The sequence below is a fragment of the Nycticebus coucang genome, chromosome 1 (genome assembly GCF_027406575.1).
Source record: "Nycticebus coucang isolate mNycCou1 chromosome 1, mNycCou1.pri, whole genome shotgun sequence".
Lineage (NCBI taxonomy): Eukaryota > Metazoa > Chordata > Mammalia > Primates > Lorisidae > Nycticebus > Nycticebus coucang.
The window spans coordinates 69,410,894-69,671,599 of NC_069780.1; the positions used below are offsets into that span (position 1 = coordinate 69,410,894).

Below are 260,706 nucleotides of genomic sequence, written 5' to 3' on the forward strand. Positions count from 1 at the left end.
TATATAGCTTTTAATTTTACCTCCTTATTTGATTATCACATTCATTTTATATGGTTTTAATTATAATCTCCTCAGATCTTTCTTGGTATAAATGAAGAAGATAACTGAGTACAGATATTAAAGTAAGTATGTGTCAACCGGCACGTAAAAGGTTGTGGCTGCTCCCTGAGGATTCTCAGCCTAAGAAAAGACACCAAGTAGTATACACAAATCCTCCTTCCTTTTTCCTGCCTCCATACACCACCTGCTTCTTACTGAAACACATTCCCTAAACTAGGATAGGAAAATGTGGGAGGGGGGGAAGAAGCCGAAAAGAGAAGAAATTCTCAGCCTAAACCAAGCCAAGTCATGTTTCCATCCATTCTCAGGACTTTGAAAAGCTTGCTAAAACAAATTTAATTCCCCAAATGTGTATTTTAAAAGGTTGGATATCGAATGTGGTAGGGAAATAGAACTGCAGTGCAAGATTGAAGTGTTGTGTGAAATTGCAGTAATTGTGCCCATTAAGTGAGAAAATATTTGCTCAGGGTCCCTTTCTGCATCGCTCCTTTGTTAGCCACGGAGCTGGAATGTGCCATCCTGGGCTGCTGGGCTGCAGTGGTACCTACCACATATCCAAAGCTGGAATGCCTCCAGCCATGTCTTTCTACACTTAATGTATTTATACACCTTTCTGTGTTTAAATAAACACCTCGCAGAATGTTACAGACTGGGTGGAAGTGGAAATAGACTACAAAAGGAAGGGTAAGCATTCAGCAGGGGTCTTTCTGCTTCTCCCCAGCCGTGCCACAGGCTTGAAACACTTCAAATAGTCTGGGTGGAAAATTGGCTCTTAATTCCCTCAGTTCTTTTTTCCTGGTTTAAGACAACATATAGGCCTATTTTGAAGTAGGCTCCCTGTATTTTTTTTCCTTGAGTGTTTTTAATAATTAATATAAATTTCTTCCCATTACCTTGCTCATTTTTCTTTCCTATTTTCTTTACAATTTGTTGATCTTTCTTCTACCTAGCTCAGTCTGCTTTTGTATGCTGGTAGCCAACAGGATATCCTCTGTAAAATACATTTGGCCTGACTTCCTATTTTCTATCTAATTCTTGGACATAGAGAGTAAGAATCTAGAAGTATAGGTTTTCCGTCTTCTGAAGGAAAAAAATCTGTGCTATGCTGATTGGAAGTATAGGTTTTCCATCTTCTGGAAAAACAAAATATATGTTGTGCTGATTAGCCTAATTTTTTTTTTTTTTTTGAGACTGAGTTTCACTCTGTTGCCCCAGGATAGAGTGCCATAGTTCACAGCCTAGCGCAACCTTGAACTTATGGGCTCAAGTGATCCTCCTGCCTCAGCCTCCCAACTAGCTGTGCCTACAGGCAGCCACCAGAACGCCCAGCTAATTTTTCTATTTTTAGTAGATATGGGGTCTTGCTCTTGCTCAGGCTGGTCTTGAACTTCTGAGCTCAAGGAATCTTCTGGAATCTTCCTGCCTTGGCCTCAAAGAATGCTAGGATTATAGGTATGAGCCACTGCACCTGGCCTCCTTTGCTATACTTTAATCATAGGTTCTTTGAATACAGCCAAATCCCAGCTGCCCCAGTGCCCTGTAGGGTGGACATGGATGGTGCCATTGCCTGGATTCTCCTTGCTCATCCGCTGTGGATCAGCAGATCTTCCTACACCCACTTCCACCTCTACCCTTGTCGTTGAGTGTAAGGCAGGAAATAAAGACCAAGGCACTATCTTGGTGAGCTTTGACTTCATCAACCCAAACCATTAATGGTCCCTCGTTTCCTTCTGACCATTTTCAGGACCATCAGGAATATAGCAACTGTTTCAGCCTCTTTTATTTATGAAGAGAAGCAAAATTATTCTAAATGATATTTAAGTGACTTCTCCTATCCATGTATTTGATTTACTAAAATGAACAGCATAAATACATGAGGGTAATATATTTCTACCTCTTACCATGACTATTATTGCTTAATATTTTGGAATATTTATAATGCGTGAAGATTAATTATAGTGTTATCCTTTTCTTTTTTCTTTCTTTCTTTTTTTCTTTTTTTTTGGTAGAGTGCCATGGGGTCATACAGCTTACAGCAACCTCCAGCTCTTTGGCTTAGGCGATTCTCTTGCTTTAGCCTTCCAAGTAGGTGGAACTACAGGTGCCTGCCACAATGCCCAGCTATTTTTTTGTTGCAGTTTGGCAGGGGCCGGGTTTGAACCTGCCACCCTCGGTATATGGGGCCGGTGCCCTACTCACTGAGCCACAGGCGCCACCCAGGTTATCCTTTTCAAAGGAAATGTACCAAACTTAGTCATGTACCAAACTTAGTCATGAGTGAGTGAGTCAGTTTCATTCCAGAAATCATAAAGAGGTGCTATATGAGCGAAGATAATGAGCACTTCTTCACGGAAATATGCCAAAAATAATATATAGAATAAGAAACCACTCCAGGCTGTTTTATGTCTAAATATAAACAATAAGAGCAATATTATAAACTGTAGACAAGCAGGAACTTGAATGAGAGTGCTAGTAAATGTTATCCATCCCAGTAAGACAACATGCCAAGGCTTGGAAAGAAACTCCCTAACTCAGGCGTCCTCAAACTGCAGCCTGCGGGCCACATAAAGCGGTGTGAATTGTATTTGTTCCTGTTTTGTTTTTTACTTCAAAATAAGATGTGTGCAGTGTGCATAGGAATTTGTTCATAGGTTTTTTTTGTTTTTTTAAACTATAGTCCGGCCCTCCAATGGTCTGAAGGACAGTGAATTTGGCCCCCTGTTTAAAAAGGTTGAGGACCCCTGCCCTAACTGCTGCTGTTACTAATCAGGAGGAAGGAGTTGGGATTTTCATGCAGGAAGAAATATTATCCTTATGTGACATCAGGCAGCATCTTTGTATCATTATTATTATTACTTTTTTTGAGACAGAGTCTCACTATGTCGCCCTTGGTAGAGTGCTCTGGCATCACTGCTCACAGCAACCTCAAACTTCTGGGCTTTAGCGATCTTCTTGCCTCAGCCTCCCAAGTAGGTGGGACTTCGCCACAACATCCAGCTATTTTTTTGTTGTAGTTGTCATTGTTGTCTTTAGCCGGCCCAGGCTGGATTCGAACCTACCAGCCCCGGTGTATGTGGCTGGCACCCTAGCCACTGAGCTATGGGCACTAAGCCTGTCATCTTTATATTAAGCATCCCAGAAAATTGAGTTTTACAGACAAGGCCTCGGACTCTACGCTTCTTCCTGATAAGGAGATTCAATTTTCCATTTGCATCTGCAATCAGGACACTTATTATACCACTAAGAATAATTGCCATAGTAACAATGATGCATGTAACACAAAGGAATAAAGGAAACACCTTCCAGTCTCAGGTTTCAAGATCAAATCAAAGCAGTAAGATGAGAAGGGCAGAGATTTCTGCATGTTTTGTCAACTATTATGTCCTGAGTGCTTATAACTTTGCCTAACCACAGTACATGATCAATAAGTATTTACTGGATGAATGACTACATGCATAAATGAATAGGTAATGATTCAACATTATTCACACTGAGAGAAGAACTATTTCCTTTTTCTTTTTTTTTAATAGATGGGGTCTCATTTTTGCTTAAGCTGGTCTCCATCTCCTGAGCTCAAGCAACCCACCTACCTCGATCTCCCAGAGTGCTAGGATTATAAGTGTGAGCCTCTGTGCCTGGCAGAGGCTATTTCGTTGTACATGTAAATGATTTGGAAGTATAGTAGCTTTCTTTGTTGGCTATTCAGCTACCAAATATTAAAACAAGGACAGGCTCAGCGCTTGTAGCAAGTGGTTGCGGTGCCAGCCACATACACTGAGGGTGGCAGATTTGAACCCGGCCCAGGCCAGCTAAACAACAATGACAACTGCAACAACAAACAAAATATCCAGGCGTTGAGGCGGGCACCTGTAGTCCCAGCTACTTGGGAGGCCGAGGCAAGAAAATCACTTAAGCCCAAGAGTTGGAGGTTGCTGTGAGGTGTGATGCCACAGCACTCTACTGAGGATGACACAGTGAGACTCTGTTTCAAAAAAAAAAAAAAATCAGAAAGTTCAAAGATCAGGCTCAGCGCCTGTAGCTCACTGGCTAGGGCAACAACCACATACACGAGAGCTAGTGGGTTCAAACCCAGCCCGGGCCTGCCAAACAACAGTGACAACTACAACCAAAAGATAGCTGGGTGTGTGGCAGACACCTGTAGTCCCAGCTACTTGGGAGGCTGAGGCAAGAGAATCGCTTAAGCCTAAGAATTTGAGTTTGCTGTGAGCTGTGATTCCATAGCACTCTACCAAGGGTGACATAATGAGACTCTGTCTCAAAAATAAAGAAAGAAAGTTGAAAGATCAGAAGCTCCTTCTGCTAATGATCTCAACTTCCTGCAGTATCATAGTAGGTGATTTCCAGAGGCTACCTGAAACCTCTGGGAAAGCCTCATGAGTGTGCTCTTGGCCAAGTTTATGTGCTTGTCCACAGTTGCTGGGTCAGTGATGGCTTCTCCTCTGCTGCCTTCTGTTCTACAATAAAACTTCAAGAAGTGTCCCCCAGTCGTGGAGCCTGAATTAGATACCTGGTGACAAAGCAGGGAAAATGTGGTTTCCAGGCTTCCAGACCCTACAATGAAAGAGACGGGGGAGTAGACTCCCTACTGACTACTGTTTTTTTACTCCAGAATGGACAAAACCTAGTAAGCAGTTTGGCTGTAACCTTAAAGAATGGTGTTTTAATAAAGCCTTATTTCGGGCGGTGCCTTTGGCTCAGCGAGTAGGATGCCAGCCCCATATACTGAGGGTGGTGGGTTCAAACCCGGCCCTGGTCAAACTGCAACAAAAAAATAGCCAGGCATTGTGGTGGGCACCTGTAGTCTCAGCTACTCGGGAGGCTGAGGCAAGAGAATTGCTTAAGCCCAAGAGTTTGAGGTTGCTGTGAGTTGTGATACCACAGCACTCTACCTAGGGTGACAAAGTGAGACTTTGTCTCTAATTTAAAAAATAAATAAATAAATAAAAATAAAGCCTTATTTCCACCAGGGTGTATTGCTTAATGTTCTGGGAGGGCATGACAACCTAAGGAGGAAACAGTGGATATTCTCAGGGAAGGTGTTGCGGAGTAGGGCTGAAATTTTAATAGTCTTTTGGGCCAGGCACACTGGCTTGTGCCTGCAATCTTAGCACTCTGGGAGACCCAGAAAGGATCACTTGAGCTCAGGGGTTTAAGACCAACTTGAGCAAGAGCGAGACCCTGTCTTTACTAAAAATAGAAGAATCAGCCAGGCATTGTGGCAGGTACCTGTAGTCCCAGCTACTTGGGAGACTGAGGCAGGAGGGTCATTTGAGCTCAGGAGTTTGAGGTTGCTGTGAGGAAGGCTAACACCACTGCATTCTAGCCTGGGCAACAGAGTGACACTCTGTCTCAAAAAAAAAAAAAAAAGAGAGAGAGAATTTATTAGGTCTTCTGAAGAACAAGATATTAGTGGGCAATCAAGGCAATGGAAATAGCACATGATAACCTCTACTAGAATTTAACAGAATGGGAAAAATGTGTCTCTGGACAGTGTTACATGTTTTCTGGTATCTGCTTAAGAGACCTTCATTACAAACCCTCTTTCAGGTAAGAGATAGCTTTTGTCTACTGGGTGGCAAATGCTAGAAGTAGGGCTACAGAGATGAGAGAGAGGAGGGTAATATACTGTAGTCATAGTCTTCTCATTCTAAACAACACAAAACAAAGAAATAGTTTCCATTAGCCCTCCCATCTAGAGGCTCCCAATTGAGGCCCCATGGGCAGAGTAAAGAATGAGTAAGTACAAACCTCCCCTCCCCTCAGGCCCTAGCCACTCCCTGGCCTTGGGTTCATCTCTCCAGGAGGGAGCTTCCCAGGCCACCCAGGCTGGGAGCAATGTTCCACTCTGGACGGAGTGCTTTACCCTCCCTCTTCTAGCTGTTTTCCTTGGGTTAGAGAGTGCTGCAAATTGAGAATAAGTATCGGGTTCCTATTTTGATCTGTTAAACTAAGAAAAATAATCTTTTATCTTTTTCCCTGCAGTCCTTAGAGAGTTTTGCTCCTGAAAGTGAAATGGAAATTCTGGCTCCAAAAGCCACCTAGGAAGATGACCCCAGCCCGCCCAAGAAGCCACACCCACTTCTCTCCTGCAGAAGAGAGCTTGGCCAAAAGCAACAGGGCTGAGGTGGTGAGGAGAGAAGTGAAGGGGTGAGAAAGTACATTAAGATTTTTAAGTTGCTTCTTCTTCACTGAATTCCCTTTCTCAAAGTAAGTGAAGATAAGCAGTTGGAGAACGAAAAATCTATTGAGAAATAGTCAAAACACTGGGATCCTTTTTAGAAGGCAAGGATGTTAGAAGGGTAGGGAGGAGAACCTTAATCTATTTCAAGTAAAACTAAAATCTTTAATATGAGGAAGACTGGATTTAGAGTTGTGTACACTTTCAAATACATTCAGAATATAGAAAAGACAGAAAATGAGTAGATTGCATTACTCTTTTCAGTGTGTTCCTTTTCCCAGGCAGAAGGGTGGTAATGCTTCAAGTTACTCTTTTCCCCGGTACACAATATAGAATATAATTAAGGAAGAATCATTACTGGAGTAATCCTTCCCTTATATTAATTCTCTATAATAATGAATAATCAGTTGTAGGAAAAAAGGGGATTAAAATTAAAAGACAAAAACTAAGCTAAAATTAAAAGACTAAACTAAGGTTGAGCAAACGTAACCACAGTTCTGTGGCTGCAGGAGTACTTGTGTCACAGAGATTCCTTTATGTTCAACTATTTCACCATACTATCATTCTAATGAAAAGTCTGTCATGCTGTGTGGCTAAATATATTAGTACAAACTCATCTATCCCCTAATCATAAAAAAAAGAAAAAGGAAAAAGTGTATGAAACCTAAAAACTATTGCATTACTTTTAGTAAGAACTAGACTCAAAATGATACATGTAAATGAGAAACATTGTTTTGATATCTCTTTAGATGACTGGCAGTCTCTTCCATCATCACATTTACTATCCAGAAACCTACATGAAATTATAAAGCCTTACGTCCAAATTGGAAAAGAGGAGATCAAAGTATTCCTTTTTTTTTTTTTTTTTTTTTTTGAGATAGAGTCTCACTCTGCTAAACTGGGTAGAGTGCTGTGGCATCATCATAGCTTACAGCAGCCTCAAACTCTTGGGCTCCAGCAATCCTCTTGCCTCAGCCTCCCGAGTAGTTGGGACTACAGGCACTCACCACAACACATGGATAGTTTTTTCTATTTTTAGTAGAGATGGGGTCTATCTCTTGCTCAGGCTAGTCTTAAACTCTTCAGCTCAATCAATCCACCCTCTTTGGCTTCCCAGAGTGCTAGGATTACAGGTATGAGCCACCATGCCCGACCAAAGTTTTCCTGTTTCCCAATGATATGATCTTGTATCTGCCAAATCTTAAAAACTCCTCCAAAAGACTTCTGGAATTGATAAATAAATTTAGTAAAGTCTCAGATTATAAAATTAATGCATTCAAATCAGTAACATTTCTACATACTAACAATAGCAAACCTGGGAATCAAATGAAGAACTTAATACCATTTGCAATAGTTGCAAAATAAATAAAATAAAATAAAATACAAAACAAAACCAAGGAACTTGACCAAGGAAATGAACAATCTCTACAAGGAGAACTACAAACAAATGGAAAAACACCTCATGCTTATGAATTAGAAGGTTCAATATTGTTAAAATATCCATGCTGCCCCAAGTTATATACAGATTCAACATAATTCCCATCAAAATACCAACATAATTTTTCAAAAAATTAGAAAAAACAATGCTAAATTTCACATGAAAGAAAAAAGAGCCCAAATAGCCAAAGCATTCCTAAATAAAAAACCCAAATCTGGAGGCCTCGTATTACCCAATTTCAAATTGTATTACAAAGCTATGGTAATCAAAACAGCATAAAAAAATAGACACATAGATAAATGAATCAGAATAAAGAATCCCAAAATAAAAACACACGTCCCAGAAGATTTTTGATAAAGAAGATAAAAACATACACTGGGGAAAGAATACCCTATTCTATAAAAATGATACTGGGAAAATTGGAGAGCCATTTGCAGAAGAATCAAACTTGATCCCTACCTGTCAACATACACAAAATTTAACTCGAGATGGATTAAAGACTTAAATGTAAGACCCAACCACATAAAAATTCTAGAAAAAAAAAACATAAGAAAAACTCTTTTAGACATTGGCTTAGGAAAAGAATTTATAACTAAGATCCCAAAAGCAAATACAATAAAAATAAATAAATGGGACATAATTAATCTGAAAAGTTTCTGCACAGCAAAATAAAAAACCGACATTATAGTCAACCTCCAGAATGGGAGAAATTATTTGCAAACTATACATCCAACAAAGGATTAATATCCAGAATCTATAAGGAATTCAAACAAATGAACAAGAAAAATAACAAATAACCCCATTGAAAAATGGCCAAAAGACATGAAAGAAGCATTTTTCAAAAGAAGATATACAAACAGCCAAAATACATGTAAACAATGCTCATTATCACTAATCATCAGGGAAATGCAAATTAAAACCACACTGAAATATGACTTACCCATGTTAGAATGAACATTATTTAAAACGTCAAAAAATAATATACCTTGGCATGGATGTGGCAAAAAGGCACCACTTATATGCTATTACAGTGGGAATGTACATTAGTACAACCTCTTTGGAAAATGAATGTAGATTCCTCAAAGAACTAAAAGTACACCTATCATTTAATTCAGCCATGAGTATCTACCCAAAGGAAAAGAAGTTTTGGGGGTTTTTTTGAGACAGAGTCTCACTATGTTGCTCTCTGTAGAGTGCTATGGCATCACAGCTCACAGCAACCTCAAACTCTGGGGATTAAGCAATTCTCTTGCCTCAGCCTCCCAAGTAGCTGGGACTACAGGCACCTGCCACTAAAGCCCAGCTTTTTTTTTTTTTTTTTTCTGGAGTTGTTTAGCTGGCCCCAGCTGAGTTCGAACCTGCCACCCTCAGTGTATGTGGCTGGTGCCGTAACCACTGTGCTATGGGTACCAAGCTGGAAAAGAAGTCATTATATCAAAAAGACATATGCGGGGCCAGGTGTGATGGCTCACTTCTGTAAGCCCAGCACTTGGGAGGCTGTGGCAGGTGGATTGCCTGAGCTCACAAGTTCTAGACCAGCCAGTAGTTCCATAGCTCACAGCTACTTGGGAGTCTGAGGCAAGAGGATCACTTGAACCCAAGAGTTTGAGGTTGCTGTGTGCTTAGATGCCACAGAATTCTACCAAGGGTAATCAAGTGAGACTTTGTCTCAAAAAAAAAAAGACAGACTCACTCTAGCATATTTATTGCAGCACAATTCACAGTTGCAAAGATACAGAGTCAATCCAAGTGCCCATGACCTGGTGAGTGGATAAAGAAAATGTCCTATATATATGCATACCCCCATGAAATACTACTCAGCCATTAAAAAGAATGAAATAATGTCTTTCACAGCAACTTGGATGAACTGGAAGCTATGAGCCTAAGTAAGCATAATATTAGTCTTTCTTTATGCTAGTATAACTATTTGAGTGACACTAAAAGCCCTGACTTCACCATTATGCAATTCATCTATGTAACAAAAAACTACTTGTGTCCCCTAAATCTATTAAAAATTTTTTTAAATACCAAAAAAACTATAAAATCTTAAAAAATGAGAAAGATTAGTAAAAATTCCAGCAGATATATTTTGAGACTTGATTTTTAAAAATCTCCTCTCTGAAATAAATCTTTCAATGTTACCACTTTCAGAAAGCATACCACTGGAGAATTCTAAAACAGCTGGGTTTTCCTGAGAATTACCCAAGACAATGTTATATAAGTCTCCAGGCTGGGCGCAATGGCTCATGCCTGTAATCCTAGCACTCTGGGAGGCCAAGGTAGGTGGAATGCTTGAGCTCATGAGTTCAAGATCAGCCTAAGCAAGAGTGAGACTCCATCTCTAAAAAAATAGTTGGGTGTTGTGGCAAGCACCTGTAGTCCCAGCTACTTGGGAGGCTGAGACAAGAGAATCACTTGAGCCCAGGAGTTTGAGGTTGCTGTGAACTATGACCATGGCACTCTACCAAGGGCAACAAAGTGAAATTGTGTCAAAAAAAAAAAATCCTCCTTCAGAGAAACAGGTTTTTCTTCTGCAGTCCCCTATTCTTTCCATTTTTAATGGTAATTTCAAGATTCTTCCTGGATTTGATTTTTATATATATATATATAGTGTTTTCCAACAGGGATCTGTTGAAATTTTATAGAGGATGGTTCTTCATTTGTGGAGGCAGTCTCTAACACTGAACAAATTTAGTATTTCTGGCCCTTGCTGTCTAAATTAACAACTCCAAAATGGTATACATGGAATTGAGAACCCCTGTACCTCAAATTCATGTTTCCATATGGAAAACTGCTGTCTCTCACGGCCTCAAAAGGCAATTTACACTTCTTGTGGCTGAAACACTAGATTTCTTGCTCACATGGAGATTTTTTCCTTAAGGATCTATTCATCTCTGTTCCAGGCAGGGTTCCTTCTGGACCTGGGTCCATTCTTATCAGTAAACATGACAGTGGTTATTTAGTGGGGTTTTTTAAATGGTATAAATTTAAGGTATATAACTATTTAGTGTGTTTTATCTTACTTAAAGATACAAACAAATATGGGGTTTTTTGTTTGTTTCCTCCTTTTTGTTTTCTGTTTGCTAGAGGTTTGGGGAGGAATACACTTTGGTGAAATACACATAATATAATGGTAGAATTCAATGTGTTTGCTTAATGTAGGAGTTCACTCCCAGGTTATCTCAGCCCAGCCCTGCCCATATTCTAGCACTTCATCATCTGAAAGTACAAATGAAGGTATTTTCCAGACATTGCTATTGTACTTTTATATTCTCATCGGCAAAAAACTATTAATTCTAATGGGAGAAATTAATTGTATTTATTAAAGTCTTTCCTTGGAAACATCTCATATGTGGTGTGGCCATCTGTTGGGTCAATAGGCTCAGAAATCTTTCCAACAAGACAACATGAATAGGCACCCAGGAGACTACAGGGAGAATAACGGATTAGGAAGAATGTAGGCCACCTAATGCCACTTAGACCACATCTCGTCAAGCTCTCAAAGGCCTTGGCAAGCTGTGTTTTTTTTTTTTTTCTTTTCTTTCTTTCTTTTTTTTTTTTTTATACAGACAGAGTCTCACTTTACTGCCCTCAGTAGAGTGCCATGATGTCACCCAGCTCCCAGCAACCTCCAGGTTTGGGGCTTACACGATTCTCTTGCCTCAGCTTCCCGAGTAGCTGGGACTACAGGCGCCTGCCACAATGCCCGGCTATTTTTTGGTTACAATTTGGCTGAGGCCAGGTTTGAACCCTCTACCCTCGGTATATGGAGCCAAATATTTGTGTCCTTGTGATGATGGCCTGTCAGTTCTCAGCTATGATTTCTCAGTAATTTTCCATCATTCAGATTATTCAACATAAGAACAAAATAAGCAAATTCTTAATTCCACATGATATTTGGAGAGAGAGAAAACTTTTGTTTCTATGCACAGGTTATGACACTGGCATGACATAGCAATAAAACACTTTAGTGCAAGTTACTTTTCAACCTTTTTTTATCTCACTGCACACTTGAATCTGTAGTTAAACTTCCACAGCACACTTAAATTATGTTGATAAAATAAGAGAGCAAAAAAGAGAATATGCTTATTGTGATTTGAACTTCTTTTGAAAATAAGTTCATTAATGATCTTTAAAATTTTTCATGGCATATCTAAGATCCTCTCACACCACACTGGAGTGCTGTGGCACACTGGTTGAAAATCACTTGCTTTAGAGTGACAAAATGAAAAAAATCAGTCTCAATTCCACATAGAACCCAAAACTATTGGCTCGGCACCCGTAGCACAGTGGTTACGGTGCCAGCCACATACACCAAAGTTGGCGGGTTAGAACCCACCCCGGGACAGCTAACCAAAAATGACAACTGAAATAACAAAAATAGCTGGGCATTATGGCGGGTGCCTGTAGTCCCAGCTACTTGGAAGGCTGAGGCAGGAGAATCACTTGAGCCCAAGAGTTTGAGATTGCTGTGAGCTATGACACCACAGCACTTTTCCAAGGGTGACAGAGTGAGACTCTGTCTCAAAAAAAAAAATCCAAAAACAAAAACAAAAACAAACCCAAAACTATTTGTTATTTTTTTCTGTACCTTCTAGATACTATCTAAATTGCTATTATAATTTACATACTATTAAGTACTACAGGATAAAAAATCACAAAATTTTTTATATTCTTCTATGGTGCATCTTAGAATGGGTACAGGTGATTGCACTAATGTACACAGCTATGATTTAACAATAAAAAATGAAATTAAAAAAAACTACCAAAAAAAAGAAATTTTTATATTCTTAACCTTGCTTATATAATTATATTTAATAATTATATTGTAGTCCATCTTGTTGATACGCTGTAGTTTACTAAGTTATTATTTTACTTTTTTAATATTTACATTTTTTCACTTTTAATTCTTTTCCTATTACGGATAAAAAAAAATCTGTCCTACATCTGTCAAAATATTTCCTTAGGAAAAATTCTCCATAGTAGTATTACTTGGTTAAAGGACATGAATGTTGGTATCTCCCCGGAGGTGGAGCAAGATGCGGCTGAGTAACAGCTTCCCTGCAACTGGGCACGGTGAGTCTGGGGAGATAAGACTCCAGGCATCTCTGGCTGGTGGGATCTGACTATAATCATCCCTTTGAGGATACAGGGAGTCAGTAAGGGACTTCTGTACCCCAAGTGAAGGACAACAACAGTGGAAAACTGGCAAATGGTTGCGTGTGTTCCATCAACCTAATCCCGCCGGCAGCCATAAGTACAATCAGCAGTGAGACTACAAACCAGAAAGGCCTTACCTGTGAACTGTTTTGGTGTTTTTGGACTTGGCACTCAGTTGAACTGCCTTCTGGAGAGCTTGAGCAGGAGTGCGGAGGACTTTGGGAATTGTCTAGGGCCCCAGACTGAGCTGCTGACCCGGACACAGCTAATAGTGTTCAGCTGTGGGCTGCACGGAGCTATTATGAGAGAACTGCCCCGGCAAGCTCTGCACTCAGGGTCGCAGAGCAAGGATCAGGCGGGAGCTAGTAACCTATCGACGGGGCAGCCTAGAGTTGGGGACTGAGTTGTCTTACAGCCTTAACCCTCAGGGGCAGAGTGAGACCCTCGGGGCAGAGTTTTAGCACACTGGAGCCTCGGGCTGTTGCCCTGGGTAGAGTGCCATGGTGTCACAGTTCAAAGCAACATCCAACTCCTGGGCTTGGCCATAAGAGCTGGACCTCCATAAGAGCTGAGCCGTGACCCCCGACCCATGTCCCGCACCTGCTGGGCCTCCGCATGCCCTGACCAGGAACTCCAGGAGCCGCACAACCCTGCATCCTCCCTCCTGTACCCTCCCTGCCTCCACACCAGCCTGCTGGTCTGGCCAGGGACTCTGGTAGCCACGTGCCCTCTGAAGCCCTCCCTGCCTCTGTGCAGAGTCCTTCTCCTGGCCAGAGACTGCTAGAGCCTTGGTCTCTCTGTGCCAAAGTCACTGGGCACCAGGCACTCCCAGAACCATGTGCACCACCTCCCGCCCTGTTGCTGGATCCGGGTGTGTCACACTCCAGAGCTGCATCCACAACCAGAACTCCCTGGCTGGGGAAGCCCCAGAGGAACTACACGGGGTCACTCCCTACAAAGATCCAGCAACAATAGAGTGATCCCGCTGGGGTCTAATCTTGGAGAGACATCTCCCCAACTCTGAGGACAGCCAGAGGCAACAGTGAAAAACAATCATGAGGTGAAATCAACAGAAAAACTCTGGCAATAAGAATAATCAGAGTAGATCAACTCCCCCAAGGATCAACGGGGCAGACACAGCACAAGATCCCATGCACAAAAAAATAGCTGAGATGTCAGAAATCGAATTCAGAATCTGGACAGAAAATAACATCAAATTAGAATTCCAAGCAGTAACCCAAAAGATATCTCAAGAATTCAACAAATTCAAAGACCAAATGACCAAAGATTCTGACACGTTGAGACAAGAAGTTCTAGCCCTCAAAGATCTGAGAAACGCAGTAGAATCCCTGAGTAAAAGAATGGAGCAAGCAGAAGAAAGGATTTCTGACATTGAAGACAAAACTTTCGAATGCTCCCAAACTCTCAAAGAGGAAGAGAAATGGAGGGCAAAAACAGACCATGCTCTCAGAGAGCTCTGGGATAATTCAAAGAAAACCAATATTCACCTTACAAGGATCCCCGAAAGGGATGAAGTGGCTTCACAAGGCATAGAGTCTCTTCTCCATGAGATTATGAAGGAGAACTTTCCAGACATGCCAAGAGATTCTGAAATTCAGATAGCAGACAGTTTCAGAACTCCACCACAACTCAACCCGAATAAGACATCCCCCAGACACATCATAATCAATTTCACTAAAGTTAATATGAAGGAGAAAATTCTGAAAACAGCCAGACAAAAGAAAACCATCACCTACAAGGGGAAGAATATTAGATTAACTGCAGATCTCTCTGCTGAAACCTTTCAGGCTAGAAGAGGATGGTCATCGACTTTTAATCTCCTAAAACAAAACAACTTTCAACCCAGGATCCTGTACCCAGCTAAACTGAGTTTCATTTATGACAGAGAAATTAAATACTTTGATGACATTCACATGTTAAAGAAATTTGCCATAACTAAACCAGCTCTCCAGGATGATCTCAGACCTATCCTCCATAAAGACCATCGTAACCCTCCACCACAAAAGTAAACCCACCCAGAAAATTTTGATCAAATCCCAACTTCCACAGTCGCAAGAGGATTAAAAATGTCCACCAGACTCTCGAAAGGCTTATCAATATTCTCAATTAATGTGAATGGTTTAAATTGTCCTCTAAAGATGCACAGGTTGGCTGACTGGATACAAAAACTCAAGCCAGATATCTGCTGCATACAAGAATCGCATCTTGGGCGGCGCATGTGGCTCAGTGAGTAGGGCGCTGGCCCCACATACCAAGGGTGGTGGGTTCAAACCCAGCCCCAGCCAAACTGCAACAAAAAAATAGCGGGTGTTGTGGCGGGTGCCTGTAGTCCCAGTTGCTCAGGAGGCTGAGGCAAGAGAATTACATAAGCCCAAGAGCTGGAAGTTGCTGTGAGCCGTGTGATGCCATGGTACTCTACCGAGGGCAGTAAAGTGAGACTCTGTCTCTACAAACAAACAAAAAAAAAGAATTGCATCTTACATTAAAAGACAAATATAGACTCAAGGGGAAGGGATGGTCATCTATACTCCAGGAAAATGGAAAGCAGAAGAAAGCAGGCATTGCAATCCTGTTCGCAGATGCAATAGGCTTTAAACCAACCGAAATAAGGAAGGATAAGGATGGATACTTCATATTTGTTAAAGGTAATACTCAATATGATGAGATTTCAATTATTAATATTTATGCACCCAACCAGAATGCACCTCAATTTATAAGAGAAACTCTAACAGACATGAGCAACTTGATTTCCTCCAGTACCATAGAAGTTGGAGATTTTTAACATCCCTTTAGCAGTCCTGGATAGAGCCTCCAAAAAGAAGCTAAGCAAAGAAATTTTAGATTTAAACTTAACCATTCAACATCTGGACTTAACAGACATCTACAGAACATTTCATCCCAACAAAACTGAATACACATTCTTCTTATCAGCCCACGGAACATACTCCAAAATCAACCACATCCTAGGCCACAAATCTAACCTGAGCAAATTTTAAGAAACAGAAATTATTCCTCGCATCATCTCAGACCATCATGGAATAAAAGTTGAACTCAATAACAACAGGAACCTGCATACCCATACAAAAACATGGAAGCTAAACAACCTTATGCTGAAGGATAGATGGGTTATAGACGAGACTAAGAAGGAAATCACCAAATTTTTGGAACAAAACAATAATCAAGACACGAATTACCAGAACCTCTGAGATACTGCAAAGGCAGTCCTAAGAGGGAAATTTATAGCACTGCAAGCCTTCCTCAAGAGAACAGAAAGAGAGGAAGTTCATAACTTAATGGGACATCTCAAGCAACTGGAGAAGGAAGAACATTCCAACACCAAACCCAGCAGAAGAAAAGAAATAACCAAAATCAGAGCAGAATTAAATGAAAATGAAAACAAAATTATACAACAGATCAATAAATCCAAAAGTTGGTTTTTTGAAAAGATCAATAAAATAGATAAACCTTTGACCGACCTAACCAGGGAAAAAAGAGTAAAACCTCTAATTTCATCAATCAGAAATGGTAAGGATGAATTAACAACAGACCCCTCAGAAATTCAAAAAATCCTTAATGAATACTATAAGAAACTCTACTCTCAGAAATATGAAAATCTGAAAGAAATCAACCAATACCTGGAAGTACACCACCTACCAAGACTTAGCCAGAATTAAGTGGAAATTTTGAACAGGCCTATATCAAGTTCTGAAATAGCATCAACTACACAAAAATCTTCCTAAAAAGAAAAGCCCAGGACCAGATGGCTTTACGTCAGAGTTCTACCAAACCTTTAAAGAAGAACTAGTACCTATACTACTAAACCTCTTCCAAAATATAGAAAAAGAAGGAATATTATCCAACACATTCTATGAAGCAAACATCACCTTGATCCCCAAACCAGGGAAAGACCCAACAAGAAAAGAAAATTATAGACCAATACCACTAATGAATATTGATGCTAAAATACTCAATAAGATCCTAACAAACAGAATACAATGACACATCAAAAAATTATACACCATGACCAAATGGGATTTATCCCAGGCTCTCAAGGCTGGTTCAATATATGTAAATCTATAAATGTAATTCAGCACATAAACAAACTAAAAAATAAGGACCATATGATTCTTTCAATTGATGCAGAAAAAGCTTTTGATAATATCCAGCATCTGTTCATGATCAGAAAACTAAAGAAAATTGGTATAGAAGGGACATTTCTTAAACTAATAGAGGCCATCTACAGCAAACCCATAGCCAATATCGTATTAATTGGAGTTAAATTGAAATCATTTCCACTTAGATCAAGAACCAGGCAAGGTTGCCCATTGTCTCCATTGCTCTTTAACATTGTGATGGAAGTTTTAGCCATTGCAATTAGGGAAGAAAAGGCGATCAAGGGTATCCACATAGGGTCAGAGAGATCAAACTTTCACTCTTCGTAGATGATACGATCGTATATCTGGAAAACACCAGGGATTCTACTACAAAACTTTTAGAAGTGATCAAGGAATATAGCAATGTCTCAGGCTACAAAATCAACACCCATAAATCTGTAGCCTTTATATATACCAACAACAACCAAGCCAAAAAAACAATCAAGGACTCTATTCCTTTCACAGTAGTGCCAAAGAAGATGAAATATTTGGGAGTATACCTAACAAAGGATGTGAAAGATCTCTACAAAGAGAACTATGAAACTTTAAGAAAAGAAATAGCTGAAGATGGGCAGCGCCTGTGGCTCAGTCGGTAAGGCGCCGGCCCCATATACCGAGGGTGGCGGGTTCAAACCCGGCCCCAGCTGAACTGCAACCAAAAAATAGCTGGGCGTTGTGGCAGGAGCCTGTAGTCCCAGCTACTCGGGAGGCTGAGGCAAGAGAATCGCTTAAGCCTAGGAGTTGGAGGTTGCTGTGAGCTGTGTGCTGCCATGGCACTCTACCGAGGGCCATAAAGTGGCAGCACACAGCTGAAGATGTTAACAGATGGAAAAACAGAAATAGCTGAAGATGTTAACAAATGGAAAAACATACCATGGTCATGGCTGGGAAGAATCAACATTGTTAAAATGTCTATACTACCCAGAGCAATATTTAATTTTAATGCAATTCCTATTAAGGCTCCATTGTCATATTTTAAAGATCTTGAAAAAATAATACTTTGTTTTATATGGAATCTGAAAATACCTCGAATAGCCAAAACATTACTCAGCAATAAAAACACAGCAGGAGGAATCACGCTACCAGACCTGAGACTGTAGCATATATCAATAGTGATCAAAACAGCATGGTATTGACACAAAAACAGAGAAGTAGATGTCTGGAACAGAATAGAGAACCAAGAGATGAATCCACTACTTACTGTTATTTGATCTTTGACAAGCCAATTAAAAACATTCAGCGGGGAAAAGATTCCCTATTTAACAAATGGTGCTGGGTGAACTGGCTGGCAACCTGTAGAAGATTGAAACTAGACTCATACCTTTCACCATTAACTAAGATAGACTCTCACTGGGTAAATGATTTAAACTTAGGACATGAAACTATAAAAATACTTGAAGAAAGTGCAGGGAAAACTCTTGAAGGAATCAGCCTGGGTGAATATTTTATGAGGAGAACTCTCCTGGCATTTGAAGCAGTATCAAAAATACACTACTGGGAGCTGATCAAACTAAAAACCTTCTGCACAGCCAAGAACATAGTGAGTAAAGCAAGCAGACAGCCCTCAGAATGGGAGAAAATATTTGCAGGTTATACCTCTGATAAAGGTCTAATAACCAGAATCCACAGTGAACTCAAACATATTAGCAAGAAAAGAACACATGATCCCATCTCAGGGTGGGCAAGGGACTTGAAGAGAAACTTCTCTAAAGAAGACAGACGCACAATCTACAAACACATTGAAAAAAGCTCATCATCCTTAATCATCAGAGAAATGCAAATCAAAACTACTTTGAGATATCACCTAACCCCAGTAAGAGTAGCCCACATAACAAAATCCCAAAACCAGAGATGTTGGTGTGGATGTGGAGAAAAGGGCACACTTCTACACTGCTGGTGGAAATGCGCACTAATACATTCCTTCTAGAAGGATGTTTGGAGAATACTTAGAGACCTAAAAATAGACCTGCCATTCGATCCTATAATTCCTTTACTAGGTATATACCCAGAAGACCAAAAAGACTTTACCTCTTTCATGTCACTAAAATCATTATATTTTCTTTTGGTCATTGGAGTATTCACTAATACTAGGCATCTAATTTTTTTTTGTAGAGACAGAGTCTCACTTTATCGCCCTCGGTACAGTGCTGTGGCCTCACACAGCTCACAGCAACCTCCAACTCCTGGGCTTAGGCGATTCTCCTGCCTCAGCCTCCCGAGCAGCTGGGACTACAGGTGCCTGCCATAACGCCCGGCTATTTTTTGGTTGCAGTTTGGCTGGGGCTGGGTTTGAACCCGCCACCCTCGGCATATGGGGCCAGTGCCCTACTGACTGAGCCACAGGCGCCGCCCGGCATCTAATTTTTTTTAAATGCTCACATCCTTAAATGAATTATAGTCAGGTGACGCCCATAACTCAGTGGGTAGGGTGCTGGCCACATATACCAAGGCTGGTGAGTTCAAAACTGGCCTGGGCCAGCTAAACAATGACAACTGCAACAACAACAACAAAAATAGCTGGGCATTGTGGGGCACCTGTAGTCCTAGCTACCTGGGAGGCTGAGGAAAGAGAATCACTTAAGGTCAAGAGTTGGAGGTTGCTGTGAGTTGTGATGCCACAGCACTCTACTGAGGGTGACGAAGTGAAACTCTGTCTCCCCTCCCCCCAAAAAAACTATAGTCAGCAGTACTAAGATCTAATTGGAAATGCTGCTATCTTCTGAAATTACTTATGAATTAAAAACGAATGGCTTGAATCAGTGGTTCTCAACCTTCCTAATGCTGCAGCCTTTAATACAGTTCCTGTGGGTTGCAACCCACAGGTTGAGAACCACTGGCTTAAACCAAAACAAAATACCTGAATGGCATTTGGAATAAAAATTTTATTTTTTATTTATTTATTTTTTTTTTGTAGAGACAGAGTCTCACTGTACCGCCCTTGGGTAGAGTGCCATGATGTCACATGGCTCACAGCAACCTCCAACTCCTGGGCTTACGCAATTCTCTTGCCTCAGCCTCCCAAGCAGCTGGGACTACAGGCGCCCACCACTACGCCCAGCTGGGGATAAAAATTTTGTATCTTTCTTCCCAACTTAAGATCTGAATCCATTACTATCACATAAAGGCTATTGTTTTTAAGTCATTAAATGATATTCAGGACTTGCCACAGGAAGCAGACTCTTAGTAACAGGAAGATATTGTAAAAACTTCTTCTGAGGGACAAAATAACGGAAGTCAGGAAAAGAGGAACGCACTCTAGAAAAATAATTTCCTGCAGCTGAAAAGTCTTCCTTTGTAAAGCATCCCTTGATTCTATAAATTAGCAATTAACTTCCCTGTATTGAAGACTGCTGTGGATGAAAATTTGAATTTCTTTCTAGAACATATTTGAATGACATTCATACCTGTAGTTATTTACCCTTAAATCTTCCTCATTCAAGTTGTAGGTTCTTGGGGGAACAACCCATTCTTTCACATTTTTTACCTCTCACCCTCACCAGCATCTGGAAATTAATTATTAAATAATAACTCCTACTGTGTGTCAGGTGCTATGGTAGAGGCTGGGGAGAAAATGGATGGGAAAATTAGCATACATCTGTTTGCCCTCTGCCTAGAGTCTAGAATGGGTAAGAGATATGATTAAATAAGTGGTAACAGCAACATACCCTGAGTGCTATGGTACGAGTCAATGTGTTCAGTGAGGATTCCCCCAGTGGTGTGTCTGCACTGAGTGCCTCAAGGGCAGTGTTCTGCAGCTAGAATGAAGCATTTGTTCAGTAGCATTGTCGAAGTTGATTTGATTTTCTGAGAAGTTGAGTAAGTTTAGGTGTCAACTGCTAGTCTTTTATAAGAATCTTGCGATCTTCATTTCTAGGCTGAGTAGACACTAAAATTAAGAGGGTTTTGGCTCAGCACCCATGGCACAGTGGTTATGGCGCCAGCCACATACATCGAGGTTGGCAAGTTCAAACCCGGTCCAGACCAGCTAAACAACAGTGACAACTGCAACAAAACATACCCAGGCGTTGTGGTAGGCCTCCATAGGGAGGTGCTTTATTTCCCTGCAGGACTTAAGACCCCCCCTTTTCTACAAAGAAATACCAAGGCAGTGGAAGAACTAGCAGGACAGACCTAGCTACACAAGCAGCCTAGTCCAGTAAGCCTCTACTCTCATGAGTGCAAGACTCTTCTTTGCCCAGAAACCCCAAATCATCCAGGGCCACTAACAGGGACACACTGTCCCACCCCTCCTCATCAAGAGTCACTGGGCACTTAGGTCTGGTGACAGCCCCCTTTCATTCCCTCAGGCAGTGCCAGCAGGGAGCAATGGAAGCCCCCGGGCACCTGATAAACCAAGCAGGCTAAAATAATAACGTAAAGACTCTACATATTAAACTACCGTCAGAACCACTGCCCACAAAATTAAGCCAGGACTTGAGTTCTACACTAGAACAGTACAAATATCTGCCAAAATAAAAGATTTAAAGCGGACCCAGGATCTCCTAACAAAATTGACTAAATGTTTAGAAGACAATTGAAACCATCACACTTGTAATAACTCAAATGTAAAAATGCAATCAACTGCTACCAACAAGAAAAACAAGAGGTAGGAATAATCTGACAGGAATTTAATAAGCCGGCCGGACACGGTGGCTCACACCTGTAATCCCAGCACTCCGGGAGGCTGAGATGAGTGGATTGCCTGAACTCACTGGTTGGAGACCAGTCTGGACCAGAGTGAGATCTCGTCTCTAAAAAAAGTAGCCGAGTGTTGTGGCAGACGCCTATAGTCCCAGCTACTTGGGAGGCTGAGGCAAGAGAATCACTTAAGCCCAAGAGTTTGAGGTTGCTGTGAGCTATGATGCCATGGCACTCTACCCAGGATGACAGAGTTTGACTTTGTATCAAAAAATAAAAATAAAACAAAACAAAATAATAGAAATCAAAAAAATTAAAAATAAGAAAAATAACAAAATGAAAAAAAGGAGAAATTATGGAGCTAAAAAAAATACAATAACTGAAATTTTCAAAAACCTCACTAGATGGGCTCAGTAGTAGAGCAAAGATGACAGAGGAGACAGGAATAAACTTGAGGGAACTACCTGTGGCACAGTAACAAATGACAACACTTGTACCACTGTAGTTTACATAAGGATCAGCTGAAAGAATATTTGAGAAATAATAGCTGAAAATCCCTTAAACGTAGCAAAAGACACAAGTTTACACATAGAAGAAAATCTTCAGAATGTGGGGTTAAGCCAAGAGTTCTTAGACTTTGATGCTAAAAGCACAATCTCCTAAAGGAAAAAGTTGATAACTGGAACCTCATAAAATTTGAAACCTTTTGCTCTTTGAAATCTCATATGACAAGGGTGAAAGGACACGTGACAGAGTGGGAGAAAATATTTTCAACCACATAGTAAAAAAAGTGCTGGCTCGGGGCCTGTGGCTCAAGTGGCTAAGGTGCCTGCCACATACACCTGAGCTGGCAGGTTCCAATCCAGCTTGGGCCCACCAAACAACAATGATGGCTACAACCAAAAAATAGCCGGGTGTTGTGGCAGGTGCCTGTAGTCCCAGCTACTTGGGAGGCTGAGGCAGGAGAATCGCTTGAGCCCAGGAGTTGGAGGTTGCTGTGAGCTGTAATGCCACGGCACTCTACCCAGGGCAACAGCTTGAGGCTCTGTCTCAAAAAGAAAAAAAAAGTGCTAATATCTACGACAGATAAAAAATTATCAAAACTTCATAGGAACTCCCCCCCAAAAAAATCCAACTAGGAAATGGGCAACAGACATTTCGGAGAAGAGGATATACCGAAGGTAAAGAAGCACCCAAAAAAGCTCAACCTCATCAGCTGTTAGGGAAATGCTACTTAAAGCCACAGTGAGATATCACTCTATGTGTTTACCTATCAGAACAGCTAAAAACAGAGTGCTGGCGAGGATGTAGAGAAACTGATCACTCACATACTGTGTAAATTTGGGGAGTATTGTTAATCTGGTGATTAGTAGACTCAGCTGCAGGGAGACAGAAAAGTGCTAGCTGACGAGAGGAAGCAATGATTAATTTTCTACTGTTCCTGTCAACTAGACAGGGAGAAAATAAAGTCAAGGAACTCCACCTCCTTAACCAAGCTGCTCCACAAGTATAAAAAGCTGCTCAAGTGTGCAGGAAATACCTTAAAACAAGCAAACAAACAAACAAAAAAAGTGTTTAGAATTAAAGTTCAACACAGCATTAGAGTACCATACTCAACAGCAGAGGTTGCTGGATATTTAGCAGTGGGAAGAGATACACAGCCTGGGTCAGAGGTCAAGCTGGAAACTGACTAGGAGTCATGGTTAGATTGTGATCTCATGGCTTTCAGACCAAGCCACTCACAGATGTAGTTTATTGGGATGAAGATGCTAGCATGTCATTCCATTCCATTTTTGCTTTCCCAAAACAGCTCCACAACAAAATGGAGTTCTTCATCTGGGGGGAAAAAATCTCCACATAAAGATGACCAGAGGCCAGGTGAGGTGGCTCAGGCCTGTGGTCCTAGCACTCTGGGAAGCCGAAGCAGTTAGATCACTGGAGCTCTGGAGTTTGAGACCAGTCTGAGCAAGAGAGAGACTCTGTCCTTACTAAAAATAGAAAAACTAGCAGGTGTTGTGATAGGGACCTATAGTCCCAGTTACTTGGGAGACTAAGGCAAGAGGATCCCTTGAGTCCGGAAGTTTGAGGTTGCTGTGAGCTATGATGCAAGGGCTCTCTACCTAGGGCATAGAGTGAGACTTGGTCTCAAAGAAAAAAATTTAAAAAAAAGAAAAATGCAGACTTCTTAATTCTATTTAGTACTGATTTGAATTAAGTTATACATGAATAACAGAGTATTTTTCTTGGGACTTATGTTATTTTTTCTAAAGAACTCTCTCAGTCTATGTTTCTCAGAAAATGGAAGATAGGCTCAGCACTTGTAGCTCAGCAGCTGGGGCACCGGCCACATACACCGGAGCTGGCAGGTTCAAATCCAGCCCGGGCCTGCCAAGCAACAATGACAACTACAACCAAAAAATAGCCGGGCGTAGTGGCGGGCGCCTGTAGTCCCAGCTACATGGGAGACTGTGGCAAGAGAATCACTTAAGCTCAAGAGTTTGAGGTTGCTGTGAGCTGTGACACCATGGCACTCTACCCAGGGCGACAGCATGAGGCTCTGTCTCAAAAAAAAAAAGAAAAGAAAAGAAAAAGAATAAAAGAAAAAGAAAATTGAAGATAATGTATAACTAAAATAGATTTTTGTTCATTATCTAAACTTTCTAGATTGGTTCGGTGCCTGTGGCTCTAGCGGCTAAGGCGCCAGCCATATACACCTCAGCTGGCCAGTTCGAATCCAGCCTGGGGGCCCGCCAAACAACAATGACGGCTGCAACCCAAAAATAGCCAGGTGTTGTGGTGGGCGCCTGTAGTCCCAGCTGCTTGGGAGGCGGAGGCAGGAGACTCGCTTCAGCCCAGGAGCTGGAGGTTGCTGTGAGCTGTGATGCCAAGGCACTCTACCCAGAGCCACAGCTTGAGGCTCTGTCTCAAAATAAATAAATAAATAAATAAATAAATAAACTTTCTAGATGTCTGAGTAGCATCATTAAGTAACACTGTTCTCTCTTCTAAAATGATCTCACAAACAATAAATAAATAAATAATAAAAATAAATAAAATGATCTCACGAGTGGAAAGAATAACATCCATGTGTATGACATGCAAGGCGAAGCCCCATCTATCACTGTATCTCCCATTCTCTGTCTCCTTCAAAGCACCACCTGACGTGAGAGTACATTCTCATCAGGAGCCGTCAGAATGAGTGCAATTATGCTTTAAAAATTTTTTCCAATATTTAAAAAATATTTTCTTCAAGACTTCTCTTTCTTCCAAAATGGGGAACTGAACTAAAACCTAGAGAAAAGCTAATGTACTCTAACAGAATGTACTTCCTCCCCTCTTCCACATGACCCTAGGACCTAAGGGTCTACTCTTAGTTTAAAGGTGAACTGGAAGTACAACTATTTCCAACTCCAAAGCATTGCAGGAAATATCAGTTCTCTTAAAAATGGCACTGAACAAAGAATAACAAAAAGTTAAGCTAAGTATTAGGATACAAAAAAAAAAAAAAAAAGAACTGGGATTCACAACTCAGTCCTCATTGTAGGTTTGCACCCCAAATCACATAATTTATATGGGGCCAGGCAGGGTGGCTCACACTTGTAATCCTAGCACTCTGGGAGGCAGAGACAGGTGGATTGATTGAACTCAGGAGTTCGAGACCAGCTGAGCAAGAGACCCCCGTCTCTACTAAAAATGAAAAAACTGAGGCAAGAGGATTGCTTGAGTCCAAGAGTCTGATGTTGCTGTGAGCTAGGATGCCACAACACTCTACCCAGGGCAACAAAGTGAGATTCTGTCTCAAAAAAATAATAAAAAACAACAACTATATTTTATATGGTAAATTCAAAATCAAGCCAAGAATTCAATCTAGAGTGATCCCTACTGGTAGTACCCCCAGATTCCTTGAAGCAGCAAATAAAAATGCACTCTACAAAAATCCAACTTTCCACCAAGCCTATGAGAATTCCCGCAAAGAAAATGCTAAAGAAAAATGAACAATCCACAGGCACAGTAGCAAAGGGAAGGCACCAAGAGTGAGAACTAGAGGAACCCAGAGGCCCCTAATGCAGTCTTGTGATAGATTCAGATTGTGTAGTTATCCCTGGGGACTGTGTCCTGTGTCAGCTTGGGTAGGCTGCAGCGATGTTACTGTTGGGATAGGCTACAAGAAACATCCTCTGGAGCTGGAAGGAGGAGAGAAGCGGCAGCTGTTTTGTAGAGCGCATACATTGTCACTTTGCTGATTCTGCCCGTGGATGTTTTAAAGCATCAGCTGGGCCCGCAATCACCGGTCCTTTCCCTTCATCCTTTGCCTACTCCTGAGAAAGCTATGTGTGTGGAGAGCTCTGTGACAAAGGGCCTGAGCTTCTGCAGAATCCTCTTGTCACCTAGAGCAGAGGTAAGACATTTCAACATGTTTCAATCTATCACAGAATTGTGCTGGGAATCTCCAGCCAGCCTATGAGCTTCTTTCCCTGCCCTGTGGACTTAAAGCTCCAGACTCAGAAGAAAAGACAGCAGCCTAATACTTCCTGATTTCAAAATATATTACCAAGCTATAGTACTTAAAATGGTATGATACTGGTATAAAGACGCACATAGACTAGCTTGCACAAGGAGACCCTGTCTCTGCAAAAAATAAAAAAATTAGCTAGGTATGGTGGCACCCACCTATAGTTCCAGCTACTTGGGAGGCTAAGGCAGGAGGATTGCTTGAGCCCATCAGTTTTGAGTTGCAGTGATTTATGATGACACCACTGCATTCCAGTCAGGGCAACAGAATCAACAGAGGAAAAAAAAAAAAAAGACATACATAAAGAACAATGAAACAGAATAGAGAACCCAGAAATAAACCCTCACATATAGTCAACTGATCTTTGAGAAGCCTGCCAAGAATATACACAGGAAAAAGATAGTCTCTTCAACAAACGGTGCTAGGAACACTGGACGGCTATGTGCAAAAGAATGAAATTGGATCCTTATATTATCATGCACAAAAATCAATCCAAAATGTATTAAATATTTAATTGTAAGACCTGAAACTGTAACACTCTTAGGAGAAAACCTAGAAGAAAACCCCTACGACATTGATCTGGGCAATGATTTCTTGGATATGAACCCAAAAGCACAGGCAACAAAGGCAAAAAACAGACAACTGAAATTGCGTCAAATTAAAAAGCTTCAGGCTGGGCTTGGTAGCTCATGCCTGTAATCCTAGCACTCTGGGAGGATAAAGAGGGTGGAATGCTTGAGCTCATGAGTTCAAGACCAGCTATGGTTCAGCCTCTACTAAAAACAAAAACTGACCAGGCATCGTGGCAGGCACCTGTACTCCCAGCTACTTGGGAGGCTGAGGCAAGAGGATGGCTTGAGCCCAGGAGTTTGAGGTTTTTATGAACTATCATGATGGCAGGGCACTCTACCAGGGCAAACAAGAGACACTCTGTCTCGAAAAATAAAAATAATGGGCTGGCCACAGTGGCTTACGCCTGCAATCCTAGCACTCTGGGAGGCTGAAGTGGGTAGATTGCCCAAGCTCACAAGTTCGAGACCAGCCTGAGTCAGAGCGAGACCTCATCTTTAAAAATAGCTTGGTATTGTGGCAGGTACCTATAGTCCCAGCTATTTGGGAGGCTGAGACAAGTGAATTGCTTGAGCCCAGGAGTTTGAGGTTGCTGTGAGCTATGACACCACCACACTCTAACCAGGGTGACAAAGTGAAACTCTGTTCCTAAATAAATAAATAAAACTAAAGTCTTCTGCACAGCAAAAAGTACAATTAACAGAGCAATAAGGAAAACTACAGAATGGGAGAAAATACTATATTTGCAAACCATACATCTGGTAAGGGTTTAAGATCTAAAATATATAAAGAACTCTTATAATTCAATAGAAACACACACACATTTACACAAATAACCCCTTTAAGAAATGAGCAAAGATGGGCGGCGCCTGTGGCTCAGTGAGTAGGGCACCGGCCCCATATGCTGAAGGTGGCAGGTTCGGACCCAGCCCTGGCCAAACTGCAACAGAAAAATAGCCGGGCGTTGTAGCGGGCGCCTGTAGTCCCAGCTGCTCGGGAGGCTGAGGCAAGAGAATCGCGTAAGCCCAAGAATTAGAGGTTGCTGTGAGCCGTGTGACGCCATGGCACTCTACCCGAGGGCGGTACAGTGAGACTCTGTCTCTACAAAAAAAGAAAAAAAAGAAAAAGAAATGAGCAAAGACATGAATTGGGTTTTCTCTAAAGAAGACCGACATACAAATGGCTAAAAAGTATATGAAAAGATGCTCAAGATCCCTAATCTTCAGGGAAATGCAAGTCAAAACCACAACGAGATATCATCTCACACCTGTTAGGCTGGCCATTATCAAAAAAGCAAAAGATAGCCAGTGTGTAAGGATATGGAGAAACTGGAACCTCTGTACATTGCTGGTGGGAACATAGCATGGTATGGCCACTATGGAAAACAATATGGAGGTTCCTGAAAATACTAACAGTGGAACGACGATATCACCTAGGAATCCCACTACCAGATATTTATCCAAAAGAAATGAAAGCAGATGTTTGCATTTCCATGGCTCACTGCATCTTCATTCGTTAACAGCCAAGATGTAGAAACAGCCTAAATGTTCATCAACAGATGAATGGATAAAGAAAATGTGATATATACATGCAATAGAATATCATCCCACCTTAAAAACAAAAAGGAGGAAATTCCTCAATATTCAACAACGTGGATGAACCACTGGGACTTTGTGCTAAGTGAAATAAGCCAGTCGCAGAAGGACAAACCTTCATGATCCCACTTATCTAAAATAGTCAAACTCTGAGAGGCAGAGAGCAGAATGGTGGTTGTCGGTGTTGGGGGACGGGTAAATGGAGAGCTGCTATTCAACAGATACAATGTTTCAGTTATGCAAGATGAGTAAGTTCTAAGGCTCTTCCAGACATTATGCTTATAGTTTTTAATACCATATTGCACATTTAAAAATGTGTTAAATGGTCTTACTACAACAAATAAAGGAATTAGAACTAAGTGGTAAATTTAAACATATGTCCACAATACAGTCTTACAACTTTTCTGTATGTTTAAAATTTTTTGTTCAAATGTTAGAAATTAGGTTGGCTAAGCTGGTGTCCACTCATCAATGGCCTGATTTATCCCTCGGAAGCGATGAGGGTGAAAACTGAGGCTGCTAGGGGTCCCCTCATTTACTCTAGAATGAGGGGAATGGTAGCAGTTCTTATCGCTTTCATGAAACAGAGGAGGATGGGCCTGAATGACTTTATTCAGAAGATTGCTAATAACTCCTACACATGCAAGCACCCAGAAGTTCAGTCCATCTTGAAAATCCCCAGGAGCCTGAGCTGATGAATGCCAACCCTTCTTCTCCACCAAATCCTTCTCAGCAAATCAGCCTTGGTCCCTCGTTAAACTCTCATGCTAAACCATCTGACTTTCACTTCTTGAAAGTGATTGGGAAAGGCAGTTTTGGAAAAGTTCTTCTAGCAAGACACAAGGCAGAAGAAGTGTTCTATGCAGTCAAAGTTTTACAGAAGAAAGCAATCCTGAAAAAGAAGGAGCAGAAGCATATTATGTCAGAGCACAATGTTTTATTGAAGAATCTGAAACACATTTTCCTGGTGGGCCTTCACTTCTCTTTCTGGACTGCAGACAAATTGTACTTTGTCCTAGACTACAGTAATGATGGAGAGTTGTTCTACCATCTCCAGAGGGAGCACTGCTTCCTGGAACCACGGGCTCGTTTCTATGCTGCTGAAATAGCCAGTGCCTTGGGTTACCTGCACTCTCTGAACATCGTCTTTAGAGACTTAAAACCTGAGAATATGGGCGGCACCTGTGGCTCAGTGAGTAGGGCGCAGGCCCCATATGCCGAGGGTGACAGGTTCAAACCCAGCCCCAGCCAAACTGCAACAAAAAAATAGCTGGGCATTGTGGCGGGCGCCTGTAGTCCCAGCTACTCGGGAGGCTGAGGCAAGAGAATCGCGTAAGCCCAGGAGTTAGAGGTTGCTGTGAGCTGTGTGACGCCACGGCACTCTACCCGAGGGCAGTACAGTGAGACTCTGTCTCTACAAAAAAATAAAAAAAAAAAGAAACCTGAGAATATTCTGCTAGACTCCCAGGGACACATTGTCCTTACTGACTTTGGACTGTGTAAGAAAAATATTGAGCACCATGGCATGACGTCTACCTTCTGGGGTACCCCTGAGGATCTGGCACCTGAGGTGCTCCATAAGCAGTCATAAGGCTTATGACTATGGACTGGTGGTGCCTGGGGGCTGTCTTGTATGAGATGCTGTATGGCCTGCCTCCTTTTTATAGCCGAAACACAGCTGAGATGTACGACACAATTCTGAATAAGTCCCTCCAGTTGAAACCAAATATCACAAATTCTGCAAGGCACCCCCGGGAAGGCCTCCTAAAGAAGGAGAGGACAAAGTGGCTTGGTGCCAAGGGATGACTTTATGGCAATTAAGAGTCATGTCTTCTTCTCTCTAATTAACTGGGATGATCACATTAATAAGAAGGTTACTCCTCCTTTTAACCCAAATGTGAGTGGACCCAGCAACCTGCAGCACTTTGATCCTGAGTTTACCGAAGAACCATTCCCCAACTCCATCTGCAGGTCCCCTCTTCACAGCCAGAGTCAAGGAAGCTGCGGAGGCCTTCCCAGGCTTCTCCTATGCACCTCCCATGGACTCCTTCCTCTGAACAATCTTGGGTTTGCTTTTGAAGGATTTTGTGTGTTTTAAAATGTTTTAGTTAGTCTTTTGGTGGAGCTGCCAGCTGACAGGACATCTTTAAAAGAGAATTTTCACATCTTTGGAAGCTTAGTAATCTTGCACACTGTTTGCTGAAAGCTTTTGGAAGAGCACAGTCTCAGTGAGCTCATGACGTTTTCATTTTTATTCTTACTTCCAGCGTGGTGCTATCTCCAAAATGAGCATTAGAGTGCCGCCTTAGATGCAGGAGTCTTGTCAGAAGGAAGGCAGTGTTCTAAAAAGGTTCTCCTGCAGGTCTATCTAGGCTGTGATAAAGAATATCATGAAATATGCCTTTTCTGAAGAGATTGTGTTAGCTCCAAAGCTTTTCCTATTGCAAAGTGTTTCAGTTCTTTACTTTTTCCTTGTGAACTTACTCTGTGAACAGTGGAATGAGTTTGGTATGCTTGATCACAGATGATGGATTTTGTTATAAGCATCAATGTGACACTTGCAGAACACTACAACGTGGGACATTGTTTGTTTCTTCCATATTTGGAAGATAAATTTATGTGTAGACTGTTTTTTTTGTAAGATACAGTTAAAACTAAAATTTATTGAAATGGTCTTGCAATGACTTGTATTCAGATGCTTAAAGCATTGCTGCTATAAATATTTCTATTTTTAGAAAGGGTTTTTATGGACCAATGCCCCAGTTGTCAGAGGCGTTGGTGTTTTCATTGTTTAAAAATGTCACCTGTAGCCTGTAGTCCCAGCTACTCGGGAGGCTGAGGCAAGAAAATCGCTTAAGCCCAGGAGTTGGAGGTTGCTGTGAGCTGTGTGATGCCACAGCACTCTACCGAGGGCCATAAAGTGAGACTCTGTCTCTACAAAAAAAAAAAAAAAAAAGTCACCTGTAAAATAGGCATTATTTATGGGGTTTTTTTTTTTGTATTCCTGATAATTGTATGTATTGTATAAAGAAAATCTGTACATTGGGTTATAACACTAGTATATTTAAACTTATAGGCTTATTTGTAATGTAAACCACCATTTTAATGTATTATAATTAACATGGTTATAATATGTGCAATCCTTCCCTTCTCCCAGCACACAACTTTTTTTGTGTGTGATAAACCAATTTTGGTTTGCAATAAAATCTTCAAAAAAAAAAGTCAGAAATTTAAAAAAAGTACTAGTAATTCTCAAAGCATGGTCTCTGAACTGGCGGCATCAGCACCACCTGGGATCTTGTTAAAAAACACAAATGTCCAAGCTTCCCCTTGACCTACTGAACCAAAAACTCAGGGGGTAAGCCCAGCAAACTCAGTGTGAGAACCCCGCTGTATACTTCCCTTGGATTTATCTCAGAAAGCTGCAGTTCTCATCTGCCTGAACAGGCCTTCCCCCATCTCTACAGAGAACTCTCTTTTTTATCTTGTTCAAGCTCATTTCTAATTCTACTTAATGCAGGAAGCTTTCTAAGCCTGGGGGAGCTAACTTCAGTTTCTCCCATCATCTGGAAAGAGCCACCTCCCCCAATTCCAAGATAGTCGCATCGTCTCTCAAAAGATAATAAATAAATACAGAAAACCGAAATCAAAACTTCAAACCAACCACAAAAAACACTTGGTGTGTGTTTGGACTTTATGTGCATAAACATGTGACATGTTTGTATTACTGTTTTTGAGCCTAAACTTCTGCACCAAAGGAACCACTATAACATATATGAACTCCCTGGCAACAAAGGAACCAAGCTTATTTTTAAAAACTGGATAATAGTAGAAATTCTCCTGAATCATGATCCTGCCTGATTATTTACTATAGAACCACAGGATTTAATCAACATTAATATAATCACTTACATTTAAAAATTGCTCATCAGAATTATATCCCCATGATGCTCTCCGTATGGGATATATGAAAGCTCTGACCCCTGTTCCCATGGTCACTTCCCAGTGGCATTCTGTGCTTCTGGCTTAGCTTTCCCTGGGAAGAAAAACTGAAAACTTTCTTGGTACTGAGCCATGCTCCCATCTGGGATAAAGATTAAGAAAGGGGAAGGGAGCTTTTGATCAGATTATAAATGCCAGATGCTACCACGTTAACAGCCCTACAGATCCTGATGGTGCTTACTTCAAACATTTGGTTTCCAAACCCTCCTCTCTAAAGAATGTGCTGGTAACTGTCAGGAGTAGCACAGGAGTGGCCCACTAAACTCACGAGCACTTTTTCTAAGATTGCCACTGATGGATTAGAGGGAAATCCCTGGACCTTACTGTAGTTTATCAGCTTTTGCAGAGAGCAATGTTTCTCAGATTGGAGACTTTCATAGCTCAGGGAATCATGAGAATTGGTGAAGAGGTCAGTTTGTCAGCTTCAAGCCAAGAGGACATAAACCAACATCAACTAAAAGCATTTTAGCCTTAGAGTTAGTATTGACTTATAGGAAACTGCTCAGTTATCATAAATAAAAGTGCTCTTTGATCATTTGACTTGCAAAATCTGAGGCAGAGTAAGTGGGTCAAAGCTGATGTGCACCAAGAAAGTAGCAAGGAGAGATGTTAAGTGATAACAGAAACAGAGGAGAGAACAGAAAAGTCCAAGAAGAGAATGCGGAAAGAAAGGTAAGCAGGGGAGAAGGGGAAATGGTGCAACCAAACCAACTCAATTTTTAACACAACATTCTTTTTTTTTTTTTTTTTTTGAGACAGAGTCTCACTATGTCACCCTTAGTAGAGTGCTATGGCATCACAGCTCACAGCAACCTCAAACTCTTGGGCTCCAGCGGTCCTCAACCTGTGGGTCATGGCCCCTTTTTAACAATGAAAATACGTTGCGGCATTAGGAAGGTTGAGAACCACTAAGCGATTCTCTTGCCTCAGCCTCCCAAGTAGCTGGGACTACAGTGCTGGCCACAATGCCCGGCTATTTTCTGTTGTTGTTGTTGTTGTTGCAGTTGTCATTGTTTAGCTGGCCCAGGGCCGGTTTGAACCTGCCAGCCTCGGCGCATATGCCCAGCACCATAACCACTGTGCTATGGGTGCCAAGTCTAACTCAACATTCTTAATTACAGTCATAATTTTAAGCCTCCGAAGGAGAAATAGTTATGAAGGAGTCTAAGTAAGATGTATTTGATCAGTATTACTGATTTTTCCTTTTGCCTTAGGCTCCAATTCGCCATGACCAGCACTGTTAGTGACCCTGCCTCTATTTAAAATTTTGAAATTTTGTTCCTTATGGATTTTTTGGCATTATTTTGATTTTTAAGAATGTTCCACTAAAATTCAACTTATCTGGATTACTGGGTTTTTTGATGCCCCTTAAATTCTGCATTCAATGTGAGGGCCTCACTTAACCTCACCCTGGTCCTGGCCCCATGGATGATACTTTTCTTCAAAATTTGGTTTGGTATCGTCAGAATAAGTGATGGAGAATGGATGTATTTCTTTCAAATGGGAAGTCCATCTAAGCATCTGTGTTCAGGTAAATGCAGATTTTTGAAGCTGGAAGATCTCTTGGGAGGTGATTTTGATAAATGGTAAAGTTGGAGAAATGCGTCTACCTTGAAGAATTAGATGTGAAGACTTATTCTGAATAAAGTTTCTTCTGGGTGCTCATTCACATGATAAAAGGCACACAACACCATTCTCATGATTATCTCTTGCTCTGTCACAGATACAATCCCCTGAAATGACACCAAACGCTCTTGTCCTGCTGGCTCTGGTGAAAAAGGCAAAGTAGGAACACAGTAGCTCCCAGGGATAAACTTTGATTTGAACCTGACAAGCTCCTCCCTGGACCAGTGTAAGAAGTTGGTGCGGGCGGCGCCTGTGGCTCAAAGGGGTAGAGCGCCGGTCCCATATGCCGAAGGTGCCGGTTTCAAACCCAGCCCCGGCCAAAAAAAAAAAAAAAAAAAGAAGTTGGTGAAAACATATTTCAAATGTTAATTTATCTGCTTGTGTGGGAAAGGATATAGAGCCCTGGGTTCATTTTAAGCCTGGATCTGTAGACTCTAGGAGTAGACCATAGAAATACATTTATATAAATAAAAATCTTTGTGAAATAAAACTAAAAGATGATAGACCTTCAAAAATCTGATTTTACTTTTCTTTATTGCTTTTCTTTCTTTCTTTTTTTTTTTTGAGATAGAATCTCACTTTGTTTTTTTTTTTTATCTTTTTTCGAAACAGAGTCTCAAGCTGTCACCCTGGGTAGAGTGCCATGGCATCATATCTCACAGCTACCTCCAACTTTTGGACTCAAGGGATCCTCTTGCCTCAGTTTTTCTATTTTTTAATTGAGAGGGGATCTCGCTCTTGCTCAGGCTGGTGTTGAATCTGTGAGCTCAAGCAATCTACCCCTCTTGGTCTCCCAGAGTTCTAGGATTACAGGCGTAAGCCACTGTGCCCAACCCAGAGTCTCATTTTGTCACTCTGTGTAGAGCGCTTTGACACCATAGCTCACAGCAACCTCAAACTCTTGGGCTCAAGTGATCCCTTTGCCTTGGCCTCCCAAGTAGCTGGGACTACAGGTGGTTGCCGCAATACCTGGCTGATTTTTAGAGATAGGGTCTCGCTCTTGCTCAGGCTGGTCTTGAACCTGGAGCTCAGCCAATTTATCTACCTCACCTCCCAGAGTGCCACCATGCCAAGCCAGAAAACCTGATTTTAAATTAACTGTCAAAGAAACATATAATGACATGTTCCTACTCCAATTGTGGGTGACTCAGAAATTTGGTAGGTGTAGTTAGTTAATAACAATAGTTTTTATTATCTTGTTATCACTTGGTTTTGTTATTGTTTCATTTTTAAATAAATTTTAGAAATAAAACTTCTACAAAAAATAGGGGATGGGGTATCTCATTAAGTTGTCTAGTGTGGTCTCAAACTCCTGGCCTTGAGTGATCTTCCAACCTAATCCTTCCAAAGTGCTGGGATTAAGGTGTGAGCTACTGCATTCAGCTGGTTCTTACTTACTTATTTTATTTATTTATTTATTTATTTTTGAGACAGAGTCTCACTTTGTCGCCCTCAGTAGGGTGCTCTGGCATCATAGCTCACAGCAACCTCAAACTCTTGGGCTCAAGTGATCCTCTTGCCTCAGCCTCCTGAGTAGCTGAGACTATAGGTGCCTGCCACAATGATGGGCTATTTTTTAGAGTCAGGTCTCTCTCTTACTCATGCTGGTCTTGACCTCATGAGCTCAGACAATCTGCTAACCTCGGCTTCCCAAAGTGCTGGGATTACAAGCGCGAGCCACTGCACCCGGCCTGGTTCTTACATTATTTTTTTCTTTTTGAGACAGAGTCTCACTTTGTCACCTTCGGTAGAGCGCTATGGCATCATAGCTCACAGCAACCTCAAACTCTTGGGCTTAAGCAATTCTCTTGCTTCAGTCTCCCAAGCAGCTGGGCCTACTGTTCTCATGATTATCTCTTGCTCTGTCACAGATACAATCCCCTGAAATGACACCAAATGCTCTTTGGTGGGATTACAGACACCCGCCACAATACCAGGCTATTTTTTGGTTGTAGTTGTCATTGTTTTTGGCAGGCCTGGGCTGGATTTGAACCCGCCAGCTCCAGGGTATGTGGCTGGCACCCTAGCTGTTGAGCTGCAGGCGCCAAGTCTGGTTCTTACATTTTTAAATGGTTGAAAAAAAAAAACAGTCATGGTGGCTCACACCTGTAATACCAACACTCTGGGAGGTCCGAGGTGAGTGGATTACTTGATCTCACAGGTTTGAGACCACCCTGAGCAAGGGCCAAAACCTGTCTCTGAAAAAAGCTGGGCATTGTGGCAGGTACCTATAGCCCTGCTACTAGAGAGGCTGAGACAAGAAAATCTCTAGAGCCCAAGAGTATGAGGTCGCTGTAAGCTATGATGCGACAGCACTCTACCAAGGGCAACAAAGTGAGACTCTGTCTCAATAAATAAATAAATAAATAGGGCAGGCATGGTGGCTCATGTCTATAATTCTAGCACTCTGAGAAGCCAAAGTGGCTGGATAGCTTGAGCTCACAAGTTAGAGACCAGTCTGAGTAAAAACGAGACCCCATCTCTACTAAAGAAAGAAAATAGAAAAACTGAGGCAAGAGAATCGCTTGAGGCTCGGCGCCAGTGGCTCAAGAAGCTAAGGCTCCAGCCACATACACCTGAGCTGGCAGGTTCGAATCCAGCTGGGTCCCACCAACCAACAATGAAGGCTGCAACCAAAAAATAGCCGGTCATTGTAGCAGGCGCCTGTTGTCCCAGCTACTTGGAAGGCGGAGGCAGGAGAATCACTTGAGCCCAGGATTGGAGGTTGCTGTGGAGCTATGACACTACAGCACCCTACCCAGGGTGATAGCTTGAGGCTCTATCTCAAAAAAAGAAAAAAAAAGAGAATCGCTTCAGCCTGAGTTGGAAGTTGCTGTAAGCTATGATGCCACGACACTCTACCCAGGGTGACAGCTTGAGACTCTGTCTCAAAATAAAATAAAATAAAATATTGAAAAAAGTCAAAAGGAAAATTACATAAAATTCTCATTTCAGTGTTCATACATAAAATTTTATTGGAATACAGCCACACCCATTCATAGTATCTACGGCTGCTTTCATACTATGAGTTGAATAGTTTCTACAGATATCGTATGTTCCACAAACTTAAAATATTTACTATTTGGCCTTCTGGCTCTGTCAGCCTCACAGCAACTTCAACCTCTCCCACAGAACCTAGGTTCAAGTGATCCTCCTGCCCCACCCTCCTGAGTATCTAGGACTACAGGCACCCACCCTGAGGCCTGCCTATTTTTTTTCTTTTTCTTTTTTTTTTTTTTTTTAGTAGAGACTACTATTTGGCCTTCTAAGATAAAGTTTGCCAGACTCTGCTCTATACCATCTTGCATCCTAATTAGATAGTAGCAATTTTTAAAGTATCATTAAAAAAAAAACCCAGCTTTAACCGACTTTCTTCCCCCACTATAGATATAACTAACTCCTGAACCACATTTCATCTCTCTCCTATAAGAGCTATGATAAATCTCCCTGCTTGCACCTCTAGCCTGCAAGAGAAATCTTCTTCTTATCTTAAGGTTCTACTATTCAGAACATAGCATTTCTCCTTAATTTTATCTTCCATTTAACCCACATAAAAGAGAAAAATCCAAAGAACATGAATGTGGCCGCTGGTTTCTCAATAAGTCGTGTTTTCTCCCATGACTGATTATAGGAACCATAAGAAGTTGAGAGAAAGATTACACTTAAATAGCAGCAAAAGAATGCTTTTCCAGGGCATATAATTCTGTGAATAAAGAATAACAAAATTATGGCAACGTAAACATCATCATCACACCACATTGCAAACAAAATAAAGAAACTATTGCAAAACTCTTTCTAAATATCTAGTTTCTGACATCTATTTCCAATGGATTTTTGCTGCCTGCACTTCCTTTGACAGTCACTCTGCTGACCTGGCATCCCAGACTTCATTATGTAAAATGTTCTGGGAATCCAACAGTCAGTTCTCAGCATTTGAGGCCTATCCCCCAGGCATTATTCATAACGCTAATGTCATCACCATGAGCCAATTGTATTCGTGTAATTTCCTTGAACAGTGGAAAAAAGAAAGCTCTAGAGAAATGTCTATCTCAAGGATGCAGAAGGTAAGGCAGAGAACAATGTCGCTGCCAATGTCGCTGTGAGTAGCCCGCTTCTGTAACAGGGGTGTCCAACTTTTTTTCTTTTCTACCTTACATTGGAAGTTAAGAGTTGTCTTGGGCCACACAGTAAATACACAAATGCTAATGAAAGCTGATTACTAAAAAAAGATCCATGCATACTTTTCATGATATCCAACACCACAGAAAAGCAAAAAATGTCCTCATAAAATCAGCATGCACCCTCAGGCACAGGTTGGACACCCCAGCACTATCTAGGTTTTGCTTCCTTACCCTTACAGCTGCCTCCTTACGTGTTTCTCCAGGGCCATCCAGACAGCTGTGATTTTTTTTTTACAACTTTTACCCTCCACTAAAGAAATTCATGGAACTAATATGAAATTTTATTAATAGGGCGGGCAGAATGCCCTCCATGGATAATGAGGTAGAGGTTTCTAAGCCAAAAGAAATTTTCATAGGTACAAATTCTATTTCTTTACCTGATCTCCAATGGCTTAATTTTTCTTTTCCTAATCTTTGGCCTTAGTCAAATCATCTTTTCATAGGGAAAATATTCCCAACAACCTGAAGTACACAACCAACTGACTGTCCATGAAAATCAACTCCATTTCTCCACCCTCCCCAGCTCCCAAATTTCTGACACATTTGATATTATCCGGAGTCTGCCAAACTCAAAGGAGTTTCTACAGTACATCATGCACCAATCTGGTTTTCAGACCCACTAGATATGATGCAGTTGAATGTTGACAAGCTAGCAGAAAGGAAATGACTTAAATCAGAAGCAGGCTTGGTTTAAAATTGTCTCGTCTGTGTGGTTGTTATTTTTTTCCTTAGTGGTTCCAGAAAAAATAAATATGAGTCTTGAGAGTGTCTGCTTTAGAAATTGTTTTTCCCTTCTTTGTCATTTTCTGTGTGATCTCAGAGGCTACTAAAGAGATTTTTTCCAAGAGCCAAAGGAAAAGAAGAACCAATGAAAAACTCAGCTGGCTCTTAACAACTTAACTTTTGCATGTCAGTGAAGTGTCAGATCAGCCTTCAGTAGAATTTGCTATTAAAGTCTCACCTGATTTCTTGACCTTAGGAAAATCAGTGTTCTCTAGTCTAGAATAAAGACCCATCTGAAAGTTTTATTTAAAAATCTTAATAATAAGCCAGACAGGACTTAGATAATTAGGCGGTTTGGACCAAAACTTTAAAATTCAAAATACTTTTAGAAAGAAAAACAAGCCTTTAAAAAAGACAAACCCCAATGAGAGCAAAGATAACCCTTTAAAAATGTGGGAAGGAGCTGAGTCAGACTCTGTCAGGAAGCTTCACTGAGGCCTGGAGACTTGTAGAAGCATGATCTTTTTTCTTTTTTTTTCTTTCTTCAGACTTACACAACCACTTTTAGCCAGAGATCTCAGAATATTCTACAAAAGTAAAATTATCTAACATTCTATTGGAGGGATTCGAGATATTACTGTTGTCTCTTTAAATTAGATCTCCCACCCTCTGTGCTGTTGACATTTGAGCACCTTCCTCTGTGGTGGGGGCTGTCCTGTGTGCTGCAGGGTGTTTATACTCTCTGAACTCTGCTCTGAGATGCCAGCAGCACCACCTTCCCCCATACCCTCCTCCTTTGCATGACAACCAAAAATGTCTCCAGATATTGCTAGTATCCCACTGGGGTGGGGTGGCGGGTCAAAATCACCCCCAGTTGAGAAGCACTGTTCTAAATGCACTCATCAAGGTACAGAACAATCAATGGAGTGATACAACAACATCCAGCTAAAAGGCAGTCTGCAAAACTGGAAGAAGAAAAGGAGTCATCCTGAGCCCCAGCATGAAACCCATAGTACTAGCACTCTCTATCTCAGTGGAGATGCATCTGTCAGACCACTCCTGAGTCACTAACTTATTCCTAAGCTTAGTGAGTGTGAAATCACATCCATTAGGCCTTAGTTGTCAGTATAAATTTTTCCTCATCCTGCACTGAATGATTGCCTACGTTGAGCATATTTGATTGGTATTTGTCTCCTGGAGGTCACTTAAGTGAATTCTGAGCCTAACTTCCCTCTCAAGGGGGGCAAATCTGTGTAGCATGAAATGGACCAAAAGCGACCTTGCAATTATACATGCAGAATCATTTAGAGTTTCAAGCCCTTACTAAGCGCAGGCCCACTGGTGGCACAGAATGGGGTAAGACAGGAGCCCACGAGATGAGCTATTGTAGATTTTGTTGTCTGGTAACTCCCTTAAACTACATTAATTTTTGTAGAGCATTTCTTGAAATGGTTGCAACATCTACTTTTCATTAATTGATTTATTTAAACAGAACACCTCATTTCCATGTAAATTTTTTGATATGTCTGTGCTTGTCTCTTGACAAATTATAAAATGCCGGTCCCTTCCCATCAGTGTATGAACTTGTTGATCCCTCCAAATGAGTCAGTAAAGGTAGGTACAGATTAATTTGAGCAATGAACCACCTCAAGCATTTCGGGAAGAGAGACAGGTGTAATAATTTATTTCTCAACTTCGAACTCTGTGGCTGGGTGTGGTGGATCACACCTGTAATCTCAGCACTTTGGGAGGCCTAGGCAGGAAGATCATTCGAGCCTAGGAGTTGGAGGGTATGGTGAGCTATGGTCGTGCCACTGCACTTTCCAGCCTGAGTGAAAAAAAAAGAAGAAGAGGAAGAAGAAGAAAACAAAACTTAAACTCTGGAAGACACAAAAGGGGGAGTGGAATGTCATGTTTTGGTAACTGTTACTCAAAACCATTTAGCTCTATATTCAAGGAACATACATATATACTTCATACCCCCTGACTTCAAGGCCGGGTCCTGACACTACAGAGAACACAAGAATGCCCAGAGTCATGTGCTGCTCTGATGTTTTGTTTTGCTTTTTGTTGTAGCCTAACAGAAAATTTATTACATGTGCATAAGTAATTATATTCAGAGGCAGAAAGTAATGAGTGCTTTAAAGGGGGAACAAAGGAAATGTATATATATATATATTTTTTTTTTTTTTGAGACAGTCTTACTATGTTGCCCTCTGTAGAGTGATGTAACATCACAGCTCACAGCAACCTCAAACTCTTGGGCTTAAGTAATTCTCCTGCCTCAGTATCCCATGTAATTGGAACTACAGGTGCCCACCACAACACCTGGCTATTTTTTTTTTTTGGTTGCAGTTGTCATAGCTGTTTAGCAGGCCCAGGCTGGGCTCGAACCCACCAGCCTCCATGTATGTGGCTGGTGCCCTACCCACTGAGCTATGGGCACTGAGCCAGAAATGTGTATTTTCAGCATTCACAAATTTTTGCTCCATGATACCACAAAGAATTAGATTTTCATCACGAGGGGGCAGGTGGTATGTAGTAGAAAATGCCCTAAATAACTCTCTGAACTGGAGAGTTTCCACACTTGAGAAGACTGAGGACCTGAAACCCTTAGGAGCTTCTCTGAGTTCATGTTTAAACCCAGCAGCACCTCCTTAACATGGAAAGAAAGAAAAGATCAGGCTACAGGTGTATTTTGGGGATTGGAAAAAAGGGAAAGAATTAGCTAGCTCTCTTCAAGAAATGATATTTTCTTTTTGGCAGGTCATAGTGCAATATATCAAGTGGAAATCATCTATTTTTATACTTTACAGACTAAAAAAATTGCTTTCCTGGCACAGAATATAGAGATGTAGAGTCATGAAAAATATTTAAGGCCAATAAGGGTTTAAAAAGACCCCTCATAAAGTAATCTATTATGGGCTGCCTGCATACAGCTAGCTCCCTTAGTCCTTAGGACAATAATGGGAGATATGTGCAATATTACTATTTTGCAGATGAAAAAATTGTAGTGCAACAACCCATTTACTTTTCCCAGGTGTCTCCAGAGCAATCATTTGTGTTGCTTTATAAGAACTTGCCACCTTTTAGCCAGGTGTTGTGGCAGGCACCTGTAATCCCAGCTACTCAGGACGCTGAGGTAAGAGAATCGCCTAAGCCCAAGAGCTGGAGGTTGCTGTGAGCTGTGATGCCACCGCACTCTACCGAGGGCAACAAAATAAGACTATGTCTCAAAAAAAAAAGAGGAAGAACTTGCCACCTTCACCAGTGGAGGTGTCCTTTCCGACCCAGCTTGGTCCTGCTTTGTTCCTTGAGCACAGATTTGCTTCCTACTCAGTGTGCTCCACATCTCTCTGCACACTGTCCATCTGGCACGGAGAAGAAACTCCAGCTGGTGTAGAAGCGAGCACTGGAGGTATGTCTTGTAGCCTGTGACCTGTGAACTGATAAAGTTTCACCATCAACTTTTGATTTTCTACAAAAGGCTCTCATGCCTCCTTGGCAAATACCCACACATGGGTGTATTCCTATACTACAAGGGACTAATGTCCACAACGTAAGGGAATTTTCATCTTGGCCAGCACAAAGAATTAGCAAGGTAATCTGTAGGAAAAGGAATCATAAGAGTTTTCAAAGCCAAAGAGAAATCCCTTCTCTTTGCATTATCTTACTCTCCTCTAGTAAGGCAGATAAATGGGTTACCTGCATCAGTGACCTTACAACACTGCTGAAAGCTAGGTATTAGTCTATTTTTATAGATGATGAAAATGAGTCTCAGAGGTTAAGCAACTTGCCTCAGGCCTTACAGCTAGTAGGTGCCAGAACTAGGCTGTTCAACCTCATTCACCTTTGGTAAGGCACTCCTCTCCCAATAAAACAAACAGCAGAGTGAAATGGAGGGAAAACACTCCATCTCTATAAAAGGATGATTAAAAACAGTAAGAACTTTTGGTTCAATTATCCAGCCTTACACTTTGTCAGCTATCTGTGGTGAATGTTTTATTTCATTCTGGCTTTTCCCTTATGTCTAGTAACTTTCAGGTTCCTACTAATGTGTGGGCTTAGTAACTAAAGAATAATATTAATACCAGCCCAGACAACATGGCATTGCAAAGCCAAAGCAGGAAAACAACAGCCAACAGTTCAACAACTTGAACTGAGCAGTTCAAGTCCAGCCTGGCCCACATACTAAGACTCCTTCTCTAAATAAAATTTAATTTAGTATTATTTATTTATTATTTAATCATTATTATTATTATTTTGAGACAGTCTCACTTTTTCCCCCTCAGGAGAGTTCATGGTGTCACAGCTCACAGCAACCTCAAACTCCTGGGCTCAAGCAGTTCTCTTGCCTCAGCCTCCCAAGTAGCTGGGAGTATAGGTGCCTGCCACAATGCCTGGCTATTTTTAGAGACGGGGCTCTCACTCTTGCTCAGGCTGGTCTTGAACCAGTGAGCTCAGGCAATCTACCCACCTCAGCCTCCAAGAGTGCTAGGATTACGGCGTGAGCCTCTAATTTAATATTATTTAATTTAATTTCTTTAAAAAATATACACAATTCACTCCAAATCAAACAGAAAGGACTTTTCAACTTTACATCTAAGTTTGGATCTATCTCTTTATTAAAATCAATAATAAAAGTTACCATTTGGGCGGCGCCTGTGGCTCAGTGAGTAGGGCGCCGGCCCCATATACCAAGGGTTGTGGGTTCAAACCCAGCCCCGGCCAAACTGCAACCAAAAAATAGCCGGGCGTTGTGGCGGGCGCCTGTAGTCCCAGCTGCTCGGGAGGCTGAGGCAAGAGAATCACGTAAGCCCAGGAGCTGGACGTTGCTGTGAGCCGTGTGACGCCACGGCACTCTACGAGGGCAGTAAAGTGAGATTCTGTCTCTACAAAAAAAAAAAGTTACCATTAAGGACTTACTATGTTAGCTCTAATTTAGAAAGTCAAAATTATTATTCCTACATCAAGTGAGAAAAACTAAAACTAAGCAACTTTCTCAGGGTCACTGGGCTTGCAAGTGCTAGAACCTGAAATGAAACTTAGGTTTTTCTAGAAGACAAGCCTGCAGTTTTCCTACTGCACGCACACCTCTGACAAGGAGCTATTTGCATGCATTACTCTTCACACGATGATTTCTTTCTTTCTTTTTTTTTTTTAAAAAAAACTGATGTTTATTTTCCTCCTTTATTTCCATCTTGTTTATAAGAGCTTGTGGAAGAACAGCTTAAGACCACTCCGTGGTTGTTCCTACCCATTCAATGGCCTGAGCAGTGGGAGCTGCAGACCAGTCTTCAGTGGCAGGCTGGGCACTCCAGTCTGCAGTGGGGAATTGCTGAATAGGCACAGAGGGCACTTGCACGCCTTCTGACCAGTCTGCAACCTCTGGTTGCGTAGCAGTAAACTCAGGAGCTGAAGCAGTCCATTCACCCTGAAATTCCTCCTTGGTCACAGCTTTCTCAGCAGCAGCCTGCTCTTCCTTTTCAATCTCTTCAGGATCTCTGTAGAAATAGAGACCTGGCGTGACCTCCCACGGATGTTCACAGGAGATGGTGCCACACATGCGGAGAACTTCCCGGGCCAGCATCCACCACATCAAACCTACTGAGTAAGCTCCCTTGTTGTTGCAAGGGATGGCGATGTCCACATAACGCAGAGGAGACTCTGAGTTACACAGAGCAATGGTAGGCAGGTTAACATAAGATGCTTCTGTGAGAGGTTGGTGGTCAGCCCTGGGATCAGTAACCACTAGAAGACGAGGCTCCCGGAAGGCTGCCGGGATCTGGTTAGTGAAGGTTCCGGGAGTGAAGCGGCCAGCAATAGGAGTGGCTCCAGTGGCTGCACCAAACTTCAGCACAGCTCGCTGGCCAGTATTCCTGGAGGATCTGACACTGACATCAGCAGGGTTTTCAATGGCAACAATGGCCCAAGCTGCCAACAGAAGTTTTTCCCAGGTCCTCTTCAGATTTATGATGTAGACACCATCACTTTTCCTTTTGTAGATGTACTGTTCCATTTGGAAGTCAAGATTGGTGCCACCTAAGTGTGTTCCTGCTGCAAGGAATTTGAGGACATCCTCCTCCTTCATTTGCAGGACATCAAGGGCTCCGGACATTGTGAAAATTTCCCTTTATGTTATGGTGGGAATCCAGAACAATGCCGTATAGGGCCTCCCTGAGTGGCGCCGAAAAGCGATGATTTATTTCTTACCTCATAGTCCCTCATAAACACTAGATGATGGAAAGTCACAAGACTGATAAATATGAATAGATTCAGTGCCCAGAAACCTTCAGCACTGGATTTAGTGCTCAAATTTTTCATACTTTCAAATAGCCATCCAGAATAACTAGTAAGTTAGAGCATGATCTGGGATAGACAGCTTAATAACAAATCTACTTGGGGGAAAAAGTCCTTAGAGACATTCAAAAAGGTCTCAGTATACTAGTAGCAACATGAGGGCCTTGGACACCCAGAAGAAGCAGAAAATGACCTTGGTCTCAACAATAAACCCAACTATATCACCTAGGCTGTACACCCCAAGAGATATATGGAAGTGTATGAGATCTTTTAACAAAGGCATGGGCAATCTGGTGTGAGAGCTCAGGACACTCAACTGCTAATGCAAAAATCTACTCAGAAGATAGGGCTGGAGTCTAAATTGTGTCTTCGAGGAACAAAGTGAGTCAAAATTCTGATTCCTCAGCCAGACACTTGCTACAGGTCTCAATAGGGTATATACATAGTCATATCATGTCCACATACTTTGTTACTCACTGAAGTCTCTAACCGCAGATCTTTCCTCCTGTGTTGAGCTGTGTACACACAGCCCCTCCTGCCTGATAAGACGTAGCATAGAAGTAGGCTAAACTTTCCTAGGCCAGCGACTCCCCAGCTTTAGCCTACATTAGAATCACACTGAAGCCTTGTTAAAACCTGGACTGAAGGCTCGGTGCCTGTAGCTCAAGAGGCTAAGGTGCCAGCCACATCCACCAGAGCTGGCAGGGTCGAATCCAGCCGGGCCTGCCAAACAACAATAACCACAATGAAAAAATAGCCGAGCATTGTGGTGGGGGCCTGTAGTCCCAGCTACTTGGGAGGCTGAGGCAAGAGAATCACTTAAGCCCAGGAGTTGGAGGTTGCTGTGAGCTGTGACGCCACAGCACTCTACCAAGGGTGACATAGTGAGACTCCGTCTCAAAAAAAAAAAAAAAAAGACCCACTCCACTCCAAAAGACATTTCAAGAAGTAAGAAAAAAAAAATGTTAACCTCCTTGCTCCTCCCCTAGAAACTCTAGTCCATATCACGGTGACCCAGTTATTGATTGATCTTCCTTTTTGTGGAGGAGTAGGGTTAAGCTTAGATGTGCCATTAACAAGGTTTATAGTCACATGCTTTGCCAGATGGACTACACTTGGCAAAATAAAGGAATTAACAGATCCCACTAAAAATATCATTACAGAAATTTTATTTGACCATTACACAGAAACTTCACAAAAATGATCAACACATAGTAACTTCCCAATTCCTTTTTTCTCTTTAGACCTAGTTTCTGAGAGTGCTTTTAACCATACAAATCAGAGAATCTGGAATTAATTTTATAATGCATTAGATGGTTGCTGGGATAACTATCGATTTTTTTCACCTCGAATGACATTCAATTATGGGACATCTATAACTCATCACTGCTTCCAGCTTGAATGGTAATTTATAAGGTTTTAGGGGTTAGAACACATAAAATATTTTTAGCTTGAAAGATAAGTCACAGGCTAGAATATTTGTGGGAAACATCCGCTACATGAAGACTTTCTTCTCCAAAATGCCTGGATTAATTAACATAAACAGCTTTGAAGAAAAAGGGAACAGTATCTCACGTCTGGCAGGACCCTGGCAGGGTGTTTTGGAAACTCCAAAGCAGGCCAAACGTAGGCAAGCCAGACCTCTTGAATCCATCGCTGGTCCAGTTCCAGGGAAACGTCTTGGGCTTGGGAGAGCTCTGCAAAGGCTCTGCTCTAGTTGGCAGTAAACCAAAGCCCGTTTCTTCTGCTCCTAGATCCCCTGAGAGAATAAGTCAGCTTCAGGGCCCTGGAGGTGGGGGCTGCAACTGAGGAGACCTGGAGACCTTATCAAGAATGGCCCAGTGTCCTACGCTGCACTGTGAGCCTGTCCTTCCAGAATTCCAAAATGGAATAAAGCATTATGGAAAAGAAAGAGTACTTACTGTAAGTATCCTGCTGAGCTTTTAAAACATACCTTATTTTATTTATTTACCTTGCATTAACCCTACAAGGTGGGGATTATTGCCTCTTCTGTATTATGTGGAATGAAAAGGGTGATCAGGAGGTTAAGTCATACGCCCCGCCTTGCATACATGTTAGGGACAGAACCAGGATGGAGACCAGAACCTGTTTCATTTCGAAGTCACCATCCTCTCCAACAGAGTCCTCCAACTAACTACAGAAAGGGGGAAAATTCAAAATAGCTCTACACTGTTTATTTTAAGCCATTCGGACACTGAGTGGGGAATAAGTTGTTTGCAGGTTTTTCTTAATGCCAAGAAGAGATTGGCAGGTACTTGAGCAACATTGCAAAGTAGATGATTTCTTTGACCATTACAGTTGAGTTTACAACCTTCCCACCTCTGAACCTTCCTCTCTTACTCTTTTGTGCCCTCGTACCACCCAGATCTACATTACCCCGTCTTTCAGAGCTTCATTCTTACGCCTATGAATGTTCCAGCATCCTGATGTGGTCTCCCCACGATGTCATAAAGACCATGCAGCTCTACTAGTATATATACATTGGAGAGGTCTTTTGTATAAGAAGAAATTCATCTCCCAACAGTGAGAGGCAAGCACCTCTTGCTTAAAAATTAAGCCTTCCCCTCTTACCACCAACCTCTATCAATCCTCCAATGGTTCCATTTAGCTGGCCTCAATTTGTGAAAGGAGAGTAAAATGCTATCTGAGTAAAGTAATTCGCACCACTTGAATGATAAATGGGTTCAACCATTCAAAGAGATACCTGTATTTTAGAGGAAGAGCATTTAATGAATTTTGAATGCTATGTGGAAATGTTTATGAGTTGTTTTTTCTAATGTAGTCCTTCCTGACTCTATCACCTTTCTTTTCTTTTTTTTTTTTTTTTTTTGAGACAGAGCCTCAAGCTGTCACCCTGGGTAGAGTACCTTGGCATCACAGCTCGCAGCAACCTCCAGCTCCTGGGCTGAAGCGATTCTCCTGCCTCCGCCTCCCAAGTAGCTGGGATTACAGGCACCTGCCACAATGCCAAGCTGTTTTTTGGTTGCAGCCATCATTGCTGTTTGGTGGGCCCGGGTTGGATTTGAACCTGCCAGTTCAGGTGTCTGTGGCTGGTGCCTTAGCTGCTTGAGCCACAGGCGCCAAGCCGACTCTATCACTTTTCATTCTCATTCCCCAACCATTTCGGCAGCAGCCAGGGGCTTGGCATACCCGATATAGACATTTGCCAAAGTCTGATCTTACATTACTATGTTTTGACTTTGTTAGCCTTTCTGTTGCTGTGATTTCTTCCAAACAAAGAGAGTTAAGGTCTTCATAAATAGTCTTCTACCCAGGAATGGAATAACGGCAAGAAAGCCCATCAGAGTTCAAAAACCCATGTGACTTGCCCCAATTCTAGAAGAACTGAATGATGTAGTTTCTCCCCAATTATGTCATTAAATATTGATATTAAAAAACTTAAAAATATTTCTTAATGTACAGTAGTCAAAATGTTCTCTGTTCAGACATGCTAGTTGCTTAGGATTGTTGAATAGCTGGTAAGTCCAGTCTTGCTCAGCATCAGCATAGATAAAGCTATAGCCATGGCAATTTTGAGAAACTGAAATGTTAAATATGATATTTATTTGCAAAGCAAAAGTTACATGAAATGCCTTTTGTTAAGGAAAAAATTGCTGGTGTACTTAAAAACCCAATACTATATTTTCCAAAGCAGAGTGGATAGTGAATTCCTTACTGGTGTGGAAGGTCAAGCTTGCTTCCTACAATAGTTGAAAACACAAGGAGAGGGAAAGATGAACAGTGGAAAGAAGGAAAAAGTAGGTGATGAGTGGCGCCTATGGCTCAATGAGTAGGGAGCTGGCCCCATAACCTGAGGGTGGTGGGTTCGAACCCGACCCAGCCAAACTGCAACAAAAAAATAGCCAGGCTTGGGCGGTGCTTGTGGCTCAAAGGAGTAGGGCACCAGTCCCATATGCTGGAGGTGGTGGGTTCGAACCCAGCCTCAGCCAAAAAAAAACTACAAAAAAAAAAAATAGCCAGGCATTGTGGTGGGCACCTGTAGTCCCAGCTACTCGGGAGGCTGAGGCAAGAGAATCAACTAAGCCCAAGAGCTGGAGGTTGCTGTGAGCTGTGATGCCATGGCACTCTACTGAGGGCAACAAAGTGAGACTCTGTCTGTAAAAAAAAAATTTAAAAAAAAGAGGAAAAGAAAAAGTGGGTGAAAAACCTTGCTAACTGCTCATTATCACCTAACCTGGACTCTTTCTTTTAGGGCATCTGCTGTAGGGGACGGGCTATGTCAGTGATGACAGAAGGGAGAATTATTACAGACTGTTCCTCCAGAGGCCCATCACTTCAGGCCCATGGGCCACGTCGCCATTTTTCAGTCATACCAGTGGCCTTTCTGTCCCTGGGCCTTTCCTCAAGCCATTTCCTTCTCCAGCATGTACTAATCCAGTTCCCAATCTCCCTCCCATGAGTTAAATGTCATTCATTTCTTAAGTTTCTTAAGGTTCATTTTTTTCCTTTTCTTTTTTTTTGAGACAAAGTCTCATTCTATCATCCTGGGTAGACGTGGCATCATAGCTCACAGCAAACTCAAACTCTTGGGCTCGGGCAATCCTCTTGCCTCAGCCTCCCAAGTAGCTGGGGCCATAGGTGCCCACCACAACACCCAAATAGTTTTTCTATTTTCAGTAGAGACAAGATCTTACTCTTGCTCAGGCTGGTCTTGAACTCCTGAGTTCAAGGGATCCTCCCACCTCAGCCTCCCTAAGTGCTAGGATTACAGAGGTGAGTCACTGTGCCTGGCTAAGGTCCATTTCTTTTTTTCTTTTTCTTTTTCTTTTTTTTTGCAGTTTTTGGCCAGGGCTGGGTTTGAACCCGCCACCTCTGGCATATGGGGCCAGTGCCCTACTCCTTTGAGCCTCAGGTGCTGCCCAGGTCCATTTCTAATATTTCTTTCTTTCTTTCTTTGAGACAGAGTCTCATAATGTCACCTTTGGTAGAGTGCTATTGATTCACAGCTCACAGCAACCTCAAACTCTTGGGCTTAAGCGATTCTCTTGCCTCAGCCTCCCAAGCAGCTGGAACTACAGGTGCCCCCCACAACACCCGGCTTTTTTTGGTTGCAGTTGTCATTGTTGTTTTAGCAGACCCAGGCTGGGCTCAAACCCACCAGCCCCAGGGTATGTAGCCAGAGCCCTAGTCACTGAGCTACAGGCACCAAGCCACATTACTTTCTTTCTGCAAGGTATCTTTCTTGATCTTTCCCAGTAGCAAGCACATTTCTCCTTGTTGGAGACACTCAGGCTGGACCTTCGTATTACTGTATGTGCTTTGCCTGATCATTATTTGTTTTCTGTAGCGTATTCCCCCTCTTTTGGAGCTCCAACCAGAAATGGAATCATGGTTTGTCACTGCTTGTACTTTTAGGGAGGCTGAGAACAGTGTCTTGAACACAGAAGATGTTCAAGTAATATGTTTGTCAATGGAAGTGAGAGGGCAAATTATAGGCAGATAGAGAAGATAAATAAACCTATAAATTTACTTCTTTCTCCTTTGAAAAAGGGAAAATAGGGTAGCTTTTAATGTCTTCTTATCTTCCAGGCCTCTTCCCCTGCCTTGCTTTGAATATGAGATTCAGTTTCTTTTCTCACGTTTTTCCTTTCAGTTAGTTTCATTCCTGCCAGAGACAAGAATACTCACCCAGAGGGATGAGAGAGGCCTGGACCGCTGCTTGCCATGCAGAAAACGGAGTAACAGGACACCAGAACTCTGACGACCGGGCTTGTTTATTCATCTCCCACGCTGACTTGTTTGATGGCTTTGTAGGTCAATCTCTATGTTAAGGCTTTATATCTAGTCTAAAAAAATTATAGTTAGCTTATGACTTTTTTTCACATCTGGAGAGACCACCGACAGGATCTACAGTCCTGGGGCTTCCCAGTCCCCTCTGGGAAATGGCTTAGACCAAGTAATTTTTTTTTTTTTTTTTTTTTAGAGACAGAGTCTCACTTTATGGCCCTCTGTAGAGTGCTGTGGCCTCACACAGCTCACAGCAACCTCCAACTCCTGGGCTCAAGCGATTCTCTTGCCTCAGCCTCCCGAGCAGCTGGGACTACAGGCGCCCGCCACAACGCCCGGCTATTTTTTGGTTGCAGTTTGGCCGGGGCCGGGTTTGAACCCGCCACCCTCGGTATATGGGGCCGGCGCCCTACCGACTGAGCCACAGGCGCCGCCCAGACCAAGTTATTTTTTTAACCCCAATAAAGAAGTGGGTTTAGGTAGCAATTAGGAAAGATTCTCCATGCTGAGTCTTTTAATGTTGCCCAAACGTCCCTGGGGCTTTTGAATTTTACTAAGTGACTTAGTAGTTTGTTCTATAGCACAGGTATTTTCCCACCAGCCAGCCTCATCCAGTTACTGCTGCCAAGGTTTTTTTGTCCACACCACACTGCCTTTCTGGGGTCAGGGGCCCAGCCTTCTGTGTGCAGAGGGAGAGTGCTTCCAAATGGCCTGCACTGCTGACAAGCAGGAGAGTCCATTTGGGCAGTTTCCAGGAGATTTTGGCTCCTCTCCAAGGGTAGCGGAGGTAAAGGAAAGACTTGCCCTGGGCTCCTAGGCTTCTGCCCTGGACACCGCCAGGCAGTGTGTTCCAAGACATCCTCCTTGCCCTTCCCGTCCTACCATCCTGTGCACCCTGCCCACCCCTGCTGCAGCCAGGTAACTCTCTTGTAGTCCCCTTCGGTTAGGGCATAAACTCCAGGGTCATCTCATTAATCTGTTTTCATTACCTAAAGTCTAGCTAGGAAGTAAAAAACTGAACAGAACCTGTTCCTTCAGCTTCAGCCTCTTCACTAAGTAATCTAGATTTTGTCATTTCCTACCCCTTCTTGTTTTCCCAGGGAACAGGCCAATTAGAGGCTAAGGGAGTCCTAAGGGACACCTCCTAGATGAAGCAGACCAGGGAACAGAGAAAGAGGTGTGGTGGCTCACATCCATGATCCTGGCACTTTGGGAGGTTGAGGCAGGAGGATGGCTTGAGTCCAAGAGTTCAAGACTAGCCTGAGCAACATAACAATACTGTTCTAGAAAAAAAAAATGGTAAAAATTAGCCGCATGTAGGGCAGTGCTTGTGGCTCAGTGAGCAGGGCGCCGGCCCCATATGCCGAGGGTGGCGGGTTGAAACCCAGCCCCAGCCAAACTGCATCCAAAAAATAGCCGGGCGTTGTGGTGGGCGCCTGTAGTCCCAGCTGCTTGGGAGGCTGAGGCAAGAGACTCGCGTAAGCCCAAGAGTTAGAGGTTGCTGTGAGCCGTGTGATGCCACGGCACTCTACACGAGGGCGGTACAGTGAGACTCTGTCTCTACAAAAAAAAAAAAAAATTAGCTGCATGTATTGTGGGGCATCTGCAGTCCTGCTACTCTGAAAGCTGAGGTGGGAGGATCACTTGAGCCCATGAGTATAAGACTGCAGTGAGCTATTATTGCACCACTACACCAGGCCTGGGTGACAGAGCAAGACCCTGTTTAAAAGAAAAAAGAGAGAGAGAGAAAAGAGCTTCCTTGCACATGTATGGCTCCTTTGTCCCCACCACATACACCCTGTACAGGTTCTGAACTTCCCAGCCTCAGTATCCTTTCTCCCATGTCCCTCCCTTTGTTATCTGACAAAAAAAGCCAGAACAGCAGCCGCTGCCACCTTTTTACAGGTCAGGAGAAAATACTTAACTCTCTACATCATTATACTTATACCTGTGAAAAAAGTGGCACTACCCAGGTGTGAGAGGGAGAAAGAAGCTTAGTAGGGAGGTGATCCCAAGACAATGCCAGCCTGTTTCATAGTTTTTCTGGGGCCACTCCTCACTGGTTTATCTTCCACCATCCTCCAGTAACAAAAGCTGTACACCCAAGTGCTCTCTGATCATCTCCATGGGAACACTGGCTAATATGCACGTGATGTCAGTTCCCTGAAGTGTCAGACACATCTCCTGGGAATTGTTCTCTGGCATAGGAGGAAAGTTAATAGATTTCTTCTGTGTCCACTTCTCTAATCTAACTTTATGTGACAAGTTTGCAAATGTAAGGCCAGCAGGGTTAATGTGGTAGCTAAGTACAAGATTATAAAGTCAGAAAAGTCTGAGTTCTAATTGTGACTGGTTTAATGGCAGAGCATTACTTTAGCTTTCTCGGCCTTTGTTTCCTTAAGTGAATGACATCTGAAAGGAGATAACACCTAACTGCCCAGCTACTGAGAAGATAATACGTGTCCCTACAAATTCTAGCACAGTAGGACTTAACTTAATGGCAGTTATTAACTGTATTGAGTGAAGACTTGGGTCCACATGGTCATGCATTAAGGGTACAGCCTGGGAAAGCTCAGCTCAACATCTATAGGAAACTTTTACCCTGTAGCTCTGGGAAGATGTTAAGTAAAGATGAGTACCTTTTTTTTTCCCCCTTTTTCAATAGAGTCTCACTCCATCACCCTGGGTAGAGTGCTGTGGCATCCTAGCTCACAGCAACCTCAAACTCTTGGACTTGAGCAATCCTCTTGCCTCACCCTTTCAAGTAGCTGGGACTATCGGTGTCCACCACAATGCCTAGCTATTTTTTGGAGATGAGATCTCACTCAGGCTCAGGCTGGTCTTGAACCTGTGAGCTCAGGCAATCCACCCACTGCAGCCTCCCAAGTGCTGGGATTACAGGCATGAACCACTGCGCCTGGCAGGAGTAGAGATTCTTAACCTGAGGACTATGGACATGGAAGAGCCTCCAGAATTGTATATGCAATTTCACGTGTATTTGTGGGCAATTTCTGGTCAGAAGATTTCGAGCTTTCTTAAGATTCGCAAAAGCATTAAAATAAAAAAGTTAAGAATCACAGATCAAGACTAAAGAGGCATTTAATTATAGGCATTTTTCTACGGAATGCTAAAAAAGTAGACTATTCACAGTCATCTAATTCTGGTTTTCTCACACTGGTTTAGATCATGAACAAGTTTTATTCTTGCCCTGCTGAACTTAAAGATAGCCTCGGTTTTTCAGTCCTCTGTAAACATGTGATTTTTCTTTTTTTTTTTTTTTTGTAGAGACGGAGTCTCACTTTATGGCCCTCGGTAGAGTGCCATGGCCTCACACAGCTCAAAGCAACCTCCAACTCCTGGGCTTAAGCGATTCTCTTGTCTCAGCCTCCCAAGTAGGTGGGACTACAGGAGCCTGCCACAAGGCCTGGCTATTTTTTGGTTGCAGTTTGGCCAGGGCCGGGTTTGAACCCGCCACCCTCGGTATATGGGGCCGGTGCCTTACCAACTGAGCCACAGGTGCTGCCCAACATGTGATTTTTCAATACATTTGGATTTTTCAGAAACTGTGCACAAAACTTGGGCCAAGATCTGTGGTTCCCTTGGTATTACATTTGGGCTGCTCCAAGCCTTACAGTAATTTATAACCAGCCTGCTGTGTCGAGCCCGCCTCCCTGTATGACTAACAGGAAGAGAAGTTTGGCAGCAACATTGCCTTAATGAATGAAAAATGCAAACCTTGCAAATCCCTCTGCATTCAAATCCCCCAGAGTCCTGATGCAGACACATTTCCAAAAGCATGCATTTCCAAGATGCAATTTACTGCCCTTGGAGGTTTGTTGGGGCCACCTAAAGTACATAGGCCTTATTAAGACAGATTTTATCAGCCAAGCAGATATAATGGTTTTTATTATAAAATGGAGAAGTTTGATAAGATGAGAAGTTTGAGTGAGACATGGTAAATCACAGGTTATCAGGGCATATTTTAGTGTACTTTTGCATGACAGGAGAGAATTGATCTCTGTGTTCCTAAGTTCCTTTACTGTATTCTACCACAGGATTCTGAAGGAGGAAGGAGACATCAGGTCAGCTCTACTCTTTTTTTTTGTAGAGACAGAGTCCCACTTTATCATTCTTGGTAGAGTGCTGTGCTGTCACAGCTCACAGCAACCTCCAACTCCTGGGCTTAGGTGATTCTCTTGCCTCAGACTTCTGAGTAGCTGGGACTACAGGTGCCTGCCACAACCCCCAGCTATGTTTTTGTTGCAGTTTGGCTGGGTTTGAATCCACGACCCTCGGTATATGGGGCCGGTGCCCTACTGACTTGAGCCATAGGCAACGCCCAGCTCTACCCTTTTATGGGGTGTTTTTTTTCTTCTTTATTTTATTTTTTAATTTATTTTTATTAAATCATAACTGTGTATATTGATGCATTTATGGGGTTCGATGTACTGATTTGATATACAATGTGAAATGCTTACATTGAACTGATTAATATATCTGTCACCTCACTTACTTATTTGTTTGTTGTGGTAAGACAATTATATTCTTTTCTTTAAAGTTTTGAAAGGCACCATTGCATCATGCACATTAGGTGAGGTCCCCCCACATACCCTTCCTCCCCACTCTCTCCTCTTCCCTGCTACTTTCTGGACTATAATTATGTTATACCATTCGTATGAATGTGTAGGTGATTATATATTGATTTCATAGTAGTATTGAGTACATTGCCATTCTTGAGATACTTTACTAAGAAGAATATGTTCCAGCTCCATCCAGGTAAACATAAAAGACCTGAAGTCTCCATCTTTTTTATGGCTGCATAGTATTCCATGGTGTACATATACCACAATTTGTGAATCCATTCATGGTCAATGGGCACTTGGGCTGTTTCCATGTCTTTGCAATTACGAATTGGGCTGCAATAAACATTCTGGTGCAAATGTCGTTGTTGTAAAATGATTTTTGATCATCTGGGTATATACCTAGTACAGGAATTGCAGGATAGAATGGTAGGTCTACTTTTAGTTTCTTGAGTATTCGCCAAACTTCTTTTCAAAAAGACTGTATTATCTTGCACTCCCACCAGCTTTTTTTTTTTCTTTTGAGACAGAGTCTCAAGCTGTTGCCCTGGGTAGAGGGCCATGGCGTCACAGCTCACAGCAACCTCTAACTTTTGGGCTCAAACGATCGTCTTGCCTCAGTTTTTCTATTTTTAGTAGAGACAAGGTGTCACTTTGGCTCAGGCTGGTCTCAAACTCATGAGCTCAAGGAATCCACCTGCCTTAGCCTCCCAGAGAACTAGGATTACAGTTGTGAGCCACTGCACCTGGCCTGGAGTGCTCTTCTTAAAAACAATGTATGCTGGCGGTGCCTGTAGCTCAGTGGGTAGGGCGTCAACCACATACACTGAGGCTGGCAGGTTCAAATCCAGCCAGGGCCAGCTAAAATAAACAATGACAACTGCACCAAAAAACTAGCCAGGCGTTGTGGCGAGCACCTGTAGTCTTAGCTACTACTTGGGAGGCAGAGGCAAGAGAATCACTTAAGCCCAAGAGTTTGAGGTTGCTGTGAGCTGTGATGCCATGGCACTCTACCAAGGGTGACATAGTGAGACTCTGTCTCAAAAAACAAAAAACAAACAAAAATAAAAACAAAAAAACACAATGTGTGCCAAGGAAGAAACTATCACTAAATTCTCACAGGTAGCAGCCAATGACTGTTTTTCACTTGTAGACTGAACTCAGTGAGGCAGAGTCCCTGAGAGGTGCTGGCTATAGGAAGCCTTTTTTTGTTAGTAAATGGAAAAAATACGTTCTTGGAGTGTAGGGTACTAGTCACCCTAGAAATAGGATTTTATTATCCAACACAAAACACAAATTATACTACAGGTCCAGGATTCCTTCTTCAAAACCATGATTCCCTGTGTGTTTCAGAATTTGGAATGTTTTGGGTTTTCAAAAAGTTATCGTAATTTTGGGCATATATACCAGACACCTAAGACAGGATGGGGCAAACAAACTCATTCCATTATTTCCTTCTGCCAGTATGAAAGTGTTGATCATGTTTCCCTTCATGGTTCTAAGATGAAAATGGGTACAGCAGCTACAAGAACATCACTGTCATTCACTGAAAATCAAGAGCAGAAAGAAAGGGGCTAGGGTTTCTTCTCATGTTTCTCTTTCCTATCACAGAGACAAACTCTTTTCTAGAAACCCCAAGGAGGCCTCCCCCAGACATCATTGCTGAGAACTGAGTCCCAGACATAATGCAATACAAATTCCAGACAAAAGTTCATTTCCTTGCCCTCAGGAGGGCTATGTCTTCCTTGTGTTTGCTGCTACCATAGCTGGACAAGCTAGGGTTCTTACACAAGGAACAAGGCAGAAATAGCATTGGAGAAGGCATGTAAAGGGTGACTAACACCCCACATCTAACTAAAAGCAAGGCCAGGTTCTGATTCCTATGGAAGGAACAGCATAAATGACCTCCATGGCATCTGATTAATCATCTGGGAGTATAATCTGTGTGCCTCTTCTAAGAAGCCCCCATGGACACTAAAAGTTAGACTTGTTATTCAAGTATACAGACTGATTTTTATTAGTTTATCCAGTGGTTATTAGTATCTTATCATGGGATTTTATATGAAAACATGGTGCTTTACTCTCAGCAATATAAGGGAAGGGGATAAAGGTGGGGGGCATGGGAGTAAGAGTAGAAAATGAGTCAAGACAGGTTATAAGCTAGACCAGGGGGTCAGCAAACTACAGTCCTTGGGCCAAATCCAGCCTGTTTTTATAGATTTATTGGTACATAGTGATGCCCACTGGTTTATGTATTGTTTATGTTTGCTTGTGTGCCACAATAGAGACCATATGGCCTACAAAGCCTAAATGCTTATTATCTAGACCTTCACAGGAAAACTTCACTGATCCCTAAACTGGGCCAAGTGGGCCCTAAAATCTAGGCACAAGGCCACAGGCATCTGAAAAATCACATGGCCATAACTACTGGGAAGGAGGAAATGACCCCGGTAAGGCCAAATCCCAGAGCTCACAGCAGGGTGAGAGGACTAAACAGATGAGCTGGGTGGGATCTCCAGAATGAAAGTCAAGGTGTGTGTGTGGCTCTTACAAATGGACTTCTGAACAAGGGGATGGGCAAAGGTGACTGTGTGCTTGTGTATGTAAATACAACTGTGGGCAAGAACCCCATGATTAGGATGAGAGAACCACAGATGAATGAACTACAGATCGGGGAAACCTAATGGTTAATATAGATTGGCAGCATGGAACCAGAGCTCGTGTAGTTTATTTGGGATAAACCTGCAAGACAGTTAAGAAGACTCCATTGGGGCTCGGCGCCTGTAGCATAGTGGTTATGGCGCTGGTCACATACACCAAGGCTGGTGGGTTGGAAACCAGCCCAGGCCAGCTAAACAACAATGACAACTGCAACAACAACAACAAAAATAGCCGGGTGTTGTGGCGGGCACTTGTAGTCCCAGCTACTTGGGAGACAGAGGCAAGAGAATCGCTTAAGCCCAAGAGTTGGAGGTCGCTGTGAGCTATGACACATGGCACTCTACCAAGGGCACTCTACCAAGGGCAACACTCTCTCTCTGTCTCAAAAAAAAGAGAGAGAGAAGCCTTCATTGGTTTGAGGGGCACCTGGAGCGATGGGAATGATCCCTTCCCCAAGTCAGAACTGTTTTGGCAAATCCTCGAACTGAGCCTCATGTGGAGAGACCAGCAGATCAACTGAGAGTTGCCTCCAGGTTCAGCAGAGGCAGGGAATGAGCACCAGGGTGCTGAATAAACCTATTTCTGTTTGAAGGTAATTGAGACTGTTAATCCAGAATCACCACCCCCTACCTTTGACAGTACCAAGGAAAAAGCAATTATATTTCAACTCTCTTCTTTCAAGATTCTATTTGTGTAAGTATAAAAATATCAGCTACAACCCTTTTGCCCACTCTGCACCTTACCAATGTTGTTATAACATGATACAACAACATATTCTATTTTTTTATTTTTGGGAGTCTCACTTTGTGGCCCTTGGTAGAGCGCTGTGGCGTCACAGCTCACAACAACCTCAAACTCTTGGACTTAAGCGATTCTCTTGCCTCAGCCTCCCAAGTAGCTAGGACTACAGGCGCCTACCACAATGCCCAGCTATTTTTAGAGACGAGGTCTCACTCTAGTTCAGGCTGGTCTCAAACTCATGAGCTCAGGCAATCGGTGCCTTGTCCTCCCAGAGTGCTAGGATTACAGGCGTGGGCCAGAGTGTCTGGCCCAACAACATATTTTAGGCTAATGTTTCCTGGTGACAGCTGGAAAGGCAGCTTAGTATCAGTATTAAAAATACTTGGGAATTTCACTGTGAGATGGGCTTCCTGTGAATCCCCCCACAGTGTGAGGATTCTCATAGCTCCATCCAAGAGGGTGTTCCATTCCGGGAGGCAGTTTCCTTGCCTTTTCCTGTTCTTCGGCAGCTCAGAGTGCATATGACAACTTCTCTAACCCTTGGAAATTTAAGTAAACTTGGTTTGAACTCCCAGAGTGGCAGCTTGTGTGAGTCCAGGGTCCTTTAACATGCTTCCCGAGACTCCTGGCCTTTAGAGCTCATGGTTCCCTCTATCACTGCTCTGACATCCACTTCTGGGAACTCGGCTTTGTCCTGTTAAAACTTGAATTATGTCCCCCAAGAAAGATGTGTTGAAGTCGTAGTCCCCAGAACCTCAGAATTGGACCTTACTTAGAAGTAGTCAAGTTAAGACGACGTTATTATGGTGGACCCTCATCTATTATGACTGGTATATCTATAAAAGAGAAAATGTGGACGCAGAGACAGACACACACAGGGGGAAGATGAAGGTAAGAGACACAGGGAAACGCCATCTATAAACCAAGGAAAGGCCTGAGGCTGCTGGAAGATCAGAGGGCATCATCAGAGGAGGAAAGTCCTGGTTGATACTTTGATCTCAGACTTCCAGACCCCAGAGATAGAAGACAGCACATTTCTGTTGTTCTAAGCCACCCAGTTTTGAGCACCTTGTCACAACAGCCCTGGGAAACTCATACACATACTGTACTGGCCTGGGCTCCAAGCCCCATCCCTTGCCTAGAAGGCACCAACAAATCTGTTCATGTCAGGCTTCTCCTGAGTTCACTGTCTAGGGTCACCAGGAGCAGAGACTGTACAACCTCCACACTGCGGCCTGCTGCCTGCCCCTCGCCCCTCGCACTCCACCTTCAGGGATACCTCGCACTGGGTGTCCAACCTTTTTGTTTTCTCTGCTGCACATTGGAAGAAGACAAGTTGTCTTGGGTCACACATTAAATACACAAACTCTAATGAAAGCTGATTAGCAAAAAAAGGTCCGTGCTTGCATTTCATGATATCCAACACCACAGGTAACAAAAATGTCCTCACAAAATCAGCACCTGGCCCAGGGGACACAGGTTGGACATCCCTGCAAGGAAGCTTCCTGTGCGGTATGGGCTAGGCGTCTAGCCAGGATTGTCTGCCTTCTTGAAGCTCCTGGAGTGCTGGAAAAGAAGTCTCAATTTCATTTTACTATCATAATTTTTTTTTTTTTTTGGAGGCAGTCTCGCTTATCACCTTCGGTAGAGTGCTGTGGCGTCATAGCTTACACCAACCTCAAACTCTTGGGCTCAAGTGATTCTCTTACCTCAACCTCCTGAGTAGCTGGGACTAGAGGCACCCACCACAATGCCTGGCTATTTTTCAGAGATGTGGGTCACGCTCTTACTTGGGCTGGTCTTGAACCTGTGAGCTCAGGCAATTCACCCACCTCAGCCTCCCAGAGTGCTAGGATTACAGGCGTGAGCCACCGTGCCCAGCTGAACTACCATAAGGTTTAATCCTAGGGTTTAGGTTGCTACTTAGATCTATATCTGCTACTTTGTTCACTGACTACACAAGAGAACAGCAAGAAGATGTAGGTGTTATAGTTCAGAGACAAAAAGAGTAGAAAGCTTTTCTTTAACTTGGGACTTCTAAGACATAGTGCACTGGCTTGACTACAACAGATCCAGGGTCTGGACCTCAGCTGTTCATATAGTAAACACTTGACATGATCAGGTAAGCATAATCTTTGAAACCAAATGATGAATCAAGGGCCCTACTTAAATTCACGACATGAACTATAATTGCCAAGGCTCAGATCATCTCTAAAGAAAAGTTGTTTTTTTTCCCCTTCTCTAAATAAAAGTGCACTGAGACAAGGTGAACCACGTTATGATCTGGATGTCTTATAAATGTCGAATCAGGGTAACTGCAGGCAGCATACCCTGGTTATGGTAACTAAAATCATGAGGTGTGCAGTCCCAGAGAACTGAGCTAGCATCACAGCACCACCACTCAATGCTGTAGACAAGTCCCATAGCCTCTGTTTACTTATTTATAAGTGGAAGATAATAATGATTAACTCATTAATGCATGTCAAGTGCTTGGCACAGAGCCTGCCTAATCCATCCCTAGGTTATCTCTGTTACTTATTTAAAAAGACTCTGGGAGAGGAGCAGGGGGCTAGCAGCTGGTGTCTGGAATTGTGTTTGGTTGCTGATAACAGGGGCTTCAAATAACAGTGGTTCAAACTAAACGAAAGATACATTCATTCTCTTTCTGTCAAAAAAAGAAAAAAGAGGCTTGGTGCTTGTAGCTCAAGCGGCTAAGGCACCAGCCACATACACCAGAGCTGGTGGGTTCAGATCCAGCCTGGGCCTTGCCAAACAACAATGACAACTGCAACCAAAAAAATAGCCAGGCATTGTGCCGGGTACCTCTAGTCCCAGCTACTTGGTAGGCTGAGGCAAGAGAACTGCTTAAGCCCCAGGAGTTGGAGGTTGCTGTGAGCTATGATGCCACGGCACTCTACCCAGGGCGACAGCTTGAGGCTCTGTCTCAAAAAAAAAAAAAAAAGAAAGAAAAAGAAAAGGAAAGAAAAAAGAGTTATCAACCCTTGCGTGGTGGCAGTGCCTGTAGTCCCAGCTACTCAAGAGACTGAGGTGTAAAGATCATTTGAACCTACAAGTTCAAAGCTAGCCTGGGCAACATGTGATACCCCATCTCTATTTTTTTTTTTTTTTTTGAGACAGAGTCTCACTTTGTCACTCTTGATAGAGTGCTCACAGCAACCTATCTCAAAATATTTTCAAAATCTTTTGGTCTCAAAAGATTTTCTTGCCTCAGCCTCCCAAGTAGCTGGAACTATAGGCGCCCACCACAATGCCCAGCTATTTTTAGAAACAGGGTCGCTCTTGATCAGCCTGGTCTCAAACTCCTGACCTCAAGCGGTCCACCCACCTTGGCCTCCTAGAGTGCTAGGATTACAAGCATGAGCCACTAAGCCAGGCCTGAGATCCCCATCTCTAAAAAAGTAAAAGCGTATCAATGGGCATCAATGGGTAGCCCAAGGCAAATATGTTGTCTCACAGTCAGGAGGGACTCGAACCTCACCGCTCTTTGCTCAGGACTTCTTACCATGAGGCTTCCTTCCTCAAAGTTACTTCATGATACAAGATGGAGCTCCAGCCATTAACAGCTGCATCACATATCACAGACAGCTGCTATTCCCTTCAAGGAAGCTTCCCAGAGTTTCAACTAAAAGCTTCTGTTTGTGTTTCATTAGCTAGGACATAGTCACATGGCCACAGCCACACCTAGCTGCAAAGCAGGCTGAAACAGGTTGCTTTCCAAATGCAATTAGAGTTCCCTTACTGAGGAAGATGAGGACAATGAGTTTTGATAGGCAGCTCTTGTTCAAGGAGCTTTCACCTTTGCACAGGTTGGAACTACTTTAACCCAGGGTTCTAAAGTCCTGAGAGAAGGAAGATTGACTCAGAAAGACCAGGAGAGTGTTAAGTCTGGGAGATGGCTAGACATAATTTGGTACAACATAATTTTTAGAGACAGAGGAGGGAGAACACCAGCAGGAAACTAAGTCCTTGTTCTGGCAGAATTCTCATAATTTTAGAGAACAGAATGTGAATAAGTCTCAGTGTCCCTGTCCATTATGAGCTGGTGCTTTTTAACATCTGTAAGGTGGATACTGTAAAATAAACCCTGTACAAGAAAATCGGGCCTTGAACTGGTTTTACTGCTCCCTAAAGGAGGGCTTTGGAAAGTCACTCTTCTAAAAGGAGGAGGGGGGAAAAAAAGGGGGGGGGGGGAAAGAAAATAAAAGGAGGAGGAACTATGCTAACAAAAGTGCCTATGTTAAAGAAAGAAGGTATTTTCAGCTTTGTATTCTTTTTATCACACTAGATCACTAGATATTCTTAACCCTCAGGATGTAGATGAATAAACTAAGGAACAGAGAAGCGACATTCTTCCCCAGAGCCACTCTGCAAGGACCCAATAGAGCCAAGACAAAGCTTAGAGTCTGGATCATTCTGTGACCTCTTCTTTTCACTGTGACAGTGACCATGGACCAGCTCCTATCACCCTCAGGTGGTTCTCTGGGTAGACCAAAAATGAGCCTGACCTCTTGGTAGGTGAATGACCCAGCAAGGCCAACTGACTTGGCCGAGACCCAGGAATTCTCTCACCATCAGTTTTGCTCAGCATCTTCTCTTCCGTCTTCTTACAGGACTGCTGATTCAGGGAGCATTTTGGTTGCAGTTGAGAATGACAATGATGATATGACAATGGTGCCTTGTGCCACTCTCCTGTGTTCATTCTCTTGAAATAACAGAAAGGGGTTTAATGGTCAACTGCCTTTAGAAAACATAGTCCGTCACATCCCTTTCCCTGATATTCCTGATGCATGGATCCTGCAGTAAATATTTGGGCTTAATTTAGTTTAATCTAGCATCTCTAAAATATAGTATTCCTTTTTTTCTTTTTTTGAGACAGTCTCACTTTGTCGCCCTGAGTACAGGCCTATGGCGTCACAGCTCACAGCAACCTCTAACTCTTGGGCTTAAGCGATGCTGTTGCCTCAGCCTCCCAAGTAGCTGGGACTACAGGTGCCAGCCCCAACGCCCGGCTATTTTATGGTTGTAGTTGTCATTGTTGTTTGGCAGGCCTGGGCTGTTGTGTGGCCGGCACCCTAGCCGCTGAGCTACAGGCACCGAGCCGATACAGTATTCCTTATTTCAGTAAATGGCGTTATCTTATCTTCCATCCAATTACCCATTTCAGAAGCTGTCATACCTACCACTCACCCTCCCACCCCTGCCCCTACACATAGTGTATTTCTGGCCACTGTGGTCCTTCTGTAGCAGCCACCTAATTGCTTTTACCTGCTTTCTAGTCTTTGCCCTACTCTAATCCTTTCCCCATACTATACCATGGGTGATCTTAAAATACGCCAATCATCTCACTATGCAAAGCTGTAAGACAAGCTCCAGACTCCTTAAGTAGGCCCAGACCCTTTCTCTGCCTTAAAGCCCTCAATAGTGTGAGGCTTTGGTCTCATAGAAATCTCAGTTTTTCAAATGTTCTGCACCATTCCTCCTCCCCACCTTTGGGTATACCATTCACTCTGCATGACATGCTCCCTCTGCCTCTTCATTTGGCTGACTCCAACTTACCCTTTAGGTGTCAACTCAAAATCCCCTTTCCTCAACCCTGGCTTAGAGACCAGGTTATGTCCCCTGGCTATAGGTTCCCACCTATCCTCTTGTACTTCTCCTGTCAGAGCTTTCATTGCTGGAAATGTTAAATAGCTCACTAGAGTTGGCACTGTGCATATCCCTTATGTACTGTGGAAGCCCCTACTTTCAAGAAAAAGCCCTTATAACCTAGGCTCTTGCAAAACATTGGTAAGAATTTGTGAATTTTGGCTGAGCATGATAGCTCATGCCGGAAACTCTAGTACTCTGGGAGGCTAAGGTGTGAGGATCCCTTGAGCTCAAGAGTTTGAAACCAGCCTGAGCAAGAACAAGACACCATTTCTACTAAAAATAGAAATATTAGTTGGATGTTGTGGCAGTTGCCTGTAGTCCCAGCTACTCAGGAGGCTGAGGCAGGAGGATTGCTTGAGCCAGGAGTTTGAGGTTCTGTGAGTGAAGTTGATGCCACTGCATCTAGCCTTTTAAGACTTTGTCTCAAAAAAACACACACAAAAAGAACTCATGAAATTTTTAAAATTAATTTCCATAGAAGTATTTATTTACTTATTTGTTTATGTTAATCTAGTTTGTAATTAGAATATAGTGTTCCACATATCGAGCCCACTTTCTTTCTTTCTTTCTTTTTGTTTTGCAGTTTTGGGCTGGGGCTGGGCTGAAACCTGCCACCCCTGGTATATGGGGCCAACTCCCTACTCCTTGAGCCACAGGCACCGCCCTAAGCCCAATTTCTTTATCTGGCTCTCTAGAATCTTTCCAGCTTTCCTGATCAATGGTCCCTAGTTTTGCCTTTTGGTATCTGGACCTTGAGGATATTATTATCTCCATCTGGAATGTAAGATTCTGGTCTCTTATTTGCCCAAAACATACCAGCCATCGAAGACCAGCTCCAAATTCAACCTCCTCCAAGGCGTCTGCAGGCCCTGCCGCTACAGCAAACATTAGTTTCTCCCTTCTCTGAATACTTTGTAAAGGACAAAAATCTGTAGCAGTAAAATCACATTTAGTGTCCATGGTCTTCTTATTTTACAGGTGTGAAGAATTTCACTATATTTTTTAATTATTGGCCACCACTTTCTCCCTGGGGTTTCTCACTTCTTTGCTTTTCCTGCCTCAGGTAAGCAGATAGTCAAACCTGAGGTCTGGCCAGAGAGAAGGAAGCAGTGTGGAGGTAAAGGGAGTCTCTGTTTTGTGTTCCCGAGTTGCTAGAGTGATTCTTAAATTAGATTAAAGAGAGGAAGAAACTAACAAAAGATTCCCCCAGACTACATGGAGAGAGGGATAAGGAAGGAAGGAGTGCTGAGCTAAGAGACAAAGACAGCACTTCTCAACATGCTTTGAGGCAGAACTCTAGGGAGGGGAAGACCTGCAAGGGGTGTGAGGATGGAAAGTAATAAGGCATCTGTATGAACAGAGCTCCAAGGAGACAGTAAGAGCTCGAAGAACTGCAAGGTGAGTCTAAGCCGATAAGGATGTGAACATCACAAACACTCAACCTTGGCTTAGCAAGAAGGGAGCAGAATAATTCTTGGACCTTTCACACATAGCACTGGAATCTCCAAAAGATTTGCAGGATCTAAAGGGGCTATGCAGACCCTTTAGGAAATGAGAGCTATCTAAGTGACGATTAGGGGATGCCTCATGGACAAATCATTCAAGGGAACAGGGGTTATTGGTGTTATTTACATGTCCCAGAATTTAGACAACCTGGAGGTTAACCCTGCTGAACAATAAGCTGCTTCTTTTTTTTTCTTTCTTTTTTTTTTTTTTTAGAGACAGAGTCTCACTTTGTTGCCCTTGGTAGAGTGCCATAGCATCACAGCTCCAGCTCTTGGGCTTAGGTGATTGTCTTGCCTCAGCCTCCCAAGTAGCTGACTACAGGAGCCCGCCACAACGCCCGGCTTTTTTTTTTGTTGTAGTTTGTCCGGGCCAGGTTCAAACTCGCCACCATTGGTATACGGGGCTGGCACCCTACTCACTAAGCCACAGGTGCTGCCCATGACAAGCTTCTTAATGGAAAGGATCTCATAAAATTTTCTCTTGGTATCTCCTTATGTAATGCTTAAGATGTTGTCTTTTTTTTAGAGACAGAGTTTTACTTTGTCACCCTCGGTAGAGTGCTGTAGTGTCACAGCTCACAGCAATCTCCAGCTCTTGGGCGTAGGAGATTCTCTTGCCTCAGCCTCCCAAGTAGCTGGGACTATAGGCGCCTGCCACAATGCCCAGCTATTTTTTTTGTTGTTGCAGTTTGGCCGGGGCTGGGTTTGAACCTGCCACCCTTGGTATATGGGGCTGGCGCCTTACTCACTGAGCCACAGACACCGCCCAAGGTGTTGTCTTTTTATTAAAAAAAAAAAAAAGGTAAATGGATAACTGAATTTATCAGTTCCCGAGAAGGAAATTCCAGATTTCAAACTAGAGTTTCTCTAAGCCAATCCAGTAATGCCTTGAAGTCTATGTTACTGCAAATTGAATCTAGGAATTCAGGACAAAAAATGACTTCATCTTGCTGTGGAGAAAAAGGATATGGCTAACGCTGACAAGCAACCCACTGGTTGCTTCCTGAAGGAGGGATGATGAATGGGTATGTGGGGGTTATGTCTCATCACATCATGATTGTGCCTTTTTCCTCCCCCCATGCCCACCTGCTCTGTTGCCCAGCCTGGAGTACAGTGACATCATAATAGTTCACTGCAACTCCAGCCTTGAACTCCTGGGCTCATGTGATCCTCTTGCATCAGCTTCCAAGTAGCTGGAACTATAGAGGCACAGCACCACACTTGGCTAATGCTTTCTATCTTTTTGTACGGATGGGGTCTCCCTGTTGCCCAGGCTGGCCTCAAATGATCCTCCTGCCTCAGCCTCCCAAAGTACCAGGCATGAGCTACTGCCACTGCACCAGGCCACGATTATGCCTTCTTCGTAGACATAGTGCTGGAAAAGCTCTTTGCAGAGACAGGCATCTCCAACATGCCCCAGAGTTCCTACCTTTTTACAGGTGTCAGAGAAAGTGGACCACGTCTTTTCACTAAATTTACTCTACGTTTCTATAGTGTTGGTAATGTATATCTTTCATTCAACTTACTAACATTTTCATTTAGGTATCCAAGTGCAGGGATAAAGGAAAACCAAAAAAAAGAAGAATCTTTGTTGGAACATATTAGTGCTTAAATTTAAATGACTTTATCAAATTTTTTTTTTTTTTTTTTGAGAGAGACAAGAGTCTCACTGTACCGCCCTCGGGTAGAGTGCCATGATGTCACATGGCTCACAGCAACCTCTAACTCTCGGGCTTACACGATTCTCTTGCCTCAGCCTCCTGAGCAGCTGGGACTACAGGCACCCGCCACAATGCCCGGCTATTTTTTTGTTGCAGTTTGGCCGGGACAGGGTTTGAACCCACCACCCTCGGCGTATGGGGCTGGCGCCCTACTCACTGAGCCACAGGCGCCGCCCGACTTTATCAAATTTTTTAAAAAAAGAAATCCTGAAAAAGTATAGCCAGATTCCAAAACCTTTATACTCCACTACAAAACAGTATATATTTATGTAATAATTGTATAAAAAAATCCAAAGGTATAAAATGATAGGAAAATAAAACCTTGGATGGAAAGCAATGCCATTGGCTGGGGGCGGTGGCTCACACCTGTAGTCCCAGCACTCTGGGAGGCCGAGGCAGGTGAATTGCTGGAGCTCAGGAGTTTGAGACCAACCTGAGCAAAATCGAGACCCTGTCTCTAATAAAAATAGAAAAACTAAGGCAAGAGGATCACTTGAGCCCAAGAGTTGGAGGTTGCTGTGAGCTATGACACCACGGCAGTCTACCCAAGGTGACAGCTTGAGACTCTGTCTCAAAAACAAAAACAAAAACAAAAAATGGGTGGTGCCTGTGGCTCAAAGGAGTAGGGCGCCAGCCCCATATGCCAGAGGTGGCGGGTTCAAACCCAGCCCCAGCCAGAAACTGCAAAATTAAAAAAAAAGAAAAAAGGAAGCAATGCCATTTTTGGAAATAACTTGTGTACAAATTATAAATATATTAACTTTCTTTTTTATTGTTCCAAAATAGCTCACATTCATAATAAGATAATAACTATGGTTTTAATTTTATTTTTGTTCTTTTCCAGCACTATTTTTCGCAATGCAACTAACAATCTGGAGATCATTTATCACTTATCCAGAAATTCAAAAATGTAACTATTTCCAAAGAAATAAGTAAAGGTTTTTCAATGAGAAAATCTGTGGAACTAAACTTTCAAAAAAAAAAAGAAGGGGGTTGGGGAAGAGAAACTACAGTGAAACAAGTCATTAAACCATTAGCTATAATTTGTGCAAAACAACTTTTACAATGAACACAGTTAGACATTGGATTTAGGAAACCATACTTTTTAAACTAAGAAGGTTGGACGGTCTGGGGTGAAAGATCAGATACTCACAAGCATCCCCACTATAGGAAAATACTGCCAGGATCTCTCTCCTGTGGACACTTGTGCATTCCCATTCTGCACCTTGTATTCCCACCCCTATTGAGATTTGGCATCTCGTTTTCTCTCACACTTCCTGATGGTCACTTTGTAGATCCAGCAGTAATCAGGTCTTTGGTTGCTTTGTCTTTGGTGCTGTCCTGATCAAACAACTTGGAAGAAGGCCAAAGAATGTGCACCCCGTGTTCCAAAAGAGGGCTACCCCAGCCATGGTGAGCAGGTCAGTGAGGACAGGGAGGTGATGGAAGTCACCCACGGAAGTAGATAAGAGCAGTTCTGAACCAGGGCCTCCATCCATATAACGGGATTCCTCATTCTTAACTCCTGAGTTACTGAAATTTATATCTGCAATTTCCTCCAATACTGATTATCCTATTTGGTTTGCAATTCAGCTTTGCTTCTCGTGACATATTTTTGATAACTCCCAAACCCCATTTCACTTCTTTTCACAAGAATACCTGTTGCCAGCTCAGCTGTTTGACCACAATCCAGCCTTCCAAATATTGAGCAAGATGTGACACCCAGTTGGGACTTCAGTCACTGATGGAACACAACCAACCTCAGACTGGATTTCAAACAAGCCTAATCATGAGAGGGTGCAATAGACAAAGTTTTCAAATCTGTAGATGATACGAAGCTAGAAGAGATGGCCAATGTGATGAGATTTTACAAGCCTTTGAGAGCTTGAAATGTTGGTTCAAGACCAACAAACAGAATGCAATTTAACAGCCCTAAGTTTGGATTCCAAATACCATCTCAAATACACATAATGGGGAAAATGGCTTGAGTGTTTTATATAGAAAGACCTGGGTATAATTGCTGATTGTAAGTTCAATGTGATGTGATTTAGTTGCTCTAAAAGCTAATCCTCTTGTGGGCTGCATTAATAGAATTGTGTCCAAATCACGCAAGGCAATAATCTCAATATACTCACCTTCAACTGGTCAGGCAACAGCTGAGTACTCAGATGTGACCTCCATTCTACATGAGGGTCATTAAAGACCATATGCGGCAATTCACGGGAAGCAGAGCAGGAGAGAGAGGGCTAGGCTCTTCATTGCACAAGGATTCATTGGAACAACTGTTCAGCCACAGCAATGGCTCTATGTCAATTAAAACCCTTTTGGTTCAACAGATAACTCAGATGGTTTGAGGCAATCAGGGAGCGTGCATCCTAATGACACAGATGGGGCTGCCATTCAAATGAGATCCATGGGTTTGTTTGAACTAGTTTATCTCTGGCATCTGCTCTGATTCTTTGGTTCTCATAGAGTACTAGTTACTTTATTTTATTATTATAACTTTTTTCGGAGACAGAATCTCACTATGTCGCCCTGGGGAGAGTGCTGTGGCGTCACAGCTCACAGCAACCTCAGACTCTTGGGCTTAAGTGATTCTCTTGCCTCAGCCTCCCAAAGTAGCTGGAACTAAGGCGTCCACCACAACACCTGGCTAGTTTTTGGTTGTAGTTGTATTTGTTATTTGGCTGGCCCTGGCCGGGTTTGAACCCACCAGCTCTGATGTATGTGGCTGTTGCCCTACCCTCTGAGCTACAGGTGGCAAGCCAAGGATTAATATATTTAAATGTACGCATAGTAAAAAAGGTTAGAATGTTATGTAAAAATGAAGATGTAATTCTCTTTGGAGGAAGTAGAACAAACAATTTTTACTTTTTTGTGTGTTTTCCAATTATCTTTTTAGGAACATATATAGTTATTTTTATAATCAGATAAAATATTTCTTTGTAAAAAAAGTAATCAAATTTTAAAAAAGCTTCAGACAGAGTTTAGAATAGTGGATGAAGGGCGGTGCCTGTGGCTCAAGGAGTAGGGCACCAGTCCCATATGCCAGAGGTGGCAGGTTCAAACCCAGCCCTGGACAAAAACCACAAAAAAAGAATAGTGGATGAGACTGATAAGAACTCAAATTTTTGACTCAATGATACTGTTTGACTTAAAAATAATCAGTGTCCCTGCATTTGTGGTTGCCCTCCTGGAACCTGTTCTCACAACAGAAGCCAGTTGGGCCTGGTGCGGAGGCTCATGCCTATAATCTCAGCACTCTGAGAGGCTGAGGTGGGTAGATCGCTTGAGCTCAGAAGTTTGTGACCAGCCTGAGCAAGAGCAAGACCCCATCTCTAAAAAATAGCCAGGCATTGTAGGGGAAGCCTATATTCCCAGCTGCTTGGGAGGCTGAGGCAAGAGGATTGCTTGAGCTCAAGAGTTTGAGGTTGCTGTGAGCCATGATGCCATGCAGTCTACTGAGGGCAACAAAGTGAGACTCTGTCTCAAAACAAACAAACAAAACAGAAGCCAATTGTGTTAAAGTATAAGTCAGAATCTGTCTCTCTGATCTTTCTGCTGAGAATCCTTCAAATACTTCTCAGCTCACTCAAGCTAAGAGCCAACATTCTTGCCTTTGCCCACCTGCATGTGAATGGGTCCCTGCTATGTCTCCTGCCTCATCTCCTGTAACTGTCCGGACCTTCAGCTCCTTGTGATTCCTCTCTGTTCCTCAAATTCCATCACCTTCTCAAGTCTGCAAATGGCAAGGTTCTCAGTAATACCTACCCTTTTTTAAATTGCAAGCCCCCCTCCCTCAGCAGCACCTCACTCTACTCATTTTCTTTTCCCCACAGGCTTTAGCATCTTTTAGAAAACTAATGTAAATTCTTTTTTTTTTTTTTGAGACAGAGTCTCACTTTGTCACCCTTGGTAGAGTGCTTAGGCGTCACAGCTCACAGCAACCTCCAGCTCTTGGGCTTAGCCTCCCGAGTAGCTGGGACTCCAGGCGCCCGCCACAACGCCCAGCTATTTTTTGTTGCAGTTTGGCCAGAGACAGGTTTGAACCCACCACCCTCAGCATATGGGACCAGCACCATACTCACTGAGCCACAGGTGCCGCCCTGTAAATTATTTTCTTATGTTCTTGTTTCTCCTCCTTGCATATAAGCCCCATGAAGACAGAAGACTTGACTTTTTTAGTATTTTGTCTGATTCGCTTCATGCTAAGCACCCAGAATAGTGCCTGACTGATAGTAAACACAGAACTGACATTTGTTGGAAGGAGGAAGAGAGACAAGGAGGATAAGCCAAAAGAATAGAGCAAAGGAAAGAGGGAGGGAAAGAAGATCTGGAGTGGACAAACAGGAGATGCTTTCCCAGAGAAGGAGTTCCTGCCTGGAGAGAAGTGTGGCATGGATTACTTTGACGTTTTATTGCAAGTCTAAGATTCTGTAACAATAGGACTTTTCCCCGGTGGCGCCTGTGGCTCAAGGGGTAGGGCGCCGGTCCCATATGCCGGAGGTGGCGGGTTCAAACCCAACCCCAGCCAAAAATAAACAAAAAAAAAAAAGAACTTTTCCCTTCTGCCACCATCACCCTGATTTATACTTACTTAGACTTATTACTTGCCAAGTGTATTAGGAAGTATTTGGGTGCAGAGAAGAGAAATACTCAGGTCACATTAAATAAAAAGGTTTTAGGCCGGTTGCGGTGGCTCACACCTATGTAATCCCAGCACTTTGGGAGGCTGAGGTGAGAGGATCACTTGAAGCCAGGAGTTGGAAACCAGCCTGAGCAACATAGTGAGAACTTTTCTCTACAAAAAATAGTAAAATCAGCCAACTGTGGTGGGCATCTGCAGTCCCAGTTACTCAGGGGGCTGAACCAGGAGGATCACTTGAACCCAGGAGTCTGAGGTTGCGAGGAACTCTGATGACACCATAGGACTCTGTCTCATGGGGGAAAAAAAAGAAAGGTTCTAATTGAACATGTGAAATGTCGTGGACTCTAACGGCAGAAACTCCAATGAGGTCCCTGAAGGGGCTAAACCCAGGCTGGCTTCTTAGTCTTTCCCAGGCCTCGTGACCATTCATGTCCTTCCCTCACAGACACCTCATTTCTCCTCACTGGACAACCCCGGGACCTCTCAGCTCCCCGGCCCATCACCAACTAGAGTCTCTGTTCCCATTCCAAATTCTTCAAAAACAAATCCAGTTGGCTTGGCACAGTTTATCCATTGTTTTCCCATATTTCATGCGGTACCAGAAGCTGTCACCAGAGATAGCAGTGTCAGAGAGTGAAACCACTACCGAACAGTCCACCCTGGTGGGCTTGGGAAGGGAGACAGTTCTCAGGGAAGAAGCATATGGGCTGAACAGGAGAATTGGCTCGCACTCCGGGGCACCACCCCTCTGGAATCTAACTGCATTAACATTCTGAACAATCTAATTGCATTTCCCAAGCAATTTCCTGTCTGGAAGAGGTTGCTGATTTCTTTGAAGCTAAAATAGGCACATCCTTCACTTTAAAAATAATAAACAGCTTTCTGAGAAACTTCTGAAGACATTTTTCTACCACCTGGAAAAGCACAGAGAGGATTCATCTCCCAGAATAGGAGTGGCAGAGGCTTTACCCTGAAATAGAGCTGACAACATGTCGTGAAAGTCTGCACCATAATCACAGATGTATGTATAATGATTTTTTATTATAAATAAGCTTTTGATTAAAGTATAATATAACAAAAATACAGAAAAGTGCACAAATCCTAAGTAGTAAACTGGATGAATTTCCAAAAATAATCACATCCATGTAACCAACACTCAGATTAAGATATCAGCATTACCACCCCGCTAGAAGCATTCCCCTCCCCCATACTCACATACCTGAGGTAATCATTCTCCAGACTTCCATTGATCATCTTTGCCTAAAATGCCTGTTTAAGTTTTTGTTTTTCCTATTGGGTTGACTATCTTTTTACTTTTTTAAGGAACTTTATTGAGAAATAATTGATATGCATTAAAGTGCATATATTTAAAGTGTATAATTTGGGGTGGCGCCTGTGGCTCAAAGGAGTAGGGCGCCGGCCCCATATGCTGGAAGTGGCAGGTTCAAACCCAGCCCCGGCCAAAAAAATGCAAAAAAAATACAAAAACAAAAAAAGTATATAATTTGGCTGGGCATGGTGGCTCACACCTATAATCCTAGCATTCTGGGAGGCCAAAGCAGATGGATTGCTTGAGCTCACAAGTTTGAGACCGCCCTGAGCAAAAGCAAGAGCCCAGGGCAGTACCTGTGGCTTAGTGGGTAGGGTGCCGGCCCCATATACCGAGGGTGGCGGGTTGAAACCCAGCCCCGGCCAAACTGCAGCAACAACAACAAAAAAATAGCCAGGCATTGTGGTCCCAGCTGAGGCAAGAGAATTGCCTAAGCCCAGGAGTTGGAGGTTGCTGCGAGCTGTGACACTACAGCACTCTACCAAGGACGATAGAGTGAGACTCTGTCTCAAAAAAAACACAAGAGCCCATCTCTACTAAAAATAGAAAAACTGTGGCAAGAGGATCACTTGAGCCCAAGAGTTGGAGGTTGCTGTGAGCTATGACACCACGGCAGTCTACCCAAGGCGATAGCTTGAGACTCTGTCTCAAAAAAAAAAAAAAAAATTAAGTGTACAATTTGATAAATATTTGGCATAATGTATACATCATAAAACCATCACTATGATTAATATAGTGAACATATCCATCCCTCTCAACCCTAGGCAATAACTGATCTATCTTTTGTCATTACAGATTGGCTTGTATTTTCTAGAATATTATATAAATGGAATCCTATAGCATATCTACATTTTTTGGTGATATTCAGCATAATGATTTTGAGGTTCATCCATATCTTTACATGTTACACTAGTTCATTCCTTTTTTACTACTGAGTAGTATTCCATTGTATGGATATACCACACTTTGTTTATACATTAAACTGTTTATGGGCACTTGAGTTGCAGTTTGGGCTTATTTTATATAAAGCTGGTAGTAATGTTGTATACAAGGCTTTTTTTTTTTCTGCAGTTTTTTGCTGGGGCTGGGTTTGAACCTGCTACCTCCAGCATATGGGGCCAGCGCCCTACTCCTTGAGCCACAGGTGCTGCCCTGTACACAGGCTTTGTATAGACATATGCTTTAATTTGCCCTGGGGTGAATACTTGATAGTGGAATATCTAGGTCATGTGGTAGCCGCACATTTAACTTTGTAAGACACTGCTGAAATGGCTTTCATGTTACATTCTAAAAGCAGGATAGGGGAGTTTTAGTTCCTCAGTCCACTTACTAACACTGGATATGATCATTCTTTTTTAATTTTGGATATTCTATACATGTGTTCTGTTAATTTATTGTGATTTCCTTCCTCCCTCCCTCCCTCCCTCCCTCCCTCCCTCCCTTCCTTCCTTCCTTCCTTCCTTCCTTCCTTCCTTCCTTCCTTCCTTCCTTCCTAGAGTCTAACTTCATCACCCTCAGCATCACAGCTCACAGCAGCCTCAAACTCTTGGGCTCAAGACATCCTCTTGCCTCAACCTCCTGAGTAGCTAGGGCTACAGGTGCCCACCACAATGCCTGGCTATTTTTTATTTTTTATGTTTTGAGAGACAGGTTCTCACTCTTGCTCAGGCTGGTCTCAAATTCCTGAGCTCAACCAATCTTCCTTCCTTAGCCTCCCAGAGTGCTAGGATTACAGGTGTGAGCCACCATGTCCAGCCCTCATTTTACATTGTGATTTTTCTTATGACCAGTTAATTTGGGGCACATCTTTTGATATGCTTATTTGTCATCTGTATTCTTTGTTTTGGTTAAGTGGCTATATAAATCTGCTCATTTTTAAAATGGACTATTTTCTTATTGAGTTTTTGTAGTTCTTCATATATTCCAGAGACAAGTCTTTTACCAGATGTGATTTGCAAATATTTTCTCAATGTTTGTGACTTTTTTTTCATTCCCTCAACAATTTCTTTCCAAGGACAGAGATTCCTAATTTTGAAAAAGTCTAATTTATCATTTTTTTCTTTTATAAGTTATGCTTTGAGTGGTGCATATCTAAAAGATATTTGCCTAATTCAATGCACCTTTTTCCGTTCTGTGTTATTATAACAGAATATTACAGACTGAGTAATTTATAAGAAACAGATAATTATTGGCTCATAATTCTGGAAGCTGGGAAGTCCAAGAGCATGGCACCATCATCTGGTGGGGGGCTTCCTGGTAGAAGGCAGAGGGCAAGAAAGAAGAAGAACAAGAGACAGAGGACTAACCTCAGTCTTTTGTCAGGAATCTGCTCCTGTAAAAACTAATCCACTCACAGCAATAACACCACTGATTCATTCATTAGGATAGAGACTTTGTGTCTTAGTTACCTCTTAAAAGTCCCACTTCTCACCCCTGTTGCACTGGGGATTAAATTTCAAACACATGAACTTTTGGGGAACACATTCAAACCACGGTATAGTGTCACACATATTTTCTCCTATATTTACTTTTTTTCCTTGAGACAGAGTCTTATTTTGTCACCCCTGATAGAGTGCTGTTGTGTCACAGCTCACAGCAACCTCTAACTCTTGGGCTAAAGGGATTTTCTTGCCTCAGCCTCCCAAGTAGCTGGGACTACAGGCACCCACCACAAGGCCCTGCTATTTTTAGAGATGGGGTTTTGCTCTAGCTCAGGCTGGTCTTGAACTCATGAGCTCAGGCAATCCACCCACCACGGCCTCCCAAAGTGGTATATTTGCTTCTACAACTTTATTTTCCTTCAGGTTTTACACATATGTCTGTGATTTATTCTGTGTACATTTGTGCATGTGCTGCAATATATGAGTCAAAGTTTCGGTTTATTTTTGCATTTGGATATCTGATTGTTTCAGCATCAATAATTAAAAAAAAAATCCTTTCTCTTTTGAATTGCCTATGCACCTTTGTCAAAAAATCAATTGACTATACATATGTGGGTCTATTTCTTGACTCTCTATTCTGTTCCATTAATCTGTTTACATGTCTTTATTATTGTGCCTTTGTAAAGTCTTGAAGTCTTTTTAGGTAGTATAAATTCTATAACTTTGTTATTTTTAAAATTTGTTATAGCTATTCTAGAGTCTTTGCATTTCCAAATGAATTTTAGAATCAGCTTGTCAATTTCACAAACATACAAAAACCAAAAAGGTTGCAGGCTAGGATACTGGGGTATTGGTTGAGATTGCCTTAAATTTGTAGATCAGTCTGGAAAAAAATTTATAACCAAATAATACTGACTTCTGATTTATCAACTCAGTATATCTTACTTAGGTTTTTGTTAATTTCTTCAATAATGTTGTCTCTTAAATCTATGGGGTTACATTGTCAATAAATTTGGATAATTTGGGACTATTATCTCTTTAAATATTTTTTAAGGCCAGGTGAGGTGGCTCACACTCAGCACTCTGGGGGGCTGAGGCGGGTGGATTGCTTGAGCTCACGAGTTTAAGATCAGCCTGAACAAAAATCGAGACCCCCATCTTTTAAAAATAGAGAAACTGAGGCAAGAAGATTGCTTGAGCTCAAGAGTTAGAGGTTGCTGTGAGCAATGACGCCACAGCACTCTACCCCGGGCAACAGCTTGAGACTCTGTCTCAAAAAAAATATATATATATATTTATATAGAAAATATATAATAATAAATATATATTTTTGACATCCTCCTCCTTTAAGAATTCTAATTATTATTATTATTTTTTTTTTGTAGAGACAGAGTCTCACTTTATGGCCCTCGGCAGAGTGCCGTGGCCTCACACAGCTCACAGCAACCTCCAACTCCTGGGCTTAAGCGATTCTCTTGCCTCAGCCTCCCAAGTAGCTGGGACTACAGGTGCCTGCCACAACGCCCGGCTATTTTTTGGTTGCAGTTTGGCCGGGGCCGGGTTTGAACCCTCCACCCTCAGTATATGGGGCTGGTGCCTTACTGACTGAGCCACAGGCACCACCCTAAGAACTCTAATTACATATATGTTAGGCTGCTAGAAGCATTTTTATTTTTTATTTTATTCTATTTTTGAGACAGAGTCTCACCATGTCGCCCTCAGTAGAATGCTGTGATGTCACAGATCACAGCAACCTCTAACTCTTGGGCTTAAGCAATTCTCTTGCCTTAGCCTCCCAAGTAGCTGGGACTACAGGCACCCACCACAACACCCGGCTATTTTGGGTTGTAGTTGTCATTGTTGTTTGGCAGGCCCAGGCTGGATTCAAACCTGTCACCTCTGGTGTATGTGGTTGGCACCCTTAGCCGCTGAGCTACAGGTGCCAAGCCAGAAGTATTTTTATTAATGCTGTGTTCATTTTTTCTTTTCTTTCTTTCTTTCTTTTTTTTTTTTTTTGTTAGAGTGAGTTTCACTTTGTTGCCCTTGGTAGAGTACTGTGATGTCATAGCTCACAGCAACCTCAAACTCCTGAGCTCAAGCAATTCTCTTGCCTCAGCCTCCCCAGGAGCGGGCCTACCGGCGCCCGCCACAATATCTGGCTATTTTTAGAGATAGGGTCTCGCTTTGGCTCAGGCTGGTCTTGAACCTATGACCTCTGGCAATCCATCTGCCTTGGCCTCCCAAGTGCTAGGATTACAGGCGTGAGCCACTGGGCCTGGGCCTGTGTTCATTTTTCAATCTTTTTCCCTATGTATTTATTTTATTTTATTTATTTGTTTGTTTATTTATTTATTTTGAGACAGAGTCTCAAGCTGTCACCCTGGGTAGAGTGCTATGGTGTCACAGCTCACAGCAACCTCCAACGCTTGGGCTTAAGCGATTCTCCTGCTTCATCCTCCCAAGTTGCTGGGACTACAGGCGCCTGCCACAACACCCAGCTATTTTTTTGTTGCAGTTGTCATTGTTGTTTTAGCTGGTCTGGACCAGGTTCGAACCTACCAGCTTCGGTGTATGTGGCCGACGCCCTACCCACTGAGCACAGGTGCTGCCTTTCCTATGTATTTAAATTCACTAATGTTTTTCAATACTAAGCTACTGATAACGGAATGCAGCACATTTTTCATGCTAGTCATTATATTCTTCATCTGTATAAGTTTGATTTGGGTCTTCATAGTATCTTCTATATCTTTATTTAACGTACTACTGAGGGTGTCCAACTGAGGCCCTCAGCTGACTATGAATGCTTATCTGTGGAGGCAGATATCACAAAAATTATGCATGGACCTTTTCTTGGCTCATCAGCTTTCATTCATTGCATTTAGTATGTGTTCCAAGATAGCTCTTAGATAAGCATTCAAAGACAGCCATGGTCTGCAGTTGGACATCCTTATAAGCTATTCCTCTAGCTTCGTGAACATATGGGATATAGCTACAACAACTGTTCTGATGTTTTTGTCCACTACTTTTATCTGTTGGCTTCAGTTGATTGATTCTGTCCTATCATTTTGAGTCATGTTTAACTGCTTCTTTGTAATTTCTTATTGGCTGTCACACATTGCAAATTCATTTTGTTGGACATTGGGTATTTTGTTTTGTAGTTGAGTTTTGTTCTGGGACATAATTACTTGGAAACAGTTTGATCCTATTGGGTCTTGCTATTAAGTTTTCTTAGGCAGGATCACAGCAGCAGTTAGTCTATGATTAATTTTGCACTTTTACTAAGACAAAATCCTTGAGAGAACTCTACAATGCCCTGTAAATGATGATATTTTCTGCTTTGGCTGAGGAGAAGAGAAACTATTAATATTTCCACAGTGATGACTGGGCACAGTGGCTCACGCCTATAATCCCAGCACTTTGGGAGGCCTAGGCCGGTAGATTGCCTGTGCTCACAGGTTGGAGACCAGCCTGAGCAAGGGCGAGACCCCATCTCTAAAAATAAATGGGTATTGTGGTGGGGCACCTGTAGTCCCAGCTACTTGGGAGGCTGAGGCAAGAGAAATGCTTGAGCCCAAGAGTTTGAGGTTGCTCTGAGCTGTGACACCATGGCACTCTACTGAGGGTGACAAAGTGAGACTCTGTCCCCCCAAAAAAAAGAATTTCCACAGCGGTTTGAGCCTCACTGATTCCCCCACCCCCACCCCCAGTCTTTCTCAGTGGGTTTTTTTCTGTAGCATTAGGTAGATTCTTTACCTGCACCTGCTGATGACTATCAGCTGAAGATTTGCGCTGCACTACTTGAGTGGTTTCCAGAGCCCCCTCTCTGTACCTTTTTTCAGTATGTTAAGCTATCTTGCACCATCAGATGTAGTAGCTTTCCCAACCCCCCAGATCCATCTTCCCAATACAGAGGGACCTCCAAGCTCTGGGAATTACACCTTAGGAAGTCTCAGCAGGCAGTAAGTTGGGAGAATTGCAGTGCTCACCTTGTTTGGTTCTTGCCTCCAGGTATTCCTGTCCTTAACTGCCTGATGTCCAATGTCATGAAAATTGTTGTCTCAAATATTTTGTTCTTTTTTAAAAGAAGTTGTTTTGATAGGATAGGTAAATCTAGTCTCTTTTACTCCAGCTTGGTTGGAAGCTGAAGTCCTGGGTTGCCTAAGCATTGATTCTAGGAATCAATTATTAATTCTAGGAATATATACTATATTCCAGTTACAAACCTTTTGACAAATATATGTATTAAAATATCATCTTCTGGGCAGCACTTGTGGCTCAGTGAGTAGGGTGCCGGTCCCATATGCCGGAGGTGGCGGGTTCAAACCCAGCCCCGGCCAAAAACCACAAAAAAAAAAAAAAAAAAATATCATCTTCTGTCTTTGACTTGTTTTTTTTCACTCTTAAAGAATGGATTTTGATAAAAAGATGTTCTCACTTTTAATGTTGTCCGATATATCATTTTCATTTTAGTGTTAGTGCTTTCTTGCTTGCTTGCTTGCTTGATTTTTTTTTTTTTTTCTGTAGAGACAGAGTCTCACTTTATGGCCCTCGGTAGAGTGCCGTGGCATCACACAGCTCACAGCAACCTCCAACTCCTGGGCTTAAGCGATTCTCCTGCCTCAGCCTCCCAAGTAGCTGGGACTACAGGTGCCCGCCACAACGCCCAGCTGTTTTTTGGTTGCAGTTTGGCCGGGGCCGGGTTTGAACCCACCACCCTCGGTATATGGGGCCGGCTCCTCACCGACTGAGCCACAGGCGCCGCCCTTTATTTATTTATTTATTTTTTTTGAAGACAGAATCTCACTTTGTCGCCTTGGGTAGAGTGCCATGGCGTCATTGCTTACAGCAACCTCAAACCCTTGGGTTCAAGCGATTCTCTTGCCTTAGTCTCTCAAGTAGCTGGGACTACAGGCACCCGCCACAATGCCTGGCTATTTTAGAGATGAGGTCTCACTTTGGCTCAGGCTGGCCTCAAACCTGTGATCTCAGGCAATCCACCCACCTCAGCCTCCCAGAGTGCTAGGACTACAGGCATGAGCCACTGGGCCCAGCCAGTCTTAGGGCAGTTTCTGTGTCCGTTTACCTTTCTCAAAATTAAGGAGGTAGTTTTCTGTATTTCTGTTTTGTTTATAAATTTCCTAGTTTTTTTCACTTTAACATTTAAATCTAAAATCTATCTGGTATTGATTTTTTTGTATGAAGCGAGATAAGGATCAAGATTCACTTTTTTATATGCGTATTTCATTGACCCAGCACCACTTTTGGAAAAGTTATCATTTCCCCACTGTACTTTAGGGTCAACTCTGTCATCAATTTATTACCATATATGTATTTTTTGTTTTATTTTTTTTTGAGACAGAGTCTCAGTAGAGTCTGTGGCATCACAGCTCACAGCAACCTCAAACTCTTGGGCTCAATTAATTCTCTTACCTCAGCCTCCTAAGTAGCTGGGACTACAGGCACCTGCCACAACATCCGGCTATTTTTTGGTTGTAGTTGTCATTGTTGTTTAGCAGGCTTAGGTTGGGCTTGAACCTGCCAGCCTTGGTGTATATGGCTGGCGCCCTACTTGCTGAGCTATGAGTGCCAAGCCATACCATATATGCATTAGTCTGTTTCTTGGTTGCCTGTATATATGGTTTTAACTTCTGCCTGATAAATGGCATTGATCTGAAGCAATCATTTCATAATTTTAAGTTTAAAAGAAAACTGAGTTAACTGAACATAAGTTTTTACTCAATGGAATATTATTGCCAATCTAAAATAAAGAAAATACAGTTTAAATTCAAGGAGCATGATAAGGTGATTATTATATTAAAATACAATATAGCCAGATGTGGTGGCTCACACCTGTAATCCTAGCACTCTGGGAGGCCAAGGCAGGAGGATTGCTTGAGGTCAGGAGCGGAGCTTCAGAACAGCCTGAATAAGAAACCCCATCTTGGGTGGTGCCTGTGACTCAGTGGGTAGGGCGCCAGCCCCATATACCGAGGGCGGCGGGTTTGAACCTGGCCAAACTACAACAAAAAAAATAGCCAGGCATTGTGGCAGGTGCCTGCAGTCCCAGCTACTCAGGAGGCTGAGGCAAGAGAATCGCCTTAGCCCAGGATTTGGAGGTTGCTGTGAGCTGTGATGCCATGGCACTTCATGGAGGCGATGAAAAATTCTTTCCCTAAAAAATTATTTTAAAAATGAAAGAAATTCCATATATACTAAAACTAGAAAAATTAGGTAGGCATCATGGCATAAGCCTATAGTCCCAGCTACTCAGGAGGCTGAGTTTGAGGTTGCAATGAGCTGTGATGATGCCACTGCACTCTGCCGGGGCAGAGACATTGTCTCAAAAAAAAAAAAAAAAGAAAGAAAAGAAAAAACTCCCTAATAATATTGTGTTTTCATGTCATAATCACAATGGGATTTTAATCTATATTTTCAAATAAAAACTATCTTTTAGCCCACTTCGTAATCTAAAGTTTGAAATAATAGGTTAGAGATAAAATTATGCATCTCAGGCAGTGATACTACTAAGATACCATGTACTTAAATTTATTATAATCTACCCTGTAATTATTGTAATTAAAACATTCCAGAAACAAATAATATTTATTTGTGAAGGATGGAAGATCGTTTTCTCATTATACATGTATAAACCTTATTCCAACACTATTTTCATTCTGAGACTTAAATACAATTTCCTCAGCAATGTTTAGATGTGTGAAAATTTCAACGTTTGAGACCTTTGAGAGGTGATTAGGTTATGACGGCTCTGCCTCATAAGTAATATTAGTGTCCTCAGAAAAGAGGCCTGAAGGAGCTTGTTTGTCCTGCTATATGAAGATGTGGTAAGAAAATGCCTCCCTGAGGAACAGGCTCTCACCAGACGCCAAATCTGCTGGCGTCTTTATCTCAGACTTTATAGACTCCAGAACTGTAAGCAATAGATGTCCATTGTTTATAAATCACCCAATCTATTTTTTTTTTAGAGACAGAGTCTCACTTTATCATCCTCAGTAGAGTAATGTAGCATCACAGCTCACAGCAACCTCCAGCTCTTGGGCTTAGGCAATTCTCTTGCCTCAGCCTCCCGAGTAGTCACCCAATCCATTTTGTTATAGCAGTGTCAATAGATTAAGACAAAAATTGGGGCGGTGCCTGTGGCTCAGTGAGCAGGGCGCTGGCCCCATATACCGAGGGTGGCGGGTTCAAACCCAGCCCCGGCCAAACTGCAACCAAAAAATAGCCGGGTGTTGTGGCGGGCGCCTATAGTCCCAGCTACTCGGGAGGCTGAGGCAGGAGAATCGCCTAAGCCCAGGAGTTGGAGGTTGCTGTGAGCTGTGTGATGCCACGGCACTCTACCCAGGGCCATAAAGTGAAACTCTGTCTCTACAAAAAAAAAAAAAATAGCTGGGAGTTGTGGCGGGCGCCTGTAATCCCAGCTGCTCGGGAGGCTGAGGCGGGAGCATGGCGGAAGCCCAAGAGCTAGAGGTTGCTTTGAGTCCTGTGACATCATGGCACTCTACTTAAGGTGGTAAAGTGAGACTCTGTCTCTACAAAAAAAAAAAGACAAAAATTGGTGGGAGGCACCTGTGGCTCAAAGGAGTGGGGCGCCGGCTCCATATGCCGGAGGTGGCGGGTTCAAACCCAGCTCCAGCCAAAAACTGCAAAAAAAAAGACAAAAATTGGTACCAAGGAGTGAGGGGCTGCTCTAACAAATACCTATCATAAAACGTGGAAGGGTTCCAAAGGCTAGAGGAATTTGGAGGGGAAGCCCAGGTGTGGGGGCTCACATCTGTAATCCCAGCACTCTGAGAGGCCCAGGCGGGTAGATTGTCTGAGCTCACAAGTTTGAGACCAGCCTGAGCCAGAGCAAGACCTCGCCTCTAAAAATAGCCAGGCATTGTGCTGGACACCTATAGTCCCAGCTACTTGAGAGACCGAGGCAAGAGAACTGCTAAAGCCCAAGAGTGTGAGGTTGCTGTGACCTATGATGCCTTGGCACTCTACCGAGGGCAACAAAGTGAGACTCTGTCTCGAAAAAAAAAAAAAAACAATTTGGAGGTGTATGCTAACAAAAAACCTATATTGATGTGAACAGAGCATTAACAATGATTCTAGTGAAGGCTCGGCCCTGTGGCTCAAGCAGCTAAGGCACCAACCACATACACCTGAGCTGGTGGGTTCGAATCCAGCCCGGGTCTGCCAAACAACGATGGCTGCAACAAAAAATAGCCAAGCGTTGTGGTGGGTGCCTGTAGTACCAGCTACTTGAGAGGTGGAGGCAAGAGAATCACTTGAGCCCAGGAGTTGGAGGTTGCTGTGAGCTGTGATGCCACATCACTCTACACAGGGCGACAGCTTGAGGCTCTGTCTCAAAAAAAAAAAATGATTCTAATGAAGTCTCAGAATTGTATAGGAAGCTCACTCTTCTTTTTTTTTTTGAGACAGAGTCTCATTTTGTCGCCCTTAGTAAAGTGCCCTAGTGTCATGGTAGCTCACAGCAATCTCAAACTCGGGCTCAAAGCTATTCTTTTATCTCAGCCTCCCACATAGTTGGGACTACAGGTGCCTGCCACAATGCCCAGCTATTGTTGGAGATGGGGTCTCGCTCTAGCTCAGGCTGGTCTTGAACTCAGGTGCTCAAGTGATTGGCCTGCCTCAGCCACCCAGAGTGCAAGGATTACAGGTGTGAGCCACCGTGCCTAGCCCTGGAAGCTCAGTCTTTTTTAAGGATTACCTAAAAGATTAGGAATAGAATATTGGTGAGAAATATGGATAGGAAAGGCCATTCTGATGAGCTCTTGGATGAAAATGAGAAAAATGTTGGCTCAGCACCCATAGCACAGTGGTTATAGCACCAGCCACATACACTGAGGGAGCTGGTTTGAACCCAGCCCGGGCCAGCTAAAGAACAATGACAACTGCAACAAAACATAGCTAGCGGGGCAGTGCCTGTGGCTCAAGGAGTAGGGCGTTGGCCCCATATACTGGAGGTGGTGGGTTCAAGCCCGGCCCCGGCCAAAAACTGAAAAAAAAAAAAAATAATAATAATAATAATAGCCAGGCGTTATGATGGGTGTCTGTAATTCCAGCTACCTGGGAGGCTGAGGCAAGAGAATCACTTGAGCCCAAGAGTTTGAGGTTGCTGTGAGCTGTGAAGCCATAGCACTCTATCAAGGGCAACATAATGAGACTCTGTCTGAAAAAGGAAATGAGAAAAATGTTATTGGAAACTAGAGGAAAGGTAATCATTGTTCCAAAATGACAGAGAACTTAGCTGAACTAAGTTTTGTAGGAGGAACTTTGTGAGTGACAAAATAGGATACAGATGCTCCTCGACTTGTGATGGAGTTACATTCTGATGGGTCCATTGTGAAGTCAAAAAATCATAAGTGATAACGATTGTAAGTCTGGGACTATCTCTATTGATTGAAGAACTCTTTAAGCTAAGAGTTGAGGTAGGACATGGCTTCTCTTGACTGTTTATAGTAAAATACAAGAAGAGAAAAACAATTTAAAGATGAAACTTATAAACAAAAGGGAAGCAGAACTTAAACATTTGGAAAATTCTCAACCTGGCCATGTTGTAAAGAATGAAAAGGTGTGTTTAGGAGGGAACATCAAGGGTGTGGCTAAGTGAACATTTGATGAGGAGATTGGTACCTATAGAAGGATGCCAGATGCTATTCAAGATAATGGAAGAATGGCCCCAGAGGCATTTTGGAAATCATTGAGTCTGCTGTTTCCATTACTGGCTCAGAACTCTCAAGAATAATGCCAAAAGAAGGGCCTCTGTCACCTGAGGTACTCTGTTGCTTTCTCCCCTGAGCCAACTCAAGTCTCTGATCCCCACATTCTGGCACTTTTCAAATGCCCCATGTTTGGTTCAAGTGAACCCAGGTGTGGAATGGTCATCCCTCTGAAGAGTACAGGCAGGACACCTGGCAGTATCTGTGCAGTGCCGTCACTGTGGGGGAATGTAGTGCACGAGCTATGAGGGACATGGCTGCCTCCACCTGCATTTCAAAGGATGCTTCAGGGATCCTTTTGGAGCCCAAGCAGGGAACTGCCACAGGAACAGGACCATCTCAGAGAGCCCTCAATAGGACAATGTCTAATGGAGCCATGGGGATGGGGCCACCACAGAGTTCCCACCAGAGCACTGCCCAGCAGAGCTGTGGGTTGGAGTCACCTCCTGAGATCCGATTGGTAGTCACCAGCATGCCATTCCAACCTAGAAGAATCAAAAGGCATGCAACTCCAACCTTGTGAAAGCAGCAATGTGGGCTGTGCCCAGCCATGCCATGGGGCCTTACGCAGCAGTGTGGGCTATGCCCAGCCATGCCACGGGGCCTTAAGGACACGGCCCCTGCCCCAGTATGTCCAGAGGTGGGACACAGAGTCAAAGATTATTCTCAAGCCTTGATGTTGTTTGCTCTGTTGCCTTGTGGACTTACTTGGGCCCTGTTATTCCTTTCTTCTTTCCTGTAGTTCCTTTTGAAATGAGAATGTCTATCCTATGCCTATCTCACCATTATATTTTGGAAGCACATACCTTTTATAGGCTTGCAGCAGGAGGGAAATTTGCTTGAAAATGGATCCTACCTTGAGTCTCACCCATCTCTGATTTATATGAGACTTAGATGAGTGTTTGAATTAGATTTTCAAATTGATACTGGAACAAGCTAAGATTTTTAGAGCAATTAGGATGGAATGAGTATATTTTGCATGTGGAACAAATATGAATTTTGGGCACCAGGGGTGGAATTCTATGGTCTGAATGTTTGTGTTCCCTCAAAATTCATGTTTGAAATTTAATCCTAAAGGTGATGGTATTAAGAGGTCAGCCCTTTGGAAGGTAATTAGGTCATTAACATTCTGCCTTCATGAACAGGATTAGAGCCTATATAAAAGAGGCCTGAAGGAGCTTATTTGTTCCTTAGCCATGTGAAGTTATGACAAGAATTTGTTATCTACATCACATCAAATATGCTGGTGCCTTGATTTTGAACTTTGCAATCTTCCAAAATATAAGCGTTTGTTGTTACAAATTACCCAATTTAGGGTATTTTGTTATAGCAACCTGAATGGAATAAGACATTGGGTAGCAAAAGTATCCATGAGGCTAATGAAGCTTCAGCTCAGGGCTTCTCATTGTGTGCTGCTAGGAGAGGTGGAGTGTCCTAGTCAGGCAGGGGAACCAAGCTGTACTCAGGAAGCATGCACCTGCAAGGATTCCAGGAGGTCACCTATTCATCTTAGAAGACAGGCTTCTGCATCTCCAGGCCTTCAGTAACTTGTTGGTGATTTACTGCCTCATTCTAAATATATACTTGCCAGGTATGGTGGCTCACACCTGTAATCCCAGCACTTGGAAGGCCTAGGCGGGTGGATTACCTGAGTTCACAGATTTGAGACCAGCCTGAACCACAGTGAGACCTGTCTCTAAAAATAGCCGGGCGTTGTGGTGGGCACCTGTAATCTCAGCTACTTGGGAGGCTGAGGCAAGAGAATCCCTGAAGCCCAGGTGTTTGAAGTTGCTGTGAGCAATGACGCCAAGGTGTCATCGTTCTATCAAGGGTGATAAACTGAGACTGTCTCAAAAAAAAAAAAAGATAAGAACAAATTAATATGCACTCATCCTAATTTTGTACTTACAAATTTATAGTTTTTTCTTAAAAAGGACTCCCCAAACTGTGTAAACTTCAGATCCTAGAAAACCAAGATATGCCCCTGCAGATAGTTAAATATCAACTTTCGGTCACTGAACATGACTTTATGATGATGCCACTCATCCTGTTTTGTGTCTTGTTCCATTAGTACTTGGCTTCTTGAGTGCAGAAGAAAGTAGAGCCAGGTTTGGGGTCTTGTGACATGGAAGAATTTATTGGAAATTTAGATGAAAGAATTTAAACTGGAAGGGATGGGAGAGTGAAGAAAAGAGAGGTCTGATAGACCGTGAGGAAGAAGAGGTATTAACTGACAAGAAAAGCTGTTGAGAAAAAAGAATAAGTACATTGGGGGGCAGGGGGGATCTTAAAAAATCAAGCTGGAATATGTGTGACAAAAATGGGCCGCTACAAGTGAATAACAAAGTCCATAGGAGTCACTGGCTGAGAGCATTTGAAGATCACAGGAAACGGATGACACGGCCATTTGCTTTAAAGAAAAGTCTAAACCCTAATATGGTCTCTAAGGACCAGCACAATTTGTCCCTTGCCTGCCTCTGTAGACTCACCCAGTGCCAATGTCTCTATACTCACCTCATGGCCACCTTCATTCAGCTTAGAAGCTCTTTCCAGCCTAAGGACCTGCACAGAAGTAGCTTCTCTTTTGTCTGGAGTACTCCTCTCCCCTACTCTTGCCAGGCCAACTTGTGTTTGTCTTGAGGATATTAGTTTAAAAGTCTTTTCCTCAGGAAAGTCTTTCCCAACCTACCCACCCTACTCCTGGGGGTGGGGTGGGGGGGTGGTCCTCTATTATGTGCCCAAACCGCACGCTCTATTTTTCTTCCACAGGATTTATCAACTGTATTATAGAAGTTACGGGGTTAATTATCTCTAAAAGTTTTTCTCCAGGAAAGAGTGCAGGAACAGGTCTGGCTTTCCTCTCCATTGTATCTCAGGTCCTTGGGGACTTGCATACAGTAGGCATTCCATAAATATTTACTGTAGGAATAAAATCTATAATAGGCTTTTGTAGCATGCCTTTTATTGTGTAAAGTATAAAATGTGATTTAACAGATCATCTAAAAATGTCATAAAATCTAAAATAAGGAACATTTCTTTTCTAAAATATATACATGAAATACATTTTTTTCCTTTTTTTTTTTGAGTCAGAGTCTCACTTTTTTGCCCTCAGTAGAGTGCCGTGGCATTGTAGCTCACAGCAACCTCAGACTCTTGGGCTCAAGTGATCCTCTTGCCTCAGTTTTCTTTTCTTTTTTTTTTTTGTTTTTTGAAACAGAGTCTCACTTTGTCATCCCCAGTAGAGTGCTGTGGCATCACTGCTTACAGCAACCTCAAACTCTTGGGCTTAAGTTATTCTTTTTGCCTCAGCCTGTAGTCCCAGCTACTCGGGAGACTGAGGCAAGAGAATCGCCTATGCCCAGGACTTGGAGGTTGCTGTGAGCCGTTATGCCACAACACTCTACCAAGGGCGATAAAGTGAGACCCTGTCTCTAAAAAACCAACCAACCAACCAAACAAAAAAACAACAAAAAAAGAAAACAGGCTCCGCGCCTGTGGCTCAAGCGGCTAAGGTGCCAGCCACATACACCTGAGCTGGCGTGTTCAAATCCAGCCCTGGCCGCCAAACAACAATGACGGCTGCAACCAAAAAAAAAAAAAAAGAAAACAAATTTGATGCTTTATTATTTTTTTTTTTGTAGAGACAGAGTCTCACTTTATGGCCCTTGGTAGAATGCCATGGCATCACACAGCTCACAGCAACCTCCAACTCCTGGGCTTAAGCAATTCTCTTGCCTCAGCCTCCTGAGTAGCTGGAACTACAGGCGCCTGCCACAACGCCCAGCTATTTTTTGGTTGCAGTTCAGCAGGGGCCAGGTTTGAACCCGCCACCCTTGGTATATGGGGCCGGCGCCCTACCGACTGAGCCACAGGCGCCGCCCTTGATGTTTTATTTTAATTTGGAAGACTTGTGGTACGATCTATGTTCACATACTTAAAAGGAATTGTTAGCTGCCATAAAAATAACACTTGCTTATGTTCTAAACCTTAAAAATTAAAAAAACATCAAAATCTACCAGGCATTTGAAATTCTATAATTTCTTTTTTTCTTTTCTTTTTTTTTGGAGGGTGGGGGACAGAGTTTCACTATGTTGCCTGGTACAATGCTGTGGCATTGCAGCTCACAGCAACCTACAACTTTTGGGCTGAAGCAAGTCTCTTGCCTCAGCACCCCCAATTAGCTGGGACTACAGGTGCCCGCCACAACACCCAGCTATTTTTTGGTTGTAGTTGTCATTGTTGTTTGGCAGGCCCAGGCTGGGTTTGAACCTGCCAGCTCTAGTGTATGTGGCTAGTGCCCTAGCTGCTGAGCTACAGGCACTTAGCCTATAATTTCTAATTTTTGTTAAAATTCTGCAAAATCAGTATTATCATTCCCATCTCACATATCAGGAATCTGCAACTCAAAGACATTGTGTAATCTGTTGAAGATCATGACTACTAAATGACCTGAGAAATGAATCCAAATCTGAATAAGTTCAACCCTTGTGATACTATAAATACCTACCAAAAGATGAAGGTCTCTAAACTTAAACGGTTGCCAGGTTTTTGTGATGTATTTTCTATTAATGATGTTCTTCAGATAAGATTAAGAAAGCATTAGAAAACCAGGTTTATTGTCTTTTTTCCTTCTTCTTTTTTGGAGACAGAGTCTCACTATGCCACCCTCAGTAGAGTGCTGTGGCGTCACAGCTCACAGCAACCTCCAGCTCTTGGGCTTAGGCAATTCTCTTGCCTCAGCCTCCCAAGTAGCTGGGACTATAGGTGCCTGCCACAATGCTCGGCTATTTTTTTTTTTTTTCAGTTTGGCCAGGGCCGGGTTGGAACCTGCCACCCGTGGTATATGCGGCCAACGCCTTACTCATTGAGCCACAGGCGCCGCCCTCCCAGCTATATATTTTTTTTGTTGTTGCAGTTGTCATTGTTGTCTAGCTGGCCTGGGTGGGTTCGAACCCACCAGCCTAGGTGTATGTGGCCATCACCATAACCACTGTGCTACGGATGCGGAGCCCCAGCTTTATTTTCTGATAATAACTTACTGGGTTACTTAAATAAATTACGTCTATTTTCCTTTTCAAGGTATTCTCTGACACTGTGGAAAGTAAACAAAGCCCGTGCATGATAGTGCAATTGGGGGTATCTCTTATCAAAGTTTCAACTTAGGGACTGGAGCTTGCACAATTCAGCAACCCTCTTCCCTCCTAATAGCTCTTCCTTAACTACCTCCAAGTTTCCAGTGCTCTCCATTTGGGCTCACCACAAAATGACCCTCTTGCTGCTTTTTTTATCTTTCAGTTGCTATGGCCATTCCCTTTATCCACTCACAACACAAATATTATTCTCCACCTTTTCTTTACGGCCTCTTTCCTGGATCTGGCTACACACCTCCTCAAAGATCTCCCTCTTCTTCCCTGATTATTCTTCACCTCACTGTGTCTCGACTTCTCTCAAGCCACATACTTAACCATAACCTGTAGTTTTGTTGACCCTTTCTTTGCTTACTATCCTATGCCCCCACTCTATGCATTCAGGGACCTTTGTCTTGTCACTACCCAGCATATAATTTCTTACTACAATTATGTAACATTTTCAAATTCAGAGAAACTCTAGAATATAAAGGTTGTGTTAATAAGAAAATGCCTGAGGTTATTTTTCCCAGAAATGTTCATTTATCTCCTCACATTTTTAGCACTTTTATTAATATTTGATTATGTTATCTCCTAAAATTTATTTTGGGGCTTTGTTTTTCATAAATAAATCGGAAAATATATTGAATTCTATTACATAATCATGTTAAACTCAGAACCAGGTATACTAATTGTCAAGCACACCACTAGGCAAATAGAACTAGGGCACCCAGTTAGTTTCCCTTTCAGACTTTAAGCAAACGCAAAGTCAAGTGGAAGAAGCAGGCAACAGATAGAGGCAGTCCCAGACTTTAAAAATTGTCCCAGAGATAGACCCAATCAAATCTTTTGGCTCCAATAAGCGCTCCCACTACTCTGGCAGGACAGTTTCGGGGACCAGCCCACGCCAGCCCTAGTGGGGTCCCCTGTGTCCTCCCCTCCTGGCAGGTCGCCATAGCCCGCTTCCCCGAGCCTTGTCCTACTGGTTCCAGCCCTTCAGTCTTGCGCGGCGGGACCGGAGGGATCGTGGTCTCCCTCTGGGGTCGTTTTGCTTTTCCGGCTGTCAAATAGAGAAAACCCTGAAACTCCCGATTTCGTGCACAGTACTAAGTCTGACACCCAGGCTGAGTCAAGATGGCAAACCGAAGACCGAACGTTTGAACGTCTCCGGCTCCTCCTCGCTCCCGAGTCCCGGCCGCGCTGCCTGCCCTCGGCCTCGGCCACCGCCTTCCTGGCCAGGGCTCGGGCTGGGGGCCGCCGGGCGGCGGAGGACCCTGCTCCGCTTCCCGAACTACAGATCCCAGGGTGCTCTAGGACTCCGGCTCCCTCCCTCCGTCCGTCTCCTCCTCCTCCCCCAGCTCTTGTTGTTTTGGCTGGAAGCGCTCCGGAGGAGTTTCAGAGAAAGTCTGGGCAGAAACCAGAGCCGGGCCGGAACGTGGGAAGGGGAGGAGGAAAAGGAGGAAGAGCGAGCCCAGAGGCCGGGAGAGGGAGGATCAGACCCTGCTGCGCGCCCTGGGGTGGGGAGGCGGCGGAGGAGGAGCGCGAGGGACGGGACGGTGGGATCCCTCCCACAGCTGAGTCGCCCAGCGCCTCGTTCCTCCGCGCTCCCCGCCCTCTGAGGCGGCCGTGAGAGCAGACCCACCCTCCAGCCAGACCTGAGACCTCCGGAGCGCCCGCTGTCCAGAGACGCCCCGCACTTCGTCGCCGACCCGGCGGCTCCCTCCTGGCCGGGACCTGCTCTGTGCCCGCTGTCCCGGAGAGCCTGGCAGCTTCCCCTTTCCTCTCCGCTTCCCGGGCGCCGCGGAGACGTGACCCACCCTCTCCTGAGGAGAGGGAAGGAGAGAATTCGCAGCGAAACCGAGAGCGGGCGAGCGGGAGTGGGCACCGCGCGAGGGCATTGTGTGTGCGTGCGTGTGCAGCGCCGTGTCGGACTCCGAAAGCGCTCTGGGGAGGTCCTGTCCCTGGGGGGCGGAGCGCCAGGGACCGAAGCTCCGGCTCCGAGTCCGAGCAGAGTCTCACGCAGTCCGATCGCTGCTGAGGCCGCCGGCGGGACTCCCCGCCTGGAGGCGAGGCGGGCTCCCCGAAGCGAGATCGCCGCGCCCTGGGTCCCCCAATATCCCCGCTCACGTCTCTTCAGATCCGCGGACCAGCGGAGGAGAGGCTCGAACTCGCGGAGTCAGCGCGCCGCGGAGCCCGCCAGCCCGCCCGCCCCGTCGGCCTGGGGTGTGCGACCGGGAGAGCGAGGTCCTCGCCCCTGCGCGGCCGGCGGGCGTCGGCTGTGTCCGGAGCGCGCCCGCCGCCCCTCCGCTGCCCAGCCCGGAGCCCGAGAGGCGTGCACCATGAGCGGCGGCGAAGTGGTCTGCTCGGGATGGCTCCGCAAGTCCCCTCCGGAGAAGAAGTTGAAGCGTTATGTAAGTAGAGCTCCAGCCGCCGCTCCGCGGGTCCCTGCGTGCACATCCCTCCTGGCCGGCTCGCCTCCCAGCCGGCGGCTGCAGCTGGCCACGCACGGGGCGTGTGCTTCGACTAATCCCGGTCTCTCTTCCCTGGGCCCGGCGACTCCGGGCCGGGTGCTGTGCACTCACGCCCTGCGGGACAGCTAACTTTCTTTCTGCACATTCCAGATGGCCTGCTTGGCGGGCCTGGTCGCCGCATAGGAGGGGCCTGATTTCCAGCTAAACTCCCAGTGCCTGTTTTTCTTACTCCTTTTTAATAGAGGTAGGGTGCGATGGAGAGAGGAGCCTTCTCCCTTATTTATATCTGTATCTAATTATTACGGGGCTGTTGTGCACTGTATCGCCAGCCCTGGGAACACCTCAGAGGATTTAGAACTCTCAGCCCTGCTTGTGGTCCGCGCTCCCTCTCCCCTGCCCCTCGAGGTGGTTTGCGGGAAGCGGGCTGTGAACCTGAGTAATTGGTAGTAAGGACGAGCATCTCAAATGCATGCAGAAGAGTAAAGAAAAGTTATTACGCGCCCTACCGTTTGCTTAGCAGGGTTCACATTTTCGCGGTTTTTAATTGAGGGACATTGGAGTTTGGCCCGAGAGCCTTGGCGGTTTGCTGGGAAAGGAGGGTACTGGGGGGAGCCTAGTGGCTGGTGTTTGGGCGCCTTGGACGTGCTGTCAAGCCCCGCTGGAGGGGACAGCTGAAGCCAGAAGGGATTTCTATTGTGGTCCTTTCCCAGGGCACCAAAGTGGCTTAAATGGTATTTGTGTAATTGATACAAGATGCTGATTATGTGATAAACCGTTTTAGCTGTTAGGAAAAATATTCCTTGAAAGAAACAACCTGACTTTAATAGTAGAAATCTGTGTCCTCTTCTGGGGTCTGTGATCTTATTCCGTGGATCTTCTTCTTGGTTCTTTTGTCGCTGCTCCCTAAAAAGGAAAGAAATAACACTTTTCTCCTGACATCGGGAACAAACATTTTTTAGTAAAATATGTTCCCCCCAAAGCAAAATTTATGCCCTCTTAAATATAACTACCTGTACTAAGGCAGCCTGTTTCTTGTTGAAGGATATCTATACCCATTGTTAGAGCTCAAGTTAAATCTTATTAGTCACTGTTTGCTTGCTTAGAATAGAATGAAGTACAATACTTCTCTGACAGCTCATCAGTGCATTTCTGATTTGCTTTCTGCCAGAATTCATTATAAGCAAGTATTGTCATTGAAGGACTGGATGCCACAAATCTTAAGAAGGCTCTCCAGGGATATTGAATCTTTCCAAATCCTGTGGCTCCATCTATCACAGTTTACCTGAATATCATGGTAAAGATGCTAAGTTTATTCCAAAAATATGAGAGGAAGTAGTTTTTATCAGCTCTTATTTCTATAAAGGTTGTTTGTGTGTGAGAGAGGAGAGGGTAGAGAGAAGGATATATTTGTTTTGAGAAGGCACAGTTCAGGAAACACATAGACCTACGTGATTGGATTCTTGGGGAACAAAAGAATAATACATTTGCTGAACTAGATAGTAATAATAGAGGTTTAACGTATTCTTTCACGTGGTTGGTTTATGGCTTACTCAAATATGCCAAGCAGTGTATTAGGCACCATCCAACTATACAGTTAGAAAATACAATAGGAAAAAAAAGTCCTGCTTCTTGGGCTTGCAATTTAATGTAATATTAAAGTGGAAGAAAATCAAGGAAAAAGATTATGTCTTAACAAGGACACAAATGAAATAGAATAAAAAGAGTCTGATTTGGTCATAACAGTTTTCTGAGGTAGGTGTTATTTGTTTTATACTGTTAGAGTCAGGATTTGAACCCAGATATGCCTGATGGGAGAGCTCTGAAAGGTTGTTAATGACTCATCTAATTCTTTTCTTTTCTTTTTTTTTTTTTTAGAGACAGAGTCTCATTTTGTCACCTTCGGTAGAGTGCCATGGTGTCAACTTCCAGTTCTTGGGCTTAGGCGATTCTCTTGCCTCAGCCTCCTGAGCAGCTGGGACTACAGGCACCAGCCACAATGCCTGGCTATTTTTTTGTTGTAGTTTGGCCTGGGCTGGGTTCAAACCCGCCACTCTCAGTGTATGGGGTCAGCGCCCTACTCACTGAGCCACTGGTGCCGCCCCATCTAGTTCTTTTCAAATGTGGAGCTGAGTCTATATCGTTAAAGGTCTCCTTTATTTATTTATTTATTTATTTATTTATTTGAGACAGAGTCTCATTTTGTCACCCTTGGAAGAGCGCTGTGGCATCACAGCTCACAGCAACATCAAACTCTTGGGCTTAAGTGATTCTCTTGCCTCAGTCTCCCAAGTGGCTGGGACTACAGGCACCCACCACAATGCTCCGCTATTTTTTTAGAGGCAGGGTCTCAACTCTGGCTCAGGCTGGTCTCGAACTTGTGAGCTCAGGCAAAGCACCCCATCTGAGCCTCCAAGAGTGCTAGGATTATAGGCGTGAGGCACCACGCCAGGACAAAGGTCTCCTTTAGATTATATAAACTTCTATGAGTATATGGATATTCGTTGAGAAGACAAAGAAGAGGTGGATTGTGGATCAGGCACACAGTGCAAAAGAAACATTAAGACCTGGTCTTTGCTTTCAAGTAGCTTTCTTATGTCTTTGGGTCTGTGAGACAAACATATGTGAAAAAGTCAGCCAGCTGTGCAAAGTGGTTTATGACTGTACCCAAGTTGAGTGGCATGGATATTTTTATGGCTGTTTTGAAGAAAAAGTCCAATTTGGACTAAAACTGTGGGGACACTTAGGTGAAATAGGGGCTCCCTAAATTGTGTTTTCCACAGGGGAAAACATATGTCTAACAGCTTGGGGTGAAGCTGGGGTTTTTCTTCCCTGATGTTTTCTACACTCTAGAAAGCGCTAGTGTTTTTGTGAACACTAGTGAAGTAGATAGAGATGGCCCAGGGAGATAATGGAGAGGGTGGCTATGAGAATTGAGGGAGCTGGTAGAAAGAGGTGGACTATTATATAAAGTTCAGTGAGGCTTATCTTATATTTGAGCTATCAAGTTGGTTGTCCAGAAGATTTTGACATGCCCAGATTATTGACCTCTTGCCTTCGGTATCCATTTTAGATCATTTTTTGCTAAAACAGCATTTGTTTTAGTAAATTTAGCACTGTAAACTCTATTTACAACTCTACTGATAACATGTACGTGTATACATGCATTTCCTATGCTTGTTTTCTTTTCATGTAGAATATTTTCTGGATGAAAGGAAACATCGGTGGCCACTCAATAGGCAAACTGGTAATGATTTCTCAATGAATGGATACGCTGCGAGAAGACATTTTGGATGCTGGGTACTATACTAAATGAGACTTTAGGGACTTTTAGCGTGGTGATTCTACTGGGAAATGTTTGGCCCATGAGACTTTGACAGTTGTCTTGCTGTTTTTAATATAGGATAGCCCAAACACTGATTAAGATGATCCTTAGGGCTTTTAAGTAACGAATGATTGTTTTAGTTTTATCTTTAAAACCATCTCAAATGATGGCCCCCAGTGAATTCCATTTACAACTCCATTTTGTTTGCTGTTTTCACAGTCAACACAAGCAGCATTGTTTTCTTAGTGGGTTAAACAATTCTTTAAACATCTGGGCACCATTCTTGAGTGCATACCACCAAGAATTTATTTGTTTTCTGGAACCCTAATAACAGTATATTTGATTCTACTCTGGTTTCCTTAACAAAGTAAAAAAGCAGCTGTTTAATATACAACACAGGACAAAAACAGCAACACCACAGTGGCAAAAGTGAAAATAAGCAAAAAAATTTTCACCTCCATTTTAAGTGGAGTTGAAAAATTTCACAGAGATGATGCACATACAAGGGTTCTTATCCTTTTGTAAATCTAGAAAAAAGAATTATTTAAAGAAATAATGGTGGGATTTTCATTAGAACTTGAAATTTTAGCAGAAATGAAATGTAAATCTGTAAACAAAGGATTGCTTCAAGCCAGCTGGCTGCCACCATAGCTCTGCAGGAGAAGTTTCCCTATGGCCTGCCTCAAGCCAAACATCAAGTTTGGACTCCTCCTTGGCCCAGCTGTCAGCATTGGGCAGGTGTGCCATCTCAGCAGGAGAACCTGCTTCTGAGGCCTGAGCAAGGTGGCCTATTAGCAGCCAGCCAGCCAGGAAGCAAGGCCTCTGCCAGTTCTCGGCTGGGTAATCTGTACCCAGCTTGGGCTCTGTCATTTCTGCAGCCGTCAGTTAACAGGTCAGTTTTTGTGTGGACTTTGAGAACACACTCCTGGTTCTGGAAATGGGCCTAGAAACAGAAATAGCCTCTCCTCCTGAGTGGGCACCTGACATCTGACTTGGAGGAGGGGGGCGTGGGCAGTCAGAGTATCAGCATCTCCTTGGTTCAAGGACAGCCAGGACCTGTGCTAAGCATGAAATCCCCGCTCAATGTCACTACAACAAAGAGGACTGATATCTAGAAAAGTCTCCTTGCCTTTCTTTGGCAATTAACTTGCAGTCGATAGATTCTTAGGCTTTTCCTTATAGTGACTGAAAGAGCATGATTATTGGGTTGAAGAAAATTTTTTCTTGCTGTTTTCATGTTAGTAAACAGTCCTAATGTGTTTTTTATATACCTCTTCAAGTGTGGCAGGATCATTGTTTCTGTTAACAGAGATCAGCAGCTAGTAATTACATTAAGCCTTTATGATAATGATAGTTAACTCATTTGCTGTGCTTGAGCTTAATGGTAAGTACAAAACTCCCCATGTAAAACTTGCAGAACCTCTAAATGTGATGGCTGCCTTTTGGGATTCAAAATTACCCTTCGGACACCGGTATTGCACTTTGGAGGGTAGTTTTAGAATTCTGCCCTTTTTCAAGTTTTTGAATTAAAAGAATATCTTTGAACAAAATACAATAATGTGTCAAGAATTATACTTGAATAATCTGCTTGACAATTGATTGGTTATGTCAGTGTATTGTGCCATAATAACTCTGCTTAAGAAAGATGTAAAGAATAGGTAAAATTGCATAATTTAGAATAATTATGAATTATTCATTCATAATTCATAATTTAGAATCAACATAAAATACATTTTTATGGTCTTGAGAATTTGCACACTGAAGAAATTTAGGAGGCAGTAGATTTAAAACATACATTAAGTGCCAGCACTCCTCATTTTCTTTCTTGTTTGTTTTTTTGAGACAGAGTTTCACTTTGTCATCCTTGGTAGAATGCCGTGGCATGATAGCTCACAGCAACCTTAAACTCTTGGGCTCAAGTGATTGTCATGCCTCAGCTTCCCAAGTAGCTGGGATTACAGGCGCCCACCACAATGCCTGGCTATTTTTTAGAGGTGGAGTCTCACGCATGCTCAGGCTGATCTTGAACTCCTGAGCTCAGGCAATCCTCCCAGAGTGCTGGGTTTACAGGCGTGACCCACCATGCCCGGCCCTGCCCTCCCCCGACTGCCTCCCTCCCGTCTTTTTTTTTTTTTTTTTTTTTTGAGAAAGAGTCTCACTTGTCGCCCTAGGTAGAGTGCCCTGGTGTCTTGGCTCATAGCAACCTCAAACTCTTGGGTTCATGCGATTCTTTTGCCTCAGCCTCTCAAGTAACTGGGACTACAGGTGCTCACCACAAGGCCCGGCTATTTTTATTTTATTTTACTTTATTTTATTTTATTTTTCGAGACAGAGTCTCACTATGTTGCCCTTGGTAGAGTGCTCTGGCGTCACAGCTCCTGGCAACCTCAAACTCTGGGCTTAAGCGATTCTTTTGCCTCAGCCTCCCAAGTAGCTGGGATTACAGGCATTCACCACAACGCCCAGGGCTTGAACCTGCCATGCTTGGTGTATGTGGCTGGCGTCTTAACCACTGTGCTACGGGCACAGAGCCAGAGTCTTACTGTGTTACCCTTGGTAGAGTGCTGTAGCATCACAGCTCACAGCAACCTCAAACTCTTGGGCTCAAGCTGTTCTCTTGCCTCAGCCTCCCAAGTAGCTGGGACTACAGGCGCCCGCCACAAAGTTCGTCTATCACAGCTATTTTTACTTTTTTTTTGGTTGCAGTTTGGCCGGGGCCAGGCTCGAACCCGCCATCCTCGGTACATGGGGCTGGCGCCCCACCAACTGAGCCACAGGCGCCGCCCTACTACAGCTATTTTTAGAGACAGGTTCTCGCTCTGGCCTCAGGCTGGTCTCAAACCTGTGAGCTCAGGCAATTTACCTGCCTCAGCCTCCCAGAGTGCTAGGATTACAGGTGTGAGCCACCGCACCTGGTCCTCATTGTCTTAACAGAGGCGGACAAAAGGGACAGTGTAGTAAGTAGATTACTATTTTACTTTTGAAGGGTTTTGTTTAAAAATTGTATGTAACCACTGATGCTTTTCGTGGGTAAATGGCGCTGCCCTGTGAAACTGAGCATCAGGACCCAGGTTCTACTTGGCTTTGCTACCACTCACCCACCTGATCCTGATCCTCAGTTTCTTTTTCTGTAAAATGGAGGCGGGGGCGGGGGGCAGTAGATGTACATTCCTCTTCTCAGACATCTTTTTTTTGGTGGGAGAGATAGATCAGGAGCCTCTCAGTAGGCTTCCCTTAGGGGAAATAAATCTTAGTTTATTGTTCATCTTAAATAGTTTAGTGACTAGATTAGGATTTGCTTAAGTAGAATTCTTTGGGGACCCTCTGGTGGTGTTTCTCTTAACAGAAGGCAGGCACATGGAGCACAGGGCCCTTGGCTGCTAGGCTCTCCTGTGGGGCGCTGTGTCTCTAGCACCCACCGCAGCACTTGGACAGAGTACAAGCTCCATAAGTAAGTGTCTGTTGATTGAATAATAAACAGGTATTTCAGGAGCTTTTGTAACGTGCCCTATGTGAAAAGCATGGAAAGAAAGACCCACTCCCTGCCCTTCAGGAGTTTCTGATCGATTTGTGAAAAGAAGCTGTCAATTATTTTACAAGAGAGATGTTATAAGGCCATACACGATTTCATTGCCAAATGAAAGACAGTTGCCTAAGAGTTCAGACAGAGAGAGGGGAGGGGGCCCTCCAGGGAAGACATCATAAATGAATTTCTAGCACTGTTCTTAGAAGATTTGAGGTGTTGCCAGCAGCAATAACAAAATATAAGGAAAGGCTGGTTTTAAAGGAGGAACAAGGACTTTGTGTCAAGTTTAGACATCCTAGCGAGAAGCACTGCTTCAAAACACCTCAGTTTCATGTGAGGGGTTTGGCTGCCAACTGTAACTTGTAGTTTGAGAAGTTTTTGTTTCTGCTATAACCTAATGCTCCTGATGAGCTCTTGAGCACAAGTGAATTTTCTTCATCAGACTAGAAACAAATAAAACAACTTATTTGGTCACCTGAACTTATTAAAATTCTAAGGGACATGTGTTATTTGAGATTTCTTTATGTCTGTTTTGAGCTAAATAATTCATTCTGGCATGCAGTTAGTTTACAACAGAGAGTGAGCATGTTCTGGTAGGAGGAAGAATAAAAGAGCCTTTGATTCATTTGCTTCTGAGTTCCCGCAGGAGAGCCATGGCCGCCATGGGCTAGTCTTATTTTGGACTTTGGAAGCCATCTTAGCCCAGCTGTGTGAGTGCCAGCTCCCATTGCGGGGAAGAGAGTATCACCATTGGATCACATTAAACCCCTTCTGACTGTTGATGGAGGGTTTTCTCTCATTTCACATTCCTTGCATTAACAGGGTGGCTCATTTCCTCCAAGCTAGAGCTCCATCTGAACTTGCCATTTGAACTTGGACTAAGTGGCAGTCTTTCTGTGACTCCTTTTATCTCATTATGTCTGTAAACTAAGAACAGAAAACTTATCAAGTCACAGGTCTCTTTATTCTCCCCTCTTGAGCTATAGCACAAATAAAATTAGCATTCTTTTATTTATATTACTCCTGGTGAAAAATGACCCATTGTACTGTGGATTTTCACATTTAATTAGGTAATCAGCCACTTTCGTTGCCAATAGGATGGCTGTGGGGGCCTTAATTATAGATGGTAACTTTGCCTGTAGAATTGCTGGGAAAAGTCATTTTTAGGAACTGGAAGGTTTTGACCATTCTAGGCTTGTATGTGTGAACACCATAAATAATACAGGAATGCCCTAACTGGAAAAAAGAATTGTTTATTTTTTATTTATTTATTCTTGTTGTTGTAGTTTGGCCTGGGCTGGATTTGAACCCGCCACCCTTGGTATATGGGGCCAGCATCCTACTCACTGAGCCACAGGCACCATCCTGAATTGTTTATATTTTAACATTCTTTTTCCCCCCCTAGTTTTTAAGATTTTTAAATTTACTGTAGATGCAGTCTCACAAGGTTGTCCAGTCTGGTCTTGAACTCTTTGTGTCAAGCGATCCTCCTGCCTCAGCCCCCCAGATTGTTGGGATTATAGGGGTGAGCCACCACGCCCAGCCTGAATCTTTTATACTTTACATAATTCATTTATTTACTGGACCAAAATTCTTCCTAGTTAAAAATTCCCATTGCTGAATGCTTATAAAGTACAGTATAACCTACGCGCTTTTGACCCTCTCATAGCCTGCTTTATAGAGTTGAGGCTGCATTGCAGTGCAGGTTTGGTTGTTATCTCTGTTACACTACCTCTTGAAGCATTCTGATTACAACTTGTAGCTGCCAAGCCCAGTCCTGCAATATTATCTGGAAGAAAAATTTTCCATGTGGTTGTTTTGGCAGAGCTACTGTATGCAAACTGCAGATGAAGATGTAAGTTGTAAAGGAATAGAGCTTCTAGAAAGAGTGATGTGAGTTATCTTAAAATTTTTAATGCCATTTAATTGTTCTTTCCTTACCTCTTTGTGTGTGTTTCAGAAATGTTTTTCATATTTCTACTGAGTATTGTTTTAAGTACTCAGAAGAATGCCCTATCTACCAAGAGTTTTTCTTAAGGTGGTGGTTTTTCTTTTTCCTCTCAGCTTTTTACTTTGAATTCATACTTGATGTAGGTAATTCTCTAAGTTATGTATTCAAAAAACAATGTCCTCAGAGGAAAAAAACAAATGGTCACATTGTCCTGTGAATTAAAAATATACAGAGTTTAAACATTTCTTTCAATGTAAAAATCTTAGTCTGTCTTTCTTAAGGAAGAAAAATACTAAACTTTGCTTTAACTATCCTGTTCATTGTTTTTCCTTCCCTTTATTTGTTTCCTTTTGCCTTGACTCAGATAGTTTAATATTTTTTTAAAGCAGTTTTATACCTTCTTTAAGAACACTGCAGTGGGAGAAAAAAAGATCCTAATTCTATTTTACATTTCAAGAAAAAAGTTAGAGGAAGCCATTCTCTAGTCTGAAAATGAAGAGGGGGAAAATGTCAGATAACACCAAGGTTTTGTAACTTGCTTTCATGTTGCTTGGTTAAATTAAATATTTATCACTCCTTCCTCTACGTATTTATCTTTTTATATGTGAAATAAGCAGGTAGATGTAATTTTAGTTAAGAGGCTTGTTTTCGTGAAATGAAAATGCTGTACAGTAGCATCAGGGTGAAATCCTGTTTTTGTTGTAGTTTTTATTGTTGTATTTAATGCATCAGTTAGCTTAGTTGCTATAAAATTTTATTTATTAACTTTTGCAAGTGGGAGGAAGGTAAAAGCACACTTTGTCCCATAGTTCTGTATACACTCAGTCTTTTCCTATTGGTTTCTACTTTTCCTCAGTAATATAAGCTTAGATACCAACATCATAAGGTATTTGTGTTAGAATCTTTACATACATCCTCTTTTACCTTTTCTCAAAAAGGGAGTGGGCATTAATTTGTGTCTCAGGTATGTAGTGATTAAGAATAGAAATAGTTATGTTCCAGGTGGCATGTGGATTGTTTTTCTCTCCTAAAATGCAGTTTTTAGTTACTGCTGTGTTGGGTAATGTGGTTAGGTTAGCTCAGCCACTTTCTGGCTAGCCGAACTCCTCCCTGAGATGACTACCTGAGTGAAGAATTAAGGGCCTGGTGTGCTTTCTCAGCTTCACTCCGTAACACATTCCCATAGGTGCCTTGGCCAGAGTTGTAGCAGCCAAGATTAAAGTGCGTCTGGTTGGAGGGATGACCCCTTGATGATGAGGAGAGAAGTACTTTAATCTTTGACTTTTGGAAGAGAAACAGTTGGTAAAGTGCTGCCTTCGGTGTTTTGAATTCCAGTGGTATTGTGTAGAGCTTGCTGAGGAATGATTACCTCATTCGGTTAGGAAGGTATTATTTGAACCCCCTACCCTCTGGCAAAGTTATAATTGACTCTACAGTTATGTGGAAGTACCTGGACTTTACAATTTCAGGTTTAAATGTTTTGAAGTATCTAGAAAAGGTAAAATGAGATATTGAACTACTAAGAAAGCGCAGAATATGGGGGAAGGTAATTTGTTTCTAGTGATGGTGTTACATAATGGGGGAAGGTAATTTGTTTCTAGTGATGGTGTTACATAAAGCCAAAGCCTTCTGATTAATCTTCACTGGGTATATACGTCCTTTATCTCCAAAGAAAAAAACACAAAATTAAACTAGTTTTATTGAACAGTATTCTTTTCTCTTTGTCTTCCTTTAAGCAGTCACATAGTTGGAGGGTCATATTTATAAAAGTTTAATGCTTCAAACAAGAAAAGTAAGCCTAATATATTTTAGATTTTCATAATGACCTACAGTATACACAGTGAAAGCTGTATACACACGATCTATTTACAAAGAAAATTATGGCTTCATTTAATTGTTTGGTGTATGTAGTAGGATATTAATTTCCAGAAGACAAAGATGCCATTTGTTCTCTCTCTGAATTATACAGTGCAGTACCTTGCACAATTGAACAGCATGACAAAAAGATTATAGAATTTTGAGCCCAAGATTATAAATCATTTTGTCCAGTGCTTCTCAACCTTTTCTCTCTCATGTATTGTGTGTTCTTTGGCTTTTAATCTAGTCTTACTTTCTTTGATTTGCATTACAAAAACAATAGAAATTTTAGACATCTTTTTCCAATTACACGTATCTCCTTCTCCACTGGTCAAGACCCCATCTTCTTCATTTTATGGGGAATGAAAACTAGCCTCAGGGGGACTAATTGATGTGTCTGAAGTCATACAACTTAACCAGCTGTTCTGTCAGGGCTGATCTCTCACCTCCTAGGTCAAAGCCTTTCAGTCACTGAGTGAACACCTGTTGGGAACAAGACACTGAACAATGCAAAAGAAGAGGCCCAAGAGGGCACCGTCTCCACCTTTGAGAGCGTATGTGCTACTAGGAGACATAGGATGCACTCAATCCTGCAAATTGTATTGTGATCGGAGATGTGTGAGACAGCTCCGGGGGAACTCAGCAAAGAGAGGTTAATTCAGGGACTCACCGAAGGTGACAAGAGACATTTCACCAGTATGTTAAAAGAGGGATTCAGGCTTGGCACCTGTGGCTCTGTGGTTAGGGCGCAAGCCACATACACTGGGGCTGGCGGGTTTGAACACGGCCTGAGCCTGCTAAAAACGACAGTGAAAACTGCAACAAAAAACTAGCTGGGCGTTGTGGCAGGCGCCTGTAGTCCCAGCTACTTGAGAGGCTGAGGCAAGAGAGTCGCTTAAGAGTTTGAGGTTGCGGGCGGCGCCTGTGGCTCAGTGAGTAGGGCGCCGGCCCCATATGCCGAGGGTGGTGGGTTCAAACCCAGCCCCGGCCAAACTGCAACAACAACAACAAAAAATTGCCGGGTGCTATGGCGGGCAACTGTAGTCCCAGCTACTCGGGAGGCTGAGGCAAGAGAATCGCTTGAGCCCAGGAGCTGGAGGTTGCTGTTAGCTGTGTGATGCCGCGGCACTCTACTGAGGGCCATAAAGTGAGACTCTGTCTCTACAAAAAAAAAAAAAAAGAGTTTGAGGTTGCTGTGAGCCGTGATGCCATAGCATTCTACTGAGGACGGACGAGACTGTGAAACTCTACTGTGAGACTCTGTCTCAAAAAAAAAAAGAAAAAATAGCCAGGTGTTGTGTCAGGTGCCTGCAGTCCCAGCTAGTTGGGAAGCTGAGGCAAGAGAATTGCTTGAGGCCAAGAGTTTGAGGTTGCTGTGAACTGTGACGCCACAGCCCTCTACTGAGGGTGACAAAGTGAGACTCTGTCTCAAAAAAAAAAAAAAAAAAAAAAGATGGATTTAATTTTCAAGGACAGGGCTGGAGTAAGATGTGATTTCTGTTTCTCCCCTTTATACCTAGATTTTTTAAATTTTTTTTTTTTTTTTGAGGCAAAGTCTTACTTTGTTGCTCTGGGTAGAGTGCAGTGGTGTCATAGCTCACAGCAACCTCAAATTCTTGGGCTCAAGCTGTTCTCTTGCCTCAGTTTTTTATTTTTAGTACAGACAGGGTATCATTTTTGCTCAGGCTGCTCTTGAACTCATAAGCTCAAGTGATCCAGCCTCTTCAGCCTCCCAGCGGGTAGGATTGCAGGCATGAGCTACTGCACCCAGCTCCCCACCCAGACTCTGGATTTGGTTGTGTGTACTTGTCTCACCCTCTTCCTCACCTGCCATTCATTTCACAGTGGAATGTAGCCTTTCTCTACCACCCTGACCTAAACAGGTCCCTACTAAGTTCCCCCAGTGACCCCCTTGTTACCAAATCTTTAGTTCTGATTTTTCATGAAACTCTTGGGAACATTGATGGAGATGATGAATCCCTCTTCTTCTTCTTTTTTTTTTTTTTAGAGACAAGAGTCTCACTTTATTGCCCTCAGTAGAGTGCCATAGCATCACAGCTCACAGAAACCTCCAACTCCTGGGCTTAGGTGATTGTTTTGCCTCAGCCTCCTGAGTAGCTGGGACTACAGGCACCTGCCACAACGTCCGGCTATTTTTTGTTGCAGTTTGGCTGGGGCAGGGTTTGAACCCTCCACCCTTGGTATATGGGGCAGGCGCCCTACCCACTGAGCCACAGGCACCGCTCATGAATCCCTCTTCTTAAAACATGTTCTTATCCTCTCTTCTTAAAACATGTTCTTTCCTGTGCCTTCCTGACCTCAGGCTCTGGTTTCCTTAAATGTAGAAGCTCCTAAGTGTTCCAGTGCAAGCCCTAGTAGCCTCTTTTCTTACATCTTTATTAGTTGTTCTTTATCCAAAGGTCATGAACTTTGAAAAATTAATTACAGCTCATATGCTGAATCATATGCTGATAATTCAGATACTGTATCTCAGCCCATTTCTCATTCCAGATCTATGGATCTAGCTGTTTAAATCCGTAACTGCTTAGAAACCCCCATGGCAGCTCCATGTCAGCATGCCCATATCAGGTCTCATTATCCTCTCCCTAGGCCTGGCCTGCTTGGCTTTGCTTCACCTAGTGGCTTAAGCCAGGTTTTCTTTGATTCTTCTCCTTCACTTTACACACCCAATGTCCAATGTCAGTTTCACCTTCCAGAGGTGACTTTTTGGCCCCTCTGTTCCCTGAGCTACTTTGTCCTTTCTTCTGGATGGCTGCAATAGCCAGTTGGTCTCTCTGCCTCCAGACTTGAGCCCCTCCAAACTGTCTTTCTCTCTCTCTCTCTTTTTAAATTAAATCATAGCTGTGTACATTAATGCAGTCGTGGGGTACAATGTGCTGGTTTTATATACAATTTGAAATATTTTCATCAAACAGGTTAACATAGCCTTCACAGCATTTTCTTTCTTTTTTTTTTTTTGTAGAGACAGAGTCTCACTGTACCACCCTCGGGTAGAGTGCCGTGGCATCACACGGCTCACAGCAACCTCTAACTCTTGGGCTTACGCGATTCTCTTGCCTCTGCCTCCCGAGCAGCTGGGACTACAGGCGCCCGCCACAACGCCTGGCTATTTTTTTGTTGCAGTTTGGCCGGGGCTGGGTTTGAACCCGCCACCCTCAGCATATGGGGCCGGCGCCCTACTCACTGAGCCACAGGCGCCGCCCCCATAGCATTTTCTTAAACTGTCTTCATCAAGGTAGCCAGAATGACCTTTCTGAAACAACCAGTCAGATAATGCCATTGTTTGAAACTGTTCTGCAGCATTCCTTTGCACTTAGGAATGCTCAGCCTCTTCTGCCAGCATGCAAGGCTCCTTGTGACATGGCACCAGCACAACCATCCATGAGTATTTGTTGCTGCCTTCTCCATTCAGCTTCTCCACTTCAGCTGGACTGACCTTTCATCATCCAGACTGACTTCATGATCCTTTTTGGACCTTTGCATGTGCTGTCCTCTTCAACCAGGAATTCTTGGCCCTTCCTTCTGGGTCTCCACAACTGGGCTAACTTCTGTTTATCTTCCTTCCTCTGGGAGCCTTCTCTGAACTTCACTATCACCTGAGCACACAGACACAGTGTGCTTGGAGCATCTGTTTTGTGCTCTTATCATGCTCTGTTATTCCCAAGTGTAGCACCTGTCACACTTGCTTGTATGCATACATGTATTTGCCTGTTCTATCACCTATTCTGGGGGCCACAATACAACTTTTTTTTTTTTTGAGACAGAGTCTCACTATGTTGCCCTTTATAGAGTGCTCTGGCGTCACAGCTCACAGCACCCTCAAACTTTGGGGCTTAAGTGATTCTCTTGCCTCAGAAGTGAATAAAAATTCTCCCAAGAAGCTGGAACTACAGGCACCCACCACTATGCCCAGCTATTTTTTTGGTTGTAGTTGTTATTGTTGTTAGGCAGGCCCAGGCTGCTTTCAAACCGCCAGCTCTGGTGTATGTGGCTGGTGCTCTAGCTGCTGAGCTACGGGCGCCAAGCCACACAATGCAGTGTGTGGCTCAGGTACCTTTGCCTTCATGGGCCCCCCCTTCCTCTGTTAAAAACATTTAAAATTACATTTGCAACTGTGTCAGTATAAAGATGGGTGTTTGCTAAGATAGATTTATTATTATATATTATAATTGTAGCCATTTTTATTCTGATTTTAAAATAAATTAATATTATAATTACTTTTCTTGTGCTCCTAAAAGTATCATGGGCCTTAAGGCCCTATACCTTGTATGTCTGATGGATATATTGGCTCTGTTAAAAGAACAGAAATATGTTAGAGATAAAGTTGATAGCATATGTTAACTGATTGATTGGGACTAGGAAAAGTGAGGAGTTAGTTATTTTGCTGTGTGGCACTTTTGTAATGGCTTAGCTCACTAAAATAATATTAAGATATTGTATTTTAATCCCTGGTAATGAAAAAAATTACAGAAAAATAAGATGGTATACCTAAAGAATATTTATTTATTTATTTTATTATTTTTTTTTTAGAGTCTAAGTCTCACTTTGTCACCCTTGGTAGAGTGCCATGGCATCATAGCTCTTGGGCTTAGGTGATTCTCTTGCCTCAGTCTCCCGAGTAGCTGGGGCTACAGGTGCCTGCCATAATGCCTGGGTATTTTTTTGTTGCAGTTTGACCCGGGTGGGTATGATCCCTCCACCCTTGGTATATGGGGCCGGCGCCCCACCCGCTGAGCCACAGGCGCTGCCCCTAAAGAATATTTAATGTAGACCCTAAATATACCTATATATATATATGTGCAAAAAAAAATGAGATTTTTATTTTTTTATAACATGAGATGTCAAAAATATGTTCTATGTGCTATTTTGTTAATATGCTCATTTCTGTTTTGAGCAATAGTTTTCTTACCCCTTCCAGAGGACATGCGACAATGTCTGGACTCTGGACACAGTTTTTGGTTGCTATAACTGGAAGGAAGAGTGCTTCTCTAGTGGGTAGAAGCACAGACTTATCTGGCCCACAATATCAATATGGTGACATCGAGAAACCCCCATGTAGAGGATTTCATAAAGCTTGGTTTGTACCTATATTGTTTGTTTAGTTTGTTTTCCTTTGTTTTCAGTAAAAGCCATAATTCAGATGCAGGATTGTGTGCGTTACTGGAACTGAACATTTATTTTTCTGACTTGAATAATGTTGAGAAAAACAGTCATTGAGATGGTTGAGCTTTTTTGAACACTAGAGGTTGTGAAGGGTTTATGTGATAAGCAAAATCTGTCTCCAACAATCTGTTGCCATTTAACTCATTAGTCCTTGCTCTTCTAGTACAACCAATTGTTGTCTGGTTGGTGGTAGAGGGGGTGCTGAGTCATTTATTCATGTATTTTATTACATCTTGGCCGGAATATCGCCATTCATTGTTCACAAGCCGCCCAGCTTGTTTACTTTTTATAAATTACATATAATCAAGTCCTCTTGCAGGTCTGGCTACTGTAATTGGCACTAGCCACAGAGCAGGGCTGACGAGTCTGCCTTTATGCCGATGTCTCACGTTTGTGTCTCAGTTTCTGTTCCGCTCTCCAAGTGCTCTTGCTTCCTCCATCCGTATTTTAAAATGAAGGCAAAGAGACAGTTGCCACTATGTTGTCTCCTCTCAGATGATCTGAGGGTATGAATTTATACTTTGGTAAAGTCCTTGTGTCCTTCGGTTGGGAATAATCAACTGAATTTTCTAACTTAAACCCTACTGATTCTGATGTAGGTGATTTTTAGATTACATTTTGGGAAATTCTGAGTTGGATGTAGAGGAAAAGAGAGAGAGGAAAGAAAACTCAATAGAAGTAAATACTTATAAACAGTGGAATAGGAAAGTAAGAAGCAAAATTCAGAAAGCAAACAGATGCTTAAAAAGATAAATGTTCAGTTTTATCTGGCCGTGATGTAGATCAAACTGTCCCCCAAAGAGGAAATACTTAGAGGATGACAAAAGTGAAAGGGACATTTTTAAAAGGTTAGAATATGAGAAAATATCTATCAACAAGAAACTCAAAAGAAGGTTAAGTCTATTAAATCAAGGAAGGTCTTGGGTAGATATTGATTTAAAAAAGAATGTGTGTTACTGAAATCAAGAGTTTGTGAATGGCTTAAAAAGGATGAAGAAGACAGATGAAGGAGGATTAGCTCCTCACCAGAAGTTCTGGTAATTCTGGTTACTGAATCTAAAAGCATATTATTACATTCCACATTGCCTGGAGTGGTTCAAATTTCAAATATTCTTTCCCATTGCCTTTTTAATACATGTCTAGTTTGCCGTAATTGTTAGTTAGTTGTGGTTGATTTCTAAAAGGGGGCTAAGGTGGTTCTACTTGACTAAAGAACTTCAATCTTTGTGTTTTTCAACTCTTTCTGTGTTTTGTGTGTTTATTTTATGTATTCTAATCCACATTAGAGAAAGAACAAGACAGAGACAGAAATACAGACTCTATTTTAGAAAATTGGTCAAGAGGTCAACCGGGGGGAATGGTTACCTAAACCTGCTGAAGAACACAGGAAAGGATTTATTTTCAACTACTTACTGAATTCTGCTTCTAGATAGCTGACATTTTTTTGTCTTTTTTTTTTTTTAACATTATTTCCTTAGGGGATCTTTATAATTCCATCCAGTTACCTTGGAAAGAGATCTTGACAGGCAAAAAAAAAAAAAAAAACAAAAGAATGAGTTTTGAATGGTGGGAGTTTACTTATAAAATTATGAGTATCACTAGCCTTTGTTAAATCATGAATCTACATTTCTTTTCCTCACCTTAGAACTTCTCACCCCTCTAATACCAAATTAACTAGTTCTGTCATTCTTCCTCCCCTCTCCCTGCTTCCTTTTACCATTTCCATGCTTTCTCCCATCCCCATCCATTTACTCGGGAAGACTGCAGCATCTTGGATTTCCTGCCCATCTGCCCACAAGATCTTACGGAATCTTCCTATCTGCTTTGTCAAGTGTTGAGGATCATTGTTGCTATTATCTGAAGTGTCTACCACACCCTCTCATTGCAGTGAGAGTCCAGGTTTGGTTAGTAGATCCCTTTACTCCTGAAGTATATAGAAGGGTTGTTGGGTGTGCTGGTAGAGACACAGAACCAGCTTCTACCTTTACTGTGGCACACAAAGACGACCAGACTCTGCCCTGAGAATCTAAGGCTGGGATCAGGACTTGCTGTCTTCGTTTAAGGTGACCTTATTCCTTGCTTTCTTGTATTTTTTAATCTATTCACTTGGTAGGTCTCTTTTGTTAAAATGAGCCTCTTAACATTTCTAATTCTTTTCTCAGATTTTTTTTCCTGTAATTTATTCTAACTCTGTATTGTTTAATATAGTGGTAAGTGTTTCCAGTGACCCTTTATATTATTTTCTGAAAACAAGTATAAATGTTCTTTTTTTTTTTTTTCCCCCGGTAGAGACAGAATTTCACTTTATGGCCCTCGGTAGAGTGCCGTGGCCTCACACAGCTCACAGCAACCTCCAACTCCTGGGCTCAAGCGATTCTCTTGCCTCAGCCTCCCGAGTAGCTGGGACTACAGGCGCCCGCCACAACGCCGGGCTATTTTTTGGTTGCAGTTTGGCCGGGGCCGGGTTTGAACCCGCCACCCTCGGCATATGGGGCCTGCGCCTTACCCCTTGAGCCACAGGCACCGCAGTATAAATGTTCTTAGGGAGAAGCATAACATTAAATACTCATCTAAGTGCAATTAAAAAAAATCACATAATTTTTCAATGACAATATTTTAGCTTGTAATTTTCAGTTTGGGGTTTAACTTGTAGGAAAAAGGGGTTATAAAATGTTAGGTGAGCAGATGTGTTGCCTTTCGCATAAGCTACTAAAAGGAAATGTTTCTTTAAAAATTTAGTGGATAACATTTATCATTGAACTATAATGTACATTTTTAGCCTTATTTTATATATATATATATATATATTTTTTTTTTTTTTTTTCACTTTGTCGCCCTTGGTAGAGTTCTGTGGCGTCACAGCTCACAGCAACCTCCAACTCCTGGGCTTAGGTGATTCTCTTGCCTCAGCCTCCCGAGTAGCTGGGACTACAGGTGCCCGCCATAACGCCTGGCTAATTTTTGTTGCAGTTTGGCCAGGGTTGGGTTCGAACCTGCCACCCTCGGTATATGGGGCTGACGCCTACCCACTGAGCCACAGGCGCTGCCCAGCCTTGTAATATTTTTATACTTACTTATATTTGAATAGAAAATGGGCATAGATTAGCTTAATAGTTGTACTATATTAGTATTGGTATTTTTGTTATTTCTTTGTTTTAGATTATAATTTTTAATAATCTAAAACATTTAAAACTAATTTAAAACTAATTAAACATTTAAAACTAATATTTACCTACTTTTCGCAGTGATTCTTTTTTTTTTTTATTGAGACAGACTCTCGCTTTGTCACCTTTTGGTAGAATGCTGTGGTATCATAGCTCACAGCAACCTCAAACTTGGGCTCAAGTGATTCTCTTGCCTTGCCGGTGATTCTTAAACAATTAAAAAATATTTTCTTATAGTAGGTTTTATGCATACTAATTTTTTTAATCAATGTATTTTTTTCCCCCAAGTTGGAAAAATTAGTTATATGCTGAGAAACCAATGATTTCACTAAGGGAAATTGGAACATGGATATTGAAATATTTTTCATCTTTCAAGTAAGTTCTAGCCTTGACAACATTTATGTCTGTTTTCAGAAGAGGGCTGTTGTGTTTCTAAAACATGTATTTCTAAAGCAGAATACATTTTCTTAACTTTGAGATTTTTATTGAAACACTGAAAGGATAGAAGCAGTCAAGAAAGATAAAGGCCAATTTTTCGCCAAATAATGAAAGGAGAAAAAAGTTTTACTACTGTCTGTTCTTAATTAGAAAAATGAGGCCCTAGAGAATTTTGTGCTGGGACATATGCCGAGACCAAGGCCAGCTGGTTTCAGCATGTAGAGGTAGGACTAGGACACAGCTTCTGCTTTTACTTTCCCACCCAGAGCTTTTCCCAGTCTGTCACATCCACCTCCATTGTCAGTGGGGGTTGTAGTCTCTAAAATTCAAACCCTTGGCCATTGCAAGAGCCTGTAGCTGTCCCACCGAACAGTTCATCCTAATCTTTCTTATTGTCTTCCTTATTTTTATTTTCAATTGTGGCAAAATACCAAACAAAACCAAAAAACAAAGACAAAAACCAAAACCCTACATAGTATAAAATTGACCATCTTAACCCTTCTGAAGAGTACAGTTCAGCAGTGCTAAGTATGTTCAAACGGGTGTGCCAGCCCAGGCTCTCTGCTCCTCCATTCCATCTCCTTATTGTTGGAGACGTCAGAAGGGTTTTTATACGAACACCTTACAGGAAGGTAAGCGCCTCACCTGTGTTTGCTCCTTCACAGTAGTAGGAAGTTAATTATGTGGGATTTGTTCACCTGATCCACAAGGATGATTCTACTTTAGTGCACATTTGGAAATCCCACACTCCTGTCTTCCCCTGAGGAAAAATTCTTTCCTGATCCTAGATTTCAGTGCTCTGTTTAATCTTCAGCATATGAGAATGAGTCACCATGGATAAGTGTGTAATCTCATTTATACCCTCCTTCCAACCCCCTTTAATTTTTTTAAGTTTAAGATACTGGATCCTGATTTCGTACATAAGGTCTGGTGACATGGGGACTAATTTAGGGACTGGGAGGTGTTGAGATGTTTTTGGAACCAGAGCTTTCTGTTGTGCTGAGAATGAAGCTGCATGGCCCAAGTCCTGAAATCCAGACTATGAATGGAATGTCTGTGTGGATGAAGAAACAAGCTAATGCCTTTTGGGAGGGAGGCAGCTAAAAAAGACAGATGAAAATGTGAAGCTAGTCTGACTTTGTGGGGGAAATATTGAAATTTTAAGAATATGTACAAACTGTGCGGCGCCTGTGGCTCAAAGGGGTAGGACGCTGGTCCCATATGCTAGAGGTGGCGGGTTCAAACCCAGCCCTGGCCATAAAAAAAAAAAAAAAAAGAAATATCTACTAAAATTAAAACATTTCTTTAAAAAAAAAAAAAAGAATATGTACAAACTGAAGGTGAGCAACTAGTTCTTTTGTGATTTTATTATATCCACAAAAGAAATACTTGATACTGTGCTGAGATAATAACTGATAAAATAACTAAATTTTGCACTTGATTCTAGGTTCCACTGTTTATTCAGTGCATAACCAATACTTTCCATTTCTTCATTTGTAGAATAAAAAATATTTCACTGGGAAATTATTTTAAAAAGAACTTGTAAATTACCTTGGAATCTTTAGGATACTTGGAACATGGTACTTGAAGAACATCAATTGTTGATGCTTGTGTTTTTACACCAGTAGAGGAATTTGGGAATGGGAGTGACTTGAACATCAAAATGAAAATCTTTGCCCATTTTTAAGTGCAACGTAACATTTGAGTAAAGCCCTTCCTCTTAAATGTTTATTTTAAATTGGTGCTTGTCCAGCCAGCACTCAGTAATCTCACTTAGCAAGTGTTTGGCACACCTGTTTTAACCTGCACAGGCTCAATTCACACAAAGAAAGGGAGGGTGGAGTTATGTGATGTAAGTACTCTGTTGGGCTCATTAGCATATTTTGAATAACTGTATTTGAACATTTGCCAGCTAAACTAGGCTATTTGGAGGCCTGCTAAATAAACAGTGGGAATTTCTGTTTTTTTTTTTATTTACTTTTTTTATTTTTCTGAGACAGTCTCAAGCTGTCACCCTAGGTAGAGTGTGCATCATAGCTCACAGCAACCTCCAACTTTTGGGCTCAAGGGATCTTGTTGCCTCAGTTTTTCTCTTTTCAATGGAGATAAGGTCTTGCTTTTTGCTCAGGCCGGTCCCAAACTTAAGCAATTGCTTAAGCAATCCACTTGCCTTGTCCTCCCAGAGTGCTAGGATTACAGGTGTGAGCCATGTGTTCACCCAACAGTGGGAATTTCTGAAAGGAATGTGGAGATTTAACCTTTTTATTTTTAAAAGCTGTAAGCTTTTTATTTTTTCTTCTTGGAAGGAAAAGATTTTAAAGATGTTACTTAGGTTATTTCCTTTATCATCCCACCAGAACCAAACTTTGTAATTATTATTTTTTTGAGACAGAGTCTCACTTTGTCACCCTCTATAGAGTGCTATGTTGTCATAGCTCACAGTACCCTCAGACTCTTGGGCTCAAGTGATTCTCTTGCCTCAGCCTCCCGAGTAGCTGGGACTACAAGCACTCAAAACAACACCTGGCTGTTTTTAGAGATGGAGTCTCGTTCTAGTTCAGGCTGGTCTCCAACTGGTGAGCTTAGGTAATCCAGCTGCCTCGGCCTCCCAGCCAATGGCCTCAGAACCAAACTTAAAAAAAAAAAACTTAGCAGAAATTTCCCGTCACTTTTAAATATATTTTTAGAATAGGTACCTTTGAACATATCTCAGATTTGAGTTTGAGTTTCTGTTCAGCCTGTTTTTTGTCATTGTAGAATTAGTCCTGAAGCTCTTTTGTGAGTCCAGCGGAGAACTTCTGCAAGCTTATGGTATGAATACAAATGGTTGGAACAGGACAGACAGGATTAACTAGGGTGCCTGAGGAGTAAACTCCTACCTAGTGGATGGGCAGATCATGAAGATGCCAGCCTGTGTAGTATAGAAATGTCTTTACAAAGTTCCAATTTTATGGTCTGGAATCTTTATCTGTCCAGAAATACTCTTTTGTCTGCTGTTGACACCTGTCTGGCTGAAACCACAATTTTGGGTTCCAAAACTAGTCAAGGGTGGGAGTCGGTTGAAACCAGGAGTTCTCAGATATTTTGATATACAGAAGTTTAAGGGTGAGTAGATGAGACAGCATATGCTTAGTTGCCTAGTTATCATTTTGAGGGACAGGCCAGAATCATCAGGGAACTTTTTCAAAAACCATTCACCTTGATTTTTTTTTCCTGTTTACCTATCCTGGTATAGGTTGGGTCAGGATAACAATGTAATGAGGTGGTGTTTGAATCTAGAATCTGCAGAAGCTGTGGGTGCTCACCACAAGGTGGTAGTTTCTATAGTCTGGGCCAGTTTACAACTCTGGCTCATGCTTACCCTTTGGACTCACTCCTCCTAGCAAAGATTTTGAAATATTATATTAAATGTGTACTTACAGGAATTGCCAGGAGAGGATTTCCTCTCTCTTCTTGAGGGCTTCCCCTCTTCAAAGATAGTTTCTAGGACTTCTTTTTTTTAGAGCAGAGTCTCACTCCATTGCCCTCGGTAGAGTGCTATAGTGTCACAGCTCACAGCAATCTCCAACTCCTGGGCTTAGGCAATTCTCTCTCCCTCAGCCTCCTGAGTAGCTGAGACCACAGGCGTTCACCACAACGCTTGGTTATTTTTTGTCGCAGTTTGGCTGGGGCCAGGTTCGAACCCCCCACCCTTGGTATATGGGGCTGGCGCCCTACCCACTGGGCCACAGGCACCGCCCAGGACTTATTATTCTTAAATCACAAATAGGAAAGGATTATCAGGGTGGCACCTGTGGCTCAGCCCCATATACCGAGGGTGGCGGGTTCAAACCCGTCCCCGGCTGAACTGCAACCAAAAAAAAAAAAAAAAATAGCCGGGCGTTGTGGCGGGCGCCTGTAGTCTCAGCTACTTGGAGGCTGAGGCAAGAGAATCGCTTAAGCCCAGGAGTTGGAGGTTGCTGTGAGCTGTGTGATGCCACGGCACTCTACCGAGGGCCATAAAGTGAGACTCTGTCTCTACAAAAAATAAAAAATAAAAAAATAGGAAAGGATTATCAAAAACAGGAAAGAACAAATTTGAGTATTGCTTTTTTTTTTTGGGTGGGTGCTGGGTTTGAACCCGCCACCTCTGGTATATGGGACCGGTGCCCTACTCCTTTGAGCTACAGGTGCTGCCTGAGTATTGCTATTTTTTAGTGGAAGAGAAGGAGGGTGCAGCTATTTTGAGAAACATGTTTTTTTCTATAAATAGCTATTAAAAAAAAAACTTTTGAAAACTAAGAATCTAGGGAAGAACTGTGGTACATTAAACCAAGCCCTACACCTGTAACTTACTATTATTATTATTATTTTTTGCAGTTTTTGGCCGGGGCTGGGTTTGAACCTGCCACCCCCGGCATATGGGGCCAGCGCCCTACTCCTTTGAGCCACAGGTACTGCCCCTGTAACTCATATATTTATGAGTATATATATTTATGTTTCATTTGTCAATTGTGTCTATGTATGTTTTAAAATTTCTAGGTTGAGATTATTAAATTTCATCTCTCTTTTGCTGAACATCAATGATTTACTTGTAATTTTATCAAGATTGTGTGTGACTCTTATATTTACATGACCACCATCTACCCTTTTTTTTTTAATGCTTTTATTATTATTTATTATTTATTTTTATTTTGTTTTATTTTTGCAGTTTTTGGCTGTGGCCGGGTATGAACCTGTCACCTCCGGTATATGGGGCTGGTGTCTTACTCCTTGAGCCACAGGTGCCGCCCGCCACCATCTACTCTTAACTAATTGTATAACACAGCTTTGATTTTTCATAGCTTTTTCTTTTTTTTCTCCTATTGATTTGCAACAACTTGTTCAAAAGAAAAATGTACAGGTGATTGTAATCTTTACAGAGCAATATGGGTTAATGAATACCTTTGATTATCATTTGTGCATTTTCCTTTTTTATTATAAAATATTAAGTATTTCATTTATGGAACTTCTCTACCGTGCCAGTTTGTTGTGTTATAGGAATACTTACGGAATCCGCATCTCTGAAGGTGGTGGATATAAAATGTATTTTGTAAACAAGTTCATGCAAGAAACTAAAACAATTTATTCAAGTCATAAAACAACAAGAAACTTGAATTCTGGCACTGGGCCCACATTTGAGCTGATAGCGTGTGTGTGTGTGTATGTGTGTTTGTGTGTGTGTGTGAAGAAGATATTGATTACTAATAATCTCTTTAGAATGAATTAATATTTTCAGGCCCAAATATGAGTTATTTTCATAGATATACCAAAATTAAAAAAAAAAACTAAATGAAACTTAAATACTGACTTGTGTGTCCCTTTTAATTAATTTTGGTGACTTACTCATTGGGAAGAAACATGCAACTTTTTTATTGGTTATTCCAGACTCCATATTTTAGTTACAAAGCACTAGGAGGAGAAAAGTGAATGAAGAGCTGCCTTCAGGTATAGTAAGGTTTATCTCACGTAGCTGTTGTTCCAACTTGTCCTCCTCTCAGCCTGCTCCCTAGCTCCCTGGCTTATTTACATATTGTATAATCCAGACTGGCTCATCCCGTTTGGTAGGTTTGTTATAAACTGCAGAGCTGAGTAAATGTGTGATAACATTTTAAATGGCAGTGGAAGTTAAACAGTACTTAAGGAGTGACCTATTAGAAGGCCCCAGCTGTCAGGTGCTTGAGGGTCGGCCTCCTCGGGGGACCATTTCTGTTTTCTCTGAGTAACAGGAAATGAACATGAAACTATAGGAACACCTGGTTCAGTGACCACCCCCTTTCCAGATGGCATCCAGCATGACATGTGTACCACTGAAAATGTCTGATACCAAAAGTGTATGTTAACTATGTCCATTAGTGAGTCGTTCGTGGGCAACACCAACCAACAACACCTATAGAACCATTTCATCTCTGTTTGCCATGAAAACAGTGAAGTCCAGACAAGTTCTGTTGTTCCATGTGCTTTGTGATAACCATTTCTAATGGTTGCATGTTACTGTGTTTCCCCCCCATTTGTAGGGATAATGAGTTTCCCAAAGTATGTACTACCCTTGAGTGTGTGACATTATGAAAGGTGTGCCTCATCCTCTGTGTGAGTGCCCTAGATAAGCACTCTGGAGGACTGTGTGCCCAGGTTAGCAGTGAGCATGTCTTTCTCATATTCCTTTATCATCAGGCCAACCAGAGATTGGCTGGTGGATGCGGAAGTCCTTCCTGGAGTCCCTTTCCCCTCTACCCTGGGCCTCTCTGAGATTTGGTAGGTGTTCCCAGTGCCAAAGGATGTTGTTAAACCTAAAGTGATGGTGGCGACTTTCCCCATCATGTTACACTATGCAGACTCTCACTTTTCCTTGCGTCAAGACTCTCACTTTTTCTTGCTTCAATCTTGGGGCTCCGGATTCTTGAGATGGGGAACCCTAACTTAGAAGATCTCAATTGAACAGCAACCTACTTTTTTTCATGAGTCACTCTAAAGTTCTAAATATCCTAAAGGAGGTTCTCATTTCTGCAGGTCAGGCAAGTTGCAGCCTGTTTATTTTTTAGTAACTTTGGTTTATAATGATTTTAGAGAGTAAAAGAGGAAATGGCCCTTTTATGAATGTTACATAAAACTGAATAGTCTTGTGTATATGATTTAACTTCAGATGAATCCTGGCTTAATAAAGACAGAATCTTCCTTTGTATATATAGATTCACCACTCTGTGACCTAGTCTGAAATAATGGGGGAGAGAATAATCCCATATAGATCACATTAATTTGAAAAATCAGAATTCAGGAACTGGGAAATTTTCAAACAGTTTACATTCTTCTGATTATTATTATTATTATTATTATTTACTTTTATCCTGTTTAAAATTTGCTTTTTCTGGGCACAGTGGCTCATGCCTGTAATGTCAGCACTTGGGAGACCAGGGCAGGTGGATTGCTTGAGCTCATAGGTTTGAGACCAGCCTGAGACAGAGCAAGACCTCGTCTCTCAAAAGTCTGAGGTTGCTGTGAGCTGTGATGCCATGGCATTCTAACAGGGGTGACAAAGTGAGACTCTGTCTCAAAAAATAATAAATAAATATAATAAAATTTGCTTTTATTTTTTGAGAGCAAAAATACATTTTTCTGTTTTTAATGCTTAAACTAACATTTAAAAAACTATACTTATAGAATCTTTTTAGTGGTTAACTGTTACATTTTATAATTAGAAGACTGGAAATTTTTGAAGGACAAAATGGAAAATGAAATTAGGTTTGGGATAAGGAATTCTTCTTGGACATTGCAAAAGTAGCAAAAAAAAAAAAAAAGTGAATGAATAACTGGCAGCACAAACCCTTTTTCCTGTAAGTTCCTTTTTTCCCCAAACCCTTACCATCATACTAAAAGAAGTATTGTGAGTTTATTTTTTCTCAGAATCCTGCTGTTACTATTAAAAAGAATTTTTTTTTTTTTATGGGCCTAAGTTTTATTTTTCATGTGACTTCTATAGCAGTTTGGTTCTTACTGAAAAAAAAAATGTTTTTAAGTTTGGCAAAAGTTACTTGTAGTAAGTCAAAAGAAAAAAATTAATATGGACTTTTATACAGTTTCGTTATAGTGACCAGGGTAAATCAAATGCATTATCTAAGGTGACTAACGTTAGATTATTTTAGGAGAAATGCCAATTCTAATTAAAATATGAGTGCCTATTTGCAGTTTCAAAGTTACATTTAAAAATTCCTGTCTGTTCTTTTCTCCAAGGGTGCATATTTTTTAAGATTTCTCTCTCAGGCTAACACAGGTGATGTTACTGACTGAGTCAGCTTAATGGAATGTCATCACCTTTCTTTGGGAAAGAAAAAGCAGGAAGATAAAAATTCAAGTTTTTTTTGAGGAGCTTCTTATGTAATGAGACATTTCAAACATGCAAGAATCGAACTATGGATATTTTTTGTTTTTGTTTTTGTTTTTTTTCAGTTTCTGGCTGGGGCTGGGTTTGAACCCGCCACCTCGGCATATGGGGTCAGTGCCCTACTCCTTAGAGCCACAGGCGCCGCCCTGTGGATGTTTTTTAGGTTAATACCAGTCTCTGCTGTATCTCTCAGTCTGGTACTAAAATAAATCATATTTTAGATTACCACTATGAAAACAGCATGATGAGGTATATACATCCTATCATTACCTTAAAGAAATAGTTTTAGAGGCTCTGTGCCTGTGGCTCAAGCGGCTAAGGCGCCAGCCACATACACCTGATTTGGCGGGTTCAAATCCAACCCAAGCCCCCCAAATGACGACGGCTGCAACTAAAAAATAGCTGGGCACTGTGGCGGGCGCCTGTAGTCCCAGCTACTTGGGAGCAGGGGCAGGAGAATCACTTGAGCCCAGGAGATGAAGGTTGCTGTGAGCTGTGATGCCAAAGTACTCTACCCAGGGCAACAGCTTGAGGCTCTGTCTCAAAAAAAAAAAAAAAAAAAAATAATAAATAAAGGAATAGTATCAGAAATGCTAATAACTTCTTGCTCAGCAACTTACTCTGACTCCCTGACTTTCTGGGAAGATCTCACTTTTCTTGTTTGCTTTGTAAATGTTACAGTGGCCTTTGACCAAAAGCAATAAAATTTTACCTGACTTGGCATATCACTCAGGATTCTCAGTTGCAAGCAACAGAAGTCTCTGGCTTATTTAATTAGGAAGGAAGTTTGTCAAGGGTATTAGGTAGCCCATAGTTTCCCTGGGAAAGCTGGGAACCCAGCTTGGAAGCTTGTCCTCCAGAAACAATGCTGCTGAGCTAGTCCAGGAAGCTTTGCTGCTGTCTCAGGGGCCGTGACTGCAGACCCTGTGTCTTACACTGTTGGTACCAGCGACACTAGACACTGGACGCCACCACTGTTGCCTTTGGAAACTGCTTTGCTGCCCCAGTTTCTGACCCCATTTTATATACAGTTCTCATTTCTTGTGACTGCTTGAGATTTAAAACCTGGGTTGCTTGGTTTGGTAGATCTAGTGTCTGATCATATTCCTGAAGTCTGGTTGTAGGAGTGCTTGAGAAGCAATTATCTGTGGTTTTTGGCTTTTGTAGTGTTAAGGTTAATGATTTTCCAAATAGAGAGGGTGCTAAAAAATGAAGACACATTTTAAGAAAGGGAAAAAACTGTATTAAAATTGTAATATTCAGTATATACTGGTAACAAAAGATGAGTGCAAGTCACAGGATGTACCTCTCATTTTATCGCCCTCAGTAGAGTGCCATGGTGTTGCAGGCTTAGACGATTTTCTTGCCTCAGCCTCCCAAGTAGCTGGGACTACAGGCGCCCACCACAATGCCCGGCTATTTTTGTTGCCGTTTGTCCAGGGCCGGGTTCAAACCCGCCACCCTGGGTATATGGGGCCAGCGCCCTACCCACTGAGCCATAGCAGCTGCCCTAAGCACCTCTTATAATTGCAATATAACTCGAGTATTACAAATTTAATGCAGTTTTTTCCTTTCTTAAAGTGTGTATGCATCTTTTTTTTTTTTTTTTTTGTACCCTTGGTCTAGGAAGGAGAGTTCAGATGCTGGTCAACCTAAAAGAATTATAAACAGGGTGGCGCCTGTGCCTCAAAGGAGTAGGGCACTGGCCCCATATACCGGAGGTGCTGGGTTCAAACCCAGCCCTGGCCAAAAACTGAAAAAAAAAAAAAAAAAAAAAAACAAAAAAAGGAATTATAAACATCCGCTGTATGTGACACATTGGAGGCAGACATGGAAGGCTAAAAGATAAGAACAATGACTACCTTACTACAGTATTAAAATAATATGTCTGCTAGCAAGTAATAGTTATGACAAAAATGTTATAACCCATAATTTCTCAATGTTCTCGTAATAGCAGCATCCGTAGACCTCGTAAGAGCAGATACTGTTGTTGAACAGCTGCTGTGTTCTGGATAGTTTTTTGTCTGTTGAATTTTATCTCTAATCCACACAACAATCTTGCAAAGTAGCCATTTTTGCTCCCATTTTTTACAGTTAAGGAGCAACTTCCCCAAAACACACAGCTGGTGTATAGCAGGGCTGAGCGTCAAATCCACGTTTGGGTCTGCCTCGAAACCACTGTTCTTGCCATCCTGCCAGCTTTCCTTTGCCAGAAGGCACAGATAACCTCCCTGTGTTAAACCAGACATTTTGGAGGGTCTTAGGCATCATTTCCCTTAATCATTTTTTATAATTTTTCATGAATTCGAGACCCCGCTAGGCCCAGGTGGGTGAGTGGGCCAGAGCTACAGACTCAGGAGTCACAGAAGGTGAGAGGCCCTGGGTGCTCTGGGGACTGACTAGGTGGTGCCGGAGAAGCTCGTTGAGTAAGAGAAGAGGTGACGAACCCTAGAAAGGAACCAGCCTAAGTTACAGAGTGGTTTTTACTTGACAGGAGAACTGGAATAGGGACCTGTTGGGAGAGAAAAGAGTACAGTTTAAGGAGGAGGATGTGGTCAGGAACCAGAGAAAGCAAAATAGGATAATGGAGAAAATAGGTCCTTGGAGTAGACTGTCTCAGCAGGAAGTTATGGAGACCTTTTTTTGTTTGAAATTGTATTCTCTGAATCTTTCTCTTCTCTGTAAATCTGCCGTGAGGTGCAGTGATAGAAACTGCACTTTTTCAGGTTCATGTAACAATCTTGTTTTTGAATTTTTAGTTCCTTTTTTTTGGATGCTGCTTTGGCTTTGGTGGTCTTTGGGTCCACACTTAAGCACTCAGTCATTGAGATGCACTATTATGTTTCCCACACCCCATCCTGGAGTCATATCTGTTGCTTTGTCAGATCATCTCTCAAGAACGGGTTAGATTAGTTACCTCTCAGTCTGTTATTTTATATCTGCCCACATTGACGCTAATCTGCCATTTTCCCTCCTACACTTGTGGCCTTGTGAAATATCCCTACCACTTAACACTATTTGTCTTTTTGAAAATTAAAAGAGCCTAATGTCACCTTAAAGCTTCATTGTAATTAAACTTCAGAAAGGGTAAGTGATTAAAATTAAGCTGGTTATAGTTTGTTATTTAATTCTCCCTCTTTAAATAACTTTGAGTACACAGACATAGACTTAAAATTTTTAATTTCAATTAGGCAGGAAGGTATTCCTGAATAGGTTATAGAAAATTATTGGAGAAATTGGACATGGGTTGGACCAGATTTTTTTTTTTTTTTCTTTTAAGAAAGATTTTGGCTGGGTACAGTGGCTCACGCCTGTAATCCTATCAATCTGGGAGGCCAAAGCAGGTGGATTGCTTGGGCTCACAGTTTCAAGACCAGCCTGAACAAGAGCGAGACCCCATCTCTACTAAAAATAGAAAAAAATGAGGCAAGAGGACCTCTTGAGCTCAAGAGTTGGAGGTTGCTGTGAGTTATGATGCTGTGACACTCTAACCAGGGTGACAGCTTGAGACTCTATCTCAAAAAAAAAAAAAAAAAAAAAGACAGATTTTAATGTCTATTAAAATGTGAGGTTAGATGTCTAGGGTAGAGGCTGTCTCAGAAGGGCTGTGTATGGTGGTGGTGGGAGGGGTGCCTTGGGTGTAACCTCATCCTCTGTGCCCTCCTCACAGAACTGTTTCTCCTTTGATCTGGGGTGATAGGGATTTCTTCTTTCTCATTCCTTTTTCTTTCCTTCCACAGCCTCAGAGTTTGTCTGCTCCCCCTACCCCACATCAATGGCAGTCATTTCTTCCTGTGGTAGTTGTCATCCAGATCTGTAAAAAGGGGTGGCAATGAAAATAAAAGCCCTCTCTGTGTCTGCTTTTTAGTTGTTTCTGTTCCTCATCTCCTCTCACGCCCATGATGAAATGGATGCACACGGAGGAAAAGCAGGGGGAAATGACAGTTAATATCGCTACTGTTTTTCCCTTTGCTGCTTATCACGCCCCTATTCTCTCCCCATTCATCCTCACCCCCTGTTTTCCTTTCTAACCCCACAGTGCCTTCCCTATTAGCTGATAAGCTCCGGAAGGATTAAACATGTCTGTGTTGGTCTCTGCTGTGTTCCCTCAGTGCCTGACACACAGAAGACACTCAAAATATGCTTGCTTGGTGAATGTATGAGGACCGGAAAGGGAACCCAGAGGGCACCCAATCATTTCTTTTTCTATAGCTCTTGACACCTTTGCCACGTTCTGATCTCTCTCGGTGTACCCCCCCCATCTCTGATCTTGAATGGGCCTGCCTGTGGGGTACTTAACACATTTCCCCCCCAAGGCATTTTTCTGCCTTGGTGGTTAGTGCCTGTTGGGACTAGACAGTATATACCTTGAGGAAGCTTTCCTGGGCTGGCCAAAGAAGTGAACCATAAATGCACAACATTGTTTCTATGGGAAAATGCATTGAGTTCATGTGAATGTATTTACATACAAACTTTTGGATTACATCTTTTCCATTACTTGGGGATTGCCATTACATGTTCTCTCATTCAGGCTCATTTATTAATACATAAATGAACAATAAGCTGTTTCTTTGGAAAAGGACTACAGCCAGAAGTCTTTCCTTCTGAGATTATAAATCATTACATTAAAATGAATTTCATTCATCCAACAAACATTGGTAGTTCATTTCAAATGTATTTATAGAGTGCCTGGCATATGCAGAGCTTTAAATGAAGGATTTGAACATGAATAAAATAGGGACTCCATCCTAGTAAGGCCATAGTCAGGTTTCTGTTTAAATCGGAATTGTACTCATATAGCCCACAAGGTCACTTCTAGCTCTGAAATTCAGTAATTGAATCGCTGTATTCATTTGCCCATTTTCCTTGTCCTATATAGTTCTGTTGTCAAATGTAGTTTTAGATAATGATATAGAAAGGATATTGACATTCATGAATAACAGTAATAGTAACCTTACCTTTATAGTCTTAAATTAATTCTAAATATGTCTTTATTAGTAAGAATGAAAAATTTCGGAAGAAACCACTTGTTTCTAGTCTAGCTTTTATCATAAAAAGAGTAGAGTTACACACATCATGGAATTGGTATAAAAATAGAATTATAGAGCCTGGGTGTGGTGGCTCAAGCCTGTAATCCTAGCACTTTGGGAGGCCAAGGCCTGTGGATTGCCTGAGCTCACAGGTTCGAGACCAGCCTAAGCCAGAGCGAGACCCCATCTCTAAAAAAATAGCTAGGCATTGTGCGGGCACCTTTAGTCCCAGCTATTTGGGAGGCTGAGGCAAGAGAATTGGTTGAGCCCAAGAGTTTGAGGTTGCTGTGACACTCTACCAAGAGCAACAAAGTGAGACTCTGTCTCAAAAAAAAAAAAAAAAAAGAAAAAGATTTGACTTTGAAAGTTTTAAGTATTCCTAAAGGATAATAGATATGAGTATTAATTACAGGTATTTTTGTTTGTTTTTTCCTAAAAGATTTTCTGTACTTTTCATACTTTTTATAGCAAGTATATGTTGTTTCCTCACTGCCACCGTTATTCATATATACACATACAACACAATACACTATTTTTTTCAGATAAAGTGTTAAGTATTTCAGTGATGTATATTTCTTTTCCCAGATCATTTACCCCTCGTATCTTAATGAATACTCGATGAACAAAACCTAGTTTTGGGGAGCTGGAAATGTGGGAAATCTGGATATTTATGTAAAAAAATAATTGCAGGTTATTTATAAAATACATTTAAAACTCTCTGGAGTAAAACATAATACTTTCTTTGTGTTTTAAGAATTGTGACTTCTACGCTCAGTGCCTGTAGCTCAAGTGACTAAGGCGCTAGCCACATACACCAGGACTGGCGGGTTTGAATCTAGCCCAGGCCTGCCAAACAACAATAATAACTGCAACCAAAGAATAGCCGGGCGTTGTGGCGCCCAGGAGTTGGAGCTTGCTGTGATGCCACAGTACTCTACCCAGGGCAACAGCTTGAGACTGTCCCCCGCCCCCCCCCCCCCAAAAAAAAAGAATTGTGGCTTTGAAATAGTAGTTTCAAATCTATTTTGAACCATAAATCTCTTTATTGGTATATCTTTTATATTTTTAATTGAAGTCTTTAATTCAGGTATTATGTTAACTATTTCTGGCAGGTGAATTTAATGACTGCTTCCTCCCAGGACACAGAGAGAAACAGTTACTTCTAGCTTCTTACAGTTCCATTTACTGATTAGAGTGTATATATGGTAATCCTTGAAACAATATTTAAACTAGAATTTTATAGTATTCTTTTTCTTCTCTACAATAACTACTAATAGATTACACATTTCATTGTCTTACCAGTTTCTCATTCATCATTTTATCGGTTTTATTTAATGTAAAAATCAATTTTTAGCCAGAATCTGGCTAAATTATGGGAAATTGAAAACCCACATTCGAGTTCAGTTTTAGTGAAAGAATAATCTGTAAATTATTCAGTAATTTGCTTTTGTGACCCTTTAAGAACTCTGTGCTGTTCAGTTTATTACAGAGTGATAACTCATGCAGATAACATAGCAGTGTTTTTTTGTTTTTGTTTTTTTTTGGAAACAGAGCCTCAAGCTGTCACCCTGGGTAGAGAACTGTGGCATCACAGCTCACAGCAAACTCCAGCTCCTGGGCTTAAGCAATTCTCTTGCCTCAGACTCCCAAGTAGCTGACTACAGGCACCTGCCACAAGGCCAGGCTATTTTTTGGTTGTAGTTGTCATTGTTATTTGGCAGCCCCAGCCTGGATTCGAACCTGCCAGCTCTGGCGTATGTGGCTTAGCCGCTTAAGCTACAGGCGCCAAGCCATTTTTTTTTTTTTTTTTTTAGACAGAGCCTCAAGCTATTGCCCTGGGTAGAGTGCTGTAGCATCACAGCTCACAGCAACCTCCAATTTTTTTTTTTTTTTTTTTGAGATAGAGCCTCAAGCTGTTGCCCTGGGTAGAGTGTGGTGGCATCACAGCAACCTCCAACTCTTGGGGCCAAGGGATTCTCCTGCTTCCGCCTCCCAAGTAGCTGGGACTACAGGCGCCTGCCACAACGCCCGGCTATTTTTTGGTTGCAGCTGTCATTGTTGTTTGGCGGGCCTAGGCTGGATTCCATCCCATCAGTTCAGGCATAGCAGTGTTTTTATTAACAAAAAAGAGACCATTAGCTAGAGTTGGCAAGAATCTTGAATTATTAAAACAAACCAGATGCATACTACCTTGGTTAAATCAATACTTACTGTTCCACCGTTAACAGAAATTAAAAGTAGAGGCACTTCCACAGTGTGTTGGACAATTGTAAGTAAAGTTTCCAATTTAGGAGAAAATCATGTCATTACAAGGTAATGAACCAAATTTAAAATGAGATAAATGCTTTCTTGAGAACTGGCATGAAATAGGTACACAATAAGTAAGTTAAGTTTATGGCAAAGAAGGTAAACATGTTTAGAAAGTTGACTCACAATCCACAGATCAACAAATGTTGGGAAACATTTGTTCCTTAATTGTGTGTAGATGGTACCAAATTGCTTAGATTTTTGTCCTTTCTATGCAATCATATTATCTTTTTCATTCTTCTTTGCTTTTTTTCTTAAAGTGAACATTTAATTAAGCTAGATTTTTACTGGTGATGAGTTAAGTTTTCTTTAAACTTGAGTTTTGTATAAGGTCAAAGCACAAGATCAGAAATTTATGGTAAATATGATTCAGAAAGGAAAACTTAGCTTTCTAAAGTCTTTGGGTCTTTCTCAGAGGAAGACAGAATAAATTAAATGCTAATATCAGACTACGGCATATTAGTTAAGAACATATAAATGAACCATACAGCACAAAACGAATTCTGGCATCTGAAAAATCTCTGGTCTTTTTCTTAGGGCCTTAGAGAAAGAAACCCTGTACTTGGTAGCAGTCACTTCCCTGCTTCCTGACTCACCTGTCACCAGCCTTAGGTGACTGCTAATCTACTTTGTGTTTCTATGGCTTTGCCTAGTCTGGACATTTTATATCATGGAATTGTTTATTACGTGGCCTTTTGTGTCTGGCTTTTTTTCAGTTGGCATAATTTTTTTAAGCATCATCTATGTTGTAGCATATATCCCAACTTCAGTTCTTGTTATTCTGAAGAATATCTCATTGTTCAGCTGTATCATAATTTGTTCATCCAAAATGGATTAAATTTATTTTTGAATTGAAAATCTTGTTTTCAGCTCGGTGCCTGTGGCTAAGATGCCAGACACATACACCTGAGCTGGCGGGTTCGATAATCTCATCTTCAAGGCTGGGCATGGTGGCTCACGCCTGTAATCCTAGCACTGGGAGGCTGAGGCAGTTGGATTGCTGAGCTCGTAGGTTCAAGACCAGCCTGAGCAAGAGAGAGACCAGTCTCTAAAAATATCCACGCATTGTGGTGGGTGCCTATAGTCCCAGCTACTTGAGAGGCTGATACAAGAGAATTCTTTGAGTCCAAGAGTTTGAGGTTGCTGTGAACTATGATGGCACAGCACTTGGTACGGAGGATAAAAGTGAGACTGTGTCTCAAAAAAAGAAAAAAAGAAAGAAAATCTCATCTTCAAGGCCCCCTGTAATTTTCTTAGGCTCTCTCTCTTTTTTTTTTTTTTTTGCCAGGGCTGGGTTTGAACCCACCACCTTCGGCATATGGGGCCGGTGCCGCCCTCAGGCTTGTTTTTCTTACCACTCTCTGTCTACATCTCATGCCTTTCATGGCTGGGTCTTTCATCTGTTATTTCCTTCTTTGGGGAGTATCTCAAATGCTACTTTTTTTCTAACTTTTTCCCTCTTGATTCATTGAATAATAAGTAATCTCCTTTTCTTCAAATTCTCATGGTATTTTGTCCATGGCCAGTGCTTTTGGTTATTCATATTTACTTGTCTGTCATTTCGGTTTCTAATCCATGAAACAGAGGTATTTCAGATGCTATCAGAAGTAGCCTCACAAACAGCCAGTAATTAATAAGTGGTTTTCAGTTAATGAGTGAGATTATTGGAGATTACCCAAGCTGTAACATAGGGTGATAACAGTAGTTATCGTTTCTACTCTATTCTGTGTCTTGAGGAATTAAGGAAGATACCTACATTTTTTTTGTGAAAAACCTATCTTTGCACTGTTAGTTCAGTAACCTCATATCTGACACATAGTTGGAACTCAGTAAATGTGTGTCGAACTAGACCTGGTATCTGGTAGCACTACTGGAGAAATTCATTGCCTCTGGAAATGAAATTCCGTGTTTACTTACATTTAGAAGCCAAATGAGGAGAATATATAGATGGTACCTGCAAAATAGGATAAGCCTTTTTTTTTTTTTTTTTTTAAGAGTTAGAGTCTTGTTCTGTTGCCTAGCCTGGAGTGCAGTGGCATGATCATAGCTCATTGTAGCCTCTAACTCCTACGTTCAAGTGATCCTTCTGCCTCATCCCCCCAAGAATGACTATAGGTATGCCACCAGACCTGGCTAATTTTTTTTGTTTGTTTGTTTTTTTGTTGCAGTTTGGCTGGGGCTGGGTTTGAACCCGCCACCTTCGGCATATGGGGCCGGCGCCCTACTCACTGAGCCACAGGTGCCGCCCAGGCTTGGCTAATTTTTTTTTTTTTTTTTTGTAAATTTTTGTCTGGCTATGTTGCCCGGGCTGATCTGGAACCTCAACAGATAGAGATCCTCTGGCCTCAGCCACCAAGAGTGCTGAAATTACAGGTGTGAGCCACAGTACTCGCTGATGAGGGTCTTTAAGTGTAAATCATGGAGCTTCCACCTATAGGGCAGTTTTCTCAGGTATAGGGTGGAAAGGACTTGTGGCTTGGTGTTAGTGTTTTAGCCACATCCACAGGCCTTTAGTTTTTTAATTTTTTTTTTTTTTTTTTTTTTTGAGACAGAGCCTCAAGCTGTCACCCTGGTTAGAGTGCAGTGGTATCACAGCTCACAGCAACCTCCAACTCCTGGACTCAAGTGAGTCTCCTGCCTCCACCTCCCAAGTAGCTGCGACCACAGGTGCCTGCCACAACACCTGGCTGTTTTTTAGTTGTAGCCGTCATTGTTGTCCAGCCCAGGCTGGATTCGAACCCGCCAGCTCAGGTGTATGTGGCTGGCGCCTTAGCCACTTGAGCCATAGGCACCGAACATCTACAGGCCTTTGAAAGGGAAAAAAAATACGTTACTGATAGGTCATGATCAATGGGAGTTCCTATCTAGATGGCCAAAAATCTTGTTGTCTAATAATGATTACTTTATGTGGCGAAAGATCAGAAAAAGGGAGCCATGGGCACAACAGCAGCCCAGTACTGGAAGAAGTAAGTACCAGGCTCTTGGAGTTCTCTTTCTGTTTACCTCATAGTACTTGTCAGTTTTCTTTCTTCTTTCTTTTTTTTTGAGACAGAGTCTCATTTTGTCATCCTCAGTAGAGCTGTAGTCTCTCAGCTCACAGCAACCTCAAAATCCTGGACTCAAGTGATCCTCTTGCCTCAGCCTCCCAAGTAGCTGCAACTATAGGAGCCTGCCACCTTCTATTTTTAGAAATGAGGTCTCGCTCTGGCTCAGGTTGGTCTCAAACTTGTGAGCTCAAGTAATCCACCCGCCTCGGCCTCTCAGAGTGCTAGGATTACAGGCCTGAGCCACGGTGCCCAGCCCCTCGTCAGTTTTCTTGAACTGTGCTGTGTGTGGAGTAGATGACACTGGTTATGGTCTAAACTAAAACTTAAGATGTTTGAACAGTTTGAAAACTTGTTGCAGTAGGAATTATAAAACCTTTGTGACTTTCATTTTTATTTTTCACATTCCCATCCTTCCAGGTTGCTACACATATGCCTAATTTCTATAAATATATGCAATTTAAAATTTTTAATTAAAATACACGAATAGTTGTTCTTGGCATAGATTTCTATGGATATTTTTCTTTGTAGTTTTTTCTCTTTGGTTATAATGCTTCTAAAGTTGTGTTTGTTTTCCTTTGTCTAAATTCATCGAATTTTATGTGAATTTTTTTTTCACATGACCTTTCTTGATGCTTGCTATGACACCGGGCCATATAAAGAAATACCAACTCTTAGCAAACATTTTAATTCATTTTGTATCACTCTATCTGTAATGAGATAAGAGAATATTTTTCCACTTGTTATACTCTTTGTAAGATAAAAATCAGTGCTGGGTGAAAATATCCTGTTGCTCTAGTAATTCCCATAGAGGGTCAGCCTCAGTAATAAAAGATGAAAAAATAGAAGTTGGGTTGTGTTTGCTCTTTCACAAACTCATATCTAGAGAAGGAATACATTGTATACATGATTTCCTGATAACTGCTGATGGTACCCAGACCTGATATTGTTGCATGATAACCTGTCATTGCTTCCTGTTTCTGAGGGAATGATTGGCTGTCAAGCCAGGCGGCTTGCTAAACTGGGAAGCTGCTCTTACAGGATGCACAGGAAGTCAGGCTGCTTGTGCAGCTGTGCGGAGACACAACACTCATCCGTTGTAACTTGTGCATACTACATGTTTCTCCATTGTCATGACCGGGTGTCCTCAAACTTTTTAACAGGGGGCCAATTTACTGTCCCTCAGACCATTGGAGGGCCGGACTATAGTTTAAAAAAAAAACAAAACAAAAACCTATGAACAAATTCCTGTGCACATTGCATATATCTTATTTTGAAGTAAGAAAACAAAACAGGAACAAATACAATCACACCGCCTCATGTGGCCCATGGGCCGCAGTTCGAGGACCCCTGGTCATGACTGTTTTGAAAACCCGTTTCAAATAAGCAGAAGGCCTGGTTTTATTCCTATAGCAGGCACTAAAACTAATGAGTAAGGGTTATAGAGTTGGCAGGCTATAAAGAAGGTATGTCTAACAATTAGAGCTCTCCAAAACCGACTGTATTTTGTCCCTGTCCCTATGAATGTTCAAACAGAAACTGGATGAATACCCATTTCCTTAGTTTCGCCTTGGTAAGTGACCTGGTGGGAGACAGACAACACACTTGAATTAGATCACTGAAGGATCGTTTCATAAAAAGACAACAAAAAAGTAGAGTATAGTGAAAATACAATGGTAGGTAAGAGAGTGTGGGGCAAAGGCCAGTACCTACACCTGCAGAGGTAGGAGGAGGGAATCTTACCAAACCGCACAAGATTTGGTTTGTAGAAATGGCAGCCCTGCAGGAGTTGAGGTCTCTAGTCAAGGGAGACTATCTGCTGAAGATACTTAGGAGACTCAGCTCCCCCTGAGCAAAGGTGTTCTCCATTGGCTAAGCCCAACCAAACGCCAGAGAACAAGGGTCCTTTAGTTCTCGAACAGATCAGCCTCCTCAGGCTCAGAGCAGGGAAGAACCAGATGGAGTGTGGATCTGGAACTAGGTGGAAATTGTCTGGTGCAGATGTTGTATGGAACGTCTCTATCATCCCCATTGATACTATGGAAGTGATTTCTATAAAGAACCATTGACTCCCAAAATACTTGTGGTTACCCACTTAAAGCATCAAAAAAAAAAATACAGACTTATGTTCATTCTTATGTTCATTAAACATTTAGTTTAATCAGTTATGAAGAACAAATCTTTGTTTTTTTTTGTGGAAACAGAGTCTCACTTATCGCCCTGGATAAAGTGCTGTGGTGTCACAGCTCACAACGACCTCCAACTCCTGGGCTTAGGTGATTCTCTTGCCTCAGCCTCCCAAGTAGCTGGGACTACAGGCGCCCACCACAATGCCCAGCTATTTTTTTGTTGCAGTTTGGCCGGAGTCGGGTTTGAACCTGCCACCCTCAGTGTATGGGGCCAACACACTACTCACTGAGCCACAGGTGCTGCCCTCAAGTGATTCTCTAGCCTGAGCCTCCTGAGTAGCTGGATCTACAGGTGCCTGCCACAGCGCCCAGCTATTTTTAGAGATGAGGTCTCTTTCTTTTTTTGCAGTTTTTGGCCGGGACTGGGTTTGAACCCACCACCTCTGGCATATGGGGCCGGCGCCCTACTTCTTTGAGCCACACGCGCCGCCATAGAGATGAGGTCTCACTCTGGCTCAGGCTGGTCTTGAACCTGTGAGCTCAGGTAATCCCCCTGCCTTGGACCTCCGAGGCTGGGATCACAGGTGTGACTCACTGCACCCAGCCTGAGAACAAATTTTACTTCAAGAAGAATCTTCTCAGGCTTGGAGTGATGGCTCATGCCTGTAGTCCTAGCACTCTGGGATGCTGAGGCAGGCAGATTGAGCTCACAGGTTTGAGACCAGCCTGAGCAAGAGCAAGAGCCTGTCTCTAATAACAGCTGGGCCTTGTGGTGGGCGTCTGTAGCCCCAGCTACTTGGGAGGGTGAGGCAAGAGAATTGCTTGAGCCCAAGAGTTTTGAGGTTTCTATGAGCTGTGATGCCACGGTACTTTACCAAGGGAGACAAAGTGAGACTCTCAAAAAGAATCTTCTGCTATTGAACAGCTATAATTATTAGGAAGATTTTTCTTGCATTGAAATGTGCCTTCCAGGGCTTGCTAGTTGTCTGGTGTGCTACTCTCTTGTCCCTTGTCTTTATCACGGCTTTGTGTTGTTTGTTTAAACCATTGTTCGCTTCTTGAACATATGTTTATTGAATACTTTCATGGGCCATGACTTGTTCTCAGTTCTGTGTATCACCTGTGAACAAGGCAGAGCTTCTACCCTCATGGAGCTTACATTATAGTGGGTAGAGACAGACATTGAGCAAACAAATATGTAATATGATGTGATCCCTGCCGAGATTAAGAGCATTTGACCCTGGTCACAAGAGAAAATAGTGGTTTAAGTTGGATGTGAAGTCATTATGAGTTGACTGTGTAATGCAGTTGCCAAATTTAATTCCATTGTAGGCTTTGTGAATAGAATGCCCAACATCAGAGAGGTCGGTCACGTTTGCTTTCTTACTGTCAAGCTGCTCCTGGAGTATCACATTTACATTTTGGAGAGACATTGACAAAATGGAACTTGTTCAGGCCATGCCCCATTATAGCCTTTTAAATAGCAGAAAAACATCCTATTTCCATGTAGAGTTCTCTAGGCCAAATCTTTCCAGTTTTGTCAACAGTTTCTCATCTGGTTTGATTTCTATACTCTTAACTCTCCTGGTTGTTCTCCAGATAATTAATTTCCACTTAAAATACTGCTCCCAGAATTTAACTCTTCTCTCTAGATGCGGTTTCAACTTGAGTAATGCCTGTTAGACTTTCTTCCCTTGCTCTGGTTATTTAATTTGGTAATACATCTGAGGATTAGATTGGATGTCTTTTTATTCTCCCCCTAATAAACAGTTATGCTACGTCTGACTTTTTTTTTTTTTTTTTGTAGAGACAGAGTCTTACTTTATGGCCCTCGGTAGAGTGCCATGGCCTCATATAGCTCACAGCAACCTCCAACTCCTGGGCTTAAGTGATTCTCTTGCCTCAGCCTCCCGAGTAGCTGGGACTACAGGCGCCTGCCACAACGCCCGGCTATTTTTTGGTTGCAGTTTGGCCGGGGCCGGGTTTGAACCCGTCACCCTCGGTATATGGGGCCGGCACCTTACCGACTGAGCCACAGGCGCCGCCCAACTACGTCTGACTCTTCTTGGAGTACTGGTAAGGCAGGTTTCCAGAATTCCTGTTTGTATAATTTATATATATACTTAAATATAGTACCCAACATCTGTCTCTATTAAGGTGTCACCTTAATCACTGTCTATGCAGTATTCTATGTTAAGATCCTTTGGAATATTGTCTTTCATCTAACTTCACATCATCTTCAAAATTTATGAACGCATTCTCAAAGTTCATCTAGGTGATCATTGTAATTGTTTAATTAAAAAAAATAGTGGCACCATACCACTATGGATTATAGCAGCTCAATAATTAATCCTGTTTTAGGATGACATTTCAAATAACTGTGAACAGCTTTAAGGATGCCATCCATTTCACATTTCTTCATTTTATCCAAACATTTTTGAAAAATAAAGTTGCATTCTGTTTATGGCATTTCCATCTGATACTAGGCTTATCAAAAAACGTTAGGATAATTTGACATGACATTTGAAATAAAATAAGCAATCGCTGCTCTCAGACATCCCCAAGTCTTTACAATTCGTCTACTTACAAACCCAGCGTAGAATTTTGTTTGACCTCATACCAAGTTTTGTTTGACCTGATACGTACAGCTTACCCTTTTACTTTTTGCCCTTTCTTCTTTTCTGGAATCTCTCCTGTCATATAGAGAGCTTGCCAGAAGTGGCACTGTTTGTTCCTATGATGAGTTGAAGCTAAAATTTAAAGTGGCCTTTTCCCTCATTTTTCAGGATGGGCTGCCTTTCCAGTTTTAAGTCCCTTCTTTGATCAAATCTAGAACCTTGAGGTAAAGTAGAAGGTGAATAGTTCTGCCTTCGGACTTTTGTGAAAGTTATATCATTTTCTCCAGGATTTTTATCTTGCTACTGATAGAGATTAAAAGACAGTGGGACGATGGTCGTGTTGCCAGGGTTGCTGCTGTTGGCTGTGTCTTGGGCTCTGTCTAGTTACATGCCCAAAACATTAGTACATATTTTTGGTTTGATTTTTGATTTTCAAGCTTTATTTAAAACTACAGTGTTTTTGTTTATTTGTTTTGCTTTGTTTTTACACACCTTATTTGTGAAACTGGAGTAAAGACAAGGCAGAACATTGACCTTATTGTTCCTGGAAATGTTTTTCTTCACCAAGGAGCTTGGTGTCCTGTTTCATGGGATTTTATGGATTAAACGTATAACATCTTGCCTCCCCTCAAATGCTGCTGGCAGTATGACTCTGAAGGGAAGCGTTACTAAAGCTGTCTCCTGCCTCGAACAAGAGTGTCCCTGGACCAGAATGTGGTTAAACACGCTACACCCTTATGGTCAAGTGGCTTGTAACTGAGGGTTTATATTGCCTACGAATACCAGGTGTATTCTTATGCTGATTGGAGGATATATTAGCAAAGTTAAAAGAATCTGTTTAACGATTTTTTCTTGCTTTTCATGGGCTGCAGAGAAAAGGCAAAATCCCATCTGGTGCACACTATTGTGGGAATCTTATACTTTAGATTCATAAACAGAGTATGTTCATGTTTTCTAGACTTGGCATTTGCTTGAGTATGTTCTGTGTGTATTTTATACTGAGTGTCACATTTCTTTCCTTTTGACTATAGGTGATTTTTAGTTGATTAAAGAAGTAGTCACACTTGTGTTTACAATCTGCAGCTATTACAGGGTTCACAAGGGCATCATTGTCCAACTGAGGTTGCTTCTGAAGTGCTGCGATAGTAGCCCTGGCTCTAATTGAACCCTTGTCCTAGTTTGTACCATCGTCCTGGAAAAATTGCTTTCAAAAAGTGTCTTGATTTGAAGGAAAAATTGGATAGCTCCCCTAGATATGTGCCAGAGTACCCTAGAAAGCAAGTGGTTTCCACAGGGCAGTCATTGCTGTGACCTGGGCCACCCTTACTCACCTTCCCCACAAAAAGAATCCAAAATGACTTGTAAGGCCAGTAAATGCAGTGGTCCTTGGAATACTGTTAGTCTTCTTGGAGGACCATTTGATTATACATAGTATATGTCCTTATAAGGATAGAGGTGATTCACGACTGAGGAACAACTTTCATCATTTTGGTAAATTGAAAACATATTTTCTTAATGCGACCAAACTTTTCTAGCTATATTGACCTATTTTAAAACTTATCAATAAGCTGGGCACAGTGGCTTATTATGCATGTAATCCTAGCTCCTAGGGAGGCTGAGGCAGGTAGATTGCTTGAACTTTGGAAGTCAAGACCAGCCTGAGCAAGAGTGAGACTCCCATCTCTACTAAAAATAGAAAAACTAGCTGAGTGTTGGGGTGGGCATCTGTGGTTCCCAGCTACTTGGGAGGCTGAGACAAGGGGATCGCTTAAGCCCAAGATATTGAGGTTGTTGTGAGCTATGATGCCACAGCACTCTACCCAGGGGGACAGAGTGAGACTCTGTCTCAGATTAAAAAAAAATAAAAGATAAATAAAATAAAAACATGCCAATAAAGACTTCTTAGTGGTATCTGCTGTTTAAATGCAGTTTTGATACCTAATATGCCTTCTAAAGAACTTGTGGGCTTTTGTAAGCCCATTGCTTTCTGCTCTGAGCACTTATCATGCTGGTGATAAATCCTTCTGTCTCCTTCACTAGATGATGGAACAACCTGAAAGGCAGAAACTATTATGATTCATCTTGCCCTTGGTCGTTCACTCGGTATGGATGAGAGAATGAGGGAGATAGTGGAACAAAGGGAGCTGTGAATAAGCACTATTACTTTCTGTTTCCCCTTAGGAGGTAAAAGTTCCTTACGATGCCTGGCTTAGGAATATGAAAGTAGCAGATATTTTAGGAAATGGCCTTAACAATTTTCTGAATATTTAGTTTCCCAGGCTTGTTACTCTGCAGTGTGACTTCTCAACCTCGGCGCTCTTGACATTTTGGTCTGGCTGTCCTGGGCGTCATAAGATATTTGGTTAGCAGTGTCCTCGGTCCCTACCTGCTAGATCCTGTAGTTGTCCCCACCCTCAGTGTCTCCAAACATTGCCCAGCATCTCCTGGGGGCAAAATAGTTAATTTGAATGTATTTCGAAACTATTCAAATCGTTTATTTGAAAACCATTGCTGTATAGGAGTTCATGTCTGAGTTAAATGCAGGCCAGAGAAATTAGCAAATAATAGAAACTTGATTCCAGACATTGCCCAGCGCCTCCTGAGGGCAAAATAGCCGCCCCATTTGAAAACCATTACTGTACAGGGGCTCATGTCCGGGATAAATGCAGACCAGAGAAATTAGCAAATAATACAAATTTGACTTTGGAAGGAGACTTACAAATCATCTAGCATATTGTGTCCTGTAGCACTCTTTACCCACCCACTTTTATCTCTGAAGATGCTATGACTCAGGGGAATTGACAATATAAAAAGAAAAAAATACAAATGAGATAATACAGTTTGGGGACAATAGGGTTCTTTAAGTTTACTTACAGATCATGAACATGTCTATGCTTTCAAGTAATTCAAAATAGGAAAGGATAAGCTTGTAGAAATAGGTGAGAGTGTACTGATTTATAGCCCAGAAGAGCTAATGTTCAGCACCTACAAAAAGTAATTCTAAGGTGTATGTTGAACATTTTTCAGATTAAAAAGAGTAAAACAAGCTCACTAGAATGTGTCTGACATCCTAACACAGCCCCCTGGATTGTCTGGGGTTCAGATTAGGCTATTTTAAGTACACATATCAAGAAAGAGTAGAGTGTTTAACAATAATTTTCCTTTTTCAAAAAATTACTTTTTTATATCTAGAAAGTAGAAATAATGATAAGTGAAAAATACCTGATGAGTTATTTCTACTGTAGGTGGTTATGTTTTATAAAGGCATTTTGTATTTTACTAAGAATTCTCACATAAAGGTAAGAACGCCAAATTAAATCTTAGCTGCTTGTGGTTATTTTAAGACTATCTCAATAGCCAAGAGAATTTAGTTCTCACACTCTGTACCTTTTGATTACAAACAGTTTTAAATAGGTCTGTGTTGTACTTTATCAAAAATAATAGAGAATTGGCAGACCGAGATGCTTTGAGACTGAAATAAGGCAATTCAGAATTTCTCATGCATGTACACTGCTTTTGTTTTGATCCCTATCATTCTCAGTCTTTTTGAAGATTCTGCTGGAAGGACAGTCCTGAGTGAGGGCACAGCGAGAGTGGCGGGATATTGACCTACTGGGTCGCCCAATACATGCTCTTTTGGAGGTAGAGTAAAACTGGAGGGATTTTTCCCCAGAAATTTTAGTTAATAATTTAATATTTAAATTTAGTCTGATGGTCCTTTCTTTGGTGTGGTTTGGTTTAAGCTAAATATTATCATGTCTGATCTTACTCAACAAAAGTTTTCTGAAAAGTTGTTGATAAATCTATTTTTAATAAGTAAAGCAACATGAAAAGCATCAAGAGAACTTGTTGAGTTTATCCCAGTGTTCTTGTCACCTGTTTTCTTTAACAGACACGGTGATTACAGCCATACATTGATTTATCTTTTTTTTAAAAGCTGGGTTTTTGTTGTTGTTGGTGGGTTTTTTATCTTGAATTTGACAGCTCAATTTTCAATGAAAATGCTTTAAACCATGTATGTATGGTTGGTGATTTGTTGACAATTCTTAACTGAAAACCTGCCACTCTGCTTGAAATTTGAAATCCCTTGGCAGGGGTATATTTTTCTCAGAACAAATCTTTTGGAAGACCTCAAGAAATTAATTATTCTGGCAAGAAGTCTGTTTTTTAAACTTCTTGGATCATTGCAGTGTTGTGCTATTTATCTACAAAAAAAAAAAAAAAAATGGTTTCTGAGTTGAATCCTGGCAGATATGAGCATGTCAGATGTCTTGGCACAGTTTTGGGGCAGTGGGGACTTTCCCACTTCTTTGTTTAATCCATCATCATAAATATGTGGGAGTTTTATGAAATTTCTTCTGTTATACTGAAATACTTAGCTTTTCATACTGTATATGCTTCTCTGTGAAAATAAGCTCTATGTATATGTTCAAAAGAAATGAAAAAGAAAAGTGAAATCCAAGAAATTTCTTAAGTTTGCAGTGGGGGTTATTTTTAGCCATGTTCATGTGCTCTGAGCAATCCCTTTTAAGTCAATTGATTGGAACTTGGAACAGAACTTCTCATAAACTTTTACGGTATACGAGGTGACAAAGTTTCTAGACTAGCCTTCAAAGATTATTTAACCCATCCTATACTAACATTACATGCAGTACAAGGGGCAATGATGCATGTAGCCTGTTTATTGATATGAAAGCTGCAGTCAGTTTCAATGCCAGGAATTACAGAAAATTGCAAAATTTAAAAATTGAATAAGGAATAAATTTTATTTCTCTTAAAAAGTGGGTTTTGAGGAAGATTAATTTTAAAGAGATTTGGTAGTGTAGTAGAAGACCCCGGTGACCCTGAAGATTTGCTGCTTAGTAGTTTGGGCATCTTGGACAAGTGAATCATCCTCTTGAGCCTCAGTGTCTTCAAATGTCATGAGGGGTTGGGAGGATCAGAGTGGAATTTGCACATGAAGGTGGTTTGTCAACTGTAAAGTCCTGTGCGTATATACAATATGCCTTCTGTTTTTTCCCTAAATTATTAAAATCCTGTGCCCTGCCCTTTCTTTTTCTTGGTACTTTATGCTCAACAATTAGCATAGTCTTGTTTAGCTTACAAATACAGTAAGTGCATGTTATTTTTACTCTCACAGAGGACAGAAACATTTCATTTACCATGACAGTTGATTGGATCTTGTAAAATATTCCCTCTCTAGTTATCTTCCTACTCTCCAAATTTCTCCCATGCTTTCCTTGTCTGAGTATCTCTTTCTTAATCACCTTCTCAAGTTTCAGGTTATACTCCAGGGCTCACACTCTAAGCCGTGGCCTCTCTTTGACCTGTGCGTCTGGCCTCAGACCAGCTCCCCGTGGCCAGGTCCTGTAGTTGACCAGCTCTTCTGCTCCAGGTCTCATTAGAGTCCAAACAGAGGAAGCCTGTCCAAAGAGAACACAGACTCCCAGCAGTATTTTTGATGTGACTAGAGATCCTCCCTGATGCCAGGAGTAAAACCAGAAATGCTTTGAGTCTAATCCTGGCAAACCCAAGGAGCTTTTCTGGGAGAAGTATAGTATGAGGGGAAAAAGGGGGGACTCAGTTGCAGTTAGAGACCAAAGCTTCCCCATTCCCTGTGATATGAGGGGGGTGGAGGGTGGTTAGGCACTTGTATATATAATGCACCAAAGAGGAAAATGGAAAAGGACTTATTAAAGTATTAATTTTGTGTATAAGTTATACATTAAAAAAAAAATCAGACAGGATAATATAATAACATTTAATGTGGAAAGAAGACTTAGAGATCCAGGAAGTACAATTTATTCATTTTGTAGTGGAGAAATCTTAAGTTGGGTAGGTTAACTGATTTGCAAGTGTCTTCTGCCTTCCAGTCTGAGTCCTTTCATGGGTCATTCTTAAGACAGAACACCTGGATCTTGCCACCCTCTCTATTCTCTGTGTAAGGCAGGCACTGATTTTGTATAGCTATATGCTGAGACTCACAAGGGTCCTCAAACTTTTTAAACAGGGGGCCAGTTCACTGTCCCTCAGACCGCTGGAGGGCTGGACTATAGTTAAAAAAAAAAAAACAAACAAACTGTGAACAACTTCCTATGCACACTGCACATATCTTATTTTGAAGTAAAAAAAACAAAACGGGAATGAAGCAGGAGGTAGCCTGTTACACCAGCTACCTCTGATTCCCTCCTGCCCTCCACAGGCACAATTAGTCATATTTATTAAACAAGGCAATTTGCAGAAGCTCTGGAGACAACTAGAAATGCGCACAGTTCCTGCTCTTTTGGAGCTTACAGTATATTATAATGTTACATCATTAGAGGGACCCCATTCTGGACCATGCATTGAACTGAGGAGTAGCAGACCGGGTCCTGGTTTTATTTCTTTTGTTGAATTTCTTCTAGACTCTAGTTAAGACTCAGAAAGGATCATTTAACTCTTCGGCCTCAGTATTCTTATCAATAAAATGAGAACACTGACTCTTGAAACCCTCCTATTTATAAATTCTTAGAGTCTCATGATTTTTTTTAAGATTTCTAATCATCAGATTTGGGATTCCCTACTATTCTTTCTATTTCAGGATATTCTTGGCTAGCCTGTAAAAGCAAATTAATTTATATGCCCATGTGTTAGTCAACTTAGCAATTAATAGAACCACAGTCTAGAAAGAGCCTAGATATACATAATGGTTTGTTTCTTCAATTTTAAAGCAAAACTACGTTTTAAACTTATGTAAAATAATTTGGATTATTTTATACTCTAGTGGGTCTATCCTAAAATAGAATATAACTGCTTTTGAAAATTCAAAGACTTAAAAAAAAGAAAAATAAAGAAAAGTCAATGATTTAGTAAATTAGAGGATTATTATTATAAAAGAATTTTTGACTTTACAAAGGAATTTAACCACAGACTTTTTTTCAGTAGTGAGTTCCAGTAGTGCATTTAAAATGTAACACGATTTGCAGATGTTTAGTAGTTTATGTATACCAGAAATAGAGTTCGTATATTTACAGTCTGTAGTTCTCTGCAGCAATGCTGAGTATATGCATACCAGATATGCTTTCTGTTAACTAATTGTGAGAATTTCCTATGGTCTGAGAGTGGTTGTTTTTTTTTGTTGTTGTTGTTGTTTGTTTGTTTGTTTTGCTGTTTTGCTGGAATTTTCGTGACCTGTCTTCCCTTCTTCCCTATGTTCTTCCCAATAGTCTAACCAGCATTGACTTGGAAAATAATTGGTTAAAATATGGGAGGTCATCTCTGGCTGTTGGATAAGTCATAAGAATCTGTGGCTAAGGGTAGGACTTTCTGTAGTGGCAGGAACACAAGCCACATACAAACAGATCAGGTTCAGATGCCAACATTGCCTCCCACTAGTGTTAAGCAAGTTACTGAACCTGTCAGAATCTGGTTTTCACCTGTAATAGAGGAATGATGGTATTAATGTTTATATCGTATGATAGATGAGAGCATCTGTCTTTTCTGAAGGGGCTGACATGAAGTAGGTCCTCAGTGAAAGTGAGCTTCTTGCCTTTCTCCTCAAATCCAGGGAGCAGCCACAATGCAGGCCCAGAACTATAGCCCTGAGAGGTGCAAGGCTGCGCCTTCTTGGGGTGTCGGGCACACAGGCAGTAGGTTCTAGGAGGATTCACTGTGCTGTGGCCTGCTGTGCTGGTTCAGCTTCTGGCCCCTGGAGCCCACGAGCCTGTGTTCAGTTCTACTAACTCCCTGTGATCTTGAAGTGTCTCTTACTTTTAGATCGATTTCCTTATCTGTTAACAGAGGCATCTGCCCAACTGGGTTGCTGGACATTGAGCACATTAATTTGCGTAAAGTGCTTAGAGGTGTCCCTGGTGTACAGCACATCTTGATGTGTGCTTTCTGGTAAGGAGAGGATCATTTTATTGTTAAAGTGCAATGCGGACTGCTTTTTCAAAATTGTGTGCAATGAAGACAACTGGTAATTTTCAGTCGAGGAAGCTATTGCATCTGAACAGTCCTTGGCCGCTTTCTTTAACAGGAGTTAGCTTTGCTCCGAGAAGCCTGCCCCCGAGTCTTCAGCTCTTCCACTCACAGTGCATGTCCACTCTGGACGGCTTTTGTTATTAATGTGCAGCAGTTGAAGTCACTGACTTGGGTGCAGGCCAGGCCAGCATTACTGAGGTCATATATTACTTTTCCTAGACTCTAGTCATGGACAGGATGTTGGAAGTCAGAAGTACGGGGAAGCTGCCTTTTTAGGCAGCCCACAAGAAAGGTGTGTTTGCCTCCTTCATCATATTTATGCTAATAGATAAGAATCTTATTCATTATTTTAGCAGTACTTTTTTCTCTCCTCTACAACCTTTATGCTGCGGGGCTGTCCTTTTGTATTCTTTGGTTAGACTGACTAATGCTCCTTTGTTATGGATCTTTTTCCATTGTTGTTTCATTGTTGAAAATCTTTTCAGTTAGCTATTTATTTAAAGTGGGTAGACTTTTCTAATGAAGCTGTATTTGTGCTAAGACTTTTGAGGACTATTCTTTTTTTTTCTTTTTTGTAAATGAAATAACCCTGTAGAGAATGTATTTTTACTTGCCACTCACGGATAGCAAGTGAAGGCGTGTTTCCCTCAGGAATAATGTAACTGAAGAACATAGTTTTATTTTCTGCTCTGCTTTTGTGTTTGGGGCTTGGGAAACTGTGTTGTTTTGGAAAAGCAGTGGAATTTCATCAGACATTTTCCTGAAACTCCCTGCCTCGTCTTTTTCCTGAAATATTTCTTTCAAAGTCCTGTTTTGCTCTGTGAAGAGGTTCCATCATTTAAAAAGTAAAGGAGCTTGGTTGGTTTACATTGTTTTGATGATCCGTTGGCTTTATGAAAGAAGGGACTGTCAAAGGAAGATAGGGTCTGAGAAACAGCAGTTGGAGGATCATATGACCATTAGTGTGAAACTCCGGGCAGTGATTTTGTTAGCTTGAGCAGCTCCGATTTCTTTTCAATATCTGCAAATAAATACGTGTCCTCGACCCTGTTGTTTCTCCTGATGTGTGAGGATGGCATGGGATCGGGTGGAGGATAGCATTGAGGATCGCATCTCAGCATTAAACTTTTTTCTGACTTCTCTTTCCTAATTGTGGGAATTTTCTGTGGTTTTAGTAACACCCATTGTGAAATAGAAAGTGATCCCTAGTTGATTTTAGCAATTACTAAATTGTGACATGTGTACTCTTCTTTTTAATTTGTTTTCTGCTGTTTTTCAATTTGAAAGCTGTAATTGAGAATTAGAATTCCTGGAAATACTCTTCTTCCATAATGAGATGTCACAGATGTTTGAGTGCTACCCACCCTCCCCTCGCCGTTTGTAATGTCAGTTTAGTGGAGATAAAATGTGGATAATAGCTGTGTGTTGTAATGAGTCTGAGCCCTCTCCCTGGGGGCTTCATATTTCAATATGTTATATATGGTACCCCTCTGAACTTCCTGAAATGTCCACCATCAGATCATTGAGGCTTGATGTGCTGTTTAATATGTGTGTCTCTGAGAAATCTCTGAGATTTCCATATACGATATGGGTACAGAATAGCCCACCACTATTCCCAAAGCCATATTCTGCATCCTCTTACAAAACATAGGGAAGGATCAGTTTATACTTAGTTCTTTAAAAATATATCCTTATGATATGTTTTAGAACCTTTGAAAATTCTTAAAAGTATAAAGAAGAAAATAAAAATCATTTGTAATTCTACCACTCAGAGAAAAAACTGCTGTTAAAATGTTCAGATGTTTACTTCCAGATTCATTTTCTATTCATTTATATGGATATATGGTTATTCTTTTGTAAGACTAATTATAAGCTGTTTCGAAACCTGCTTTTTTAAACATGACAATCTATGTAAACGCATTTTTTATATCTCAGAATATTCTTGGAAAATAATTTTAAATGGCTGCGTGTTTTGTATCCATTATAGTTTGGGTCTGGAAAGAGTTGAAAGTAAAAAATAAAAAAGTCCAGGGTGGCGCCTGTGGCTCAAAGGAGTGGGACGCCGGCCCCATATGCTGGAGGTGGTGGGTTTAAACCTAGCCCCGGCTATAAACTGCAACAACAACAAAAAAAGCATTATAAAAAAAAGTCCAAATACTGGTGGCATCTGTAGCTCAGTGGGTATATACTGAGGCTGGCAGGTTCGAACCCAGCCTGGCCAGCTAAAACAACAATGACAACTACAAAAAAAAAAAAGTAGCTGGGCATTGTGGCGGGTGCTTGTAGTCCCAGCTACTTGGAAGGTTGAGGCAAGAGAAATGCTTAAGCCAAGAGTTTGAGGTTACTGTGAGCTGTGATGCTACAGTACCCTACCCAGGGCAACAGCTTGAGACTTTGTCTCAAAAAAAAAAAAAAAAAAGTCCAAATAGGCCGGGTGAGGAGGCTCACGCCTGTAATCCTAGCACTCTGGGAGGCCAGAACCGGTGATTGCTCAAGGTCAGGAGTTCAAGACTAGCCTGAGCAAGAGTGAGACCCTGTCTCTAAGAAAAGGGAAAAAAAAAAAAAAAAGAAAGAAAAAATAGCCAGGCCTTGTGGCAGATGCCTGTAGTCCCAGCTACTTGGGAGGCTAAAGTAAGAGAATCATTTGAGCCTAGGAGTCTGAGGTTGCTGTGAGCTGTGATACAATGGCACTCTACCAAGGGTAACAAGGTGAGACTCTGTTTCAAACAACAAAAAAAAAAGTCCATTTTGAGGATAGGGGTATCCTTCCTAACTTTAAAATTAATTGGCTGAAAAGTGTAATTGAGAAGATGCTAATTTTATGCTTTATTCAAGGTAGACTTATTTATTCTTTATTACATTACTGTAACAAACATGTTTTCTTTAATTGTGTAATCCTTCGTATAGCAACAACTAATTATAATAATTATTTTTAATTAGATATTCATAACTAATTAAACTAGTGAAGTTTTCAAAACATCAGCTTTTATCTCATTAAAAAAATACTTCTGAAACAATTCTTTTTCCTTTCAATTTGTGGTAAGTTTAAAGGTATTTTTGCAACTGAATTTGGGGTTTATCTCCCACAATCAGTTGGTGCCATTGTCTGTGCTGTAATTTTGGGGCAAACACGACTTTCCTCAAGCTTCTGACTGTGCCTGGCAAGGCACAGTCATAGAAAAGGGACATGGCAAGTCATAGAAAGGGAGCTACATTTTCCCAGCAGAGATAGATGCTGCACCCAACCGACCAGGAGCAACAGCAGTGTTGGTGGGCTTGCACAACCTTTCCTGTAGAGAAAATAAGCACTTTTCTTCTGCTGGTATATTTTGCAACTCATATGCAGGCTGTGTTCAGAATGGTGTAGCAAGCGTCCAGGCAGTTAACTTCTCATGGGCAGTGAAGAAGGAGATGATGTAGTAGCTGGGCTGAATTGGCAGCCATTGGGATTGTCTGATGAAATCCACATTTTGGCATTCTTAAAGTCTTTCAAAGGAATCTGGGTAAGGCATTTAACCTTGTGTCAATTTGGCTTACAAGGCTTTTATTTATTTTTTGAGACAGAGTCTTACTCTGTTGCCCTGGGTAAAGTGCTGTGGGATCATCATAGCTCATAGTAACTTTAAACTCTTGGGTTCAAGCTACCCTCTTGCCTCAGTCTCCCAAGTAGCTGGAACTACGGACTGCTGTCACAATGCCTGGCTAATTTTAGAGATGGGGTCTTGCTCTTGCTTATGCTGGTCTCAAACTCCTGACCTCAAGTGATCTACCTGCTTCAGTCCCAGAGTGCTAGATTATAGGCCTGAGCCGCCTGGCCTGGCCTTATTTGACCTTTAAAGGGGAGCAGTGGCTCAGTGTCCGTAGCTCAGTGGTTAGGGCACCAGCCACATACACTGAGGCTGGTGGGTTTGAACCCAGCCTGGGCTTGCTAAACAACAATGACAAGTACAATAAAAAAATAGCTGAGTGTTGTGGCGGGCGCCTGTAGTCCTAGCTACTTAGGAGGCTGAGGCAAGAGAATTGCTTAAGCCCAAAAATTTGAGGTTGCCGTGAACTGTGACTCCATAGCACTCTCCCAAGGGCAACACAGTGAGACTCTGTCTCAGAAAAAAAAAAAAAAAAAATAGGCTCAGCGCCTGTAGCTCAAGCGGCTAAGGCGCCAGCCACATACACTAGAGCTGGCACTTTGAATCCAGCCCTGACCTGCCAAACAACAATGATACTTACAACCAAAAAATAGCCAGGCGTTGTGGTAGGTGCCTGTAGTCCCAGCTACTTGGGAGGCTGAGACAAGAGAATCACTTAAGCCCATGAGTTGGAGGTTGCTGTGAGCTGTGATGTCACAGCACTCTACCCAGGACAACAGCTTGAAGTTCTGTCTCAAAAAATCAATCAATCAATCAATCAATCAATCAATAAATGAATAGGATTTACTGAAGGGAGACCCATTAGTCAGTGCATCTTAGTGGTAGTTCACAGTTTCAAAATTGAAAACCTGTAGTCACAGAGCCATTGACTAGTAAAAGTTCTTTGGCATATCCTTGACAAAAGGGAGTCAATTTGGGGAAAAGAATGTGCTTGAGAGTCCCATAGCTACTTAGGATCTGTGTTGTCTGGGGCATGTTTCTTAACCTCTGAACTTCAGCTGTAAAAATGATCATAATAATAATTGCCTTAAAGATAAGTGACAGCTTGTATTTTGTTAAGTGTGTGATATAGTTAATAATTCCTCCGTAGACATTATTTCCTGTGATAATGACAGACTTGTGCCACGCCACTTCATCTGAGCCCACTGTGTGGGTTTATGATTGATCGTTGGGGTTTTATAGCCCTGGAACCAAGTTGTTTTCCCTTCCTAATTATTAATAATTATAATCTCACACATTGAACTCCACTTGAAATGCAGGTCATCGTAGGATGTGAGAGCAAGATGGTGGCCGCATAACAGCTTCCCTGCAACTGGGCATGGAGAGTCTGGGGAGATAAGACTCCAGGCATCTCTGGCTGCTGGGATCTGCCTATAATCATCCCTTTGAGGATACAGGGAGTCAGCGAGAGACTTCTGGACCCTAAGAAGAGGACAAAAACAGTGGAAAACTGGGAAGTGGTCGCGTGTGTTCGATTGGTCTAATCCTGCTGGCAGCTGCACGGGAACTTAAAGAGCAAGAGGAAGTGAAAGGAAAATTAGGGCAAAGAAACAGATAAAAGAAATCACTCATGAGGAAGAATCAGCAGAAAACTCCAGGCAACATGAAGAACCAGTCCAGAGCAACCCCTCCAAGGGACCATGAGGTAGCTTACTACAGAGGATTCCACCTATAAAGAAATGTTAGGAATGACAGAAAGGGAATTTAGAATACACATGATAAAAACAACGAAGGAAATGATGTAAACAGTGAAGGAAACTGCTAATAAAGTGGAAAATAACCAAAAGGAAATCCAAAAACAGAATCAAACAAGAGATGAAAGATATGAAGAATATAGAAAGGATATAGCAGAGCTGAAGGAACTGAAGCAGTCAATTAGGGAACTTAAAGATGCAATGGAAAGTATCAGCAACAGGTTAGACCATGCAGAACAAAGAATTTCGGAGGTAGAGGACAAAGTTCTTGAGATAACTCAGGTAGTTAAAGAGGCAGAAAAGAAGAGAGAGAAAGCAGAACGTTCACTGTCAGAATTATGGGACTTTATGAAACATTCCAACATACGAGTTATAGGAATCCCAGAAAGGGAAGAATAATGCCCCAGAGGAATGGAAGCCATACTAAAGAATATTATAAATGAAAATTTCCCCCCAGCTGCTCGGGAGGCTGAGGCAAGAGAATCGCCTGGGCCCAGGAGTTGGAGGTTGCTGTGAGCTGTGTGAGGCCACGGCACTCTACTGAGGGCCCTAAAGTGAGACACTGTCTCTACAAAAAAAAAAAAAAAGAAAAGAAAATTTCCCCAAATAACACCAAAGATTCAGACACACTGCTTTCACAGGGATATCGGACCCCAGAAGTTCTAACCGAACTTCTCCAAGACACATTGTGATGAACCTGTCCAAAGTCAAGACAAAAGAAAAGATTCTGCAAGCTGTCAGAAGTAAGCGCCAGTTGACCTACAGGGGCAGATCCATCAGAGTGACTGCAGACTTCTCTAATGAAACTTTCCAAACAAAAAGACAATAGTCATCTACCTTTAATCTACTTAAACAGAACAATTTCCAGCCCAGAATTTTGTACCCTGCTAAGCTAAGCTTTAAAATTGACGGAGAAATCAAATCATTTATGTATGGATATACAAACATTGAGGAAATTTGCCACAAGACCAGCTCTACAGGACATACTTAAACCTTTTCTACACACTGACCATCACAATGGATCAACAGCAAAGTAAGAACTCAAAATTAAAGGACAGAACCTAACCTTCACACTGATGCAAAAGATAAAACTGAGCAATGGACTCTCACAAAATAAGATGAATAGAATACTACCACACTTACAGTTCATCTCAATAAATGTAAATGGCTTGAATTCCCCACTGAAGAGACATAGATCAGCTGACTGGATTAAAAAACACAAGCCATCCATTTGCTGTCTGCAGGAAACACACCTGACTTCAAAAGACAAATTAAAACTCCGAGTCAAGGGTTGGAAGACAATTTTTCAGGCAAATGGAATTCAGAAGAAAAGAGGAGTTGCAATCCACATGTATATTTTCAGATACATGTGGATTTAAAGCAACTAAAGTCAAAAAAGACAAAGATGGTAACTTTATATTGGTCAAGGGAAAAATACAACAAGAAGATGTTTCAATTCTAAATATTTATGCACCCAATTTAAACGCTCCCAGATTCTTGAAACAGACCTTACTCAGTCTGAGCAACATGATATCTGATAATACCATAGAAACTGGGGACTTTAACACTCCTCTTACAGAGCTGGACAGATCCTCTAAACAGAAATTAAACAAAGATATAAGAGATTTAAATGAGACCCTAGAACAACTGTGCTTGATAGATGCATATAGAATACTCCATCCCAAAGATAAAGAATATACATTCTTCTCATCACCCCATGGAACATTCTCCAAAATTGATCACATCCTGGGACACAAAACAAATATCAACAAAATCAAAAGAATTGAAATTTTACCTTGTATCTTCTCAGACCATAAGGCAATAAAGGTGGAACTCAACTCTAACAAACACGTTCAACCCCACACAAAGGCATGGAAATTAAACAACTTTCTGTTGAATAACAGATGGGTGCAGGAAGAAATAAAACAGGAAATCATTAACTTCCTTGAGCATAACAACAATGAAGACACAAGCTACCAAAACCTGTGGGATACTGCAAAAGCAGTTTTGAGAGAAAAATTTATCACTTTAGATGCCTACATTTGAAAACCAGAAAGAGAACGCATCAAATAACTCACAAGGCAAGCCATCTTATGAAATTGGAAAAAGAAGAACAATCTAAGCCTAAACCCAGTGGAAGAAAAGAAATATCCAAAATCAAATCAGAGATCAATGAAATTGAAAACAAAAGAATCATTCAGAAAATTAATGAAACAAGGATCTGGTTTTTTGAAAAAAATAAATAAAATAGATAAACCACTGGCCAGACTAACGAGAAATAGAAAAATAAAATCTCTAGTAAACTCAGTCTGAAATGATAAAGGGGAAATAACAACTTATCCCACAGAGATATAAGAGATCATCTCTGAATACTACCAGAAACTCTATGCCCAGAAATTTGACAATGTGAAAGAAATGGATCAATATTTGGAATCACACCCTCTCCCTAAACTTAGCCAGGAAGAAATAGAGCTCCTGAACAGACCAATTTCTTTTTTCTTTTTTTTTTTGAGACAGTCTTTTTTTTTTTTGATTTTTGGCTGGGGCTGGGTTTGAACCCACCACCTCCAACATATGGGACTGGCGCCCTACTCCTTGAGCCACAGGCGCCGCTGAACAGACCAATTTCAAGCAGTGAGATTAAAGAAACAATAAAAAAGCTTCCAACCAAAAAAATGCCCTGCTCCAGATGGCTTCATACCAGAATTCTACCAAACCTTCAAGGAAGAGCTTATTCCTGTAGTGCAGAAATTATTCCAAAAAATTGAGGAAGAAGGAATCTTCCCCAACACGTTCTGTGAAGCAAACATTACCCTGATACCAAAACCAGGAAAAGACCCAACCAAAAAGGAGAATTTCAGACCAATTTCACTCATGAATATAGATGCAAAAATTCTCAACAAAATTCTAGCCAGTAGATTACAGCTTATCAAAAAAGTCATATACCATGACAAGTAGGTTTCATCCCAGGGATGCAAGGCTGATTTAACATACGCAAGTCCATAAATGTTATCTACCATATTAACAGAGGCAAAAATAAACATCATATGATCCTCTCAATAGATGCAGAAAAAGCATTGGAAAAGATCTCGCATCCTTTTCTAATTAGAACACTGAAGAGTATAGGCATAGGTGGCACATTTCTAAAACTGATTGAAGCTATCTATGACAAACCCACAGCTAATATTGTACTGAATGGAGTAAAACTGAAAGCTTTTCCTCTTAGAACTGGAACCAGACAAGGTTGTCCTCTGTCACCTTTACTATTCAACATAGTGCTGGAAATTCTAGCCAATACTCTTTGCTGACGACATGATCTTATACTTACACTGAAAAGCTTCTGTACAGCTGAGACAACAAGGCAAATAGATAACCTACACAAGGGAAAGGATATTTGCATATTTTGAATCAGACAAAACCTTGATAACTAGGATCTATAGAGAACTCAAATTAATCCACATGAAAAAAGCTAGCAATCCCATATATCAATGGGCAAGAGACATGAATAGAACCTTCTCTAAAGAAGACAGACGAATGGCTAACAAACATGTGAAAAAATGCTCATCATCCCTATCTATTAGAGAAATGTAAATCAAAACCACCCTGAGATATCATCTAACCCCAGTGAGAATGGCCCATATCACAAAATCTCAAAACTGCAGATGCTGGCAAGGATGTGGAGAGAAGGGAACACTTTTGCACTGCTGGTGGGACTGCAAACTAGTACAACCTTTCTGGAAGGAAGTATGGAGAAACCTGAAAGCATGCAAGCTAGACCTCCCATTTGATCCTGCAATCCCATTACTGGGCATCTACCCAGAATGGAAAAAATCCTTTTATCATAAGGACACTTGTACTAGACTGTTTATTGCAGCTCAATTTACAATCGCCAAAATGGGGAAACAGCCTAAATGCCCACCAATCCAGGGATGGATTAACAAGCCGTGGTATATGTATACCATGGAATACTATTCAGCCATTAAAAAAAAAATGGAGACTTTACATCCTTCGTATTAACCTGGATGGAAGTGGAAGACATTATTCTTAGTAAAGCATCACAAGAATGGAGAAGCATGAATCCTATGTACTCAATTTTGATATGAGGACAATTAATGACAATTATGGTTATGGGGGGGAAACAGAAAGAGGGAAGGAGGGAAGTGGGTGGGACCTTGGTGTGTGCCACACCTTCTGGAGGCAAGACACAATTGCAAGAGGGACTTTACCTAAAAAATGCAATCGGTGTAACCTGGCTTATTGTACCCTCAATGAATCCCTAACAATAAAAAAAAAGAAAATGCAGGTCATTGTTAAAGGGTGCCCCAAATGCAGTGACTTAAGTAACTTAAAAGGTTTTTGGTGCCTTTCTCCTCTCTTTCTCTCTCAGTTGAGCCCAGGCTATCCATAGTCGTCTAGGACTAGTGTGGTACCACCATAGACAGATTTCTTCCTTCTCTTTCTTGTGCCATCCTGAGAGTGTTGCCCTCATCTTCAGAGGCAGTGATGGTTCTCACCAAAATCCCATATCAGCCCAAGAGAAGGAGGATGATCTGCCAAATTGTGTGGATCATTTTTCACCCACATCCTATTGGCCAGAACATGACCTCAGCTAGCAGCAAGAGAGGCTGGGAAATTAATTATTAGCAGGCTGAACACCCCACCCTGCTAAAGCTTTTATTACCTATAGATGAGGGGTCAGCAAACAGTGGTCTTAGTGTCAAATCAGACAAATACAAACCTGTAATTTGCAAATAAAATTGTATGGGAACACAAGCCATGCCCATTTGTATGAATTATCTGTGTCTGCTTTCACATTACACTGGAAGCGTTCAGTACAGGTCGAGTATCTTTTATCCAAAATGCTTGGGAGCGTAAGTGTTTTAGATTTCAGATTTTTTGGATTTTAGAATGTTTGCATATACATAATGAGATATCTAGGGAATGAGGCCAACATCTAAGCACAAAATTCTATTTTGTTTCATATATACCTTATACATATAGCCTGAAGATAATTTTTCATAATATTTTAAAATAATTTTGTTCATGAAACAAAGTTTTGACTGCATTTTTACTATACCCTATTAAGTTATGTGTGGGATTTTTTTTTTTTTTCCAATACAGTCTCACTGTGTCGCCCTGCGTAGAGTACTGTGGCATCACCGCTCACAGCAACCTAGAACGTGAGTCTCTTGCCTCAGCCTCCCAAATAGCTGGGACTATAGGCACCTGCCACAACACCCAGCTACTTTTTTGTTGTTGTTGCAGTTGTCCTTGTCATTAAGCTGGCTTGGGCCGGACTCAAACCCACCAACTTTGGTATATGTGGCTAGTGCCATAACCACTATGCTATGGGTGCCGAGCCCTATGTGTGGAATTTTTGAGCACGTCAGTCTCAAAAAGTTTCGGATTTTGGAGAATTTTGATTTTGGATTTTTTGGATTAGGTATGTTCAACTGGTAGTTTGCTACAGAAAGCACGTAGCTTGCAAACCTAAAATATTTACTGTCTGGTGCCTTGTGGAACATACTTTCTGACTTCTACTATAGGCAATGGGAAAATGATTAGGAGAGGAACATCAGGGAGCCTCTGCCCCAGTAGAGGACAAGGCAGCAGGGTGAGTCATTGCCTTGGATATGCAGTTAGGACTTTGTACTTAAGACCAGTGGCCATGGTGGGGGGTGAGTTGGCATGCAAGTCATTATTGAACAAGTAATGTTCAGGGATAGCCAAAAGGAGCCTGAGGAGCCTGGTGGGGGTGAAAGGATGAGGGTGCAGACGGTGGCTTACTGACATGAGCTTCTGTCTGTAAAGTGAAGAATCATGACTCAAGCACTTTCCCCCCTTCGTGCAGCCCTCTGCTCTATCATGGATTCAACCCTGATTCTCCCTACTGCCACTCCTGTAGGTCAGCCTCTCTCTCTTTCCACATTGATTCTCACTGGTTTCTCTGCCTAGAGCAGGCATCCTCAAACTGCCACATGAAGCGGCATGAATTGTATTTGTTCCCATTTTGTTTTTTACTTCAAAATAAGGTATGTGCAGTGTGCATATGAATTTGCTCATAATCTGGCCCTCCAGCGGTCTGAGTGAGAGTGAATTGGCCCCCTGTTTTAAAAGTTTGAGGACGCCTGGCCTAGAGGCTCAGCCTCCTCCACAATCACCTCTTGTAAGTGTAGCTCTTATGTTATTCCTCTTTAAGGAACTTGTGGTGAGTCACCATTACCTACTCAATAAAAGGCCACACTCCTTGGTCCGTCAGTCAAGGTCTTGGCTTGTCACTCTTTGGTCTGCATCTTCCTTTCCTGCCCCGTTTTCCTTCCCTCTAGATTCCAGCCTAACAGAAGCCCTGGTCCCTGCTCTGTCCTTTGCTATCTCATGTATTTGCTCTTATCTCCTCTGCCTTTCAGTTCAAAGGCTTCAGGGACCTGGGTCTACAGCTGGCATGTGGCAGGCACATTTATGGCTGGGACTGAGGGGTTGCTGACTTCATTTTGGTTCCTCTCCCATCTGAAAGTCTCTCTGCAGCGGGGCTTCCACCCCCACCCTAAGGGTAAATGCTCTCCTTCCATGCTCATAGTGCTTTGTATCTCTCTCTGGCTACATTGGCTACTTTCTGTTTGGGATTCTAGTTATGCCATAGCCACTAGAACTGCCATCATTGACCATTTCTTTAAGGTGATCTAATTTTCACAGACTGGATGTGCACCACATGTACATATCAGTACAGTAGACCTAGTTCTTTATGTTGACCTCCTCTGTATATGGACCAGTCAGTTACAGTACCTTGGTTGGTCAGCCTACAGAGTATATTCCAAACCTTGCAGATTGTAGATTTGAGGCCGGGTCCAGATCTGCCTGAGCTGTGCATTCTTTACTTTCATTAGAACTTGCCCAGTGACTGTTTTGTTGATTGGTGTTATATTGATTCTGCCTACATATAGTGCCATCTACAAATTAGTGGCTTTCACTAAAAATGTAACTTACTGCCTGGAGGAATTTAAGTGCGAGGGAAAAGAGAGTTCTAGTAATTGCACTGAAAATGAGTGCCACTTACAATGTTAAAAACCTAGAGTGATTTTAGTTAGTTTTTAGCAAAATTAAATTTTTGAACTGTTTTCCTCAGACCTGAAGTAGTATTAGAATACATTTGTATTTAGAAATTTTAAACAGTTCATTGAAAAGCCAAGGCTGAGCCAAAAATCAGACAGACCCTTTGTGAGGCAGAAGGGAGGAGCATGTGGGCAGTACCCCTGTGAGTTCAGGAGATGGGCTGCTTACAGGAAAGCTGCCCAGTCCACTCCGTGGAGAAAGATTAGAGCATTTTCTATACTGGGCTGCCAGGGACCCACCTGGCTGCACAAAGATCCATTGAAAATCTCTCACATTAAATTCACAGAAGGTAGTATTTCCACAGTTTCATCTTTCCACAGTCACTAATCAAATGTCAGAAGAGCTTTTCTTTTCATAGAAATGATTTACTCTATGGAGAACCAACCGTTTTTCTTCCTCTTTAGATAGGAGACCAATATAAATAATGAAATACTTGTATATGCTGCCAAAGAATTTTTGTTGTTCACTCATCTCCTATTAATTAAAACGTAGTGAGGTTGGCGACAGTGTTGGGAGCAGATGGATAAGCGTGAATTCTAAATGTATATTTAGATCTTCTGAGAGGATTGATAGGAAAGATACTGCTGGGCATCATGGTAGGTAGGACTTCACCTGTGAGTTCAGGTGCAGATGCTTGTGGAGTAAATACAGTCTTACTCCCCTCTGACTGAAGCATGTCTGAAAGATGAGGGTAGAAAGTGAAGGTCTCTTCTTGCAGTTTATGAAGAAGACAATTAATTCTGGAGTTTTTCTTCAAGCTTACGTTGGGATATGTATGAAAGTAATATTGCTTTACCTCCCTCTCCAAACTCTACTTTTACTTACTATTCTCTATCCAGTGTCTGATGGAATACATGTCTTTAATGTAAGTGCACAGTACACATCTGTCAAATGAATAAATCAATGTATTCTGGCGCTTAGTTATAAGAACTTTCTGCAAGATGAAAGGATTATTAAGAAAAATATTTTTTTTAAGATATAAAAAGAAAAGAAGCTTATCTCCCAGTCCCCTTCCTCTCTTTATTCTGTCTCTCCCACCCTCAAAGACATGCTTCTCTGGCACCTCTCCTGGTTTTAGTTTGGGAGGAGTACATGTGTGTGGCCTCATATTACTGAAAGGAAAACTCTACTATTGTATAACAGACTTCTACATCATAAATAGGTACTGTTTCATAATAAACATACTATTTTTATAACAGACTGTTATACATACTAAATACAGACTCTTTCATAATAAACATACTATTAAACACAATCAGAGTGAGTTCATTTTGAATTAATAATCCACTGTTTTATAGTATTGAATCCAGGTGCCTACCTGGGCTTTCTGTGCAATGTAATAGAATTTTGGAAAGGTTCATGCAGGAAGCTGTCTCTTGTTGTCTTGCTGCCTGATTCCTTCAAAGTTTTAGAGCTTAAAACAGATTTAGATCTTCAGCTAGCAGTAAATTAAGGTTATTTGTAAACAAAACAGTATAATTTATGTCCCTTAATTTTTTTTTTTTTTTTAGAGACAGAGTCTCACTTTATCACCCTTGGTAGAGTGCCGTGGTATCACAGCTCACAGCAACCTCCAACCCCTGGGCTTAGGCAATTCTCTTGCCTCAGCCTCCTGAGCAGCTGGGACTACAGGTGCCCGCTACAACGCCCGGCTACTTTTTTGTTGCAGTTTGGCTGGGGCCGGGCTCTAACTTGCCACCCTCGGTGTATGGGACCGGCACCCTACCCACTGAGCCACAGGTTCTGCCCTATGTCCCTTAATTTTGAGCTCATAATATTTCTATTCTGTTTGAGCTACAAGTATATAAGGGATACTGAAGAAAAATCTCAATTAAAATGAGTTAATTTGTAAAGTGACTAGTAGGTTTTGGTTTGGTTTGGTTCAGACCTGCGGTTGAACATTGGACCAATCTTCACTACTCTTCTCACTCAACCCTCCGAGTCTTTTTTTCCCTTCATTGGAAATTAGAGATAGTAATGGTACTTTTCTGAGAAGCTCATTAATGAGATAATTCATATAAGACACTCAGAACAGTGCTACGTATGGCATGTTCATACTAGTTATGATAAAACCTATGCTGCTGGAATAAAGAGACCCCAAACTACTAGTGAATTCACTACTAGTGAATCAAAGGAGATACCACTTTTGTATTTTATATAACAAAATAAACATTCTAGGCTTGCAAAGCAGTCAACGCTCCTTGCAAAAATTCAGGGACCTGGTTTTCTTCTCCCTTGTTGTTCTACCCTCCCTACATCTCACAGTCCAACTGCATAGTCCAAGGAGAGGTCACAGGCATGTCTGTGTCTCAGCTTGAGGGAAGGGGAAAGAGTATGGAGGAAGCACACCCACTGTCTTTAGGCCTAGATTCAGAAAAGCAGGCATCCCTGCTACACACTCTCCCATGGCCACAGAAGCTGCCAGAGAGGCTGAGAAGTATAATTTCTAGCTGGATGGCCACATACCCAGTTACAACTCATTCATTGTAGAAAAATGGAAGAGTAGATTTGAATGAGCAAGTAATGGTCTGCTCTGAGGTACTTAATAAATACAAGCATTATTTATTTGTTAAAAAATAATATTTTAAATAAAGATGTAAATATCCTTATTTTAGGAGAAGAATTAAAGAGCTGCTGTAGCACATAATTGTATATCCCCTAGGGTGTTAATTTATTTTATCTTTGGAGGGGGGAACCTTTAAGCATTGAACTTCAAATCCAGGTAAACCTTAAGAGAGAAAAGAAAGTGATAATAAGCAGTATAAAGGATGGGAATGTCTACTGTGGCTGATGAAAGAAAGGAAGGGGTTAAACGTAACCCCTTATCTGACCTGGCAAAGACAAAGTACACTGGTTCTAAAGAAGCTTTTTCTGGAAGCAAGGTATTACAGTTATTTCAAAGCACAAAACAGACAAGAGGAGAATTGCACAGGGAAAACATTTATCTTGCCTTTTCTCTTTAAAAGATAATCTTTGTTCTGTGTGAAGAAGAAAACTACATACCTATTCATTGACATTATCTCTGACATTATTACTGTTCCCAAAGAGAAAACAAAGGTGAAATACATGAGTTTCTGCATGCAGAAGAAAATACTTCAGGTAAAAATTAACCATTAAGTAAGCAATGCACAAATTCTTAAGGATAGCCAAAGCCAAGTTGTGAGTAAAGATCTAGTAGTACAACAAGTATTTTTAAAAGGTTATAAAAATTATCTATTTAATTTCATCTTGTATTTTTAGCATGTAAAAACAATTAAAAAGGAATGAAATAATGCCCAAACAGTTGTATAGTATTTTTAAAAACTGCAGTTTGGGGCCTGACAAGTAACATACACTATGTGCTTTCGTATGCAGGTAATGCTCATGTGTGTGTGTTTGATAATGAGGTGATCTTTAAGAGGAGGTATCTATTTTTGTTTTTATAAGTAACTCAGTGTCTAACTGCTGAAAATAGCTGCAGTTATTTTAAACAGATGGTCCCAAGTTAATAGGGAAAAATGTCGAAGTCAATCTGTTTCTCAATTTTACTTTTTCTTCTATCAAAATGGTAAAAATAATTAACAGTATAAACTTTGAATCAGTTGTATCTAAATTCTTACTTCTAGGGTACTCCTATTCCAAGAGATGGGATCTGGGCATTAGTGTTTGACTTGGTACAGTCAAAAGCCAGTATAAATATCGCTTAAATTTCTACTCCTTGGTTGCATTTATCAAAATGGATTGTTGGAATAGAGCTTATGATTTTTAAGAGACAATTAAGTTGTGGTAAAATTCCTGGAGTCTACAAAAACTCATTTCAGAAGTTTTGAATTCTTAAGAGGGTGCTAAGTGGTGATGTTAATATTTTATGTGATTAGGACATTGCCAGATTACCAGAAAGATACAGGTCTTGTGATTTCCAGATTCCTCAGGGATCTTGAGTTAATAGTTAATGAGCTACTCTTCTTTAGTTTCTGATTTGAAGACAATGAGCATTTTGATAATGCAACAACAAATTAGTATTTATAAGGACCTTTGAAGAAGAAAGCATCATCTAGTATGCAGATTGCCATAGTAGTTGTATCCAATGGATGATGTAAAGATAAATGTCTGCGTTTTTACTTCTGAAATATTAGGTTGTTGAAGCTCACTATGGTTTTCTCTAAAAATAATTAACTTCCCATTGGTGACAGTTGTACCTGGCTCATATCTATGAGCTGTGTTTTCCTTGCATGTGTCCACAAACCCACCTATGAGTCTTTTCTTGTGATTTTTGCATTTTCTTTGCCTACTCACAGTTGAAACGCTTAGGCATTCATGGAATATGGATTAGAAGCCCACTTATCTGGACTCTTTCACTTTTGCTTCTGTCTAAATTTGTTTAAACAAAACTAGTGGACTGGCTCATGAAATAATAAAATCATGTATGAGGCATCAGCGCACTATGGCCTGTGGGCCTGATATTGTCCAAGAAAGTTGTTCACATTTATAAAAAAAGGAAGAAGAAGAATATGAGAAGGAGTCCATGGGTGGCCTATCAGGCCTAATTTGTTGTCTGGCCCCTTTATGAAAAAGTATGCTGCCTCCTGTCATAAACAGGTAGTATAATGTTAAGTGTTTAAGGTCAAGGGCTCCAGGGGCTAGACTACATTGACTCTTTACTATTTCCAGTATGACCTTGAACAAGTTAATCTCTTTGTGTCTAGTTTTCTCATCTATAAATGGTAATAATTACAGCCTACCTCATAGGCTGTGATGAGGTTTAAATTAATTATATAAAGCGCTTAGAATAATATCTAAGACTTAATGAATATTCAATAAATGTTGATAATTATTATTGTAGTGGAAAAGTCTTGACAGATAATCTAAACTAATTTATGCTTTCAACTGGTGAATGTTCAGATCATTCAAGATAGACCATATTCAGATTTCTGTGTCAAGAATGGAGGGCCATTTTCTTTACAACGATGCCTGGTTTACTGAAAAAAGAGAAGACAGATCCATACTCAAATGCAAAAAATGCTTGAAAACAAAAAAATATATAGAACAATAGCTCCTTTCTAAATTTGGAAAAGGACAGTTAAAGCTTGTTCAATAAATGATGCTTAAAAAAAAACACATAAAAACCATTTTATGTACTTACGGTAAGTATAGGAAGAAATAAAGTAGAAATAGGAGATAACAGAAAGCCGGGCACAGTGGCTTGTTCCTGTAATCCTAGCACTCTGGGAGGCCAAGAGGATCATTAGAGGCCAGGAGTTGAAGATCAGCCCAAACAATATAGCAAGACCATGTCTCTACAAAAAAGATAGAAAAATTGGCCAGGTGTGGTGGCATATGCCAGGAGTCCTAGCTGCTCAGGAGGTTGAGGCAGGAGGATGGCTTGAGCACAGGAGTTTGGGACTGTAGTAAGCTATGATGATGCCACTGCACTCCAGCTCTGGCAACAGAGAAAGAGAGACCATGTCTAAAAAAAAAGAGAGAGAGAGCATGAAAGAGGGAGAAGGTAATATTAAAGAGAGAAGGAAGGAGAAACAAGAATAAGAAATGTCAGTAGCAGAGGAGAAAGATTTAGATCAAAAGGGAAGCTGGAGGTTTTTGAGGAAGTCCAGTGTTGACATCGGTCCTTCCCTTGTGAAGTCACCTGAGTTATTCTCTGTATCTAATTTAAATGCTCCTGTTTGAAAAAAAGTGACTCTTTTTTTTGTCTGATTATTTTTTATTGCAGAAATAAAGTTTCAGCAGGAAGCCAGAGGAGGGGATGGGTAAATTCACACCTAGCGGGTAGAAGGCATACCATTTGGGTAATCCTGTAATATTCTGAAATTTAAAAAAAATTTTTTTTTAGCATCATGTCAAGTAATGTTTACTGAACATACATTTATGTAAGGTATATTCCCTTAGAAAACCTATCATATATGCATACCAAATAATCATATTTTGTATTTTTGTTGTTGTTCAGGCCAGGTTTATTTAAAAGGACAGCAATCCTCCTGGGCTGTGTATTTATTTTTCAGACTAAGTATTTCTATTCCCTTTAGCCACTTGCCTTATCATCATTGTCATCATCATCAAACATTTGTTGGGTTCCTAAATGCCTTTCCTCATTTTCTTTAATTCTCCTAGATTTGCTTCACTTGCTTTTTTAAGTAGGGGAAGAACAAACTTGGTTATTTACAAAATGTGGAAAATGTTTTAAAAATAAAAAATTTAACAACGTGTATTTCATTCCCTCTTTGCTTCTTTGTACTCAGATTGTTTATTCTGCTGGTGGATTTCGGGCTAGAGTGATGAGTGTTACAGGATTGGGTATTTGATGATGTCAGGGGATTCAAGTAATGGCCTCACATGGAGATTACAGCGTGAAGCCGCACATTGATTACCTTGTCTTATTAGTTGATGGAGATGTTAGAGAGGGCAAGACTGCACAGCTTTCAAGCCTGTACAGCTCCCAGGATCTGATCCTAAGAGCTTGATAATTGTCATTGCCCAGAGGGACTGTGTTAAGAATAACCGTGGCTTAATCTACTAAAATACATTGTATGAGAGTGTTATAACAGTTCACCACATCCTTTAGATTGTTTAGATAAGTTAGGACTTTAGATCAACTTGGGTTTTCCTTCATAGTGATTATAGAATTCTAAAACTAATCCTCTCTGTTTATTGTTTGTTTTCGTCTTTCTCCATTAGAATTTAAGTCTGCTGAGGTAGGTGGCAGTGGCACATGTAGGTGTTTAATAAATACAAATATTTTTGGATGAGTGAAGGAATAAGTAGATTAAATATAGTCATTATTTTCAACAACATATCCTTCCCAGATGCCTATAGGTTGCCAGTTGATGTCATTTTAGATGTCTTTGTGTAAGAAGAATAATATTTTAAATTTTGAATGAGTTTTATTTAATAGATACATAGTTAAGTACATAAAAGGGAAATCGAACATGAAATCCATGTTTTAATGCATTAATATTTTTGCACTTTTTTTTTTTTTTTTTTTGAGACAGCCTCAAGCTGTCTCCCTGGGTAGAGTGCTGTGGCATCGCAGCTCATAGCAACTTCCAACTCCTGGGCTTAAGCAATCCTCTTGCCTCAGCCTCCCAAGTAGCTGGGATTGTAGGTGTCCGCCATGATGCCCGGCTATTTTTTGGTTGTAGTTGTCATTGTTGTTTGGCAGGCCTGGGCTGGATTTGAACCTGCCAGCTCTGGTGTATGTGGCTGGCGCCTTAGCCGCTTGAGCTACAGGCACTGAGCCAATATTTTTGCACCTTAAATAGTGAACGATACGATTGTTTGATGCAAGTAACTGACCCTGGAAGTTAAGGCCCTTAGTTGTGACCTTTATCCTCCAAAAATGTTTGTAAGCACTTTAAAAATATCATTGTTCCTTTTATTCTAAAAGAATGCTATAATAAATGCTAATCTTTGAAATTGTGTTCTTTCAAATACAAGTGAATTATGAAACACAATTATTAGGTACTATGCTATGCTCCCTCCTTTAAAGCATGCCTTTCATATACCCTTTCTTAGGACTAAAGAGTAAGCCAAGAAAAAGATGACGTGGAGAGGAATGTAGGAAATCACAGGATGATGAAAGCTACACAACAGGCACGCCAGCACCCATTCCTGCTGAAGGAAAAAGGGCTGGGGATGTAGTTGGGAGGATTCCAGCAGAGTGGACCCAGAAAAGAAGGGGGTGGGCACTGGAATTATAATGGGAAGCTTGGGAAAGTCGAAGATCTGATGAAGGAAATTGGTGAGGTGAAAAAAAGAGAACCCATTAGAATCTGATCCTAGGAGCATTCTCTGCTGAGTGGTACGGGGTAGTGAGTGACACTGACACTGAACAGGGAGAAGCAAGTGTAATCCTAACCCCTGCTTGGGATCCATGGTCATGATGGTATAAATGCTATTTATTGATTTTAATCTCTTTGTTGAAACCTTTAGAGTAAAAATCAGAGAGTTGAGCTGGTTATAGAAGAGATGTTATCAACTTTGATAATGTAAAGTATAGATATAGCAGGTGGAAATTGGTCAGTGGAAGGGAATGAGGAAAAATGGAGGGAGAGGGTGAAAACTGGATTTTTCTAAGGAAGTTAGAAAATGTACTCTGAGCCTGATGAAATAAGCAGCAGATTTTAAGTGTGTGGCTTGAAGTCCTTCTGGCTGAGGGACTGGAACTTGTGGTGTCATTTCATTGGGATAAAGAGGGAAAGTGAGCTGTTAAGACAGGACTTCAAGAGATTATGTCTAAAACTGATGTCATATGTATGCATATTATTTGGAAATATGAAGTACCTCTTTTAACATCCTGGTAAGAAATTGAATTCAGCCCAGACAGTTCAAATGCTGACTTTAATTCTGAAGGGACTACTTATGACATTGTGGGTTGAGAAACAGAGGAAGAAAGAATAAATGTTAATTTTAAAAACTGTACACAAGCCCAGGGACCACTGGAACAATGAAAGAGCAGGCTCCTGGGGGCGTTATGGTCAGGGATGTAAGCAGGCACTACTGGAAATGGAGGAAATGAAGGGAATAAATGCAGCCACCCCTGCCTGGACACAGGGAAGGCAGAGATGGGTGGGGTAGGTGAAGGGGGGAGGTAAGTATCCATAAAGAGAAGCCCAAACCAGGACATGCTTCTTTTTAGAGAAGAACTAGGGGCGAGGATGTCTGGGGTAGGGATTATTATTTTGGCCTGATGAGCTCTTCCATACAGTTTGATGTTTTACCTTCTTGAGGTATGAATTAGAACATTTTATTTAACATGAATACTGCGCTCAGCACCTATTATTTTATCTAGTGTGCTAGGAGCTTGGTGGGCAGTATTGACTCTAACAGGTGTCTGCTTATAATCTGGTTGGAGAGATAAGATGATAAAGAAACCATCAAAAGTCACCTGGGCACTGTAGCTAATGTCAGCCACTCAGGAGGCTGATGGAGGACGCTGAGGCAGAAGGGTCGCTTGAGACCAGGGGTTTGAAGCTGCAGTGAATTATGATTAATGCCACTGTACTCCAGCCTGGGTGATAGACGAGACCCTATCTCTTAAAAATAATAAAAATAATAAGTATAATTAAAAATTGTGATTAATCCTGCAAGTTTAATTTTAGAGCACACAAAAAAGTTAGTACTGCCTGTATAAACTTCATTCTTTTTTTTTTGAGACAGAGTCTTACTATGTCACCCTGGGTAGAGTGCTGTGGCGTTACAGCTCACAACAGCCTCAAACTCTTGGGCTTAAGTGATTCTCTTGCCTCACCTTCCCAAGTAGCTGGGACTACAGGCACCCACCACAACACCCGGCTATCTTTTGGTTGTAGTTGTCACTGTTGTTTGTCAGGCCTGGGCTGGATTCAAACTCGCCAGCTCTGGTGTGCGTGGCTGGCGTCCTAGCCGCTGAGCTATGGGCACTGAGTCAACTTCATTCTTTAATAATGATATTGTACTAATTTTTATACTATAGTGAATTATTTGGGAGTAGTACTAATTCTTTCTTTAGGAGCCTGTTTTCTCCCATTTAACTATAAATACACTACATGCTGCAAATCAGATATACAGATGAAACAGCTGCCGCTTCATTGTTTTGTTCCTGTCACTCATTTTAATGAATAATTTGAACAGACTCCAAAACATTAAATTAGATGTATAAGCATGCTTTAAGAATTATATCATAATGTTAGTGTATTTAAAACTTAGTGGTGACATCATTGTCTAAATATAGTAAATTTTAAGAAAGTCAATTATTTGTGCTGTTTTACCCTCTATAAATGCTTTGGCAGTAAAACAGACAAGGGATGAAATTAACCCAAGGATCCATGTCCAAGTACAGAAAGTTGGGAAATCCCCCTACTTCTTTTTTCCTCACATATGAACCTCGACAATTGAAATCTTTTGGTTGGTTGAAAATTGCCTTTCCTTTCCTTTCTAGTAGAAATAGGAGCAATGGCAGAGACTTTGGAAAAAGCATTACCAGCAATGGAGTTTTATTCTGTCATCTTTGATAGTTCCTGTTGCAAACAGACAAGAGAAATGAACAGAGAAAGGTGGATGTCATCTCTCTCCTCATCCTGCCACCTTCCAAAGCATTCATAACAGTCTGAGAACAGAAAAATTCAAGTCCTGTGTTCCCATATCTTGAGCATTTGCTTATTAAAATAAACTTTTGAATACTTTATCATGATTTAGACTATTCTGCTTCCTCTGTGACAAGAATCTGGTAAGGGTATTTTAAGCTAATACTGTATACACAGAAGAGTCTTAAATCTTTGGAAGCTAACTTCTTTTAGAACCTGCCAAAAATTACTATATTAAAGCACTTCTATAAAGGGTACTAGAAATGATAATTAAGTAAACCATATTTTAGTGCCTTTATTCATTTCAGATTTTTTGTTTTGTATGATTCTCATTTTGGACAGTTCTGGGAAGCAGAATTTCTAATGATGCAGGAGGAATTTGTTTTTTTTTTTTTTTTTTTTCTTTTGGCTGGGGCTGGGTTTGAACCTGCTACCTCCCGCATATGGGGCTGGCACCCTACTCCTTTGAGCCATGGGCACTGCCCAACAGGAGGAGTTTTATATGGTTTAGAACTTAAATATAGGAGAAAATCTAGAATCGCTTCTAAATAATTTTGTTTATAATAATTGTGAGTTAGGCATTCTGGTTGCTCTAGAAATTGAGAAACAGAACTACCAGCTCATTTAAGACCAGACAGGATGCCTGATGCTTGTATAGCCCTCTCATGAATCATTTTCTCATGTTTTGTTCAGTGTTTGTCATTTGTATAATCCTGGCTGGCTGTCTTGCAAATGTGTGTCACTAGTCATGAGGTAGTGGCGGTGGGGTCACCCGACTGGTTGTTTACGTAAGTCAGCTGTAATGTCATCTTTATATTTAAAGAGCTGTGTACGTTAGTACAAACTCTAGTGTAAAATGGGCAGCTTGTTTAGAGGAGAATCCACCATTACAGATGATGAGATTAAAGACAAAATCCACACCCCTGTGTAGACTGGAAAGATCCCGGGAGAGATAAGTGTGCTTTCCCCTTAGAGTCATGCAGCCATGCCTGTCTGTTGCCTTTTACCTGTTCTTGACTTGAAGTACTGTGGAGATGAATCCAGAGTCATCTTTATGGAAATGATTTTGCTTCAGTTATTCATGTGCAGGACATCTGAAGCCAAAAGTACAGTGGCCGGATCACGTCAACCCAGAAACTAGCCCCCGGTAAAAAAACTGTCAGCTAAAATAGTGAGACAGATAAAATCTAGCCATATCCTAGATTTTATCTAGAGACACCGGCTTTTCCTTAAAAGGCAGTGATCAAAAGTCCAAAGGTACATAAGGAAATAGTTAACCCACCTACGTTGTTACAGAAGTTTTGTCTTTAGGGCAAAGGTGTTTAATAGGAATTCACAAGTTACCTTTCTATTCTCGAGTAACTGGTTTGTAGAAGTTCAAGGTACAGACGACCTTTTTGTGTTCTGTGTTTTGTTTTGTTCTGTTGTGTTTTTGTTTGATTTTCCACATTTTTGCAATGCCTGCCTTTTCTGAGATTTCCCTGCTCATAAGCACTCCACTAGGGGGCAGCCAGAAGAATGGAGGAGAAAGGAAACCCATATCAATAGGTTGAATTTGGTATCCCTTTGTGCTACATGTTTTTCCTTTTTCTGGATCCTGCCAGGGAAGTTTTTCTGTTTATTTGTATTTCCTATAATGGCAACTAAAGTAGTTTTTATTGTACTTATTTTTACAGTTAAAACATAAATATACTTCATATTTATACAAATTCAATGATAATTTTTTAGTTGATTGTCATGTCTTTTGTTCTTCTGGTATGTCCACTATTGAACCACTTAATAATTGTTTATTGATGATGATACTGCCCATCCCTGTGGGGTTTATCTTAGACCGTGCATCAAGACAATCATCCATTCATTCACTTACCCATACTTACTGAGTCCTACCTTTTGTCAGGCGTTAGGTTTTTAAACTAGAGAAATGAAAAAAAAAAAAAAAAAAACCGGAGAAGTAAAGAGAGAGAGCATAGTTGACTCAGTATAAAGAGATGGTTAGTTAAGGTTGCTCTCAAAGCCATTTGGGTGAAACGACTGGGCTGTTAGAGGCAACAGAAGGGATTCTTGATGGCTAATGCTGGCTGGTTTTTATTTCTGGTTACCACTTTCCAAGGGTTCACAGTGATTAGAATGCCACATGGAGTAGGAAGGTAGGGGGTGGCTTCAGTATTGAGCAATGTTTTCCTCTTTAATGTATTCCATGTCTAGAAAACTAGCTGAAGATGTGTTTTTGTTGTTGTTTGTTGTGTTTTATTTTGTTTTGTTTTCAAGACAAGACAGAGTCTTGCTCTATCACCCAGACTCCAATACAATAACACAATCGTAACTCCCTACAGCCTAGAGCTCCTGGGCTCAAGCCATCTTTCTACCTTAGCCTCCCAAGCTGGGATTACAGGTGAGCACCACCACTCCTGGCTAATTTTTCTTATTGTTTGTACAGATGTGGTTCTGTGCAGTCTGGGATGATTTTGAACTCCTGGCCTCAAGCCATTGTCCTACCTCCGCTTCCCAAAGTGTTGGGAAGACAGGCATGAGCTACCACACCTGGCCTGTTGTGGTTTTTTAAAATTCTTCCTTTGTCTTTACTCCCTCACTCCCCCCCCCCCCAAGAAGTGAATCCGGTAACCAAAAAGTTTATTTACAGGAGTCAACCTAAGGTTACATAATCTTTACATGAAAATGTGTTGCCTTTTCATGGTCAGGGTGGTCAACAAAATATAGGGTGGCATTTTTGTTTTTATTTATTTTTTAGATCTTGTATTTTAACTAGAGATGTTTTGTCTTCAACTTCCTATTTTTTAAACAATAGTTATCATCACAGATTAATTATAAGTAGGCTGTCAGGTCTTTACGTTTTAAAGTTTAAATGTTTTTTAAATGGCCAAGGAGTAAAGGTATTTTTTCTGAGAATGGCTTCAACTTATAATGCCTAATGTAAGTTGAAGTATCAAGAGATCTTTTTTATGGAGTAAATTCCCTACAGTCCCAACTATGAGCTAGGATTACATTTGCTTCTTTCCCGGTTTACTGTCAGGAGAAACACTACCCCATGCCCTTCATTTAATAAATCATTCTATGCAGTGTGAGGTTGCATTTTTTGGTAAACAAGGTGTTAACCTTTCTATAGAGAGGATTATACACATCTATTTTAGTTATTTGCTTAGGGCATCAATTGAATATTGTACCAAATAAGGCAAGGCCTAACGGGACATTCTTTGACTTATAGTTAAATATCTTAATTGCTAGAATGTTTCTGGGATGTCGTAAGTCAGAAAGTAAATAAATATCTAGTAGCTTTATAATCATTTAATACATTTTTTTGGGTTTCAGAAAGCAGTTCATTGAGGGCTTTACCTTTCCCTCCATAATTCAAACGTGGTAAGAAATTCCTGGAAGAAGTTACAACAAGTGAAAAATTAATGAATTTTAAACCTGCCCCTCAGAAAATGAGAAGTGTGGCTCATGAAACCAAAGATATATTTCTTTTTAATTTAAAAGCTAGCTACTTAAAAGTATGTATATATAGGCTCAGCGCCTGTAGCTCGAATGGCTAAGGCACTAGCCACATACACCAGAGCTAGCAGGTTCGAATCCAGCCCGGGCCTGCCAAACAACAATGACAACTACAACCAAAAAATAGCCAGGTGTTGTGGCAGGTGCCTGTAGCCCCAGCTACTTGGGAGGCTAAGGCAAGAGAATCGCTGAAGCCCAGGAGTTAGAGGTTGCTGTGAGCTGTGACACCACAGCACTCTACCCAGGGTGACAGCTTGAGTCTCTGTCTCAAAAAAAAAAAAACAAAAGTATGTATATATATGAATAAAGAAGGCTTGATGAGAATATGGAAAAATATATCTTTTAATAGTGATAGGATTATATATAATTTTTCCCTAACATTTTAGTTGTGTTTGTTGTTGCTAGTAGTCTGTTTGTTTATTTTGAGACAGAGTCTCAAGCTGTTGCCCTGGGTAGAGTGCCGTGGCATCATAGTTCACAGCAACCTCCAAATCCTGGGCTTGTAGAGAAGATAGCTGTAGACCCCCATGTCTAGAAAACTAGCTGAGGGCTGGGCGCGGTGGCTCACACCTGTAATCCTAGCACTCTGGGAGTCCAGGGTGGGTGGATTGCTTGAGCTCACGAGTTTCAGACTAGCCTGAGCAAAAGTGAGACCCCATCTTTACTAAAAAATAGAAAAACTGAGGCAAGAGGATAAGAGGATCACTTGAGCCCAAGAGTTGGAGGTTGCTGTGAGCTATGATGCTATAGCACTCTACCCAGGGCAACAGCTTAAGACTCTGTCTCAAAAAAAAAAAACAAAAAAAAACTACCGAAGATGTGGATTTTTTTGTTTTTTTGTTGTGTTTTATTTTGTTTTGTTTTTAAGACAAGACAGTGTCTCTTGCTTTCCCAGCAATTTGAGAAGCTGAGGTAGGACAATAGCTTGAGGCTAGGAGTTCAAAACCATCCCTGCCAACACAGAACCACATGCCCAAGAGTTGGAGGTTGCTGTGAGTTATGTGAGCAATCCTCTTGCCTCAGTTTTTCTATTTTTAGTGGATACGGGGGTCTCACTCTTGCTCAGGCTAGTCTTGAACTCCCGAGCTCAGCAATCCACTAGCCTCAGCCTCCCAGAATGCTAGGATTACAGGCATGAGCCCCCGCGCCTGGCCTTCATCACAGTACTTCTTGTTTTTAAGGTGACCTTTTTATTTTTATTCTTTCTCCATCAGCAGGTACCATCATTCTGGTGGCAGGTCCACCTGAAGGGTGCACCTTGAGTTTGTAACAGCATCTGGGACTATTCTGTTCAGTTGTTTTTTGTTTGTTTTTTATTGGGGCACCATACATTAGTTTCATAGACCATTTGACTGTTTTTGTTTTTTAATTTTTTTTTTTTTTTGTGGAGACAGAGTCTCACTTTACCGCCCTCGGTAGAGCGCCATGATGTCACAGGACTCACAGCAACCTCCAGCTCTTGGGCTTATGCGGTTCTCTTGCGTCAGCCTCCCGAGCAGCTGGGACTACAGGCGCCCGCCACAATGCCCGGCTATTTTTTTGTTGCAGTTTGGCCGGGGCTGGGCTTGAACCCGCCACCCTCGGTATATGGGGCCGGTGCCCTACTCACTGAGCCACAGGTGCCGCCCTCAGTTCAGTTTTAACATCAGAAAACTTCTATTTCTTTTGACAAGTAATGCGTGCCAGCATCAAGTGTGAGTGAGTCTTCTCAAGTATACAGGCAGAGAAGAATGTGTGGCTCCTACAGACCCAGACTCACCCAGGGGCAGCTTGGTTTGGAGGCAGATGGGGCAGAGGACTGGACCAGGACCCTGACCACACGCTGGCAAGGGAAGGGAGATTGGGGGTGGGGGGGCACAGATGAGGTCATAGGCAGAGTGCTGGGGACTTGTCAGGTGAGCAGAAGGAACTGAGGAGTAAAGACTTAGAGGATGAAGAAGGAAAAGATGTGTGGTCTGTGGTCAGGGAGGAGGCAGAAAGAGGGGCTGCTGTAAGGCAGAGATGAAATAGCCCCCAGCTGGATGGCCCCAGGGGTGACACCCACACATGGGAGGAGGCTGATCCTCCAGTTTCTTAGAATCATCAGAATACTTTAAAAGGTACGGATTTGAAGTTTATGATATGCAAGTATTGACTAAACTCATTGCTGTAGGTTTTCCTTTCTCTTCTTTTTAACAGCTGCTACATTTTTAATATTTCTTAGAATTAAAGATGGGATAAAATTTAAACCAATCCTCTCCAAAATTTATCTTAATTCTTTCATAAGATAATTTTACACAGTTTATAGACACCAACTGGACTTTTTTTCTATCCTAATAAAATATTCCTTTGAATCCTTGATACTGTTATAACAACTGCCCTAGGCAGTCTATGGAAAAATTTCCCTGTGTTTGATTTAGAATTATCTCACTTTTCAGGACCAAGACAAGAATTGGAATTGCTGTCTTCAGCATACACTCATGTACCTGTGGGGATGGGGAGACTTCTGCATACATGTCCTATTTCACTTGGTTTCTGATCTAAATTTATCTACTATACCAACATCTATAGTCTTAGGAGTGAGAGAAGCGGAAAGGAGTGTATGTGTTGTGTGGGAAAATCCAGGCAGAATATCCCCTTTCAGAATTTTAGGAAGGTCAGGTCCCTTCACAAAGAGTTGGGAATTTATAGTATTTTGAAGCCCCCTTAAAAAAAAGGTAACCACTTCGTCATTTCCTTCTTGCCTTCCCCCCTTCCAAATCCACCCCTCCTTCACTATGGTTTAATACCAGCACTTGTATATTTAAAGTAAAATACTGAAATATGAGTTTCTGTGGTGATAAGTGGGATGTCCCAGTGGCATCTGTGCAAACCCAAAGCCAATCCCTATACTCCGAACTCCAGGTTTATATTTAGGAGACAGTGTGGATCCTGTATTTTTAAAATGCAGTAAACATGTTTATGTGGTTATTTTTAGCTTTTCCAGACTTCAGTGAACTTCCAAGTTGGCAAGTCAGACACAGTGGGCTGTCCCCTGTTACCTCAGATGCCAGCACTTTGTGAATGACTCTGCTTGTCTCATAGGGTTTCTCGCATGTTTAAAGCAGATGAGTGTATGTTATCTTGTGCTGCGTCCCTGATTGTGTTACTATACGTACCGACTTTTCGTTGTTGTTGTTGTTAGCTTTTACGAACTCTGTAACTTGAGCAACAGCTTTGCTTGGAGTTGAAGATGAGTTAGGTCCTACCAAATGGTACTGTTATTCTTCTGGCAGAAATTGCTTGTCATTTTCCCTTTCTCCCTGACCCTTCTCTCCTCAGTCCTCAAGTGTTAAATCATGCTTATACAAATCCTTACAGCCACTGTTTTCTTTTTCAATGCATTGTATCTATTTCCTTTTGTTCAAAGGTTGTAAGGCTTGGGTGGTGCAGAGGGAGATGGTGGAAAGTTGACAGGAAAAAGAAAGCTGGACTCATGTTAGACTTGACACACCATGGAAGGGACAAGATAGCACTTGGATTTACTGAAACCAGAAAGAGGTAAATGGTCGGTAGCTTTTCTTGTATAGTGAGGTTATTATCTGCATGTTGCATGAATGAAAAATCACTTTTCCCAAAGACTTGGGTTTTATGAAAGGGTGATACCCCTTACCTCTCCCAGGGAGGGGGTGAGAAGCAGATGTCTCCATGAATGAATCAGCACTTGGGCTGAGCTTTCTGCATTTACCTCAGAAATCTTGATTTTCTTATCTCTGGAGTCATTTTTGTGTGGCGTTCAGCTTTGTATTTAGTTCTCCTCTTTGATGAGGCTGTTCATCCTTGTATGTTGGACTTAATGTGTTTCATAGTTAATGGCCCCAGAATGCATAATTTATCTATTTGGAAGTGCGTCTTTCCAAAGAAACTTCTCATTGCCATGTGTCTTGTGTTGGAAGCTTTAGACTGAGTTTTATGTTGAGAAGAAAATGATATCAAGCATTATTTTGGCTTATGACATAGAAATACAATTATGGAAATTTGAAGTTTGTTGCTGTAACACTTCAGTCCTTTCCTGCAGTTTTTAATGTGAAAGTATTGTTTTTGAACAGCGACCCAAATCTTAAAATAGCAGTGTTTTATTTACTTTTTTGTGAATTGTGAGTAAGAAACTTGAGAGAATGGGACTGTTTTTGTATGTTTTGCTAGAAACTCAAAACAATAGTTCTACCCAAGAAATAATTACTTTGGATTGGATAGCTGAACAGGAAATAGAATTTAGAAATCTGTTGGTTTTATGGAAGATTAATTTTCATTAAAAGTTCTAGATTGTGATTCTGGTTATTTTTTAAAATATGAGTTTATTTAAGCAAGCATGTTCTTTTCCTAATGACTATAATAACGGTGACATGCGTTGTGGAGTAAAGAAAATTTGTGAAACACGGTAAAATCAGGAAATAGGTTGATATACTTGGTAGCATCTCAGGCACAACCACTTATAGTTGCATTACACAAGTTAGATATTCTCTGTAGGTTTTATTATTTAGAGTGTATCCCCTTCAGCAACTGGTGTTGACTCTCTCTCAAGTTTAAAGGAAGAGATGCCCTTTAAAATTATGCTCTCCTGTGACAGTTTCCAGCCACATGTGGCTTGATTTAAATCGAATAAATTTGAAAATCAGTTTCTGAGTTGCACTAGCCACTTCGCCAGTTCTCTGTAGCTACATGTGGCTGATGGCTCCTGTGATGGTCAGTGAGGCCATTTCCATAATCACAGAAAGTTCTGTTGGACAGCACTGCTCTGAAAATTGCGACTTGCATCTGTGCTGGAAAATTTTGTGTCCTTTTTTTTTTAATTTTGTTTCTTTAATTTGAAATGTGACACCAGTTTCCTATGTCATAAAGAATTTTAAGTTCTCACATCTTATTTTTCATTTAAACATGTACATTAACAATACTCTTCTAAGTATATGGCATTTTCTACTGTCCTCTGTGATGACATTACAGTCCACTGTCTTAGAGGCAGGGAAGTACACCTGCAACAATGTTGTCCATACACACATATATGGAGAGAGACTGTATAACTATGTGCATGTGTATATACATACTAAAATAATGTTCTCTAAAGCATGTGGACCTTCTCCTGATACCGTAGGGACTGGCTGAAGTTACCAGGTGCTAGTATTAGCATATTGGCCTGGTTTCAGTCCCAGGTTTCATACTGACTTGTCTCTGACTAAGATAGTTTCACTTTTTGTTCTCTGAGCTTGTAGGGGTGGAGATTTGTTAGCGTTTATGGCTGAACTCTTACAACAATAAGAAAGCCCACCATAGGTGTGTTGTATCATCTATTTTACCTGGATGCCAAGTTAGTGAAGAGCAGAGGCAGATCACTAGGGTCACCAGAAGCCATTCATTCATGTGTGCATTCACTCGGGTAACAGCGGTCACACATGTGGTTAGCTGCCAAGTCCTCACATGCTGTGCTAAGCACTTAGATTGAGGAAGAATAAGACAAAGGCTTGGGGGTGGAAATCATCTGTACAGTGGATTGATGGGGATGCGGGAGGAGAGCACGATGATCAAGGTTTGCACAGAGTGGCGTGGGCACCCTGGAGCCGTCAGCCTGGCCTGGCACAGGCGACAGGGGAGCCAGGCTGTGTGAAAGGTGAGGTATTGCTAGTAGGACACCAGATCCCACCTATTCCAAATGGAAAAGATGAGTTCCTTGCCATGTTCTCTTGGTATTTTGGAAATTTTGCAAACCATGGAAGAAAAAAATCTTAAAAATATGATTCCCAGCTGCATGTGGTGACTCACGCCTATTGCGGTCCTAGCACTCTGGGAGGCTGAGGTGGGAGGATCCCTTGAGCTGTGGAGTTTGAGACCCCGTCTCTACTGAAAAAAAAAAAGATACTAAAAAAAAAAGGTAGAAAAATTAGCTAGGTGCCTGTATACCTACTGAGGAGGCCAAGGCAGGAAGATGGCTTGAGCCCAGGAGTTTGAGGTTGCTGTGAGCTATGATGCCACAGTTCTCTAGCCTGGGCACAACAGAGTGAGTCTCTGTCTCAAAAAAACAAAAAAATGCAAAAATGCAATTCCTAAGCATTATTTTCATGGCCGGAGACTATTATATGGAGATATATTCAGTCCGTTCCTTACTGTGACTAGCCACTGTGGTTTGCCCAGGACTGAGGGGTTTCCCAGGATGTGAGACTTTCAGTGCAAAATCTAAGACAGTGCTGGGAAAAGTGGGATCGTTGGTCCCCCTGTCCTGTGTTGAGTATTTAGATTGTCTTAGATATTTACTGAAACATCACTGTGTTGAATATTTTGGTGCTTTGGTATTTAGGTACATTTTACATTATTTCCTTAGATGAGGTTCATAGAAATGGGATTAATGCCTCAATGACTGTGGGCACATTTGGAGCTCGTGATAATGCTTACGGCTCTTTATTGCATTTCTGCCGTTGTCAGCTAGATTGGTAGGACTCTACCTGGACATTTGCACTAACTCTGCCCCCGTAGGTGGTTAGGGAGCTACACAGAAGATGGAGCTAGGTACATACTTGTTCTCCACTCAAAACAACTCCCATCCCAAATCTAATTGGCAAGCTAATATATAAACTCCAACCAAGTCTCGTCAAGACCAGAGACAGGTCAAAAGCCAATCTCAAAAGATGGAGTAGACTGCCCACCTATTCCAAATGGAAAAGATGAGTTCCAGACAGCCCCACTGTCCTGTGTGTACATCCTGCCCTGAGCTTACTGTCTCTTGCTGCACATGGTCAGCAAGATCAGATGGACCCAACACAAGTGGTCTCTCTTCCCTGTACACACTGCAGTCCTCTCTGCTCACATGGAATGTTGCATGCATGTCTCAGACCAACTACCAGCCAGGCTCTTGCCTCTCCAGCCTCCTCCTGGTTAGGACAGGTAAGCCTGCAAAAACCCCCAGTTAGAGTGTGAACACAGCCCTGACAAGTGGGAATATGATGAGAGAAATGAAATAGTACTTAAAAGTAAAAATACACTTGACCTGCCCCCTAATGCTGTATTGAGAATTAATGCCACGAGGTGACCTATTTTTCTTGTGGAACTTCATTAACTGAATTTCTCTGGTTTGGATCCAAGCACATCAGCCTCATACCAAACTGTTCCCTGATTTCAGGGTTTCTCAAGGTGTGCAGGTGAACCCCTGAAACTGTACAATTTTGCTAACATGCCTATTTCTGACAAAAGTTGCCGTTGCTTTTATCAGATTCCCAAAGTGGTTTATGACCCAGAAATGGCCTAAGAACTAATTTGTGCATATTAAATACTAAGGAGTTTTTGTCATTGCTTTTGTTTATTTTATGTAGTACTTAATGCCTAGGCATTGAGGTAGGCACCAATTTAGCAATAGTTTCAACAAGTAAATTGTATTTACTGTTATTGATAATTTCAAGTTCCCAAAGATATTCCCTAGCTACTATTTCTGAGTTAAATTTGATATTTTTTCTCTTACGACATTGTTTTCTTTCTACCTAATTTGTTTCATCCAGGCAATGTATGTAAACTCCATAACATTTAGAAAGTTTATGGAACAGTTGAAAGCCTAGATCTAGGCATTGTTCTGCATTATTTTCAGTGTATTCTTTTGTTTATATTACTAAGCTAAAGTTAGCACAGATAGTACAAGGTTAGAAAATGGTGACAATGGTTTGAAAACAGGAAATTTTAGGCTTGTGTGTGTTTGGAACAGATGATCATAATGATAGAGCCAGTGGAGTGGAAACTTCCACCGAGCCTGTTTTTTCCTTATTTTGCTCTATGAGAAAAGATGGTGCTTCCTGGAAAACAACTCAAGTATTTTAAAGCAAATGGTTTTCCTTTGTCCTTGCTTCATGTTTAATTTGTTTTTCTTTATTTTATTTACCCTAGTAGTATTATTATGGAACGTTAATATTTTTAATAAGTAATTCCCAAAGCGCTTACTTTAGATAATATCTAAATGTACTACCATTTACTGACATGGTTGTATAAAAATTTAAAAGAATATAAACATTATAACCACTTGACTATAAGAGAAGAGAAAGAGAAATTTGTTCCTCTGTTTTATTTCTAACTTTCCTTATTTATTTTTTTTAACCCCCTAAGTTGCAGTCTTTAAAACGAATTCATTATACTTTAGTTGTCTAAGCTATTTCCTGACTAAGACTCCTTCCAGATGTATCCCGGAATTCTATATTTAAAAAGAAGGTTACATTCATTCACTAATTGCAGAGTAATAATAAATTGGCCTTTCTATCCATATAGAAACTTTTGTGCACATGATTCAGTTCCTAGATTTTTTTTTTTTTTTTTGTGGTTTTTGGCCGGGGCTAGGTTTGAACCCACCACCTCCAGCATATGGGACTGGTGCCCTACTCTTTGAGCCACAGGCGCCACCCCCTAGATTTTTTTTAATTAATAGATTTTCTTTTTTAGGGCATTTCTAAACATAAACATAAATTATGTAATTTTTTACATTATAAAAGTAATAAATGGGAGGGAGCTTTTTGAAAAAAAAAATTACATGATACCAAGCTATATAAGATAAAAATATGAAATTTGGCTCTTTGATCCCTATTCCTAGAATCACCACAGTTAACAGCGTATACCTTTCTAGATGTGTTCTCTTTGAGTGTTCTGCATATGTGCAAACACACTTTTCAGATAAGTGGAATCATACTATCTCTACAATTCTGCAACTTTTTTAATTTAATAGTTAATCTCATGGGCATTTTTCATCGATAGATCTCTCACTTTTTGAATGTTTTACGTAGATTTTTTTTTTGGTTTTTGGCCAGGGCTGGGTTTGAACCCGCCACGTCTGGCATATGGGACCGGCGCCCTACTCCTTGAGCCACAGGCACCGCCTGTTTTACGTAGATTAATTATAGTATAGACGTCCTGTAACTTACTTAACCATTAATTTGCTGGTAAAATTTAGATTAAAACCTAGCTTATAAAAAATAGCCTTTTCGGGCAGCACCTGTGGCTTAAAGGAGTAGGGTGCTGGCCCCATATGCTGGAGGTAGCGGGTTCAAACCCAGCCCCGGCCAAAAAAAAAAGTCTTTTCAGGCCAGGCGCAGTGGTTCATGCCTGTAATACCAGCACTTTGAGAGGCTGAAGCAGAAGGATTGATTTAAGGCCAGGAGCTAGAGACCAGCTGGGGCAACATAGCTAGAACTTGTCTCTACAAAGATGAAAAAAAAATATATGTGTATAAATACATACATAAATTTTGAGATTATACATGAATTTTGAGTTCTACCAAAGAACTCATAGTAATGGTCCTCTTTCCCTAAATATCAGTTGCTAAATACCTTTTAAGAGATTTCAAAATAAAAAAGTTCCATTGCACTTCTCCTCCCACACTTTCTTAGGAAAATAAAGAGTAAGTAAAATTACGTTGGTGGGGCTTCATGGTGGAAAGGCAGTTGGCTCAGGAATGTAGAAAATGCTATTCTTCCTCAGCTTGTCCAGTCAAGGTGAACTTCGTCAGGGCTCAGCAGCTACCCAGAGACCGAGATGCAGTCATCAGAGTTCTTTCTTAAGAGGAGGGTTGTTTTCCCACATCCCTGATCCCAGCCCCCACTGGTTTACAGGAAGGAGTGAATGGACTTGTTAACTGGCTGCTTGGATGATGTGTGCCTGGGAGTTAATAGGAGCAGGAGTTTGCACCTTAACTCAGGGAAAGGTAAGGAAACTTTTAAAGAGCAAATCTTGAGCTAGGTCTTAAAGGATGAGAAGGAGCCCATTAGGTAGGGGATATAAGGTGTTCAGACTAAACAAAATACAAAGCCATGGAGGAGTGAAAGAACTAGGCAGGTGCTCACTGTGGCCAGCTGTGGAGGTGAGAGATGAGCCAGGTAAATGTGAAGAACTTTGTATGCCATCCTGTTAAAGGAGTTTGGAATTCATTAACAACTTTGGACTTTTTTCTTTCCCAGATCTTCTTTCTTTCCCAGAGATCTGGATTCCCTGTGCTTATTCTAATGAACAGAAACTTGAAAACATCTCATCAAGGGCTCTGAGCACTTTAGTGTGAGGAGCATTGTTGCAGACACATGCACGCACGCGCACACACACAAAATTAACCAGTGGTTTTAGCTGCGTAAATAATTTGTAAGCATTTGGAAAGTTTGGAAATGTAAATGACAGACTGTTCCCATCTATCCTATAGCAATGCAAGAGACATTACAGGGCAGTCATTGATTGTCAGAATAGAGGTGGACAGTTAGGAAAGAAACTTGAATAATGGATTGGGTTTGAAAACAGTTCAAAGACATTTGCCAGTGGGATAAATATTGTGAACAAAAATAGGAAGATGTAGGCAGCATTGACACAAGCAGAAGGTATAAGAAGATAAAGAATTAGATGTGGTTTGAAAGGACCTGTGATTTTTTTTTATTTTTTAATTCTGTCTATTGATTGGACCTGTGATTCTACTCTTGGTGGCTCATTAGAATCACATGTTGAAGTCCAGGCATGGTGGCTCACACCTATAATCCCAGGACTCTGGGAGGCCGAGGAGGGAGGATCCCTTGAGTTCAGGAGTTTCAGACCAGCCTGAGCAAGAACAAGTTACCCTCTCTCCTAAAAATAGAGAAAATTAACTGGCCATTGTGGTGGGTGCCTATAGTCCCAGCCACTTGGGAGGCAGAGTCTGGAAGATCACTTGAACCCAGGAGTTTGAGGTTGCTGTGAGCTAGGCTAATGCCACTGCACTCTAGCCTGGACAACAGAGCAAAAGACTGTCTCAAAAAAAGAAAAAAGAAAAGAAAAAAGGAGTTATCTGTTCAGGGTTTGCCAGTGCCTGTGTACTCCCCCCACTCCTCACCTATAATTCATTTGTTTTGAGGTGAGGCCACAGTATTGCTTTTTTGTTTGTTTCTTTGTAGGAGCAAAGTTCTCCAGACATTTCTTATGTGCCTTCAGAGACATCCCTGAACTCATTTCTGATCTTCTCTTTTGCCTGCCTATAATTTTGGCTATTTCCTCAATAGCCCTTCCAGTAAAGGTACAGGGAAGGGATTAGGGAGTCTCAGCAAGTATCACACCAGGCCTGCACTCTGTGGCTTATACCATAGAGAACTCAGAAAACAGTTGTTCAGCAGTTGCAATATTTTTCTCTAAAACTGAAGCCATTTGCTAGTTAGCCTAATTGGGTAAATCTTGTGAATTTGTTAATAATGCTATAGTAGGCAGTGGTTTGAAACTAATCCGGACTGAAGACTTCTTTCTTCTCACTGAGTAACAGGACTCCATCTATACTTTCTTGCCAGTATGTACATACCTATACGTGGTGTGTGAGGAGCCTGCTTTTAAGGCCTAGCTTCAGTGTGACAGTTCTGTCTTCAGTTTAGCATATCTGGTTTTCATACAGAAAGTATTTAAACGTTTAAAAATAGTGCTGATATTCGTAGAGCTTTAAAAACAAATTAATGTATAGTTTATACACCTCTTCTTTGCCTGACAGTTCTTGAATGGGCTGGTGAGATGTCCCCATCATGCATAGATAATATGGGAACTTCCATAACATTATCTGTGCCTCAGAAGTTTTGATTGTACATTCAGCAGACATCGAGCACCTCCTCGGGGGAAAAGAAAGATGAAAGGTGAAAAGACAAGTCTCCAGACCTCAAGAAATTCGGGTGTAGAGAGGTCAAGCACAAGACTAGGAGCATGGTGGAAATGGGAAGCTCAGAGCCAGCTCAGAGATGGTGCCCTGAAGAGGACTGAGCTGAATCCAGGGGAGCAGCATGTGTCAGAGCCAGAGGCAGGACAGGGCAGACCGTTTGGGCATTGCAGGGATCTCTTACGTGGCTGGAAGGCAGAGAGTTAAGAAGAGAGGCTGGAGAGATTGGGGGTGGGGGAAGGGCAAGAGGTGATTGGAGCCCTCCCCATCGCTCCCCCCAGTGTGCCCTACCAGACGGGTTGGGCATTATCCTGTATGTGGTCATTAAGAAAGTTTTGAGATACACAAAACTCAAGAAAAGTAAGATCCTAGCAGATGAAACAAGTGAAGCTCTCCCAGCAACACCAATAAGGCTAAACAAGAACAAGTTGAAACATGCAGGGATGAATCAGAAAGGAAGCTGTCAACTGTGTTTCTTGGAAGGGAAAAGATGGACCATAACACAGTCTGTCTCAAAACTTTAGGTTACTAAGTAGTAACCTACTTAAGTGCAGTAGGCAGTCACCTGAGCACAGGGGATGGGAGTCAGAGTATGATACTTTTAAGCTACTCCAAAATGCAGACTTCCTAATGAAGTCATGTTAACTACATGATTTATTCAGTGTAAAAATCGAGCAACTGTTGCGTATGAGAAATGATAACAAAATAAGTTTTTACACAGTTCTCAACTAGGCAAATGTCTTGCAAATTTTACTTTATTGGTTGGCTGCTTATAATGGAAGTCTTAAAACTTAAAATGAATTTTTGTTTTAGAATTGCTTTGAGTATTTGGTTTTGCAGGTTTCTAGATAACTTATCCTTTTTGTCTGTCATTGCTCTGCAGGATTAGCTAAGCAGTGTTCAGCTTTCTCTGGAGCTACCAAGGCAGCGGGGATAAAAATAGGACAAACTTTAAGAATCCCAGATATTTTCAGATAACAAAGACTGATTTATGTGGGCCCGTTTTGTGCTCTGACAAAACACAGAGAAGCTTTTGTGCTGTGATTAGCAAGGGTGCTGATGTCAGTTCTCTTGTCGAGCATCAAGCTTTATTCTGTGGCTAAATTGTGCTTTGTACCATAATCCAGAGAACCTTTGTATCTGCCTTATTAAAGTGTGTAGTTTATGTAATTGCTTTTGTTTTCCAGTTTAATCTGTGCCAGATTCAGTGAGAGTGACTCATTTTGTGACTGAAACAAACATTCACATTTGGACCATGTTAAAAATAAATAAATAAGTGGCAGGTGCTGCTTGGCTAAATTCTGTGTTTTAATGCTGTAACTTCCTGCTGTAAGGGTTCATGTTTTATATAATGTCTACTCAGCCTCTGCTGTCACTAGCCTCCTATAGCTTGGGCACCTCAGTTCTTTGCTGGTCGTTTCTTGGTTATTTTAGCTTTTAAGGCCTTTTGGATTTTAACAATGTGATTTAAACAGGGAAGGAAAGTAGAAAATAGGATAGACATCCATTCAGAGTAACAGCAAAAGGACATGCTCCATTGTTTTCTGTTTTTGTCATTTGCCCAAGGAGTTTTGTGCATGTGTTATAGTAAAGTTATCTTAGTTATGTTTATTTTCTCACGTTTGTGTTCAGTATTGGTGTTCTTTTTCTCAAAGGGAAGAAGATATGAAAGCATTCCTTTCTTTTCATGGTAGCCTATATATCTGATTTAAAATGCTCAAAAATTTTACAATTTTATACTCTTAGAGGAATTCTATTTACTTATTTCACAATATTTCTATGTACCAAGCACTGTGCTATGCATTGGGTATGTTATGGCAAATAAAGCAGACATGGCCACTATCTTCTTGTATTTTTCAGTCTAGTTGAGAGTTAGATGCTAAACAAATAAATACAAAGAAAAATTGAATTGCAAACTTATATAATACAAATCACTGCATCAGTAAGTAATAGGGTTTTCTAAAACTATTCCTTACATGGGAGATAGTTGAGTTGAGGGTAATCAGGGAAGGCTTGAAGTTGGAGTTAACCAAGCAAAACTGGAGGAAATAATATAATGGACTTAGGAAACAGCATGTGCAAAGGTCCCTGAGGCAAGGAAGAGTTTAGCTTCCCATAAATCATATTACTGAAAGGGGAAAGAGACTAAAGTACGGCTCTCAAATTGATGCTTATAATACTTAGCCTGAACCTTTGGGGAATGGGTGAATACATTCAATGAATCATGCAGTAAGGCATTTTAGAAAGATTTCCATGGAAAACATTAAAGTTTTAACAAGTCACATTTGTGTTTAAAGACAGAATTCTTACTGTCTGGAGAAGTCACTTGCTAAAAGATATGACTCCTTGGTGGCCCTGGTTAAATGACAGAGCACTCTATATTCTTTTCCCATTGCTTCTCCATTACTTTGTCAGGTTTACTGCTTACTAGAGAAGTTTCCGTACATGCGTAATTTTACTAAAAGATGGTATTTCTTCATTTTTGAAGTAAATAGATTATACTGCTCACTTAGTGAGCAGATTTTTATAATCCAGAAACCAATGATAAAATCATGTGAGTCTAACACTTTATGACTTTTCAATATTATCTAAAACACCTATAGGACTCTACCCTACCTTTTCCTTCTAGACAGCAATTATTTACTTTTTCCTCTGAACTGCAGTCAGATTGAGAAGGTAATTTAAAATAGATGATATTAAACAATTATACAATATTTTTAGGCCTTTGTAATTTTTCTAGTAATTTTCTTTTTCTTTCTTTCTTTATTTTTTATTAATATTAAATCATAGCTGTGTACATTAATGTGATCATGGGGCACCATAAGCTGGTTTTATAAACAGTTTGACACATTTTCATCACACTGGTTAACATAGCCTTCCTGGCATTTTTTTAGTTATTGTATTAAGACAATTATATTCTACATTTACTAAGTTTCACACATACCCTTGTAAGATGCACCGCAGGTGTAATCCCGCCAATCCTCTCCCCTCTCTCCCTTCCCTCTCCCTCTTCCCCGTATACTTAGGTTATAACTGGATTATAGTTTTCATATGAAACTCATAAATTAGTTTCATAGTAGGGCTGAGTACATTGGATACTTTTTCTTCCATTATTGAGATACTTTACTAAGAAGAATATGTTCCAGCTCCATCCATGTAAACATGAAAGAGGTAAAGTCTCCTCTTTCTTTAAGGCTGCATAATATTCCATGGTGTACATATACCACAATTTATTAATCCATTTGTGGATCGATGGGCACTTGGGCTTTTTCCATGACTTAGCAATTGTGAATTGGGCTGCAATAAACATTCTGGTCCAATATCTTTGTTATAATGTGATTTTTGGTCTTCTGGGTATATACCTAGTACAGGAATTATAGGATTGAATGGCAAATCTATTTTTAGATCTCTTAAGTGTTCTCCAAACATCTTTCCAAAAGGAATGTACTAATGTGCATTCCCACTAGCAGTGTAGAAGTGTTCCCTTTTCTCCACATCCACGCCAACATCTCTGGTCTTGGGATTTTGTGATATGGGCTAATCTTACTGGAGTTAGATGGTATCTCAAGGTAGTTTTGATTTGCATTTCTCTGATGATTAAAGATGATGAGCATTTTTTCATATGTCTGTAGGCTGTGTGCCTGTCTTCTTCAGAGAAGTTTCTCTTCAAGTCCCTTGCCCAGCCTGCGATAGGATCACTTGTTCTTTTCTTGCTAATACATTTGAGTTCTCTGTGGATTCTGGTTATTAAACCTTTGTTGGAGACATAACCTGCAGATATCTTCTCCCATTCTGAGGGCTGTCTGCTTCCTTTACTTACTGTGTTCTTGGCTGTGCAGAAGCTTTTTAGTTTGATCAGGTCCCAGTAGTGTATTTTTGAAGCTGCTTCAATTGCCCAGGGCGTCCTCCTCATAAAATACTCGCCCAGACCAATTTCTTCTAGGGTTCCTACACTCTCTTCTAGTATTTTATAGTTTCGTGTCTTAAGTTTAAATCTTTAATCCAATGAGAGTCTATCTTAGTTAATGGTGAAAGGTGTGGGTCCAGTTTCAGTCTTCTGCAGGTTGCCAGCCAGTTCACCCAGCACCATTTGTTAAATAGGGAATCTTTTCCCCACTGGATGTTTTTAATTGGCTTGTCAAAGATCAAATAATGGTAAGTAGCTGGGTTCATCTCTTGGTTCTCTATTCTGTTCCAGACATCTACTTCTCTGTTTTTGTGCCAGTACCATGCTGTTTTGATCACTATCGATTTATAGTATAGTCTGAGGTCTGGTAGCGTGATTCCTCTACCAGACTTTGTTTTAATTTCTGAGTAATGTCTTGGCTATTCGAGGTTTTTTCTGATTCCATATAAAACGAAGTATTATTTTTTTTCAAGATCTTTAAAGTATGACAGTGGAGTTTTAATAGGGATTGCATTAAAATTGTATATTGCTTTGGGTAGTATGGACATTTTAACAATGTTGATTCTTCCCAGCCATGAGCATGGTATGTTTTTCCATTTGTTAACTTGTTTTTCAATTTGTTTTCTATAGTTCTCTTTATAGAGATCTTTCACGTCCTTTGTTAAATAAACTCCCAAATACTTCATCTTCTTTGGCACTACTGCGAACGGAATAGAGTCCTCAACTGTTTTTTCAGCTTGACTATTGTTGATATATATAAAGGCTACTGACTCTTGAATGTTGATTTTTGTGACCTGAGACATTGCTGTATTCCTTGATCACTTCTAAGAGTTTTGTAGTAGAATCCCTGGTGTTTTCCAGATATACAGTCATATCATCTGCGAAGAGCGAAAGTTTGATCTCTTCTGACCCTATGTGGATACCCTTGATCGCCTTTTCTTCCCTAATTGCGATGGCTAAAACTTCCATTACAATGTTAAAGAGCAGTGGAGACAATGGGCAGCCTTGTCTGGTTCCTGATCTTATAGAAGGGACATTTCTTAAACTGATAGAGGCCATCTACAGCAAACCCACAGCCAATATCATATTGCATGGAGTTAAATTGAAATCTAGTAATTTTCTTGCTGAAGGATTCTGTAAGTTTTTCCATAAAGGAATGCTTGTTCATTTAGCAATTGTTTTGCAGATAATTTGCCAGGGTTGCTCAAATGTTTACATGTATGTTAAATATTTTCCTTCAAATATTTACCTTTCCTTGAAGGTAAGAATCATGAATTACATACTTGTCTTTCTTCTTACAAGTAGCACAGTATTTACAATATAATTAATCAATAACATATTGACTGAATAACTCATTGATATTCTTCGTTTTATTGTTTAAAATTCATTGAGGACACAAAGAATTAGCTTATACTGTTTGCAGTTTTTAGATAAAGTCCCTCTTATAATTGTGTCCCACCCCCAAGAGGTGTGCCATATACCATGACTGCCTGCCCCCACCCCCACCCCCCCCTGCTCCCTAACTCCTCATTACCCTTCCCCTGGAGTAGCTCATGTACTGGCTTCATGTTAGAATTCAGTACATTGGGGCGGCGCCTGTGGCTCAGTCGGTAAGGCGCCGGCCCCATATACCGAGGGTGGTGGGTTCAAACCCAGCCCCGGCTGAATTGCAACCAAAAAATAGCTGGGCGTTGTGGTGGGCGCCTGTGGTCCCAGCTACTCGGGAGGCTGAGGCAAGAGAATCGCGTAAGCCCAGGAGTTGGAGGTTGCTGTGAGCCATATGACGCCACGGCACTCTACCCGAGGGCGGTACAGTGAGACTCTGTCTCTACAAAAAAAAAAAAAAAGAATTCAGTACATTGGATTCTTGTTTCTCCATTGTTATGATGTTTTACTAAGAAGAATGTGTTCCACCTCGAGGCAGGTTAATGTAAAAGATGTAAAGTTTCCATCTTTTTTTTTTTTGTAGAGACAGAGTCTCACTTTACTGCCCTAGGTAGAGTGCCGTGGCGTCACACAGCTCACAGCAACCTCCAGCTCTTGGGCTTATGTGATTCTCTTGCCTCAGCCTCCCCAGCAGCTGGGACAATAGGCGCCCGCCACAACGCCTGGCTATTTTTTTGTTGCAGTTCAGCCGGGGCTGGGTTTGAACCCACCACCCTCAGTATATGGGGCCAGCGCCCTACTCACTGAACCACATCCACTGCCTTGTTTCCATCTTTTTTAATGACTGCATAGTATTCCATGGTGTACACATACCACAGTTTGTTAATCCATTCCTGGGTTGGTGGGCATTTAGGCTGTTTCAACATTTTGGCGATTGTTAATTGAACTGCAATAAACAGTCTAATGCAAGTGTCCTTATGATAAAAGTATTTTTTTTCTTCTGAGTAGATGCCCAGTAATGGGATTGCAGGATCAATTGGAAGGTCTGGCTTGAGTTCTTTGAGGCTTCTCCATACTTCCTTCCGAAAAGATTATATTAGTTTGCATTCCCACCAGCAGTGTAAAACTGTTCCCTTCTGTCCACATCCATGCCAGAGCATCTGCAGCTTCGAAAAAAATGGAACACTTCACGAATTTGCATGTCATTCTTATGTAGAGGCCATGCTAATCTTCTCTGTATCATTCCAATTTTAGTATATGTGCTGCCAAAGCAAGCTGGATTTTCTTATTAATGTATCCAAATTCTCTTTTTTTTTGCAGTTTTTGGCTGGGGCTGAGTTTGAACCCAACACCTCTGGCATATGGGGCCTCCCCCAAATTTTCTTGAATGGATACAATTTAAGAAATTTCTTAAAATATTAAACCTAAAGTTATGACCCATATTAATTCAGTTATGACAGTTGTCCAAATTATTAGTATTAAAGACTAAGCAGGCTGTTTTACAGATTGCTGAAGCCCCGTGGTTTACATTTTCGTTCTCTCTGCCTCAAATCATTGTCATAGCTTCCTTGCACCTCCATCAGATAACAACGGCTCACAATCAGTTCACGTCGGAAGTTGCTATAACGTTGGGTGACAATAAGGCTAAGCATCTATCAGAGAAGTGTGTGTGGATTTTAGTTATTATTTCCCTATTCTCTTGACCCACATGTATTTTTCAGGATAAACTGAAGCCATTTTTAGTTGGCACTACAAATCTTTATGTTTTGTATGCCAAGTTTATAAAACATAAAAAATGGAGACCCTATCATATCTTACTGTATTGCTTTTGGTGATTTTGAATTTAGTACATGTTTTCTTATAAATAGACTGATATGTATATTAATGAAGGCGCACAAATAATGTTTTGGGGAAACTGGCCAATGTAAACAACATTGTGAGCATTCATGGTCTATTAGACTGTAAAACTCCAAACTTGTATACTGTGATGAGTAAAATTTCTGAAAATACCATAAACATATTTTGTCATTTTTCCATGTTATTACTGGAAAAGAGATACACTATTGCTGGTTGTTTATACTTTTCCAAAACTAAAGGATTGAGAGGTTGTGGTTGTTGCTCAGTTATGATCTCTAAGAGAATAGAAACATACAGTGCCCGGTAAGAATGTTTTATTTCACTGAGGTTCATAAAATGTCTTGTTTCTCAGTCCTTCCACCACCTGGAGTGTCCTTTTGAGGCAATTGTACCTTGACTGTTCATTCTGGAGCATAGAATGTTTCTAAGTGACTGAGACTTGCTAAAATAGGCCTTCTTTTAGGCTTGCTGACTGCTGGTGAGGAAGAACTTAAAAAAGGAATACAGCTTAAATTTGTTTTCAGGCATAGAAGTTGCTTGAAGACTGATGAAGAAGACTGTAATTTGGTTTTGCTTTTATTATTTGGTGGATACATTTTATAAATGGTTATTTATTTATTTTTTTTTTTTTTGAGGTAGAGTCTCACTATGTCGCCCTCAGTAGAGTGCTATAGCGTCACAGTTCACAGCAACCTCCAACTCTTGGGCTTAAGCGATTCTCTTGCCTTAGCCTCCCAAGTAACTGGGTCTATAGGCACCCTCCACAACACCTGGCTATTTTTTGTTGCAGTTATCATTGTGGTTTAGCTGGCCCAGACCGGGTTTGAACCCGCCAGCCTCGTTGTACGTGGCTGGCGCCATAACCACTGTGCTACGGGTACCGAGCCACATTTTATAAATTTTAAGGGGGAACAATAGTTTTAAAAAATGGCTGTGTGCCTGTAGCTCAAGCAATTAAGGCACCAGCCACATACACCAAAACTGATGGGTTCAAATCCAACCCGGGCCTGCCAAACATCAATGACAATTACAATAAAAAAATAGCCAGGTGTTGTGGTGGGCACCTATAGTTCCAGCTACTCGGGAGGCCGAGGCAAGAGAATCGCTTAGGCCCAGGAGTTGGAGGTTGCTGTGAGCTATGATGCCACGGCACTCTACCCAGGGTGACAGCTTGAGGCTCTGTCTCAAAAAAAAAAAAAGCCTCCTTGGCTTTTTAAGGCATAATATTGACCTTTGAATTTACCAGAACTTGTGGAGGGAATAGATGGCAATTATAGGTCGACATTGCCCGTGTGTATTTGTTGGGAAGAGAAGGAAGAGAACTAAAAAAGTTGTATCCCGCACTCAAGATTACAGAATTTATTTGTGCTATCTTTGAACAATAGGCTGTCTGGCCAAAAAAAAAAAAGACTAAGTCCATGGCTTGCTTCCCACATGAGAAGCCAGGAAAGCTTATAAACACTGTTTCCTCTCACTATTCCTTGCTCTTCACACCTAAAAAAAGAGAGAGAGATCTAGAGTTTAAGATCTGTATGAGTCTTATGAAGTATTTTTATAGTATTTCTATAATTTTATAGAATGATATTAAGACATGAAAAACGTTGCTTTTTTAAAAAATTGTGGTTAAAAAATAATAAAATTTACCATCTTCACTGCTGTTAAGTGTACAGGTCAGTGGCATCAAGCACATTCACACTGCTGTGCAACCATTACCACCATTGGCTTCCAGAACATTTTTGTCTTCTGTAATCAAAACTATCTACTCGTTAAACACTTAACTCCCCATTCTCCTTCTTCCAGCCCCTATGACTTTGTCTACTCTAAGTATATCATATAAGTAGAATCATACAATATTTGTCCTTTTGTGATTGGCTTATTTTAGTTAGCATAAAGTCTAATAACTTCATTCTTTTGCTTGTGGATATCTAGTTTTCCCAGCACCCTTTGTTGAAACCATTACTTTTTTTTAATTTTTTAATTTTTTATTAAATCAACTGTGTACATTAATGCAATCATGGGATACATTGTGCTGGTTTTATATACCATTTGAAATATTTGCATCAAACTGGTTAACATAGCCTTCATGGCATTTTCTTAGTTATTATGTAAAGACATTTATATTCTATGTTTAGTAAATTTCATATGTACTTTTGTAAGATGCACGGTAAGTGCACCAATTACCTTCCCTCCACCCATCCTGCCCCCTCCCCTCCCTTTCTCCTTACCCCATATTCTTGTGCTATAATTGGGTTATAGTTTTCATATGAAAGCTATAAATTAATTTCAGACTAGGGCTCAGTATATTGGATACTTTTTCTTCCATTTTTGAGATACTTTGCTAAGAAGAATATGTTCCAACTCCATCCACGTAAACATGAAAAAGGTAAAGTCTCTATCTTTCTTTAAGGTTGCATAATATTCCATGGTGTACATATACCACCATTCATTAATCCATTCGTGGGTCAATGGGCACCTGGGCTTCTTCCATGACTTAGCAATTATGAATTGGGCTGCAATAAACATTCTGGTACAGATGTCTTTGTTATATTGTCTTCTGGTTATAGACCTAGTAAAGGAATTATAGGATCGAATGGCAGGTCTATTTTTAGGTCTCTAAGTATTCTCCAAACATCCTTCCAGAAGGAACGTATGAGTGTGCATTCCCACCAGCAGTGCAGAAGTGTGCCCTTTTCTCCACATCCACGCCAACATCTCTGGTTTTGGGATTTTGTTATGTGGACTACTCTTACTGGGGTTAGGTGATATCTAAAGTAGTTCTGATTTGCATTTCTCTGATGATTAAGGATGATGAGCTTTTTTTCATGTGTTTGTAGATCGTGTGTCTGTCTTCTTTAGAGAAGTTTCTATTCAAGTCACTTGCCCACCCTGAGATGGGATCACTTGTTCTTTTCTTGCTAATACATTTGAGTTCTCTGTGGATTCTGGTTATTAAACCTTTGTCGGAGACATAACCTGCAAATATTTTCTCCCATTCTGAGGGCTGTCCGCTTGCTTTACTTACTGTGTTCTTGGATGTGCAGAAGCTTTTTAATTTGATCAGGTCCCAGTAGTGTATTTTTGATGCTGCTTCAATTGCCCAGGGGGTTCCTCCTCATAAAATATTTGCCCAGGCCGATTTCTTCAAGAGTTTTCCCTGCACTTTCTTCTGAAACCATTACATTTTTTTGTGTGTGTGTGTGGTTTTTGGCCGGGGCTGGGTTTGAACCTGCCACCTCCGGCATATGGGACCGGTGCCCTACTCCTTGAGCCACAGGCGCCACCCACCGTTACATTTTTATATTTAGTAAAAACCAAACCTTCCTCGGTTCGTTGACTTGATATTATATAGTAAGAAATGTAATAGAAGATAGTTTATATACTGTATATATTATTAAGTCAATTGAGGTGTCAGTAAATTTTGCTTTTCACAGTGGCACATTATCTTGAGGGGGGAGAATGAGTTTCTGTAGACAATGCATTTTATAAAATTGGTTTGATAGATATGCATCTTCTTGAGAAATTTCTCTTAGATTAATAATAAATAGATATTTGTTTCATTCCCAGGCATGGAAGAGGAGATGGTTTGTGTTACGCAGTGGCCGTTTAACTGGAGATCCAGATGTCTTGGAATATTACAAAAATGATCACTCCAAGAAGCCTATTCGTATTATAGATTTAAATTTATGTCAACAAGTTGATGCTGGATTAACATTTAACAAAAAGGAGTTTGAAAACAGCTACATTTTTGACATCAACACTATTGACCGGATTTTCTACCTGGTAGCAGACAGTGAGGAAGAGATGAATAAGTGGGTTCGTTGTATTTGTGACATCTGTGGGTTCAATCCTACAGAAGAAGGTAAGTTCAAGTTTTATTATTCAACCTGAGTTCACTTTTTTTGCTATATTTTTAGAAATGTCATAAAATGTTATTTCAATTATGCGATATAATGGTTTTATTTTATAATAGGAACTCAACATTTAGAAAAAGCATCGAACCCTTTAATAAGTTTGTGGAGTAACTTTTTAAAAAATAATTAGTCACATTTATTTTCTACATCATTTATTATGTAGTAAAAACAAGTAAAATATTCATTTTCATCATTTGCTTCTGTTCATCTGTTTTCTTGAACAGTCTTCATTCTTTCATAATGTTGCATGGCACACCTCTCAAGTAACAAAGGAGTATTTAAAAAAAAAAAAAGCAGCTAAAGGACCTCCATCTGCAGCTACCTATGTGCTCAATATATGCGGTGCTGGTTCTACTTTTTCATTGCCATTTCTGTTAAGTTTTTGGAAAACATCTGTCACAGTGACCTTTACACACCTTCAAAAACTCATAGGATTTGTCAGACCATTTTTAAATGTTTTTGAATTGGCAGCATGTTTTTCCAGTCTCCCCTCAGTTGACTGATGTACCTCCAGAAACACCTATCTCCCTCCAAGAGACCAGCTGCTGACACGCAGGCTCAGCCGCCTTCCCACCCGCATAACTAGCAGGTCTTCCCGAACCTTCCTCCCTTGGCTGTAGCACGCCGTCCGGGGGCAGCTCTCGGGCCTCCTTGGGGAGTAACTTTTTATAGGTTGGAGAGAGAACTTAACCATCATGGGGCAGTATGTAAACAGTTGTCCTGAGGAAAAAGGTGACAAGAAAACATATTTACTTAAAAGCATTTATTGAGCTCTCATATATTCAGTTGAACCATATGACACTATTGACATTGGACTATTTTTCACCTATTAAAAATAGCATCTTATGTAGTTCAACCCAATCCCTTATGTGTCTTTTTGAAAACTATACGCATAGTTTCAGAATATGAAGTTATGAAATAGCCTAGGTGATTATTACTACCTGTGAAGATCAAATGAGAATCATTCGCAAAACATAGTGAAAAAATACTGAACAAATGAGTTTACTTAATACAGGTCTTACAGGAAACATGGAAGAAGGTTTCAATGAAAGGTAGTGAAGAAAAGATTCTTAGGAAGTATTATTTCCACATAGACACAAGAAGGGATGCCCCCGAGCCTTAGGAATTTGGGAAAGACAGGACCCAGAGATGGAACAGAAGTTTTCTTGACCGGAGCAGAAGGGCGCTGAATGAAAAGCAAGGAGAAAAGGTGCTTACAGATCTTGAATGAGGACCCAAGGTTTGGGCTGCTTCTCTTGGAGAGAGCTTAGTGGTGAGAGGGCTCAAGAAGAAGTTTACATGTGGAGTTTCACTCCGGGTAGTTTTCCTTAGCTGTCTGACCACTTATTCTTTTCCCCATTTCCCTGTTTCTCTTACTTTTTAAACAAACACTAAGGATCTACGTAGGGGACTTTAATACAAGTTCAGGTTTGTAGAATCAAAAATAAGAAATAAAGGTGAACTGAGGTCTTTGACCTTATTTTCTCCATGGTCATACTCAGAGTTAGAAGTGTGTGTTCATAATTACACCTAGATTTGGATCGAAGTGAACAGTAGTCAGCTCTAATGAGCATGGGTCAGCATTCTGCTTCCTGTCTGGCCAGTCAGCAGCCTTGGAGGAGGCTTCAGCCCTGGGCTTGAACCACTGGGATAAGGAAATGCTCATGGGAGCAGCTCTGAAAGAGGGAAGGAGAGGGCCTAATGAACTAGAGATCTTCAAAGAGCTCTAGTATTAAAAGCCTCAAGAAATTGTTTCACAGTTGTTTTTGTGAAGTTTACTGAGTTTGGTCAGGGTATCATTTCTAACTCAGTTAAATTATTCTCCTTTCTTGTTGGCTTATACAGTCTGTATTTAAGAGTACAGTGAAGGATTTTAAAGTTAAACTCATAAACGAGATAGCATTCTTTTTAATTTTATGTAACAACTAGTCAATAAATGATAATTATTGGATTTAGACATCACATTAAATGGATGGATTTTCCATCACATTAGATGGATTTTCTTTTCTTTTCTTTTTTTTTTTTTTTTGAGACAGAGCCTAAAGCTGTCACCCTGGGTAGAGTGCTGTGTCATCAGAGCTCACAGCAACCTCCAACTCCTGGGCTCAAGAGATCCTCCTGCCTCTGTCTCCCAAGTAGGTAGGATTACAGGTGCCTGCCACAACGCCCAGCTACTTTTTTTGTTGTTGTTGTTGCAGCCATCATTGTTGTTTGGCGGGCCTGGGCTGGATTCGAACCCACCAGCTCAGATGTATGTGGCTGGCTCCTTAGCCGCTTGAGTCACAGGCGCCAAGCCATGTTGGATTATTTTAAAATAATTTGTCAGCTGGGCGCAGTGGCTCATGCCTGTAATCCTAGCACTCTGGGAGGCCGAGGCCAGTGAATTGCCTGAGCTTATGAGTTCTAGACCAGCCTGAGCCAGAGCGAGACCTCATCTCTAAGAAATAGCCAGGTGTTGTGGCGGGCGCCTGTAGTCCCAACTACTTGGGAGGCTGAGGCAAGAGAATCCACTTAAGCCCAAGAGTTTGAGGTTGTGATCTGTGACACCACGGCATTCTACCAAAGGTAACAAAATGAAACTCTGTCTCAAAAAATAATAATAATAATTTGTCATCTCATAATCGCGTGTCATTCCTTTGCCTGCTGCCTTTTCAGTGTAGAATTTGTGAGGGGGGATCCAAGAACAGAATTCTGTCTCCATTGGTTGCCAGTATACACTCAGACTGAGCTGATCTGAAAGACTAAATAGTAGGTGTTCTTTCATCTCTCTTAGTTCTTCTTGCAATCCTCTTGCACATATTTAACAAAACAAATGAGATGTTTTCACAGAGGATATACATTCTTCAGTCAAGGAATGTGAATGTATAATTTTTGGAAGCCCATTCAGGAGTAGGTAGAGTCAAGGACTCCCAGATAAGAATTTCTGTTGCTCAAGTGTCTGAGATTAACTTTGCACATGTTAAGGCACAGAGTCTGGTATTTTTGGCCACCTTAGAATGGTTCTTACCATTGCAGAAGCTTAATGAATATCCAGTCAGTTCTGGGAAGAAGAAAGGCATGGTCTGTTTTACAAAATTGATTCATTAGTTCACCAAATTATTTGAGTTTGCTAACAAAAGTAGGCTATGGGCATTTGTTAAAAAATACTTAATAGGTGACCATTTAGGAAGCAAATGGTAAATATCACTGACGTGGAACTGAATATCTAGTGGGAGAGGATTCATTGAAAGCATAATACTGTGGAAGTTTGTAAATACAGTTCTTGTCCTCAGAGAGTTTATAGTCAGTCTAGTAGGAGTGAGACAGATAACCCAGAAACATAAAGCAGTTGGTAAGTGCTCTGCTAAAGAAAAAAATAGATAAGCACAGATAGCAGCAGCACCTGATTTCATTTTAAGAGGATCAGAGAAAGCCTAGGTGATTCTAAATGGATCTTTAACTGTAACATAATGCACAGAGAACTTTGTTTCTGCACTTAGTGGAATGTTTTCAGTGATTTTAGAAATCAAGAATCAGTCACAATGTCTGTTTTCACTGTATAAACCTTCTATCGCAGAAGTAGAATATCCCCTATACTTCCACCTAGGTCTGTAAGATCAAAGGAGGGGTGAAGTTTCAAACCTTAAAAGTTACAGTGACCTTCTCAGTGGCTGAACTCTCACTTATAAAACAGATTAGAAGTATATTTGGGTTGAATGAAACTCTGAATTTGTGAACTTTTAACCGCATCCTTGAGGTGCAGTTGTAAGATATTTAATAGTTTGATTAATCGATTTTGCTATATATAGTCTGACATGGTTAGCAAGAATGGTTATTGCAAGTCTTTTTTTATGTGTGCATTAACACAAGCCCCTGAAGGCTTTAATTTGCCAATACTTTCTGTAATACATTTACTTGATGATCTTTATCTAAAAGCAAATGCATTTATGATTTAGATTTTTCATAGCTTAACCCAGTCATTTCCCCAAGTAGCCACATTTAGAAATGTCTTAATCTATAGGGTCTCCCAAAGATTGCCATAAGTAAAAAAAATTAACAAACATATATTTTTAATATTTTTTTATTTTTATATATCAATATGTAAAGAAATCTTGTAAATATTTTGTAAAACTTTGTAATGAATTTTTGTAAATAAAGGTACATTTAGCTATAATTTCTCATTCTCTCTGTGTTTGTATATATAGTGACCTTTGGGACATCCTGTGCTATATTGAAGCATGTATTGAGTTTTTTTTAATAAGTCAGTAAAAGGTGGGTAGTTCTTCATTATGTAGTATCAAGGAACCAAAAAAAATCTTACTGTACTCTAATTTTGGTTTTTGGTGCATAATGGCAAAACTGCAGAAGGGTTTTGAAATTAGCTACTGTTATTTCCTTTTGCATTCATAGTGGCTGACTTTGCTAAATGCCTTTTCATTTATTCATTTGCTTATTTATTTTGAGACAATTTATTTTGAGACAGAGTTTTCCTTTGCGCCGTTGGTAGAGTGCTGTGGTGTCAGAACTCACAGCAATCCCAAAGTTGGGCTCAAAGTGATTCTCTTGCCTCAGCCTCCCTGGACTACAGGTGCCCGCCACAATGCCTGGCTATTTTTTTAAAGACAGGGTCTTCTCTTGCTCAAGCTGGTCTTGAACTCCTGAGCTCAGGCAATCCACCTGCCTTGGCTACACAGAGTGCTAGGATTACAGGCGTGAGCCACTAAATGCCTTTTTAAATAAGCCACATTTTTAAAGATTTGTGTCAAGTTCTAAACAGCAGCCAACTGCTATTAGCCTTTTAATCATATCACACAGTTTAATATGACAGGATAAATATCAGAATGTCTTTGTTCTTCCATTAACCTTACTATCTGTTTAGTATTTTCTTGCTTTGAAATAGATTTCACCACCATTCACTAAATAATAGGTGTTTTTGTTTTTACCTAGATCTGTCCCAATCCCTGTGGCTTTTCCATTTCAGAAAGCTGAATGTGTTTCTGCTCTTGGTTTGAAAATCAGCTGATAGCATGAGATGATTTTTCACTATACTAGTTTTAGGCTAGAGAAGGAAGAAATAGATTACGCTTAGATATCACAGTCTGAGAAAATAACTGTCCCAATCCCGGTGAGGATAACGAATTTTCCCCTGAAAACAAAAGGAAGGGGGAAAAAAATCTGACCTGTGTTTTGATTCCAGGAACCTCTCAAAATATCGTTACCATGTTATTTCCTCTGCCCCAGGTGACCACTGCTATTATTGAAAACTCAAAATGCTGGCAGGCTGTATCTGTTTTTAAATTCTAGCTCATTAAACTGTGTGTGGTTCCTATGAATGCTTTTCTTTAGTAGATTTGAGGCTAGAAACTAATTTCTCCTGTTTTTCTTGGAAAGGTAGAGATTTATTTTTTGTTTCTACAACATCTAGGTGGAAGCTGTTAAATCTGCTAAGCAAGTGCCAGGAAGCAGCACGTGAAGCTCCCTAATTCAAGTAGAGGCCCCTGGTCTAATCGCAGGATGCAGGATTAGCAAGTTGCCCCAGAGTTGTATTTCTCAAAATACCTAGATTGTAGTGGCTTAATTTTTAAAAGTATAATTCTCTGTGTGATGTTCTTCCCTTTTCAGTAAAGTGGGTGAACTCACATATGTAAGATTATATAGAGGGTGCCAAAACAATGTTACACATTTTAAGAAAGAAAAAACTATTAAAATTATAATACTCAAGTCACATTTGACTTCTACAATCACAAGACATGTAAGATACAATATACAAGATGAAAAACATTTTTGGTACATATTAAGTATTATAATTTTATTCATTCATTGATTTAGTGTGCTATGATATCTTAGCTCACAGCAACCTCAAACTCTTTGGCTCAAGCAATTCTCTTGCCTCAGCTTCCCCCGGAGCTAGGCCTACCAGCGCCCACCACAATACCTGGCTATTTTTAGAGATAGGGTCTCAAGCTTGCTCAGGCTGGTCTCAGGTGAACTCAGCAGATTCACCCACCTCAGCCTCCCAGAGTGCTGGGATTACAGGCGTGAGCCACTATGCTCAGACGAGTATTACAATTTTAATGCAGTTTTTTTCCTTTCTTAAAATGTGTATGTATTATTTTGGCATGCTCTGTGTGTTCACTTCCTTTCCTGTAGAGCAATCTTTCTCAACTAGGGACTTTTACAGTTTTTGGCCGGGGCTGGGTTTGAACCCGCCACCTCCGGCATATGGGGCCGGCACCCTACTTCTTGGAGCCACAGGTGCCGCCCAACTAGGGACTTTTAATTTATTTTTATTTACTTTTTTATTGAGGTATAACTTACTACTGTGAGTGGTGCAAATACTGAGTGTGCAGTTCAGTGTAGTTTTATATATCCACCTACATCTATACATAGATAGAGATGTCTGTGTAACTGCTCCTTTAATTAAGAAATGGAACGTTTCCTCTCCCCTGGGTCTTCTCATGCCTCTTCCCGGTAAAGCCCTCACCCAGAAGTAACCGTTCTTAATTTATTTTTTTGCTTCTGTCACTGTAGATTAGTTTCGCCTATTCTCGAACTTCACACAAGCAGGACCATTGAGTTTGGTTTTAGTTTCCCTAATTATTAATGTTTCCTCAAGCTTAAACTCTTGTGCCATTTTGTTTTTTTAAAAATGTTAATAATTTTGAATTATGTAGGCACCCCCTACTTTTGTGAGGGACGCTAACACCAGGGCATTATGGTTCCAAACAGGATAAAACTGTGCGTTAGGTAAGACGTTGTATGGGCTTGCCTGGTTTCTGCAAGATTTATGTAGTAAGTAGCAAGAGTTCTTCTTCACCCTACTTGAATGCAGCATTCCGTTGTGTGAATATGTGGATCTATTTGAATACTGATGGACATTTGAGTTGTTTCTAGTTTTCACTTATTACAAATAAAGCTGCAGTGTACATTCCTTGAGGGATCTTTCGATGGACATAAACAGTTCTTTTGGGTGCATATCCCCGGGTGGCATCACTGTGTTAGAGGGTATGTGTATATTTAGGCTTAGTAGAGTTGGTAGCTTTAGTTTCCAAAGTTGTTGGACCAATTGTTTTCTTTTCTTTTTTTTTCTTTTGTAGAGACAGAGTCTCACTTTATGGCCCTCGGTAGAGTGCCGTGGCCTCACACAGCTCACAGCAACCTCCAACTCCTGGGCTTAAGCGATTCTCTTGCCTCAGCCTCCCGAGTAGCTGGGACTACAGGCGCCCGCCACAACGCCCGACTATTTTTTGGTTGCAGTTTGGCCGGGGCTGGGGCCGGGTTCGAACCCGCCACCCTCGGTACATGGGGCTGGCGCCTCACCGACTGAGCCACAGGTGCCGCCCTTTTTTTTTTATTTTTTTAATTTTTTTAATTATTGTTAAATTATAGCTGTACATTAGTGCAATCAAGGGGTACAGTGTGCTGGTTTCATACACAATCTGAAATATTCTCATCAAACTGTTCAACGACCAATTGTTTTCTTGCCAACATCATATGAGAATTCCAGGTACTCTGTCTTCTCCCCAGTATTTGATAATGTCACTCTTTAATTTTAGCCGTTCTAGTGGGTGTGCAGTGGTCTCTTATGGTTTTAATTTGCACTTTCCTAAGAACCAATGCAACTAGAGAGTACATTTTTGGTATGTTTTTTCTGTTCTGTTTTATTACATATTTTCAAGCTGCTGCCTTTGAGATCTTGATATGTTAGAGTCTCTTTTTGTGGGGCTAAGCCACCCAGATTTCTAAAACACCCTACAAGAGGTCGGGATGTTGTCATATCTCTGCATAAGAAGTACACCTTTTGCCAGTATTGTCTAGGGGTTTACTTTAAAATCTTCAAGAATGTTTTCACAGTTTATTAAGGAGAAAGTCATGACAAATAAGAAGATAATTTTTCTACTTAAAACACATTAAACGGGTTGTGCTGTGATGAAGGATTTTCAATAGATGATTAAATAAACTGAAGAAACTGCAGGTTGCTTCCCTGAAAACGGCAGCTACTGCTGTTTCTTGTTTATATCCATTTCTTTAGATTTGTAAAATGTTTCTCCATTAAAAATGTTGTATTCAGAAGTAAGAAAATGGTTCTGTTAGTTAATTCATGTTAATAATCTTGCTCTTTGTATACTTTTACTTGTTAAGTTAATCAGACAAATCTATTTGAAATGCTTCTCTTTACAGAAAAATTCTTCATACCAGGTAAATCAGTAGAAACAGTGTAACCTTGACCTATTTACCTTTAGTTGTGAACATAAAGGTACACTTTTACAACAGAAATAGAAAAAAACTATTCTATCAGTAGATGTATCCCATCTTTGGAGGAAAGAATCTCATATGGTCTCCTGTCAAGAACATGGACAGCACCATAGCTTTGTTATTAATACTATACTCTCAGATATAGTAACGTAGTCACTTCAACTTTCAAATATTTTGCCTCACCAATAAGAAAGAGTAGAATTATTTCCTAGAGCTTTAAACTCTTGTGCCATTTTTTAAAAAAAAAAAATTATTTTGAATGTTTTGAGGCATTATCTAGGCACCCCAACTTTTATGAGGGACACTAACATGGGGCATTATGGTTCCAAATAGGATAAAACTGTGCATTTGGCGAGGGGTCACGTGGGCCGGTTTATTATTTCTGGATCTCATCATGTGTTATCTATTTCTCTCCACTGAAAGCTTTGTCACAGAAAGTCTTTCCTGAGCAGTATTTAATAGCTTTCCAAGGAAATTTCAATTAGGAGTTAGCTGCAGCAGCTTATTAGGCCTTTAATGGATGTTAATTAGAATCTTCATGCCTTCTCAATTAAGAGATGGGAAACATTTTTACGCACACAGAAAACCCTAAACCAGTGTTTGGTTCTTAGAAATAATACCAAAGGGGCAAGCATGGTGGCTCATGCCTGGGAGGCCGAGGCAGGTGGATCTCTTGGGCTCAGGAGTTCAAGACCAGCCTGAGCAAGAGGAGACCCATTAATAGAAAAATTAACTGGGGGTAATGATGCATGCCTGTAGTCCCACCTACTCATGAGGCTGAGGCAAGAGGATTGCTCAAGCCCGAGAGTTTGAGGTTGCTATGAGCTATGACACCATGGCACTCTACTGAAGGCAACAGAGTAAGACTCTGTCTCAAAAAAAAAAAAAAAAAAGAAAGAAAGAAAGAATACCAGCATTACTTAGGGCAGTAAATCAGAAACCCAAGCAAGGCAGAAAGCAGATGGTCTGTCTCATTTCTTGTAGCATAGAATAGGGGGAAATGACATCTTTCTAAGGTGGAACAGAAGTTTCTTTTTTCAGACCAGTTGCTTATCTTTGGCCAGAAATCTTATTTACACACGGTGTAATGCTTATGTTAAAATATGCAGAGCTGAGTATATAGTCACATTAATATTAGAAAAATCATCCCAGAGGCTAAAACTTTGAAAGTAGTGCATTATCTGAGCCAGAGTGGTAAAGTGGTTCCCTCTTCCCTTTTGAAGTCCTTTGTTCCTGGTGTTGTTGGGAATGGTTGAGGTTGCTTTTATATCTGCTTGAAGATCTTTTCTTTCATGAGCTTGCTAGTGAACGCAGCAGAAGTTTTTACTCTAGTTATATCGCCTTTTAGGAGTACATATAAATCTTCACATATTGTGAACCAGATATATTTTTAAAAGGAAGCTCTGAATCCCAGGCCTCTTTTCAGAATATTGAGAAGATCTTGCAACTACAAAGAGGGTAAAACACTTTCATCATTCTCAGGTGGGAGCAATGGAAGGTTAAAATGGGAGATGGTCCCATTATGTTAATAAAATAAGGTCAGACAAACATGATTGCCTGAATGGGCGATTTTCATTTCCCCCTTAGGATAAATCACTCAATTCATTTAGCGCACAGCCATCAAATTTAGAAAAAGTATTAAAAGAAATGTGTATCTGTAAAAACCACCTGGAAAAGTTATTTTAGGAGTTACAGTACCAAGCTAAATTCTGTTTCTTAGTTTTACTGTTTTGGGTGAGAGCTAAAAATTGAACTGGCTGATTCAGTTTTATCATGCCTCCATAGTAAAGGAAAGGAGAAGTGTATAAAGCAGATTTGTGAATAAAAACTGTAGGATACATAACAGTTTTCTGATCCCTCTGTTCTTTCTTTCCTCCTTGATATTATATATATATGTATTTTTTTTTCCTTAAGCTCTTCTTGAAAAGGTAAATATTTTTTATAGTCTCTTAAATCCACAAGGATTTACTCTGAGTCACTGTTTAGTCTATGGTATTTGAAATCCCTTTAAATAAATCTCTATATATTTGCAACTGAATCAAAGTAGTAAAATGCTTTTTAGGGTGTGTCATTCCCAACCTTTTTGGCACCAGGGACCAGTTTCATAGAAGACAGTTTTTCCACGAGTAGGGATTGGAGGAGGGTGCCATTAGATTCTGGTAGGGAGCACCAAACCTAAATCCCCACGTGCACAATTCACAATAGGATTCGCACTCCTGTGAGGATCTAATGCTGTCACTGATCTAATAGGAGGTGGAGTTCAGGTGTGATGCCAGCGATGGGGAGTGGCTGTAAATACAGCTGAAGCTTAGCCAGGCACTTACCACTGTTCATTTCCTGCTGTGTGGTTCGGTTCCAAACAGGCCCAGGATCCAAATACTGGTCTGGGGCGCCAGGGGACCACAGTTATAGACATCATTTTATAAACCACATCTATTATACATGACAACATGTATTTATGAGCATCCCCTGAAATGATGGCGTTTTTGCAATATAAATTTCAAAAAATTCATTTTTCTCTTCTCACTTTCTATAAGAAAGAAAGAAAAAGTAAATTCACACCTTGCATAAGGTATTAGGTTTTGTTAGACGAGCCTGTGCAAAGATTTGGCATTGCATGAAGCGTAGCAAAGGCAAAAAGCTAGAAGCTAGCTCAACTTCTATTTCCTCGGGCCATATTTCTCTAATGGAAAGTTTTCAAACTTAATTACCATCTGGGAGGGTTCACAGAGTTCTTGAGGAGCAAATCCCACATTGCACATGCAGGTGAATGGGTCTTACAGATTGGGAAGTGCCTCTTGCTTAAACTCTTCTGACTTTGATTTAGAGAAAGTGCTCAGTGAGTTGCCCTGTGAATGAAACATTTTTCAGCATCTACTACCACTAAGGCACAGTGAAGGCAGGCATTCTGATTTTTTTGTTTGTTATTGGGACCTACAATTAGAGATATATTTGGCCACATTAATGTGTTATTCAGGCTTCATAATTAGGATATAACCTTCTAGGTCTGGGAGGAAAAGCTGTAAAATGAGCTAAGTAAAACTGGCTGTGATGAGTATATGAATATTCCAGTGAGAAACATAAAGACATTATCAAAAGCACGTCGGTTTATTCTAAGTATTTAGAGAAGACAGAGCTGACATTTGGCCTTTCTCTGGTGAATGAACAAGCCAAATGATCTGCCTTGATTCTATTTGGTAGAACATACTAATTCCCTAACCACATTTTAGCATCTTTTATGTAATGTTTTGTTGTGACAAACTTCAGTTTCGACCCAGCCTTTTCTGTTCTTATATAAACAGGCAAAAAACAAATATCTTTATTCACGTCTGAGCAGTTGCCTTTTTCTAGATTATTTATAGCCTTGTATTCCTAACAAGACTAACAAAACATTTTCTTCTGGTCCCTTAAGAATAGGCTTTGTTATGTCAGTGATTATACTAGGATGTTATTTCTAGAATTTCAACTTGATTTCAAATTGCCTTTTCTGTATAAGTGAGCTATTTCTATGTCTTCTCAGAACATAGGTAAGGCTCAATAAATTATTTCTTTACTGGCTGACCCCTTTTCATGAAAATAGCACAGAAACCCACAAAATGGCAAATGAGGCCATGACCTGAGCCAAAAGGTGATGCCTTAAAGAAGTGCTTCCCCTAAACATGAGTAGAATTTATTTTCACTAGTCCCAGAAGTAGAACTCTTTCTTCCCTTAGTCTGCTAAGAAGTAGAAAGAAAAGAAGGAACATCCAAACAAATACTGGGTAAGGAGACCCTGATACAGTGCTCTGGGCCTGTAAGTGCCATGTAGTAAAATGGGTCTCCTTGGAAGGTTGGGTTGGCTGAGGAAGCAGTTTGTTCGTTATTATTGGGGAAAAAAATCAGTCTCTTCTACTGAGATGGTAAACACCTTTATTCTCATTAGTCTCAAAACTGAAGACCGTTCAAGGCAAGGCTAACTGTGGCTTTGTCAGAGCTCCTGGAATACAGAAAGAATCCTACTCTTTAGATCTCTTTGATGAGAACCAATTATGCCCTGTACAAATGTCACCATTTAGGTAGTGTTTGTTTTAACTGGCATTGTCAAGATTTATTCTGTACTTGTGTGTTGAAACCATTTATCTGCAAACTTTAAGGTGGCTTTGTATTTTTTTTTTTTGCAGTTTTTGGCCGGGGCTGGGTTTGAACCCACCACCTCCGGCATATGGGGCCGGTGCCCTACACCTTTGAGCCACAGGCACCACCCTTGGCTTTGTTTTTGTTTTAAATTAAAATAAGATAGACAATGATAACCTTTGGTGTTGCAGATCTTGTAAAGCCGCCTGGCAGCTCCTTCCAGGCACCAGCGGATTTACCCTTAGCTGTAAACACAGTACCATCGTCCACCCAGATGGATGTATCCTCTGCTGCTCTCCCTCCTCCATATCAGCTCATCAGCGTCCCACCACACCTGGACACTCTTGGCATCCAGGAGGATCCTCAAGACTACCTCTTGCTAATCAACTGTCAAAGCAAGAAGCCGGAACCCACCACCAGGTAAATTGTATATGCCGTGTGTGTGTGTGTATTCACACATTTAAGACTCTTACTTTTAAACTTTTTAAACCTTGACTTGCAGGCTTAAAGGAAACATCTACATAGGCATATGTCTCAGGCTTATAGTTCAGGTTTATATTTCACTGTTAATGATTTCCTATATCAAGGAGATTTTACTGAAGAAACACAATCTCTGCCATCTTTGGCAAAGAACAGTGGTACCCACAAGGCTCTTTTGGAAATCTGTCTGCTGTTTTACAGTCTTTGTTACAGACTCACAGTGTTACTTGCTGAACGGATTTCACTGATTTTTAAATGGTGATGTTGCTCCATTTTTTATGATTGTAAACCAGCCAAGGGTCATCTTTTGTTTCTGAAGAAGGAGAGGAATACCTACTACTAGAAGATTTTGAAAGCAAAACGATTCCATTGCAGTGAGTGTGTTGTGGTTTTGGGTTCTGTGTGAAACATTACTCATACAGGTGAAATCCCAGTATAGCAAATTCCATGGAATATACAGATTGGGCTTTAGTTAAATTTGATGAAGTGAGTATGTTGCTAAAAACTATGAAGCTTTTCTTTATACAATTTTAAGTAGAAGTACATTGTGGAGTACAGTCTTGACCAGAGGGCTCTTAAAGCCTCTCCCAAATCTTTAGTTTCCCTGCCTTCTTCTTTCCGGCTTCTACACCTCTCTCTTCTCTAAGCTATAAGATATTTTAATTTGATCAAACTTGTCATTTGACATTGAGTAGTTAGAAGACTTAAGGTGACAGAGAGAGATAGAGGGCACTTGTTTTACTATTTTACAAAGAAACAGGAGAACGATGATGGGGAGACCAGCCTCTGTCATTAATAGCTTGTGACAATTAGTGATACTGTCCATCCATTGGGCATGTTTGTTTATAATATAAAAGTGTGGGTGAATTGCATATAGACATGAAAGGTGTATCTAAAACAGGATTATAAGATATTGAGCATTATTACTTTGGTTACAAAGGGTTCCCCCCCATTAGAAAGTTATTGTTAAAAAAAAAAAAAGCAAGTTATTGTTACTGGGCTAGGATCAGATGAAGCACTTGTTCAAAAAAAATTTTATACAGAATTTGTTAAGATACACAGAATAATTTCTGTGAAACATGCCTTGAGATGATAGAAACAGCTCACACTCATTTCAGAGATGGTTTCTGTATATTTGTTGTAATGGGATTTTACCTGTAAGAGCAAAAAAAAATAATAATAATAATCTTACGAGTCAACACTCATTAATAATATCAAATTCTAACTTGATTGTGCTTGTTTGCTGTGAATATTCAAAATTACACACTCGCAACTTTGTTACCTATGATACTAACTAAGATTTTTATTTTATGAAGATTCACAAATTATTTTTCAGTAGCAACTTTTAAAAATCCAACAGCTCAGTGACAGGTTTGGTATATTTCATTTTTATATGGTAGTACTGCAGCTTTCCTGTTGCACTACAAATTATGCTCAAACACATTGCTCAGGTATATTTTGACATCTGTATTTTTGCAACTGTTTGAACAGTAAAATAATAAATACACATATTTGTGTCCACTATTATGCTGGGTGCAGTGAAGTTAAAATTAATTACGTTAAGATAAGTCTCCTCAGATAACAGTCACCTTTGGACTGTGCATGTAGGCTTATTAAGAAGTAAAGATTTGGGCAGCGCCTGTGGCTTAGTGAGTAGGGCGCCGGCCCCATATGCCAAGGGTGGCGGGTTCAAGCCCAGCGCCGGCCAAACTGCAACAAAAAATAGCCGGGCGTTGTGGCGGGTGCCTGTAGTCCCAGCTGCTTGGGAGGCTGAGGCAAGAGAATCGCATAAGCCCAAGAGTTAGAGGTTGCTGTGAGCCATATGATGCCACGGCACTCTACCTGAGGGTGGTACAGTGAGACTCTGTCGCTACAAAAAAAAAAAAAAAAAAGAAGAAGTAAAGATTTAGGTATTGATAGATAAAGATAAAATACGAAAGTTGCCTTGCAAACTTTTGTTCTTCCTGAAAGACTCAGATCAGACATATGCTCCTCTAGAAAACATTGCCCAAACTCCCAGGTTGCATTAAATGTCTTTCTGGGTTTTTAAGGCATCCTGATTATGGCTCCATATGTCCTTTGATCACAGTGTTGGAAATAGATTGATACTTCTACTTATTATCCACTCAACTACAAGCTGATCAAAGCAGGGGTTTCATTTATTACTCCTTATACTACATAACCTCTAGCTCCTCTAAGCTCTGCATTTGAAGTAAATGAAGTGCAAATTTTAAAATATGTATAGGTACATTAGAAATTCCACAAAAGGGCAGTGTAAGTGTTTTTAAGATGGAGAAAACAGAAGCTCTATAGGAGGAATAGGATTTGAACTAGACCTAGTTGTGAGAGGAGAGGAGAATATCATTAGTAATTTGTACAAAAATAGCATGAGGGATAGGAGAGGTGAGAGTGAGCACGGCTGGAGGAAGATAATGAGGAAGGAGAGCCTCTTGGAGGAGAGGGTTCAACTTGGGGAGTGGTGGGACAAGAGATAGGACGTCCCTGCTGTTAGTGGCCTCAGTGCCACGTGGATTACTTTGTGGCCTGATAGTTCCCACAGCCCGTAGGGACTCTTAATAAAGATTTTTCTCTATGTAGGTGACTGAAAGAAAAACTGTGTTTTGAAAATACTGCCACAGCGTATTTTCCTGTGAATAGATGGGAAGAGGGAGAAAACAGAGCAAATTCTGGTTAGGAGGGTGTCAGGAGGGTGATGGACTTGAACTTGGGGTGGTAGCAGTGGAAATAGAGCAGGGGAACATAAGGGCAGGTATGAAGAAGGATTCAGTGCCCGCTTGACTATGGAGATCAACGAGAAGGAAGGAAGCTGATTGGGTTTTGAGCCTGGAGAATCTGGATAAAGTAATTTCTTTATTTCTGTTTTTTTTTTTTTTATTCTTCTAATGCTCTTTTAATTCATGTAAGTCATTTCTTTTGATGCAAGTCAGGAAGAGCGATCCATTTGAGAAGGAAACTGAATTTGGCTTGGGGCACATAAGCAAGGTAATACTGGGATAACCAAGTGGAAATGTCAGTTTGGTCATAATGTGTTTTAGAGTATGGTGAGAAGATGGGAGTTGTTAGCACCCAGAGAAGAAGGTGGCAAGGAAAAGAGATTCTCTAATGGCCTGTATGGTGAACATTTAGAGGACTGAACTCTGTTAGCTGGTGGAGGGACAGAAGAAGCAGGCAGTCCGTGAAAAAAGGGAGTAATGAGCAAGGAAGAAGGAAAATCAGTACAGCACAATGTGGGTTCTCTGACGTCAGAGGGGAGACTTGAAGTGAGTAAATGTAATACTTTGTCTAGTGCCAGGTTTGCTAACAAGTCAGGGAACATAGCCCTTTGTAAGAAGCGTCATAGGTTATTCAGAGAAATACTGTTTAAATTCCTTTACAACTTTGGATGGCATGTACAGATAGTCGTGTGTCTTGCTTAGCATTAAGAAAGTGAGAGAGTGCACTTGTCTTGTTAGCTTGTCTTACACCCACAATTTGTGATGCCTCGAAATGCTGAGACTGAAAATGTACCCAAAGCATAAAATATTTCTCAAGGCTAATTATTATTTGGACTTCGTTAACTTGGTGTCATTTACTTTGATCCTCTTTATGGTGTTGGCTAAATGTTTCTTTAAAAAAATCAGTGAAAGGGAAGATACATGAAACCTATTAAGTTGTTATGACTTGTAGGTCACATTGAATTTATTCATTCCCAGGTAATCACTAGACTTTTCCGTTTTATGGAACAACAAATTTGCCACAGGAAGGTTTAAGAGCCATGTATCAACTTTGTAAACTGTACTTTTTGCATGTTCTTCAGAGAAAGTGCTTTTCCTTCTGTCTATATGTTAATCATTTACCTTTCCCAGAGTTTTGTGATATCTAATTCCAGTGCTGCAGGGATTGTGATTTTACGTGTAGATTTAATAGGTGGAGTTGGGGGTGTGGGAAGGTATAGGACGAGAGTTAGGGAGAATGGTTTTGGTGGTTTTGTGGTGGCGATTTTGTTGTCTGGTGTATGACCCTAAAAACTAAAGAATATTTGTGCTTTACATCTCATGGATCACACACACAGACACACATACCCCTAATGAAAAAAGCCATATCTTTTGATTGCTAAGCTATAAAAATGTTTAAAATGTATTTTTATAACTTCACCATGTTTATTCTGTCATTAATGATTTTTATTTAGAACACATGCTGATTCTGCAAAATCCACATCTTCTGAAACAGACTGCAATGACAACGTTCCTTCTCATAAAAATCCTGCCTCCTCCCAGAGCAAACATGGAGTGAATGGCTTTTTTCAGCAGCAAATGATGTATGACTCTCCACCTTCACGTGCTGTGTCTGTCTCTGTAGACTCCAGCCTGTATAATCTGCCCAGGAGTTACTCTCATGATGTTTTACCAAAGGTGTCTCCATCAAGTACCGAAGCAGATGGAGAGCTATATGTTTTTAATACCCCATCTGGGACATCAAGTGTAGAGACTCAAATGAGGCATGTATCCATTAGTTATGACATTCCTCCAACACCTGGTAATACTTATCAGATTCCACGAACATTTCCAGAAGGGACCTTGGGACAGACGTCAAAGCTGGACACTATTCCAGACATTCCTCCACCTCGGCCACCGAAACCACATCCAGCTCATGACCGATCTCCTGTAGAAACGTGTAGTATCCCACGCACGGCCTCAGACACCGACAGTAGTTACTGTATTCCTGCCGCAGGGATGCCACCATCACGGAGTAATACCATTTCCACTGTGGATCTTAACAAGTTGCGAAAAGGTCAGCTCCAGTTGGCTTCTACTCTGTTAGAGGTCAATTTTAGAAAATCAGTTGTTCTGGCTTAGTGCCTGCAGCACAATAGTTACAGTGCCAGCCACATACACCAGGGCTGGCAGGTTCAAACCCAGCCCAGGCCTGCTAAACAACGACAAGGGTAACAAAAAATAGCCGGGTGTTGTGGTGGGCGCCTGTAGTCCCAGCTACTTGGGAGGCTGAGGCAAGAGAACTGCTTAAGCCCAAGAGTTTGAGGTTGCTGTGAGCTGTGACACCACGGCACTCTACCGAGGGCGACATAGTGATACTCTGTCTCAAAAAAAAAAAAAAAAAAAAGAAAATTGGTTTTTCTGGATGTTTGTTCTTTTCAGCATAATATGTTAAATATAACTATGCTATAAAAAATAGTCCTTTCTTTTTGCTTCAGCTCTTCATTTACCTACTCATGGTACAGAGTCAGAGTCTCAGAAGATCCCTGAAAGGGGGTGGGTGCATGTGTGTGCATTTCTGCTCTGTTGGAAGGGAGAGAGAGTTGGAGTTTTTTATCCCTGAAGAAGTATGGTCTTTAGTAACAACTTCCTGCCTTAGGAAGTATGTCCTGTCTTTCCTACTTTCTATAATCCTAAGTGGATAGCTCCTCTGTTGAGGCAGAGGAGCAGGAAACGGACCAGCCAAACAGCCTCTCAGAGTCATACTATTTCCTGTATTTGTGTGCCATTATGGCTGCTTCTAAGTCCCATCTGTTGGACTCGTGTTTCCTTCCTTCCTATATCAGCAATTTTTACTTTGTGTCTAACAGGTGATACTCTGTTCCAATCAAATCATTGTGCTTTTGATTTTTATTATGTTTTAAAAGCTGCATCTTCTCTCTCCTTGTCACTATCCACTTCTTAGTGCTAGTGAGTGTACTTTTTGAAGACCCTTCTCCTAGAACCTGCAACCAAACGTTCCAGACTTTGAGAGGGGAAAAAATGGGTCTAAATTATTTTCTGAGATACTCAAAGTCCTAAACATAGAAAGCCAGTGTTTTTAATGCAGATACCCTAAACACTGTGTGCTAACAGTTCTGTATTTTGTACTAGAGTTTTCCAGCTATCTTAAAGAAGATAAAGATTTGGTATATTGTGCACAGTAATTATATCAATACTTATTTAACCATTCAAAAGCAATTTCTAACTCTTTTCTTAAAGTGACTGTATAAACTGGTTAGAAGTTAATGAGATGCAAGTTAGGTCTAAGGTGGTACAAAAGATGAGAAAATAGTATTTTTCTTTTCCATCTTTAGATAATCATCCCATCCCAGGCTTAGACATGCACTGTCTCTCATAACTTAGGTATTTGCACTGATTAACATAAGCATGTGAGTGTCTGCATTTTCTACTAGTGATTTAATATGCCAATTCAAGACATTATTCTTTGAGCATCCTTTTTAAAATCTGTGTGTGTGTACAGATGCATGTGTACAAAGAGAGAATAGGTCATTCTTAATTACTTTGAGAGCAGGTGAAGATGGGAGGCAATGTTGATAGTTTGTTCTTTGTTTTAGATGCTAGTTCTCAAGACTGCTATGATATTCCACGAACATTTCCAAGTGATAGATCTAGTTCACTTGAAGGCTTCCATAACCACTTTGTAAGTATACTCGACATCACTGAATGTATTTCATTGTCACAATCTTTATACAATAGTGCCCTGAGACTAAATGGGATCATAAAAATACCTTCAGATCTGTATGAATGGGTGTGACTTGCAATTGTGTTTTCACTTTTGATAGTAGTTTTTGTTTATTAAAAGAAATATGTGTGTGTTTTAGAAAATCAAAAATATGTTGACAGTGGGAAGTGTATCAAGTGAAGAACTGGATGAAAATTATGTCCCAATGAATCCCAACTCACCGCCACGGCAACATTCCAGCAGTTTTACAGAACCAATTCAGGAAGCAAATTATGTGCCAATGACTCCAGGAACATTTGATTTTTCTTCATTTGGGATGCAAGTTCCTCCTCCTGCTCATATGGGCTTCAGGTCTAGCCCGAAGACCCCTCCCAGAAGGCCAGTGCCTGTTGCAGACTGTGAACCACCTCCCGTGGACAGGAACCTCAAGCCAGACAGAAAAGGTAGGGAGAGCACGGCAAAGTGAAGGGATCAGGCGGGTGCCAATTAGATCTGTCTTTAATTCTAAAACAGAATTGGGACCACATTCTGAAATATTCCAGATTACTTTAATCATTGACTCTTTTAAGCAAAGCAGTACTACTGTTTATAAACTAATAATTATATCGTATGTGGATGCCCAGGTGAGATTATAAATCTCCTATCTCTAAAGCAGAGGGTACAAACTAAAATACCCACAGGGACTGGCAGGAAGCGGGGAGAATTAGAAGAAACTGGAATATCTTTGCCCCATCTAAATGGAGTAACTAACTGCTACTTAGTTATAGTCCTTGGTGGGCTTGTGAAAATACACACCCACACAGGCATAGCTAGTATACCAAGAGAAGCTAGAAATATAGGATCTTAGATGTATTACCTCTTGGATTTTAAAGTCTGTCAACTGATTATTTTTTTTAAAAAACATTGCATGCCAAGCCCAGCACTTTTGCAAGCTAGATAAATGGCCTTCAGCTGCTATGTAGTAACCTCTTCTCCAGAGTATATAATAGCAAATCATACTTAAGACTATTGATATATATTTCACATAATTATTAAAGAATAGTCAAATTCTATTCCTTCCACATAACAACTTAAAAATGACTTTGCCTTTGCTGGGGTGTGAGTAAATGCTTCTAGTCTGTTCTTTCCTACTGGCCTTCATAAGTAACATTAAATTTGAAGGTAGCATAATAGGTTAAAAACTCTGTAAAATAAACTTTTTGAACAAATTGAGAAATATCTAAGCAGGTTTTTTAAATTTTGGTTTTAGTGGTTAAAACATGTAGAATTTGATGTGTTGCATCGTGCTGTTAGTGTGGCTTAATCTTGACAACCAAAATAAGTTAGTGTAAATGTGTTGAATGACACGATTTCTGGCTGACTTCAAGGGATTCTGGCAGATTTGAAAAGTCCTGTGTTGTATGTCATTTTATAAGAATACCTAATATTTGTATAAATTTCTCATTAACCTGGGCTTAGATAGTTAACATTAGTTCTAATTAAATTCCTGTTGTGGGAAACAGAGACTGAGAGTCATTCAGAGTATCTTAAGAAAGAGCATTTGGTTTTGTCTGTTAAGGAAGGGAGGATGCATCTGTGCTGAACAAGGCTATTGGGAACTGAGGCGGTTCTGGGGGACTGTTGCTACATCCTGCTCTTTCTTAGTGTTCCTGTTTCATGGGAAGTCTTTGTATCTGCTTAGTTCTCTCTCATATTCTTTCCTTCTTTTCTGTTTACTTCTACTTTGTATCCTTGGCCTTAAATGGGTTCTGCTTTCTGAGAGCTTTGGCCCGCAGTGCCCCTCTGTGGCCTCAATTCTGCCCCAGCTCCTTTTGGAGCACTCTGGCAGCTCCCACATCAGCTTTGCATTGCCTCATTCATTATTTATTCCCTTGAGATTGCTTAGAGATAACTGATTTGTCTAACCTGTCTTTTCATACCAGGCCGCATGACAGACTGTAGGGCAGCGCATAGATTGGCTGCTATTGGGCCAGATGCCCACCTTTCCAGTAGCTGTAAAGACAGTCGTGTAATCCTCATGGCCGCCCAGACTGCCCCAGCAGCAAGGCCAGCATTGGGGGTGGGTATCTTAGAATGGCTGTGAGCATCATAGGATTTTTTTTTTTAAAGGTATAATGTTTCTTTTTGTGTGTCTTTATCCTCATTTGTCTCTAAAGCTGTTTTAGACATTATTACCTTTTTTGCTCAAAAGTATGTTTAGACATGTATAGACCTATAATTGGCTCACAGACCACTGAAGGGTTGAGATACAAGTGTCATGAACTCTGATATATCGAAGTATCTTTTAAAATGTTAAACAGGCGCCTTCCCTATTTTCCTTGATTAATTAGTGCGTGTTAGCAGAAGATCTTTGCTTTGTAACCCCAAACCTAGCAGTTCTGCATCTTGAGGTCCCAGATATGTGGAGGCAGTAAGGTCTGGGTAAAGACCCAGAGGTCTGTGCCGCCCTGGATGCTCCTTTGTGCCTGCAGGCTCTGTGAACACCGTTTGAAAACTCCCAGAATATTTTTCAGTTAGTGATTCGCCTGGTGAGCATAACATGAAATCAGAAAAGATCCCTGTTTACGTGTTAGAAAAGTGTTAAGATTAGAATCCTATCCTTTTAGCATCATCTGGTATAGTTCCTGTATCCTGTATTGTTAGGGATTATTTTAGGCATATACATAACATGCTATATATTGTACATACTACATATATGTATAATTGTATATCCCTGTGTATATAGTGAAAGTACTGTTATTCTAGTACCCCAGAGGTTATTGTGCTAGTTATCTAAATTTATTTAAAGGTTACATTACAGTAGAAGAGAACAAAGGAAGTTCTTGGTCACTTCTGGAGGTAGTATTTATTGTTAGGATTAGGATTGAGCTAATTGGCCAGATTATTTAGTATACTTGCTTAGGTACAAAATGAATAGGGAAGAGCACCCATTTTGAAATAACCTGCATAGTTTTTGGCAGATCAATAATAGGTTTAATAAAACAATAAAGAGTTTACTAAAGTTGTAGCATAAAAAAAGGTTTTTACTGGGCGGTGCCAGCTCAAGGCGTAGAGTGCCAGCCCCATATACTGGAGGTGGTGGGTTCAAACCCGGCCCTGGCCAAAAAGTGCAAAAAAAAAAAAAATTTACTTTTCTTTAGTACTCTTCTACTATTTTTTAAAAAATAAATATGCTATAACAGAGAAAGCATGAGAAAGTATTTAAAATTACAGGGCACACTTTGTCAAATCACTTAAGAAAGTTAAAACTATTCGAGAAAAACACATTTCAAAATGCAAATTCAGATCTCAGAGCAAAGTTTATTCTTAAAAATTTAAACTGTAAAACAAATGTCTTACTGGGCTCTAAAATTCTTCTCATTATACATAGCATTAGATGAGCCTATTTTAAGTTCAAATTTTGTGACATCAGATAAATGACTTACTCTTTTTCTGGTTTTAAAAAGTAAATCAAATTCTATCGAATGTGGCTTTATTAATTTCAAAATCCCATGCCCAATATAAATGTTTTTGTGATTGTTGTCTTTGAAAGGATCTACAATAAATGAGTGACATTCTAGTCTTGTTTATATCCCTAATAATAGACGTCAGCTGCTGTAGTTTGTGGTACAGATGAGTTTTTGGAATACTTCTGAGTAAGTGAAGCCACAGAAATACAGAGATGTTCTGAACATTCACACTTAATGTACTGTCATGGACCCTTTGCCTGACAGCTAATTCATGGTAGCTATCTTTTCACAATATACTTCTGTCACTGTAGTGTTTATTTAGAGCCAAGTTTTGTGTCTATCAAAAGAAAAGAAAAGCATTTTGAGCATATGCATTAATGTTGGGGAAACAGATGTGTCTCTGGAAATGTAGTGCAGATTATATTTTGACCACTTCAGTTGAAAGTTGTGTATTTCTAATGGAAAAGTACTTTTGTAAAGTTTGGGAAATTATCTCTTGTGGTTTCTCTTAAAATGAACTCCTGACATAAATCTGCCATATTTAATCACTGCACTTATCCAAGCCCCTCTCCCTCAACCCCAGCTCCTTCCGACATGAGGCTGCAGCCGTGTGAGCCCCACATGCCATCTTCATGTTCTGTTCTGTGTGATCTTGTCCAGTCACTCCTTTCTGCAGTAGTCCTGAACCTTTGTTTTTATACTGATTTTTAAAAGGTAGTGCTATGCTTCTTGGGGTGTTTTTATACACCAGTCAGGTTAAGGTATCGTTAGGTATAGGTCTTTAACTTGGTGTAGGGAAGAAGACCAATCCCAGGGAGCTTCCCTTAGTAAGTCTTTTTTGGCACAGTGATGTATTTTGTCTAAGCATTTTTTATTTATTTATGTATTTATTTATTTATTTTTGTGGAATCAGAGTTTCAGTTTATCACCCTCAGTAGAGTGCCATGGCATCACATAGCTCACAGCAACCTCCATTTCCTGGGCTTAGGCGATTCTCTTGCTTCAGCCTCCCAAGTAGCTGGGACTACAGGCACCCACCACAACACCTGGCTGTTTTTTTTGTTGCAGTTCGGCTGGGGCCAGGTTTGAACCTGCTACCTTCAGTATATGGGCTGGCGCCCTGCCCACTGAGCCACAGGTGCCACCCGATCTAAGCATTTTTTAAGAGAGCCTCTGAAAAGGTTTTTGAATGTGATTAAAAATTAGCATGCTTTTGAAAAAACTACGTTTATGTAATAAATGTTTGGAGGATGGGTGAGTGATACCAGTAGATATACGTTGATTTTGCAAATTGATTTTTATAAACAGGTGTTAGCTTCCAGTCCTAGCTATTTGAGAGGCTAAGGCAGGAGGATCTCTTCAGTCTAGGAGTTTGAGGCAGTGAGCTGTGATGATGCCACTGCGCTATAGTCTAGATGACAGAGTAAGACACTATCTCAATCAATCAAAATTAAGTGAGACTTTGGATTACTTACTACAGTTTAAAAGAAATAAATATGGAATACATTTTTACAGAATAGCCCCAAGGTGTTGGGGGAAGGTATTCCTAAATGTTCTCTTGATCTTCAATTATAGTTATTATTACTATATTCTTCTTCATATAATTAGACCATTAAAACAAGTATAAAAATTTTTCAGTAAATTCTGAATTTACTTTTTTGGAATTAGCAGATAATAATTTGTGACTTACTTTTCTCCTTTATTGACTTCGGAAGTGCCTACTGGAAATAGTATCATAATCTGCATAACCTTTGAAAGAGTAAATTATTTAGCTACACTAAGCCTGTAATAAATAATATAGAAAATAAATTTTCCACTTTAAGTTGAATTTATTTAAGTAGCTACCTATTAGAATAATGCTTGACCAGGCGCTGAGCTCAGTGGTTAGGGCACTGGCCACATAGACCAGGGCTGGTGGGTTAGAACCCAGGCCTGCCAAACAACAATGACGACTACAACCAAAAAATAGCCAGGCGCTGTGGAGGGCGCGTGTAGTCCCAGCTACTTGAGAGGCTGAGGCAAGAGAATCACTTGAGCCCAAGAGTTGAAGGTTGCTGTGAATTGTGATGCCATGGCACTCTACGAGGGTGACATAGTGAAACTCTGTCCACACACACAAAAAAAAGGATTGTATCTGCTTATTTGAGAAATGGTTGCCTTGACTATATTTGAGATTACCAACTTTTGAAATAACTTATAATTGTTTCTCTTTCTCCTTTTAAAGGACAAGCAAAATGTATGTATGAGATTAAGCAGATTAAACTCAGCTTTTAGAAATTTAGAGAGAGGCAGTTAGTTTATTAACATTTATTCAATACAAATTTAAGTGCCTATCACAGTTGTAAGATAGATCCTTTGCTAGGCATAAGGTCTCCAAATGCAAGGAAGGAAAAGATTGCTTCCCTGAAGAAAAGCTCACTGCCTAGTGAAGGAGGTAGAAAAGTAAACACATTATCATAATTGCCATGGAAGGGGCTGTGGTTGAGGTAAGCTCTTGGCACTGTTAAGAAACCTCCCCTGAGGAACGTCTGAGAGTGTGACTGCCAATTAATTGATGTTAGAGGAGGCTGGCAAGGATCTTCTAGTCAGAATAAACAACATACCCAGATCCTTTAAAAAGAAGGGAGATGAGACTGGCCCAGAGTCATGGGTGGATGAGCGAGAAGGAGGGAAGAAAGCACCAAAGAAGGAATGAATGCCAAATGCCTTGCAGGTGCCTGACCCTGAACATGTTATAATTTATGCTAAATGAATTTGGACTTTATTCTGAGTGCACCATTAAAGAATTTTATGCAGGCAAGTAACATGATCAGGTTGACTCTGGAAAGCTCATTCTGATTTACAAATACCATAGAAAATAATAATGTGTTCTTTTTTATTTTTATTTTTATTTTTATTTTTTGTAGAGACAGAGTCTCACTTTATGGCCCTCGGTAGAGTGCCGTGGCCTCACACAGCTCACAGCAACCTCCAACTCCTGGGCTTAAGTGATTCTCTTGCCTCAGCCTCCCGAGTAGCTGGGACTACAGGCGCCCGCCACAACGCCCGGCTATTTTTTTTTGGTTGCAGTTTGGCCGGGGCCGGGTTTGAACCCGCCACCCTCGGTATACGGGGCCGGCGCCTTACCGACTGAGCCACAGGCACCGCCCAATAATGTGTTCTTTTTAAAGTAAAATGTTATAAAAATTACTTTTCTTTCTGTCTTAGAGAATACTTTGCTCAGTTTTCCAAATCCAGGATACTTGAAGCCTTGATGGGGACAAGATCAAATGAGAAAGATATAACATAAGTCCCTTTTCTGGTTTCTGTAACTTGGGGGACTTACAGTGATTTTTAGAAGTTTTGAGGCATTTAGAATATAAGCAATGGTCTTATAGCCCTAAGTGCGACTTTCAGAGAAACAGGCGAATGAAGTACACAGTTTTTAAAAAGACATCAGACATAACAAGATTTTATATTTTCTAAAGTGAATGTATGACATATGTCCAGGCCTTCATTTATAAAAAGCACCCTGTCTGGAACAAATAGCTGTCAAAAGGGGGCGGGGGGGGGAAATCAACTATGTCACTGTTGCTTAGGTTGGCATGAGACTCTTTTTGCCTTAAGATCACTGTTTGGAGAAGAAAATATATGTGCAGTTTGTAAGTCTGGCTTTCTTTCTCGCGTCCCTTCCCTCCCCTTCCTTCCCTTTCCCTCCCCCCCCACCACCCTTTCTCTCTTTCTTTCCTTCATTTCAGGTTAATGTGAGGGTATAAAGAACTGGGTTACACTGTTTGCATTTGTTGGGTAGAGTCCCTCTTCTCGTTGTGTCCCACACCCAAAAGGTGTGCCACATACCCATACATTGTGCCCATTAAGTGGAAGCACACCAATCCCCTCCCCTCTGTTTTTTTTCCTTTTTGAGACAGTCTCATTCTGTTGCCTGTGGAGATAGTTCCTTGAAGTTAAAATCAATCATCTTGCTGTTTTTAGTTGACTTTGGCTTTTAGGAGTGTGAAAGTGTCCTCCTCCATGAACACATAAATGATACAAGAGAGCAAAACAAGTGAAGGCTTATCGATCATATGCTGAGCACTTTTGCTTCTAAATAGCGTGTATTTCCTAGTTAACAATGTCTTGATATTGTTTCTTCTAATAAGCCATTAACATAGGTTACAGTGATGAGGTTACAGACAAATAGTAGAAAAATGTTAAAACAAGAATCCAAAAGGCTAAAGTTTATTTCTCTAATTAACAACCACTCCTTCCTATTAAATGATGTTGGACAAATAAGTTGATTTCTGGGCCAGGCACAGTGGCCTCACGCCTGTAACTCTAGCACTATGGGACGCCTTGAGCTCAGGAGTTTGAGGATCCCTTGAACTCAGGAGTTTGAGATTAGCCTGAGCAAAGCAAGACCCCATCTCTACCAAAAAAAAAAAGAAAAATTAGGCAGGTGTGGTGTCATGCACCTGTAGTCCCAGGTGCTTGGGAGGCTGAAGCAGGGGGGATGGCTTGAACCCAGGAGTTTGAGGTTGCTGTGAACTAGGCTGATGCTATAGCAGAGGAAGATGATGTCTTTTAAAAAAGCAAAAAGTCAGTTGACTTCTCTTTGTCTACATTTCCTTAATATAAAATTTAAAATTAGATTGTCTCTAAAATATGAACAACTAGAATACTCTTGAGTTTTAAAATTCTATAATTCTTGATATATGGAAAGAAGACAAATTCATGAAAGAGATACAATTATTCCCAAGTATACACTTGTGTTGGGTTATAGATGCCATGCATATTAATTTATGCTTCTTGATCAGTAGAGAATGCCTCGTCTTTATGCATCCTGACCCTTGATTGCAAAATATGCTTAATAAAACTTTCTCAAATGAACAAAATTCTTCTATATTCCATATACCTTTAGGTAATAGAGAAACCTGATAAAAAGAAAACCTCACCTGGTAAAATATTCGTAATTTGCAAGGTAGAAATTTGGCAAGACCAAGTTTAATTTAGTTTATGCTGTAAGTCATATATTTGAACTTTTTCTTATTTCAAAATTAAAGACAAGCACCTTTTTTGTCTTTTTAAATGTTGATTAAATTTGTAAAGGACACTCATTTAAAGTTATATTTTTAAGGAATGTGGAGGGTTTTTCCTTGAAAATTTTTTTTATTATTTCAAACAATTCAACTTAGATTCATTTGTACCAGTCTCTTCTTTTAGGTATTTTTGGTTTACTTCATTCATTTAGAGATCATCTATTTGAATGCTGAGTATATTTGAGCTATCATGTTGAGTAATGAGAATACTAAAATTAAAGATATGTTTTCTTCCCTAGAGGAGATTTCTTTTTAATAAAAGCAAACTATTATAGTTTGAGTGCCTGAGGACCATCTACATGGAGTGTTGTATAGATGCTAGATTTGGAGGTTGGGGGAAAGATCTAGATGAGACACTAAAATTTACCTACTAAACTAGGGAGCAGATCACAGAATCCAGAGATTGACATTGATAAGCCCAGGTGAAAGCACGAATAGAAATTTAGTTTGTGTTCTCTGCTAAATTATTTTGCATCCTTTGTTTAAACCTAGTTTAGTAAAAAGCCAAGTTGTAACTGCCTTGGCTATAAAGATTCAGGCTCCAATGAGTTACACTGTTTATTCCCAGAATCTGAGGATCAGTGTAGTATATATCACCAAAGTTCATTTTTGTCTTTGCTTTAGTATTCCTATTTCTTATTATTTATTTTCACAGTTTTCTTCAATAGTCAGAAAGAAATTTGTTTGTACACAGGCAGTGAAGGAGAAGAAAAGGCCATGACGGGCCTGCTTATACCTTGGACTGACTTTTTTTTCCCTTCTCACCTCATAAGTAATATTGGGTTATTATTTGGGTATGGCTTCCGTTTCTGTCTGCAATATAAATGTTGAATTGAGTTTGGAAAGACATAGAGAAATAAAGTGCCTCAATGCTACATTTCTATTTTGTGGCTTTTGCCCTAAAAATCATCCTAAACTTTGCATAGAATAGAAAATATCTGTAAATTTTATCAATGCACATTTTAAAATCTCAATATAATTGTACCATATTTTTCTATTCAAAACCAAAGAACACCCTAGAAAGTTATATCTTTTTAAAAGTGCTCATCCTGGAAAAAAGGTAATGGAGGCAAAGAATAATTCGAGTAAAAGCCTTACTGATTTCATGCATCAGCTTTTGGCTCAGACAGGTCTCCTTGGATTGTGTAATTTCTTTGAAGTTTATTTACTTCACATTGCATGCATCATTACAATCACTTATGTCTGTTTTCATAGTGACCAACAAGAAATTACTGGTCATGGATATAAAGCTTTTGGAGAAACATAATGATTTTACATATCTGTTTAATGTTTGAAGTACTTAAAATTTGGGGTGAGAACTTACTGTACACAAAAGCAAATCAATACAAATATTTTTCTGAGAATAATTTTAGTTAGGATTACAGATTGAAATAAAAACATAGGAATAAGCATGAATCCTCTCTCTGCATTCCAATGATTTAACTTCTGGCTCTGCCAATCATCATCTGTTTGACTCTAGGAAAGTTACTTAACCTCTCAACTCTACCCTATTCACTTGTAAAAATTGTTATAAAAATTGTTAAAATCCCTTTGAACCATACCTTCCTGACAAAGTTGTTAGGAAGATTAAATGAGTTATTAGAATGTCTAGCACACAAGAAGTCTTCAGTAAATGTTTGTTCTGGTGGTTTTTCTGAAGGCAGTCTAGGAAGAAAATGTATTATATAACTTTATAGTTTTATGTAGAAGACACTGATAAAACTGGTGGATATTGATGGTAAAGGAATGGAGAAAAGGGCTGAAATTTTAAAGTTGTACTTGAGAAATAGGTAGGAGAATGTTCTGGCTCGAGCAGAGAGCTATTCAGGATAAGAACACAATGTAAAGGCTCGGCGCCTGTAGCTCAAGCGGTTGAGGCACCAGCCACATACCCCAGAGCTGGCAGGTTCAAATCTAGCCCGGGCCCACCAAACAACAACTATAACCAAAAAATAGCCAGGCGTTGTGGTGGGCACCTGTGTAGTCCCAGCTACTTGGGAGGTTGAGACAAGAGGATCGCTTAAGCTCAAGAGTTTGAGGTTGCTGTGAGCAGTGATACCACGGCACTCTACCCAGGGTGACAGCTTGAGGCTCTGTGTCAAAAAAAAAAGAAAGAAAGAAAAGAATATGATGTAAAAGCATCTAGAGCTTATTCTTAGGGCACCTGCACATTCTCCACGACTTCTCCAAACTACTGATATGAATTCTATGTTCTTATCCGTAAACTCATTTGCTATATTGGAATGTAATTCATTGAATGGAACTTGAAAGTCGCTGGGTACCACGTTACATTTGTCAAAGTAACAAATGTAGAGATGAATCTCTCAATTTAACATTTGGGAAGCAAGAACTGCAGTTTGGGGGTGTATACACAGACTAGGTGGTCTGAAGAAGAAGAAGGCTGGGAGTTTTATTAGAAAAATTTCATATTTTTTTGATAGAAAGCTTGTTGGCACTAGAGCTTTTGGGAGTGGCAAGCTCTGATTGGTGATGATGGTGGTGGGTAAAACTAGTCATGGCAGGTCATTTTAGCAACTATTTAGGAAAGTTGGTCTTGGGGATGTTTCAGCAGCTGGGCTTGTGGAAAATTTAATTCTTGGAGCAGGTGCTGTGTGCCCCCCAAGTGCTTTTTACCTCAACAGTTGACTCTGATTTATTTGGGTAAGACAAGAATGACACAATTTGTGTAATCAACTTTCACACACTGTTCTCACATAACAGGGCCTTTAATGCCTCGTATTGTGTCTTTTATCCTTTCAGTTGGAAGATCATTCTCCTAGGTGAGGAAGACTAAAGCAAAATAGGTGTTGAATTTCTCTTTACCTATTAAAATTGTTTTCCTTCTCAAACAGTGAGCTGATTCTTGCCTTTCTTTCTTCCTTGAAGCATAGCTTTTAAAAGAGCCTCCTTAATTTTTGTCGGACTGTGATCATTCTGGACTCGCCCTCAAGCCGGCTTTCCTACCGACTCAGGTCACTTTCTACCTGCTCCTTCTGTCTTAGTGCTTCTTATTTTGAAAGTTCTTTTTGTTGCCACCTTGGCAAATCATTAGCATTTAAAGAGCAAATACACATAGTTGAAGGAGATAGACTACTAAAATATGACCCCGAGGTTCTGTGCTTATGGATCCAGGAAAGGGCGCCATTGCTAAGGCTGTTGGAGTTGGAAAATGGATTGGTTCAGAAGAGAAATAGTTTCAGGAGTGGGAGGAAAATTGGAGGTGACCTGTCAGGCATTTAAAGTGTAGAACCAGAGAAAAAGTAAAAACCCATAAGTAGGTAGATTTAGCAGTCATGTGACCTTGATTATTTAACCATAAGCATAGATAAGATCCTGAGGGCTTGAAATTGAGAAATACAGAGTGCCCACTGGGAGATAATCACAGTAGTAAAAATTAGGAGGAAGGGGAAGAGCTACCGAGAATGGGTCTTTCAGAAAAGGAGGACAGCAGACAGGCCAGCAAGCCAGAAGCAGTTCTAAGAGCATTTTGTAATTTTTGAACCTCACATCATCCATACACCAGCTGTATGTGGCATCCCTAGCCACACCTAGGTATTCAGAGTCATGTCAGCTGTACACAAGTGTAGTAATTAGCACACATCTTCCTTTCTCTAGTTTCTTAGTTTGTGACTGTGTCCATGGAGTGCTGTAAGATCTCAAACTGCACCGAAGAGTTCAAAACTGAGCTCCCCAAGTGCGAGTTTTCTTTTCTTTTTTTTTTTTTAATTTATTCATTATTAAATCATAGCTGTGTACATTAATGCAATCATGGGGCACCATACCCTGGTTTTATATACAATTTGACATATTTTCATTACACTGGTTAATGTAGCCTTCCTGGCATTTTCTTAGTTATTGTGTTAAGACATTTATATTCTACATTTAGTAAGTTTCACATGTACTCTTGTTTTGTTTTTTTTTTGTAGAGACAGAGTCTCACTTTATGGCACGCGGTAGAGTGCCGTGGCCTCACACAGCTCACAGCAACCTCCAACTCCTGGGCTTAAGCGATTCTCTTGCCTCAGCCTCCCAAGTAGCTGGGACTACAGGCGCCTGCCACAACGCCCGGCTATTTTTTGGTTGCAGTTTGGCTGGGGCTGAGTTTGAACCCGCCACCCTCGGTATATGGGGCCAGCGCCCTACCGACTGAGCCACAGGCGCCGCCCCACATGTACTCTTGTAAGATGCAGCATAGGTGTGGTCCCACCAATCACCCTCCCTCTGCCTATCCTCCCCTCCCTCCTTTTTCCTTTTCCCCATATTCTTAGGTTATAATTGGGTTATAGCTTTCATATGAAAGCTATAAATTAGTTTCATAGTAGGGCTGAGTACATTGGATACTTTTTCTTCCATTCTTGAGATACTTTACTAAGAAGAATATGTTCCAGCTTCATCCATGTAAACATGAAAGAGGTAAAGTCTCCATCTTTCTTTAAGGCTGCATAATATTCCATGGTGTACATATACCACAATTTATTAATCCATTCGTGGATCGATGGGTACTTGGGCTTTTTTCATGACTTAGCAACTATGAATTGGGCTGCAATAAACATTCTGGTACAAATATCTTTGTTATAATGTGATTTTTGGTTTTCTGGGTATATATCTAGTAGCGGACTTATAGGATCGAGTGGCAGGTCTATTTTTAGATCTCTAAGTGTTCTCCAAACATCTTTCCAAAAGGAACATATTAATTTGCATTCCCACCAGCAGGGTAGAAATGTTCCCTTTTCTCCACATCCATGCCAACATCTCTGGTCTTGGGATTTTGTGATATGGGCTAATCTTACTAGAGTTCGATGATATCTCAGAGTAGTTTTGATTTGCATTTCTCTGATGATTAAGGATGATGAGCATTTTTTCATCTTTCTGTAAGCTATGTGCCTGTCTTCTTCAGAGAAGTTTCTCTTCAAGTCCCTTGCCCAGCCTGCGATGGGATCACTTGTTCTTTTCTTGCTAATATGTTTGAGTTCTCTGTGGATTCTAGTTATTAAACCTTTGTTGGAGACATAACCTGAAATATCTTCTCCCATTCTGAGGGCTGTCTGCTTGCTTTTAAGTCCATCTCCCAAAAGGGATGGCATAGTACTGTGGTATCATACCAGCAGGTGGCAGGCTAGAGAAAGTCTTAATTCTGCCTCTGACAAGTGTGTGACCTTAACCAAGTCACTTAACCTCTTCATCCTCCTGTAGAATCTCAATCCTAAAATGACAAAGTTGACTTTGATCTGTAAGGGCCTTTCAGCTCTTAAAAATAAATGATTTTTTTAATAGCAAAACTTACCCTCTGCCTCGTACTATTTTTGAAGGGCAATACATTATTTGGGGAAGTTTAAAACGCTGACTTTTTGTTTTGTTTTAGAAAAGTGCCCTGCTGGCATGCAGCATTGGATACCCATGGATAGCATTAGGGGCAGGGAGTGGCTCTTGCTCCAAATTTTAATACTAACATTTTAAACTCAACCTGCCTCATTTCTGAATAAGCTTGATACATTAATTGTCTAACTTAGAAAATTGATTAATGAGAGAATTTTCATTTTTTATAGCCCAGAAAATCACATTTTAAGAAACTTACAAGTTTTGCCTCCATTTGCACATTCTTCATCTACAAGTGTGTGTTCATTGGGTTTGGGGGAGGGCTGGTAAGCCATCTGTCTGGTTCCCTCAGGGATTAATGAGTTAAACAAAATCGTTAACATGTTAAAAAAAAAAAAAAAAAGGAAAGAAACTTACAGATTTTGGTAGATAAGGTGTAAGATATCAGCATTTAACCAGCAAATTGTAGTTTTGCCATCTCAGAGATATTAACTCAATTGTGTTAAATTCCAATAAAAGAAAACATTTGGTGACTTTGAGAATAGAGCACCTTAAATCACTGATTCAAAACTACTGCTACTCTGGCATTCAGGCTTCTAATGGGAAAGGCAGGAAACTCACGGCTGGATCTTAGCCTCATGCTGTTCTCAGTGTACTTGTATGTGACAGAGACTGGAAAGAAACTCAGTTTCAATTTATGCTTTCACATAGTTAAATTGAAGCTAGGCAATCAATCAGTAGTCCCAGAATCCAAACATCTGATGAGTGTAAGATGAAGTGATTGGGAAGCCACTGGGTGTCCAGGGGAAAGAAAGAAATACTGGTCTTGGTTTTGGTTTTAGATTAGCAAATATTATAGTGGCCATCTGCTTCTTTAGAACAATTTTTGTCAGAGATGTTGGAATTGTCAGATTAAGGTTTTAAAAACATTTCTACCAAATTATAAGAATGATATTATCGGGCAGCAGGCCTTTGTGCTTTCTCAAGATCTGACCAAAGGATTTTATAATTTTTTAATGATCCAGTCTTCTAAGACATGTTAGAAGAAAAACTAACATGGCATTTGTTTTTCTTCTTTTCCCCTAACTAAAGCTGGTTATCCCACTAAAATCCTGCCGTCCCCTTACAACCCTTTGCTTATTATGTTGTTGCATGTAACTTCTCCTTTCCCTGGTGCTGAGCATGCTTATGTGTAGCAAGATTGAAATAGTTGCCACAAACAAAATTTTGTTTATGCTTTTGAGATGTAACATTTCTGCACTGGGCTCTGTTGCTTTTTGACAGAATCCATTTTCCAATTTAAAAATAACATTATAATAAAAGAGCGTCTTCTTTTTACCAATTAGGTCAAAGTCCTAAAATTTTAAGACCCAAACCCCATGGTTTAGAGCGAACTGATTCACAAACCATAGGTGACTTTGCTACAAGAAGAAAGGGTATGTACTTTAGCACCGCATGCTGTATGGGGCATTGGGAATTTATTTATTTCATAATGTTTTCTCCTTAAAAGGCAAAAAAGAAGAGCCTTAAATGCTACTGCTGTTGTAAATGCAACTTCCCAGCATGTTTTTTCTAAAGTGAATGCTTCCCATAATACACAAGTCTATTTGTTATGCCATTAACAGCGGCATGTTAGATATTTGATAGCGTGTGATATTCAGTATTGTCCTTTTGCATTATTCTTTTAATCTTTTTAGACAACAATGTATTGTTTTCTTTAGATGTGTGAACCATTTGGGAGTTCCATTTGTCTCCTGTGTTTATGTGTAATGTATACATCCTGTTCTGAGAGAGTAAAGAATCATTTTCCAGGATTAATTGTGCCATTACTTAGAAATTGAAAGCTAAACTGCTTTTAGCCTTTGGGTATCAAAAAAGTAAAATGTTACGAGTTAAAGAAATACTTTCAGTCAGCATAATATTTTAAGTATATAAGCAAGGAAAATAGTTTCAACTCAATTTTAATAAACTAATTTAGTCTTCCTTATATTTGAGTTGACAAAAATACTTAGTTATGATCCTCAATCTGTATACTCCTTTAAAATGGCCACCTATTTTGTAGCTTTATGGTTATTATAACAGTTGATTAAAATTATGCGTATATGGACAAAGACTGTAGTATAGGGAAACCAGAAAAATGAAAATTTTTGTTTAGAGTGGCAGGACAAAATATAACTAAAATATTTATCTAATATGTTTAAGTAATCTCCTAAAATACAACTAATATTAACAAATAGTATTGTTTTGGGTGGTGCCTGTGGCTCAAGCAGTAGGCTCCAGCCCCATATACTGGAGGTGGTAGGTTCAAACCCAGCCCTGGCCAAAAACTGCAAAAAAAAATAGTATTGTTTTAATAATAGTTCTTTTAGTCCATAAATTTCTGAAAAATATCTCAGTTTTAAGAAAAGGGCTAAGAACTCTGGTACAGTCTAGTGTGATAACTGTCTACTATAATAATAAGGTAATAAGTAAAGGCCACTTATAAATAAAACAAAATACTAACTTTTACTTAATTTTATATGATTTGACAAATGATTCTTTGGCTAAATTAAGCTAAAATTTTGAGGTAATTGTTTAAATTAATTATGGCCTTTTCTCAGACCAGATTTGGATCTAAAGATACTATTGCTATTTTGTTTTGTTTTTAGACTGGGCATGAATTATTTTAAAATATTTTATCATGAATTCTTTTCTTGATTTTTGGTTTTAACTAAGTTTTGTTAATAGTTTCTATGCATCATTTTATATGTATAGTTACATGTGTATGCTTTAATATTGAAGAATGGGAATGTTTTTTACATCAATGACTAAATTTTAATATGGAAGATAAAATTAGTAAAAGGATTAGTGAATAAGGAAAACTATAAATCAGGCAACTAAAAAGGATTTGGGTTGCTACTCTTTCTTTTTATCATTAAGGTTATAGTCTAACTGGCTTATTGTACCCTCAATGAATCCCCAACAATAAAAAAAAAAAAGGTTATAGTCAAAATATTTGCTTAAATTAAGATATAACATGTAATAGAGCTTTAGGCTTTGAGGTAACAATCATGAAACATTACCTGATCAGCTTTTTTCATTAATAATTTAGGTGTGTGTGACCTTGAATATCCATGAACCTCATTTCAATGTGTGAAACTAGATAGTCTGAGGTTTACTTTGGCTATCAGATATAAGTAAAGATATGTAGAGAGGATCTTATTTTTTTCCCGAATTTCTATACCCTAAAAATCTCTTTTTCTCTTTTTTTTTTCAGCCAAGCCAGCACCCTTAGAAATAAAACCTTTACCAGAATGGGAAGAATTACAAGCACCAGTTAGGTCTCCCATCACTAGGAGTTTTGCTCGAGAGTAAGTCCTTTGTTTAAAATACATAGTTTGTTTGAATAAGATGACTATCTAGAATTAGAATTGTTCATCATCATGGAAGATATTTACAGTAGTTATCAATGGATGGTCTGGGATTCTGTACAGTCAAAACTAATTTCATTAAGATACTAAGATACTGGCAAGGTGCAGTGGCTCACACCTGAAATCCCAGCATTCTGGGAGGCCAAGGCTGGTGGATTGCCTGAGCTCAGGTGTTTGAGAGTATCCTGAGCAAGAGTGATACCCCATCTCTACTAAAAATAGAAAACTTAGCTCGGTGTTGTGGTAGGCACCTATAGTGCCAGCTACACGAGAGGCTGAGGCAAGAGGATCACTGGAGCCCAGGAGTTTGAGGTTGCTGTGAGCTATGACGCCATGACACTCTACCCAGGGTGACAGAGTGAGACTCAGTCTCAATAAAAAAAAGAAAGAAAGAGGATACTAAGTTATTATTTGCCTTTTTCATTCTCCTCTTAAGAGTGTATAATGGAGTCTTGCAAAGGCTGCATGATTATGTAATGATACTGTCTTGACAGCTGTTATAGAACATGTATTGTTGTATATTCTTGTGTTTATAAAATATTTCTGTTTTTGTTTCTAATATGGTAAATATCAATAGCTATAACTCATATACAAAAATTCCTTGGGGTTTGCAATATTTTTTAAGTGTGAAGGGTTCATGAAACCAGAACTACTAATCTGGAAAATATGGTAATATTATGGAGATTATTTAATTGAGATATATTTGAATAAAATAGGGAAGCAAGAATTTATGAAGTTAAAAACCTGTGTTGAACATGTGTTTGTGTTTTATGTATATATACGTATAGCTTTTTTTAAAAATAGGAATTTTTATTTCAGATTAATATGAAGGTACATATGATTAGGTTACATTGTTTGGGTTTGTAAGGTAAAGTCCGAGTTGTAGTCGCGTTCTTCATCGAGGAGGTGTGCCATGTGCCCCTACGTGGTACCTGTTAGGTGGGAACTTATCAAGCCCCCTCTACCTCCCCTGACCTCCTTCTTGAATTTAATTTGAGTTTTTCTCTCATGTGGGCCTGGACTTACTATTCTACTAGTTTCAATTTAGTAGTGAGTACATGAGATGCTTGCTTGTCCATTCTTGAGATACTTAGTTAGGAGAATGTTATCCATATCCATCCAGGTAAGCACAAAAGATATGAAGTCTCCATCTTTTTATGGCTGAATAGTATTCCATGTATACATACACCACAGTTTATTAATCCGTTTGTGTTGATGGGCTCTTGGGTTGTTTCTATATCTTTGCATTTGTGAATTGAGCTGCTGTAAACATTGACGAGCAAATTCCTTCTGATACAATGGTATTTTTTCTTCCAAGTAGATAGCTAGTAATGGTTTGGGATCAAATGGAGGTCTGCTTTTAGCTCTTTGAGGATTCTCCATACTTTTTTCCAAAAGGACTGTATTACTTTGCAGTCCCACCAACGGTGTGTGAGTATTCCTCTCTCTCCACACTGTGCCAGCATCTGCAGACCTTGTGATGTGGGCTTTTCTCACTGGAGTTAGGTGACTGGTTTTGATTTGCATTTCTGTGATGATTACGAATGATGAGCATTTTTTCATGGGTTCGTTGGCCATTTGTCTGTCATCTTGGGAAAAGGTTCTTCATGTCTCTTGCCCATAAATTTTCTATTTTATGTGTATGACTTTCTGTTTATGCCCAAGTCGCTGGTGACATTTTGTTCCGTTGTTTTACACAGATAATCTGATGTCCAAAATATATTTTTATAGTACAGCTATAATTATTAATTGTATGTTTGAATGTTATGGTAAATATGTACAATAAATTATTGTAAACATGAGGGAATATTTCTGAAAGGATGCAAACTGTTGCGTTTTTATTTGCGTGTACTTTTAGAAATTTTTGTCAAGGGTATGTTTGTGATGATAATCTTTGTTCTCAGCTCCTCCAGGTTTCCCATGTCTCCCCGACCAGATTCAGTGCACAGCACGACATCAAGCAGCGACTCCCATGACAGTGAAGAGAATTATGTCCCCATGAACCCAAACCTGTCCAGTGAAGACCCGGTATGTAAGCTCTTCATCTTAACTTCTCCCTTCCTGAGAAGCTTTAAATCATTCAAGCTAGACCATTTCTTCCAGTCTCTGGGTTTTACCCTCACATCTTTATTTATTTACTTAAGGAAGAGCAATAAAAGACAACTTTTAAGAATGCTTTCAAAAAATAATATCATAAAGTGTAAGGCCAATAAAAGGACAAAATGTACTATAAATGAGTTTAAAAAAAAAAAAAGAAGTGGCCAGATGCAGTGGTACAAGTCTATAGTCCCAGCTACTCAGAAGGCTTAGGCAAGAGGATTGCTTGATCCCAGGATTTGGAGGCCAGCATGGGCAACATAATAAGACTCTGTCTCGAATTTTTAAAAAATTAAGAGAAAAACGAGAGTTTCCAGTTAATATCTCATTTAACATGTACTTTAATTTTGGCACTCTTCAAGAAAATATACTGTGGTATACACACCTGTAATCCCAGCACTTGGGAAGCCGAGGTGGCCGGATTGCCTGAGCTCATGAGTTTGAGACCAGCCTGAGCAAGAGTGAGACCCTGTCTCTAAAAAATAGCCGGGTAGGGCGGCTCCTGTGGCTCAGTCAGTAAGGCGCCAGCCCAATATACCGAGGGTGGCGGGTTCAAACCCAGCCCCGGCCAAACTGCAACCAAAAAATAGCCGGGCGTTGTGGCGGGTGCCTGTAGTCCCAGCTACTCGGGAGGCTGAAGCAAGAGAATCGCTTAAGCCCAGGAGTTGGAGGTTGCTGTGAGCTGTGTGAGGCCACGGCACTTTACCCAAGGGCTATAAAGGGAGACTCTGTCTGTACAAAAAAAAAAAAAAATAGCCAGGTATTGTGGTGGGTGCCTGTAGTCCCAGCTACATGGGAGGCTGAGGCAAGAGAATCACTTGAACCCAAGAGTTTGAGGTTGCTGTGAGTTAAGGATGCCACAGCACTGTACCAAGGGTGACAAAATGACTCTGTCCCCCAAAATATATATATATGTACTGAAAATATTTTTTAATGCAGGTCTGTGTCACAGTACTCCTATGATGAAATGGTTTGATGTGGAATTTCTTTGATAATCTTTCAGTAAGACACCTTTACATAGGCTTAAAGATTTAAGAAGACCTGTTATAAACATAACTTGTTTCAGATTGGTCATATCACCACAATTTTCTAATAGCAGGCATTTGGTTCCCCAGAAATCAGATGGTTGCCAGAAAATTCTTCAGATATTTAAAAATACAAACCAACTGGTTGGCGTCTGTAGCACAGTGGTTACGGCACTAGCCACATACACCAAAGTTGGTGGATTTGAACCCAATCCAGGCTAGCCAAACAGCAATGACAACTGCAACAATAATTAGCTGGGAATTGTAATGGGCACCTGTAGTCCCTGCTACCTGGGAGGCTGAGGCAAGAGAATGGCTTAAGTCCAAGAGTTGGAGGTTGTTATGAGCTGTGACATCACAGCACTCTACCCAGGGTGACAGCTTGAGACTCTGTCTCCAAAAAAAAAAATACAAATCAACTTTAACGTTTTTTAGTTTAATGTACACTATCAGTTGAAATCAATTTTAATTTTTATTTAAGTATTTTACTTTTACCTTTACTTAAGTCAGATTTAATTCTTACTCTGTTATTTGTATTTTAGTAGGTAAGTGTATCAGTTATGATTAGGGTTACCTCTGAGTAACAAAATAAATAATGTGACTTAAGAGAGAAGTTTATTTCTTTGTTATGTAAAAGTCCAGAGATAGTCATTCTAGGGCTGTTGTAGCAGCTCTATTCTACAGTCTTCAAAGAGTCAGGCCTCTTCCGTGCTGTTCCCTAGGTATGGCTGGCATGCTCATAGGACAAGTTGGTGCTCTTGCCAGCAGAGTCACATTCCAAGCTCTAGGGTAGAGGAAGGAGGAAGAAGCAAAAAGTGTGGCCCAGCTGCCTCATAAAAAGTTTCCTGGAAACTGCTGTATACAAACTGTTACCCAGCACTTAGCCTGTTTGGCCACACTTAGACACAAAAGGAGCTAGCCAGCAGAGCCATACAGTGGGCCCACCTACAAATCCCATTCATATGGGAGAGCAGAGAGTAGGTCTTGGGCAACAACCAGGCAGTATCTGCCAGAATAAGCAAATACCTAATGTCAAAATTTGGAAAGAGTAACATTGTAGTGACCTTATTTTCTGTAAAACAAGTCGACTATGGTAGCTTATGCTTGTAATCCTAGCACTCTGGGAGGCCGAGGTAGGTGAATTGCTTGAGCTCAAGAATTCAAGACCAGCCTGAGCATAAGAGCAAGACCCTGTGTCTACTAAAAATAGAAAAACTAGTTGAATGTGGTGGCAAGCACCAATAGTCCCAGCAACTTGGGAGGCTGAGGCAAGAGGATTGCTTAAGCCCAAGAGTTTGAGGTTGCTATGAGCCACGATGATACCACAGCATTCTACCCAGGGTAACTGTGAGATTCTGCCTCAAATTAAATAAAATAATGAAATAATCCAGTTTGGAGGCATAAAATACAAAGCCCAATTCTGTCAATGAATTTGTGTTTTCTTCCTTAAAAGATGTTAGGAAAAACCTAAGTTTTTCAGAACTATGCGATGTCAGGAAACATGATTAAGTGATATGAAGGGTTTTATTTAGTGCTTAAATTAGTTAACTTTAAAATACTATCAAGTTTAACTGAGCACAGTGGCTCACACCTTTAGTTCCAGCGGCCTAGAAAGCTAAGGATGTTCCCTTGACCCCAGGAGTTTGAGGCCTGGGCAACACCACGAGACCATGTCTCTAAAAATAAAAATATAGATAATATTCAAATTTATAAAACACTCAAATAATAGAATTTAAAATATTTTTGACATCATTGAGATAGAATAAAATGAACTATATTAATAATGCTTTCACTGATTTTTCAAGGTAGGACAATTTTTATTGCCTTTTGCTTTTGTATTAATAATGTTCAGCTTGATCAATGGTATTTTATTATTATTATCTTAGTTTTGTTTTCCTTATATTAAATACATTCTAGTAAGAATCTAAGTAAATCCTAAATATTATATCAGAGTAGATATTGTAATCAGTTTTCATCTTTATTTAGTTGCTGAACTTTTTTTTAATAAAAGTCGAGTGTCTTCTGAGGTACCAAAGAGTCTGTCCTTTTGCCTGGAATAATAAATAGCCATAAAAATCTTGGAAAGACTACATAATAGGAGAGTCTCCAAGTGTGACTCATCATTGGTAAAGGTTAAGTGAAGGGAAAAGATTAGAAGAACATTACAATGGGAGGCCAAAGAAAATCAACATGCAAAATTGGTTTTTTAGATCTTAGGACATTAAGCCAGAAAGGTACTTTTATTTGCCAGTAGAAGTGTCAAAATAACCACCATTTGGTGAATTTCCAAAGTACTTGGGTCCCAACTTAGAAATAAGCAAAAATGGCTCAGGTGCTAAGTGTTCAAAATAAGCAAAATGTCTTACAGAAGTACCTATCTACCAGGCATGATAGGAAAGTCACCTGTGTCATTTCCATGTCCTTATACTACCAACTACAAGTGCTCATCACAGTCCATACAACTCTTCCTTAGAAAAGAATGTGATAGCTGTAGCAATATTTACCAAACTGCTTCAGATATTGGAAATTAATGCATTGATGGAAAACCATAAAAGTTCCCAAAACATAATGTGTTCTTGGATTGATGAAGTCAGTAAAACAAAAATAATCTTAGAAAAGTTGAGATAGGATCAGAGCAAATCTGGTTTACATATACAATGAAGATTAACATACATAAATTGAAATTTTGAAGCACAATACATTTCCTAAATAGTGATCATGAGATAGATAATGAAACAGTGAATTATTGATGCTGTTCATGCTTTGGTATGAAGATCAAAAGTCATGCATTCATCAAGTGAACCCTCACTATTATACCTGGAATTCAAATGATGGGACACTATTACTAAAAATATACATCATGTTATGTAATAACAAAAATGCTAAATGATTTTACTTTTTTTTTTTTAAGACATAGAGTTTCACTCTGCTGCTACAGGCTAGAGTGCCATGGCGTCACCCTAGCTCACAGCAACCTCAAACTCCTCAGTGATCCTCCTGCTTTGGCCTCCAGAGTGCTAGGATTACAGATGTGAACCACTGTGCCCTGCGGATTTTACATTTTCTTTTTCTTTCTTTCTTTTTTTTTTTTTTTCAGAGACAGTCTTACTTTGTTGCCCTCAGTAGAGAGCTATGGCGTCACAGCTCACAGCAACCTCCAGCTCTTGGGCTTAGGTGATTCTTTTGCCTCAGCCTCCCAAGTAGCTGGGACTACAGGCACCTGCCACAATGCCCAGCTATTTTTTGTTGCAGTTTGGCCGGGGCCGGGTTCAAACCTGCCACCCTTGGCATATGGGGCCGGCACCCTAGTCAGTGAGCCGCAGGTGCCACCCAAATTTTACATTTTTAAAAGAATTTTAGAAAAAGCTGGGACTACAATTTTGTCTTATTATTTAATTCACAGATACTTAACAGTAACTCTTAGAATCTTAGATCTTTTCTAAACTGTTTTGTGAAAATACTGGTGAAAAGCTAGACTAGACATAGGCTGTTCCCAGTAAAGATTAAATCAAGAGCAAATAGACTTCCTTGAGGACACAAATTTTAACAGTATTTAAGGATAAAAAAATGTCCAATTCTAGTAATAATTAGACATAAAAACATTTAACAATTCTGATAAATTCTGTTAGGAGGAATTTATTGGGATTAAGTGTTTAGGTCACGAATTTGAGGGTTTCTTTTAGAGCCTTGTGATGCTGAGAACATTTCTACATTTCTAGACATTTCTAGTCGAGGAAGTGCAGGATATGTCCTCTTTTGTTGATTATATTTGAATATAGAAATTTATAGACATTCAAGGCTGATTTTTTTTTCTGTGTGAATATTAAATACATAGTCATTCAAGGGGGAAAGTTCATTTCACTTTCTTCATGAGTTAGAAAAAAGGGGGGAGCTTGCTATTTGTATAAATTGATTTAATGTTTTATTGGCAATAGTTAATACATTTGGTTTAAAAATCTATTACTCCAAATATGACCCTCACATTGAGTTGTGTGGGTTGTTTACTACATAAACATACCTCTTGCAGTACGCAGTATGAACAGTACACTGCACACCCACTGCATACCTGGTATATGAAATGCAGGCCTACGTGCTGCCAACTAAGCTGTAGGGCCTTGCACAGAGCTGCATCACCCTGGAGGGAGGAGTACCTTTTCCGATTTCACAAAAAGGTTTTAAACCAGCTGTCACCAGCCTGCTACCAGATAAGGGAATAGACTCAACATTTTTCTAGCACATGTCTTTTCCCTAAAGCACAGATTTCTCTGTTTAACCTGAGCAAAAAGAAATGAAGTAGCAATAGAAGAGAATGAACAAAACTGGCTGTATGCACATTTCTAATTATTCATCACAACAGGTGTATATCCTTAAGTTTGTTAAATCATCATGGGTTTTTTCCAAAGTAAGAAATAATGTATGAACATTAATATCAACACGGTAGAGAGCACAAGAAATAAAAGTCTCTAATGAGTAATATACAGTCTTGCATGTGAGAAGTCGGGAACATTTCTAGTTGACTTTAAAAGCGGTAAAGCATGGAAACAAATGGGAGCATGTGTAGAACACTATTGTAATTAGAGAGTGTACGTAGGGACCTACGTTCATGCTGTCTTTTCCTTTATTTAGCATTGCTCTTCAAGCTCCCACGGCCTATTTCTTTTAAATTTTTCCACTTCAAGCTTGTTTGTTCTTATTGTTCACTGGTGTCATCTATCTTCCCATCTTTTAAATCTATTTTTAGAGAGTACTCCTATTGCACAATTCCTTTTAGGAAGGAAAAGGTCAAGTTAAGAGAAGGCAGAGGAAATTAAATGTAAAAATTCTAGACGATTGAAACAAAATAGACTTTGCAGATAGAGTCATGTGTTCATACCCTTTAGTTAACATACTTTCTCTAAACTTTTTTAGTGTGAAAGCCTTTAAGTAAAATGTAGAAAGTTTTGTTTTTCATTTAATTTGAATGTAAAGAGTGTAAGAATCCTGTAAAGTAAAACTGTAATTGAGCACAGATATAATTTTAATAATGAGCTACCATGGCTTACTGTTGCTTGATGTCCCGATCTTAGTTTGAACCAGGTTTAACCTTTGAAACTACTTTTAGCTTGTTCTAAACTAGGCTTTTATCCATTTTTTAAGTATTATTTATTTTATTTCAATCCTAAAAGGTTGTTGCCTAAGCAGACATTTCTTCATGCAAACCCTCTTGAAAACAAATACTTAGGCTTCAGTAGATGGCACACAAGATGAACAGAATGTCTCAGGAATGTTCTACCATTGATTTTTGTTGTTTTATACTTTCAGAATCTCTTTGGCAGTAATAGTCTTGATGGAGGAAGCAGTCCAATGATCAAGCCCAAAGGAGACAAACAAGTGGAATACCTAGATCTAGATTTAGACTCTGGAAAATCCACCCCACCACGTAAGGTAAGGGAAACCTTTTCTGCAAATACTCACACTTAACAAACCTGAGGAATCATCTCTTTTGGGGGAATTTTGTTAGTCATGTTTAATTTAAGTTTAGTAAAATCTGTTACTTAAGGCCATCTCATAAATCACAAGTAACAAAGTTATGGAGACTGATATTTTTTTTTTTTCTTTTGTAATACTGTGGAAGTCATATACTTTCTACTTTTTTAGCGGTTACCATTGAAATAATTATTTAACAAATTCAGAAGTTAACCAATGTCTTCCCTTTGTTTAAAATGTTAGTTCAAGTTAACATTATATGCCAAAAATGGCATATAATTCGAAATTTTAGTTTTTCTTGTTATTAAACCCACAAATTAGTATTGTTATTACTCGTCTTATAATATAAATATAATAATGTTCATTATATAAATCTTTATTTACATTTTCCCACATGTTTACCAATTTCTTTTTTTAATTATTCCTTCCAGTATCTCAAACCTCTAATAATTTTTCTTCCCCCTGAAATGCATCCTTTAGAAGTTCCTTTAGTGAGGCTGGGATGGTGGCTAATGCCTGTAACCCTAGCACTCTGGGATGCCAAGGCAGGTAGACTGCATGAGCTCACAAGTTTGAGACCAGCCTGAGCAAGAACAAGATCTCGGGGTGCCTGTAGCTCAGTGGTTAGGGCACCAGCCACATGCTCTGGGGCTGGTGGGTTCGAACCCAGCCTGGGTCTGCTAAAGAAAAAAAAAAAAAGATAGCCAGGCGTTGTGGCAGGTGTCTATAGTACCAGCTAACCAAGGAGGCTGAGGCAAGAGAACTGCGTGAGCCCAAGAGTTTGAGGTTGCTGTGAGGTATGATGCCACAGCAGTCCACTAAGTGTGACAAAGTGATACTCAGTCTCAGTTAAAAAAACAAACAAACAAAAAAGAACGAGACCTCATTTCTACTAAAAATAGAAAAATTAGAAAAATTAGCCAGGCGTTGTGATGGGCACCTGTAGTTCAAGCTCCATGGGAGGCTGAAGCAAGAGGAACTCTTGAGCCCCAGAATTCGAGGTTGCTGTGAGCAATGATACCACTGTACTCTACTCAGGGCAAGAGTGACATTGTCTCCAAAAAAAAAAAGAAAGAAAAGTTCCTTTAGTGGAGGTCTATTGGTAATAAGTTCTTTCAGTTTTTGTTTAACTTAAATATCTTTATTTTGTGTTGATTCTTGGGAAAGAGCTTTCTTGAATTTACAGTTTTTGATGGGCAGTAATTTTCTCTCAACAAAGAAAATACTGTCTCTCTATAATCCGGCTTCTATTTTTCCTGTTGAAAAGTATGCTGTCAGTCTAATTGTAATGCCTTTGCAAGTAACCTGTCTTTTCTGACTGGCTGATTTAAGGATCTTTTCTTTGTCATTGATATTCTGCAGGTTCACTGCAATGTGCCTAGACGGAGATTTCTTTTTTATTTATCCAGCTTGGTACAAGTTGTGTTGCCTTTTTTTCTGGATTCCTATTTTTTATCAAGTCTGGGAAAGTCTCAGTCATAATCTTTTTAAATATTGCTTCTCAAATCTTTTTATTCTCTCCTTTGAAGTTTCTGATTAAACATATGTTAGAACTTCTCATTCTATCTTTTGCAAGCTTAAGCTAACAAGAGAATCATGCTCTGTATTGATTATTCATCTAAAGATGAGCCAGGTATCTGGTGTCCTTATTATTATGAATTTCACCTGTGATGGGAGCATTAGTTTGAATTCTTAAATATAAAAATTTTAAATTTAAAGGAAAAATAGTGCATAGTTAGGAAAGAAACAATAATCATTTGAAGTAGTTAATGTTATTTTTTGTGACCCAGTAGAATTTCAAGAGCATTCACAGTGCCTATGTGTCTGTGTTTTTAAGCCTAAATTTCACTCAGAAACACTCCTGTGCATGGGAGACTTGATGTTTTTTTCTTTGTGTTCCAGCAAAAAAGCAGTGGCTCAGGCAGCAGTGTAGCAGATGAGAGAGTGGATTATGTTGTGGTTGACCAACAGAAGACCCTGGCTCTAAAGAGCACTCGGGAAGCCTGGACAGATGGGAGGCAGTCCACAGAATCTGAAACACCGACCAAGAGCATGAAATGAAAATATTACTTTGCATTTATGAACAATAAACTTATGAATTGTAAAGATGAATCCTGTTTGAAGATGACTTGACAGTTCTGCTCTAGGTAGATCTTCAAATGAGTAGAGTTGACGTCAAAGAACCTTTCAGGCATAATCAAGCAATTTAGACTTAACTATGGTGCTTTGTGGTATCTGAACAATTCATAACATGTAAATAATGTGGGTAAATAGTATTGTTTAACTCCCAGAGAAACATTTGTTCCATAGTTAACACACTTGTAGTATTACTGTATTTATGCACTTTTTCATTTAAAACATTGTTTTGGGGATTCCCAATGTTCCTTAACGTAATTCCTTTGGGAGTTTTTCCTCACACACTACTTTATATAACAGTACTACATTAACTAAGCTATTTTTAGATTCGGAAATGGCTGTTTAAACTATAGTCTAACAACATTAAGATGAGAAGTAGATTCTCAAGTTAGCTTTCCACCTGAAGCTTCAGGTGGTGACCATTACCTTAACTACAGAGTATAGTTTAACTCATCATTCATTGCCTTCCAAAATCCTGAGGATAATGTATGTACTGGTATCATGACCTAGTTCTCTGGTTCATGTGCATTTAGTTTTTAATGGTGGAACTTTGTTATATTTTGTTAATTGCAGCATTTTTGGTTCATTGAGTGAAGATTCTCCCACGTAGGATCTCGCACCTGCAGGTCATTGATGGCATGTAGTGATGATGTGCTCTTATACTTGTTAACATGTATTAAATGTTATTTGCAAAAGGTAGATTATATAACTAATCAGGTACATACCAGGCACTGCTGTGCTAATACACTGATCAGGTTTAGACAATGAGCTTTGGTTGTGTTCTTGTTAGTCCTAGTACTGGTTCCCAGTTTGGAATTAATGAAGCAATTGACATTCACTGTTAGTTATAGCAACATACTGTGATTTTTAATTAGATAGTAATTCAGATTTATTACTCTAAGAATGAAATCCTATCTTTTGACACCATAGTGCCCTTTCTACGATTTTTTTTTTTTTTTACTTAATATTCTTCTTGGCCTTATATTTAAATCCCTATGCAATTAATATTTTATATCTGCATTTTTTTTTAAAAAATTGATGTTATATAAGTGATTCTTATATGTAGCACCTGTTGCTTTTCCATGAAAGAATTCAGGATTTTGTACTGTGATTGATATTCACTGCCCCAATTTAAGAAATATTGGAGCCTTGCTATAATGTGAAATCTTATAGTCATGGACCCCTTCCAACCAAATTTCTGAAACCACCAGAGGGATGGTATAATTTTGTCTCACCTGTAACCTGGTCCTGTGACATGTGTAGCAAGACCACAAATTATAGTGAGGCTACAGTTATATTCATCTGTTTTGGCTTTGCAGCATACTTTAGAAAACAGGTATAGTTGTTTTCTTGTTTTTAACCAAGTTACATACAATCTCTTATGTATTGATTGGAGGAAGCATAGAGATGGAAGTGCCACAGCTAAGGCAGAACTCCCTCCATTCAGACCTCTAACCATTGCCTGAGTACACAGATGTGTCCTGGTTTCTGGCCTGTTGGCCATAATGCTGTGCCTAATTGATGTAGTAGGTTTATTTCCCCCAACCCACAAACTAAAAATATTCATAACAAGAGGAATTGTAGACTAGTAACATTTGATTCCTGTAAATGTTTGTTTCTTTTTAAACAAAAACTAAAACCCAGAAGTGAATTTTGAGGTGAATTTTTAAATAAAAAAGATTGTTTGAGTTTGGTGTGCAAGCTGTTTTAATGAAATCACAACATAAAATCTAACATCATTGAAATATGCCTAAACCAAGGGTGGGGAACGGCAGCCTTGGGGCTATGTGTAGCCTTCTGGATCCTGTGTGGCCTTTTGACTGAATCTAAATTTTACAGGACAAGTCTTTTCAATAAAAATAACTATTAAAACACAGAACATAGTTGATGTATAAAAACACTAAATTGTGTTACCTGGAGGATAAATATATTTTGAGGTTTAAAACATAATAAATATTTAATTCAAAAATAAACATCTTTCTTTAAAGCTGCCTATTGGAGAATATCAAGCAATTATGAATGTTTTTAGTCTAATTTCTTCTTAAATTTTAATGTTAGTCAGGATTTTTAAAGATCTACAGCATTATAATTTTTATTAATATTCCCATTCTGAGTAATCCAAGAATGGAAATGTATTAGAAAGGCATTTTGCTTTAGAAAATTGAATCAAATTTAACATTGTATTAATGAATTAAACTGAAAGACAGTTTCTTACAGAGCAGTATTTTCCAAACATTTTTTTAGCACTAGAATCTTTTTTTAAATAAAATTTTCTGTGTAACCCCAATACCTAAAGCCTGAAAACTTCAATCAGTACAAATGTATTTTTAGTTTATATTCCTGTTTACTTACTTAGATTCATTACTAAGCATTATGTGATTTGTGAATTATTTCTGAATAATACAAATATGGAGTTATACATAGTTGATTAAACTGGAAGCCAATTTATTTCTATGCCTTGTTTTATTTACGTACTATCAAGAAAATTGTGGTTCATACAAATATAGGTGCAAATAATAACAGTTTTTAAACACATATCTCAAGAGATTCGTTCCTTAGAGATAGCTGAAGTTGTGTTCCAAGGTCTATACAAAGATACATTATTATAGAATGTAATACATAAGCAGTCTACAGTGTGTCAAAATAATGTGTGTAACACATTAGAATGTGCATTTTTATTAGGTTTTAAAATAAACACTTATAAAATAAATTTGAATCAAAAGGTTTTAACTCAACCCTGAAGAAGGTAGATTTCAGCCAGGAAAGGATTAAAAACCACTGGTTAAACAAGGGACAGTTTCAGATCAGAAGTTTTTTCTCCTACGTGTTTGATGTTCTCTACCTGTATTTTTGAAAAACTAATATTTTATGAAGGTTTGAAATGCTTAAGCACATTGAATCAAATTAAACAGTGCTTTCAAAAGTCAAAATTCAAACTTGAAGAATTTAAGCTACTTAACCCATTGAAGCTATAAAGGATGTATTTTTTCTATACACTAACTCATACATTTTATCTTTATCAATACTATATAAGCTACTGTGACCATTCTGGAGAATTTCATAAAGGAACTTTGAGGGTGTCTGGATGTGTGTGTGTGTGTGTGTATCATATATATAAAATACTGCTATGCCTATACATTAATTTCTAATGTATAATGTATTTCTAATGTATTATGCCTAATATAACAATTTCTTCTAGACTCTTTATATTTAAGTAATAGGGATTAAGTCTCCCTATTTATGTATTTAAACTGGACATTGAACACCAGGGTTTTTCTTTATCTGCTAGTGGGAAGTTATCTGCTTTTCCCCTTCAGAGAAAACACTATTTTTTATATTTTGTTAAAATATTAACTACTACCCGAATGCGCGTAGCTCAGTGCTTAGAGTGCTGGCCCTGTACAGCAGGGCTGGTGGGTTTGAACCCCGCACGGGCCTACTTAATAAAATATTAACTATTTTATGCCTGTACACCATGCTAGACACAAATTATAATTCTTGGGTGTTCACATACACTCTTAGTGCCTTTTCTTTGGATCATTGAAAGCGTGGGTAATTAGAATTTTGAATGACTACAAAGCTTTTTGTTGTTGTTGTTGAGACAGAGTCTCACTCTGTTACCCTCGTTAGAGTGCTGTGGCATCATAGCTCACAGCAACCTCCAACTCTTGGGCTTAAGTGATTCTCTTGCCTCAGTTCCCCAAGTAGCTGGGACTACAGGTGCCCACCACACCACCCAACTATTTTTTTGTTGTTGTTGTAGTTGTCATTGTTGTTTAGCTGGCCCAGGCTGAATCCAAACCCATCAGCCTCAGTGTATGTGGCTGGCACCCTACCCACTGAGCTACGGGTGCTGCCCTCTGTAGAATTATTATCATTATTATTTTTTTAGAGACAGAGTCTCACTTTGTTGCCCTTGGTAGAGTGCTGTGACGTTACAGCTCGCAGCAATCTCTAGCACTTGGGCTTAGGCGATTCTCTTGCCTCAGCCTCCCAAGTAGCTGGGACTACAGGCGCCTGCCAAAATCCCTGGCTATTTTTTTGTTGCAGTTTGGCCGGGCCAGGTTCGAACCCGCCACCTTCGGTATATGGGGCCGGCACCCTGCTCACTGAGCCACAGGTGCTGCCCTGTAGAATTATTTTTATTTAGGCGCAGTCTAATCTCTGTTATGAGTTTCAACGAACTGATTAGTCAAGGGATCATGTAACCCAAATTGATTGTTGATAATCATCCCAGATTTAAATAGCAGAATGCGGTATTGTCATAGCTCACAGAAACCTCAAACTCTTGGGCACAAGTGAACTCCTTGCTTCAGTTTTTCATTTATAGCAGAGACGGGGTCTCACTTTTGTTCAGGCTGGTCTTGAACTCACGTGCTAAAGTGATCCACTCAGAGTGCTAGCAAAATCTTATGTATAAATTTATTTCTCCCCTCTTGCACATCATCTTTTGTAAAGTTCCGATGGTAGATATTTTCTGCTACCAAATACTTTTAAATTTGGTTTTAAGACCTTACATAGACAATTAGGATACTGAATTTAAATGCGTTATTTCCTTTCAGCGTGTTCTATCTGGGTTTAAAAAAAAAAACAATTCTGCCACTGACTGCACTTTGCAGTCTCACTTCTACAGGGTCACTCATTTTCTTTTGTTTATTTGTTGAGATAAAGTCTCACTCTGTTGCCCAGAGTAGTGCTGTGGCATCATAGCTCATAGCAACCTCAAACTCTTGGGCTCAACTGATCCTCTTTCTTCAGCCTCCCCAGTAGCTGGTAACAGGTGCCCACAACAGCACCCAGCTAGTTTTTCTGTTTTTAGTAGAGATGGGATCTTGCTCTTGAGCAGGCTGTTCTTGAACTCCTGAGCTCAAGCAATCCACCCACTTTGGCCTCCCAGAGTGCTAGGATGACAGGCATGAGCCACCACACCCAGCCAGGGTCACTTATTTTCTGCAACAAAATCTCACTAAATCATACTGATCTGCCCTAGGTAAGTAGGAAAAGATTCTTGAATTCCATCACCACATGCCCATGCCCTATTAGTCTTCCATCCAACTAGTGCTACCAGCATTTTATTGAATAAAAGGCCAAAGAAATGAAGACCTGCATGCAACCTTTATCAGAAATTATGTTTTATCCTTCCAACATGACTTGGAAGATGATTCTATTTATTAACTGGCTGGCCTTTTTCATTTCTATGAGAGTTTCAAACATCTCCAGTACTTTATAAAATCCCAAGAATTGCTACAAGTCAGCTCAGCTCTTTGGTCCACTCAGCTCAGCATTTTGCAGCTCTGACTCTCATTAAATCCCATTTGGGAAGTTTTCTGGAGGGTGAGGCTGTCTTCTGTGAGGTCATTTCCTCCTGATAAAGATGACAGAAAGTGTCACCTTGTAAATAGTGAAAAGTATTTGCATGTAACTTCTTTGGAGAAAAAACTTACATCTGATATAGAAATACTTTTTGAATTGCCATTTTGTTAGGGGAGTGTTGTGGAAAATGACTGTTACTGCATTCTGTGCAATAACATTTTAAAAGCTGCGTCAGTGATGGGAGGCATTGTTTTATCTTCTATGATTGGGTAGCAGTCCCCCTTTAGATTCTTGATTTAATATAAATTTTTTCTTTTTTTGAGACAGAGTCTCACTATGTTGCCCTCAGTAGAGTGCTGTGGTGTCTCAGCTCACAGCAACCTCAAACTCTGGGGCTTAAGCGATTTTCTTGCCTTAGCCTCCGAAGTAGCTGGCACTACAGGTGCCCACCACAACGCCCACCTAAAATATAAAATTTTTTTAATAAAAATAAATAAAATAAATGAACAACCTTTAGAAAATAAATTTCTACAATGTATTCCTATACTTCATTTAGCAGGATTTTATTACTGTTACTCGTGATTATAGTTAGTAATTTTCTCTCCATGTGTCCTACTGATTTTGTGATTTACGTGGTGCTTGGAACATTTGGAGTACTATGTGGGCCATAGAGTGATATGGAAAAATTTAAGACCAAATTAAAAAAAAAAAAGCCCACTTTATCAAATAGATCTTATTTATCAACTTGAGTAGTCTATGGCTCCCATGTATTTTGACAAATACTAGTGTAGGTGTTGCTTTGAAGACATTTTGTAGATGTGATTAACATTTACAATCAATTTTTTTTTTTTTTTTTTTTTTTTAATGGAGACAGAGTTTCACTTTTTCTGGGGCTAAACTATAGTGGTGCAGTCATGGCTCACTGCAACCTTGAATTCCTGGGCTCAAGGTGATCCTTCTGCCTCAGTCTCCTGAGTAGCTGGGACTACAGGCATGCACTACCACATCTGGCTAATTTTTCGATTATTTTGTAGAGATGGGGGTCTCACTATGTTACCCAGGCTGGTCTCCAACTCCTGGCTTCAAGCAATCCTCCTTTCTCACCCTCCAAAAGTGCTAGGATTTCAGACATGAGCCACTGTGCCTGGCTAATCAGTTCATCCTAAGTAAAGCAGATGGTCTGTCATAATGTGGTTAGATCTCTTCCAATCATTTGAAGATCTTCAGAGCAAAAACTGAAGTTTCCCTAAGAAGAAGGAATTCTGCCTCAAGACTGTAACAGATTAAACCTGCCTGGGTTTCCAGCCTGCTAGCTTGTCCTGTGGATTTTGAACTCAAGATGGCATCATCACCGTTTACTTGAATTTCCAGCCTGCTAGCCTATCCTGCAAATTTCAGACTTGTCAGTTCTCATAATCCTGGAGCCTTCCTTAAAATAAAACTCAATCTTTGAGTGTGTGTGTGTCTCTTTATATATACATGCACAGACACATATAATGTATATATACACACATATATAACATACATATCTTACTGGCTCTGTTTCTCTAGAGAACCTTGACTGATGGATTAATCTGAGTGCCTCTTACACCAAGCAATGATTTTGAAGCTTAATTAAAAAAGCTTAATTAGGGCGGCGCCTGTGGCTCAGTGAGTAGGGCGCCGGCCCCATATACCGAGGGTGGCGGGTTCAAACCCACCCCGGCCAAACTGCAACCAAAAAATAGCTGGGCGTTGTGGCGGGTGCCTGTAGTCCCAGCTACTCGGGAGGCTGAGGCAAGAGAATCGCTTAAGCCCAGGAGTTGGAGGTTGCTGTGAGCTGGGTGAGGCCACGGCACTCTACCGAGGGCCATAAAGTGAGACTCTGTCTCTACCCCAAAAAAAAAAAAAAGCTTAATTAATTGCTAATTAATTAATTAGCAATCTGTGCTCACATTTTTCTCTTTTAAAAAGTTAATGAATTGCTGAAGCCATTTGCTGACAGTCATCCATATTTCTACTTCTGCTGGCCCTAACTTTTGGTCTTCTAGGAGCCATTAAATCGGCATCTCCAATGACAGAAAATAGTATGCTAAGAAGAACCTATTATTAGCTTCCTGCTGAGTGGGGCACAGAATTCTAGTAAGAAAAGAATTTCAGGCTCGGAGCCTGTAGCTCAGCGGGTAGGGCACCAGCCATGTACACTGGGGCTGGTGGCTTTGAACTTGGCCTGGGCATGCCAAACAACAATAACAAATACAACAAAAAAATAGCCAGGTGTTGTGGCAGAACACTGTAGTCCCAGCTACTTGGGAAGCTGAGGCAAGAGATTCGCTTAAGCCCAAGAGTTTGAGGTTTCTGTGAGCTGTGATGCCACAGGCACTCTACCGAGGTTGACATAATGAAGCTCTGTCTCAAAAAGAAAAAAAATGAATTTCACTTGTAACAATTTATTATTAGCTTATTTGTTATTTCTTGGGAAGAGAATAAAAGACAAAAGCAAAATATGAAGAACTGTTTGGGGTAGAAGGTTATGAGTATTGTATTAGTTATGTAATGCTGTGTAACAAACAGAATGGAGTGACTTAAAAAATAATAAACCATCTATTCTCATAGTTTCCATGGTCAAAGATTCAGGAGTGTCTTGGCTGGACAGTTGCGGCCCAGCATCTGTAATGGAATTACAGTCAAATCAACTGAGACTTCAGTCTCCTCCAAGGTGGTTCACTGACTTGGCTGGCAAGGTAGTGCTGTCTGTTGATGGGGAGCCTCTGTTCCTCTTCATCTGGGCCTCTATGCAAAAGTGCTTGAGTATCCTTATGGCATGGTGGCTGGCTTCCCCCAAAGCCTGTGATCCAAGAGATCAAGCAGCGGTTCATGACCTTTTATGACTTAGCATCAGAGATGTGTCATCTCTGCTGTACTCCAATGGGTTGTATAGTCCACTTCCTGATTCACTGTGGGAGGAGACTTACAAGGGCATCAGTAACAGGAAGTGCAGATCACTGGAAGCCATCTTAGAGGCTAGCTATTACAATGGCAGAGGAAGGTCAAGAGATGAGGCCAAGGATAGAAGCCCTTGAGAACCGGATGAGTAATTCTTGAGTACATCAAGAATTAAGGATGTTAAAATGCTGGAACAATACTCCAAAGCATGGAAAGAATAGGCCGCAAGTCAGGAGACAGTTTTAGATCTAGATATATGAGTTTAGCTGTGTGTTCTTATAAATTACAAAGCAAGGTTGGGTGTAGTGGCTCACATGTGTAATCCTAGCACTCTGGGAGGCTGAGGCCAAGCTCCTAAGTTCAAGATCAGCCTGAGCCTAAGCGAGACCTTATCTCTAAAAAAATAGCCAGGTGTTGTGGTGGAAGCCTGTAGTTCCAGCTACTCGGGAGGCTGAGGCAAGAGAATCACTTAAGCCCAAGAGTTAGAGGTTGCTGTGAGCCATGTGACGCCACAGCACTCTACCCGAGGGCCGTACAGTGAGACTCTGTCTCTACAAAAAGAAAAAAAAAAATTACAAGGCTAGTCAACGGTTCTTGAGTTATTGAATATAAATACATACTTAGTCCTCGTAATACTGTCAGATAAATAAATGTATTTTCTTCAACCCTCAATTTAAACAGACTTACAAGGGATTTCTCTTGATTCTAGCAGCCAGAGGTGATAGCTCCTTCCTCTAAATGAGTCAAAATTGGTAACTCCTCTTCACATATTTTTCATACTTGGCTGTTGTGATGGTGTATTAGTCATCACAAAGTGCCACAGACAGGGTGGCTTAAAGAAGAGAAATTTATTTCTCACCATTCAGAAGGCTAAATGTCAAAGATCAAGGCTGGTGGTTTGGTTTCTTCTGAGGCCTCTTGCCTTGTAGAGAGTCAACTTCATTGCCTCACATGTCTTCTGGATGCACACCCCTGATCTCTCTCTTATAAAAACATCAGTCGGATTAGGCTCCAGCTATATGACTCATTTTACCTTAATTACATTTTTAATGACCTTATCTCCAAAAACCTAATGCATTCTGGGATTATGAAGATGTTTGTATCTAATCTGCCTGCCTGGGTACCCCTTTCCTGGCAGGAAAAGATGGCACACCCAAAGGGTGTAATTGAAGAGAATTGAACTAAAGGACTGTTGTATAGGTAGGTTTAAGGGAACCAACAAAGACTGAAATTTCTACTATAAAATATGAAACATGAAGAAAATTGAAAAACAAAGGAATATACAATGTGCATGAATGGGGTAACTCAATGCTGTAAAGACATTGCTTTTCCCCCAAATTGATCATTAGGTTCAATGTAATCTTATTTAAAATTCCAAAAGGTTTTTGTTACTTTTTTGTTTTTGGCCGGGGCTAGGTTTGAACCTGCCACCTCCGGCATATGAGGTGCCACCTACTCTTGAGCCACAGGCGCCACCCTATTACTTTTGTTTTAAACAAAACTCAGATGCTGATTTTTAAATATTTGTAGAAGTATTATAAAAGGACAAAGAATAGCCAAAACATCCTTGAAAAAGGAAAATTGGATAGTACTCTATAAGATTTATGATTTATTGTAAGGACAGCAATTAATGCAATGTGATATTGGAATAAGGAAAAAATCTGCCAGTGGAACACAGAAGAGAGCACAGTAACAGAACTACACACATGTGTATATGAACACCTGATTTATGACAAGGTGGTCTACGCAGCAGGGGAAAAACAATGTTCTTTCCAATAAATGGTGGTAGGCCACTTGGCTATCCATACAAATAAAAAAAGAAAATTGACCTCTAGCTTACATCATAAACAAGAATCAATTCCTACTGAACTATAGATATAACTGCAAAAGGCAAAGCAGTAACAAAGTTACTGCAAAGTTATGTGGGATAATTTTATCATTTCAAATAAGTTTCTTTCTTTCTTTTTTTTTTTTTGAGAGACAGAGTCTCACTTTGTTGCCCTGGGTAGAGTGCCATGGCATCACATCTCACAGCAACCCCAAACTCTTGGGCTTAAGCGATTTTCCTGCCTCAACCTCCCAAGTAGCTGGTACTACAGGCACCCACCACAATGCCCGCCTATTTTTTGTTGCCATTGTCATTGTCATTTAGCTGGCCCAGGCCGGGTTTGAAGCTGCCACCCTCAGTGTGTGTGGCCGGCACTGTAACCACTGTGCTATGGGCGCCAAGCCTCAAATAAGTTTCTTAAACAGGACAAAAGGTTAACTAAACAAAGTTTGATAGGTATCAAAATTAAGAATATCAGTTTATCAATAGCAAAAGTAAACACACTATGGGATAATTGACAAAGGATTCAAAATCTGATTATATTTGGAATTCCTATATATCAGCAAGAAAAATACAGTAAATAGGCTGGGCATGGTGGCTTACACTTGTAATCCTAGCACTCTGGGAGGCCAAGGTGGGTGGATTGCTTGAGCTCACAAGTTTGAGACCAGCCTGAGCAAGAGCAAGACTCTGTCTCCACTAAAAATAGAAAAATTAGCCGGACATTGTGGCAGGTGGCATGTAGTCCCAGCTACTGGGGAGGCTGAAGTAAGAGGATAGATTAAGCACAGGAGTTTGAGCTCACTGTGAGCTATGATGCCGGGGCAACAGAGTGAGACTCTGTTTCAAAACGAAAAGAAAAGAAAGGAAAAGAGAAGAGAAAGAAAAGGAAGGGAGGAGAGAGGAGGGAAGGGAAGGGAAGGGAAAAATATAGAAAATGGAGGCAAGAGAAATGAACCAGAATTTTCACAAACAGAAAAAGAAACATATGACATGGTTTAACTTTCCTAATAATGGTAAAATGCAGACAAAAACCATGTTACATTACTGCATATCTAAACAAATGATTAAAATTTTAAAAGACTGCCAATAAATACCAAGTATTGTCAAGGATGTGTAGCAACAATTATTCTCATACAGACCTAGTGGGAGTTCAAATTAATACAGTCACATTGAAAGGCTGTCATTATTTACAAAAGTTGGATATAAGAATACCTTATGACCTAATAGTTATACTCCTGTGTTAGACCCAAGTGAAATGCATGCACATGTGTACCAAGAGACAGACATAAGAATGTTCAAGGTGTTATAAACACCAAACATGTAAAAATAATCCAAATGCCAATCAACATTAGAAAGGATAAATGAATTGCTTTTTATTCTTACAATTGAAATATGTAAATGAATAAACTATGACCACTGAAGCACATAGACAAATCTCACAAATACAGCATTGTTTAAAACCAGCCAGATAGGCTCAGCACCTGTAGCTCAAGCAGCTAAGGTGCCAGCCACATGCACCAGAGCTGGTGGGTTTGAATCCATCCCAGGCCCGCCAAGCAACAAAGACAACTACAACCAAAAAAAAGCCGGGTGTTGTGGCGGGCACCTGTAGTCCCAGCTACTTGGGAGGCTGAGGCAAGAGAATCGCTTAACCCGAGGAGTTGGAGGTTGCTGTGAGCTGTGATGCCACAGCATTCTACACAGGGTGACAGCTTGAGGCTCTGTCTCAAAAAAAAAAAATACAGCTAGATACAAAAGAATACTTAACATATGACTTTTCTCACATAAAGTTCAAAAAATGAAAGTTCAAAAACTAAACCATTGTGTTTAATGCAAGCTTTGATGATAACACTAAAAACGAAGTAAGGAGTTAACTTTCATAAAAATGAGAATGTTATTACATTTTCACTGGGAAGAGAGGGAAGCTGGAGGTACGGCACATGGGAGGTTTGAGGGGTGCTGGCAAAGTTCTTTTTTTTTTTTTTTTTTTTTTATTCTTGGGGATTCATTGAGGGTACAATAAGCCAGGTTACACTGATTGCAATTGTTAGGTAAAGTCCCTCTTGCAATCATGTCTTGCCCCCATAAAGTGTGACACACACTAAGGCCCCACCCTCCTCCCTCCATCCCTCTTTCTTCTTCCCCCCCCATAACCTTAATTGTCATTAATTGTCCTCATATCAAAATTGAGTACATAGGATTCATGCTTCTCCATTCTTGTGATGCTTTACTAAGAATAATGTCTTCCACTTCCATCCAGGTTAATACGAAGGATGTAAAGTCTCCATTTTTTTTAATAGCTGAATAGTATTTCATGGTATACCATAGCTTGTTAATCCATTCCTGGTTTGGTGGGCATTTAGGCTGATTCTACATTTTGGCAATTGTAAATTGAGCTGCAATAAACAGTCTAGTACAAGTGTCCTTATGATAAAAGGATTTTTTTTCCTTCTGGGTAGATGCCCAGTAATGGGATTGCAGGATCGAGTGGGAGGTCTAGCTTGAGTGCTTTGAGGTTTCTCCATACTTCCTTCCAGAAAGGTTGTACTAGTTTGCAGTCCCACCAGCAGTGTACAAGTGTTCCCTTCTCTCCACATCCACGCCAGCAGCTGCAGTTTTGAGATTTTGTGATGTGGGCCATTCTCACTGGGGTTAGATGGTATCTCAGGGTTGTTTTGATTTGCATTTCTCTAATATATAGAGATGATGAACATTTTCTCATGTGTTTGTTAGCCATTCGTCTGTCATCTTTACAGAAGGTTCTATTCATGTCTCTTGCCCATTGATATATGGGATTGTTGGCTTTTTTCATGTGGATTAATTTGAGTTCTCTATAGATCCTAGTTATCAAGCTTTTGTCTGATTCAAAATATGCAAATATCCTTTCCCATTGTGTAGGTTGTCTCTTTCCTTTGGTTATTGTCTCCTTAGCTGTACAGAAGCTTTTCAGTTTAAAGAAGTCCCATTTGTTTATTTTTGTTGTTGTTGCAATTGCCATGGCAGTCTTCTTCATGAAGTCTTTCCCCAGGCCAATATCTTCCAGTGTTTTTCCTATGCTTTCTTGGAGGATTTTTATTGTTTCATGCCTTAAATTTAAGTCCTTTATCCATCTGGAATCAATTTTTGTGAGTGGGGAAAGGTGTGGGTCCAGTTTCAGTCTTTTACATGTAGACATCCAGTTCTCCCAACACCATTTATTGAATAGGGAGTCTTTCCCCCAAGGTATGTTCTTGTTTGGTTTATCGAAGATGAGGTGGTTGTAAGATGTTAGTTTCATTTCCTGGTTTTCAATTCGATTCCAAGTTCTATGTCTCTGTTTCTGTGCCAGTACCATGCTGTCTTGAGCACTATGGCTTTGTAGTAAAGACTAAAATCTGGTATGCTGATGCCCCCAGCTTTATTTTTATTACTAAGAACTGCCTTAGCTATACGGGATTTTTTCAGATTCCATACAAAATGCAGAATCATTTTCTCCAATTCTTGAAAGTATGATGTTGGTATTTTGACAGGAATGGCATTGAATAGGTAGATTGCTTTGGGAAGTATAGACATTTTAACAATGTTGATTCTTCACATCCATGAGCATGGTATGTTCTTCCATTTGTTAATATCCTCTGCTATTTCCTTTCTGAGGATTTCATAATTTTCCTTATAGAGGTCCTTCACCTCAATTGTTAGGTATATTCCTAGGTATTTAATTTTCTTTGAAACTGTGGTGAAGGGAGTTGTGTCCTTAATTAGCTTCTCATCTTGACTGTTATTGGTGTATACAAAGGCTACTGACTTGTGGACATTGATTTTATATCCTGAAACATTACTGTATATTTTGATGACTTCTAGGAGTCTTGTGGTTGAGTCTTTGGGGTTCTCTAAGTATAAGATCATGTCGTCAGCAAAGAGGGAGAGTTTGACCTCCTCTGCTCCCATTTGGATTCCCTTTATTTCCTTATCTTGCCTAATTATATTGGCTAGAACTTCCAGCATTATGTTGAATAGTAAAGGTGACAGAGGACAACCTTGTCTGGTTCCAGTTCTAAGAGGAAAAGCTTTGAGTTTTACTCCATTCAGTAAAATATTGGCTGTGGGTTTGTCATAGATAGCTTCAATCAGTTTTAGAAATGTGCCACCTATGCCTATACTCTTCAGTGTTCTAATTAGAAAAGGATGCTGGATATTACCAAATGCTTTTTCTGCATCTATTGAGAGGATCATGTGATCTTTATTTTTGCCTCTGTTAATATGGTGGATAATGTTTATGGACTTGCGTATGTTAAACCAGCCTTGCATCCCTGGGATGAAGCCTACTTGATCATGATGAATGACTTTTTTGATGATAAGCTGTAATCTATTGGCTAGGATTTTGTTGAGAATTTTTGCATCTATATTCATGAGTGAGATTGGTCTGAAATTCTCCTTTTTGTTTGGGTCTTTTCCTGGTTTTGGTATCAGGGTGATGTTTGTTTCATAGAATGTGTTGGGGAAGATTCCTTCTTCCTCAATTTTTTGGAATAATTTCTGCAGTACAGGAATAAGCTCTTCCTTGAAGGTTTGATAGAATTCTGGAGTGAAGCCATCTGGACCAGGGCATTTTTTGGTTGGAAGATTTTTTTATTGTTTCTTTGATTTCAGTGCTTGAAATTGGTCTGTTCAGGAGCTCTATTTCTTCCTGGCTAAGTCTAGGGAGATAATGTGATTCCAAATATTGATCCATTTCCTTCACATTGTCAAATTTCTGGGCATAGAATTTCTGGTAGTATTCAGAGATGATCTCTTGTATCTCCGTGGGATCAGTTGTTATTTCCCCTTTATCATTTCTGATTGAGGTTACTAGAGATTTTACTTTTCTATTCCTCGTTAGTCTGGCCAATGGTTTATCTATTTTATTTATTTTTTCAAAAAACCAACTCCTTGTTTCATTAATTTTCTGAATGATTCTTTTGTTTTCAATTTCATTGATCTCTGATTTGATTTTGGATATTTCTTTTCTTCTACTGAGTTTAGGCTTAGATTGTTCTTCTTTTTCCAATTCCATAAGATGGCTTGTGAGATTGTTGATGCACTCTCTTTCTGTTTTTCGAATGTAGGCATCTAAAGCGATAAATTTTCCTTCAAAACTGCTTTTGCAGTATCCCACAGGTTTTGGTAGCTTGTGTCTTCATTGTTGTTATGCTCAAGGAAGTTAATGATTTCCTGTTTTATTTCTTCCTGCACCCATCTGTTATTCAACAGAAGATTGTTTAATTTCCATGCCTCTGTGTGGGGTCGAGTGTTTTTGTGAGAGTTGAGTTCCACCTTTAGTGCCTTATGGTCTGAGAAGATAGAAGGTAAAATTTCAATTCTTTTGATTTTGTTGATATTTGTTTTGTGTCCCAGGATATGATCAATTTTGGAGAATGTTCCATGGGTTGATGAGAAGAATGTACATTCTTTATGTTTGGGATGAAGTGTTCTATATGCATGTATGAAGCACAGTTGTTCTAGGGTCTCATTTAAATCTCTTATATCTTTGTTTAATTTCTTTTTAGAGGATCTGTCCAGCTCTGTAAGGGGAGTGTTAAAGTCCCCTGTTATTATGGTAATATCAGCTATCATATTGCTCAGACTGAGTAAGGTCTGTTTCAAGAATCTGGGAGCATTTAAATTGGGTGCATAAATATTTAGAATTGAAACATCTTCTTATTGTATTTTTCCCTTGACCTATAGAAAGTGACCATCTTTGTCTTTTTTGGCTTTAGTTGCTTTAAATCCACATGTATCTGAAAATAAGATTGCAACTCCTCTTTTCTTCTGAATTCCATTTGCCTGAAAAATTGTCTTCCAACCCTTGACTCAGAGCTTTAATTTGTCTTTTGAAGCCAGGTGTGTTTCTTGCAGACAACAAATGGATGGCTTGTGTTTTTTAATCCAGTCAGCCAATCTATGTCTCTTCAGTGGGGGAATTCAAGCCATTAAGATTTATTGAGATAATTGATAAGTGTGGTAGTATTCTATTCATCTTATTTTGTGAGAGTCCATTGCTCAGTTTTATCTTTTGCATCAGTGTGGAGGTTAGGTTTTGTCCTTTAATATCTGAGTTCTTACTTTGCTGTTGATGCATTGTGGTGGTCAATGTGCAGAAGAGGTTGAAGTATGTCCCGTAGAACTGGTCTTGTTGTGGTGAATTTTCTCACTGTTTGTATATCCATAAATGATTTGATTTCTCTATCAATTTTTTTTTTTTTATTGTTGGGGATTCATTGTCTCCATCAATTTTTAAGCTTAGCTTAGCAGGGTAGAGAATTCTGGGTTGGAAATTCTTCTGTTTAAGTAGATTAAAGGTAGATGACCATTGTCTTCTTGCTTGGAAAGTTTCATTAGAGAAGTCTGCGGTCACTCTGATGGATTTGCCCCTGTAGGTCAACTGGCGCTTACTCCTGGCAGCTTGCAGAATCTTTTCTTTTGTCTTGACTTTGGACAGGTTCATCACAATGTGTCTTGGAGAAGGTTGGTTAGAGTTGAGGCGAACTGGGGTCCGATATCCCTCTAAAAGCAGTGTGTCAGAATCTTTGGTGATATTTGGGAAATTTTCTTTTATAATATTCTCTAGTATGGCTTCCATTCCTCTGGGGCATTCTTCTTCCCCTTCGGGAATTCCTATAACTCTTATGTTGGAACGCTTCATAAGGTCCCATAATTCTAACAGTGAACGTTCTGCTTTCTCTCTCTTCTTTTCTGCCTCTTTTACTGTCTGAGTTATCTCAAGTACTTTGTCTTCTACCTCTGAAATTCTTTCTTCTGCATGGTCTAACCTGTTGCTGATACTTTCCATTGCATCTTTAAGTTCCCTAATTGATTGTTTCAGTTCCTTCAGCTCTGCTATATCCTTTTTATATTCTTCATATCGTTCATCTCTTATTTGATTCTGTTTTTGGATTTCCATTTGGTTATTTTCCACTTTATTAGCAGTTTCCTTTCAATGTTTTCATCATGTGTATTCTAAATTCCCTTTCTGTAATTCCTAACATTTCTTTATAGGTGGAATCCTCTGCAGTAGCTACCTCATGGTCCCTTGGTGGGGTTGTTCTGGACTGGTTCTTCATGTTGCCTGGCGTTTTCTGCTGATTCTTCCTCATGAGTGATTTCTTTTATCTGTTTCCTTGCCCTAATTTTCCTTTCACTTCCTCTTGCTCTTTAAGTTCTCGTGCTTGTGGAGTAAGGGTTCGGTGAGTCCTTTTGGTACAGGACCAGAAAGGTGAGAAGGTTGAAGAGCAAGAAAGGGATGAAAGAAAGGAGGACCGAGTGACAAGAAAAAAAAAATCGAGAAAAGAGAGGGGGTGGGTAAAAGGAATATTGACAAAAAGAAGAGAGGCACAAAAAGAGGGAGACAGAGCAATATAGGTGTACAGTAGGGTACTTTGACACAACCTTAAAAAAAACCCACCTTCTGGGGGTGCCCAGTTGGGTGGTTCCCTTGAGGTCAGCAGCTCTTTGCTAACCTGATCAGACACAGTACCCCACCTTCACCAAGTAGAGACGAAAGACAAAAATGCTATAAATCAAACCAAAACAAGCAAACAGAAAACTTTATGGGATAAAATTGGGTGAAAAACCAAATAATAGTGGTAGAAACACTAGCAAAAATGAAGTTCTAGTTATTGAAAAAGGCAGCAATGGGCTATTATAATTAAACTAGAAAAATTGAGAAAGAAAAAAGATCTGTATGGAAAAGGTTAAAATTGAAAAACAAAACAACATCAACAACATCAAAATAAACAAAAAAACAAGCAAACCAAAAAAAAAAGAAAAACACACAACCAAAAAGAAAGCAGTATGTATATGTTGTTAAATATTGTCTGGGCAACGCGGGGTCTTCTGGGGTATGAGATGTTAATCACAGTTCTGATACGACTGGAGGCTGCTGATTTCTCTAACCCCAGCAGGTAGACACCCGAAATCTCTCTTCAGCCCACTTAAAAGGCACGTTAAACTTGTAAACTTGCTGAGCAGAAGCTTTCCCAGGAAAGTGCTTGTCGCTGGAATCACTGCTGAAGTGGCTATCCACTTACCCAGTATGCCAAAACTGGTCTCACTCTGCCCCTGAGGGTTAGGGCTGCAAGGCGGCTCAGACCCCACCCTTAGGCTACTCAGTCTCTAGGTTACCAGCTCCCAACCAGATTCTAGCTCTGCGACCCTGAGGGCGGAGCTTGCCGGGGCAGATCACTCACAATGGCTCCCTGTGACCCATAGCAAAACATTATTAGCTCCGTCTGGCTCAGCGGCTCAGACAACGGCCAAAGTTTTCTGCACTCCCGCTCAGGCTCTCCCCAAGGCAGTTCAACTGAGTGCCAAGTCTAAAGACACCAAAACAGTTCACAGGTAAAGCCTTTCTGGTTTGCAGTCTCGCTGCTACTGAACTTACAGTTGTGGGCGGATTTAGACCCATTGAACACACGTGACCACTTGCCATTTTTCCACTGTTTTAGTCCTCCTCTTGGGGTCCAGAAGTCTCTCACTGACTCCCTGTATCCTCACAGGGATGATGATAGGCAGATCCCACCAGCCAGAGGTGCCTGGAGTCCTGTCTCCCCAGACTCATGGTGCCCAGATGCAAGGAAGCTGTTACTCGGCCGCCATCTTGCTCTGATAGTGCTGGGAAAGTTCTATTCATTAACTTGGGGATGTAGAGGAGTGTTCATTTTGTAATAATTTGTTGTGCTGCATATTTTGGTTTTATGCACTTCACTCTGTGTTTTATTTCAAAACGTAAAGATTACACATGAACTGTTGGCAAAAATGCTTGTCCTGAATCTAACTTCCAGAGGACAGAGGAACAATTCAAATAACACCTCTAGGAAATAATCACACAAAATATAAAACATTCCATGTATAGGATAACTTGTTTGGTCTCTACAAGAAGTTGAAGCCATTTTTTTAAAAAAATGATAGAATGCTTTAGAACAGAAGAGCCAAAAGAAGCCCCGCAACCAGAATATTCAAGTCAAACACGATGTGGAAGGAAAAGTGATTTAAGGCATTTTAGGCACAAATAGGACATTTTAAATATGGGCTAAATAATAAATGATATTAAAGAATTACCTTTTTGGGTGTAATAGCTGAGTATCTTTCATCATACAGATACATGCTGAAATACTTAGGGTTAGAAAACATCTAAAAAAAAATCTGAAATGTTTGGAAAATGCACACACATGTATGTGTACACAGATAAATTTAAACAAATAAAATATTAGTAACTGTTTAATCAAAGTGATGAATTGTTACTATACTATTCTTTCAACTTTTCTATTGAAGAGTTCGATAGTAGAAAATTGGAAAATTATTTCTTCTATACCTGGAAAGAGAGAGGGAAGAAAGGCTGCGTATGCAACATATGGGGAAATCCTTCAATTCATTAGAAGAGTAAGTTTAAAAATATTTATATTTGAATAATTTCTTTATATTTTGCATGTTCTACACGTCCCCTTTCTTAATTTCACATATTAGTCTGCATAAGATTACAAAGTAGAACAGATGCAGTGGGTCATGCCTGTAATCCTAGCACTCTGGGAGGCCAAGGGGGAAGAATCCCTTGAGCTCAGGAGTTCAAAACCAGCCTGAGCACAGCGAGACCCTGTCTCTACTAGAAATACAAAAATTAGTGGGGCTTTGTGGTGGGCACCTGTATTCCCAGCTACTTGGGAGGCTGAGGCAGGAGGATTGCATGAAACCAGGAGTTTGAGGTAGCTGTGAGCTAGGCTTTTGCCATGGCACTCTAGCCTGGGGAAACAGAGTGAGACTCTGTCTCTAAATTAAATAATTAAATTTAATTTAAAACTTTTTAATGGCAAAATAATTTTCCTTATAAGGTATTTTTCCTATATCATGTTCTGAATAAATAACATAATCACCTGACTTAAAATATAAAAACCAGAAAATAATGTACAGCAAAAATGTTTTCCTGTTCCCCATATCCATGTTATGTGTTTTTCCAGAGAGATGTCATACAGTCATAAGAAAATTCATCCATAGGCTTGGCGCCTGTGGCTCAAGTGGCTAAGGTGCCAGCCACATATACCTGAGCTGGCGGGTTTGAATACAGCCCGGGCCCGCCAAACAACGACAGCTGCAACCAAAAAATAGCCGGGCATTGTGGCAGATGCTTATAGTCCCAGCTACTTGGGAGGCAGGGGCAGAAGAATTGCTTGAGTCCAGGTGTTGGAGGTTGCTGTGAGCTGTGATGCCACCACACTCTACCCAGGGCAACAGCTTGAGGCTCTGTCTCAAAAAAAAAAAAAGAAAGAAAATTCATACACAGTAGAAGCTTTGTTAAGTTGATCACCCAAGGAACTGAAACACACTGGTCAATGTATGGAGATGCCTGACATATGGAACTAGGCCTACTGTACTGATAACATACATGTGGTGCATGTCCAGTCTATGAAAATTAGTGATCTTAAGGAGGTGGTCAATGTAGGGAGGTGCTCAACTATGCAAGTTCTACTGTATATTGGTGTATATATATTAATGGGACTCTTAAAATTGAGCCTTTTGTGTGTTACTTTGTTTTTTCCTGCTGAGATTATACATGCACATTTTCAGCAACAATGGACAAGTTGTTATTTGGTGGACATCGCCCTCTTGTGCATGAAACTGAATTTTCTAGGGAAGTCTGACAAAAAGTGTAATAAATTTATATGAATATTCTTTCATAGCATTACGATGGTGAAAGTTTCTTGATGTCATAT

The 260,706-nt window shown here is 40.6% G+C and overlaps 2 protein-coding genes, 1 long non-coding RNA gene, 1 other non-coding gene and 2 pseudogenes across 6 annotated transcripts; 2 read left to right on the plus strand and 4 right to left on the minus strand.

Moving 5' to 3' along the window:
- Positions 1–28,845: 28,845 nt before the first annotated feature.
- Positions 28,846–30,405, plus strand: LOC128588523 (serine/threonine-protein kinase Sgk1-like; annotated as a pseudogene).
- A 10,172-nt stretch (positions 30,406–40,577) lies between these two features.
- LOC128588534 (uncharacterized) lies at positions 40,578–50,994 on the minus strand. The gene is made up of 3 exons (XR_008380796.1): positions 50,851–50,994; positions 42,143–42,326; positions 40,578–40,708 (listed from the first exon to the last, which is right to left on the minus strand). It is a non-coding gene; the product is annotated as an uncharacterized LOC128588534 (long non-coding RNA).
- On the minus strand, positions 44,111–45,010 carry LOC128588529 (40S ribosomal protein SA-like). The gene has a single exon (XM_053595407.1). It carries the CDS (start codon positions 44,996–44,998, stop codon positions 44,111–44,113), a length of 888 nt encoding a protein of 295 aa, XP_053451382.1. The 5' UTR covers positions 44,999–45,010.
- Positions 50,995–90,725: 39,731 nt separating the features above from the next.
- On the minus strand, positions 90,726–93,461 carry LOC128580049 (uncharacterized; annotated as a pseudogene).
- On the plus strand, positions 93,345–241,605 carry GAB1 (GRB2 associated binding protein 1). Of its 3 annotated transcripts, none has more exons than XM_053582188.1 (11): positions 93,345–93,469; positions 192,309–192,603; positions 205,195–205,423; positions 205,777–205,857; positions 209,673–210,274; positions 211,815–211,900; positions 212,082–212,385; positions 229,039–229,132; positions 231,097–231,220; positions 237,616–237,738; positions 239,683–241,605. In XM_053582188.1, the coding sequence occupies exons 1-11, from the start codon at positions 93,398–93,400 to the stop codon at positions 239,839–239,841; spliced, it is 2,169 nt and encodes a 722-aa protein (XP_053438163.1). In that variant the 5' UTR covers positions 93,345–93,397; the 3' UTR covers positions 239,842–241,605. The 3 variants fall into 3 exon arrangements, with proteins under 3 accessions (XP_053438163.1, XP_053438162.1, XP_053438164.1); XM_053582187.1 differs by lacking the exon at positions 205,777–205,857 and adding an exon at positions 227,129–227,218; XM_053582189.1 differs by lacking the exon at positions 205,777–205,857.
- LOC128592312 (U6 spliceosomal RNA) lies at positions 188,059–188,161 on the minus strand. The gene has a single exon (XR_008381840.1). It is a non-coding gene; the product is annotated as a U6 spliceosomal RNA (small nuclear RNA).
- Positions 241,606–260,706: the final 19,101 nt, after the last annotated feature.

Excerpts from the sequence above, each read along its gene's own strand:
- GAB1 (XM_053582187.1), top strand. The coding sequence starts at position 93,398 with ATGAGCGGCGGCGAAGTGGTCTGCTCGGGATGGCTCCGCAAGTCCCCT. Across the intron at positions 227,219-229,038 it reads CTTTGCTACAAGAAGAAAGG|CCAAGCCAGCACCCTTAGAA; the intron begins GTATGTACTTTA and ends TTTTTTTTTCAG. Across the intron at positions 229,133-231,096 it reads ACTAGGAGTTTTGCTCGAGA|CTCCTCCAGGTTTCCCATGT; the intron begins GTAAGTCCTTTG and ends CTTTGTTCTCAG.
- LOC128588529 (XM_053595407.1), bottom strand. The coding sequence starts at position 44,998 with ATGTCCGGAGCCCTTGATGTCCTGCAAATGAAGGAGGAGGATGTCCTC.